Source organism: Rhinatrema bivittatum, chromosome 6 (genome assembly GCF_901001135.1).
Source record: "Rhinatrema bivittatum chromosome 6, aRhiBiv1.1, whole genome shotgun sequence".
In the NCBI taxonomy this organism is placed as follows: domain Eukaryota; kingdom Metazoa; phylum Chordata; class Amphibia; order Gymnophiona; family Rhinatrematidae; genus Rhinatrema; species Rhinatrema bivittatum.
In genome coordinates, this window is record NC_042620.1 from 25,601,483 (window position 1) to 25,859,379 (window position 257,897).

The window sequence follows — 257,897 nt, forward strand, 5'->3', positions numbered from 1 at the left end:
TTTTTAATGGAGCGTGGGCCCCCATGTGCCCCGGGCTCATGATGCCCCTGGATGTGGGCCCGCTCGAAAGATTCTGGAAAGATTTCGGAGCGCGAGAGGTCGCCAGCACCTGCCCGAGAGTTCTGCCCTGGCAGCCTTGGCTTGGAGAGGGGCTTGCTGGCAGTGTGCAGGAGCCTGCAGAGCCAGGGTGGGAGTAAGAGCCTGCGGCCCAATTCCCAGCACCCCCCTCCCCAGTAGGTCTCAACTGGCCTCCTGGGCCAAGACTGGAAGCACTGCGAGTGGGTAAGAAGCACTTCACCCCTAACAGAGGTGGGGGGGGGGTACACATTCTTCAGATTGTGGGTGGGGAGGGAGACGCATATGTAACCCTTGCTTGGGGGGGGTTGGGTTAGGTCCCAAGGGCACCCAAACTTATTTTTACTCTTCGGGTCACGCATCCAGCCTGCACGCCTCCCGTCCTTGACTCTCCATCCCAAGGGTGGATCCTTTTTTGTTGGGGGGGGGGGGGCAGTTCTCGCTTGTGGCCCTGGCAGTGGTGCGTTCCCTTCTGTGTGTGCAGTTAGATGCCGCATCCCAAGGGGTGAGAGGCTGGGAGAAACCAGGCAGGTGTGAAATCAAATGTTTACTTAGCCTCGAATGTTACTTCTGTAAACCTTTGTGATCTTTACATGGAAGGACGGTATATAAAATGCCCAAATAAATAAGTAAATCAAATAAAGACGGATGCTTTGACATTTACATTAAAGTCCATGTTTCCATAAATGTGAAGTTACAGCCGACTGTTGTACAGAGGCAATTTTCTTCTTCTGGGCAGGGGGTCTTTTATCTCAGGTCTCTGGGTAAAGCTTCCCCTGGTGATTTTTTTTTTTAAGTGCACAAAGCTTTCCCAGCGGTCAGATGGGAATATTATTGGAGGGATGCCCTTGAACACGAAAAAGTCCTACCTGAGTGCAATTTATACACGGACACCCAGCCTGTCCTGGTCCCATGGGATGGAGATCCGGTTGGGAAACCCCATAGATCTTGGACCCTACTTCTCGGTCTTGGTACTTCTCTTGCAGGAAAAGTCTTTAAAACACAGGGGACCAGGCTGTCCGAGCTCTGGATCCCCATGGGGAGGGATGAATCTAAAATCTCACCACAAACAATGCACAAAAATACTTAACGAGGAAACTGGATACATCTTCAGCCATCAAAACTTCACTCATAAGGTGCTGTCATCGGTCTTGACCACCTAGGGAGCAGAGTGGAGCTCTCGGGTCTTCAGTCCTCTCTGAATGAGAGTCCCCAGAGGGAATCTGGACCAAAAATCTCTGAATGAGAGGCCCCAGAGGGAATCTGGACCAAAAATCTATCTCACTGTAACTAATGGTAGAAGGACCCTCTAGCACGACAAGAGTTCTCTTCAAAACAAGAAGCATGGTAAGGCTGGGAGGCCTCAGCAGGAAGTAAAAATAGGACATCCTCACTGCACTGAGGCTACTTAAAACTGACCACACAGTATATCAGATTTTCAAATGGTCATTCAATCTATTATTTTCTCAGGTCTAGATTACTGTAATAGTCTTTTTCTGGGTCTGTCGGATTCCACCTTAAGACCTTTGCAACAGATTCAGAACACTGCTGCTCGTTTATTAACAGGAGTACCTATGAGATATCACATCACCCCCGTATTGTATGGGTTACATTGGCTACCCATTAAGTTTAGGGTGAAATACAAAATTTTGTCATTAATACATACTCTAATTCATGATCCGGATTCTACCTGGCTCTGCACTTCATTGCGGTTATATAAGCCTATTAGAAATCTTAGGTCTACCTCTAAATATCTTCTTGATGTGCCTACTGTCAGACTGGCTAGACTAAATATAACTAGGGAGAGGGCATTTTCTGTGGCGGGTCCCATTCTTTGGAACTCAATTCCAAAAACCTTGAGAGCTATTACGGATCACAAGGAATTTAAAAAGGTTTTGAAAACCTACTTATTCACGATAGCTTATGCCGGAATTGAGGAAACAAATATCCTTCCTCAAAGTTCCTCATAATGTCAGTATCAGGTTATGATATGCACTTGGAGCCTAACAGCTTGCTTATCTCTAACCACATAATAAATTATGGCTTCTGGTTTCTTAACTTTTTTATATTTCCGGCTTTTTTCTTGTTTTTTGTAATAATTTTTAGTTAGGTATTGTAAATGAGTTAGGGATTATATTTACACGATGTATTTTTTTTCAAATCTTTTACTATATTTTATTTAATTTCTGTTTATTTTATTAATTTTTTATTATTTTTGCCTTGTTATAAATTGAACTTGTAAACCGTTTTGGTCGGATACTCTCCGTGAAAATCGGTATATAAAAGTTTTTAAATAAATAAATAAATAAATAAATAAATATTAAAATGGCTTCACTAAATAGGAACAGGCAACAAATCCCACCCATCCAGGATGGGAGGGGCTGAAAGGGATGGAAGGCTCACAGGGATGCTGCTTCTAAACAGGGATCTAGGGTCATCTAGCGGCTGACCCAAGGGGGTGCCACAGGGAAAAAGGGTTGGGAAGGACTGATCTGCAACCCCCGCAAAAAAACATTTAAATCTTCGGTGGGGGTTGCTCGGCCTGGCAGGACCACCTAAGACATATTGGGGAGGAGGGTGGGAATCAGGGCGTAGGATTGCAAGATTCCATACTGCTCTACTGAGTTATCTAGAAGTTGAGGACTTTAAACTTGATTTACCTAGGGAAGCTGCCTGTGCAAATAGTTTGTGGACAACAATAGTTTGGAAGTAAGCACTCGGTTATTCTTTGGAGCCCTGTGACCGCACTCAGCAGCAGAAAGAGAGATTAACTATCCAAGGCCGTGTTTTCGATGTACAGTAAAACAGACAACGAACATGACAGCCCTCAAGAGAAAAGTAGGAGGGAGGTGTCTTAATCTCCCAATCAAAAACAGCGGGATGAGAAAACGGTTGCGGGATAAAGTGGAAAAGTGATAATTGTATTTGCAAACATGAGGGATGTGCCCTGGAAGACTTCAGTCAAGGAAAAGACAAGTGGGACAGAGTAACTCCTATGGCAAGAAAGCCTGTAATGTGGGCCATGTGGTTAGGCTGCTACCCATGAAGGGGGGAATACCAAGAGCAATCTTCCTTACAAGGTCATTTTAAAAGCAACGTGCGTGCGCCCATAAATGCGCGAGCGGGAAGACGCTGCAATTTTCAAATGTACTCGCAAGTACGCGCTTATTATTTAAAGTATCCCTCCCACGCATGTTTTGGCTAGGGCTTTGGCGGCTTTTACGCGCGAATGCAGGCGGATTTTAAAACATGCTCGCATGAGGGGAAAAACTTGTTTTCCATCAGTTTGCCAAGTTCGTATCGAGGTCTTTCTTGTCCCCTCTTGTTCTTCATCCTGCAGGCCCCCCCCCCCCACTTGACCCCCAAACCCTCACGCTGTACTAAAGGCCCTAAAACCCGAGATCTCCAGTCTTGCTCCTCATCGGGAGCAGAAGTAAAGCAGCGCGGATAACGAGCTGACGCGCGTCGTGCTCAGCTTCTTTAAAAACGCGGCGCATGCCCTGGCCCCGTCCCAGAATGCCCAGGCCCCGCCCCCTTTCCCGCCCGCCTCTTCTTGACGCGCGCGCACGGGTATGTGCACACATATCTCGCGAGTAGCCCGCGCGTGGCCATTTTTGCACGAGCAATGCTTTTAAAGTTGACGCTTTAGAGTATACGGTCAGAGCCACGTGTGTAAGGTTTATGTGAGTGGTGCCGACGTGCAAATCTGTCGTTTTGACAAACTTTTTTTCACATTTTCCTATGGAGCAGAGGTGGCTTTCTGCCTCAGTAAATAATTACAGCCCACCACAAGTTTGTACGGTTGGACTGCAGATCCACTAGAGCGGTGGCTGCCACTCCTGTGCTAAGGGACCCCTCAGACAGTCGAGTTTTCAGGATATCTGCAACGAATATGCCTGTAACCCCTGAGCTAGTTTGTCCAGGATAGTGATTCCCAAAGGCCAAAGGCCATATCCCCAACACAGTTTTGAGCGGGGGGGGGGGGAGGGGGAAGATGTCTTTCGAGGCCCCTTGCATTGCGTTTAGCACCTTCCCACAATAAAGTTCTTGTGTGTAGCAGTGACGATAACAGCACTGATGAGTGTTAAAGGCACTAAGCAGCAAGAAGCGCGCTGGAAGCTGACCGGGTTGCCAACGTCACTTTTACCCAGGTGTGATGAAACAGTGGAATGATCTTGACGGCAGTTTCATTCCCTCCTTGATGTTAGAAGTGTTCCCAAATAAATCTGTGACCTCGCTCCTGAAGTCTCGCAAAAGATATAAGGTGGTGAAGCCAATTAATTCAGTCTTCAGACTGATGCTTTTCCCTTCCCACTGGAGTAAAAGCAAGTTTTTACTCAGTTTTTACGCAGTTTTTTTTCCTCCATTCCTTGCTCTCCTCCCAGCAGTTATTCTCCGCCTCTCCCTTTTAGTATCGGCACGGGACTGGCATTCCTCGTCTTCTCCCAAAATCGTCCACAGACCCAAATGGACTGGGGGGGGGGGGGTCATTTCTCCTTCTTCTCTCCTGCTCTCCTAAGGACGGGCTGAACGCCGTGATCCATCACCAGCGGTGCCAGTGATCTCAGGTTTCTCTTTGGTAAAGGGGAGAACCCCCCCGTCCCGTGGCTCCCTTTACAGAAAAAAAAAAAAAGAAAGACAGTAACTGAGCCCCCCCCCCCCGGTCAATAGGTACACGGAACTCAAATAAATCAGCGTAAAAAAAAATATATAAATAAAAAAGGGATGGGGAAAGCGGAAAAGAAAGTCCCTTCCAATTAACAGTCAGCCTCGATCAACAGAAACCTCGGGGGGAGGGGACAGCCACGGCGTACCGCGCCCGTGGAGAGAGGCGGAAAGTCCACGCCGCGCACTGGTATACCAGAGGACCCCACTGTAATCCCACCCCCGCTGTGCAATCCTAGCGGGGGCGAGGCCATAAGCTAAATTTGTGCTCTTTGGGGCAGGAACCCAGACGAGCTATAACACTTCCTTCTTTCCCTCCGATAGGCTTGGGGATGAAAAGAGTCCTCTCGGCTAACTCTCTCTCTCTCTCTCCCCGACTTCCTTTGGTGATGCCATAATTAAGGTAACGGTGTGTGCCGGGAGTGGAGTCACTGTGTCAGTCTCCAAAAATAATTCTTTACTGTTGACAGTTGGGAAAATGGCAGAGCTCTTGGTCCAGAGCAGCACAGGGTAACGTCTGGTTTACAATCCCTTCCTCCATCTGTGCAGGAATGTCCAGCGCCAGACCGGGGAGGAAAATCCTACCCTCCAGGGCATGAAAACAAAATAGGTGGGTAAGGCATCCTTTGATTGGGCAAAACCTCCCTGTGCAAATGGCAAAGATATAAAGTCACGGTCTCTGCACAGAGAGAGAGAGAACTTTCTCTCTCCCCAGGGTCTGGAGAATCGCCGGATGGGGGTCCTTTTGAACGTTAGGCTTTGCCTTTACTCACTGTTAGATAATTTAAACCTTCTCTGTTCTTATGCAGCCCTTTGTGGTTTTATTCGAATCCCCGGTGGGAGGGATCCCCTGCAGCAGGACTTTCTGGGCTCCAGTCAGGCAGGAAGGGCAGTCAAAACCTCCCCCCCACCGGATGGCGAACTTAATCCTCTCCAGAACGGAAGATAACACCGGGGGTTCTCCTGACAGCAGGTCACTACCCTCTCTGGGGCAGGTGTTTCCTAACATGCACAGACCCAGATCCAGGGTTCCCCCAATCTCTGAGCCCGGGCGGTGTGCAAGCTCCAGCAAGGCCCCCCTACTACTTAAAAGGTAAAAGTCCAAAAAAAATGCACTCAGAGGGATAACGCCCACCAGACAGCCGGGCAGAAACCCTCCCAGCCCTGGCCAGGACCACCGAACAGGGCTTGCTTAGCTCCTCTGGCTGGGCCTATAAAATAACAAAAACTAACCTCTCCCTCTACCTCTGTACTGAGGACTGACCTCCCGCGCCGTAGCTGAGGAACTGTTATGGACTATTACAAGTGGGACAGCCGATCCAGAGTCCACCACAGGAGGAACCTCCCATTAACCACAGAGGGCTGATACGAAACTACCCAGGACTTACTGGTAACCCCGAGAAGCTGCCCGGGTTACACTACCACATTCTCCCTCCTACCAAGGGAGGAACCAAACCGTCCACACCATTATGTTCCTCCCCGCACAAACGGACCGTTCTGCAGGGCTCCTGGTGGTAGAGCTCTAACGGGATCTCTGTCTGCCTGAAGGAAATTTCTATGCAACGGGGGAAGTGCATGCAAACCCATCCTCGGATATATTCATTGCAGTTATTCCGGAAACCTGCCTGGCTGGGCGATCTCGGGTTTAGGGAGCCACGTGAAAGCGTCCCTTTAAAACAGCCACGACAATTCCAAGGCTAAATGTTCTAGCAAAAAAAAAACCAAACCCACCATCAAATAATGTACAGCATTTGTTCTGGGTCAGCTCCTGTTTATTTTATTTTGTATTCTAACCTTTCCATTTACTTTTAATTGACAGTTTCTTTGGGGGTTGTATTCTTAAGTCTTTCTAGATCGTATAATGTCTCTCTTTTTATCTTCCCATTGGTGACCCTTGCATGTTCCATTGAAGATTTTTTTTCCCCTTTTATAATCTTTTTTTTTTGTCCTCTTTTCTGTTCGGCGCTGCTCCTCTCTCCACAGGTGCTATGTATGTATTGATGTGTGTTGCATCCTTTGCTGGCTGAAATAAGGAGGGGAAGGGAAGACAAGGCATGCTTGAACGGCATGTCACTGTGGGCTCGGCTCCCAAAGAATTTATTCTTTCAATGCGTCCTTTTAAGAGGGGTGCCCTCTTCTTGCTGGGAGCCAGCTGTGCCCACGATGTAAAATGATACTGCTGACAGGTCTGGCTTATTCTTCTTTAGGAGAGAGATCAAAAATAACGGCTGAAATTTGCAGCTTATGCTCCTAATTGGAAATCTGCAAGGCAATGCAGAACAGGCACAGTCTACAGGGCAGGACAACTTTCAAAATCATTTACCCAGGCAGACTGGACATGACCCTGTTCTTCCTAAATAAACATGCTGTGCATGAATCTTTAAGCTGGAGTGAGGGGAAGCTGATTTTATATATTAAATATGAATATATGTGTGTGTGCATATGTATACATATACACACATAGGCACTCAGTAACCACCTCCATCATCATTTTTATCAAGAAAGGAATAAGCAGCTTTTAGGAAGCATTAACCAGGAATCTTTCCCTAATTTGTGTAGTCATCCATCTAACTATACTTGTTAAACTGTGCTCCCGAAGCTGCTAGTATAGCGTCTCTGGGTGAGGGGCCCTGCATCTGCGGCATGTGGCTTCTTTGTACATTTGTGCTTGCACTGGGGATGCTATCTTCTCTGGGCTTAACAAGGGCCATTTTTTTTTTTTTCCTATTGTTAAATTATATTTTGCACCTAAGGGTGCCAGGATTTCTAATTGCTACCCATGGAGCTAATCAGGGTGCCGTGGAAACTCTGCTGAAGCTTGTCCTCTCCCAGCATTCCACACAGGAATTACCCTTGTGAGGCCGGTGGCATTCCTTAAAGTGACTGAGTCACACAGATGTAAGGATGTCAGCAACGTGTCCCTTAGCGTATGCATCGGAGCCTTCACCGGGATGTATGAGGTCAGACAGAGTAAGTGTGTATGATGTGCCCTTTCATCGCCCGGTGGCAGGTGTCTTGCAGGATTTGTAACAAAATTCATGCACCCACGTGTGACTTGTGGTCTGTTCGTGGGGGTCTTCTGCCCCGCTGGTGCCGCTACTGCAAATGCATGAGAAGACCGAGGCCAGCACCATTGTAAATTTTTACTATACAGAGCGGCACTAGCCAGGCCCAGGCCCAGGCCCAGGCCGGCCCCATGTTTTACAGCAAAAAACTGGCCTCAGTCTGCTGGCGCCATTTGCAATAGCAGCACCTGAGAGGCAGGAGCAACTGAAGATCACTTGTGCCCCGTGAAGACATTTCCAGCAAGAGGACAAGAAGGTCCAGAGGGGAGGCCGAAGAGGATGAGGGGAGAGTCACAAAGTGAGGGGTTTGGGGCTGTGGAGCAAACATCATTTTACTTTTCATGTTTTTGTGGGGTTTTTTTTTTTATTTTATTTTATTTGTTTGTTTTTCTTTTTAAAGATACCAAAAGAAATGAAACAAACAACAAATCAGTCATAAAAACACGACAGAAAAAGTGAAATGGGGGGGAAATAAAAAAGTCTGTACCCACCTCTAGCACCCTCACTCTACTCTATTAGAAAACAGAAATTAAACAAACAAATATGTTTTAAGAGTATGCACCGGACCCCAGCCGCTCAAAGCCTGGCCTCCCTTTCCTCCTGTCCACGGCACTCTCCTTCCATTCTGTCTTGCAGGGCTCTCTCCTGGGTGTATGCTTCATACCCTCCTATAGGTCTTAAACATGGCTTCTGCTCCTCGCTCAGCTCGGGACAGAGGTCTGGCGTTGTCATGGGCCCTGGAACGGCAGCAATGCTTGCAACCCAGCAGCTCCACCAACGCAGAGCTTCAGAAATCCGCTGATACTGGAGATGAGGGTGAAGGGAGGAAGGCCCGGAGATTGCATTGTTCAGATTTAGAAAACAGCTGTCAGTTCCAGACTCCCTCTGGGCTTCTACTGTCAATTCAATGCATGCTGAGAGCAGACTCCAAGTAGCTGTCACCAATGGCCCATTTTTTTTTCCTAGTGCTTTCATAAAACTGTAAAAATGTTGTGTTTTTTTTTTTTGTTTTTTTTTAAATCCCTGGTGCAACCGAGCAAGATACAGCACAAACTAATCATTGCGGCAGCAACAAAGGAAGAGAGAAGGGGGAATGATGGATAAATGAGCTTCAAATGAAATAATAAAAAAAAAAAAGAAAACGTGATAACTTTATGATCTAAATGGAAAATAGCGTCCAAATGGGTTTCACGGAAAACATTAACAAGAAAAGAGGAAGGATCTGTACAGCAGAGATAAGGCGGCAGCTCATTTCCTGAGAGGTCTGCGGAGAAGAGGCAGGGCAGCTCCAGGGAAGGATAAAGCTAAGGAGGCCGAGATGGAATGGTGGTGATGGCAGAGCAACCAGATGCAGAGGCTTTTAGAAGCAAAAGAGACTGCAGAAGAGAGAGAGTCAAAAAAAAAAAAAAGAATGCATGCAATCTGTTCTGGGAAAACAACCAGAACGTCTGACTGCAGACAGGGACCCATAAAGCAGGAAGACCAGACAGACTGGATGGACTAGATACGGAACAGATTTCGGAATACATGCAGGAAGTCGGCAACTCTGCAAACCAAGAGAGAAAGAGAAGAAAAACAGCCAAGACTTCTTGTTACTGGTTTTTGGGTTTTTTTTACTGTGACAAATGAGAGAGTAAGGAAAACTAGCATGAGAAGCCAACAGGAGAGGTTCCAAATAGATATGTTTGAAACGTTCAGATAGTTAGCAGGCTGCTATAAAGTACAGGAAGGTGCAATTTCCCATATAAAAAAAAATTCAGGGACAAGGGGGTCATTATATGAAGTTGGGACGGAGGGAGAGAGGCTGAAAGGTAATTTCTTCTTCACTGACAGGCTGGCAGCTGCCTGGAATAATCTACCAGCAAAGCCTGCTTGGGTCAGCTACAAAGAACAAAAAGAAACGGATGGTTGGGAGAAGGGGACCGGGAGTTGGTTTGTTGGTGCGCGCCCGCTCAGAATGGCCGAGCACCAGCGAGGGAAGGAAACAATCCTGACCCGGAAGCTGGAAGGTGCACCCTCGCGGAAACGGTGTAGAGGGGAACAGCCGGGCAGACTGGGAGCCCAATGTGATAAGACATGCGTTTAAAAAAAAAAAAAATGTGCTCTGAATTTCAGCACATGTGCTAGAAAAAAAATGCACTCCTGATGCAGAAAGCCAATAGTGTGCAAATGCATCGAGAGCTATAAAAGCACATGACGCCACAAATGTGTGCAAAAAGATGAATAGTATGCATAAATCATGTTTAATGCGCACAAACCACGATTCACTACTGCTGTTTATCATTTCTAAAGCGCTGCAGACGTGCGTGCAAACCAGTGCGTAGCAAATAGCGCCCATCGCATTTAAATTGCATGCAAATGAGCCGATTAGCTATTACTTCCTCTGCAGTAACGCTCCTAAAACTAGGGCGTCCATAACAAGTTTTTTTTACGAATGCAATTTAGCGCCATCCCTATCCCCGGCGTAATTGTGGTGGCACTATCGATAGTAGATGGTTCGTGAAAGGTTTCCATGCGATTTCTGTCATTTCAACAATGGACTATTTTCATTTTCTTGTCCTGCTGACTTTTCTTTTGCGAGTGCAAGCAAGAATAAGGAATGTCAGGTAAAGGAGCGCAATTATTCCAGCAAACAATCCGGAGAACGTAAGACAACAGGACCGGGTAGTAGCACAGGCACAGGTAAGCAAGTAGCTCCATTAAAACTCAGGACTGATGGATGTTGGCGAACAGACGCCCAAGTCCTAGATGTCCAGAAAAGGAGCTTGACCCGGGTGCCCATTACAGGCCTCTACCCAGGCACCCGGGTCCTGGGTGTCTGGGAAAGGAGCAGGACCCAGGCACCCATTATGTATCCCTGTATCCGGGTGCCCAAGTCCTGGACATCCAGGAAAGGAGCAGGACCCGGCCACTGTACCCGAGTGCCCGGGAAAGGAGCGCCCATGGTTTGTACATGGACGCACAAATAATGCACGTCCTTCGATTAAATGTTGGTTTTCCTGTTTATGCTATCCACATGTGGCCTATTCCTTTGTTCTTCCATTCCCTCCTTGTGTTCTTATCTGTACGTTTGTGCCAGGTTTGTAGGAGTCGTTTGTGAACAGTTTTATTTTCATGGATTAGTGGACAGTTACTATTCCTACACGTTATCTTGAATTGCGAAGTACTTGTAACTTGGATTGGCCCCTTTTGAACACTGGATGCTGGGCTTGATAGGCCCGTGGTCTGACCAAGTATGGCATGTCTTATGTTCTTATGTTCCTTTGTTCGTAAGTATAGCCCGAAGCCATCCATAGATCCTGCTGGCATCCTATTCAGCCAAGGACAAACCTCCTATTCGGCCAAGGACAACCCTCCTTGGATTGCCTGAGACAGATGTGGTGCGAAGATATCAGCTCAGCTCTAAGGCAATTTTCACTCTTTATGAGGACCTGCACATTGACCTTGACCCCGTCGCCTATCGCAAACATGCCATGCCTGGGTTGGTGAAACTTCTGTGTGCTTTGCGGTTCTTCGCCACAGGAAGTTTCCAAAATATTGTTGGTATCGCTTCCAGGATGGATCAGTCCTCAGTCTCCCGTCACTTAGGACAAGTCGTGAGTGCGATGATGAAGCAGATGAAACAATACATCTACTATCCAAAGGACCCAATGCAACTTCAAGGAAATCCGGTGTAGTTTCTTCAAAACAGCCAGATTGCTCAATGTGTTGGGTGTGATAGACTGCACTCATATCGCATTGACCCCAAAGTGGGGAGAGTTCATTCTGCAACCGCAAGAAACTCCATTCCATGAATGTGCAGGTTATGTGATGCACACCTTCAAATCCTGAATATAGTGGCAAGGTTTCCTGGGAGCTGCCATGATTCCTACATCCTTGCCCATTCTTTACTTGGAACCCATTTCCCACGGGAAAGATACGGTGATGGCTGGCTGCTTGGTAATTTACATTTGCTTTGGGCTGGGGTTATAGACAAACAGGTGGGATGGAAGCATGCGGTGCCCAGCACATTGGCCCATTGTTAAAATAGATGTATATCATTGTGTACTATTTATTAAAGTATTTCTGGACCACTGTATTGTTAGGGAGGTGGGGTAGGTGTAAAATGAGTGTATGCCGTATGGATTTGTGTCTGTGTTTGGAGGAGTCTCTAGTGTTTGTTAATGCAATATTTATTTCCTCTTTTATAGGTGATGGCAGCTATGGCTGTAAGCTGTGGTTGCTAACTCTGCTCCTGTCCCTGCGCACTGCAGCCGAAAGGCGTTATAACAAGGCACATATCAGCACAAGAAATGTCATTAAGCGGACATTTGGCATGCTGAAAGCCGATACGGATGTTTAGACCGGTCTGGTGGTGCTCTGCAATATAGTGCGGAAAAGGTCGCAAACACTGTTATGGCCTGCTGCATGCTCCATTTGCCACCAGATCCACCTGTAGAACCAGCAGCTGAGGTGGACAACACAATAGTTTATTATTATAGTTTATTATTTTTTATATACCGTCGCATCAGTAAAACCTTCACAACGGTTTACAATAAAATGAAAGTAAGAAAAATTCAATAAATCATTAATAGAATCAAAATTCAGGTAAATAGATAACTATAAAATAATAAATAAATAAGAGCCAGTACAAGTACTAAAAATCGTAAAATCATAAAAAGGCACAGCTACAATATAAATTACAAACATTAAAACGAAAATAAGCAGAGAAAATAAAAAATGTCTTAAAACTAAAACCTTAAGCATGAAATCATTTATTAGTTAATATCTTCATATGCACATCCAAAAAGCCATGTCTTAAACTCTGTCTTAAATTTCTTAGTGTCTGCTTGAAGTCTTATCTGGGCTGGTAACGTGTTCCAGAGTTTGGGGCCGGTTAGTGATATCGCTCGATCTCGCACTTGACTAAGGCATGCTGGCTTTAATGACGGAATTGTTAATAAGCCTTTATTTGCCGACCTCAGGTTTCTTTGAGGGATGTGCAGACGGATTGCCGTATTTAGCCATTCTGGTTTTTTCGCCATAAATAATGTTGCGTAATATGCAAGCAGTTTTATATTGTGTGCGATATGTAATTGGTAACTAGTGTAGAGAAATTAAAACCGGAGTAATATGATCGTATTTTTTACTCCCAGTCGACATTCTAGCGGCAGCATTCTGTAATACCCGAAGGGGGTGGGTTGTGGATTGAGGGAGTCCTAGAAACAGTGAATTGCAGTAATCGGTATTAGAAAAAAAAATCAGAGCTTGAAGAACTGTCCTAAAATCATTCATTTCAAGAAATGGTTTTAACCTTCGTAGCATAAGAAGTTTAAAATAACTGTCTCTCAATTTAGTAGATATATATTTTTTCTCCAAGGCTTGCCAAAGGAGCATCACCAATTATTTCTCATGTAAGTTGTTAGCTATGATACCAATAACCCCTTTCCACTTTTAAATATATTGATCCAGTAATATCTGTTAAAAAAATATATCTGGTGAATTAATTGATCCAGTTTTAGCAGTAAATTAATTGAATATCTTTAATGGAGTCAGTCCTGTGGATTTATGTATCTGTGATCCCTATGTCCTTAACATCCTCGCAAGCGTAGACATCCCTTGCACAGGTTCCCACCAACTCCCATCACTAGCATGAGTCCCCTTGCCCTGTTGCCAACTCACATCACTGGCGTGCGAAAATCTAAAACCTGTTTTGTGTTTTATTTCAGGAGGCTATAATTGGAGGCCCATGGATGGACCAGAAACCCAACATTTCTTTGATGTGTTTTTTGTCCATTTTTTTCTAATTGTAAAAATAAATTCTCTTGAATTTCCATACTGGACTCTGTTCTGAAGATTAATGTACGTGTGATCCATATATCCATTCCTTACCTCTCTCATAAGCCCCCAGCATCAGCATCCGTCTCCTCACAGCCTCTCACCATGCATGAGAACTTGCTGTGTGTGGTGGGACACTTGATGAAACCTGTTACCTAAGCCGTGGTAACAAATGACAAAATAACATTTAAAATTATCAACTTTATACCCAACTTTATACCCAAAAAACAACCTGGAAAATAAAACATGCAATGTTAATTAAAAAATAATAATAAAAAAGGTGCACAAGTCCAGCTTCTTTCAAGGATGTCCAAGATTTTGGTATGCATGGTGTGTCCGTCGGTGCCCAACGCCCTCTCTCCGCCCTCCTTACCTCTCTGGCGCCTCCCTCTCCGACCATGGGAAGATTGGCTGCCGCGGCGTCCTTTTGCCACAAGTCTTGGGCGTTCCCGACCGGCTCGATGTTGCTATCCGCCATGCTCCTGGAGGCCTAGGGGCGCACACGCGACGCGGCCCCGACTGATGTACCGACAATGGCGTGAACCTCAGGGGCGTCCCCCGAAGATGACGTCACCCGCGACGGATCTTTAAGGTCTCAGTATTTGGTAACACATCGAGTTAGCAAGGGTTTCACTACCTAAGCTACTCTGCCTCCTCTGACTTACCAGAGGTACCTGCTCCTCGGGGGCCTCACTCTCTCCTTTGTTTTTCAGGTGCCAGTCTGGAACCGGTACTCACTCCTCGAGGGCCCTTGTTCCCAGACTTTCTTCATATACTCTTCTGCCTGGAAGTCATCACTACCAACTATATCAGCTACATCAGTGAGTTACCATCGCTCTCTCAGAGCTTTCCCTGGAACCAGGTACTCACTCCTCGAGGGCTTATACATTCCAGCGCCTGGGCTTTATTGGGACATTGTGTGAGTGTTACCATCTGCATACCCTGCCTACTCACTATATCTCAGTTTCTCTACAGCTCAGCCTCCAGGGATCGCTGTTCCAGTATCTGAGGGACTACAGCCCAGCCGGGCACTTCCAGCTCACTACTGCCACCTCTGGTGGTTCCATATACTGTTTAATAAAAGAACTAGTGTGTGTCTGTCTCCAAGCTCTGAGCCTGACCGGTGGTCCCTCTCGGGATCTTCCCCCGGGGGCGAGGTCATCTGCCACCGGCCCAAGGATCCACCCACAACTATAACAGAGACTGCTAACTCCCTAACAGATTCTGAACAAATTGCTAACTCCCTAGCAGATTCACATCAGATTGCTAACTCTCTGGCAGAACTATATCACATGGACAAAGGTCTTTAATGGACGCCCATCATGGCATGCTTGGATGCTGTGTTGGCTCTGAGGGTCTGGTTGAGCTGGAGTCTGGACTCCATGGAAGGGCTCATGATACTGATGGTGGTAAACTTGGAGCACCTGAGACATGGCCAAGAGCAAGTGATTGAGCTGCTCTGAGTAATTGCTGGAGCTCAATTGCCCATGGCCATGGCCCGGGCCCCACCAAACCAACCACCATCTCCCCGTCAGTGATGCTCCTCCTCATCCCCCAGGGACCCAATCCCCACTCCTCCCTTGCCAGTTTAGAATTGTTTTCATTCAGTTGAATATCATTTTCATTTCCAAAATAATATATTTTGATCTAAATGGTTTGTGGTTGTCAAGCAATGATTGTATTTGGGAGAATGAATGCCTACTACCATTGAAATTTCACTGTAAAAGCGAGACGAGGGAGAGGGAAGAGATATTGGGAGAGAGAAGGTAATGATGCTGATGCCAGTAGGGGGTGGGGATGGTGAAGGGAAGAAGAGGATGAAACCAGGAGAGAGACGATTATGATGCTGGGTGAAGAGGGAAGGGAAATGGTAATGATGCCACTAGAGATGTGAATCGTGTCCTCGATCGTCTTAACGATCGATTTCGGCTGGGAGGGGGAGGGAATCGTATTGTTGCCATTTGGGTGTTTAAAGTATCGTGAAAATCGTGAAAATCGTGAGCCGGCACTCTAAAACCCCCTAAAACCCACCCCCGACCCTTTAAATTAAATCCCCCACCCTCCCGAACCCCCCCCCCAAATGCCTTAAATTACCTGGGGGTCCAGCGGCGGTCCGGAACGGCAGCGGTCCGGAACGGCCTCCTGCAATTGAATCGTGTTGTCTTCAGCCGGCGCCATTTTTCAAAATGGCGGCGGCCATAGACCAACACGATTCGACTGCAGGAGGTCGTTCCGGACCCCCGCTGGACTTTTGGCAAGTCTTGTGGGGGTCAGGAGGCCCCCCCAAGCTGGCCAAAAAGTCCCTGGGGGTCCAGCGGGGGTCCGGAAAACGATCTCCTGCCGCGAATCATTTTCCGTACGGAAAATGGCGCCGGCAGGAGATCGACTGCAGGAGGTCGTTCAGCGGCAGTCCGGAACCCCCGCTGAACGACCTCCTGCAGTCGAGCATGGGCTGGACAGGAGCAAGGCTGGACTGAAGACAGACGATGGAATCCGGAGCAAGGGCAAGGCTGGACTGAAGGCACTGACTCTCCACCAGACATGCACGCTCCAGGAAAACCAACTATGCAATGGTGGTCTTTGAACGGTCCTCCGACCGTTCCAAGCCCTTTCAGGTAATGGCAAGAAGCGGCAGGCCGGACGGAGGTCGGGGCAAATGAAGGTCTTGGAACATGGAAGGCTCAGACGAAGACTCAGGCAAAGACACTTGAATGAGGATTCAGGCAAAGACACTTGACGAGGATTCAGAAGCAAGGTACCGAAGACGAGGATTCAGGATCAAAGTGCTGGGTTGAGACTGTGACACAGCGCACCCCTAACAGCCAGGGGTGGATTGGCCTATCGGGGGATCGGGCATCCCCCGGTGGGCCGATTGCTCCAATCACGTGGTCTGCCGTGCGCGGCCGTGATAGAGCCACGCTCGGCAGACCACGTGATGCGTCGTGGGCCGGCCTGGACGGCGAATACCCGGGCCGGTCCGACATCGTCAATCCGCTCCTGTACCCATCCCACCCGTGGGGCTGGTCGCGGACCACGCTGGATGCAGGGCAGACTCTATAGTGGAGCGAGTGAAAGGAACATGTCCCAGGAACTGTAGACGCCTGCACCAGGACGCACCCCACACAGTCACCTGTGGCTGGTTGCGGACCACGCTGGGACGGCACAGTTCATGAAGAGACTAAAACATGGACGGAGCAGACACAAGGAACTCCATAGACCAGGAACAAGACTTCAGGCAGAAGTCCCCCTGAGGCTTGCGCTGCAGGTGTGAGGAAGGCCTTGTACCACGAGGCGCCCTACTCAGCCCACCCACGGGGCTGGTCACAGACCATGACATGGCACGCTAGGAAAGGTGACGATGAGGAACCAGGGGTTCAGGACATCTGGACTGGATCACGGACATCAGGAACAGAAGATGGACATCTGGACTGGATCACGAACATCAGGCACGGAAGACAGACATCTGGACTGGATCATGGACATCAGGAACAGAAGACGAACATCTGAACTGGATCATGGATTTGAGGAACAAACTTACAGGACAGCAGAACATCTGGACATGGAACATCAGGAACGAAGGCTCGGACGAAGACACAGGAGCTCCAACATGAAACACATGACCATGAAGAAGCGATGGAACAGAGAAGACTCCTGGAGCGAACGACAGGAACATCCAGCAGTATCTAACTCCTTGCGAAGGCAAAGCTGGACTGACACAGGGTCCCTTTTATAGGGCTGAAGCAAGGCAGGGCGATGATATCATGGAAGAGGGCCATGAGACCTTTCCTGCTCTGGCCCTTTAAATGAAGAGGAGAGGCGTGCACCCATGCCTAGGAGAAGGCAGGAGGAGAGCAGACATGATGGTGGCGTCCTTGCCACGTGGAGGGCCCAGGAAGAGTGGCTCCCTGTCTCGAAAATGGAAGGTAGGCTGCAGGCTGAAGACCCCGGCAGCAGCAAGGACAACTCCCTTGCTGCCCGAGGATCCCAGGAACGGCAATAGGCGTGTCAGGGAGAGCAGGAGCGGCAGCAGCGGTCCCGACCATGTGGGAAGGGTCCCAGCGGCTCAGCCCTGCTGCACAGGGCAGGAGACTGCTGCAGCCTCTGGACCGCAGAGGGCGGCGGACTGCCGCATTCTGAGGAGCAACTGAGAGGACAGTGTCAGCGGCCCGACTGGCCACAAAGGTAGGGGGCCTGCCCGCGCTCATCGCGGGCAGGTTCACAACAGTACCCCCTCCTCAAAGATCCCCTCCCCAAGCCTCTTGTCAACAGCTTGGAGAGAAGAAGGTATACTCCATACCATCAGGGGGCAATCAAGGATCCAAGCGCAGAAACTGGAACTTCTTGGCGAGGAACTGTAGCGAGAAGAATCCTTGAGCAGAACAGAAGTGGTCAAGGTCCAGACAAGACGTACACAGAACACAGAATGCTGAAGGCGCGGGTCAGGCAAGGTTCGGGGTTGCAAAACCGCAAGATGGCATCTTGGTTCTATAATCAAAGTGGTAGAGGTTTAGGCTCCATCTAGACTTGGAAAGGCTGGATACAGACGGAAGTCCTTAATACTTCTTTAGGACTGAAGCTGTTGTGAAGGATGAAGTAGTGCAGGCACAGAACTCCTTGTAATTTTCTTTCAGGAGTGGGCCCTTAGGCAAGGGTAGAATTTTAGTGATGCTTGGCAAGTTGACACTCAAGCTGGAGTGGTCCTTGACTGATGGTAGAGAGGTCCAATGCCAAAGGAACAGGACAGGACCCAGGCAAGGAAGGCCGACCGAAAAAGGCTGACGGATGTGGTAGAAGAGTGAAGTCCTCTGGAGTACTTGAGAGCAAGCCAGGAGAGGATGTACTTGGAAAGGCACACTTAGACAGGCACCTTACTTGGATGACAAAGCTTGCAGTGGATTCCAGAGAAGAGGTCTCCAATTGCTCTCCGTGGGAGGTGTAAAATTGCAGAGGGAACATTGGAAGCAAGGAATCGCAGAAAAGGGTCGGTGGTCTTGAGCTCAGGATGGTGAGCGAAGCTAGAATGTGGTAGCTGGAAGAACTGAAGAAGCTGAGCTGGACAAGCAAAGAAATTGCTGGCTCAACTCAAGGAAGAGATGCAAGATAATCCAAGCCCCATTCAAAGAATAACAACAGATGGGGTGCAGGTGCCTCCTGCAGGTCGTCTGGAGAGAAGTATCATAAGGCTGGTGAGTTGATAACCAAGAAGGGTGTAGATATCCTCTTTAGGACGGTGAACTTGATGGACAAGATGTGTAAGATTTCCAGCAAGAAGCTCTATGGGGCAGGCGACTCCTGCTGGTAGAATAAAAAATGTCAGAAAAAAAATTAAAAATTCTGGACAAGGTGGAAGCGAAGAACATGAACCAGAAGCTTACAGCTTGGTGGATGCTGGTGAACCTGGGTGCAGGCGCCTCCTGCAGGTCGTACAACAAAAATGTACCCAGGCTATATGAGCTTTTAAGAAGACACTCTGTGGAAGCAGATGCTAGAGCCTCTAGCAGTGTAGGAAAAAAAATTTCAAAACAAGCTGGCACCTCCAGCAGGTCAGGAAATTCTCAGAGAAAACTTGAACAAAACGTTTTTTCGGGTTTTTTTTTAATTTTTAATTTATAAATTTTATATATTATAACATAAACATTATAATGTATACTGATACAGAAAGAGAAAAAAAATAAAATTAGTATAGATTTTTTCTTAAATTTTAACACATTAAGTAATTATTTTTATCAGTTTTTTCCTTAAAGAAATCCAAAAGATATTTATTATAGATTTAAAGATCGAAATAAAGGAAAAAAGAACGAAAAAAGGGAGTAAGAATTTCTTCTCCTCCCTTTTCAACCAGAGATAACAGCAGTATTTTACATATGCTCTCTAACAAAGCCGCTATTTTTCATCCCCTTTTCCCCCTTAACCAACCCCCCCCCGCTACCGGTTTTTTTCACCCTTCTAGTACATTTCACTACGGTTATACTTTGCTTTCTCCCTTGTTATGTTTATCCAAGTTTTCTCCACCTTGTTCAATGTAAGACAAGACTCTGTCACTGTTGTTGTTTGCTGGTTGTAATGTAAAAAGAAGTGATAATTAATTCTGTTAATTGAACCTCGGTATATAAAAGTTATAAATAAATAAATAATAAATAACCAATCTCTGCAATAAGGGGGTGAGATTCCAGAAATGCCTGAAGAAATGTTACTTAATAAAAAACGTATTTATGTTCCTTAAACCATATCTTACATTCACAGGGGTACCTTAACAAAAATCTGGCACCCCTAGCAAGAACTTCAGATTTTAATTTAAGGAATTCTTGCCTTCTAATTTGGGTCTCTCTGGCCAGATCTGGATATACCCAGATCTGTTGCCCATGAAATTTTTCCATCCTATGTCTCAAAAATAAACGTAACACAGAATCTCTTTCTGTAGGGAACATAAATGATACCAATATCGATGCGCTCTCTGAAATATCAGTATCTAAAGTAGTTTCTAAAACTTCACTCCTGGTTTTTTAGGTAAATAATAAATTTTTGCCATTGCAGGAATAGACTGTAATGGCATTTTAAGTACGTATTGCTGCAAATATTCCCGAAACATTTCCCTAGGGGGGATCAATTTCTGAAATGGAAAATTTATAATCCTTAAATTGACATATTTTAAATTATTCTCTAAATATTCTCAAAACCGGCCTCCCTGCGGCGTGTCAACGCCACCAACGCACTGCCGAAGCCACGCGCGCCAAAGGGGCGCATGACTTTCTTTGAAATTTTTCTTCTCTCTGGATAACAATGAGTTGGAGCTCTCTTTGTGAACATTTTCCTTGGAATTTGGACTTAAGTAAGAAATTACTATTTTTTCCTCCATTCTCTCTCATCCCCACCCAAGAGATACTAGATTGTAAATAAATAACAGATAAGCATAAAGTAAAGAGGATCTGCTCTTTCTATTATTTGAAATATTACCTTAAATTGTTATGCCTCATACTAACAGGAAGGAGCGAATTAGGGAGGCTATGTCTTTGTCTCCCTTACCTGGACCTATACAATCTCAGATTTCCTCATTCTTTATGGCAGCAGCAGAAATGGTACCGGAGGAGAAGGCTGCAGTTGAGTTGGTCCTCGAGCGAGGAACTAACTCTCAGGCCGAAGCCATCTCATTGAGCCCCGGAGCTCCCAACACCCCCTCCCCCACCCCATCCCATTCTTTGTTAACAAGTTTAGTTAATCCTCTACCTGCTGAAGAAAGTTTTTTGCAAACTAATATTCAGCATACAGATGGGTTGGAAATTGGGGACCAAGCTGCAGGGGGAGATAAAGAAGTAATGCCTGTGTTAGAAATAATTATGCCTACAAAAGCTACAGAGATTACCATGGAGACACTGTGGGTTGCGATCAAGTCCCTAGAAACTGCAATTATAAAATTGACTAATATTAATGTAAATTCGCAACAGAAAGTAATAAATTTAGAAAACTCAGTTTCTCAACATAATAATGAAATCAGAGTTTGCGAGGAGAGGTTGGGAAAAGTTGAGATTCTACAGAATAATTTGGTCAAGACAGAATTATCTAATTATGAACAAAACGTTTTTAAGAAACATTTCTTGGAATAGAAACTCCGGAACTAAGCATGGCCCATCACAAGGACATGAACGCCGAACACATGGCCTTCGCAAACTGTTAGGAAGCGCTAGGAGAGCGGTTCCACTTTCTAGGGGATTGTGTGTTCTTGGACCACGGCTTGACCTCAGAGGAACTCCGAAGAGGTGCTGAGGCAGGCAAGGCATGCCAGAGCATGGGCTGGATAGGAGCAAGGCTGGACTGAAGACAGACAATGGAATCTGGAGCAAGGGCAAGGCTGGACTGAAGACAAGGATGACTGAAGGCACTGACCCTCCACCGGACCTGCATGCTCCGGGAACACCAACAACGCAATAGTGGTCTTTAAACAGTGCTCCGACCGTTCCAAGCCCTTTCGGACCTGCTGCTGGGTAACGGCAAGAAGCGGCAGGCCGGATGGAGGTCAGGGGCAAACGAAGGCCTTGGAACATGGAAGGCTCAGACGAAGACTCAGGCGAAGACACTTGGACAAGGATTCAGGAGCAAGGTACTGAAGACGAGGATTCAGGATCAAAGTGCTGGGTTAAGACTGCGACGCAGTGTGTCCTACACAGCCCACCCACGGGGCTGGTCGCGGACCATGCTGGGGCAGCAAAGATTCATGTAGAGACTAAAACATGGACGGAGCAGACACAAAGAACTCCATAGACCAGGAACAAGACTTCAGGCAGAAGTCTTCCGGAGACTTGCGCTGCAGCTGTGAAGAAGGCCTTGTACCACGAGGCGCCCTACTCAGCCCACCCACGGGGCTGGTCGCAGACCATGACATGGCACGCTAGGAAAGGTGACGATGAGGAACCAGGGGTTCAGGACATCTGGACTGGATCACGGACATCAGGAACAGAAGATGGACATCTGGACTGGATCACGAAAATCAGGCACGGAAGACGGACATCAGGACTGGATCATGGACATCAGGAACAGAAGACGAACATCTGGACTAGATCACGGACATCAGAACAGAAGACGGACATCTGGACTGGATCATGGACATCAGGAACAGAATATGGACATCTGCATTGGATCATGGACATCAGGAATGGAAGACGGACATCTGGACTGGATCGTGGACATCAGGAACGGAAGACGAACATCTCGACTGAATCACGGACTTCAGGAACAAACTCACAGGACAGCAGAACATCAGGAACGAAGGCTCGGACGAAGATACAGGAGCTCCAACAGGAAACACAGGACCTTGAAGAAGCGATGGAACAGAAAAGACTCCTGGAGCAAAGGACAGGAACATCCAGGAGCATCTAACTCCTTGCAAAAGCAAAAGCTGGACTGACACAGGGCCCCTTTTATAGGGCTGAAGCAAAGCAGGACGATGACATCACTGAAGAGGGCCACGGGACCTTTTCCCGCCGCTGGCCCTTTAAATGAAGAGAAGAGGCACGCGCCCGCGCCTAGGAGAAGGCAGGAGGAGAGCAGACATGATGGTGGCGTCCTTGCCACATGGAGGGCCCAGGAACAGTGGCTCCCTGCCGCAAAGATGGAAGGCAGGCTGTAGGCACTGGCAGGGATGGCTTCCCTGCCGGGTGAAGACCCCGGCAGCGGCAAGGACGACTCCCTTGCCTCCCGAGGACCCCAGGAGCGACTCCAGGCGCGTCGGGGGAGAGCAGGAGCGGCAGCGGCGGTCCCGACCGCGTGGGAAGGGTCCCGGCGGCTCAGCCCTTCCGCGCAGGGCAGGAGACCGCCGCTGCCTCCGGACCGCAGAGGGCGGCAGCTGCGGCGGATTGCCGCATTCTGAGGAGCAGCTGAGTGGACAGTGTCAGCGGCCCGACAGGCTGCAAAGGTAGGGGGCCTGCCCGCGCTCGTCGCGGGCAGGTTCACAACACTCAGGCCATTAAAATGGGAATCCATGAAGGACCATTTCAAGAATGATCTTTGTATGGCTAAGGTGGATCTCAGAGCGGCAGTCTCAGTTCTGCAGAGATCCTTATATCTATGAATTTCTCAAGGTCCTGTTCCATCTTTCCTACCCAAGCTAGTATCAGCTTTTCAAGGGAAGCAAAGGCCATTCCAGCCCTCAGCAACAGGGGCTGTTAGGAAAAATTTAAAACCCGTGATTATTAAATATATATCAGACAAATCTGATTGATTATTTTTGAATGGGTGTCTAAAGAATTAGATCGAAGAAGATCGCTCGATGTGATCTACTTGGATTTCAGCAAAGCTTTTGATACGGTCCCACTTAGGAGGCTTGTGAATAAAATAAGAAGCTTGGGAGTGAGCACCAAGGTGGTGGCGTGGATTACAAACTGGTTGACAGATAAAAGACAGCGTATAGTGGTAAATTGAACCTATTCTGAAGACAGAACGGTGTTAAGCAGAATGCCACAAGGATCGATGTTGGGACTGGTTCTGTTCAATATCTTTGTGAGCGGCATTGCAGAAAGGAAAGAAGGTAAAGTTTTACTATTTGCGGATGATGCTAAGATCTGCAACAGAGTGGACACGCCGGAAGGCGTAGACAGAATGAGACGGGATTTAAGGAAGCTTGAACAGTGGGCGACTATATTGCAGCTGGGATTCAATGCCAAGAAGTGCAGAGTCATGCATCCGGGGTGCGGTAATCCAAAAGAGGTGTATGTGATGGGTTGTGACAGGCTGTTGTACACAGCCATGAGAAGGTCCTTGGGTGATACGTGTCTAGCGATCTGAAGATGGTGAAACAATGTGACAAGGCGATAGCTAAAGCCAGAAGAATGCTGGGCTGCATAGAGAGAGGAATAACCAGTAAGAAAAAGGAGGTGATAATCCCCTTGTACAGATCCTTGATGAGGCCTCACCTGGAGTACTGTGTTCAGTTCTGCAGGCCGTATCTCAAAAGGGACAGAGACAGGATGGAGGCGGTCCAGAGAAGGGCAAACAAAATGGTGGGGGTTCTCCATCAAATTACTTATGAGGAGAGGTTGAAGGACTTAAATACGTATACCTGGAGGATACCTGAAAGATTTAATGATGTGCAATCAACAAACCTTTTTCAGTAGAACTAGAGGTCACATGATGAAACTCCAGGGAGGACAACTCAGAACCAACATCAGGAAATATTTCTTCATGGAGAAGGTGGTGGATGCCTGGAATGCCCTTCTGGAGGAGGTGGTGAAGAAGAATTCAAAGGAGCATGGGATAAACATTGAATCCCTAAAGGCCAGAGGACGGAAATGAAGAAAAGAATGGGGGTAACTTGCTGGTGCGGCGGTTACTACCCTTAACCAATAAGCCTTCATACTGTTGATGCAACTCCAACATTGCTCTCTGCTTCAACAGCAGGGAGAAAAGAGGAAAAGGTGAATTGGATTCAGACAGCAACCAACAAAGACCCTGACTTTTACAGTCTGGGGAGTAACTTGCTGATACGACTGTTACTACCCTTAACCAATAAGCCTGATACTTTGATGCAGCTCCAACATTGCTCTCTGCTTCAACGGCAAGTGATAACAGGGAACTGGACTCAGACAGCAGCCAACAAGGGCCCTGACTTTTATAGTCTGGGAAACTAAGTATGGGGGTGACCTGTACCACGCAACAGATACTACCATCAGCTTACTGAGAAGACTGGATGGACCATTTGGTCCTTTCCTGCCATCATTTCTATGTTTCTATGTTTTATATTTGTAGATTCTCTTGTGATGCCTATAGAAGAACAGATGAGCTGTTCCTGATACTTGGGACCCAAAAAGAAGTACGCAGCCTCTAAGGCCACCATACCATATGGAGGCATTGGCCTACCTATTTTTGGATAGCAGGCCCTGATAGTGCTCCATGCTTTCTCTGCAAGGGCACAAGCCTCATTCTGGGCAGAGGCACTTCAGCCTCGCCAGAAGAAACAGGCAAGGCAGCGGCATGGTCATCATTGCATCTTCTTGAACACTATAGATTAGTCATACAGTCTGTCCAGGACTGGTGTAAGAGTATTAGGCACCCAAGGTGAACCTTCTGCATTGCTCCGGCCCCGACCTCATTCACTCAGACAGGCCCCTTGTCTTACACACACTTAGGTTCCTTGTCTCATTCACACATTCACCCTTACACAGGCTCCCTCCCTCTCTCTCACTAACACCATTGCTCTCTCATACACACACAATCCCTCTCACACACACAGGGGCTGCTCACGGCCCGCCGAGTCTCTACTCCTCTCGGCCATGAGTGGGATGGGCTCCACTCATGGCCCCACATGGCTGCTCTTTGCCACCCCCTAATGGCTGGCGCCCTAGGCGACTGCCTAGTTCACCTATTGGGACACACCGGCCTTCAGTCTGTCAGTCACTGTGTTAGAAGTAAGACAGCCATCATCTCTTGCCCCAGCAAGGGGAAGCTTTGGTAACTCCCATATGTAATGGCGGGTCTAGCAGTTTGATAAGGAAGGTTAAGTTATACTTACCTGATCATTTTCTTTCCTTGAATCCTACTAGACCAGTCAGGATCCCACACAGGGAGACAAGGGCAAGGAGGATCAGGGGGACTCAGGGCATCATGTGAGATGTGCCCGACAGTGTCCTCCTTCTGCTGCCAATATCCTTCCCTCATCTTACATTTGTGCCTCGCTCAGAACTGGTCCCAGTGGTCACAATACTTTTGGCAGTAGCCTATTGGTATTGGCCAGGGCCACGCTTCCTTTATAGCCCTGAGTGAGGTCATGAAAAATGTGTCTCTCTGTCTCCATCAGCTGTGAAAGAGGGAAATCCCAAACGTAATGACTGGTCTGGCAGGATTCAAGGAAAGAAAATTATCAGTTAAGTATAATTTAAGCATATATATATGTTGTGTACAGGATGAGAGCACACTTTTTTGCTTACCCAAAGGTGCCTGTGAAGGAGTGGCCTTACTACGCCTGGTCTACCTTAAATCCCCACAGAGGGAGAGAGCCCTGTGGGGATTTAAGGTAAATCTGGGATCAGCAGACCAGGCCCAGGTCTCCAGGAGAAGGCAGCTCCTGCCTCACTGCTGTCCTAATGTGTGAATCCTGTATGTGAATGGTGACTGTTACTGTGATTACTGCTGAAGGTAAGCAGCTGTGCTGCGACTTCATGTGCACTGTAAATAGAAGGGCTCAACGAAGCCTTTCAATGCTCATTTGCTGTGCAAGCCGTGCTGCACCTGGCCTCTCATGCGGAAGTTTGTGTGGACGTATGTTGAGGGGAGGGGCTGTTGTCTGGGCTGTGGTGGGGTAAGCGTGTGCATGTGTGGCACGTAGCTTGCACTGCCGTTGTCTGTACTCTCTGCTCTGTGATGAGAGAGTGTGTCTGAGGGAAGCTGGCACTACTGACGCCAATGCTGTACCTAGTCTGGGATGAGGCACTGTATTTGTGTTGGGTGGGGAAGGAAGCTGGCCCAGCTCCTGCATCTATTGTGTGTGTGTGTGTGTGTGTGTGTGTGTGTGTAAAGCATGCACTGCTGCTAGCTATGCTGCACCTGTTCTGTGATGGGGCAGTATAAGAGAAGCTTGTGATTGGCATAGCCCATGCTGGGCCTGTTCTGTAGCTAAATGGAGAATTGTGTTGTCAATCCAGTACCTCTCACAAGCACTATTATTCGGTAGAATAAAAATTAAAGAGAGGGAACTATATAGATGTCTTTTTTTTCTTTTGTGGTCTAGCAAATATTTCACCCTTGGAAAATACGCCTAGGGAATTTATAGTTACTATGTATTTCATAAGCATCATCTTATACTCCTATGTGCCTCTACTACCATCTTGTGGATATTCTATGAAAATGCAAACAGAAGATTTGTTTTTAGTAAGGGAGGGCACCTATTTGCTAAACAGCAGCTACACCCTTTTTCTTGTTACATGGCTGTGTTAATGGCAGTGCATGTGTTTGTCTTACCATTAATGAAGAATGGCTGCGTAACACACAAAGCTATTTTAATGAACTGTATCTCACATAAATTCATGCAAAGCAGCTCATTAATATTAAAATAGCTGAAGAAGATTTTGTATTACTTGCTGTTGGATAACGCAAGCTCTGATTGGAGCGCCAGCCTTCCCCTAGCCATGCCAGTCAACGGTAAGGTTCCTCGTAGCCAAAGATCCAACCCCCCTCCAAACAGAGTAAGCAATAAGGTTCCTCGGGCCTTAAACCCTCATCCGTCACCCCACAAATGGTCAAAGAACGCCGGGTGGGTTTTAAATCCAACATGCCTCAATTCACAGTCCTCATACTCGCCCAGGCCCTAGCACTTCACCTGCCATCCCCTACCAATGGGCCATCAATACCTCCCAGGCTTTTAACTCTCCCTCCTACCACCGCCCTCACCCCTTTGATTCAAAGTCAAGGCCCCATCCCGAGCTGAAGGAACCCTATCTATGGGACCCCACTCTCCTGCCTACCCTATCTGGCACTGTCCAAATTCAGACGGGGGTGAAGAAAGCTACTCTCTCCAGCCTCTGCCTCCACCATGTGAAATGGCACCAGCTGACCTTACATAGTCCTGCATAAGATCAGCCGGGGCCGATTCACACTCTGACGACGGCTCACAGGGAAGGCTCTAGCCATTTGCCTCAGCAGTTTGCTGGTTCGAGGCCAGCGTGAGCTCTTTGCCCTTGTCCCATATGGTTTAGCAGTGAGGTTTCCTGGTTTTCGCCCAGGTTTGACTCCCGGTATGGAAATGGTTCCCGTGAGGAGCACTTTTGCACAACAACCAAACTGAGAAAAGGCATGGAAACCTTTCAATTAATTATCTCTTCTTGTTAACTAATGAGGGACCTGACTTTTAAAGTTTGGGAAACTGAGAAGCGTGGGGGTAACCTGCACGGCGCGGCAGGTACTACTATAAGCTTGCTGGGCAGACTGGATGGACCATTTGGGTCCTTTTCTGCCGTCATGTCCATATTTTTATGTTTCTATGAGTCCCTATCTGCTTTTGGTCAGCAAGACATGGGATAGGCAGGGTTGGGCATTTTACATGGGATTTATTAAAGGCCTAACGCCTTTGAATAAATCGGGTGTTAAAAACTGCAGCTTAGTAAATAGGCCCTTAAATTCCCTGACCTTTAACAAGCCATTCATTAACTGAAAAAAAAAAGTTCTTCATTCAGAGGAACGGCAACACTGAAAACGTAAGACCCATCAGTTTTTGTCTCAGCTTCTCAAGATCCAAGACCGCGACCGTTCGTGCCGAGGTTAATTAACTTGATGCACAGCCTGCACTCAAAATTGATTCGTGCCTTTTGACAGCAGAGACAAATTTGTGCCACATTTCAAATTCACAATGGCCAAAACAGCAAAGTATCTTACTAATGAAGGTGAGCGACGCCCCCACTTCTCGTCTGAGCCCGAGACGGTGTCATCACACCAATGAATGGGGCGACGGTGCCGCTGAAAGCTTGGAAAACAAAAAAATCCTCTAAAGAAAAACAGATGCACAAATACAGTAATTTAAAAAAAAAAAAAAAAAAAATCTTCACCCTGCGTACGGAGTCCAAGACTTTGGGACGGCTTTTGAGACTGTCCTGCACAGAAAGGACAGTGCAAGGGGGTCCCAACAGATCCCGCATGACACGCGTGATGCCCGAGCAGGGTAGAAGCGTTTGAAGAGGGCTGACAGTCCCCAGTGGGAGGTGTCATGAGTTTAACCAAACTCCCGGGCATCGGAGTTCCTCAAGTCTCTCTTTCCAAGGATGAGGTCCTTCAGGTCTCTACTTCCAAGAGGGGAGGACATTCTAGGAGGGGGCGCTGGAGGGAGCCTCCTGTCCTGGGTGTCCAGGCCTTCAGGTTAGGGGCGTCTGTTCTTGGGGGGTCCAGAGATATAATGAAAAGAAGAGCTCAGAAGGAAGCCTGCCTGCCTAACAGGAGAAGGTCTCGAGAACTGCTGTCTGAAAAAAAAAAAGGATTCGGCCAGAGGCTTATCTGCTTTGTAGACTGGATGAGACGGAGAGAAAAAAGAAATCGAGCTTCAGGCAGAGGAATAAGTGCAGGGGAAGAGCTGAGAAAGGGCGTGCCTGCTCAGGAGAGCTTACCTGACAGGCTGTGCAGCATATGACATGGCATGAGACTGATTTCTTGGTGGAGTTTATTTTTCTGTACCGACTGCGTTCTAAGCCTTACTGCACTGGCTGTGGATGTTTTTGTTTCCTGCAATGGACTGACCAGGAAAGGATTTTATTTTTTCAACAACAGTTACAGTGTGGGCCGTGTTTTTTGTTCATTACTAGACCAGTTACAGAGGCACTCCAAAAGGGGGGGAAAAACAAAACCCTTAAGGGACCTGAAACAGGCCCGGATTTAGATACAGGCAACTGCCTCCGGTGCCAAATTTTATAGGTGCCAGAGGGTCACTACCACTTTCAGGCCTAAATCCAAGCCTGCCGCAGTGGCGCTGCTTCTCTCCTACAGCAGTGGGGACTCGAGGTCAACAGCAGCAACTGAACATTAAGAAAATCCACCGTGGGGCATCCTGCAGCCCTTGCAGGCTGGCAAACCATGCAGTGCCCTGCCCTTCACACAGGTTCCTGATGGGCGGGACGGATCCTTTTAATTACACCCAGGGGCACACAGAATGAGATGGTCTCTTCCACAGTCCCTCATTCTCTCCTTCACCCCACCAGATACCTTTACTTTCTGCGTCCCAGGATTCCCGTGTGGGGACGAACAATAGTTAAGAACATAAGAAAATGCCATACTGGGTCAGACCAAGGGTCCATCAAGCCCAGCATCCTGTCTCCAACAGCGGCCAATCCAGGCCATAAGTACCTGGCAAGTACCCAAACATTAAGTAGATCCCATGCTACTAATTCTAGCAATAAGCAGTGGCTATTCCCTAAGTCAATATGATTACTAGCACTGTATGGATTTCTCCTCCAGGAACTTGTCCAAACCTTTTTTTTTTTTTTTATTATATTTTATTAATTTCAAATAATTTCACAAAGATAAAACTTTGCTTAAGAAACATGATACAATTTCATATTTTAACAGGAAACCAAAACAAAATTCAAAAGAAACATAATGACTTTTATCTTAGTATCCATTAGACCCCAAACTGGGGGGAGGAGTATCATCAAGGAGATAAAAAAAAGAAAACACATTATAGGAAATAACCTAGCGGGTTCTTTAGCTATTTTTCCAATTATTTATGTCATTCATTGATTTCAACTGTTGTTCCCTGTTTCCTTGAATCTATAAATTTTTTCAACTGTTCTGGAGCTGTAAACACAAAATTATCTCCTTTTATTTTAACTAGACATTTTGCAGGATATCTTAAATAGAATGAAGCCCCAATATTCAGGGTTTCTTGTCTTAGGGCTAAAAAGCCTTTCCTTCTCTCCTGAGTGATCTTACATAAATCAGGGAATATTCTTATTGGCTGACCCATAAATGGGTTATTCACTTTTCTAAAATATTTCTTCATGACTTCGCTAAGATCCATTTCAGTCAAAAAGGTAACCAATAATGTTGCTCTTTCAATGATCTCATAGTGAGAAGACTCAAGGTAATCTGTAAGGTTTTCTAAATCCATTGGTTGTATTTGCACTTGAATCTTTGCGCTAGTTGGCAAAAAATAAACCTTGTCCATGGGTGGGGTTTGATCAGAGGCATATTCTAAATTTTCTAGGAGATATCTCCTCAGCGTAACACGGGGTAATTCCCCCACCACTTTGGGAAAGTTTAAAAAGCGCAGGTTTAAGTGTCTCAATCTGTTCTCTACAAATTCCACCCTCCTACTCAAGAAGTCTCCATCTTGAATAAGGGAATTTTGCACATCTTTTATTACCTTTATGTCCTCTTCCATTTTAACGAATTTTTCCTGATTTTCTTTTATTTGAGTATTATTCTTATTTGAAATTATGTCCATTTGTTGAGACAGAGTTGTTATTTTCTTAGAACAGTCATTAACAGCATTTCCCATGTTCTTCAATACATCCCAAATAGAATCAAGGGTAACATTTGCTGGTTTTGGAATCATGACGAAGGCTGGCTGAGAATTCAGCGTCTCACCTTCTCCTCCATCCGCTGATGTTTCCTCCGCCGGGCTCTTGTCTCTCCCTCCGGTTGAGGATTCCAGCATTCTTAGAGCGGGTTCTATCCTAGCAGTTGCTCCCTCCAATGCCGAATCCGTAGCCACCGTTTCGAGGCTTTGGCTGGCTAACTTCTGCTGGAGTTCTCGCTCTAGCGGTGGAGGTCTGACATCCGGGCTCAGGGAAACTTCTTCCGAGGTCGAAGGTAACTCTCCTCCGCTGCCTTCGACAGCCGGACCTCCTGGCCCTTTCATAATAGCTGTCTCCAAGCACTGCTGGATGGTCTGCTGCCCAGTAAGGGTAAGGGGTTTGGAGGGGTAGATCTTTGTTTTCCCCTTCCTTTTCGCCGGCATAACGATTGCTTAGAGGAAATTTTTCGAGGAAACAAGACGCCGAGCAGCGCAGTGTTAGGGTCCCGCCGCCATTTTAACTCCGCCACACATACATTATAGTCCAAACCTTTTTTAAACCCAGCTATACTAATTGCCTTAGCCATATCCTCTGGCAATGAATGCCAGAGCTTAATTGTGCACTGACTGAAAAATAATTTTCTCCAATGTGTTTTAAATGTGCTGCTTACTAAATTCATGGAGTAGCCCTAAGTCCTTCTATTATCTGAAATAATCAGTTCAAATTTACCAATTCTAGTCCTCTCATATCCTTATTCAGTCGTCTCTTCTCCAAGTTATACAGCCCAAACCTCTTTAGACTTTCCTCACAAGGGAGCTGTTCCATCCCCGCTATCATTTTGGTCATCCTTCTATGTACGTTCTCCAGTACAACTAAATATTTTTTTAGATGCGGCAACCAGAATTGTACACAGTACTCAAGGTGCGGTCTCACCATAGAGTGATATAGAGGCATTATGACATTTTCCCTTTTATTCCCCATTCCCTTCCTAATAATTCCTAACATTCTGTTTGCTTTTCTGACTGCTGCAGCACACTGAGCTGACAATTTCAATGTATTATCCACTATGAAGCCTAGATCTTTTTCCTGGGTGGTAACTACTAACTCCTAAGATGGAACTTAATATCGTGTAACTACAGCAAGGGTTATTTTTCCCTATGCACATCATCTTGTACTTGTCCACATTAAATTTCATCTGCCATTTGGATGCCCAATCTTCCAGTCTCGCAAGGTCCTCCTGTAATGTATCACAGTCCGCTTGAGATTTAACTATTCTGAATAGTTTTGCGTCATCTGCAGATTTGATCATCTCACTTGTCATATCCCTTACCAGATCATTTATAAATTCATTGAAAAGTACCAGTCCAAGTACAGATCCCTGAAACATTCCACTGTTTACCTTTTTCCACTGAGAAAACGGACCATTTAATCCTATTTTCTGTTTCCTGTGTTTTAACCAGTTTGCAATCTAAAGGACATCGCCTCCTATCCCATGACTTTCTAGTTTTCTCAGAAGTCTCTCATGAGAGACTTTGTCAAATGCCTTCTGAAAATCCTTATACACTGCAGCTACCAGTTCACCTTTATCCACATGTTTATTAACCCCCTTTCATAAATGTAGTTGATTTGTAAGGCAATATTTCCCTTGGGTAAATCCATGCTGGCTGTGTACTGTTAAACCATGCCTATCTATATATTCTGTGATTTTGTTCTTTAGAATAATTTCTACTATTTTTCCAGGCACTTAAGTCGGGCTAACTGGTCTATAGTTTCCCAGATCACCCTGGAGTTCTTTTTAAATATAAGGGCTACGTTGGCCATCCTCCAGTCTTCAGGTACAATGCACGATTTTAATGATATGTTACAAATTTTTACTAATAGGTCTGAAAATGTATATTTTATTTCTTTCAGAACCCTGGGATGTGTAGTATACCATCCGGTCCAGGTGATTTGCTACACTTAGGGGTAGATTTTAAAAGAAGCGCGATCAGCCTACTTTTGCTTGCGCATCAGACTCAAGCAAAAGTACGCTGGATTTTAGTAGATACGCGCGGAGCCGCGCGTATCCACTAAAATCCTGGATCGGCGCGCGCAAGGCTATCGATTTTGTATAGCCTGCGCGCGCCGAGCCGCGCTGCCTCCCCCCGTTCCCTCCAAGGCCGCTCCGAAATCGGAGCGGCCTTGGAGGGAACTTTCCTTTGCCCTCCCCTCACCTTCCCCCCCCTTCCCCTACCTAACCCACCCGCCCGGCCCTGTCTACACCCCCCCCTTACCTTTGTCGGGGGATTTACGCCTCCCGGAGGGAGACGTAAATCCCCGCGCGCCAGCGGGCCTGCTGCGCGCCGGGCCGCAACCTGGGGGCGGGTACGGAGGGCGCGGCCACGCCCCCGGGCCGTAGCCACGCCCCGTACCCGCCCCCAAAACGCTGCCAACACGCCCCCGGAACGCCGCGACAACCGGGCCCGCCCCCGACACGCCCCCCTCCGAGAACCCCGGGACTTACGCGAGTCCCGGGGCTCTGCGCGCGCCGGGAGGCCTATGTAAAATAGGCTTCCCGGCGCGCAGGGCCCTGCTCGCGTAAATCCGCCCGGTTTTGCGCGGATTTACGCGAGCAGGGCTCTGAAAATCCGCCCCTTAAATTTGTCAATCTGCCCTACTAAATCTTTCAGGTCCTCCATGATTTTGTTCATTTCATCTGAATCATCACCCTTGAAAACCTTCTCCGGATCAGGTATCTCCCCAAATTCCTCATTAAACACAAAAACAAAGAATTAATTTAGTCTTTCCATGATGGCCTTATCTTCCCTAAGTGCCCCTTTAAATCCTTAATCATCTAATGGTCCAACAGACTCCATCACAGGTTCAACCAACTCCCTCCTTCTTTGGATATATTTTAAAAAGTTTTTAATATGAGTTTTTTCCTCTATAGTCAATTTCATTTCAAATTCTTTCTTAGCCTGTCTTATCAATGTTTTACAATTATTCTGACAATGCTTATGCTTTTTCCTGTTTTCATCAGATAGATTCTTATTTATTTATTTTTAACTTTTATATACCGATGTTCCTTTATAGGATACATTTCGCACCGGTTTACATAGAAACTGAACTGTCGCCGTGAGGCGGATACAATGAACATACGGAAACAATAAACATGTGGCACAATAGAAATATACTATAATATAAAGAAACATAGGGCTATACATGATGACACTTCAGAATAAACTTTTGGTGAATGCCTTAGTAACGGGAAAACTGGAGTACCTGATTGATAACGGGAAGCGATACCCTGACTAGCAGGCAAGTTAAAAGGGAAGAAATCAAACAAAGATGCATTAAGAACATTTAATTTACAGGTTCATAGAGGGACTAAGTGACTTCTAGCTGCGTATAGGACCGCAGCTAGGTTAAGGAATTAATGTAGTCTCTGGCTCCCAGTGTAGTTAAAGAGCTGGGGGATATATGGAGTGCAGGTATAGTTAAGCGGTCTAAGAGATGAAAAACTAGTCTATAGTTCGAACATGACCAGGGGAGCCTCAGTGAAGAGGATTATCACTCCGAAAAGGCCTGGCTGAAAAGCCATGTTTTCGGCTTCTTTTTGAAAACCAGCGGGCAGGGTTCTTGGCGGAAGTCCGGAGGGAGCGAGTTCCAAAGGGGAGGACCAGCTGTGGAAAGGGCATGCTTCCTTAATGAGGTTTTAGCAGGTGGGGTATATAAGGTGTCTTTGTATGCTCTTCTGATGGGTCTGTTTGAGATGTGCGGCCGTAGTTGGAAGGTTAGATTGAGGGGGAGATATTATGCAAGGCCTTGTGGATCATCATGAGGGCTTTAAAGATAATCCTGAATTTGATTGGTAACCAGTGAAGGTTCTGAAGGATGGGGGTGATGTGTTCTCTTTTATTAGCGTTGGTGAGAATCCTGGCAGTCGCATTCTGAACCATCTGTAAAGGTTTAGTGGTGTTAGCAGGTAGACCCAGAAGAAGGGAGTTGCAGTAATCTACTTTAGACAAGATGATGGATTGGAGCACCAAGCGGAAGTCATGGAGGTGTAGGAGTGGTTTCAGTTTTCTTAGTACCTGCAATTTAAAAAAGCATTCTTTGGTGGTGTTATTTACGAATTTTTTCAGGTTAAGCTGGTTGTCGAGCAGAACACCCAGGTCTCTCACATGTGATGAGTGATTAACTGATGTTTTGGATAGTTGGGGAGAACTTGGGGAGTTGAGAAGAACGTTGTTGTTGTCCTGAGCTATTAGAAGGATCTCTGTCTTGTTGGTATTGAGGACGAGGTTGAGGCTGGTAAGAAGTCGGTTGATTGTTTGAAGGCAGCTATTCCAATGGGACCAAGTTTTGTGAAGAGACTCTGTGATAGGGATGAGGATCTGGATATTGTCCGCATAGAGGTAGTGAGTTAACTTTAGGTTTGCGAGTAAATGGCAGAGCGGGAGGAGGTAGATGTTGAATAGAGTGGGTGAGAGAGAAGATCCCTGGGGGACTCCCAGGTTGGATCTGACTGGGTGTGATTCTTTATTGTTGATCCTCACCTTGTTAAACCTGTTTTCCAGGAAGGATTTGAACCAACTGAGTGCAGTTCCCTTGATGCCAATGTCTGCAAGTCGCTGTAATAAGATAGTGTGGTTCACGTTGTCGAAGGCCACGGATAGATCCAAAAGAGCGAGTAGATATGGTTGACCTTTTTCCAAGTTTAGGAGAATGGTGTCCGAGAGAGAAGATAGTAGTGATTCCGTGTTTAGTGCCTTGCAGAAGCCAAATTGTGTTGGGGCGAGAATCTCATTTTCTTCCAGGTATTCAGATAGTTGTTTGTTTACGATTTTTTCCATGAGTTTGGCGATCATCGGCAAATTCGCTATGGGGCGGAAATTGGCTGGGTCTGATGGTGATAGGTTGGGTTTTTTTTACTAGAGGTTTGAGCGTTGCAAGCTTGAGTTGGTCTGGAACAAGCCCTTGAGCAAGGGAGCAGTTTATGACGTCTGCTATAGGCTTGGCAATGATATTCGGAATGGTGAAGAGCAGGTTGGACGGTATGTAGTCTGATGGGTGTGAAGAGGGTTTAAGTTTCTTGAGAATGTTTTCTATTTCTAGTGAAGACATAGACTCAAAGGAGACTAGTGATGTGTTTCGTTGATTACAGCTGGAGAGTGTGGGAGGGGGCGGAGGAATGGGCGCCGTGAATGGCGCGATAAGGATTGCAATTTTTTTCTCAAAGTATTCGGCCAATTCCTTGGCTTTACTGGTGGCTTGGTCATCTGGAATGAGAGGTGTGGACGGTTTGGTGAGGGCTGATACGTAGGGGAACAGAGCTTTGGAATCGAAGATGAAGTGATGGATCTTTTTTGAGAAGAATTCTTTCTTTGTTCTGTTGATGACATTCCTGTAGGCATGATTTGTTTTGGCTAAAATAGCCTCTTTCACCATGCCTTTCAACCATGCCAGTAATCATTTGGCCTTACTTCTACCTTTTTTTTTTGTTATTAACATTTTATTGACATTTACAACAATATTACAAACTTAGGGCTGTACAGCCCACTCAATAAGATGCTTATAGCAGTTCCTTCCACCTTTCTTAATGTGTGGAATACATCTGGAATGCGCTTTTAAGATAGTATTTTTAATCAGTGTTAATGCCTGCTGTACACTCTTAACTTTTGTAGCTGCTCCTTTCAGTTTTTTCTGTTTTCCTCATTTAATCAAAGTTTCCCTTTTGATAGTTTAATGTTAGAGCTGTAGATTTACATATTTTCCCTCTTACAGTCATTAGTTCAAATTTGATTATGTTATGATCACTATTGCCAAGTGGCCCCACCACTATTACCTCTCCAACTAAATCCTGCGTTCCACAGTTCCTGAAACAATTGCTCCATGAAGCAGTCATTTATTCCATCCAGGAACGTTACCTCTCTTTCATGTCCTGATGTTACATTTAATAGTCAATATTAGGGTATTTGAGATTTCCCATTATTACTGCACTGCTAAATTGGTTGGCTTCCCCGATTTCTCTCAGCATTTCATTGTCCTTCTCATCATCTTGGCCAGGTGGAAGGTAGTATACTCCTATTACTATACTCTTACCCAACATACATGGGATTTCTACCCATGAATATTCTACTGTGCATTTAGTTTCTTGTATGATCTTTATCCTGTTAGATGCTATGCCGGATTTAAAGTGCCACCCTCCCCACCAAGTTAATCCTCTCTATCATTGTGATTTAATTTGTTCCCTTCTATAGCACTGACCCATTGGTTATCCTCCTTCTTATACCTTGCTTGTTGCAAGACCAACCTTTTCCCTGCCCACTGTATACAGCATTGATAATTAACACTGTCTGTGCCTCCAATAAACACACTGTCACGCTTGTGATTCTACTTTATCAGCAAAGTCTCTACTTCTTTTGGAAGCTTTTTAATAAATCATAATAAATAAATACATAAATAAATATTTACCGTACATTCAAATCCTCCTGTTATTCCAATTGCTTCCGCTCCATTGATTCCTTAGACTGAAATTAATTCAATTCTTCTTCCTTTCCCCATTAATTTCTTAACTCTTTCCAATGACTCCAGAACCCTCCTTAATCCTCCAACTCCTCATGCAGTGCCTGGTGGGCACTTCTCACTCCCCTGGTGTACAACTCAGTACAGCAGCAGCAGCAAAGTTCTTATCTTTACTTTGTATCCTTTTAGTTTCCTTCCTTCAGATGAACTTCTCCACACTTTTGTTTCTTTCAGAATGAAAGGCTCCACTTTCTCAATGTTTGGTTCCTGAGTCCCAGGTGCCAAGGGCCATCAGCTCCCAGCAGAAGAAAAATAGTCTCTGAATCGAAAAGGGAGGAAAAAAAACAAGCTGGAGACAGGAAGGGTGTAATAAAACTTCCTAGTCTCCAAACATGGGGGATAGTGCAAAAATCACTGCCTGGGGTCCCTGCCAGGTCTGTCCTCTGAAGGAGAGTTAGAACACTGCAGGTCTTCCTTTCCCCAAATACAGGGTCACCCCAATCCACTGCAACAAGGGGAGGCCAGCCATCACAGGGAATTCTCAAAAGTGGTTTAAAAGAATCCAAAGCAAGCTTAAAGGCTGCATAGACAAGTCAACAGAAGGCCGACCCCTAAATGGGAAAACTTCATTACTCCTTCCCATAAATTAGTAAAAACTACACAGCAGGAAGCAACAGGCTCCTGATTGCTTGAAAGTCTAACTAAAAATTCATGAGGACAGATGGTGCTTTGGGATGATAAACAGTTAGGTGACGCCATCTGCAGCTCCCACACTAGGGAGTAGAACCCAAATCTCTCTTTGCCAATTTCTATGCAGAAAGGGGACAGGGCATCACAGGACCACTCAGTGCACAAGGGCTGCAGGAAACACGTTCATAAGACGCTGTGTCCTAATTTCTGAAACATATTTGTATTATGTGTTGTTTTCTAAGCTGGTACGTTTTAAGCAGTTGGAGACACAGTTAACACAATGTACTTTAAGTTTAAATTTTAGCCGACCCTATAGCACATTATAAGTTAGCAGCACTGGGAGTGGATTCCAGACGGCCTGAGCAGTCCTGAAAGCAATAATGCACATGCACAGACAGTAGAAAATGTAGATGGGAAAAAAGCTAAGAAGTAAAATTTAAGAACCGCGCACGTGCGCTCGTTTGTCGGCATGTGCAAATGGCGCGCTGATTTTATAACATACGTGTGGATAAGCGCATATAAGCGCGCGTGTTTTAAAATCGGCTATCTGCATATTCATGCATGCATGATTTTATATTGGTGCGTACAAATGCTCCCAAATGCCATCTCGAACACATTAGTGAGGAGGAATTTTAGTAGGGTACGTGCAGCAACACACTAGGCATTTTCCCAGTTTGCCCGCAGGTTTTAAAATCCACGCAGCACGCACTAGAAAGAGTCATGCGCGTATCTCCCGGCTTTGGCACGCATCGGGCTTTTAAAATTGACCAGTAAGTGCACAGGAACAAGCTACAGCACAGTGCCCTGTTAGGCACACAAGCCTCCAGGCATTAACGCACTCGTGCGCCTCGTCACTTAGGGTGCCTGCACAGATGGCCACAATTTTCCCCTAGCTCCTGCCTTTCAGTTCTGATGTACAGCACAGACAACACTGACAGACCTTGCACGCTCATCCATGCCAGACTTCCAATGAATCACCAAACTTCCCTCTGCAATGCTAAATGTTCCATGTCCACCCTACAAGTCACCTTTCAGCAGGTTTGTTTTCCCCAGAAGTTGTAGCTAAAAAAAATAGATTGCAATCAGACAGTCCCATATGCTCAAATTACCTGCTTTCAGCAAGTTACAAGCAATTAATGCCATTAAAGGAGAGATTTTTTTTAACGTTCATTTTTATTTTGCTTTCCGTTTTCAGTAGCCATTAAGTAACTAAGCAATTAGCTTTCACAGTAATTGGAAGAGCTTTGTTAGATTATTGCGGTGTGCAGAGTCAGCCAGGCCAGTGCAAACGGTGCAACCGCATCAGGCCCCGTGTGTCCTTTGGACAGTCCCAGTCGCCCAAATCTTGCAGGAGATTCCCAGGACATCTATCCTGCCTTTTAGCTCCTCCGCCTGGTCTTCTTAGCCCTGAGGCAGCAGGGGAGCAGCAGCAGCAGCGCACAGGTGGAGTGGGAGCAAGAGGGCCTTTCAAGATTTCTGGCTGCTGCTGCCAAACACAAATACACACACACGCTGTCATTGATACATCGCACCAGGCCTCCATTGATGACAACATGCCCCCTCCAGAACCCCCACCGCTTTCCCGTATCTCCCTGGCACCTCAAGTGTACCCTGTTCAGTTGCATGGGGGCGGTAAACCTGTACTCGCAGTCCCCCCTTATTCTGCAAACCTGCCCAGGTTGGGGGGAAGAGTTGGGGGCAGCAGAGTCTGTGAGCATTGCACCAGCCCACAGCCTGAGCCAGGGCTGCCCAATACAGCGATGTGAAAAAGAAAAGGGGAGGGGGTCCTGTGAGAGGCGTAAGTTACAGGCAAGCGAGATGACAATAAATAAATAAATAAATAAATAAATAAAATCTAAAACGTTAAAACAAATAAAGCCGTGGCAAAAAAGCAGCGCTTGATGAGGCTGCTTGTTTGTGCACGTGAAGGCGAAGACTTTAGAGCCCAGCTTTCAAAACTGCCGCATTATCCCATTTGCAGGTATAAGCGGGTCCGCAGAGATTTCTGCTAGTATTTTACTAACTATACAAAACAAAAAAAAGACGTATCCACCAATAATTACAATAGTAATTTAAGGGACCATCATATAAACCCCTTGCTTTCAGCCTTACATTATGCTCTGTCGATAAATCAGAGGGGCACACTTTTAATCATTGGTCCAATTTTTAAAAATATTTTTAAAGCATTTTTGCAAAAAATTATAAGTATTAAAACGTGCACTACTTCCCCGTTCATTTGCCTGAAGCCGTTTCATTGAGATCACTTATCCCGGGATCTCTGTCAGTCGAGACACCGACCCCCCGTGATGAGGCAAGGACTGTTGAAAGCAACAGGACGTGTCTTCCTCCCTTCAGTCACCAGGGTCCGATGTCATTGATGACTTTGTGATCCCGGACAAGCCCCCAATCTGTAATAAACAAACAAATTCCTCTCTGGGAATGATTAGTGAACACACGAAGAGTCAGTGAAACGTCTCTTTAAAAGTTTATTCTCACGAACTTGCAAGCCGGGTGACCACAAAACAGTGGCTTTACATTGATCAGCTCACAGATTATATACCCTTCTGCTAATCCCTGCGGTCAGCATTTTAGCTCTATCTTATTTCTTGCCACATGTGGCAGGCTGCTCTAATTTGCTGTTTCTGCACAAAAACGTAAGCAAGCAAGGGGGGGTTTACAGAGGGGTTGCTTCTTCAGCATTTTACACTTTATTTCTTAACACTCAGCAAAACTAAGAGCGGATTTCTTAATTTGACATTTTGACCTCTAACGGCTCCTGCAGAAAAAGGGAAGTACGTCACAGGCTGGGCAGTTTTTGATTCTATGCCTCTTATTACCGAGAGGCCTGTATTTCTGTGCTCTTGGGGTCCAACAAGCCTAGACAATGGTTTCAAGCATCACTAAAGAGTTTATGCAGGTATTCAATACCAAGCCAAGGAAAAAGGGGAGGAGGTGGGGGTCTATGCTCCACCTTTGCTCTGCCAGGAAGAGATATGCGCCCCTTCCTCTTTAGCTCTAGCTGTCTGCCCTCAGCAGATGCATTCTGTGGTTTACGAAAGGAAAAAGGGAAGGGGTGGGAATGGCCCAGCTTGTCAGTGTTTTATACTGTGTCTAGCAGCAGTGCAATGGAATTGCAGCACGGATAAAATCATTGAGATTATATTATTGAAATAGCAACACCTGGAGTCATTTCTCACAGGATCTCTAATAGGCATTGGTTTGCAGATCTTAAATTCCCAAACCTGGGAGCTTTTGAGTTGTGGTCGCCCTGAGATTGCTGTTGATTAGCAGGGGTTGGGAGAGATGGGGAAGGAATGAAGTAATATGTATCAGCTTTCTCTCTTCCACTATCCCCCCCCCCCCCCCCCAGCCAACTATTCCACACTTTGTTTTTCTCCCACCCATCACCATCACCTGTCCCCCCCTCCCGAGATGACACAGCATACTTCCCCCTTCAACTCTCCCTGACCCTGGCACTCTCTTTGCTCCTTTCCCTTATAAGTCTCAGCTCCATGACTTAAGCATCCTCACTCTGCCCTTAGCTGAGTGACTCCCAAGTCCTGGAATCACAGCTGCAGACTGAGTTTTGTGTGTCGCAGCCTCTCTCCAGTTTCTCCCCACATGCTGCTCGCAGTATCTGCTCCAGGCTCACCCCACTTCTCCTGTTCTTTGCAGGTTTGCTGAGGAAGGGGAGAGGCTGAGCTGTATACAGAGAGCCCTGAGATTTCTAGAGTTTCCCCTGAGACCCTGCAATTGATGCAGATCTATTTATTTATTTTTCTATACCAGTACTGGTATATACCTTCACACCGCTTTACAATAATTCTTTAAAATCCTGAGGGCAGAGTGAAGATGCTTAAGTCATGGAGCTGAGACTTATATAAGGGAAAGGAGCAAAGAGAGTGCCAGGGTCAGGGTACTGGTACATAATGGAGCTTCATCATGCATGGCAGTGTGTAACATTACATAAGATTTTATAGTGAATGCATTGATTAATGGTTACTCAGTGCAAGGCACATAGGATAGGTGTAATATGTTCAAATTTGTTCATTCTGGTGAGTATTCTGGCTGCTGAGTTCTGTATCATTTGTAATGATTCAGATATTTATTTTATTTATTTATTTAAAATGTACAGACCGCTTACCATACTTAGTAAGCGGTTTACATAAAAACATAGGAGTCCATTTTCAACTGCTGTGTGGCTCATCTAGTTAGCTGGATAAATGAATCCAGCTAACTAGTAGGGTATATTCAGTGGCACAGTCACTGCCGCTGAGTATACCCAGCTATCTTAAAGTTAGCCCTATGGCCCGACCAGAGTTAGCCGCATAAGTTAAGTTAGCTGCCAACAAATGCCCCCTTCTTATCTGGCTAAATTCTAGCTAGAATTTAGCTTGATAAGGGCTAAATATAGCCGAGTATGCCATTTAGTTGGATAATTATTACATTATCTGTCTACATGACTTTTCAATATGGACCTCATACTTAATAATACATATTTAAAAGTCTGTATCATATCCCTCTTGTCTCTCTCCTCCTCTACGGTATACATATTTAGGTCCTTCAATCTCATCTCATATAGCTTTTATGTACAGATCCTGCACCATTGTAGTTGCCTTCTTCTGGATCACTTCTAACCTATGCCTATCTTTTCTGAGATACGGCCTCCAGAACTGAACATAGTATTCCAGGTGAGGCCTCACCAGTGACCTGTTGAGGGGCATTATCACCTCCTTTTTCCAGCTGATTATGCTTCTCTCTATGCATCCCAGAATCCCTCTGGCCCTAGTCACTGCCTTGTCACATTGCTTCACTACCTTTAAACATCAGACACTATCACCCTGAGCTGTCTCCCGGTCTATGCACATCAGTCTTTCATCCTCCATATTCGCAACATTACAGCCACAGACCTCTGGCAGATTTAAGAAACCAGAACTGTACATCTGCATATCCCTTACTCATCTTCTGTGTGCCACACTCGGCTAATGCCACCTGAATACTGATAATGTCATCCCCCTGAACTCAGCATAAGCCTTCATTCAGTCGTAAATCACAGGGTGATAAACCCCATGTGATTCAATTCATTCATTTTGTGAGCACTGTAACTTTGATGGTACGTCAGGCATTGCGGACCAAAAAAGACAACAAAAAAAAACAACTATTTTTGAAAGATGTGACCAAATAAATACAATTTTGGAGAGAGGTTGCATGAAGCTGCACTAATGGTGTTCAGCTTTGCCACTGGGAAATTATGTATGCTTAAAGGTATCTTGGAGATGATGCCTCTTACGTAGAAATATAAATAGATTTTAAGAGTCCGGGGATTATTTTACATGAAAAATGAAATTCACTGGAGTTGTGCTGAATATGGATGAGGAAATTAAAATATCTGAATGCGTTTGTCAGATGTGGATGCCAAGCACAGGCTAATGCTACTGATTAATACGGATAACTATAAAACTACTTGCACTCAAGATACACTTCAGTTTGTTAATTTATCGTTTTATATCCCGTGCATTAGAGGCTAACATAGCAGAAATAACTTTCATATAAAAAATAATAATTCTGGTTATGCTGAATCTGGGAACCCACAAGGGCCATTTAGAAGAAAGATATAGTAGAACTAGAAAAGGTGCAGCGAAAGGTGACCAAAATGATAAAGGAGATGGAAAAACTTCCCTGTGAGGAAATGCAAATCAGTTGAGGACATTCCATGAAATTACTAAGTACACATTTGAAAGAATTTGGATAAAATATTTTTTTTCACTCGGTGCACAGTTAAGCTCTGGAATTCATTGCCAGAGGATGTGGTAAAGGCAGTTAGCATAGCTGGGTTGGACAAGTTCCTTGGGGAAAAGCACCCGCACCCCCCTTCCCCCTTACTTTACTCCTTTTATTCTATCAACTTATTCTCTCGGACCTACTGGCAGTTAACATTTAACCCAACCCCCTCACATTGTTAATTCACTGGTATTACCCTCCCCTGATAGCTCTTACTGTAACCCCATCCGTTAAAGCAATTCCATTATCACCATATTGTTCTGTACGTATTTCCGTTGTTAGGCAGTTCCTGTTAACTTATGAATTTGCATTGCAAAGCCTGTTGCTATTTTATATCTCTTACGTGTTTCTTGTAAAGCCTGTTGCTGCATTATGTTTTCTTGTAAACCGAGGTGATTTTCCAAATGTGCCGTGGTATAAAAAAAATCACTTAAATAAATAAATAAACAAACAAACAAACAAACAAACAAACAAACAGTTATTAATCAGTTAGACTTCCGGAAGCCACTGCTTATCCCTGAGCGTTAGCAGCATGGAATCTTTCTACTATCTGGGATCCTGCCAGGTACTTGGGAACTAGATTGGCCACTGTTGGAAACAGGATTCGGGGCTTGATGGACCTATAGTCTGACCTAATATGGCAACTTCTTATGTTCTTATGGGACAGAACAGTTCCCGGACTTCCGGCGATGATGTGGAGCTGAGCAGTGGTCAATGCTCGTAGCTCCTCGGAGCTTTGCGAATTTACTTTGCAATATTCTCTACAACGTGGGTATTACTTACCCAACGGGAGTTCTGCCTAATGTTGCATCCGTCGGTCTCAGACGGCTTCGACCTTTGTGCCTTACCTTTTTCTCTGCTCTCTCCACCAGCCTTGGGAAGATGGCTGCCGCCGCCGCATCTGCTTGCCACTCTCTCCAGCGTCCCCGAAACAGCTATGGCAAAGCCTCACGCCATGTTTCTCCTACGGGCCTCCTAGAGTGCGCATGCTCGTCATCCTCGTCTTTATCCACGTCATGGTGGGAACCTCAGGGGCGTTCCCCTCGAGTGACGTCACTCCATCCGGGTATTTAGCCTGCCCTTGTTTGTTAGCTCATCGAGTTAGCAAAGACTAGGATCTTGAATGGATGGAAAGCCTCCAGTCTGAGCTACTCTGCCGCTTCTGCAAGCTCTCTCTGCCCTTCGGGGTATTTCTCCAACTTGGGTACCCGCTCCTCGGGGGCCCTTTGCTTTCTTTCAGGTGCCTATCTGGGATCAGGTACTTGCTCCTCGAGGGCCTGCTCTCCCTGGCTCGGTGCCTGTGCTCAACTACTTCTGCCTGCTGGAATCTTCACCTATACAGCTACCAACTTAGTGAGTAATCTAACATTCTCAGTCTGTCTCATCTACAGCTCTGCTGCACTGGGAACCTGTATCTGGATCTCCCTATACCATCTCTGCGAGACGGGTCCCCTCTGCTGAGGGTCCCTAGACTGCTACCTCTGGATTGCCTCACTACTGCCACCTCTGGGGTTACACCTAAGCTGTATAATAAAAGACAAATCTCTATGTTTGTGCATCCCCGAGTCTAGCCTAATACTGTGGTTCCTCACGGGGCTCCTCCCCGTGGGCGTGGGCATCCCAACAGTATCCAAGAGTCCACTCAAACACCATAGCACCTAACTGTACAACCTCAATGGACTTTGGTAGCAGTTTTCAAGATGTCATATGGCCGGAAGACCGAGGAAAGCTGCGATAGAAAAAATAGCATCACAAGAGGAGAAAAATGGCCGCAGATGCAAATCCTTCTTCGGACAGCGTTTCTGATCCTATGCTGCAGCTGATTACTAAGGCGATATAAGCAGCATTAAAAGATCAGTTACAAAAATTGCAGTCATCTCTGGATGAACTTCACGAAAAGCTGGAAACTAACCATGAAACGCTGTTGGCCATAAGAACATAAGAACATGCCATACTGGGTCAGACCAAGGATCCATCAAGCCCAGCATCCTGTCTCCAAAAGAGGCCAATCCAGATTACAAGTACCTGGCAAGGATGGCCACTGTTGGAAACTTTATAAATGCACTGTGAATCTTTCACAATTAACACATTTTGGGTTTCTTTTGTTACAGCTAACAATTACTTTAGAACAGAACCAGTTCTCCTAACTTTACCATAAAACAATCGGATAAGAATGGTTTGAGTATTAATTGCTATTCTTTCTATATCAAGAATTCAGAAATTAATGCTACTAGGAAGAAAATGAGCCTTGGTGTCCCAATTCTGTCTTGCAGGTGCAGCAGGACAGGATCAACCCTCTCTAATTGCAGGTAAGTAGATAACAAGTGTTTTGTGCTGTTTCTTTTCTGTGTTGTTGGACTCTGTATGTCTATTTAACCTTTTTTCTTTCTCTCTCTTTCCAGTGAACTCTCCAGTTCCTGTGAACTTTAAGGTTTTTGTACTGCTTGTCCTTCACTTATGTCTCTGGCACAATTACTTATGGCAGTGATTCTGTACTCTCTTTCTTTGTGGTGTTGAAAGTTTCCGTCTATCTAGACTTTTTGGCAAGTAATATACACTTAGCTGACTTTATTTAGGATGAGTCTTCATACCCTCTGTCACTGCTAGGGGGCGTGGCTTGCTGCAACACTGCTTGTGGGTGTGGCTTGAGTGCCAGAGGCTCCCAGATGTTGCTCCCTAACTGTGATTCTTGTTCTGTATTGGGTACGTTGTCTCCAGAGCAGTCAAAAACCTATCTGTAAGTAGGGTAGGCACCTGGAAATAGGCAAAGGGCCCCCGAGGAGCAGGTACCCAGGTTAGTAGACCCAGTAGGGTGAAGGCAGCTTCCAGCAGGGTAGAAGCAACAGAGCAGCTTCAGACGGAGTGAATCCAATCTGTTGCTAACTTGGTGAAAGTTGGATGGAGCTGTGATCCTCACCCGGGATCTCAGAAGGGAGCAGCAGAAGTGCAGGGATTTTCCCCTAAAAATCCCCAGATGCTTGAGAGCAGAGGAGAAGAAACAGTACAGCCTGGAAGTTGGATGTTAAAAGATAAAGTCTACATCTAACCAAGACAGGAAATTTCTGGACCAGGAAGCCAAACTGTGCCAGAGGGAACTTGTTTTGGGGCTCAGAGGATCCTGATGGGATTTTTCCTTGAGCTGAGCAGGACATTCCTGTAAGTAACTGTTTTGCTATCTAAGGAGACCAAAGAGAGCACCAGGCTAACCGGACACCCTGGATTGCTGTAAGAAGAAACGGTTATTTAAGGAGAGGAGTTAAGGTTTCTGGAACTGTGATTCTGTTTGATTTCTGCCTCTACCTGAACTGTCCCTATCTTTATGTTTGTGTTACGATGCTGCTTGCGGATCCCAATCGCGAGCAGCCTCTCACCTTTGCGGCAGGGAGCCGCCGACGCCACTGTTCCCTGTGGCCCGGGTGCTGCCGCCGAGGCCTACTTCAAGGAATTTAGTGAAAGCAATGCTCTTGTTACAATTCTGGCTGCTGTGCAGCTTCCTTACCACCAGAGGCCGCACATGAGCTCGCTCCCCTGGCTGGCCTGGCCTTCCTTGCGTACCTGTCCCATATCCAGAACTCCCTATTTAACCCCACCTAGTCCATGCCTTGGTGCTTTAGCCTCGAGTTCCTTCGGGCTCCCTGCTTTAGCCTTCTATTCCTTGCCTTGCGCGCCTTCGGACATCCTGCTTGTCTGCCTTGCTCTGTGGCCTATGGGCCTTTGCTTATCTTGCTCTGTGGCTTCCAGGCATTCTAGTTCTTGCCTGCCTTCTTGTCCCCTCTCTCCCTGAATCATTTTGTAGCTTCTATTACTCTTCTGCTTCCCATGCTTCTCTTGGACTTCTTTGCCTTGCTGCCTTCGGGCATTTTGTGTTTTCATGTTCAGTGTAGTCCTTAGCCTGGTTTGTCCAGTCCTGTCATTGTCTGTTTTCCTTGCTCTGGTTCCCCTCCCCAGCTCACGCTTACCTGCACGCTATTCTGATTTCACCTATACCTGCACTCAGTTCCGGTGTAACAGTCCACACTTACCTGCATTCACATCCACGCGTACCCACATTCTGTTCCAGTGTTTCCTGAAGTTCACCCTCACCACCATGCTCCCAGCTCCAGAGACTCCTCTCAGCCTGCACCCAGTGCCCGAGGACCTTCTCAGTCGGTACCCAGCGCCAGGGATTCTTATCCTGCACCCGGCTCCGGAGACTCTACCCAGCCTCACCAGATCACCTGCAATTGCTCCCGTCCTCCCGTCCTGTGTCACTCCTGCAGCCCAAACCGTAACAGCTCTCTGAAGTAATTTTTTCATTAAGAAGATGCTGAGTGGCCAAAAACCATCCCTTCCTAGAACCATCATTAGAGCCCATGATTCCTCTCTTATGGAGTCCCAAAGCCTTGGTCAAATTAAGAATTTCCCTCTCACTTTGCTATGAATTAGCTGATAATTTCTCCTCTTAAGACCGCTTTTGCGGTCTCCCAGAATAGAATAGGATGATATCTATGAGAGCATTATTAGTCTCAAAATCCTGCCATTTATCTTGTAGGAATCCAGTGAATTTTTTGTCATTTGCCAAACAAAATGGCATCTTCCATAATCAACAAGAGAGAGAGAGAGTAATGGTCTGAAATGACCAATGCTTCCATTTTTGCTCAATAAGATTAGGAAGAAAATCTTCCAAGATCAAAAGGTAATCAATTCTAGATTTCAAATTACGGGCCTAGCAAGCATTTAAAATTTTCCAGATTACACAAGAAATGAATACTTTTCTTTCACCTCACTAGCAGATTACCTGTCCAGCTTGCAATCACAAATACAATTGAGATCACCCTCCAAGGTCACTTATGCTGGGCCTAAATGAAGAAATAAGTGTAGACAACTGGGAAAAGAAATAATGGTTACACTGGATAGGCGCATAAATTGAAGCCAGTACCATGACCTCGCCAAATAATTTCCCCCAAACCAGTATATACCGGCCATTTGGATCTGCTAACATTTTGCCCATCTAGAATGAAACATTCTTATGGACTAAAATCACAACCCCACAGCTAATGCAAAAACCTGTGCAACCCAACATTCCTTAAGTTTGTTGTGTTCTTTATATGTCATATGGGTCTCATCTAGAAATGCTAGGTACTACCCAACCTATTCAGGTGTGCTAAGACCTTTTCCCACAAAACAGGGGTACCCAGACCCATACATTCAAACAAGTCTCCATCCCATATTTGTGGTGCAAATAATAACATATTTGGAAAGAGGAACGACAAATAAGGTGATCAAATTTGCAGATGACACAAAATTGTTCAGAGTAGTTAAATCACAAGCAGATTGTGATAAATTGCAGGAAGATCTTGCGAGACTGGAAGATTAGGCGTCCAAATGGCAGATGAAATTCAAATGTAGAGACATGCAAAGTGATGATTATAGGGGAAAATAACCCATGCTATAGTTACATGATGTTAGATTTCATGTTAAGAGTTATCATCAGAAAAAAGATCTAGGCATCATAGTGAACAATACAGTGAAATTGTCAGCTCAGTGGGCTATGGTGGTTAAAAAAGCAACAGAATGTTAGGAATTATTAGGAAGGGAATGGTGAATAAAACGGAGGATGTCATAATGCCTCTGTATTGCTCCATGGTGAGACCGCACCTTGAGTATTGTGTTCAGTTCTGGTCACTACATCTCAAAAATGATACAGATGCACTGGAGAAGGTTTAGAAAAGGGCGACAAAATGATAAACGGGATTGAATGGCTTCCTTATGAGGAAAGGTTAAAGAGATTAGGGCAGTTTGGAGAAGAGACGGCTGAGGGGGAGATATGATAGAGGTCTACAGAACCATGAAAGGACTAGAACGGGTTACTGTAAACCAGTTGTTTATTCTTTCAGATAATACAAGGACTAATGGGCATGTCATGAATTTAGCAAGTAACACATTTAAAACAAATCATAGAAAATTATTTTTCGCTCAATACATAATTGGGCTCTGGAATTCATTACCAGAAGACATGGTTAAGGCTGTTAGTTTAGATGGGCTATTATTACTGCACAGTGAATTTACACTAGACTTGTAGAATTATTGAAGGTTGCTGACAGGCCAAAATATGCTGAAATGCTAGAATGTAGGCCAGAAGTCCAAAAGTATGTTGAGTTCAGCTTTAAGATTAGTTCCTATCTTCTGGACTCAATGTTAATGAAATCACATGACTTACAACAATCCAGCTTCATTAATATATATGAAATAAAATGTAAGTACCATTTTATTAAGAGGATGTTGTGTTATGTCACTCAATTAGAAAAAGGTTATGAAAACAAACTAGCTCATTGGTGTGTAAATTGGATTTAATCTATTGTGTAAACAGTGTTCTCCAAGACTGTTTCTAATTGCCTCTCCTGCAATATTCTAGTATTCCCATATTTTATCTAAAAAAAGATCTTTCTTACTGTAAATAATAAAGGATTTCTGTAAAGCAAGGCAGAGTCCAAATTGCTCTGTGCTCTGGTACCCTACCTAAGCCTAGGCCTGTATCACAGGACTCTAGAGGCTAATTTGCTTATGGTATTGGTGCGGTTCTTACTAAAAGCCAATGTCCACAACAGTTGAATTGTTTACAACTTACTGATTTTATTTGGTAATATGGCAAGATGTTACAGCTCTAACAAACAACTGGTATTTCTTCACATCTGAAACAGTTGCTAAGTTGCTATTTGACCAAGATGAAATAAAGTTTCACTATCCCATTTCTGATCTTAATTTCATAATCAGTTTGAACAGCATTCCAGGTATGACTAAATGTCCAAGAGTCAATTCACAATATTAACTCCCTTCAGTCTCTCTTCTTAGGACTCACATGAAATGTGCACTTCAATAGAGATCCCTTCACCTGGAAGTTTAAGTAAGACTGTGCATGATCTTCTCGGAGAGCAGCTAGAAGCTCTGTCGGAAAGTGGGGACTGGGTCAACACAGCAGCAGCCGTTTCACTGATAATATGAGCTGCAGCTTCCTTCCTCTCCTGCAAGTTTCCAGAGTCTGACTCTCATTCTCTGCAGGAGCATGCCTGGTCCCCTTCTACCTGGGGGTGACTGGATTATACTAAGGAGGTTTAACAACAGTGAGTTACACACTGGCCAATGGTATGGACCTTCTTCTTCTTCTTCTTCTTGCAGGCCACAATATGCTTTTGGGTTAACTTGGGAAGGAGAAAAAAGGCACAATTGTTTTAAATGACTCCGATCCTTATCAAATTGAGGGGAACTGGATTAGTATGATCTGGCTCCAAAGGTCTGCAGGAAATTTAAACTGATAATCATTAGTGTGACTTTGTTTGCATTTCTTGCAATCCAAACTCTCCACTCACCCACAAAAAAAAACCAAAACAAAACAACTCTTTGACACTCCTTTCCTTATGCTGGCAAGGAGAACATAGTCCATTCTCCTAGCAGGAAGCGAGAAAGATTGCACCTCATGGGCACATGGTCTCCTCCAAAATAAACGTGGAGAAGAATGTGAATGGACCCAGGTGAATCTTTTTGGCATGTTTACAAGAAGTATTCCTAAATCTTTGGACTAGATCACACCGGGTCATGCTGTACGAAAATGGCCATATTGTTCCACTTTGGTAGCTTACACTTCCAGCGTTGCTGGCACAGCCATGCAGAAAGCGCTGGGATCGTGGTATAAGCATTCTGGGGTCCCGGCAAATGGGTGTGTTTCTAAAAGGTACTGGAAATGGTGAGAGGGTTTGAGTTAGAGAGGGGAGGGTGGGCGAAAAGGGGGCATTACTGTACAATTAGGTTGAACTGGATACGGGATGCGGGGAGGTTGCCCTGTGGAGCCCTTAACATTTTAAATTTGCAAACTGCTTCTAGAGGGGTTCAGGGGAGTGGAAGAGGCTTGGCCCATGACATTTTGGGTGCTTTGGGCTGCTAATCTCGCGTGGGACTTTCACTTTTGGCCATTTAACTGGTTAGTTGGTTAAGTCTAAAGTTATCTGGCCATGCATGGCCAGATAACTTTAGATCTAACTGGCGATATTCAAAAGATAGCCGGATAATCTGGCGGAAGTCAGGGATGTTCGGTGGGACGTTTATCCCGCTGAATATCTTAGATAACTTATCCAACTACATTTAGCAGGATAAGTTAACCTCTCTCTGTTTTTTTGAATAGTGTTATCTCGGTATTTAAGTCTGAGCATTAATAGGAATATTGTGCAGGAAACTATTTTAAAACAACAAGAGCAGGTTTTTTTTTAATAGAGCCAGTTACGTGGAAAGTTATCCAGTCACACGAGGCCGGCAGATAACTCTAGGCCTGCTCCAGACCATGGCTACAGTTAGCTGAACTTATTCAGCTGATTCCTAATATTGGTGTTAGCTGGATAAGTTTCCCAACTAACTCCTCTCCATCCCAGAATGCCCCTGAAAGGCTCACTACTTATCCGGCTAAAAAAGTTAACCGGATAAATACCAGGAATATTGGAAACTCGGCATTTGGCTGGATAACTTGTGAGCTATCCAGCAAAGGGGAAGTCATTTTGCAGGAGTCCATATAAATCAGATGGAAAAAAAATGCCAATACAAAAGAAATTTACGCATGTAAGTTTGCTTTGAAAATGAGCTCTCCCCACACCCTGAGTACACCGGCTATCGTTTGGGTAGAAATGTTTCATGAAATTTTACACACATGCTTTTTACGAACACGAAAGCATAGGCATAAGTGCAAAGTCCTCCCCATCCCTAGGAGCGTCTCCGCTCAGTCCGGGTAAATTCGCATACATACGTGACACACGCGTGTACGTTTACCCGCATATCAGGCAGGCGATTTACTGAAAGCCCTTTTCTGCATGGAGAGCACTGCTTTACCCAGAGAACTGACTTTGGAAATGTCACCCTCTTTATGCGTGCGCTGTATTCAAAATGTTGCTGTTTACCAGGGCTCGGCAGGTGGCAGGTTAGAGCAATCTGGCTTTAAACAAATCAGAAAAGCTAATTACAGGTTTCATGACAACCCTGAGAATGGTTGAGAAATCTCTCTGCGTTCCGTACTGCCTTATTTCTGGAGTGTTCGCTTTCTTGTCACGTCCCGTCATACATCACGGGCAATTAAATGCTTCGTTTTCCTGAGGCCTGTGAGGCACAGCTGGGAGCTACAGGGGGCGGTCAGCATCGGTTACTGAAGGGAAGAACATGCCCGAGGAATGAAAGAAAGCAGCACCGCGGTTATAAACACATTTCTTAACTCAAGAAGTGCAGGACAGTCGCTTTGGTCCTGGATAAAACGGGATTGTTTGTATCAGACCTTTTCCCGCGCCTTCGCTGGCGAGGGAGGTCCCACTCCAGGGTATTGCAGAGGCCCGGACACAACTTCCTGCAATAATACCCAGTGGTTCAGTCTGAACAGAGGGGAAGCACCGCGTCAGAGCCCTAACGGACAGTCAATCGGGAAATCCGCTCTTTGCACCAGCTTTGTTATTCCAATGAAAAATAAAGTTTTGTTGATGCAAAACTTCTTGGATGGTGACAGTCCGATACGTGCATTCGTGCAGCTGAATCCATGAATTCACGCTGTATGTCAGGCGGCAGAGTCTCCTGGTATCTCTGTGGGGTAGTCTGAAAACACCAGGAGGTCAATATCCAAAGTGTGTTAAGCACTATTTAGCCATATAAAGTCTAACTTATCCAGCTAAGCAGTGGCTGCTGAATATGCGCCTATGGTCAGCGGCAGCTGCTTAGCCACATAAAAGTCACTTAGCCATATAAGTTTTGGGCGTGCAGTGGCGGATTGGGGGTGGAGCGACATAGCCCATAATGTATGCAGCTAAGTAGCAATATTGGGTCTTAGCCGCATAAGTTAACCAGCTAAGGGCCTGATTCATCAAGGCATTTTCCCTCAAGACACAGAATGGGAGAAAAGCCTTAATAAATCTGGTCTTTCGCCAGTTATAGGGCTAAGCATGGATATATACGTGTATATTCAGCGGATATATACGTGTATATTCATGGTCAGTGTGCATCATTAAAATTACAAAATAAAACAAAATAAAAAAACTAAAAATTACAACAACAAAAGCAACAAGATCAATTACAGCAACAATAAAAATACCCTAACAGTTAATCCTATCGAAAACTATCATCCTCCACTGGGCTATAGTGCAAATAGCCAAGTCTTTGCCTTTTTTCTAAAAGCCAAATAATTTGATTCCAGTCTTATAACCTGGGGAGCTACATTCCAGAGTTCTGGACCTATTACAGCAAACATCCTTCTCCTATTTGCCATTGTAAATATCTCCTGCCTTGATGGTACCTGACAAAAGGCCTTCTTCATTGAACACAAGTTCCAATTAGGAACATAACTTACGATGCTTTCCTATAAATATTTTGCTCCACCCTCGGCTCAGGTCCGCGCCATTTTTAAAAATGGCATCGACGGGCCCAGAGCTAGGGGCTATCGGAGATCCATTTTACAGATATGGATGGGGTGGAGGTTGGGGTCCACCTGACCCGCTCCCAGACCACCTGGGTCCTTTTTTGGGGGGAGTTGGGGGTTAGGGTGATACCCTAGACACCAGGAACTGTATTTTATTTGGATGGGAGGGGGAGGGATGGGCTGGGGGAAAGATTTTGAGACTAAGGGCTTTTATCACTATTAAGGGAAGGGGTGGTGAAGGGAGGGGGACTGTCACCATGTGGTTGGGTACATACAATTTTTGGTTTTAAGAGGGCCAGTGCCACCTTGGAAGGCGGGGGGGGGGGGAGTGGCAGGCAAGGGTCTCTGAACATCCACCAGAGATGTTTATTGTGGCTTTGGGGAGACGCCAGGGTAATGCATGGAATGTAGAAATGCTGCTAGCAATTCATTAGATGATAAATGAGGGTGCATGTGATGGGTTACAGGAAGGTGATTTCTCATGTGATTGATGACGTGCCTGCCTCACGGCATTACTGTACTCCACTCACGAATCCCTGCAGGATATTCATCCTGGCCCTTCTCGGACCGTGCTTAGTAATGCAGAACTGTGCAGAACTCCTCCAGACAGCTCCTCGGCTCTAAGAATGGAGAACCTCGTGCGTGTTTAATAATGATGCCTTTCAGGGCCACACACCCAATAAATCACGAGCACAGCCTGCCAGCACTGTTGGCAACAGGTTTGCAAATAATCACTGCTTGGACTTTCATGTCCGACAGACCAACCTGGCCACTGCCTATTGTTTGGGTGGGGGGAAAAGAGGCAAATTTCAGTAAGCCCGATACGTGCCGACTTTTGTACCCGGGTAATTTCTCTTTACAGCTTCATCTGCTATATGACAAGTACACATAAGAACATAAGAACATAAGAAGATGCCATACTGGGTCAGACCAAGGGTCCATCAAGCCCAGCATCCTGTTTCCAACAGTGGCCAATCCAGGCCATAAGAACCTGGCAATTACCCAAACACTAAGTCTATTCCATGTAACCATTGCTAATGGCAGTGGCTATTCTCTAAGTGAACTTAATAGCAGGTAATGGACTTCTCCTCCAAGAACTTATCCAATCCTTTTTTAAACACAGCTACCCTAACTGCACTAACCACATCCTCTGGCAACAAATTCCAGAGTTTAATTGTGCGTTGAGTAAAAAAGAACTTTCTCTGCTGGAGAGCCTAGACGTATATTTGAAAATTAGGTTTTTACGTGGGTAATCATGCTCAACCACATGCAAATTATGAAAATCTGCACACCCGCCTGCCCGGGTAAAAAAAACGTGTGCGGTTTCACAGCGTGACCTGCACGGAAAAAAGGGGCCGAGTTAGAGCACAGGAGCGAGATTTCATTTTCTAACCGTAGCACGCACTCTCGAACGCCAGCTCTGTGCCTGCTAGCATACAGGTACAAAATAAAGGAGGGTACCAATGTGCCCACGTTCCAAGAGAGCGTCCTGGAGGAGCTTCCCTTTTGGGGAAAAAAAGCTTGCAGTCCCATAGGTATGAGGTACCCATGGGACTGCAAGATCTGTAGGGAAATTGAAAACTGCCCTCTGAAGACATGCATGACTCAAACGCCCCTCCCGGGATGCCCATTTTGTCAGTGGGTGGATATATTTGGGCGCTGGCATCTTTCTACCCCGAAAATCTACGCTTGCTTTCAAGTAGTCTAGTGAGGGTCCAGGGGGGGCTTGGAGAGCCTAAATATTTATAAATTGGATGGGAAGAGAGCATTGGGATGGAGCTTCACAATAATTATTAAGGAACTTGGAGAGTTAGAAAGGAACAAGCGAGGGGGTCAGCCTTTTTTTTTGCCCAAAGGGAATTTGGTCGTGGGGGGGGGGGGGGGGGGCTGAAATTTAGGTTACCTGCCCCTTTAGGTATTTTCAAAGCCACCGCAATGTGAATTGATGGGGGGGCTGTCATGGGATTTACTAAACTGCGAAACTCATGTTTTCGGCCAATTAAAAGATCCATCAACTACTAAAGATTCCTGCTTACTCCCAGTGACCCATTACAGCGGGGAGATTTAGCGTCCCTTTCGTACAGGAGCCGGTGCAAACGTGTGCGTGCCGGCACCGGCCCCCACGCACATCCAGCAGTTTTCACGGTGGACTTATGGCCGCCTACGTCCGCTTTGTAAATTCGGCCTGACGTCTGCGCGTGCTTTGCGGGCACAAACCTTAGCCCAATGAGGGCTGCCGAAAATGTATCCCCTAAAAGCAGAGTTATTCGTCTTCACCCGAAGTAAGCCTTGGCTCTTTATTGTTTCTAAATCCCCGGTCCCGTCATCGAACCCCAGGAGTGGAAAAGGGCCCATCCCCTTTGCTTGCTTCATGATTGCGCCTTGCTCTCGGAAAGAGCGAGGTCGCCGCTATCCTCCAGGGGCTAAGGGACTGAACTGTATGTGTAGCACAGCAATTTCCTCAGGAGGGCCTGGTGGAGGGTCGATGTGTTTGCACGGTTATTATTGTAGATACGCACCCTCCAGGGTTATAGAGAGCTCACTAATAATGTAGACGTATACAAGGCCTTGGCACCAGTAGATTTAAAGGCAGAGTATCGCTGGAAACTGGTTTCCCTGTGTAAATCTATATTCATATCTGTTTACGGTTAAGCCTTTATGTGCATTTCTTTTACTGCAGTCCTGGTTCTTGAAATAATAAAGGTTGGGTGCATTATTAGAATATTCATTTTAGGAAAAGCTCCCCGAAGAACTCTGTTCACTGAAGGGGAATGCAGCATCCCACAGACCATACCGCTGGGTGAGGCTACAGAGTAAACTGGGCACGGATTTGTTCACACCTAATGAGTATTAATATAATCAGAATATTAACCAGGCTGGGTGTAAGAAGGATCTCTCTTTTGTGTTGCTCGGGCCCTGGTGCAACCATAAGCCTTAGTAAATGTGAGAGCGTGTCAAGATCGCTTTTAGGGATGCAACTGTTTTGCTGGTCTGTGGCAGGAGAGGCTGCTGTCCCAGGCCTGAGTTCGGAAATGGTGTTAAAAGGTGGTGAATATAGAAGGCCACCTTTTTATAAGATAAAACGGACACTATTGCAACTCACAGCAAGCTTGGTTGCTGTTCTTAGAAAGTCCTGGTCACATGCTGTGCGACAGCTAGCCAGGGAGTAATGGTATAGGCCTGGGCAGAATGACCGCCACCGTCATCATCATCAAGCTCCAGTCTTCTTCAGTATGAATGTTGGCAACTAGAGTGAGCGTTAACAGAGAAAAATATTCATTACAGATTCCAATGTGTTTCCAATGTGTCTTCAGAAGAGTAGAACTGTGAACAGATACAGTACGTAACCCCCAGTCCCTTCTTTCAAAACTAATGTCGTTTTTTTTCTTAATGGCAGAAGGATAACTCTCCAAGGCTCTCCGATGAATTGCACAATTAAGACTCAGAACACATGCTAACTCCGTTTATTACTGCAAGTTCCAGGGGTGCCCGCAGGTGCCAGTACTCTGACTTGCTATTTAGTCTCCTAAATGTAGGCGCCTGGCACCGAAGAACCAGCGCTAGGTACCTTAACTTAACTCCCCCCCCCCCCCCCAGCTTTGCCCACATTTTAGTTCCCTAAACCTATGCACTCGGCCTTAGTTGCGCCCAAAATTAGGCACCTAAACCTTTATGAAAATTGATCCCCAAGCTTGCAAATACCACTGCCTGGGATCGAACAATAAATATTAAGAACATAAGAAAATGCCATACTGGGTCAGACCAAGGGTCCATCAAGCCCAGCATCCTGTTTCCAACAGTGGCCAATCCAGGCCATAAGAACCTGGCAAGTACCCAAAAACTAAGTCTATTCCATGTAACCATTGCTAATGGCAGTGGCTATTCTCTAAGGGGCGGATTTTAAGAGCCCTGCTCGCGTAAATCCGCCCGGATTTACGCGAGCAGGGCCCTGCGCGCCGGTAAGCCTATTTTACATAGGCCTACCGGCGCGCGCAGACCCCGGGACTCGCGTACGTCCCGGGGTTTTCGGAGGGGGGCGTTTCGGGGGCGTGTCGGGAGCGTTTTGGGGGCGGGTACGGGGGCGTGGCTACGGCCCGGGGCGGTCCGGGGGCGTGGCCGCGCCCTCCGTACCCGCCCCCAGGTCGCGGCCCGGCGCGCAGGAGGCCCGCTGGCGCGCGGGGATTTACGTCTCCCTCCGGGAGGCGTAAATCCCCCGACAAAGGTAAGGGGATGGTTTAGACAGGGCCGGGCGGGTGGGTTAGGTAGGGGAAGGGAGGGGAAGGTGAGGGGAGGGCAAAGGAAAGTTCCCTCCGAGGCCGCTCCGATTTCGGAGCGGCCTTGGAGGGAACGGGTTAGGCAGCGCGGCTCGGCGCGCGCCGGCTATACAAAATCAATAGCCTTGTGCGCGCCGATCCAGGGATTTTAGTGGATACGCGCGGCTCCGCGCGTATCTACTAAAATCCAGCGTACTTTTGCTTGAGTCTGATGCGCAAGCAAAAGTAGGCTGATCGCGCTTCTTTTAAAATCTACCCCTAAGTGAACTTAATAGCAGGTAATGGACTTCTCCTCCAAGAACTTATCCAATCCTTTTTTAAACACAGCTATATTAACTGCACTAACCATGCTAACTTCATGGAGTGCCCCCTAGTCTTTCTACTATCCGAAAGAGTAAATAACCGATTCACATTTACCCGTTCTAGACCTCTCATAATTTTAAACACCTCTATCATATCCCCCCTCAGTCGTCTCTTCTCCAAGCTGAAAAGTCCTAACCTCTTTAGCCTTTCCTCATAGGGGAGCTGTTCCATTCCCCTTATCATTTTGGTAGCCCTTCTCTGTACCTTCTCCATCACAATTATATATTTTTTGAGATGCGGCGACCAGAATTGTACACAGTATTCAAGGTGTGGTCTCACCATGGAGCGATACAGAGGCATTATGACATTTTCCGTTTTATTCACCATTCCCTTTCTAATAATTCCCAACATTCTGTTTGCTTTTTTGACTGCCGCAGCACACTGCACCGACGATTTCAATGTGTTATCCACTATGACACCTAGATCTCTTTCTTGGGTTGTAGCACCTAATATGGAACCCAACATTGTGTAATTATAGCATGGGTTATTTTTCCCTATATGCATCACCTTGCCCTTATCCACATTAAATTTCATCTGCCATTTGGATGCCCAATTTTCCAGTCTCACAAGGTCTTCCTGCAATTTATCACAATCTGCTTGTGATTTAACTACTCTGAACAATTTTGTATCATCTGCAAATTTGATTATCTCACTCGTCGTATTTCTTTCCAGATCATTTATAAATATATTGAACAGTAAGGGTCCCAATACAGATCCCTGAGGCACTCCACTGTCCACTCCCTTCCACTGAGAAAATTGCCCATTTAATCCTACTCTCTGTCAGTAGATCAGTAGTTGCCGGGCATCCTCCTGATGTCAGAGCATGGTCCACAGTCTGGAGATTCTGACTGCCACAGCTTTATAGAAAGGTAGCTGTTTTGCTCACTCTATCCAGCCTTCCATTTCCACTGACCACGCCGTCTCGTTGAGAGTGGACTTTATCTTGGCTTTCTAATTGATGGGACAATCCCCTTAGGGCTTCCACTCCTCGGTGCACCAACATGAGTAGCCAGCAGAAGACTCATTGGGTTACAGAAGAAAAAAAAAGAAACAAAAAGTGAATCAAATTTGAGGCTAGAAGCCTCTGCAAGCTCTCGGTTTATCCCCCCACCTTTGAAACACACCTTCCCCTCCGAGATGGCACTTCTGGGCAGCTGCAAGGGGTGGAAAGGCACGCACGGCCTTACTCTTTGGCTGGCAGGGTAGCAGCAGCCCATCTTCTCTGCCTCCGCAGGCCAGAGCACGCCACCACCGCCACGGGACACCAGGAGCCAACTGTTCCGACAGAAGGGGGGGGATCTGAACTGGGGTCCCCTATGCTGCAGCGCTATAGCTTGAGCCGCGAGGCCGGCACACAGTCTGTAATTTTTTACGAGAATTGCTGAGCTGCTAATAAAAAAAAAAGGCTTCAGTCATAAAGGTGCTGGCTCCACCCTCCCACAAGATTAATACATCGGATGAGCAAACACCTATTCTTACTAACTTCCTTCAGCCAGCTTCGTTAATAAACTAGGTATGCCACTCAGAACGAATGAAGCTTATGGGGTACCTCTCTGGGTTAGCCACTAGATGTCCCTAGTAGCCCACGAACCAGCGTGCAGGAATACCTCAGCTCCAATACCACTAGACTAGAGGCTGCCTGAGTGGCTGGACCTTTCCTATAAGTAGGGACTAAGATAGAAAGAGGCGTAGCATTTGAGTTCAACTTTTGAGGAGCGAGGAGCTCTAGTACTTTTATTTTTTTTTCAGAGTGAGGTCTACCCCCCTCACTGAGTACATATTTTGGGAGGTTATTTCTATATGAGCCTTTCTTGCAAGGCTGGGGATCTGCCTCTAGCTAGAGTAAGAGGCTTTCTTTAAGATTTTTGCACATTTTGAGAGATCACTGGAGCAGAAGCCTGATCATCTTGGTCCCCTGAACCAGATGCTGGGACACTGAAGGCCTGACCGAACCCTGTCTAGGAGAGAGACAGATCTGCAGGGAAGCGGTTTCCTTTCGGAGAAGGTTTATACTATTTTGGTTTGGCAGGAGATTTTTTTTTTCCTTGTCCGCCCCTCCTTGCCTGGAGCCGGGCTGGAGGGCGCAGTTCTGAACTTTACCATCTGACCCCTACTTCTGAGAGGTTCGTTAACTCTAAGGAAGAAGGTGAAGAAATCTGAGGACCCTCAACAGGATCTTCATCCCCAGGGACACAGACACAGGCTGAAGGGCTTAACATCTGTGGACTCAGGAAGGATTTTCCTATGTTCTGCGGGGACCCCTGCGCAGAATACTGGGCTCTTACACACTGAGAGCAGGAGTGGTAAGATTTGCATCAGGAACCCGAGCCAGAGACACTTGCACAGCAGAAAGACAGTCTGCTTTAATTTCATTTATTCAGAATTGGACACGGATTTAACTTTGGGAAGGATTGGTAAACTATTATTTGAACACCCAGTTCGGTGTCCGGTGCATTTGTCCCTGCAGCATCACAGACTACAGAGGAAATTTACAGACATGGTTCTTAGAAAAGCACAGCACCCCCTGAGCATCAGCGTCTCCCCCCCCCCCCCCCCCCCCCCCCCCGAAAGGACCCCACACCTTGGGGATAAAGGAGGGGAGTGAAGAAAAATCAGTGTAATTACTTTGTGTGCCCTTGAAGAAATACATCACTTCAGACAAAAGGGTTCCACCTCCTTTCTGTGACGCACAGTCCACACATAGTGCATGTGTAAGGGTCCCACTGGATCCCTGCTCAGAAGTGTGGACTCATAGCAAGGTCATGCAGGATAAGGTAGAGGAATGTTCCATCCTGCCACAGCATCCCCTACTGGAGGTTGTTGAATGGTACATTCCTGCTTTCATATCAGTGAGTGACCTCGTGCGTCTGTGTGCAAGCTTATATCACTAGTTTCTCCTTACCTGATGTTATTTTGGTCCAAATCCTTGGTAAGGTGCCTACAAATGTTGATAGGTGGTCTATACATTTTAAATAAATAACTAAATTCACAGAGGAACATTCAAAGATAAAACAGCCAAGCCGCACATTTTACTTTCAGAAATTATCGCCGACCCAAAGGTCGGCGCTAATTTCTTCCGGCGCCAGGAAAGTGCACAGAAAAGCAGTAAAAACTGCTTTTCTGTGCACCCTCCGACTTAATATCATAGCGATATTAAGTCGGAGGTCCCCAAAAGTAAAAAAAAGTAAAAAAAATAAAAATAAAAATTTTGAATTCGGCCCGCGGCTGTCGGGCCGAAAACCGGATGCTCAATTTTGCCGGCGTCCGGTTTCCGAGCCCGTGGCTGTCAGCGGGCTCGAGAACCGACTCCGGCAAAATTGAGCGTCGGCTGTCAAACCCGCTGACAGCCACTGCCGCTCCGGGCTAAAAGGAGGCGCTAGGGACGCACTAGTGTCCCTAGCGCCTCCTTTTCCCCGTTTTTACCACGTCACCTAATTTACATACAGAATCGCGCGCACCGGCAAAGGGCCAGTGCGCGCGCTGGGAGAGCAGGCGTTCATCCGCTCTCCCGCGGACTTTACTGAAACAGCCTGAAAGAGAAATTTAAACATTCTGCCACGTGAACTGCCTCTGATTTATCCAGGTAAGTTTTTAAATAACTAAGACTTACCAGACGGAAATAGAAGTGTTCTGGGGCGTCAGAGGGTGGGGCTAGTTTAGCTGAATAACACCAACATTCAGCGAGATCCAGATAACGTTAGTCATGCCAAAGGACTATTAAATTGCCTGTAATTACTTGTAAATTCTCCCCTCCACCCAGTTACCATTCCCTTTACCCTTTTTAATGTTTTTGTAAATATACCCCCCCCCCCCTTTTTACCCTTCCCATTATCTTGTTTAATGTTTTCTTGTTTATACATTATTTTTATCTTTGAATGTTCCTCTGTGAAGCTTCTTGCTACGTTGAGTTTTCTGTAAACCGAGATGATGTTCCCAATGTATCACGGTATATAAAATGCTTTAAATAAATAAATAAATACATACATACATACATACAATGAGCTGGATAAACTTACCTGGCCAATGTTGGATTTAACTGTGTATATTCAGTGGTGCAGCTTTGCCAGTTTAACTTATGCCAGACAAGTTAAGCCAGTTAACTTATCCAGACCATCCACGGCTGAATATGGACCTCACAGTATCCAGCTTCTATACTGGTGCCTAAAAGATCACAAAACATGTAATGCTTTGGATCGCCCGAGACAGGGTTACACTGCTGTCAGAATCCTCATGTCAAATCCCGAAAATTAAGCGTGGCTAGACAGTTATTAGGGGGACACACACACACACACACATATAGACATAGTGATCTCGTAAGCCGCCTTTCCTTTTGGAAAGTAGGCTAAAAACTTCAATCCCTAATTGCAAACAACGGGGCCGATGCAAAAAAAGAACGCTGAAAGCAGGCGCTGAGTGTTCAGTGCCCCTTTTCCTCGCGCTCCCCCAGGCACCTCTCCTGGGGGCGCCATGCAATATTTAAATTAGGGGTCATGTTATCAAGGAAGCGCTACATTCGATTGCGTGCCCCTAGCGCCTCCCTGACAGCAGAAGCCTGTGAGCGGTCGGCTGTCAGCGGCCATCCACTGGTTAGGAAAACGGACGCTGAATTTATCGGCATCTGTTTCCCTAATCTGCGCACCACCACGGGTTCAGGAAATGGACACTTGTTAACAGAACCCAACCTGTCTGCCAGCACTATTTTTTTAACTTTCTTTTTTTTTTTTTACTTTTTTAAAGTTTTTCTTCCTCCTACTTAATATCACAACAATAATATGTAGGAGAATGTACAGAAAAACAGTATTTTCTGCACAACTTTTGGGAGTGCAAAACTGCGTTTTTTAGACGGTTTTTTTTTTTTTTGCGTTTCAGGTGATTCCCTAATAGCCTCAGCAAGATCCATTTGCATGTGATGAGCGCTATTAGTTTCACCGTGCATTGGCCGGGCGTTTTGCAGGCGAGATAGCACCTACACAACCCGCGTCCAGCTGCGGGTTAAGCAGGGCACTCGGCTGAGCATCGGCCCCAGTGCATGTAAAGAAGAAACAGCGCTGCCGAATTTCCATGTGCTTGGTCCGAAGAGAGGCTGGTGTACTCCCGTCTAGAAAACGAGCTCTTGAAGCCTTTATTTCACACGCTAGATGGCAGCAGAGGCTAAAAAATGCCAGAGCCGGCAGTGCTGGGTGAAGGCTCTTCCATCCAGTCCCAGGCCCTTCTGAGCAGTAGGGACAGAGCTCAGGATACGCGGGAAGGTGGAGGAGGAGAGAATTCCCGCTGCTTTTTCCGGTACACGCGATAGCACCAGACGTTATGCGCTCTGCAAAGGCTCTTAATGACGGTTTGGCCGATTACGTGTTATACAAATGTTGTTTAAGGAACAGACCTGGAAACTTCTGATTTACGGCCACCCTGGGATTATCGTGGATTAGCCGGGGGAGTATATGTGCGCAAACTCTCATGCGTACATATTAACGCGCTCACATTTTATTCTCCCACCCATAGTCCCTCCCCTTTCTATACACACACACTCTCTCTCTCTCTTTTGTCTCTGTCCTGCGCCCACCCAATCATTCTCTTCCCCCCAAACTCGCCACCAATAGCAGCCTCGTCCTCATCCTGGCCCCGAATCCACCAACCAAAGCAGCTTCCTTCTTACCCCTCAAACTCACCAATTACAGCTGCTGCTGCTGCCTCCTCCCCCCATAACAGCCTCCTCCTTCCTCTGCCCCTGCGGGGGCAGTAGCCTCTCATCAGGGCCCTGCAGGCAACCAATTGCCTTCTCTTTCAGCTGCTGGGAGTTAATACTTCGCTTTCTTTTCTGCCTTGCGGGCCCAGCACGCCTCCTCGGTCCTGCTTCTTCCAGGGCCGGGAGTTTTTTTGGCTCTGGCCCGGAGACCTGGCAATAAACTTTAGAATCCCAGACTCTCCGGGCCAAATCCAGAAGGTTCCTGGTTATGTTAATGATGATTTGTGGTCACCCCTCGCCCTGGGTGGGCTAATACCCGCAAAGGCGGCTTACAGGTTTGACAAGTAAAATAAATAAGTCACCGTAGAGGCGCAGATGCGCCTTTTGTGCAGGCAGGTGGTGCCTCCAGTAAGGGGGACAGGCAAAGAACGTTTTAGGAGGCCCCCAGCCTGCAGGAAAGGTGCATCAGCATCCTCACCGTGATTCCGGATGCTTCTGGACAGGGTAGGGAGAAACTTCCTTTCTTCTTCTTAGTCTCCTCCTCCACAACCTCCCCCCACCCCCCACCCCCCATTTCTTTTCCTCTGCAACATCTCTTGCCTTCCTTGCATCTGCTTGCACTCTCCCTCTTCTCTACTCTTCACTGGGAGCTTCTCCGCTCCAGTCTCTTCCCTCCCTTTCAGCCCGATCCAGTAAAGTCCGTGGGAGAGCGGACTAACGCCCGCTCTCCCTGCGCGCGCACCGGCCCCTCGCCGGTGCGCGCGATCCAGTATTTAAATTAGGCGACGCGGTGCAAACGAGGAAAAGGAGGCGCTAGGGACACTAGCGCGTCCCTAGCGCCTCCTTTTAGCCCGGAGCGGCGGTGGCTGTCAGCGGGTTTGACAGCCGACGCTCAATTTTGCCGGCGTCGGTTCTCGAGCCCGCTGACAGCCACGGGCTCGGAAACCGGACGCCGGCAAAATTGAGCGTCCGGTTTTCGGCCCGACAGCCGCGGGCCGAATTCAAAATTTTTATTATTTTTTTTTTTTACTTTTTTTTACTTTTGGGGCCCTCCGACTTAATATCGCTATGATATTAAGTCGGAGGGTGCACAGAAAAGCAGTTTTTACTGCTTTTCTGTGCACTTCCCTGGCGCCGGAAGAAATTAGCGCCGACCTTTGGGCGGCGCTAATTTCTTAGAGTAAAATGTGCGGCTTGGCTGCACATTTTACTTACTGGATCGCTCGGGAATACCTAATAGGGCCATCAACATGCATTTGCATGTTGAGGGCCCTATTAGGTGCCGCGGGTGGGCCGCGTGTTTTCCTCCCCTTACTGAATAAGGGGTAAGGGAAAACACGCGTCCAGAGCAGGCTGACAGTGCGCTCCGACGGAGCACACTTTACTGTATCGACCTGTTTGTCGGCTCCTCACTTTCCCCTTCTTTGCTCAGTCCTCCCCTTTTCTCTCTCTCCTCTCTTCTAATTTTGCTCTGCCTTGCCCCCCTCTCTCCCTACCCTGTGTAAACTGCGCTGATAGTCGTGATTACGGCAATAAGAAGGGCGGGCCAGTAACGCTTCCTTCTCTCATTCTGCCAAAGAATTGCATGGGTAAGCCCAAAAGGAAAAGCCCTTAGTGCAGGGGTTTTTATCTCCGGTCCTCCAGCCGTGCTTCACCAGAGCCGTGATGAATATTCATCGGATGCATTTGCATACAGTTGGCCTAAGACCCAGCTTGGCATGTGTAAGGGCCAGTAGGGGTTGTTTCTTGTAAGCCTTTGCGGTGAATGAAAGGCCAATCCATCCCTTAGGAGTTTTTCCACGGAATATAAACGGACTCACTAGTGGGGAGTTGGGTTTAAAAAGTACGAGAGAGGGCGTGTGCAGTCAGGCCTACCACATCTTCTAGGTTCACCGTGATTTGGTTCAGTCCATCTGAATCTTTACCCATGAAAACCTCCTCCATGGCCAACTTCTTTTGTCTTATCAATGTCTTACATTTAACTTGCCAACCTATGCATCACCTCACTTTCTTCTGTTGGATCCTTCCAATTTTTGAATGAAGATCTTTTGGATAAAATAGTTTCTTTCACCTCCCCTTTTAACCATGCCGGTAGTCGTTTTGCCTGCTTTCCACCTTTCTTAATGTGTGGAATACATCTGGACTGTGCTTCTAGAATGGTATTTTTTAACAATGACCACGCCTCTTACACACTTTTTATCTTTGTAACTGCTCCTTTCAGTTTTTTGCTATTTTTCTCATTTTATCAAAGTTTCCCTTTTGAAAGTTTAGCACGAGAGCTGTGGATTTGCTTACTGTCCCCCTTCCAGTCATTAATTCAAATTTGATCATATTATGATCACTATTGCCAAACAGCCCCGCCACTGTTACCTCTCTCACTAGATCCTGTGCTCCACTGAGAATTAGATCTAAAATTGCTCCCTCTCTTTTCGGTTCCCGAACCAATTGCTCCATAAAACTGTCATTTATTCCATCCAAGAAATTTATATCTCTAGCATGTCCTGATGATACATTTACCCAGTCAATATTGGGGTAATTGAAATCTCCCATTATTACTGCACTACCAATTTGTTTGGCTTCCTTAATTTCTCTTAGCATTTCACTGTCCATCTCACCATCTTGACCAGGTGGACAGTAGTATACTCATCACTATAGTCTTCCCCAACACACAAGGGATTTCTACCCATAAAGATTCAATTTTGTATTTAGTCTCATGCAGGATGTTTATCCTGTTGGACTCTATGCCATCCCGGACATAAAGCGCCACACCTCCTCCCGGGTGCTCCTCTCTGTCATTGCGATATAATTTGTACCCCGGTATAGCACTGTCCCATTGGTTATCCTCCTTCCACCATGTCTCTGAGATGCCAATTAAGTCTATGTCATTCACTGCTATACACTCTAATTCTCCCATCTTACTTCTTAGACTTCTGGCATTAGCATACAAACATTTCAAAGTGTGTTTTTTGTTATAATAATATTCACGGTCCCTCATGAGATGTTATCTTCTTTAAGTGAATAAAACATTCCTTTTGAACAGCTGTTTGAAATTTGTGGACAGACTTTCTCCAAATCACTATGTTCTCTCACCCTAGCTTTATGGTACCCTGTTATAGAGTTCATAAAGCTAGGGTGAGAGAACATAGTACAAAATTTCATCTTTGTTAGACTTTCCTCACTCCAAATGATGTCAAATCTTCACCAAGGTGTTCTGTGCTGTCCGTACGTCTCATCCTACATGCAAAACTGGCCCCTAAACCACCCTTAACAACTCACCTCGACCTATTAGGTGGCCCTCCTATAGAGATTTAAATAGGTACACACAGTGAGACCCTTCCCAGAAGCACTCTCGCTCTCTCTACTCCACTCCATCTCTCTCCCTTCTCTCAGCCCAGAAATGGCCAAAATGCAATTCCAGAATTTATCACAAATTGCATTATGGCCATTTCTGGCATATCACACAGCTTAATGCAAGGGAAAATGGTGTAGTTATTTCTGGCATTAAGACCATGTGATAGCATGCATTATGCTATCGCACGGTAGGATATGTCCCCTAAATTAACTAATTCCCGCCCCAAACTCCTCCCCAATCCCACCCCCCCCCAAAAAAAATTTGCATTCATGCCGTGAGCTACAGCATTTTTCTCATGTGTTAACGCCTTAACGCATTTTGAAGAATGATGCGGTATAATCTTTATTAAATCCCAACTGGGGCATAGTGCATTAACCTTTATCCAAGAAGCTGGTCAACTGAGAAATGACTATCTTCTCAATTAGCTTCATAATGAATGGTCAGTTAGACATTGGATAATAATACGTCACGTCCCAGAACTTGAATCATTCTCGCTTTTATAATCATATCAAACAACTCCTAATTTTTATCCTTGGTCTCACAATTCCAAATCATTAAATATTTGAGCATGCTACACCAATACCTCTTAATCCAGATGTAACCTCAGTTTTTGAAGTCTTCACTCCTATAGAAATAACCGCCAGTTCTTATTTACTTAACCCTATTCTGTAGACGTAAACTTTTCATGAAGACTGTAATCTGTAAGCACCTGTATTTATTATAAGAATTTGTATTTACTATTTATATTTATTATTTAGCTATTAACATTGTTCTGTTACCACTCGGTACTATTTCTCTCCTTTACCTCAAACTCTAAGTTCCTACTAAGTTAGCCATGTTATTTATACCCAATTGTTGGATGTAATTGTATATTTGTTTAATTGTTCAATCTGTTTGATGTAATTTTCTGTTCCTTGTTCTGTGTAAACCGAAGTGGTATGCACTAGTGCATGAACTCCGATATATAAAAACCTTTAAATAAATAAAAATAAATAATACCTACACTCTGTCGGATCTAAATAATCCTTCTTTAGGTATGGGATGGATAAGTGAAATCTTAAGATGTCCTGGAACTCTTCCCTGCTTTCAACTGATATTAACTATAATTGTGAACCAATCATATAGCATAAATTCAGGCTTTTTTACTAACTGACTGGTCGATTTTAAAAGCCTTACGCATGCCAAAACTGGGACATACGCTTGTGTCTTGGTCATGCGTAGGCCGCGTGGATTTTAAAAGGCCTGCTACAACATGCATATCTCCCATTGTGTGCACAAACAAATTTTTGGAAAAAGGGATGGGCATGAATTCTGCACATATATATTTATGCGAACAATCGCACGCCGGGTTCCCCTTCTGCGTAACTTTACTTCTGCTATGGACGGCATGTAAGTAATAACATTTAAAAAATAGGCTACTTAACGAAGTTTAGAGCCTCTGGCCTAGCAAGGTAAAAGGTGGACAAACTAACGGGGGAGGGGTTAGAAAAGCCAATTGGTTAACCGGGCGACCTGTGAACGAACTGCGAAAATAGGCTCTAGTGTTGGCACGCTATCTAGCGAAATCCCCCCCACTTACACGGTCCAGGCGGCATTTGCACGCATGCATATAAACTGGGGCGCACATGTATGTGTGTCCAAGTGTTATGATTATTAAGGTTTGGGTGGATCCTTGGACACTGTGGCAGCTGACCACGTCCACGGGGGGGGGGGGGGCAGCCCCGTGAGGGACCACGGTGTCAGTCTAGACTCTGGACACACAAACACAGATTGAATCTTTATTTAGACAGTTTAGGAAACCACCAGAGGTGGCAGTAGTGAGTAGTAGATGTTGAGCCCGGCTGGGCTGATATCCCACAGGAAGCTGGAACAGCGGATTCTCTGCTTGGCTGTGCTGTAGAGGAGAGAGACTGAGAGTTATGAGTACAGTGAAACATACAGAGTCCCAGGTAGAAATAGGAGAAGCTCCGAGACAGGGAGAGCCGGCCCTCGAGGAGCGAGTACCTGATCCCTGAGAGTAGAGAGACTCAGTGGTATTGTACTCACACAGCGATTCCACTAGACGAGAGGTCTGGCACTGGAACAGAGGGCAGGTCCTCGAGGAGCGAGTACCTGGTTCCAGGGAAGCAGTACTGTGGAATAGGTGGTAGTTGTAGTCACAGATGTAAACTGTTAGTGAAGTCTTCCAAGTAGAAAGGGTTGTAGATGCAGGCAGCGACTCAGGGAACATGGGCCCTTGAGCGAGTACCGGTCTCCTGATAGCACCTGAAAGAAGCAGAAGAGGCCCCCGAGGAGTGGGTACCCCATTAGCAATAAGAGTTCCAGAAACGCTGGAATGGCAAAGTAGCTTCGCTACGGAGAGCGAATCCCATCCGTAGGGTCACTGTAAGGAGTCCGTTGCTAACTCGATTAGCTAGCAAAAGTTGTAGGCTTAAATATCCGGGCAGCATGACGTCATCTCAGGGGGACGCCCCTGAGATTCGCGCCAACGAGGAAATAAAGATGAGGGCAGCGTGCGCGCCCTATGGTACCTTGGAGGAGCACGGCGGGAAGCAGCACCAAAGCCGGTCCGGGGACGCCGGAGAGGATGGCAGACAGACGCCGCGGCAGCCAGTAATCCGAGGTGAGCGGGAGGAGCCGCAAGAAGAGTGAGGTAGGTGGGGCGAAGCCGTCGAAGACCGGTCGCAACACCAAGCTATTTTATAACATGCTTACGTATACGGGCGTATGATATAAAATGGCTGTGATCATTAGCGTGCACCGACACATCGCTCTTAAAATTTACCTCTGAATGAGTAATAGATCCAATTCAGTAGAACTGTAACTCATAGTGGACAGAATATTTTCAATACCAAGTTTCAACACAGGGTTAAATAATTTCCAGTGGCTTCTACCAATACCATTGTACTTCCATTCTTAAGACATAGTCACCAACCTCAGAATGTGTACTACAGTTTGAGAACCCAGCGTGAATAAATAGTGTCAATTTTTCCTTTGAAACAATTTGTGGAATCATCTGCTAACGACAGACTCAATCAGAATCTCATTCATTATTACTGATAACTGAGCTACAGTTTTAAAACGTTGTTGGGCTTGATTTTCTGCCTGTCATAAGCGTTTGGGGAATCATAAAAAAAAGTTTGTTCTAACCATTTTTCTTTTTCCTCCATTTTCATTCTCAGTGATGGACCTGTCTCTCTCGCAATCTTAAACCAGGATGATACCAATCCTGATGCACTATGGGTTTCCTTAATTGCTCACGAGGGGCAACTTTATCTAATCCCACTCCTGAACCTGAGCAGCTGGAAAGAGATCACTGCAATTAGAAGGGAAATGCTGCAATTCAGTAGCTAACTCTTCTAAATCAATCTCTCTTATGTTCCGCCGTAACATCCTAACATGTTCATTTGTTAGCATAACTTTCTGACATCTAACAGAGAAAAACTAATAGACAGTGTTTAGACTGGGAAAAGAAAAAAAAAGCCGTCAGCCTACCTTGGATAGCTATAGACATCAGTGCAAACATCAAATCAAACGTAAGACCTGCTGAACGAGCAGGGGTCCTGACATACTGTACAAAATCAAGAGCAGTTAACACCTCCAGAAAGTACACATCAGTCCCTCCAACTAGATTTTCAGCATGTACCTTAAAATTACCTACAATCCTCAAGTGAGTGAATTTTGCAGCACATTCAGATACAAGAACAATAGTTTTGTTTAATGAAGCTTTAGGTCTATTAGGAGGGTTACACATAACAAGAAGCCAATAAGGGGTCGTGAGGTCAATCTTCATTGTGAGATTATATAGCTCCCTAATTTTAAACCATTACTGAAAATTAGTGCCACTCCTCCTCCTTTTCCTTCCCTCAGATTTTTAGACATGAAGGAAAAGCTGGAAGGACAGGCTTGTTGGAGACTCAGTTGACCACCATCTTTGACTGGACTGGTATGCAGTAGATCCCCTTTGTGAAGAAAACCCTAAGGTTCCTTGAAAAGATATTCTTTCCCCAGTACAGGAAACCCAGGAGGTCATGGGGACTTGCATGGTCTGTGACCCTCCCCATGTGCCTCCATGCCCAACAGCTGCCCAGGATGCTGGCTGTGTGCGCACATTTTTTGCACAAAAAGACCAGCACATTTTCCAGCAAGCCGATTACACTCATGCATGTTTATGGCTTTTGAAAATCAGGCCCTAAACTGCACTACCTGGGTGGGTAAGAGGTTTCACATGTTTCATCCCTCCCATGCACCCATGCATGGATCACGTCTCATTACCTATGGCAATTTATCTATTTGGGAGAAAAGGGAGTGTGAGCTTCCTGTCAAGCTCCACCACATAACAGATGGAAACCTACTCTGATCTACATTCCTATGTGCACCATAGAAACCTTGGAAATGATGACCGATGAGCATGATAAGACCTATCTAGTCAGCCCAATTTACTGCCATCTCCTTTCCAAATGACCAACAGTAAAAATACCATCCTGCAAAGGAGAAGTCTTAAAATTGTGCTTGAACCGTAATCTCCACCAATCATATACTTCATCTAGAGCAACCAGCTGCCTCCCAAGGATTTTCAACTGATCACACTGTGCTTCATCTGCCAGAGAAAGCAATATTTTGTGCTGAGTCTATCTGAAACCAATAGAAAGAGCAATTGTTCATCAGTGGCCAGATTATCCACACAGTAAAATGCCGATAGAGAGCAACCTCACCAGGGCATGAGGCCTCCACTGCAGTCCTTCACTGTTAGAGAGTAAACACCCTATCACTTTGCTTCTCCTTGAGAAAATGCAATTTTTGTGGCAAAGAATGGATATCACATTGACACGTACACTATTGATAAATGAGACCCATTGCAACTGTTGATCGGTTGATGAAATTATTGATTGTTTTCAGAAAACACAGGAAGCATGTTGGTGATTAACAATACTGCCAGAAGAGTAGTGGAGCTGATGTATTGATTTTGTCTTCTCATTTCACTTCTTTGCAAAATATTCTGTTTATTAACTGTGAATCTATAAAAGACGTTTCTGGATTTCTACCTGGTTGTGGTATCCATCTGCTCTTTCTTGTAAGAACTTGAGGCAATGGATATGTGTTTGAAAGCTCTAAAATACAACCTTCAATTCAATATGAACTAATAATTGAGTGAAAGAGTCATTAAGATTGCCTCACCAAACAATATGACCACAGTAACCCTGGGAACTGTAAATATCATAATGTTGCTCAGTCTAGAGTAAAGGATGTAGTCATCTTTAATCTATTCCATCTCGGTGTGCAAATCCTTCTACAGAGTGTGAACGGAGTGCCTGGAAATACCATTAACGGGTCTCATCTGACATTGTCACTATCTTGATGATTGATTTTCCCATCTCTTCTCTTCTCCTGTGCATCATGGTGAAATTTGTTTTTACCAGATAATATCCTTTCCTTTAGTCCTAGCAGATCAGTCACCACCTGCTGGATTCCCCTACGTACCAGTAGGTGGCAGCAGAGAACTTTTCCCAACTTCTTATTTATTTATTTATTTATTTATTTTTAATTTTTATATACCGGAATTCCTGTATGCAATACAAATCAATCCGGTTTACATGTAACAAAAAGGTTGCCCTGGTCTGGGAGGTTAGACCGGGGTTTTTTACATAGAACATTTTTACATAGAACATTTTTTACATAGAACATTTTACATAGAACATTGAACAATAACAATCAACCAATGAACATTAACATTATTACATTAACATTATTCTTGCGTCACTGTGGCTATATATTAATGGTATAGCTGGACATTTCCTCAGTAGCCTCTTGCCTTAGCTTTCTAGCTGAAGATGCCAACTTCTATTTCATTCCCATAACACCCTCTTCCATGTCCCCATTTTTGTCTTCTCCCCTTTGTCTGTAACCCTCTTTTTTTTTGGGGGGGGGAGGAGGAACTTGGACTAATCTTCTAGGAGTAAAGGAAATGAAATCACCTGAGAAGTACAAATTTCACCTTCCTTTTCATCCTGCAAACCAGGCCCCTCCACCTGCAGGATGTACCTGAGTAGTACCTAGTTTGGGTGGGCTTGTGGCCCTTGTCTTCCCTAACACTAATATACTGAATTGTAACTCTTCGTCTACCTGCAGGTTAAGCCTGAAATACTTTATGAATGTGTTCCAGGAGAGCCAACTTTCTGTCTTACAAATATCTTGTGGCATTGCCACCCTGCTCTCTGCCAACAAGGTTACTTGTGTCCTTGTGGAGTGTGCACCCGGCTCTCTCGGGGCCTGCTTACACTGTGGAATGTATGCTCCCAGTAGCTTCCTTAATCCAGCATGCAATCCAGGCCTTGGATCCACCTGCCCACTTCTCTGCCCTTCTAGCAGGACAAACATCCTGTCCGTATTTCTAAACCCGGTGGTTACCTTCAGGTAATGCAAAAGTACTCTCCGGATATCCAGTGGATGGGGTCTACTTCCTGGCTCCCCCCCCCCCCCCCCCCCCCCCCCCCCCCTCCACTCTTGTCATTGCTGGTAAAACAATTTCTTGGTTTGTGTGGAATTCCGACACTACCTTAGGAAGAAAGGATGGTTCCAGCCCGATGGATATCCTGTCCTTATGTATTGCTAGGTAGGGTTTCCCTACAAGATAAGGCTTGGATTTAAAAAATCTTCCTGGCCAAGCATATTGCTACCAGGAAGACTGCCTTCAGCGTCAAGTCCTTCAACGTTATCCCCTTTAAGGGTTTCAAAGGGAGCTGTGGACAAAGCCCTCAGTACCACATCCCATATGGGTAACACCTGCCGCTTTGGCGGACGTACATACTTTACTGCTCTAAAAAAAACGTGCACTATCTGTGTGCAAGCCTGTCAAGTCCTCCGGTATCTGGCCCCTAAAACATGACATTGAGGAAGTTCAAGGTAGTCCTTTTTCCAAGCCTTCTTGTAAAAACTGCAAGATCTCTTTCACTTTTGTCCTGTCTGAAAGTAGAATGCTTTCTAGACTTTGGTGATGTTCTAACCCTTTTTCGGGGAATATGTTTGATTCCAAAGGGCCCAACTCTTCTGTTTCCAAGGGGTGCATTTTTTTTCTTTAGGGGGAAGGCTAACTCTCTGGGTCCAGGCCATGGAAATCTTCTCTCTGAGTGTATTATCATAGCTCTTTGGGACAGGTGCCTTAACAAAACAGGCTGGACTTGCTGGATGGGTGTTCAAATTAAAGTTTACTGTGGTTGATTGAGAGCAATAACATTGGTAGGGAAGACACTGCGCTCGCTTCCTGTCCAGGTAGCCCCCCAATAAAGACACAACTATCTTTTGGCTACAGTTTATTGATAAACTAACCTGAGCCCTTACAAACTGTCAGGCCGATTTAATAAAAGTCACGGGAGAGTGGGCGAGGACCCGCTCTCCCGGCGCACGCACAGTCCATTCTCCTGTGCGCGCGATTCAGTATTTAAATGAGTGCCCGCGGTAAAAAGAGGCGCTAGGGACACTAGCGCGTCCCTAGTGCCTCTTTTTTGAAGGAGCGGCGGCTGTCAGCGGGTTTGACAGCCAACGCTCAATTTTGCTGGCATCTGTTCTCAAACCCGCTGACAGGCACGGGTTTGGAAACCGGACGCCAGCAAAATTGAGCGTCTGTCTTCCAACCCGTGAGCCACGGCCCATTTAAATTTTTTTTTTTTTTTTTTTTTACTTTCGGGACCTCCGACTTAATATCGCCATGATATTAAGTTGGAGGGTGCACAGAAAAGCAGTTTTTACTGCTTTTCTGTGCACTTCCCCAGCGCCAGCAGAAATAAACGCCTACCTACACGAGGCACTCCCCCCTCCACCAACCAAATCCCCCACACACACACACACAACATTACAACATACCCTGGGCTCGGGTTTACTGCCACTAACAAGTTGACCCTCGGCTTGTTCTCCCACTGTGGCCCATTCGCTATTTGCCAATATCTTTCTAAACCTGCTTGGAGCACCTTGTTACACAAGTCCATTCCTCTAATAGATGACCTCCGTCCCCCCAGAATAATCCCGCCTCTACTTCCCAAGACTATGAGTGTCTTACCCTGGAACCCCCTATCCAGCCCAACCTCTTCTCCATTTGTCCGTTTAAATTTTTTTTTTTTTGGACCCCCCAGTTTCTACGGTATCCGTCCGCATTCTTCAAAGAACTAGGATGTCCGACCACTCTATTCGTACCTGAGGCCAACGAATCATGACTGGCGCTAAAGCTGTCGGAATACATGTCAATAAGGCTTGACACATCTTTGAACTCAAGTCGTTCCATCCCAAATGTATTAACAAAATATTCTGGAGCCCTGCATGCCCATCCTCGCCTGTAAAAACAACAGCAGATCTTCCCGATGCTCGCCTATTCGACTGAGCCACACCGGTTACCAGCCCAGTCGCTCCCATTCCAGAAGGGCGTCGTAGGGCTGTTCTCTGGGCTCGGTGTATGAACAACTGGCCCACCGGCCAGGCACCTCCAATCCCGCGCTTACGCCCCAAAAGTTCTGAAACAAAAGACGCATCGTTAGTTTGGCTAATCATCTCTAACCCCCGCCACCACCCTACACCCCTGGTTTTTTTTTTTAATCCGAATACTGGCTCTGAAAGCCTAGAACCTCCATCTCCCCCTACCTCAGATTCTGTCGGCAGGAAGACCCCCGCCCCCCACCTCCTAATCTACGTGCATACCATACCCAGGACCCCAGTAGCCCGCAATCGAGCCTGCCTCGTTAACTACCTTCTGGCAGAAGCCAAGACCGCCATCGGATGGACCAGAGGGGGCGAGGCGGGCCGGAGAACATCCGGTTGCGTGTGAAACATTCTTCAGATCCTTGGTGCGCTTCCCGACTGCGGGCACAGCACGCGTTTGCAGTACAGAAGAAAGCCATCCAAAACGTCATCTATGAATGGACGGTAAACTGCGCCCTCTGCCCGCCACCACTTCTCCCCCAACCCATTACCCACAGTTATATCTTTAGGACTCTGGTTTTTGCTAAGCTTCCCATCCACTACTGTGACCCCCAACCCCCCACCCTTCCCTTTCCTCAGTTAAATTGGTTCTGCGAGGATGAGCTAAAGGACACTGACGGAAAGGTCAGCGATTCCTTTCTGCCTCCGCGCAATGTGTGTTGTTGAGCAGACTGGTTATACTGGTTCCTGTTTTCCCTCTCTCTATCTTTTTAGCTCTCTCGAAAGGTGAAGTTAAGAACATTAAGAAGCATTTGCCTAAAATACACAAGGCGCTTTGTTTTATTGGCAGGCTGTATATGATTTTTTTCTTCATGTGCAGCCCACGGGATGCAGCGAGCTGTCCTGGCGCTTTACCAATTAAATTAGTGGAAGCTGCGGGCTGTGCTGTGCTCTGCCTCCTTTCCCCATTCCGACCAATCACAGCATCAGGCAGAGGGCGGGGATACAGCACAGCGCTCCTCTGATAGGCTCTGACCCTACCTTTCTCGCCCTCTATGGAAGAGGCTGTGGAAGGAGGAGGAGCTACCAGCAAAAGCAGACTTTTAGCCTCAGTTGGTACTTCTGACCGGATGCTGCACACACAGGCCCAATGCGACTGGGTGTGCTTACCATGCATTTGCATGGGGCGGCACACCCGGAGGGGTGGCGGGCTGGCGGCAGCAGGCGAGGCCACGGTGCCGCCAGCAGAGCCTAATCCGCCGGAGGTTGAAGAAGGAGAGAGGTTGTAGGCCTCCGATGCTCAACCTGCTGGCCACCAAAGAAGGAGAGGCTGCAGGCCACTGGTGCTCAACCTGCTGTGTACGTATGTGCACCCGCCCATAGCTTCCGCTCCCCCCCACCACACCCCAAGCAGGAAGATCGGTGGAGGAGCTCGTCCCACCACGGCCCGAAGACAACAGAAGGTCCGTGGGGCTATGGTGGAGCTCATCCCATCATACTCTGATGACAATAGGAGGCCATGTGTGTATGTGTGTGAGCTTCTATGTATGTGTGAGTCAGAACCTGTGTGTATGTGCATCTGTCTGTGTCTGTGTGAGAGCCTGTGTGTGTTTGTATGTTACTGTGTGAGAACCTGTGTGTGTGTGTGTGTGTGTCTGTGTTTGCATGAGAGCCTGTGTGTGTGAGAGTTTGTGTGTTTATGTTTGTGTGCCTGTGAGAGCCTATGTGTCACATATAGTCTCTCACAGGCACTCACACACATATAATGTATCTGTGAGGGAGAGAGAGCCTGTGTATGTTAGGGAGAGGGAATGTGTGAGAATGTATTATTGTGCATGTGTGTCTAAGAGAGAAGGTAAAATTTGTGCATGTTGCTTTTGGCCAGCTGAGGTTCTATGCTGCGCCTGGCCGCTCTTACCTCCAGGCCAAAGGAGGCCCATTAACATACCAGCTGGCAGAAACGTGACTGACCACCGCTCAGGCACAACGCGGCGCAAGAAGGATGCCACATATGGCTCAGCTCTTTTTAAAGGGCTCATGATGGGAGAAACCCCGCAGCGCCTCTGGATGACATCACAGGCCTGCTACTATTTAAAGCCTGCTCTGTCCTGCCTCAAGACGCCTTGGTAATAGGCCCCACTCCTTGGAGTAGCTGTTTGCCACGTTGTTCCTAGTTCCTGATCCTACTTGCGTTCCTGTTTCCTGTCTTCGGTTCCTGGTTCCTGTTCCCTCGATGGTCCTGTGTCTTCTTCTGGTGGTCCCTCGTCTATCTTCATTCCTTTTGCTATTCCGCCCAGCCTCCCTCCGGATTGACTCCTCGGCTTGACCCCAGCTTCGCCTTCGTTTGGATTCCTGGCTTGACGTTTGACCTCCTTTGATGTCATTGGATTGCTGCCTGCCCTGACCTTGTTTTTTTTCTCGCCTCTGCTGTCTGCTGCCTACCCCGACCTCTGCCTGGACCAACCTTATCTTCTTCTTGCTGGCCTACTACTTCTGCAGCGGATCCATCACCACACAGATGCCTGCACCTCAGTCCAGCCGGCCCCGGTATCCAAAGACTCAACCTGAAGGGAACAAGGGCTGGTATTGGTGAAGTTCCTGATGGGCCTCTGCTCCAGCCAGCTCCACCTGCCGATGGTGTGGGGACCTGCAGGGCTCCTCCCTGTGAGTGGCACCAACCTCAGCTCGGTCCAGGCGTCCACACCCGCAACAATGCGGCCCTACATCTCCCAATCCACGACAATCTCAGGGTGACTGGAAATCAGATCCCAGGTATGGAGAGCAGGAGAGTTTTTAATCCTTATACTGCTCTTTTGAAATATTTAATTTTTCAGGGGGAATAGAACCTTTTTTAATTATTGGAATTTTTATTCATCAGATGTTTATAAATAATGTATTGGTGTTTGGGAAATTTTGGATATTCTATTCATTAACTGGTTTGAAATATTTATTCTTTTTATGTATACGATTTTACCATTCTGATTGGTGTTTTATATTTCTTGATTTTATTATGTAATGTTTTATGAAGAATGGTAATGTTCCTGTTTTTCCATTGTTGCTCTGCATGTAGGGGCTGGCTGGTTGTGGGTTCCAGTTCAGTTCTCCTCAGCATCTTTCTGTTTATACGTTCTGATCTCTTTATTCTGTATTTGGTGAGGGTCTCTCTATGTTCTGCATATGTGACCGAGGTGAGGTATTTTGCTGGCATGTAATTTCTGTGCAGGGATCTATAGCAGCCTGGTTTCCTAATAAGAGTTTTATTGGTGTTCTAGGGCCTGGTGTAATATGTGCAGTGTTGCCTTTTCATAGATAAGGTTGGTAGGGTTGTTTTGATATGGGAGGTTTACTATATTGTAATGGCAATTCTGTTTATTCATGGCTTTCTGAGGGCCAAGCTCACACCCACACGCATTACAAAAAGTCCAATTCCATAGACGTTTCAGGTATCTTTTTTGCAGAGTATTCCTGTAGGCACCACAGCAGTGCATGTAAATATAATATGCATGTTGTAAGTGAATTTTTGCCTCAGAATACTGTACTCTTGAATGTTCTTTTTCATGTAAAATATATTATAAAAGTATAATTTAATTGTGTGTGTCTGTAAAGGGGGTGTGCGTGTTGGGGATAGGGTGCGTGTGTGCAAGGCTGTACGGTTTGCCTAGGGTACCTAATACACTTCCCTATCCATGGGTTTTGGGGTAGGGGGATGTGTCAGTTTTTAGAAATATAGATTGCAGGACAGAGCTTGGCTTTATTTGATGGGCCTGGGACAGACACTGAATGATTCGGTGAGGGGGGGGGGGGGACAGCACAGTAGTTTTTGGCACAGGGGAGCAAAAAAGCCAGCACTGGCCCAACGCACACAGTACCTGAAAACCTGGCTTTCTGGTCCAAAACCGGGCAGTTAGCAACCCTGCCTAGCTAGAGGCAAAGATCTACTGAGGAAATGCCAAGTTATCCCTTAATATATGGCCAAAGTGACATAAGAAGTTGTGGAAAAACTCTCTGTCGCCACCTACTGGTACATAGGGGAATCCCAGAGGTGGGGACTGGTCTGCGGGACCATTTTTTTAAATTCAGAGATGAACCAGCTTTAGGTTGTTTTTTTTTTTTTTTTTTAATATAGTAATGAATAATACTAGGAGCTTTACGCCATTCAGCCATTTTCTGCATCTGGCTGCTAAGCTGAAAACCTTCTGCATTTTAATGTGCATTCAGAGTGCAAAACGCTTTCAAGCTTTTGTTTCAAAGAAAAAAGATGATAAAGTCATTTATTGTTGGAAACTGTTAAGTACTGGATTTGCTTTTCCTAGCAGCAACTGTACTTTAAAAGGGGCAAATCAGATTTTTAAGTAACATGTCCACAAGCACAGACGTGAATTTCTCTCTCTTGTTTTTATAAGCAATTTAAATCAGTTGAAAAACATTTATGCAATCATGGTGATAAGAATTATAAAGTTGATGTGACCCCACCCCCCAAGCTAGAAAATGTGAAGGATAATGTCAAAAACACCAAACCAATAGACCTTCACCATTAAATTATTAACCATCTACGTGGCCATCATCATAGGCGCTCCCGGTATCATACACCTTCTTTGCCTTATGTTTAATCATCAGCCAGAAATGTCAATTTGTCTTTTTTTTATGCAAGTAAAACTTATCTATTGGTTTGGTGTCCAAAATGCCTTTAAAACACAAATAACAGAGGATATCTTCACAAGTTCAAACTGCACGGGATTCCACTGCTAAGCAGACAGACAGCAACAAACCCCCTTAGCAGCTGCTCCACCTACCTCTTCAGCACCTGGAATTCATTTCTGGCACAAATCCCGAGCACGTCATCAGTGCAAAAGTCAGTCATGTGCTCCAATCGAGAGTTAGAATACGCGATGAGGTGGTGACCCCCCTGTTCCTCCCTGGGGCCCTGCCAAAAAAAGAAGCTAGGCCTTAAACCGAAGTGCAGAATTTTTTAGGTGTGTTACCTCTTCCTTGAAAAAGAAAAAAGAGTCTCCACTGGATTCTGCCCAGGGAGTCGCACAAAAGCAAGCAAAAAATGCTGAAAACAAAAACTAGAAGCGGAGAAGAGAAAAGTACCCCTCAGTCACTGTCCTCCTATGTCACCACCCAAAACTTGAAGGTACACTGGGGATTAAATATTACTTGGGTGGTTATAAACAGAAAGTATTCATCAAAAAAACAGTTACTTCATTACAGAGGTTAAAAGAAGGTCCACAGAAGACCAGAAGCCTGTCAAGTCTCAACTTCTCTTGACTGCCTGCCCTAATGGCTCTCTCTACAATGGTAATCCAGGGAAGATAAATAACACTGGGCTTCTGTAGCCCTGAGAGATTTAGTACAAGGGAGGTTGTTTCGATAGGAGAATGCCTTCTAAAGGAAAAACCAACAAGCCAAGGAAGTTTCTTCTTTGCAAGAGCAGTCAAACAGCACTGCTTTTATTAACGAGGTAAAATGTACCTGTAAGCAGCCAGCAACTCAACTCGCACAGAAACAGGAAACAGTACTGAAGCCCTCGTAGCTCAGTTCAGTAATGGCATTAGTTAACTCAGTACAGTCCAGCAAAGTGACATGAAACTTGCTCTCAACAGTAGTCAATTCTGTTAACAATGAAAAAAAATTCCTTCTCAGTTCCAGATAGAGAGATTGGCTCAGCACGTTTCCTTAGGTAGTAACCACCTCGTTCATCTAAAATATTCACCAGTTCACTTTGGAACAGATTTCATTTTCTAGCCATAATGACAGCTTCTGGCAAAATGCTCCGTAATGCTTTGTTGCTGCTTTGGTAAAAAGTTTATCTGGGGGATCTTGCGATAGCCTCCTTTTCTATATCTTTATAATACAATTAGATCTCCTCTTAAATTATATTAGGGGTGTGCAACCAAAACAATTCAATTGTTTTGGTTCATGTGGGATTTTTCTCCTTTGTTTCATTGGTTTTTTTTCACTTTTAATTTTCGTTGCTATTTAACATAAGAGCATAAGAAATTGCCATTCTGGTTCATTCTGGCCAATCCAGGCCATTAGAACCTGGCAAGTTCCCAAACAGTAAACAAATCCCATGCTACTAATGTAATGGTGGCTGTTCCCTAAGTCATCTTGATTGATAGTTTATGGACTTCTCCAGAAACTTTGACCAAATCCTTTTTTAAACCCAGCTGTGATAATTGCCTTAGCCACATCCTCTGGCAATGAATTCCAAAGCTTAATTGTGCGTTGAGTGAAAAATAATTTTCTCTGATTTGTTTCTAATTGCTAACCTCATGGAATGCCCCCTAGTCCTTGTATTATCTGAGAGAGTAAATAACCGATTCACATTTACTGGTTCAAGTCCTCGCATGATTTTATAAACCACTATCATATACCCCCCTCAGCTGTCTTTTCTCCAAGCTGATTAGCCCTATGGTCAGGCAGGCTGGATTTCGGTATTGCCCCCAGCAGGGTCGGTACAGGACTTCAAGACTGAGCAGGAAAAGGTTCTTCTGCCTGGCCAGCCCCCTCACCCTTAGGTTGAACCCATAGGGTCTGGGGGCTGGCAGGACTTCCCAAGAGTGGTAGTGGTTAGACTAGACTGGTGCTAGAGACGAGGCTGAGACTAAAAACAGGCTGGAGCTGGGGGTAAGGACTGGAGAGGAAGACACCAGTTGGAACAGAAGGCCCATTGGAACAGGGCCACAGAGAGGACTGGCCAGGAGTAAACAAGGACTGGACAGAACAAGACCAGGACTAGATAGGACAAGGAATATACAAACACAGGGAAAGATGAATCAAGGCAACAAAGATACATATAAGACAGGCAACATGCAAGAAGGCCAAGCAGCCACAAAGCAAGGCAGGGCTAGGAGGCCCCAAAGGCCACCAGGAAAAGCAAGGCCAAGCAGGCTGCAGGGCACGGCAAGCATGAAGCCCCAAGGGGGAGAGAACAAAGAGCTGAGGCACCGAGTGCAGGGCTTGTTGAGTCATGAGAGCATCAAGACACCAGCTAGAGTGGATGTGAGCATAGCTTGGTGAGGGCCTCTACTAGTGGGAGGGCTGCCTAGCAGCCTGAATTGTTACACCTGTTTAGCCTATCATAGAAACATAGAAATGACGGCAGAAGAAGACCAATCGGTCCATCCAGTCTGCCCAGCAAGCTTCACACTTCGTTTTTCTCATACTTATCTGTTTCTCTTGGCTCTTAGTAACCTTAGGTTCTATTTCCCTTTCACCCCCACCATTAATGTAGAGAGCAGTGATGGAGCTGCTTCCAAGTGAAATGTTAAGTTTGATTAGTTGGGTAAGCGGCAGCATAGTTCTCTGCCGTTGAAGCAGAGAGCTGTGCTGGATATGCGTGAAGTATTAGTTTTTCTTCTCCCCTGCCGTTGAAGCAGAGAGCTATGCTGGATATGCGTGAAGTATTAGTTTTACTTCTCCCCTGCCGTTGAAGCAGAGAGCTATGCTGGATATGCGTGAAGTATCAGTTTTTCTTCTCCCCTGCCGTTGAAGCAGAGAGCTATGCTGTATATGCATTGAAAGTGAAGTATGCCTTGAAAGTCACATTAACTATCATCAAATATTGAAAAGCCTAATAATTGGTAATTGAAAAGCCTAATAATTGGTAATACCTATAGCCCATGAACCCATCCCTGTTTGTTTGTTTTTTGTTTGTTTGTTTGTTTTCTTTTTTTAATTTAATTGGGAGATGGCAGCCTTCATAAAAGGAGCCATTCCATCCCATTTATCATTTTGGTCGCCTTTCTCTGCACTTTTTCCAGTACAACTATATCTTTTTTGAGATGCAGCAACCAGAACTGCACACAGTATTCAAGGTGCGGTCTCACCATGGAGCGATACAGACGCATTATGACATTTTCCGTTTTATTCCCCATTCCCTTCAAATAATGCCTAACATTCTGTTTGCTTTTTTGACTGCCGCAGCACACTGAACCGACGATTTCAATGTGTTATCCACTATGACGCCTAGATCTCTTTCCTGGGTGGTAGCTCCTAATATGGAATCTAACATTGTGTAACTACAGCATGGGTTATTTTTCCCTATATGCATCACCTTGCACTTGTTCACATTAAATTTCATCTGCCATTTGGATGCTCAATCTTCCAGTCTCACAAGGTCCTCCTGCAGTTTATAACAATCTGCTTGAGATTTAACCACTCTGCATAATTTTAAGTCATCTGAAAATTTGATCACCTCCCTCATCATATTCCTTTCCAGATCATTTATAAATATATTGAAAAGCACTGGTCCAAGTACAGATCCCTGAGGCACTCCACTGTTTACCCTTTTCCACTGAGAAAATTGTCCATTTAATCCTACTCTCTGTTTCTTGTCTTTTAACCAGTTTGTAATCCACGAAAGGACATCGCCTCCTATCCCATGACTTTTTAGTTTTCTTAGAAGCCTCTCATGAAGGACTTTGTCAAACGCCTTCTGAAAATCCAAATACACTACATCTACTAGCTCCTTTATCCACGTTTATTAACCCCTTCAAAAAAAAAAGTAGCAAATCCAGGTAAATCCATAGTGGGTATATCCCATTAAACCATGTCTTTCTATATGTTCTGTGATTTTGAGCTTTAGAATAGTTTCCATTGTTTTTCCTGGCACTGAAGTCAAGCTCACTGGTCTATAGTTTCCTGGATCACCCCTGGAGACCTTTTTAAATATTGGGGTTACATTGGCCACCCTTCAGTCTTCAGATACAATGGATGATTTTAATGACAGGTTACAAATTTTAACTAATAGATCTGAAATTTCATTTTTTAGTTCCTTCAGAACCCTGGGTGCATACCATCTGGTCCAGGTGATTTGATACTCTTTAGTTGGTCAATCTGGCCTACTACATCTTCCAGGTTCACAGTGAGTTGGTTCAGTTCATCTGAATCATCACCCCTGAAAACCATCTTCAGAACCGGTATCTCCCCAACATCCTCATTAGTAAACACAGAAGCAAAGAATTCATTTAGTCTTTCTGCAATGGCCTTATCTTCCCTAAGAGCCCCTTTAACTCCTCAATCTTCTAACGGTCCAACTGACTCCCTCACAGGCTTCCTGCTTTGGATACATTTAGAAAAGATTTTATTATGAGTTTTTGCCTCTACATCCAGATTCTTTTCAAATTCTTTTTTAGCTTGTCTTATCAATGTTTTGCATTTAACTTGCCAATGCTCATGATTTATTCTATTTTCTTTAGATGGAGCCTTTTTCCAATTTTTGAAGGAAGTTCTTTTGGCTAAAATAGCCTCTTCCAACTCACCTTTTAACCATACTGGCAGTCGTTTGGCTTTCTTTCCACTTTTTTTTAATGCATGGAATCCATCTGGGCTGTGCTTCTAGGATGTTATTTTCAAACAATGTCCACATCTGTTGTACACTCTTAAACTTTATAGCTGCATCTTTGAAGGGTTTTATTTGTTTGGATTTTTTTTTAACTATTTTCCTCATTTCATCAAAGTCTCCCTTTTGAAAGTTTAGTGCTAAAGCTGTAGATTCACTAAAGGCCCCTCTTCTGGTCAAATGTGATCATGTTATGATCATTATTGCCAAGTGGCCCCACCCCTATTACTTCTTGTGCCAGATCCTGAATTCCACTAAGAATTAGATCTAAAATAGCTCCCTCTTTTGTTGGTTCCTGAACCAATTGCTCCATGAAGCAGTCATTTATTCCATCCAGGAACTTTATGTCTCTAGCATGTCCTGATGTTACATGTTATCCAGTCAATATTTGGGTAATTGAAATCTCGAACAATCACGTTGTGTCAAAAGGATTTTTAACTTTTAGTGTGTCAATTTCTTGCAAATCAATGCAAAGCAGCTCACACATAGGTAATCCTATGTAAATGAAATAACGTGGCTGACTTGGAAATTTTAAGCCACGTTATTTTATCTACACCTTTCTGAAAAGCGACAATCTACCACGGGAGCACCGAGACCTCACCAATGGGTCCCGATGGTCCAGCGGTAAATTTAAAGGGCCACGCGGCCCAAGATGTGATCCCATTAAAAGCAACAAAAAAAATTTACTGGGGATCCCCATGCCATCCATGGGTCCGCCAATTGAGGTGGCCCTGCAACCCCCCCCCCCCCCAAAATAAAGGTGAAAGCAGCCACGCAAAAACGCACCCTTCCCTCTCGCCACCCAGCTCCGTTATGTTAGGCACCCCCCTCTGTCTCCTTTCCAATAAAAGAGAAAGATAGTAGGGATGCTGCTTTCAACTTTATTTTTTGAGGGTTTTGGGTTGTCGGGCCGCCTCGATTGAAGGCCCTGGGGGTTCTAAGAAGACCCCCTAATTACTTTTTGTTTGCTTTTAGGAGGCTCACTTCTTAGACCGCATGGCCCTTTAAGGCGCTGCCATCCACGGTACAGGCCTCTGCCGTGTTGTTTTTGCTTCACAGACTTTTACCGCCAGACAAAACAACACCGGGATACTTCCATGATATTTTGTTCACTCTATCGCGATATTGGTCCCCTCCCCCCCGATAAAGCTTAGCGGCTTTAGTGAATCTAGGGGTCTTTGTGCATTTACAAATGTCTTGTCCTCTTCATCGGACTGCACTGGAATCGAAGGGAGGAGCAGCAGCAGCAAACAGGTGGGGGTGTCGGACGGGATTTAAGGAAACTGGAAGAGTGGTCGAAGATATGGCAGCTGAGATTCAATGCCAAGAAGTGCAAAGTCATGCATATGGGGAGTGGAAATCCGAATGAACTGTATTTGATGGGGGGGGGGGGGAAGGCTGATGTGCACGGAGCAGGAGAGGGACCTTGGGGTGATAGTGTCTAATGATATGAAGTCTGCGAAACAATGCGACAAGGCGATAACAAAAGCCAGAAGAATGCTGGGATGCATAGAGAGAGGAATATCGAGTAAGAAAAGGGAAGTGATTATCCCCTTGTACAGATCCTTGGTGAGGCCACACCTGGAGTACTGTGTTCAGTTCTGGAGACCGTATCTACAAAGAGACAAGGACAAGATGGAAGCGGTTCAGAGAAGGGCGACCAGGAAGGTGGAGGGTCTTCACAGGATGACATACGAGGAGAGATTGAAGAATCTAAATATGTACTCCCTGGAGGAAAGGAGGAGCAGGGGTGATATGATTCAGACTTTCAGATACTTGAAAAACTTTAATGATCCAAAGACATCAACAAACCTTTTCCATCAGAAAAAAATCAGCAGAACCAGAGGTCACGAGCTGAGGCTCCAGGGAGGAAGACTAAGAACCAATATCAGGAAGTATTTCTTCACGGAAAGGGTGGTGGATGCCTGGAATGCCCTTCCGGAGGAAGTGGTGAAGTCTAAAACTGTGAACGACTTCAAAGGGGCATGGGATAAACACTGTGGATCCATCAAGTCTAGAGGGCGTGAATAAAGTGGCGGCATTCAAACACTGCACGGAGCGGCAGTAGCCACAGCGGCATTCAAACACTGCACGGAGCGGCAGTAGCCACAGAGGCGTTCACGGAGTGGGATGCCAGTGGCCAGTAGTTGGTGTTCCACCTTCACGGAGTGGAAGGATGGAGGGCTGCTATTTCCAAAAAAAAACAAAAAAATTAAAACAGGGGTGGGTATGGGGCAAGGGGGTGGCCTGCTTGTTGCAGCGGTTGCTACCCCCAATTGAGCTGGATGTCACTTGGATGCAGATTCAAAGCTGCTCTCTAAATTGGGTGGAGGGGAATTAGGGCTGGAGGGTACTGGAAGCCAATAGTAACAGGTGGGAGAGAGAAAAAGGGGGAAAAAAATGGATAAAGTGCGTGGCTTGCTGGGCAGACTTGATGGGCCATTTGGTCTTCTTCTGCCGTCATTTCTCTGTTTCTGCAATGAATATGCATGAGAGAGATTTGCATGCACGCTGCCTCTCATGCCTACTCATTAGGGCTGGCCGGTAGAGAGGACCTGTTTGCGGCCCCCGAGGGCTGGGAGTGAGTGCGACCGGCGTACGATAATAATAATCACAGCCGGGTGACAGCAGGGAGGCCCCAGGGAAGTGACCGCCCGGCTCTGCTGCACTTCCGCCTAAAGTTTGTTTCAGCGATTACTTTGGGATTCGGCCACCACACGAAGGTCCCCGGCCCTGTCCTTCATTTCCCTTAAATCCTTCCCCTTTCCAGCTGCAGGGTAATATTCCAGCAGAAGGAGCCCGACTGCCTCCGGAGAGGGGGGGGGGGGGCAATTCGCCCTGCGATTGCCCTGCAATTCTTCACTCTCTTTGCTCCGGGGGGGGGGGGGGGGGAGTCTGCAGGGCACATCCCCTGCCTGTTCCCCCTCTCTCTCTCTCTCTCTCTGACACGGAGGTCGTTGCAAGGAAGGCAGCGAGGGGAAACCTTTTTTCGTCCTTGGTGCCCTGTGGTGACTTCTCACCAGATATCCAGGACGGTGATCGGGAGGGCGCCTGCTGAAAAGTAAAAGGCCGGGTCTTAACCCTGTCAGATCTTGGGGGGGAATTAGCCTGAGAACCCCCCCCCCCCCCCCGCATTTCTTTAAAGGGGAAAGGTGAAAACCGAAGGGCTGGACCTAACCTGCTGCTGAGCCTTAAGTTGCGAGGAGAGAAATCGCAGCCATCACGCAATGCACTAGAGGTTTCCTGACTTAAGGTGAACCTGAACTGATTTCTGGGCAGGCTCAAGCCCTTCCCCTGTCTGCCTGTAGGGGATCCGAAAGCCCCGCGGGAGCAAGCAAAGCCTAAAATGTACCCGCGCTTCTTAAAACGGAAATGAGCCCCGAGGCATTGAAGGTTTTCCTCCCATGTTCGTATCTGGTTATGTACATGAATGTCATTAAGCAAGCGGAATAGGCAGGGACCTGTGTGGCGGAGTCCCTGGTGCAGCCTGGGTTAATCTGAAAAAAATAAGGACACTCACTCTGCCAGGGCAGCATTTTAACATGAGGCAAAATAATAATAATAATAATAAGCAAGCCCACAATCCTAGCTCAGCCCGATAAATAAAATCCCGTCCAAGCGCCATCTGGAACAGTGCAGCGATCACAGAGCCACCTTAAAAGAAGGCCTCCCCGCCAGCGTCTCGCTCGCTCCCTCCCTCCCTCTCCACCTTAAAAGCGGAGGCACTGGAGGGCGCGCTCGGCGCTGGCGCTTTTCGCTGCCGGATCGAGCGGTGGGGGAGGGGCGCGGTATCCATCAGACCCGCGCTTGCCGGGGGGCAGAGACGGGACTTGTGCTCTTTGTTTTGTTTCGTTTCTCAGCTCCAGTGGCAACTCCCGAACCCGACTCTAGTGGCAGAACGAGCGCGGCTACCCTCATCCTCCCCCCCCCCCCTTCTCCCTGCCCCCGGGAGCTTCTATTTATAGCCGCAGCTGTCACAATATAAAGGAGGCTTTCGAGACGGTGGAGAGCACACGCCGAGGAGAGAAAGGAGAGAGAGAGAGAAGGGGGCCTCAGCCTGTCCCTGCACTCGGGCTGCATCGCCGGTGAGTGGCCGCTCTCTTTCCCTCCCCGTGAAGGCTGGCGAGGACTGGCCTCGCGTGTCCTTTCTCCCACTTGGTCTTTTGCTGCTGTGTATTTGGGTTTCCGTCACTTTCCCTGTCTCTCGGGGGAGTTCCTGTCTGGGCTTGGGAGCCTCTTGAGGTCGGGTGGATGTCTTTAGAAAGTTGGGGAGGAGAGAAAAGTTTTAGATGGGTTGCCCCCCGGCGGGAATTTAACTGTTAATGTAAAGTTAAAATAAACGGGAGCTGGTGTAGGAGGAAAGTTGCATGCTAAGTAAACCGTTCACGGCTCTTTATGTAATACGCGTTGCAGTGCTTGGGTTTGCTTTTTGGACGTTTTCCTCCTAAGGCATACCCCTGCTCAAGCTCCGGGATGGATTACTACTACGAAGAAGTTTGCTTATTGAATACCTTGCGATGTACCAATAGCGCACCTGTTGCGTGACTGCATATTTGTCGTCGTTCTTGAGGCGAGGGAGGCTTTCGCTTTTCCGTTCTGTTGGAGCTCCCGGCGGAAGGTAAAAGGCTGATGAAACCCGAAGGGGCTTTGCTGTCGGCTTTCTCGCCCTGCAGATGAAATTCCGAGAGCCGCTGCCGCACCTCGGGGCGCGTTTTGGTTTTACCCCTCCTCATAGATTAATGAGCCCCTCCTAAAACATCAGCAGAAGCTCGCAGATTCCCTTTGAACTTCATAACCATCTTGGCAGAAAAGTGAGCCGAGCCGAAAGCCTTGCATTCCTCTCGTTGTTAATTCGGCTACAGCCCCCCTGCAGGGGACGGCTGGGCTACTGCTCTTAACTTCTGGTTAAGAGTGCGCTGGACTGATTTATTCCCAGCGCGAAAAACTTCTTCGGGTGAAAGTAAAAGAAGACTAATGGGAGCGCGCCTTGTGCAGATGTTTACAAAACAAACCGGCACCATTTCGTGTCGTAATCTGAGCGTCTCGGTTTCTCTGGAGCGCTGTAATTTCTCTCCTGGGATTACAGGCTGCAAAGCGCTTTTTTGTGGTAGAGTTCCCTCTGCTTTGGCCATTTTTTTGTGGGTCCCCCCCCCCCCCCCCCTCTAACCTTTCCCTAATCACCGGCTGGTTTTATCTCCCCCCACCCCCCACCCCTCACTACCAAACTCCATTAATTGTAGCTCGGTTGAAACTGTTTATACTATAAACCGTTGTCATGGGGCGTATTTGATAAAAGTTCGCCGATATCGGATTAGTTCAGCCCGGTTTCAATGAAACGCCTTGCCCTGCTCACTTCTCCCGTTCCCCATGGTTTGCTTGCTCTCTGCTGGCGAGTACAGGGATGACAGGGATCTGAAGCACGAACGCAAGGCAGTTGTCCTATCGGGGTGTGTGATCTGGCCACACATCACCACTGAAGCAGCCTGCTCGGTGCACCCTGAATCTGACTTCCTGCTGTAAAAGAGCAGATGTGACGCATCCGACTGCAGACTCTCTGTGCGATGAAGAACCGAGCGAACCCGTCCTGACCGGAGGGTGGGTCTTGCTTCTGCTTTGCTGGCTGGGTGGGGTTCCTCAAAGAGCAAGAAAAATATTTGAGTGAACCGACAGTGCCATGGTTAACCATTAGAGTAGAAGATGCAGCCTCGGAGGGGGACAGGGAGGAGGAGGGGGTGCTGTATTTGGAAGGGAGCATGTGGGGAGTGTTTTGTTTGGGGTTTTTTGTTTGTTTGTTTTTTAAGAATGGAGGCTGGTGTGGGAATACTTCGGCTCTTTGTCCTTTCTGACAGGGATTATCACCATGATGGTGCATCTGCCGTGGGAGACGGGGTCAGCAACCCCTATTGATCAGAAAGTAGAAGTGAAAGGGGTCAGGGTCGCTCTCTGGAGAAAACTGCCTGCAGCCAAAATAAAATCGGCAGACCTGTTCCTAGCATGTGCGGTCTGGACTCCTGTATCCTTGTATTGTCACAAATCATCGATCAGTTGGTTTTTTTTTTCCCTCCTAAAAGCCTACATGGGTAAGGGCCGAGGGGAGCACTCTAAAGGTCACGTTTTAAAGGTGTCCGTGCCATTTTACAGGACGGGAAAGCAGTCTTGGAGAAACAATTCCCCCGACCTACAGCATCTCTGCTAGACTAGTGGAAGGGCCTGTCCAGAAATGATGGGCAAAAAAAAGGCAGGCCTGCGGGTAAATTTGCTGTCTCCCAGGCTACCAGCACATTGCATATGCATGAGCTTTTCCCAGAAGTAGAAAGTATCTGCACTGTCACAGAGCGTGTACAGGCTTTATTATTATTATTTTTTCCCCAGGTGATAAAAGTATATGGCCCGTTATGCAGTGTGCACGCTTTTACCTGCAGAGACTGGGCTGTTTGGAAGTGCGGTTTAAGCGCGGACTCCTTTTCACACCCAAGGGAAACACACAAGGCAAAAGTGATTTTAATTGTATTTTGCCTTTTAAGACTTGGGGTGGTGTTGTTTTTTTAAACTAAGGATTTTTTTCTCCTTCTGTCTATGGGGAGGAAAAAGTTTTAGCAAATATGGCCCCTTAATTCTGATTCCTGAAGAATAAAGTTTGGGTTGGGCACCAAGAGGAGAGCCTAAAAAACTGGAATTGAGCATTATAGGGCTCAAAGGCAGCAGGAGCATGCGTTTGAGTGTGAGGGATAGAGTGGCCAACACACAGATGAAGCAAAATGTAAGAGTTTCTTGCGTCCCTGACCCCACCCGGCACCCTCACCTTTTGATGTAAGGTCAGGGCATGCTCCGCTTTACCCAGGGATACGGTCATTTTTCTGACCCTGGCACTCGTGAAACTCCTGCTACAACAGGGCCGGCAAAGTTCTCTTGAGAAATACGCTGTGGCTGTGTAGTGTTGTAGGATTGAGTAAAATAAATTAAATAAAGGCTTTTATACAGATGTACTCTGCCTGCAGTAGATGCGGCTTCTACGGCCAAGACCCAAAGCAAAGAACGTCAAGCAGCAGTGTCTGAATTATCAAGAAGACTTCTCGCCCAGTAAAAATGTTGCTAGCAGTAATTTATGGGGTTTGACAGTTACTTGGTTTTGATTGACTGACTGATTATTTATTTATTTATTTAAAGGCTTTTATATACCAGAGTTCATGCACTAGTGCATACCACTTCGGTTTACACAGAACAAGGATCAGGAAATTACATCAAACAGATTGAACAATTAAACAAATATACAATTACATCCAATGATTGGGTATAAATAACATGGCTAACTTAGTAGGAACTTAGAGTTTGAGGTAAAGGAGAGAAATAGTACCGAGTGGTAACAGAACAATGTTAATAGCTAAATAATAAATATAAATAGTAAATACAAATTCTTATAATAAATACAGGTGCTTACAGATTACAGTCTTCATGAAAAGTTTACGTCTACAGAATACACTTATGAGGCTTGGGGGTAAGTGCATGGAGTGGCATATACTACAACACCACCAAGGAATGCTTCTTTAAATTGCAAGTATTAAAAAAATTAAAACCACTTCTGCACTTACGAGATTTCCGCCTGGTACTACAATCTATCATCCTCCTGAAACTAGACTACTGCAACTCACTCCTTCTGGGCCTACCAGCCAGCACAATCAAACCTCTTCAGATGGTCCAGAACGCGACGGCCAGGATCCTCACAAACACCAATAAAAGGGAACACATCACCCCTATCCTCCAGAACCTTCACTGGCTGCCAATTAAATTCAGGATACTCTTCAAAGCCCTCATGATGATCCATAAGGCCTTACACAACATCTCCCCCCCCCCTCAACCTAACCTTCCAACTTCAGCAGCACATCACCAAGAGACCCATCAGAAGAGCGTACAAGGACATGCTACACACCCAGCCTGCCAAAACCTCACTTAGGAAACGCGCACTTTCCACAGCTGGTCCCTCATTTTGGAACTCGCTCCCTCCGGACCTCCGCCAAGAAACCCTGCCTTCCGGTACTCAAAAAGAAGCTAAAGACTTGGCTATTTAGCCAAGCGTTCCCTGAGAGCTAAGGGCTGATGAATCGAGCCTGACAGTCGCTGGTCCACCAATCCCATTGTAAATATGTTTTGATTTGTACTTTATTTTAACTAATCATGTTTTGAATTGCATTCCACTTGTTCTCTGCAAGTTTAATTTCAACCTTGTTTCAATGTATCCGCCCCTGAGGCGATAGTTCACTTCTATGTAAACCGGTGCGATATGTATTCTATGCAGGAACATCTGTATATAAAAATTAAAATAAATACCCTTGAGAGAAACATGAGGATAACCTGCAGGGAACTGCAGATACTACCATAAGAAGCGTGCTGGGCAGACTGGACGGGCCATCTGGGCCCTTTTCTGCCGTCATTACTATGTTACTATAATTACTTGTTTTGGGGATGATTTTGCCTCTGAGAAACATAAGAATATAAAAAGTTGCCATACTGGGTCAGAGCGAGGGTCAATCAAGCCCAGTAATCTGTTTCCAACAGTGACTAATCCAGGCCATAAGAACCTGGCAAGTACCCAAACATTAACTAGATCCCATGCTACTAATGCCAGTAATAGTAGTGGCTATTCCCTAAATCAGCTTGATGAATAGTTTATGAAATTATCTAGGAACTTATCCAAACCTTTTTTTAAACCGAGCTACACTAACTGCCCTAACTATATCTTCTGGCAACAATTGTACCTTGAGTGAAATAATTTTCTCCAATTAGTTTTAAATGTGCTACTTGCTAACTTCACAAAGTGCCCCCTAGTTCTTCTCTTAGCTGAAAGAGTAATCTATTCATGTTTATGTGTTCTAGTCCTCATGATTTTATAGACCGCATCATATTTTATCCCCCCTCAGCCATCTATTATCTAAGCTGAACAGCCCTAACCTCTTCAGCCTTTCCTCATAGGGGAGCCGTTCATCCCCTTTTTCATTTTGGTCGCCCTTCTCTGTGCATTCTTTAAAATGTCTGCAATTCTGGTCGCCACAGTATTCAAGCCATGGTCTCACCAAGAAGTGAATCGGAGGTATTGACAGTCTCTGTTTTATTACTAATAATTCCTTACATTCTGTTTGCTTTCTTAACCACCGCAGCACATCGAGTTGATTATTTTAATGTATTATCCATTATGATGCCTAGATCTTTTTCCTGGGTGTTAGGTTCCATATTAGGAATTAAGATTGTGTAACTACAGCATGGGTTATTTTTCCCTATATAAATCACCTTGCACCATACTCGCTCCCCTTCGCCTGTTTCTCACGGGCTACAGCTTTTCCACCACCTGCCCAGCAGCAGCCCTTCTCCTACCCTCCGCTCTCAACATTATCTCCTCCACAAAGATGCACACTTTCGCTATCCCTATAATCAGCAAACAACGCAGAAGTCACGCTAAACCTACTTCACCTCCCATCATCCAACAACAAAGGCTAATTCCAATAATGATCTCTCCTATTACACAATTTCTGGGCCTCTCACTAACTCTCTTTTTAATGCACAATCGCTCACGAAAAAAACACACATTCTTAATGACTATCTTATTGAAGTCAATCCAGATATTTGTGCAATCACCGAAACTTGGTTGAAACCTACTGATACAGTACTAACGAATCAACTTCCCACCCAATTATACGACCTATTCTCAATCCCCAGACTCAAAAAAAGAGGAGAAGGGCTTCTATTAGCGGCAAAAAAAGGACTAGGCCTAACCTTACAACAGTCAAATACAATAACCAACCAAGAATTCTCCTTCTTCAAATCCAATCATCTACAAATTGGCCTAATCTGTGCCCCTCCAGGAACCCTAGAATCTGACCCTTCACCCACTATTGAGCTCCTAGCCAAATATATCAACGCTGACAAACCAGCCACAATAATGGGAGATTTTAACATGCACGTTGACGCTTCCCCACAATCCCCTAACTGCGATACATTACTTTCTTCGCTCAGTTACATGGGATTCACACAAACTGTTAACAGCCCTACTCATAAAGCGGGCCACACTCTGGACCTTATTTTCATTAATAAAAGCATCTCTCTCTCCACCACGCTCACTTGCTCGCCGGTCCCTTGGTCGGATCACCGGATCATCACCACGACTCTCGAGATCAAAGAGCACCCACCCCAATCCCCCCCAAAAACCACAATCCAATTCAGGAAACCGTGCTCCACATACCTCCTCAGCAGTCAGCTCTTCAAGGAATTAACTCAACTCGATCTTTCCGACGCAAGCGCAGCTACCTCCTCCTGGATCAATATCACCAACAAAGTTGCAGACCTAACCTGCCCGTCCACCACAAAAGTTCTATACCCCTCACCGGACAACAGGAAACCTTGATTCACCCCAGAACTGAAGTCCCTCAAACAAGAGCTAAGAAGTAAAGAACATAGTTGGCAAAAAACCCCATCCACCACGATTCTAGCCGCTTACAAATCCCTCCTCAATGCCTACAGGAACGCCATCCTCAGAATAAAAGATTTTTTCTAAAAAAAAATCCATCATTTCATCTTTGATTCGAAAGCACTATTTTCTTACGTCTCAGCGCTCACTAAACAATTCCCTCCCACTATTCCGGACGACCAAGCACTTAGCAAATCCACAGAATTAGCCGAATATTTCAAGAAAAAAAATCACCAACCTGACCGACCCCCTTACTACATCCAATCCCTTGCCCCTCTCCCTATCTCAACCCTACCTCAACAAAATACGAGTTTTGAATCCTTCGAGTCCACATCTCTTGAGAGAGAAAATATTCTCAAGAAACTGAAACCCTCCTCTCATCCGTCGGACACAATACCGACTAACCTTCTCATCTCCATGAGAAGGTTGCTGACATCATAAATTGCTCTCTAACTCAAGGTCTAGTTCCTGACCAGCTAAAGCTGGCGATTCTAAAACCCTTACTAAAAAAACCAAATTTGTCGCCAACGGACCCAGCTAACTTCCGCCCAATAGCCAACCTGCCTCTGATTGCCAAACTTATGGAAAAGATAATCAACAAGCAACTATCTGAATACCTGGAAGAAAATAACTTACTCGCCTCTTCTCAGTTCGGCTTTCGCAAATCGTTAAACACAGAATCCCTCCTTATATCTCTCACGGACACCATCCTAACAAACCTGGAAAAAAAACAACCCTATCTCCTGTTTCTACTAGATCTCTCCGCAGCTTTCGACACGGTAAACCATGCTACACTATCTATCTATCTATCTATCTATTTATTTATTTATTTATTTAAATTACACTATTAGATCGTCTCGCAGACATAGGCATCAAGGGAACTGTACTCAGCTGGTTCAACTGTACTCAGCTGGTTCAATTCCTTCCTGTGTAACAGATACTTCAAGGTCAGGATAAACAACAAAGAATCACATCCTGTCCGTTCCAACCAAGGAGTCCCCCAAGGATCTTCTCTCTCACCTACCCTTTTCAACATAAACCTTCTCCCATTCTGCCACTAACTCATTACCTCTATGCGGACGATGTACAAATTCTCATCCCGATCACAGAATCCTTATACAAAACCATGACACACTGGAACAAGTGCCTTCAATCGATTAATCATCTGCTCTCCAGCCTCAACCTAGTCCTCAACAACAACAAGACGGAGATCCTCATCATCGCACAAGATGACAACAATGGGTTTCTCAATCCACCAGGCCCCCTTCTATCAACCATCCCAAAGTTAAATCAATCTCCTTATGTGAGAGATCTAGGCGTCATTCTTGACAACCAGCTACACTTAAAAAAAATTTGTAAACACCACAAAGGAATGTTTTTACAAACTGCAAGTCCTTAAAAAGCTGAAACGACTACTTCACTTCAATGATTTCCGTATGGTGCTGCAATCCATCATCCTATCTAAAATAGACTATTGCAACTCCCTCCTGCTTGGGCTCCCTGCCAACACCATCAAACCCCTCCAGATGGTTCATAACTCCGCCGCCAGAATTCTTACCAACACCAACAAAAGAGAACACATCACCCTCATCCTTAAGAACCTCCACTGGCTGCCCATTAAATCCAGGATTCTCTTTAAAGTTCTCACAACTATCCATAAAGCCACGCACAACCTCACCCCGCTCTCTTTAAGCTCCCAACTGCGTCCATCAGACCCATCAGAAGAGCATACAAAGGCACACTCTATGCCCCCCCCAGCAAAAACGTCTCTAAGGAAGGGCGCCTTTTCTACAGCAGGCCCCACACAGTGGAATGCGCTCCCTCCAGACATCCGACAAGAACCTTGCCCTTCGACGTTCAGAAAGAAACTCAAAACTTGGCTTTTCTGCCAAGCTTTTCCAGGAACATAAGTCCCTTGTTCGCATCTAGCTTGCTCATTCCTCCTTCTCAGCGCCCATTTGTATTCCTTCTCAAAGTGTTTCATGTATCTTGCACCCTTCCTGACAAGATCCCTTCTCAAAGTGTTTCATATATCTTGTTCCCATCCCGACAAGATCACCCACCCTCTTTGTAGGTCCAGATCTCCAGGTTCGGGTCCCTCTCAAAACTTGGTATTTATATTCTTTGTATGTTAACCAGTTTTATTAAGGGATGTCAAACTTTTCTCATTTAATCTCATTTTTTGAGCTAATTAAGGTTGTTTCTGGGTCACACTGCACCCTATTGTATTCTATTCATTTCTGTAGATCACTGATGGTTACTTACACAAGCTGTATTTTTATTTACTCCCCATTTATTATTGTTCATATTCCTTTATGTAGTTAACTGTTGTTTTCTGGACCAATTCATAACATAATTAGAATAGTTTCAGTTTTTAGTTTCCCATATCCCAGTTTCTTGTATTCCCTGTTCTATGTACTGCCTCCGTGCGAATTCTTTGTTCTCAGTTTCAATGTAAACCGATGTGATTTGTATGTCATACAGGAACACTGGTATATAAAAATTAAAAATAAATAAATTTTACATTTCCTCTCATTTGGATGGGATGCCAAATCTTCCAGTCTCACAAGGTCCTCCTGCAATTTATCCCATGACTCTTTAATTTTCTTAGAAGCTTCTCATGAGGGACTTTGTCAAACACCTTCTGAAAATGCAAATACACTACATCAACCGGTTCACCTTTATCTTCATGTTTATTAACCCCTTAAAAAAAATACAGCAGACTTGTGAGGCAAGACTTGCCTTGGGTAAAGCCATGCTGGCAGTGTTCCATTAAACCAGGGGTCGGGAACCCATGGCTCGCGAGCCAGATATGGCTCTTTTGAGGGCTGCATCTGGCTCGCAGACACGTGTCGCCATACTTCGCGGTTCCCCGCTGACCCAGCTGCTCCCCGGTCCTCCGCCGCCCGGGCTTAAAATGCTGTCAGCCCGGGCGGAACGCGGCAGGACAGCTGGAGTCAGCGGCACCGGCGTGCTCTCTTCTCCTCCCCCCCCCCCCCCCGCGGCCCGGAAGAGGAAGTGGAGAGCATCGGGTGCCTGCGCGGGAAGAAGAGACCACACTAGCGTGGTCTCTTCCGCGCAGGCACCCGATGCTCACCACTTCCTCTTCCGGGCCGCGGGGGGGAGGAGAAGAGAGCACGCCGACTGGAGTCATCCGGGTGCCTGCGCGGGAGTCATCGGGTGTCAGCCGGGTGCCAGCGCTGGAGTCATCGGGTGTCAGCCGGGTGCCAGCGCTGGAGTCATCGGGTGCCTGCGCGGGTCTTCCCGCGCAGGCACCCGATGCTCTCCACTTCCTCTTCCGGGCCGCGGGAAGAAGAGAGCACGCCGGTGCTCTCTTCTTCCCGCGGCCCGGAAGAGGAAGTGGAGAGCATCGGGTGCCTGCGCGGGAAGAAGACTGCAGCGCGGCTCGGAGGAAAATGAAAATCTTCAACCGCGGCCGATGGGACTCCGCCTTCGCCTCCGCGAGGGCTGAAAATGAAGGAGGTTAGCGTTGGGAGGTGGCTGCTGCTGCCGCGAGTTCCCGGGGGGGGGGGGGGGGGGAGAGAGAGAGTGAATGAGCGAGCAAGCATGTGTGTTTGAGATCCTGTGTGTGTGAGTGAGAGATTGCATGTATGTGAATGATTGAGAGCCTGTATATGTGAAAGAGAGTATGTCTGTGATTGAGATCCTGCCTGTGAGAGAGAGAGCATGAATGTAAGTTTACCATTGGGAACCTGTATGTGTAAGTTTGTAATTGAAAACCTGTTTGTTTGAAAGAGTATGTGTGTATGATTGAGATCCTTTGTGTGTGAGAGAGATCATGTGTATGTATGATTAAGAGCCTGTGTGTATAAGTAAGAGAGAGATCATGTGTGTCTGTGTCTGATTGACAGCTGGTTTAGGTGATGGAGCATGTGAGTATGTGATTGAGAGCCTGTGTTTAAATGAGAGAGAGAGACCATGTGTGTCTGTGTGTGATTGAGAGCTGATTTAGGTGAGGGAGCATGTGAGTATGTGATTGAGAGCCTGTGTGTAAATGAGAGAAAGAGAGGACATGTTTGTAAGCATGTGAATGAGAGTCTGTGTGTGAGAGAAAAAGACAGCATGTATTTATGTGATTGAAAGCCTGTGTGTGTGTAAGCGTGAAAAGATAGACAGCATGTGTGTAAATGTGTAATTAAGAGCCTATATAAGTGAGAGAGAAAAAACATTTGTATATGTGAGTGACTGAGAGCATGTGTGTATAGGTGTGTCATTGAGAGCCAGTGTGAGAGAGAGCGCTGGTATGTGACAGAGAGGAGAAAGTTCCAAGCAAACCACCCCACCTCCTGCTAATTCAGAACAATCTCAGGACACCTGGATATCAAACGTTCCCAGGTATGCAGAGCAAAAAAATTTTTGTATCCTTATTATTTTTCATTACTGGATCTTTGTGTCTGCTATTTTGAAATATTTTGTTGGTATCTGGAAATGTTTTATATGAGTTTTTAATTATTGGATATTCCACTCATCAGCTGTTTCGAAATATGTTCTTTTTGTTAGTACAGTTTTACTGCTGATGATTTTATATTTCTTGATTTGTTTTATAAGGATGTGTGATGTTTCTTTTTTCCTTTGTTACACTGCATACAGAGACTCTGGCTTGTTGCAGTTTCCAATTCAGTTTTTGTCTGCATGCTTCTTGTTATGCGTTTTGGTCTCTTTATTCTATGTTAGGTGAGGGACAGCACGTGATTCAGGTGAGGTTTTCTGCTGGCGTGTTGTTTCTGTGTAGGACTCTATAGCAGCCTGACTTGGTCCGTTTTCCTAATAGGAGATGTATTGGTGTCTTAAGGCCTGGTGTAATATTTTCAGAGACTTATTGTACTTTAAAAGTGTGATCTTACATAAAATGCACACATTTACTTGTATTTAGTTTTAAACATATTGTATGGCTCTCATGGAATTACATTTTAAAATATGTGGCGTTTATGGCTCTCTCAGCCAAAAAGGTTCCTGACCCCTGCATTAAACCATGTCTTTCTATATGTTCTGTGACTTTGATCTTTAGAATAGTTTCCACTGTTTTTCCTGGCACTGAAGTCAGGCTCACTGATCTATAGTTTCCCAGATCTCCTCTGAGCCCTTACATTGCCCACCCCTCATCCTTTAGGTATAATGAATGATTTTAATGATAGGTTGCACATTTTTATTTTTGAGTTTTCAGAACCCTAGGGTAAGTACCATCTGGACCCAGTGATTTGCTACTCTTCAGTTTGTCAATCTGGCCTACTACATCTTCCAGGTTCACCGTGATTTAGTTCAGTTCATCTGAATCATCACTCTTGAAAACCGTCTCCTGAACTGGTCTCGCCCCCAAACCCTCATTAGTAATCAACAGAAGCAAAAAATTAATTTCGTCTTTGCCTTATCTTCCCTAAGTGCACCTTTAAACTCTCAGTCATCTAATGGTCCAGCAGACTCCCTCACATGTTTCCTGCTTTGGATATAATAAAAACATTTTTTAAAATGAGTTTTTGCCTCTGACAATATTTCAAATTCTCTTAGCCTGTCTTAGCAGCATTTTACGTTTACTTTGACATAGCTTATGCTTTTTCGTATCTTCAGATGGATCCTTCCAATTTTTGAAGGAATTTTTTTGGGCAAAAATAGCCTTTCACCTCACGTTTAACCATACCAGTAATCGTTTTGGCCTTTCTTCCACCTTTAATGTGTACTGCGCTTCTAAGATTGTTCAAAAATACTATGTCCATGCCTTTTGTGCACTCTTAACCTTTTGCATCTGCAGCTTTCACGTTTTGTTTTCTAATTTTCCTCATTTTATCGGTTTCCTTTTTGAAAGCTTTTTTTTCTTTGACTTGTTTTAAATGAGCTACACGCTAACTTCATGAAGTGCCCCTTAGTCCTTCTCTTATCTGAGAGTAATTAGATTCATGTTTATCCATTCTAGTCCTCATGATTTTATAGACCGCATCATATTTTATCCCCCCTCAGCCCTCTCTTCTCCAAGCTGAACAGCCCTAACATCTTCAGCCTTTCCTCGTAGCGGAACTGTTCCATCCCCTTTATCATTTTGGTTACCTTTTCTCTGTACCCCCATACTTTATGTTTAGAGTTGTTGCAGATTGGGAGACTCATGAGTATCTAAACAGGAGGTCCTACGGCACAGGGATGAACTAACCTGGGATTATTCTCAAGCCAGGGTTCCACACCACAGCTGGCAAACCACTGGACTGTATTCTGTGGACAGATGGGTAGCCCTGAACACACAAGAATGTACCGTTAACAAGGATTTCAGGGTTGTGCTGGTACTACTGCATTACAGAATCTTATTTTTGCTGTGAGTACGTCCCCCGGGAATAACTTATGAGGCGATGCATTTAGAAAAAGCATCGGTGCGATAACAGAGCACTGTCAGTTGTTTTTTTTCCTTGCCTTTTAGCTCCATCTTGGCAACCAATTCCAGGAGGAGGTGCGATCCAGCGTTACAAAATCAGCATCGTCCTTGGACCGGTAAAAACAGTGCAGCCACACTGGGCCTTGTGCCGCCTGACCCTTCGCTGCCTGGCTGTCAAGGACATAGAAGGAGTGGAGCGCGGAGCACCACCAGATCACGATGCTTGTGAAAAGCGTCTCTCCTGCACGGCTGCTCCCACCTCTCCCTACTCCTCTAGCAGGAGTGCACTACCCAGAAGGCCATGGGAGGGGGGAAGAAAAGCACTTCCTGCCTGTCCCCAGGCGCTAGCACTGGCCCACTGCTGCAGCACATGTGCCCACCATCTGGTTACCGCTCTGGGTCTTTTTCCAGCCCAGGGCACGCTCTGCGTGCAACAGCTTCACGTTGCTGGGAGCGAGACGGCAGCTGGAGTGGACCTTGAGCGAGTTGCTAGATCTCTCGGGGGGGGGGGGTTCCCGGTCCTGGATTGTGGTGAGGTCTCTCCTCCGCTTCTGGAGTCCTAGTGCAAAAAAAGCAGGGTGAAAGAGAGGCTGGCCACTCGCGGGCAGGTGCTGGGCGTATGCATGGGCAAAGGCATCATTCTCGTCAGACACGGCAGAAGGAAAAGGCAGTTAAGACAAAACAATAAACAATCTGTATTTTGCAAAACCTGTTCTACTGTCTGAGTCTCGCTACCTGGGAATCCTGCCTGGTCTTTTTTTATTTTATTTTATAAAGTCCCACACTTAGCAGCTGACAGAGGAGCAGAAGTGACTGGAAGCGGGCCCTGTCCACTTGACAGAAAGCATTGCAACGCTTTGACAGAAGGGAGAGATGGGAGGAAACGGTGAACATAATGGAAATCCTGGAGTGTAACTCCAATTAGGGTCAATCAATCCCCCCCAGGCTGCTCCAGTCCTGCTTTCTCCCTGTCCCATGTCTGGATTTGCAGTTAACCTTTTTCTTTTGGAAATCCAGCTTGGGGGAGATTTGAATGCCAACCATGCGTGCAGCAGGGCAACACCAGACCTGGCTCCACCGGTAACTCTCAACTCCTGTCTCGCCCATTCAGAGATGCAGGGCTTATTTTTAAACCGAAAATTTAGTAATTGTTCCTGCACTAGGAGTAGGTAAAATCTATCTGGTCGAACACCTTCCAGTAAGTTTTAATAATGGAGCAGCATTTCCAATGCAAATTTAGCCATTCAAAAGAGATGGAGGGGGGAGGGGGGCTGTCTCACAGGACTAGCAGCCCGCTGGGCAAGGAAAGAGGCCTCGGAGATCATGGGAGACTCACTTATAAGCTTTCTTTGAGAACATTGTTTTAAGTAACCAGGATCCTTGGGGGTGTTTTTATTTCTGTATTTCTTTTGGGGGGGGGGCAGACTTTTTATAAGGGAAGGAACTTGGTTACAGAGGCTGACAAACAATGGGAGAGGTTAGTGGTGCTGCTGGGCTTGGAGGAGGGGAGCTTTTGAAAACGAGCCCCGCCCAGACAGTCTCTGAAAAGCACCTACTTTGCTCGGGCTTCCCTGGCTCCTTTTCAACACCCTTAGCATCTATCTTTTTTTTTTTTTCCCACCATCCACGGTGATCTCGTAACATCACATCAGACATAAGTCACTCCAGTTTTTTTTTTAAGGAAACATGAACAATTCAGGTTCTCTTTTTTTAATTTTTCCCACGATACAAGTGAGACATTTTTTTTTTCCTCAGACTTACTCGCGTGCTTTTTAAAAATCAGAGTATCTCCCCCGACTCTGCCCTGGGGGAACGCTTCTGCATGGCCTGCGCATAAATTCATCCGCGCACACCCACCCCAGGCTGTTGTATCATCGCTCTTACCCACAGACCTGCATGAAAACCCCGGCCAAAGGTAACTTTGTCACCTGCGGTTTTTATGGAGGAATCTCGGGGGGGGAGGGGGGATCAATGTGGGTTGCTGCTGCTTATAAGACCTTGAGATAACCTTGCTTGCTCAGTGAGATATAAAAACACAAATCCCAGGAGACCTGGCTGGGACCCGGGGGTGCTCTGGGAGGCAGTGTCCGCAGCCCCCAGGGGCCGACTGGGAAAGAGTCCCACCCATTGCAGCCGGACTCCATGCCCGTACCTGGTTCTGGAGGGAGCTGTCCCCTTGATATTCCAGCCTGGACAAACGAGTGAAAAATGTGGAAGAAAAGCACCGGCAGCTGTGGACGAAGAATCATGGGGTGCAATTGAGGGGGAAGAGTGCCAGCAATGGAAACACGAAAGAGAAGACAAAATATGTATTGCTGAAAAAAGAATCTTGGGTGTGTGAAATAGTTTCCTTCCTCACTCCTCCAAAAAGACAGGCTTGTAGGTGCCTTCATTTCATGAAGCCATTGCAGCTGCTGCTTAATATTCTGGATTTGACTCCTTGCTTGGGTTGAGAGTGCTGCAGACCTGGCATGCCCATTTTTTTTAAATTATTTTTTATAACATTATGTCTAACTTATGTGGCAGTTATGCACCTAAGTGTCACCAGTCCTCAGAGTGAACTTCTGCATATAGCTTTCTTTGAAAATGTATGCAAATGTGCATTCGGAAACTCCGGTGCAAAGATACACCTGCTCTTTGCAGGGTGTAACATTTACAGGTTAATATCTATGCACACACTTCAAAAAAAAATGGCAAAAGCATGCATTTAAATCCACACCCCCTCACCATGAAATGCTTTAAAAAAAAATTTATTTTTTTTTTTGGCGCAGTAAGGGGTAGATTTTTAAACAGCGCGAATAGCCTACTTTTGCTTGCGCATCAGACTCAAGCAAAAGTACGCTGGATTTTAGTAGATACGCGCGGAGCCGCGCGTATCTGCTAAAAACCTGGATCGGCGCGCGCAAGGCTATTGATTCTGTATAGCCGGCGCGCGCCGAGCCGCGCAGCCTACCCCCGTTCCCTCCAAGGCCGCTCCGAAATCGGAGCGGCCTCGGAGGGAATCCCTCTAACGCCCTCCCCTCACCTTCCCCTCCCTTCCTCTACCTAACCCACCCGCCCGGCCCTGTCTACACCCCCCCCTTACCTTTCTCCGGGGATTTACGCCTCCCGGAGGGAGAAGTAAATCCCCGCGCGCCAGCGGGCCTCCTGCGCGCCGGGCCGCGACCTGGGGGCGGGTATGGAGGGTGTGGCCACGCCCCCGGACCGCCCCGGGCCGTAGCCACGCCCCCGTACCCGCCCCCAAAATGCTGCCGACACGCCCCCGAAATGCCGCGACGACCGGGCACGCGCCCCTCCGAAAACCCCGGGACTTACGCGAGTCCCGGGGTCTGCGCGCGCCGGTAGGCCTCTTTGAATGTAGGCATACCGGCGCGCAGGGCCCTGCTCGCCTAAATCAGCCCGGTTTTGGGCGGATTTAGGCGAGCAGGGCTCTGAAAATCCGCCCCATAGCTTGTAAACCTCACCCCACAGCCACTGGTCACATATTAGGAGCTACCACCCAGGAAAAAGATCTAGGCATCATAGTGGATAATACTTTAAAATCGTGGGCTCAGTGTGCTGCAGCAGTCAAAAGCAAACAATGTTAGGAATTATTGGGAAGGGAATGGTTAATAGAACGGAAAATGTCATAATGCCTCTGTATTGCTCCATGGTGAGACCGCACCTTGAATACTGTGTACAATTCTGGTCGCCGCATCTCAAAAAAGATATAGTTGCGATGGAGAAGGTACAGAGAAGGGCGACCAAAATGATAAAGGGAATGGAACAACTCCCCTATGAGGAAAGGCTGAAGAGGTTAGGGCTGTTCAGCTTGGAGAAGAGACGACTGAGGGGGGATATGATAGAGGTGTTTAAGATCATGAGAGGTCTAGAACAGGTAGATGTGAATCAGTTGTTTACACTTTCAGGTAATAGGACTAGGGGGCACTCCATGCTTGGCTGCACATTTTACTTACTGTATCGCGTGGGCATACCTAATATGCAAATGCATGTTAAGGGCGCTATTAGGTGCCGCGGGTTGGACGCGCGTTTTCCTCCCCTTACTGAATAAGGGGTAAGGGAAAACGCGCATCCAAGGGCAGGTTAACAGTGCGCTCCATCGGCCTGTTAGGGAATAGCCACTGCTATTAATTGCATCAGTAGCATGGGATCTTCTTAGTGTTTGGGTAATTGCCAGGTTCTTGTGGCCTGGTTTGGCCACTGTTGGAAACAGGAAGCTGGGCTTGATGGACCCTTGGTCTGACCCATCATGGCAATTTATGTACCATGACATGAAGCAGCTGCATCCCACTGTCTCCTGCTGCTACTACTCTGCCATAGCAAAACCATGCTGAAGACTAAAGCTGGTAGCCCAGAGAGCCAGATGGCAGGGAATGTGAACAGGGGCCTTACTGTACGGCACACAAACATGCAATGAAACGTTCTAGTCTAGGCTTGTAAGTCTCCTCGGCCATTATCTGGCCTATGCATGCTGTTCCCATGCCGTTGGGGGAATTGCTTAACTACTGCTCTTGAGATTCTGTAATCTGACGTTCCTTCTTCGCATCTTTGCACGTCAGATGGCTGCTGTGTAAGGAAACCATGCCCTGGAGTAGCTACCGAATGCCTTCTAAACCAATCGGGGTCACGTTTGCATCTGTTCTCTGAGATGCAGGAGCTGCACTCTGCTGGGCTCTCGCTTACCTCCTCGACCCTCTGCTCTCGTGTTATCAATGCCCTGGGCATTGCCTTGCATTCCTCCGGCAGGTGGTTCCAGCCTTGACAGCCCGTCCATGAAACCTCAGCAACAGCAGACGCTCTGATTCACACGGAGCAGGCTTCAGCACGGTGAAGGCAGAACCTGCAATGTAAATTTTCATATTCCATATTTCAAGCACTTCCTCAAGCTTTTTTTTTTTAAACTTCAATTTGTTTACTTTTTTTTTTTAGCTATTTAAACTAAACAAACTCAAAATCTTGTCCACTGGAAGGTGGGATACGAATACCAAGTCTGAACCATGGCTAAGCTGCATCAGATTACTTGGAGAGCATTAACAGAGTCAAGATGGCACTAAAACAGGATCGAGACTGTCCCCGATGCAGATATTTGGAAAGTTAATTAGGATGGCTCAAAAATGCAAGAAACCTCCTTAAACCTAATATAACACTTCCAAGGGAATTTTATAGAGAAACTGGGTACCAGTCTTCAACGCTATAGGTCTCCTCGGTAAAAACAGTTCATGCTTTCTCTGTGTGACTTTAGCAATTACCAGGAAAAATCCCTCACTGTGAATTGAAGGCAAACTGCATTCCTGTGCATTAAGAAGAGCCTTGCAATCCATTTCTGTCCTGGTCCAATGCTAAGGAAACTGCAAGAGTTGAGGGTTGAGCCAGAACCCGGTCCGAGGTCTCAAATCTTAGATCCCAGGGTACCATCAGAAATTGAGGATAGTTCTTCCAGGGAAGACTTTCACTTTTTTTTTTTTTTTTTTTTTTTAAATGGAAGGAGATAAAACCCTTGAAATGGGTGAAATGGACAGTTCTGAAACTGAGTTCCTCCCACTTATTTTTTTAATTTTTTAAACATCTTATTGGCCGAAACCTTAGGTAGTCTAGAAAAACATATTAATTCTCGCTCTTACATGCACGTAATGCTCTCTCTCACACTCCCTCCGCCCACTCCCGGGGACTCCGCCATAGCGCGTTCTCTTCACTAGGAGGGACCTAGGCAGTCGCCTAGTGCGTCCACCAGCCCTGATTATTGGGCAGCTAGGGTAGGGTGCCTTAAAGCCTGGCTTGGTAACAGAGGGGATGTATGGGTGGGCGCGATTGAATTATCAGCCTTATTAGTGCTGCCCGTTTTTAGTAACTGCTTGAGCCACTGACCTGTAGGACGAGCCCGATTCTTGCTCATACAGTGGGGATAGGTTTTTGGGCCCTGGAGCTGAGGGTTTTTCCTCCCTTAGCTCCTGTTTATAAACACCCAGCTATAGCCCCCGTGTACTCTTCAAGCAATTCTTGAAACCTGGAGAGCTGAGGGACTCTTTTTTTTGCTTGAATACATTTCTGGGATAATGAGAGGTTTAAGTCCTTGGTCAATGCTTCAGAAGGAATACAAATTTAGATGAAGAATCCCGAGTGGCTTATAATAGGTTGGGGGAGGTATTGGGTGTTTCTCTCTTGTCTTAGACCTTTACGACAACTTAATGGTATGGAGGGTTTCTTCAGTAATACATAGGATCTTGCATTTCTATTGGGTTAGCCTTCAGGCTAAATGTGGAACGGTAACTCTTACTGATGTTGGGGACTAATTTTGAGGCGAGAGTGTGGAAAGCAGTTTACGAAGCTGCCCGTGATGCCTCGCTTTGCGCCTCTAGCGTAGACGTATCTATTAAATTGTTGCACAGAACATACCAAAGCCTGGTTTACTCTTCCAGGCTGTTCCCTGGCTCTGATATTTCTTGGATGGGTTGCGGAGAGCGAGGAACATACATAGCACATACATAGCACTGTCCTAGAATGAGTTGGGTGGTTTTTGTTTTTTTCTGGGGGAAGTTTGTGCAAGAAATCTCGACACCTTGACTTGCCTTTACATTTGGGGTTACTCGGGAGATGGGAGGGATCATTTAATTCCATCCAAAGATTATTGGTTGCACAACGCCTTCCTGCAGCCTGATTTATTGTTACTGCCTTCTGGAAATTTTCCCCCATGTCTTGTACTCCTGGAAAAAGCAGTGTCTCATTGTTTCTGATTTTGAGCAACTTCGTTACACTTTGAAGGCTGAGATGTAGAAATCTGACATTTGGAATTCTTTTAAGAGACTATGGATTGAATGGTGTCTGAATTGTGAGCGTGTTCCTTGGTTTATTGTTCAGCTGCTTGTCTAATTTGGGAACTTATATTAAATCTTGTCTTTGTCTTAGCTTTTACGGGCCAACCTGTGTAATCTTTAAAGTTATTACCATGAATTTGTTGATATACTTGGATTTGTGGATGCTTTATATCATGTGTACCACATTACCTGTTTTACTGTTTTATAAACTGAGTTTAAAAATAATGGCCTCTTTGCGTAGCCATAACTTGATGGATTTTGATTGCAAGAAGCAGGCATACGATCTTCAGAAGTCGCTTTAAAACCTTCAAAGGCCATAGCTGGATCTCCAAACGTAAAATTCTTCCCCACAGTCGATGCTGTTTGAGCTGCAACAGCCTTGTCCAACCCCCTCAAAAGCTTCCCACATTGATTAAAGTGAAAACGGGGATCTTGCCAAACTAAACTCTCCTTGCATATTCTCAACGGAAACTGAAAATCCCTGCACAGTTAGGGTCAACCAGTACCAGCCCCGTTCGCCTGCTCACGCAGCCCTCGGCATCCACCTTTGCACTAGCCCAGCGTTTTGCAGACCACGTACGTCCGCCCGCTCCCCGATGCGCCCTGGAGGCTCTGTCGGAGGTGTTCTCGCTGCGGGACTTGGTGAAGGCCCTGAACACGAAGGAAACGGAGTCACGTCTGTTTCTGCTCCACCCACCCGCCAAACTCCTAAACAGCTCACTTCCATAACAGCAGCACTGGTAGGGGGCAAGGCCTCAGGGCAGGTCACCAGCCTTCCTGTCTTCTTGTTTACCATCCTGGTAGAATGAGGCAGTAAAATGGAAGAACGTTCCTACCTGTTGTAGATTCTAGCGGATGTAAGTGTGTGTGTGCGTGTGCCGTGCTAAAGCACCCGTGGCAGCTGCTGTGAAATTTAGGGCTGAAGACTGCCTGTTCTTTGTACATTTGGACCTCAGCGCTACATGGACTGCTATAAAATTAGACTTACAGTTAGCCAAAATCACTGTTCTCTTTTATTTTTTAATTTTTTTTGCTGTAAATGGGTCGTGGGTCGGTACTAGAGTAGGGCCATGCAATATGAGGAAGCTCCTAAAAAAAACCCCAAAAAACTGCATTTCAAGGTTTTTGAACCCGTGGCTGTCAGCGGGTTTGAGAACCGACGCCGGCAAAGTTGAGCGTCGGCCGTCAAACTCGCTGACAGCCGCCGCTCCTGTCAAAAAATAAAAAAAAAGAAAGGTGCTAGGGACGCTCTAGTGTCCATAGCGCCTCTTTTTACCGCGGGCCCTCATTTAAATACTGAATCGCATGCTCAGGAGAACGGGCGCTCTCCCGTGACATTTACTGAATCAGCCTGTCTGTAAAGGCTCTCAAACTAACTATATACTACTATAAGAGGGGGCACTAGTAACTCGGGGTGAAGTTTGTGTGGTGAGCTGGGTTTTAGGGGCACTTTAACATGCACAGTTACCTTCAGTGAAGATTTAATGTGATTTGGAGGGATGGAAGGTGAAAAGAGTAGACTGGTACCATATTCTCTCTACCTAGCTTGATGCACTATCTACCTAACTGCAATCAAGCTAGGTAGAGAATATGGTACAAGTGAACTCTTTTCACCTTCCATCCCTCCAAATCACATTAAATCTTCACTGAAGGTAACTGTGCATGTTAAAGTGCCCCTAAAGCCCAGCTCACCACAAAAACCTCACCCTGAGTTCATAATGCCCCCTCATACAGTACTATAAAGTTCAGAAATTAGTGAGCCTCCATAGTCTCCTCCCTCCCCCACCCCCCCCAAAAAAAACCCCAGGGATTTGCAATAAAAATCACAAATCCTGGTTTGGACATAACCCCAGGAAAAAAGGTGTAGTTAGTTCTGGCGTGTAAACCTGCGTTACGCTATCGCACATAACATTAAAATTTAGTCAAAAGGGAGGAGTTTGGGCGGAGTTTGTGAAAATGCGTGCTGGTTAAACATTTGCATGCACTATTATATTACATGCATTGTGGCGTTTATTGTGGGCGATAGGGCCCTAACAGACTCCCTTCTGTTAGGGCCCTTCAATAAACTTGGTCCTACTGGAATAGCTGTTTGCAATCGATCAATAATCTCCTCGCTAGCCTCAACCTGATCCTCAATACAAACAAGACCGAGTTACTCATCATTTCACCAGATGAAAACCAAGTTCTCCTCAACTCCCCAAGCGCTTCTCAATTCGCTAAAACAGCTATCAACCTCTCCCCTTCTCTCAGAGATTTAGGAGTTCGGCTCGACGACAAATTCAATTTTAAATCTTTTGTCCATAACACCACCAAAGAATGCTTTTTTAAATTACAAGTTCTCAAAAAAACAAAAATCTCTCCTGCATTTTCGAGACTTCCGTCTAGTGCTTCAATCTATCCTTTCTAAATTAGACTACTGCAATTCCCTCTTGCTTGGGCTCCCTGCAATAACCATCAAACCCCTGCAGATGGTCCAGAATGCCGCCGCCAGGATACTCACAAACTCAAATAAGAGACCATATCTCTCCCATACTTCACTCACTACACTGGCTACCCGTCAAATTTAGGATCTCCTTCAAAGTCCTCATGATGATCCACAAGGACATCCACAACATCGCCCCTCTCAAGCTCAGTTTTCAATGCCGTCCACACATGTCAGACAGACCAGTCAGGAGAGCGTACAAAGGCTCCCTGTACACCCCACCGGCCAAATCCTCGCTAAGAAAACGAGCATTTTCAACAGCAGGGCCCACTCTATGGAATACTCTTCCACCAGATCTACGGCAAGAACTTAATCACCAAACCTTCAAGAAAGATCTAAAGACGTGGCTCTTCATGCAAGCCTTCCCGGAATCTCAAGCTCGCTCCGATGCTTCTCGAAGGACATGGACTAAGGCACGAGGATAAACTGTTCACACTCCACTCTCGACACAGCCCCCGAGGCCTCATCGGGGAGCCCCCTTTTTCCTCTGTTTCTTCCTCCCGCTCAATCCCACCTTTTGTCCCTTTCCGCCCGACCTACCCCACCCTCCAATTCTACCTCCCCTTTACTCCCCTGAATCCTAGCTTCAAGGCCTCGGTCTTTCACAATATTACAGCATTAACATCTTATAGTTACCTCGCATTCAGTTTATATGATTTCCATTTGTTCCTTGCATTCTCCCAATATTCCCTTTGTTCTGATGCTCTAATATTTTATGTAAAAAATGTTCACTGTTCTAACGCCTTATGTTCTATGTAATCGCCACTTGCGACAGTTATGTTACACTGTAAACCGGTATGATCTGTATACTTTACAGGAATGTCGGTATATAAGAATTCAAAATAAATAAATAAAATAAATAACTCGATTTGATAAATGACCCTGTTAGATGTGTCGGCAGGAAAGGACCCTCTAGGTAATGCAGTCGGCCCGTGTCTATCTGCCTACTTCGTTGTATTTCTGTCAGACTAAAGCAGCATTTTGTTGGCCGGCTGGAACTGCAGCAATTCTGACTGTGCCTTCACAGTGTGTGTTAGTAACATTGGGAAGATTTACTTATCAGCCTGCTGAGCTCCTATCTGTATGCGGCTCATCCTAGGAGTGACGTGGGTATAGGGCACAGTGTCCCCCTTGGCTGCTAATGTTGAAGCTGCCAGCTGTCTGCAGTTGAGTGCTCTTACTTGTGCAGTGCTTTGTGCATTTGTTTCTGGTCTTGTTTTGGTTTTTTTAATCTATGTATACATACCGTACTGCTGTGCGTAGGGACAGTAAACTTTTTTAATACGAGCATGCGTGCAGCCTTCAATGCATGCATGGGAGCATGGCCACGTACACGGTAATCTTATATTGGCCAAGCATGTACATGCACATGTTGTAAAATACGCCTAGTGCATGTGTGCGCACTCCTGATTTTAAGCATTTACATGAACACTTGGTAATCGTGCATTTGCCTTAGGACTTGTCGGCTTTTACGTGCACAAGTGGTTTTTTTGTTTGTTTGTTTGTTTTTTTTTTAACAGGTGCACGTGAAGGAAATGACCAGTTTAGAGTTTGTCCAGTCGGTCTCTAGGTCATGAAGACCCCTCTGCTTCTTTAGCCTGCATTCCCCTCACTCAGTCCATATTTGGCTATAATTTTTTTTTTAATTCAGACGTAAATCTACGTAGGGAAGAGCCTTACGCATGCTGCGTTTGCAGGGTATATGCTATAAGTAGCGATTTCGTTGGCCCCATCCCACCCATCTTTTAAGCGCGTCAATTTGTTCGCACATTGGTACTTGAGTGCGTATGTGCGGGGTTTATAAAATAGGGCGGAGGTGCATGTGTGACTCTACTTGACTCTAAGCCCCTGAAGCAGATCATCGTTTTTCTCGAAACCCGACCGATGTCAAGCTGACAGTCCCAGCTTATGTTGAACTTCATCATATACAATGAGAGACAGTTTTAAACTGCATTACATTAAGACAAGTACAGAGACTTTTACAAATATTAACATAAGTGATTTGGGTTGATCGTTAAAGAGAGCAACGTCAAGAGTATTGACATAATGTACAAGTAAAGACTGGACAATAATAACAGAGAATTTTTTTCAAAAAATGTTCTTTGAGACATCACACTTTGCACTTCTAAATTAAAAACAGTACACACTATTATAACCAAAATATGGTTATTACATTCACAAGTGCTACCAGACACCAGTATACATTACACTAACACAATTCCTCGATTTGGTTGTTATCTGATCAGTAATGGCTGGTGAGATGTTAATCTGGGTCAGCAAACTTATGCAGTTTCCCCCATTCCCCTGCAATACGTCTCCATCTCTCCCATACTCACAACCTTACATGTTCCCTCTCCACCCTGTCCCATTTCGGCCTACCCTTGTGACTGGATGGGCAGTTGCACCAGCTCTTAGGGCTCCCTGATGCTCTCTGTCCTGGGAGGGTAGGGGGCAACATGGGCTGTGATCACCCCCAGGCTTCTTCTTCCCCTTGGTGCTGCTTCTCGGATATCACTTTTTCTTGCCTTAGAGCAAATGAATGCTGGAAGCAGCAGCAGCTGATGGGCCTGGCCTCTGGGTCAGGTCCTGGTGTCTGGCCTGCGTCCAGAATGAGGCCAGGTCTCTGGTCAGAGTCATGGCATCAGGCCTGGGCCTGCAACATGACCTGGATCTCCAGAGCAAATAAGTCTTTCTACGTTTTTTGAGGTCTCTCTATCAAGGCCCTGGCATCATGCTTGGGCCTAGGCCTCGGCCCATGTCCTATGCCCAGGATCTGGCCTCGTGCTCTGGCCGAGGCCCTTGATTTGGGTCTCGGCCTATTCCATAGACAAGGCCCCAGCTTTGGGCCTGTGCCTAGGCCCGACTGATCAATTTTATTTTCAAAACGAAACAGGACAACCAGTGAAACTTTTTTTTTGTCGTATTTTTAATCGTTTCATTTTGATAGATGAAACTGCCTATTTAGTTTCTCCTGAATGCCCATCCCTAGAGGTAGCACTTACAGTTTTTCATGGTGTATGGTGCCCAGCAGGGTGAACTCTTGCTTCCTGCATCAATCTAGTTGTGGCTCAGACTTAATCTGCCCCCTACTGATTGGCCAATAAAGAAGCAGTGGATCCATCATGTCTCACTCCTAGCACATGTACTTTTGAGAGCTTAGCCATTATTGAACTCTCAGACTGTATGATAGCATAAGTCGGAATAGGCCGGAAGTGGTGGTTATAGGGGAGACCTACAATGACTGCCCATAGGTTAAAGATTTTATTTTTAACCAAAATTGTCCCACCAAACCTCTGACCTAGTAACAAGTGGTATAAGACTTGAAAACTGAAGTCCATGCTGATTTGACAAGCCCAACTTCCGGTTCCTGCTCTCAGATGATGTTGCGATGAGGTGAGCGGAGGAAATGCTTTTGAGCTTCGTAGACCACTTTTTTACAGCAAATTTCTCAACAAAGGAAAGACAAATTGTGTGTGATAGGAATGAAAATCAATATGGGATAAGCTTACAGTAGATCAATGTTGGGAAAGGAGCAGTGACCAGACAGCACAATATTATGATGTATTATCTTCTTTCATTCAGTTCACCTTTCTTTAAATGAATCTTCCACAAGCTGTTTTCCCTAAAATAAAAAATTAACAGGTGTGATTCGATAACCATTTCCAACTGCAAGATTTTAGGCCATATTTTTTTGAAAAGTTGTAAAGAATCCTGATTGCAACTCCTAGGAATTTCTATTAACAGAAAGGGGTTTAACATTTCCAGCTGTTTTGCCAAAAAATTAACTAATCGTGGGCAGTTAGAAAGTGTGCGTAATGAGCCTGCTTTGTATTGTGCAATCGCCAACATTCGGGAGTCCACTGGCATCCGTTTAATGTTTGCATTAAAGTTGCCTTGCCGTTTCTTCTCTAATCTTGCCGCTCATTAGAATATTGTCTCATTTCTCTTCACGTCTGGCTCACTGTATCTTCAGCTTATGGTGCATTAATAAAGGAAAGATGTCCAGCAACAGACAGGGTAATTTTCAAGGGGATTTACTTAACCTAAAAATATAAATAAAAAGTTAAAACAACTTGGCAAGAAATGGTACAATAGAGAGAAAGTTAAAGAAAAAAAACTATAATAGGAAATATGAGGTCTTGATTAATATACTGTCAGACTACAAGAAAGAGAGCGAGGTTCCAATGGAAATAAGTGGAAATATTATAAAGAAAAAAAGCCAAACAAATGCTGAGGGCAAGAATCTTCTAAATATTCAAGGAGCCATAAATCGGAGGTTTCCTTAGTCTGAGTTACTTTGGATACATCTGGAAACATAACCGGTCTTACGAAAAAAACGGTTTCAAAATACCGTCCCGATCAGAATCCAAGGCAAAGGTGTGACAAGTAAAGGAGAAGGTAGCACTGCTTCATCCACCGAGCTTGCAAGTAAACCGGCATCAGCAGGAGCATCCCTCGCTCGCGCAACTTTCGGATTCACGGGAACACGACGGGGGGAAGCAAGCGCTCCTTAATGAATACACTTTTCCATAAGATATCTGTAGCGTCTCCACGCTTTAGGAACATTAATGATCCTAATATTCCGGCAACGTTCGACATTTGTAAGTGCAGATGACCAATCGAGAGAGTTTCAACAGGATTCTGCAGGGCCTGCCTCCTCGGTGTCCCAAAAGTCCACTTGTGATGTCATTTCAAGCAGTCGAGAATGGGAAGCTTGAAAGGGATAACTCACGTTAATGTGAAACCAACTTGATTAGAGAGCTTTGCTATGGCTTCCCAAATTATGTGCAAGGTAACTTTTGGAAGGCTTAACCATGGGAGTGAGTATTACCTCTTTGAGAACAGTCCCAGCCGTAGATGAAGCAGGCGGAGATTCGGCTCCCCTCACAGACCAGCCATCAGCTCCTTGGCTCATCTCCTCCATTCGGGCACCTCCCGACACCGAAGCAATTGGCACTGTCACCTGAGCACGACGGGAGCAAAGCAATCGCGTCAACACTACCCTCGGGGGGTGGTCAGGTTGTGGAGGGACTCAGCGCGGCTCCCAAGGGACCTTACTTGAGTAACTCGTGCAGCATGGTGTGGCCGGGAATAAGGTGCACCGTTGCATGTAGAGCCCTAGTGGCCGTGCCCCAGGGTGTACTGTGAGAATGCTCTAGAGGGAGCGGGTCCATGACTGATTCTGATGGTCCGAGAACGTGCGGCCAGTTGGTCCTTATCTGTCATCTGTTGGCCTGAACAGCAACAAGTTCTCATTTTATCAGTGTGACCCTTCAGGACAGAGAAAGATCAATAGATAAGTTTGTGTGATAGAGGTACTTGGACTCAGTGTGGCCTGTTGGGATAAAGACGCATCTCACGGTGGCTTTGGCTTATCATAGCTATGGGGCTTCTGTTAACTTTGCTTTGGAAAGAATATATTTTATATTCTGGCAGGCCAGTTAGACCAGCAGGTTTAGAGCATCGGATAGAAAGAAGGAAGGGGTATGGATGGGGAGATTTGACCACATGCCTTGGGTGTGGGACAGCTGTTAAGTAGGGAGAGCAGCGTTAAAAGGTTTTGCCACAGGTAAAACAGTGTTTTACTGGCAGAAATGGCCTTGTGCAAGATTGCCTGCATAGTACGCATATTCTCTGCTGACAGGTAAGGTACACCTGGACTGAGCAGAGGCATTGGCTGGGATTTGCCCTTCTGCCCATCCTTCTGGAGTTTCAGAAGTGTGCAGGCACATTCTTGATAGATTTGTGTGGACTTTTTCGTGGGAGTGATTGGGTGAGATACCACTTAGTGGGGAAAGCACGCGCAAACATCCGCTCTGGGAAAACTGGTGTGTAACTTGAGCACGTACGTGGTATGGTACAAAATGTACCTGGTTGAGTTGTTCACCATTGGATGCAGGGTCTCGTGTACAGATACCTGCACCAGATGGGGCGGGGAGTGATGTAACCAGCTACATCAAATTATTCTGAAGCAAAGACTGCTAAATGCTGCTAACTTAACTTTAGCCAACTGGGCCAATGGCAGTGATCTTGTCATGGCATTGGCTACCTTATCTTTGGAAACGATCAGCTAGGAGTGTGGAGGAGGAGAAGAGGTGACCAGAAAAACACACTTTAAAGGTGAATTTAAAAAGATGTGCGCACTAAAATCGGGAGCCCAGCGTGCATCTAGCAGCTGATATTATAAAGTGGGGGGGATGTGTGTGTATGCGTCACGTATCGGAGAAAAAAGGGGCATGGGATGGGCAGGGCATAGGCATCTGTTTGGCTTTGTTTAAATTCTGCCGATACATCAAACAAGGCTTTTGTTTTGTTTTTATTAATTTATAAATTGCATTTCCTGACTTCCCCACCCACTCCTTGCCAGGGTGTGCTTGGATAAAATGGTTTGGCTTTAGTTTTCTTTCACTTTTCCACCTTCTTTGTTTTGTAATTTTTTTTATTTTTTTTTTTTTGTGAACTCGCAAGCAGTTGGCTGAAAGCAGATCTAGTGAATCACAACTTGGCCCTTCAAAGTTTCACCAACAAGGAGCACTTCATAACTAGGGACTCTTGTTTTCAGTTTCTTTCCTGGCAATTTCAATTTTATATCCAAAAAATGACTTTTTTTTTCCCCACTGACTTCTGTTGGTTTTATAAGTCATTTTTTTCACTGAATTTGTGTGTCAGTACTGAAATTCCCAGGAAAAATAAAATCAAAACTGAAAATAAAGGTCCCTATTTACAGCACAGAGGGGTGGGGGATATCTTGTATGTGCAGTGACATTACCTGGCTACTCAGGCCTAATGGAGCAATCGAGCAATTCTCTCTGCCCCATAGTCTGCACTATGTAGTGCTATCGTTTTAGGAATTCCTCTGCTGAAAGGTGGCCTAGTGCTTAGAGGACTGGTCAAAGAAACAGGGTTCAAATCCTCCTTGTGACCTTGGACAAGTCACTGTATCTCCCGGTGCCTCCTGGCTCCCACTTACAGGGTCATTCATCAAGCTGCGATAGGCAGTCGCGCATGCTAAGGCGGTAACGCATGTGATAACGACCGCATTGAGGGAAAGGGGAGGGGGGTCACTGGAGGTATGGGGGTGTGCGCCGCAACTGCGGCAGGCAAAAACGCACTGCCACAATGCGGCCGGGTGCACGCTATCGCCCTTCCGCCCCCCCCCCCCCCCGTCCCTTTTCTGGCTGCAGCTCATCAGTCTGCTATATTTATAGCAGAATGATGAATTTAGGCCTTAGACTGTAAGCTCTTCTGTGCAGGGACTTACACCTGAATTCTTAAAAAATAAATACTGTAACCCACTTTTCGCATTATTTGGAACAGCAGGTTAAACCATGAAGAAAAAAAAAATCCCCAATCTTTGCGTTTAAAAGAAATGGCAAGGAGTAGGCAGGTGCTCTTTTTAAGACATAGCCTTTGTCGTTTCAAAACTGAAATGGTAAACTTTCACAAAATTTTAATAGGTGAATTTTAAAAGCCCGGCGCTCACCAAAATCAAAATGCATGCACAACAAGCTTTGCAAGCTGCCCATATATCAGCTGCGATGTGCCCGTAACTACTTGCGCGCCCTGGAGCATGCCCAAGAGCACCGCTACGTAACTTTACTCTTCCTATGGAGGAGGTGGAACTTATAAAACACATTAGCTCTTTTTGCTGGATTTAAAGGGTCTGGTGTTATCGAACCAGGAGAATCTGGTTCGATAGCTATGAACTGGGGAAACTGGTAATGGGTGTTGGCAAGCACCTACGTGCATACAGCCAGGCTATTTTATGACGTGTGCATATACGCGTCCAAGTTATAAAAATAGCTGCGTCCTCCGACTCGGGGCCGATGCACGTGCACAAGTGTGTGCCCACGCACCGGTTTGAAAGTTGCCATCTAAGTTCCCTTCCCTCCAGAAAAACAAATTAACCAAATGCAAGAGATATCAGAAAACAACTTTATTTTGTAAAGTAAAATACAAAATACTTAATATGCAAATCTATTCAAATTTACACAAATATGCACAATTGCCACAGAATTGGAGGAAGTTTGCTGCAGAATTTTTCAAACTCTTGCCACAAAATCTACCTGTAGGAAATTGGGATCTGTATGTGTGTGTGTATGTCTATAGGTGTCATGGTATTGCTGGGGGGGGGTGGATGTGTATATTTTAGGCTTATATGAGGGGGTGGGAGGGTCCTGTGGTGGAGTAAAATGTGGCAGAATTGCATGTGTGAAGAGTTTATGGGATGGTTTTGTTTTGGTTTTTTTCAGGGGGGGTATGTTTGGGGAGTGTGGGGAGGAAGGTGGCAATGCATGTGTGTGTGTGGAGGGGAGACTTAATTGAGAAGCTACATCATTTTATATTCCCTATCCCTGTGGGTGGGTGTGTTTGGAGCAGGTGTATGTGTACTCTGGAAGTGCCTCTTGTGCTGTTCTTATCCAGTTGCTTTAGTTATCGTCCCTGTCTGTCTGTCTGTCTCTGCCTGTGTTGCTCTGAGGCAGAGTGCTGGAAGGGTGAAGGGTGAGAGGGGGGCATTTGGTCAGCATTTTAGTGATGCTTAGAGCTTCCAGCAGTTTCCCATAGGAAGCAATGAGGATTTATTTATTTATTTTTAGGTGGGGGGCTTGGTTCTCTGAAAATACTGATCTAATGTCTCATTTTCAAACTTGTAAGATATTCAGGCTTTCTCTATATCAAATCTGGTAAATTTCCATCCCTTTTTTTGGAGCACTATTGTGCCGACAGACTGGCTAACATAGATCCCTTTCACATAATTCTTTCCAACGTTCATTGAAAAGCATAAGAGTGTTTTCAGGAATGGAAGCTGTGAAGTAGACAAAGGGGCATCAGGAAGATGTACGAAAATATTGCTCTGTTTTATCACCAGGGAGACCGTGGTACTAGCAACAGTTTAGCATAATCTGGCCTATATGTCTTACAAAAAACTAGAACGTTTTAAGAGAGATCTGAGAGACAGGAGCAACTCCAGGCTTATGCATTTTGTTTGCATTGACAAAAGTAGTGAAGGTCCTGGTTTTTAAGGGGGTGTTGGATTGTTTGTTTTTTTTATGTTTGGGTTTTATTTGTGTATGTGTGAATGGCTTATCTGCATTTTCTGATGTGGGGAAACAGCTCATTTCCAGTAATTGTGCTGACAGGAGCAGCACTTGTTGGCATTTCACTCACTTCCTAGTGTACTGATTACCTCTATTCCCTTCTTTTTTTTTTTTTTTTTAAATTGTAACTTTTACTGCTCTTTTCTTGCTGACTGTTTGCAGGACACATCCTTGGCTAACCTCAGAACTTAACCTTTCCGAGGGTATTGATGTCAGTCTGCATGCTCCCATGAGAGCAGGCAGTAAAACTTGTGCACAGCCTTGGGACTTCAGCAAGTTTTGTTTTGTTTTTTTTTGTGTGTGTGTTTTTGCGTGTTCATGAGGCCATGGATCATCCATTTGCCCATAGATACTTTAGGCCTGGATTCATCTTTCTCCGCAGAATGATGAATCCTCCGAAAATGGGGGGGGGGGGGAGGGGGCGGGCCTGCAAAAGCCTGCAGCCTTCGCACCGAATAGCGCCACCGTGAAAGGTGGTGCTATTCGGCGTGCTACTGCCGACTCCTCCCCTCCCCCTAATTTGCATTATATTGCATGCGATATGACCCTAACGCACGCGATAAAACTTTAGAAAATAACCCCCTTACTGAGGAGATGCCGGCTCTTCCCCCTTCTAAGTAGAATAATTTTAATGCTAAAATTGTTTGCTACTGGGCCAGGGCCTCCCAGATCTATTCTGTTGACCCTCACAGCCAGTCAGGTTTTCAGGATGGGGTACGTCTGCATTCATCGTGCCTGCAAACGTCCCTTCTTGGTCACCTTAACGTTTCCTTCCCTCCTGATTCGACATCAGTCTGTTCCCCCAAAGAGCTGTCAGGCACTGGCATGTTGCTTTTTTAAGGGAAATTTAGAGTACATTAAAACATGCAAGTGACTTCCAAACTTATAAATAGAAGACTATTTGGGGCAGTCTAGTTACTTTAAATAATTCCAGCATAATGCAGATGTCCCATTTTCTTATGGAGTTTTCCTGAATGTTTAATTAGAAGTTTGTTCAAAGCCCCTTCTATTCTGCTGGACTGGATCTAACTGTCTTATTAGAAATCTGTGCCCTCCTATCTCCACTTCATGGGTAGAGTGTAGGCAATTGAAAAACAGGATAAGGTCATAACAGAAGGTGCTTGGTTTATTTACCAGAATTTCAGAAATAAACATTTTTTTTGGTATAAGAAAGGAGGAAACCCTGTGTGTGAGTGAAACCACATACAAGCAAAGTTACCAGTTCAAGAATCTTAAGATTTTGAGATGGTGCGCTAGAGAGTAGGTGTGTCGTGTCTCTCTCCTCACTTACCTCATTTCGATTTCCAAATGCCTCACTCGGGTCGTAAGCGGAGGGCCCGCGAAAGGCTGAATTCAGAAGCCTTGTCAAAGGGCCAGATACGAGGGCCGATGGACGCGCACATTATGAGATGGAATGCAGAGGAGACGCGTTGACGGCCGGCGTCCTCCATGATTCAATAATATCGCCATCACCGGCTGAAAGGACTGCCCCTGAGAACCCGGCGGCGAGTAGAACTGCTAACCTGACCCGGATGGAATTGTTCCCGGATGATGCCAGGGAAGGGGGTCTTGCAAAGGTCGGAGGAACAGCCGGCCAGAGCGATTCACCCAGGAGCCCTCGGGTCCGAAGGTGGAGAACCACATGAAGGAGAATTGCGGTCTGTGGAGGAGCTGGTTTCATGGCACAGCGGAGGAGACTTGCAGGAATCGGAACCAATATTAACACCTCTGGTAAGACCTGAAGCACTTACATTGCAGGCAATCTGGCTAGCTATTGAGGCGCTGAATAAAAATATGATCAGCCCAATAGTAAAGAAAGTGGGACAGTTACAAAAGCAAGTAAATTGGAGAAAAAAACTGAAGCTAAACAGGAAATAGACGTATTGAAGTGGGAGATATGAAAAAATATTGTCAAAATTTGGTAAGACAATTTATATTTCCTAAGAAAATTGGAAAATCTGGAAAATAATCAGCGGAATAAAAATTTAAGAGTAATTTCCCTAAGAAATTAACGGTTTCACTGAATGAGCTGTGGCTAAAGTTTGCTGTAGAAGTTTTTTAAAAAAAATACCACAAGCCACATTACCTCCTTTATCGAAGATCTATTATCTCCCTTCTAAGAAAAAGATTCCTATAGAAGGTGGAGACATGCAACAGCTATCACCACTGAATATTTCTGAGATTCTGGAAACATCCATTGAAGAAGTGGCCCAATCTTTTCCATTGGATTCTGATTGTGATTGGGTCCTCAGAATGTATTTCAGAAATCAGCGGCAAATGTTTCTTGGTATGAATGTTCAAATATTTCCGGACTTAGCTAAGGAAACACAACCAAGGAGGAAGCAGTTCCTTGAACTGAGACCTAGAGTATTACAGCTTGGAGCAATATTCTTCCTCAGGTTTCCTTGCAAGTGTGTCATCAAATTTAAAGACTTGACACATACTTTTTCCAGCCTGACCAGTTGTGTAAATTTCTCACTGATACGGAAGCCAGCCCTAGTCTAGAGACCTTAACCTAAATATGTGAATTTCTGTTCTTTAGAAAAGTAACCATTTCATCCCTAGTGCTTTCATAAACAGTGATATCTGTTTTTTATTCTATTTCCTCTTTAAAGACATCTTTTGGGTAGGGTCTCCCCGCATAATTGGGGACTATGGGAATCATGACATTAAATATTACTTTGCACTGTGTGATTGGATCATTTGTCATAATTGTTTTCCTTTCAATTGTATATGTTTGTATCATTGAAAAATGCTCAAATAGGATTCTTTTTTTTTTTTTTTTTTTTAATTTTCTAAGATTTTTTTTTTGTTTGTTTTTTTGGATGGTTTTAAACAAGAATGAGAAACTGGAAAGGGAAGTTTAGGCCTAACATGACCTTGGGTAAACTTTCCTTACTAACTGAAGGGTTATTTCCATCTTTAAACAAACTTCTCGTTGTATAACTTGACCTCCTAGAACAGCAATTCCCAACCGGTGTGTCGAGCACTGGCAGGTGTGTCATGTGCGACCCGCAGCTGGTGGGGGCTGGTACGTGGGTGGGAGACAGACTGGTTGTGCTCCCTAAGGAAGAGGACCATGAGGGCAGCTACTGGGGAGGCCTCCAAGGGAAAGGAGTAGGAGAACTACTGGAGAGGATAAGTAAAGGGGCTTTTTAAGTTCCTTTTTTTTTTTTTTTTTGACTGTCATTTTAATTATTGGGTAGTATGTGATGTGTCTGCTGTTTTGAAATATTTTATTGGTGTTTGGAGAATTTTTGAAATTAAGAGTTTTTAGTTAGATGTTCTGTTCATCAGCTGTTTTGAAACAACAATTCATATAGTTTTATAATAATTTCTGTGTGGGAATCTATAACAGCTTAGCTTGGCTTTTTCTGTTTCCCTAATTGGAGGTGTATTGGTGTTTAGGGCCTGGTTTAATATTTGTAGTGTTGCCTTTTTATAGGTAGGGTTGTTACTGTTTGAGTGTGTGCCATAATGCAGGTGTAACTTTGTATGGATTAGTTTGTGTGCATTACTGCAGATCCTGGGACTGTTAGGTGCTATATTTCTGTTTCCATTTCTCCAGGTTTGCACTGCATGCAGAGTGGCTTTTTTGGGTTTCCATTCCAGTTTCTCTCTCCATATTTGTAACTTGCGGTCTTTCTGTACTTGAAGGTCTATTTTGTATGTGACCGAGGTGATGTATTTAACTAGCATGTAGGCTAGTAAAAAACCTCACCTTTTGTTGTGTTTTTTTTTTATAAATAGGGCTATTGTGCCTGGTAGTAGAGGGAGTTTGTGTTGCTGTTGAACACCAGAATATTTTTTGTACAGGGAATGTTCTAGTTCTGCTTTATATCCATTACTGAGGGTCGGGGGTGAGGTTCCTGAGGGTGCAAAGTGTACACTTTACATTTTAGGCTTGTTATTGTCATGTGTTCGGTGTGACACATCAGGTGTGTCTCAACAGAAAAAAGGTTGAGAACCACTGCCTTAGAACAATTCCGTGACCTTTGCTAGATCCCTCATCCTATTTTCCATACCTTCTGTACCACATTTTGGTATCACGGACAAAAAGATAAACCTTTCCTAGCAATGCTGGTCATGGAAGTGTTAAGAACTGGTCCAAAGACCAATGCCTGAGGCACACTCTTAATTACGTCCCCCTGCTCGGAGTGAACTCCCACTCAACCAGTATCTATCCCTAGTCTGTCACGCTTGGGCCCATACCAAGGGCACTCCATTTTACTTATGAATCGCCTGTGCAGAACTATGTCAAAGGCCTTGCTGAAATCCATAGAAATGATGGCAGAGAAGGACCAAATGATCCGCCCAGCAAGCACTGTGCAGGTTACCCCCATGCTTATCAGTTTTCCAGACTGTAAACGTCAGGGCCCTCGGATGCTGTTTGCATCCAATTTCCCTTCACCGCTGCCATGCAAGCGGAGAGCAATGTTGGAGTTGCATCAAACGTATCAGGCTTAGTGGTTAAGGGTAGTAAGCGCCGCATCAGCTAGTTACCCCCATGTTTATTTGTTCCCCAAACTGTAAAACTCGGGGGGCCATCATTGGTTGCTGTCTGAATCCACTTCCCTTTTTCACTGCCCAGCACACAATGCTCTCTTGGATTGCCGCACCCCAAATGCATGACTCTGCACTTCTTGGAACTGAAGCCCAAGTACACGGTCAAGCACTCTCCCTTGCTCCAACTTTGTGATCACCCAGTCAAAGAAATAGATCAGACTTGTTTGACAAGCTCTACCACTGGTAAAACCAGGCTGCCTTGAATCTTGCAATCCACCGGACTCCACAAGCTGCACACTCTTCTGTTTTAGCAGTGATTCTATTAGTCTGACCTCTGTGGTGAGCAAACGATCTGGCCTGTAGTTCCCAGCCTTCTCCTTTACTTCCACCTTTATGAATAAGAGCCACATCTGCTCCTTGCTAGTCCTTTAGGACTACTCCCAACTCAAAAGAAGCATTGAAAAGGTCAGCAAGCAGTGGCTCTCTAATTTCCATTAGTACCCCTGAGATGTACCTCATCCAGCCTCAATGCCTGATCTACTTCGTTTTGTTAGCTTCTGTGACCCTTAGTGCTCCTTAACGCAGACTGTCGCAAGGGATTCTGTCCGTGGGTTCCAGATAGCTATCAATTAACATGGAACTAAAAGGAAGCTTACATGATTCAGTGTTAAATATGCTAATCTTTCATTATCTAAACCATCAAAGCAGTTTAAAATCAAATATAATAGACCTATGACAAAGTTAAAAAAAAAACACCTATACAATCAAAAGTTAACAAAATTCTTCCTAAAATGATCCTTCCTTACAAGTTTTTTTGATGTTTTACTTTGATTGTGATTTGTATGGAATGATGTATATCAAACGTAAACTTTTGGGTTTGATATGCATCATTCCATACAAATCACAATGGTTTTATAATCAAAGTAAAATATCAAACAAAATGGTGCCAGTATCATAAATACATAGTTTCATTTTAAGCATGGCATATTTAACATTAACAAGGAAAGACACAGGTTAATTCCAGTACCACCCTGCTCATATCCCTAAACTTTTTTTTTTTTTTTTTTAATTAACTTCATAAAATCAAAATTTGATTGCCTAACAGTAAGGATCAACATAATGAGGATTTGCCCTAAATGAATCCACTTGGTTAAACCATGTCTTAATCTTCTTCCCTGATTTCTCTCAAGCCAAGCCTCTAATGGAAGAGCGCTCCAGAAGGAGACGCCTCACAGCAAATACAGAACATATCGGTGGTTCATCTCAACTTTGGAGGAGGCAGAACCATTAAGTCCTGCTGAGGTGAATGAATGGAGGACTCTCACTGGTTTGTAGGGGATTAGTAAATGTATCCAAATATTGAGGTCAACCCACATACATACACCGATTTGAAAGTTAAACATAGGGCCTTGAATTTTATTCTTAACTCTGATCGGCAGCCAAACACTTTCCTCTGTGAAGGAGTCGCATGATCATCTCGAAAATCACCTTAGCAGTAGTATTTTTGCTACAGTTTTTTTAAAAAGGTTACAGACAATCCTAAATATAAACTGATACAGGATTCTAATCAACTTAGGTTGTAAGCCCTCTGGGGATAGGGAAATACCTGCAATACCTGAATGTGAACCGATGTGATATGTCAGATCGAATGTCGGTATATAATAAATAAATAAACGTGTGAAACAAGTGCATGGACAAATGTTGTTAAATCAGCTGCGAATAAATTGCAAGTACTCTTTTAGGTTTAGGACCCAGCAGCTGAAGGGTTAGCCAATGAAATTTCTTGGTTCCCTATTACAACATTGGTGTTCCAAAGGCCTCTGCTTTCGTAGCTGCCCGGTTCAATATTTATATTGCCAGCTGTCCTGCCTAGTGTCTGCTCTTAGTCTCAAATACAGAATCTAATCTATGCAGATGACATTCAGGCCTTCTTTCCTATTAAGGCATCCTGGGCATCTCTGCCACTCAATTTACTTCCCTGTGTCTTTCTCTCCTCTAAGGCCTGGTTCAGTCATAAAGGAATCTCACTAAACCTTAAAAAAAAAAAAATTTTCGCTGCAGCATTTCATGACACATCTCCATTATTTCAATTTGATTCTAATTCCATACCAATTGCAAAAACTGCCCGCAACCTTGGCATAATATTGGATTCTCCTCCTTCAATGTGTGCTCATGTAGATAGCTGTCTACTCGGTTTTTTAAACGGTCTCCTTCGTCACTTCGAGCCTCTACTAGAACCACGCACTCTTAGGATAGTATTGCGCACGCTAATCACCTCTCTCTGGATTGCCGTAATGCCCTCCGTACTGGTCTTTCATACCCCACACTCGGGTCATTAGAGTTCAAAACTCCGCTGCACACTTCCTTATTGGTACTAATGCTTGAACCATGGTACACCAGTTCCTCAGTCCTTAACATTTGCTCTCCGTTCAGTATAAATTAGTATCTATTATACGCAAGCTTTTGCATCGTGTCTCATCGTCCTGGATCAGTAGCACTCGCAAACTCCTATATTCCAGCAAGAACGTTACGATCAGCATCCTAGTCACTCCTGGAAATTTCTTCTTTATGCTCTGCCAGATTATCAATGACACCTGAACAAGCCTTCTCTCTCTCTGGTCTGATTTTTGTGGAACTCAATCCCTCAGCACTTATGATCCTTGCATGACCCTTAATCCTACCATATTTTTGGCACCCCCAAAACTGTCTTAGCTCTGCATGTCATCCAGTATTGCTTAACTAACCATAGGGTGATAAAGTCTCTTTTATTTGTCTTTTGATTCTTCTTTTTTTTATTTTTTTAACTCGTGTGTGTGTGTGTGGTTTTATGTTCCCTGCCCCAAACTTTAGAGGGTTGGGTTACATATGCTTTTAAAAACATAAAATAATGGTCCTTGTCAAAGCAGAAACTTGATTTGACATGGTCAGATTGCTATCCAGTTTCCTACCTAAGACCGTAACAGCCTCCCTCCAAAGGAATGTCAATGCTATCCATCTGGGGGCTTGGTTACAAGAGTTTTTCTATCAAAACATCCAAATGGCTTCCAATTTTATGTGGGCTAACTTTTAACTTATGTAAACCTAGCCATTCTGAAATTTTATTCAGGCATTGATTAAACTTGTTTAAATCTCCTGTAGGGTCAGAGTTAAAATAGGCCAAGATGTGGACATTTGCATATTTAGGGAAAAAAAAAAAAAAAAGCAGTTGTAGCCCAGAGTTTGGATCAAAGTAGCAAGAGTCAGATATAAATGAAATAAAACTGGCAATACAGCCAAGTCTCCATAGAATGGTCAGCTAATGAAATAAACCAGCAATAGAGATCTCTCCTAATCCCAGATCTATAAACTGTAATGCACGTCAGGTCACTACCATGAATGCCTACCTACCTTTTTATCCAAGTTAGTCCTGAATTACATTTGTCCAAGCTACCAGCGCTGATTCCATGCTATAAAATTGACAGAAACCTGGCAGTCTCGGATGCAATAAGTTGATCTCGACCAAATAATTGTCCAGCTGAGCCACCACTGCTTTTCGGTGATCTATTTATTATTAGATCGAGAGACAGTCTTTAATAAGATGATGCACCCCTGACGCTTTCGAAAAGATGGAATGTACCCTGAGTGAGACTGGTAGTGATTTTAACACGGATAAGAACATAAGAAATTGCCATGCTGGGTCAGACCAAGGGCCGATCAAGCCCAGCATCCTGTTTCCAACAGAGGCCAAAACCAGGCCACAAGAACCTGGCAATTACCCAAACACTAAGAAGAACCCATGCTACTGATGCAATTAATAGCAGTGGCTATTCCCTAAGTATAATTGATTAATAGCCATTAATGGACTTCTCCAAGAACTTATCCAAACCTTTTTGGAACCCAGCTATACTAACTGCACTAACCACCTCCTCTGGCAACAAATTCCAGAGCTTTGTTGTGCGTTGAGTGAAAAAAAATTTTCTCCGATTAGTCTTAAATGTGCTACTTGCTAACTTCATGAATGCCCCCTAGTCTATTATTCGAAAGTGTAAATAACCGAGTCACATCTACTCGTTCAAGACCTCTCATGATCTTAAAGACCTCTATCATATCCCCCCTCAGCCGTCTCTTCTCCAAGCTGAACAGCCCTAACCTCTTCAGCCTTTCCTCCATAGGGGAGCTCTTCCATACCCTTTATCATTTTGGTTGCCCTTCTCTGTACCTTCTCCATCGCAACTATATCTTTTTTGAGATGCAGCGACCAGAATTGTCCACAGCATTCAAGGTGCGGTCTTACCATGGAGCGATATAGAGGCATTATGACATTTTCTGTTCTATTAACCATTCCCTTCCTAATAATTCCTAACATTCTATTTGCTTTTTTGACTGCTGCACCACACTGAGCCGACGATTTTAACGTATTATCCACTATGATGCCTAGGTCTTTTTCCTGGGCGGTAGCTCCTAATATGGAACCTAACATTGTGTAACTACAGCAAGGGTTATTTTTCCCTATATGCAACACCTTGCACTTGTCCACATTAAATTTCATCTGCCATTTGGATGCCCAATCTTCCAGTCTTGCAAGGTCCTCCTGTAATGTATCACAGTCTGCTTCTGATTTAACTACTCTGAATAATTTTGTATCATCCGCAAATTTGATAACCTCACTCGTCGTATTCCTTTCCAGATCATATATATATATATATATATATATATATATATATATATATATATATATATATATATATATATATTGAAAAGCACCGGTCCAAGTACAGATCCCTGAAGCATTCCACTGTTTACCCTTTTCCACTGAGAAAATTGACCATTTAATCCTACTCTGTTTCCTGTCTTTTAATCAGTTTGTAATCCACGAAAGGACATCGCCTCCTATCCCATGACTTTTTAGTTTTCATTGAAGCCTCTCATGAGGGGCTTTGTCAAACGCCTTCTGAAAATCCAAATACACTACATCTACCGGTTCACCTTTATCCACATGTTTAACAACACCTTCAAAAAAATGAAGCAGATTTGTTAGGCAAGACTTCCCTTGGGTAAATCCATGTTGACTGTGTCCCATTAAATCATGTCTTTCTATATGCTCTACGATTTTGATCTTGAGAATAGTTTCCACTATTTTTCCCAGCACTGAAGTCAGGCTCACTGGTCTATAGTTACCCGGATCGCCCCTGGAGCCTTTTTTAAATATAGGGGTTACATTGGCCACCCTCCAGTCTTCAGGTACAATGGATGATTTTAATGATAGGTTACAAATTTTAACTAATAGGTCAGAAATTTCATTTTTGAGTTCCTTCAGAACCCTAGGATGCATACCATCCGGTCTAGGTGATTTGCTACTCTTTAGTTTGTCAATCTGGCCTACTACATCTTCCAGGTTCATAGTAAAAAGGGATAGCAATACAAGAAGCGCCATACTGGGTCAAACAAGTGGTCCTTTGAGCTCAGCATCCTGTCCCCAATAGTGGCCAAGCTGGGTTCATAATTCGCCAGCAGATGCTAAAGGGGGAGTCTGTTTTTGTAGCTTACTTCTAGAAGTAAGGGAAGGCAATGTTCAAGTCTGCTTGACCAATAATTGTTAATGGATCTGCCCTCCAAACCTCTTCTAACCCCAGCTATAATATTAACCTTCACCACATCTTCAACAAATTCTCCAGCTTAATTATGCATTGACTGGAGAGAGAATTTTAAAATTTTTGTTCTGGGTAAGACGATGAGGTCTACAACTGGAAACTGCCCGTCACCCTGGCTTTCTAGAGATGGTGATCTAGAGGTTAGAATAATGGACTAGCAACCAGGAAATGGAGATCCGGTTCTGCTTGTGGCACTGCTACTCACAGAGATCCATATTCAAAAGCATTTTGCTGACTAACTCGGAAGTTAGCCGGTTAAATGAACATTTGAGCACATTGTCTGGCTAAATTTCTAGCCAGCTAATAAGTTAGGAAGCTGGATAAGTTAGGGTTATTCTGGGGGTCTACCTTGGAAGAGTTGAGCTATTCACAGTTAGCTGGATGACTTAGCCAGCTAAGTCTGGTCAGGCCAAAGAGCTCTCTTAGGTCTGGATTTTCTTATGGCGCAGAGCTCATTGAATCCCACGGTAGCGGGGGGGCGGGCCTGCGAAAGCTGACAGTGATCGCACCACCACAGTGTTATCGCTTGCCGGCTTTCGCACCCATAGCACCACCGTGAAAGGTAGTGCTATTGGGTGCACTGCTGGCGGCGATAATGGGTCTTACCTTATCGCCACCAGCGATGTTACTGCCGCATCCGCCCCTATCAAGCTATCGCGAGCGAAAAGGGACTTTTCGTGTGCGATACCGATAGAAAATGGCCCCCTTAGTTAGCCAGCTATAGTTAGCCATCTTAAGATAGATGCAGCTTACAGTAGTGAATATACCTCAAGTTAGCCAGATAGGTTTTTCTGGCTAACTTTGCTATTTGGAGTGTCTGAATATTTACCTCAGACTGGGCAAATCACTTTCTCCTGCTGCCTCAGCCACCTATTTAAATTGTATGCTGTCTGGGATAGGGACTCATTGCTATGTGCAATTTGTTGTAAAGAGCACCAGTGAGGTCCTATATAAATGCTAAAATAATCAGCTGGCTAAAAACATGCATTTTCACGTCCTGTCTTGAACTGTCCTATGTTTCACATAGCCCATGGGTGTCAGCACAGATTTTAAGCTTGGACTGGAAATGAACCACAAACCTGTGCTAATCCATTGAGCATTCCTGTCCCTTAGGAATTTAGCTGTCTTTATGTGTAAAAGTTAATTGTATAGAGAGATCCCCCATCACCATGCATGGTGGTGCAGCTGTGCTGTTCCTCACTCTGTCATGGTGGGCCCAATGCCTGTTGCATTCAGTTAACCTATCAACCATGACTCAGGTTGAAAGGCCTTTCAAGAGAACACAAAAACCCACTGCCCAAGGGAAGAAAGTACAGACAGAGCTTCTTTCAACACTATGTACTGGGGGTCACGTGCAGTTATGTATTTTTTTGCGGTGGGGGGTGAGGTAAATTATTTTCTGAAGCAGCAGATATTTATCACTTAACATTTAGTTTTGTTTTTTTGGTTTTTTTTTTTGTTAGGGAGGTTTTTTTTTCCGTTTTGCATTCTTGTGACCAAAAATTTGTGCTTTTTTTTTTTTTTTTTTAAAGAAATCAGCCAGCCTTCTTGGATCAATGCTAACTTTTTTTTTTTTTCCTACTGTTTCAGAGATTTAGTGAGAACAGCAAAAATGTGACACTTCTAGAGGCACTAGGAGGGTGTGTACAGCCCATGAGTATCAAAGACTTCAGAGTCAAGGGATCTGAGGCTCGTGAATTCATACACTGTACCTTGCACTGGTCTCCATCAGAATGTTCTATGCATGCAAACTCTTCCTTCTGTCCTTTCTAAAGGCTCTAGGACCAAATACGGCCACCAGGATTTCCAGCACAGCTGGCAGCGCGCCTGTTTCAGAAGTATCCCAGCATGCTGGGGTCAAAGGTGCTGCGTGAATCCAAATTATCCTGAAAGAAATGGTGCGCCGGGCGAGCCTCCTGACTCCGGCAGAGGGCTATGCGCAATCGCTGCAGTAGACTTGGGTTTGGGTTTCCGAGCTTTTCGGCGCCAAGAGGAAGGGAAGGTGGCAGTCACCGTTGCGGCGGCAGCCTTGCCAGCTAACAAGTGGCAGTGAGGGCTAATGGGAAAGGAAATGTCCTTCAAGGCCGATGGATTCCAGTGCTTACCTGGACATGCCTCGTGGGGTGGAAGGGTAGGTTTATGGGAAAGGTGAGGAAAACATGGTGCATGTACTCAAAAACAAAACAACCTTGACCATGGGTAAGGGTTGCCAACTGACTCCAGATTTTTAAGACAGGTTGATCCAGTCCTGGTTTTAACCCACTGCATGCTGGGACTTAACTTAGAGAATGCAGTAGGGAAAGCAAGACTATAAATACCTGCATGCAGGGAAGTAAAACCAGGACTGGATCAACCTGTCCTGAAAATCTGGAGCCAGTTGGCAACCCAACCATGGGCATTAATGCCCAATTCAATCTTCAGGTACTCATTCATTGAGCGCTCTCTCTCTCTCTGGGAAAGCGAGAAAAAAAATAGAAATAGTAAATTCCTGAAACTTGAAAACATCTGGCCCAAATCACAACCAAGCCTATTCTGCGTGATGTGCACTCCCTCGCAGGGCGTGCTGACTGAATGCTTTGTTTGTGACATGCAGGGCAAGCTGCCATCATGTTCCGGGCCTGCACGTCTCATGAATTTTTCTTTGCAATGCTGTGTTTGTTTGGGTTCTTTTGCTTTTTTTTCCCCCCTTGCTGGAGAAATATTTTATAGAATGTCAGAGCCGAGAATTTCCACAACCCAGGATATTATTAAATTAACCATCCTGTCTTTCAGTAACTTAACTCTAATAATTTAACATTTAAATCTCAACTCAGCAAACTCGATGGCAATGCCCAGCAACGCTCGGGCTGCCCGGACAGCTCCTTCATATGCAGTTCATGTAATGTGCAAATACGTTTGTCCCGATGAAGCTTTAATCAAAACAACGGCCGCCGGGCCAAGATCACAAATCTACGTAGCCCCACCCCATTTGGTTTTATTTGCAAAGTTAAAGACTTTTAAAAATGTATTTGCACGTTAACACGTATAGCATACGACTTGAGCTGTCCGGCTGGCCCGTGTGTTGCTGGGCACGGCGTTTGGACTTGCAGAGGTGAGATCAATATTTAAAATTTTTAATTTAAAAGTTTTATAAAGTTATTGCAAGGCAGGACTGTTAATTTAGTACTATCCTGAGTTTCCATTTTGCCAGGCAGTGATGAAAAGCGACTCCGGCCCACACAATGCCTGTGATCTGACCGTACTTGTGGGGTGGAAATGCTTTCTCGTTTGCTGCAGGAAGCCGTAATTAAAACTGAGCTAATAAAAGTGCTGACTCCGCTTTCCTTTTTCTTAAAGGAGAGATTTGTAAGAGTGGTCAGATTTAGGGTTTCATCGCTTGATCAAATTCTTTTTTTTTTTTTCCCCCCCATTTGTTAAACCAATTTTAAAATGGTACAAACGGGAGACAGATTTTTCCCTTCTGAAACGGTGCATTTTGATTCTGCTCTACAGCCACCGCGAGAAAGAGAAGCAGCTGCCACTGCAGAAAGGCAGTCTCCTGGTCTCCGAGCAGAGCTCTGTATTTCACCCAGAGAGGATTTCCTAAAGAAATAATAGGGCTGCTCTGACTTCCTGGGATTATAAGGGTCCAGGGCACAGGTTCTCACAACGAATATTCTGGTGACACCCCGAGTGTGGTCATCAACTCTTGCTGGCGGCCACATTGACAATTTTTTCCTAAAATGCTCAGTTAATAGTCTATTCCTTCATTCATGTGGTTGCAAGAAAAATCCATTGGCGACCCCCCCCCCCCATTTGGGATGCTACCAAGTAAATTGCTGAGAAGGATTCGCTATGGTAAGGGCCTTGCAAAAGGTGTCAGACATCCAAAGGCAAACCACGGACGGGGGACACCTTCAGTGAGGTACGCAGAAATGGGAACCCAATGTGGGGCGAGAGAGATGCGTTTTGTCGTCGCCGTGTCTCAATGTACAGAGGTGTGGGTGGTGTATAGAGCAGGGCTTGCCAAATTTATCCTACTGATCCCAGAGCCAGTCAAGCTTTCAGAATATCCAAAATATGCATGAGAGAGATTTGCTTGTAGTGGGTCTCCAGTGTATGCAGAGTTAGGCATATTCCTTGCAGATGTTCTGAAAACTCAAGCAGCTATGGCGTCCCCGGTACAGGTTTTTGAGAAGTCACAAGAGAAATGCAAAAGGGAGGCAAACTGGATCTTCTCCTAGGACAAGCAGGGATGGTCGTCCTCGCGGATGGGTGACATCATCAGATGGAGCCTGGCACAAAACTCGTCAGTTTCTAGAACTTTGGCACATGGCACACTGAGCATGCCCAGCATGCCACTGTCCACGTGGGGTCCCTCTTCAGTTTGGTTTTTTTTTTCCTGTGAAGTAGTTGCCTCGTGATTCTGGAGCTCTGCTCTTTAGTTTTCTTCAAAGTGTTCCCGGTCATTTTTCGACTTCCTATGCTGGGTCCCTCTTCTCTGGTCTGTGCCCCGTCCGTGGCATGGTAGATATTTTTTTTTTCCCTTTGGTGTCTGGTTTTCTACAGTGCCCCCAATGCCTGCAGACCATATCTATTACTGATCTGCACAATGTCTGCGGGTGCCATCTGTGGAGCAGCTTACACATACACACACCCCACCCCCACCTCCCAAAGGGTGTCGTGCTGGGCTGGATAAGATGGATCAGATTTTTTGGGCTCAAAGTTTGTCTACTCAAATGTCGGAGGCGACAACACCTAGAGGCCAAGGGGAGCCATTAGATACTCCCGTTCCACTCTCCCAGCAGCCCCTTCTCGAGAGAGAGGAGCCATAGATAGGCCATCTCCAGAGTCTTCACATTCCAAGACGTCTGGATCTTCAGCTTCCTCAGTGCCAGGGAAAGACTGGGCAGAGCACCATTGCAAACAGTCACCGGTCGCCATAGGCACACGACCCCGGGACCAGTGCAGCATCAGCAGCTGCCATACTGCCCCCAAAGCAACCCCATGGGGAAGAGGCATCATCCTCTATCAGACCCGGGAGACCCATGTGTTCCCCCACTGATGATGGTGCCAGGCACCGAGCCTCCTCGGGGTTCTGAGGAAGCTCTGGTGACTCCTTCTCTTTCTCCTCCCGTCCTAACTTCACCCAACTTTCAGGAGGAGTTGGATCACAGGGTGCAGATGACAGGGCTCCGAGCCCTGTGGGGTATCGAACCAGCACCAGTCCCTATGCCGGAGCCAGCAGTCTCTTGGCACCCCTGCTGGAGCATCTGGATGTCTTTAGGTGAACTTCCAACGTGGCCAGTGCCAAAAGAACAATCTGTTCCTCAGTGGCCTCCAATGCTACCCTCTGGAGCAATTCCCGTTATTGGGTCCTCTGAGGAAGACTTGCCACAGTCATCGATGCCTACTGGACCCATGGCCGGAGTTTCTCGGTGCCTTCTGTGCCCAAACCAAGAGGCCTAGGCAGGGACCATTCCATGCCAGTCCCCAGAGGACCTTAGCAAGGAAGAGTACTCATGTCCCCCTGGGGGGGACGATACCTTGGAATCCTCTTCGGAGGACTCAGATCTTCCTTCAGAGCCTTCTCTACCAGATGAGGCGTAAGTCTCCCCCGGAGGATCTTTCCTTTTGTGGGCTTTGTCCAGGCAATGGCTGAAGCCATCCCTTTTCAGCTCCTCACAGAAAAGGATGCCCGACATAAAATGCTGGAGGTCCTCCAGTTTGTAGATGCTCCAAAGGAAATAGTTGGCTGTCCCAGTCCATGATATTTTTAAGGAACTTCTCAGGAGCTGGGAACACTCCATATCCGTCCCTCCAGTTAATTGGAAGGTAGATGCCATCTACCTGGTCCAACAGATGTTGGGTTTTCAGAGGCGCCATCTCCCACGCCAGTCAGTTGCGGTGGAGTCTGCCCTTTAAAAGCCAAGCACTCTCGCACCCACACATCTGACCCTCCAGGGACAGAGCACAGGGTGTTGGATGCCCTAGGTAGGAAGGTGTATCAGGATGCTAGGTTAATTGCCCGTTATCACCTCCTACCAACTATATATGACCCAGTATAACTGGAACCTGTGGAAGCAGGTCCAGGAGCGGTCTGAGCGCCTGACTCAACAACAACAACAAGATGTGTTCTCAGCAGTAGTGCTGGAGGCAGGAAAACATGAGGTGAGATCCACTTACTATTTTTCAAAACAACACCTAGAGTGTCTGCAGCGGGTATCGGTGCCTGCAGGATGGCCTGGCTCCATGCGTCAGACCTTCTGCTGGAGGTCCAAGAAACTGGCAGATCTACCCTGTACAGTTGAGAATCTCTTTGGGGGATAAGGTCAGGGATGCAGTGGCTCAATTGAAGGTCCACTGTGAAGACCCTTCATCTGTCAGCTAGTGCTTCTGACCTAAAGACAAAGCTCGAGGAAATCCTATCACCAGAGGAACTACTATCCTCCTGCCTCACGGGCCCACACAACCTGTGCTGGTTCCAGAGGTTGTTCCAGTCAGCAGTAGACCCCCAGCCCTCAGCCAGCCCCCCAGCAGAGCACCGCCATGGGTTTTGACTGGGAGTGAAGGAGTGTCAGATTGTCATACCCTCTGCACACTGCCCTCTGGTCAAAGGTAGGCTGTCTCATTTTGCGTGCTGCTGGCCCCACAGCTCTGCAGCTGTCAACAAGTTTCTGCTCATATACTGCTTCATCTTTTGGGTCACATGGCTGTCCATGTCACCCCCTTGGCCCACCTGTGCAGGTGCAGAGCGCAGTGGACCTTGCAGGCACAGTGGCAGTTGGTATCCTAGGACCTCTGGGCACATGTCTCCAGGTCTCCCTGGCCTGGTGGGAGGATCTATTCAACCTGGAGCGGGGGGGGGGGGGGAGGGTCCCTTCTCAGGTTTTCCCAGATCAGGTGGGGCTTACTACAGATGCCTCTACCCTGGGATGGGGAGCACATGTGGACGATCTCCATACACAAGTTCGGTGGATGACTCAGGAATCTGTCAGATTAACTTCCTGGACCTTCAAGCGATTCGCTACACCCTTTGGGCATTTCAAGACAGTTGGTCTGTTCAGATCAGGAATGCCTTGTGGGACAATTAGGTAGCAATGTGGTACATCAAACAGGGAGGCACTGGGTCGTTCCTTTGCCAAGAGGCAGTACAAATTTGATCCTGGGCTCTGCTGCAAGGCATGCTCCTGAGAGCGATGTACCTAGCTGGAACAGAGAATGTGGTGGTGGACTGTCTTGAGTCAAGCGTTCCGGCCACATGAGTAGTTGCTGGATCCAGCAGTGGCAGCCTGCATCTTCCATTGGTGGGGAACTCCAGACGTGGACCTCTTTGCCTCTCCCTACAACTGCAAGGTGAGCAAATTCTGCTCTCTGTTCAGGGCAGTCTGACTTCCAGCCTCAGATGCCTTTGCCGACATTAAGGCACAGGTCTCCTGTACGCATATCCTCCTCTTCTGCTGGTCATGAAGACTCTCTTGAAGCTCCAGCAGGACCAGAGGACCATGGTTCTCGTGATCCCTTATTGGCCCAGACAGGTCTGGTTCCTGCTCTTTCCTGTCAGTCAAAGAACCCATCCATCTGGGGACATCTCCTGATTTGATCACATAGGATCGGGTAGACTGTGCCATCCAAACCTCCAAGCATTATCCTTGACTGCCTGGATGTTTAGCTCCTACTTCTGCAGCCCCTGGACCTCTGACATGTCTCAGGTAAGTGACAGGGTTGAGGCCCTATCAGGAATCCAAGAGGCAAAGGGTAGGGAGGAATTTTGGTCAGCAGTAAAGGGTAGTATTGAAAAGGTGGCAGGTTGACAGAGGAGAACGAGACTGATGGTTCTCTAAGAGGTAGTAAAAAATGGTAAGAGCGAAGAAGTTAGCATTCAAAAAATACAAAAAACAGGCAGAGGAGGAGAAGTGAGAACCAGGAAAAGACAGAAATCTCCAATTAGTTGACTCAGTATCTACAGAAATCGAAGGTGATGGACCAGAGCCTAGAAACTCATGAATGTGAACCAAATGACAGAAGAGGTACTTAAAGTACTTACACAAACGAAACTGGATAAGACCATGGGACCCAATGTAGTACACTGAAAGAGCTCAGGATGCAATGGCTGCTCCCCTCACAACACTATTCAACTTGTCCTTGAATCCAGAAGTCCCACAAAACTGGAGGAAACTAGTTATGGTCCCACTGTACAAAAATGGGAACAAACAGGAGGCAGATAGCTAGAGATACATTAGTCTAAGTTCAGTATTGGGCAAACTTTGCAGCCCAATACTATGCAGCACCTCAAAACAAGTAGATTGCCAAAACAAGTAGACTTTGCCTATCTGGACTTCAGAAAGGCTTTTCACACTGTACTAGTCTTCTATGCAGAAAACATAGGGGTAGGCTATGATGCTAAAGTGGTTGAATGGCAGGCTGTGGCAAGCAGTGGTAAATGGTGTCCATTCTGGTGAAGGCAAAAGGACCAGTGGAGTACTCTAGGGCCTGGCCTTAGCCCAGACTACATCGAAATAGCCGGCAGATAAGAACTGTAAGGCCTATGTAGTCTGCCCAGTTTTATCCTTGGTGCAATGCCATGAATCCTAGTTGATCTTTGCTTGTCCCTTCACAGCCTTGCAACAAAGGATACTCTCTAATGCTTTCTCGAAATTCAGTTTATTGATTTTTATATCCACCCCCTTTGCTGGCAGAGCTATTAAAGTTTGTTTCTTAATTTAGCTCACTGTAAGTATAAGAAGAAGCTAGTGCCACCTATCGGCACTACAGCAGTGGCCAATCAAACTGGGTGTCCCTATTGATGGAGAGCTGTGAGATAAAAGACGTTGGAATTCATGAACCAATAGTTATGGAGACTCTTGAGTTCCATGTTTAAACAAAAAATAGATCCAAGTTGAAGAAGGGTAAAGGCCCTTAGCCTTTTCTTCTTCCTTAAACCTTTTTTTGCAATCCTTTATCATGACGTGGCAACCTCCTTTTCTTCCCCATTCTTCCTTTTTTTAGAAGCTCTGACGGCTGCATCACCGAGCTCGGGGTTACCGGCTTGATTGACTCCCCCTAGGTCATTCGCGTCTGTTCTCTCAGCGCTTGCTCCCTCCTAGGACTCGGTTGGCCCTTGCGTTTTTCAGAACGATGCCAGTAAATCTTGAATGTAAATCCCTTTGCTTTGCAGACAGTGCGAGCCACATTTTTCTCCTGCACGTCAGGCATCCTCTGCCGTCTGCCAAGCTTCTTCACGGATTGCGGTGTGGCCGGTGGTTTAGCTGCACACTCAGCCAGTGATCTCAGTAGAGACCGAGACAGCCAAAGAATGCCATCTGGCAACGATCACATGACAATCTGCTCCTCCTGAGTGACATTTAGGGCTCTTCAGAGCAGGGGCACAGCTATTGGTGAGCCTTGGCGGGGGGGCCTGTGCCGTCTCATTTTTGGCTGAGACCCACCCCTGACAGCAGGGTTGTGTCCCATCTGGGTCCGCCCCTTGGTGGTGCAGGATTTAGAGGGCCTGGAATCACTGCCAGCCCATGATCTCTCCTGCACATGTGTAAGCAGGCTGACGTGAATGGGGAAACCTCACTGCCCTTGGATTACGCAGGCAAGGCTTGAGGCCATCGGAGCCTGTCTGCTTGCTTTTGCAAGGTAAATATTTATCCTTTCTCCTCTGGGCTCCTTGAAAGTTCAGAAATGCCTAGGCTGGGTGGAAGCCTATTTGCATGATTGCTCTTCAGCTTCTTGATATAAAGTTAGCTGCCTCTTGTCCTACGGGGAGTGAACAACAGCTGAGACAGGGTGAGGAGACTGGTATGGAGGGTTGATGGAAATTGAGTTTCGTAGCCTCTGCCTCGAAAACCCACATAAGATGGAGTATGTGATGATGGGGGAGGCGTGTGCCACCCATGTTAACCTTGGGACCTCCCCAAAAACTCTGTCCAGCTATGCCCCTGCTACAGAGGGCAAGGGAAGAGCCCCCCCCCCCACTGGTCGCAGACAGTGATTCCTCCTTTTTGCCTCGGCAGCTAAGGGGATATTACCAGGCCAGGGCTTCATTCCCACTGCAGTAAGCGTGAGTTTGGCTAATTTAATAGTGAAAGACAATGCCGCAAGTGCCCCTGCTGTACCAATGGTCAAATCCTGAAAAGTTAAGACGCCTCTAGTCTAAAGCTCTCCTTTCAGAGATTGTGTCTCGCGCTGGAAGGGGCATTACCCTGGGAATATCTGCACCAGCTTCAGAGCTGCGAACTCGGGTGAAAGATCGGTGTCGAGATTACAATACAAACCCCTTTCCCCCCCCCCCCCCCCAGAAAACCGGGTGTGGCTCTGCTTTAGGTCTTATTGCTATCTGTAGGATCACTTCTCTTGGATTTTGTTTCCTTCCCCCTGCGGCCTGGTTGCCCCCAGAGCGGTGCACTATTTAAGCCAGTAACCTGCTTGCCTGTCAGAATCTGAAAGCTGCCCTGCAAGTCTGCTCCCTCCTCAGACAGGCCCCTCTCGGAGCAGCCCCGGCAGGGGGTGCAACCAGAGAACCTGTGCTGAGAGAAGCTTCTGGCCCTTGATCTTGGAATCACTGAGCATCCATTCATTTTCTCCTTGGAAGGGAGATTTTAGGGCTTTTCTTCCTCTGTAAAGATTCTCACCAGAGCTAACTTGTCAGTTGAGCTATTTTAACAAGAAGCTGTTTGTTTGTTTTTTTAATCCTGCCGCAGAATAAAATTGGGGGGGGGGGGGGGGGGGGTGCACGCGCACTTTTTTTTTTTTTTTTTAAGTAAAGAAAAAAAAGGCCCAATCCAAAATGCCAGATGGAAAGCAAGTGATTAGAAGCAGCAAGTAATGCAATTGAATTTTAAGAATGAACTCCTCCTTAAATCTTTATTTTAATCGCATGGAGAGTGGCATCCGTTTAACCTGCAATAGTTCGCTGCCAGCCCACGTGCACCCATAGCCCTTAGAAGCCACAGGAACCTCAGTCAGCATTTAGCAGAACGGCGCTGTGGCTTCACTTAACAAGCAAAGCTACCAACCACCGCCTGATGCAATTGATTAGAAGCAGGCGTGCAGCAGTGTGGAAATGCTCTGCTGCGACTATTATATAACTGCAACCCAGGCCACCTTTTGGGTTACCGATAGGTCCTGTAACAGCCTAATGCAGTTCGGGAAGTAATTAGGGGATTATCCATTCATGGACAACCCTCCCGCTGGTGGAGCTGTAATGGCTGCCCCTGGTCCTGAGAGGGTTTATAGCAGAGCTCTGACATAGAATTGATTGGATTTGGGCCTTCCTGGAGCCTCAGAGACCCCTCCAGGACGGGTCAAAGGGCCCCGCTGCTGTACTCTCCTCACGAGGTGCAGAGCGGCTGCTCTGGGACTCATTTTTGGGGACCTTGAACATTTATTTAGAGGAGCCCTGCTGGAGGCCTGGGCCTTTCCGAAGCCGGGGACCTGGGAGCCTCTGGGCTGAAGTCGCCCAGTGTTTAGGGAAGATTTGTCCAACAAAGGAGGTGACCCGCTGCAGCAGATTCCTGCAGTTATTTAAGTTGGGGAAAGATTTGGTTTTTCTGCCCATCAGGGGGACTGGCAAACCCTGCAAGTCTGCCGAGGGTTCTCACCCCCTGGGATCCCACCAGAAGATGAATCTACTAACAGTGAGCAAGAGATCCACATTCAAGGGAGGACACCCATCCGGCATCCAACCGAGCCCTGAGGGACAGAGACACTGAATTCTGTGCCACGGGGAGGGGGTTCCCATCCATCCAAGGGGTCCTGGCCCAGAGGGACCACGGTTCAGTCTAATCCAGAAGTGTGGATGGATTTCTGGCCTAATAAAGATCAATGCACAGACAGAGGAGAAAGGAGCGGCCATTGGAAAGTGCAGCAGAGACTCTGGTGTGCGATTTGCCATATCTAATTGTGCCATTCAGTGAAACTGTGTCAGTAAAGTGTTATTTTGGACACGGTCAGTGGTTTGTGTGGCACACAACACACAGCTCGCAGTACAATGAGAGGGAAAATCAGCTGAACACTCCAGCCACCCCGTACTGGGACCGCAGAAGACTCCTTTCCACACCTTGGGATGGGAGAAGGAAGAGCTAGTCAGGGTCCCTGCCCCAAAGAGCTTATAAATAACTTTATGCCCCCCCCCCCCCTCCGACCCGACTCGTACACTAAGGAGGAGTTATATAACTTTTTTTTTTCAAAGCTGTCATTTTCCTCATTGCTTTCCCCACAAAGACTCAGACTGTTGTCTGATCTTCTACGCTGTAGCTTGAACCTTTCAGGGGTTTGCAGCTCAAAAGCGCATTATAAGGCATGGCTGGAGCAAGTCGTGGATGGAGAGGTTTTCTGCAGTTACAGAATGGGATGAATAATAAGGATCCTGCTAAGAGCCGAGTGCTAGCAGCTGCACTTTTACTAAGGTGGTGGGATGATAATCCCCCTCCCCACCCAATATATCAACACTCCTGCTTTCCCAGAGCTGGAAACAGACGGTTGCCTTGGATTCATCTACCTGCTGGTATCTGAAGCACCTGGTACTTTGAGGTATGCAGATGATGGTGTCCCGATTTGGACAGGGGGGCACAGCAAATGTATAACATGGCCACCAGAAACGTGACTTGGGTTTTACTCCTGGAGTTAAATTTCCAGTGCTACAGAAATTGTGCCTTAAGCTGTCTGCCGTATTACTGCCCCTCCCTGCGTCGCTGGGGAATAGCAGATACCACCGTTTGCATGCACCCATGCTAAATGTAGCTCTGGTTTTTACTCCTGGTTTTAGTGCACATTCTTTCAGTTACAAACCCTGTTCGATACCGGGGTTAACTTACCGCAGAAAAATGTGCACTAAAAGCAGAATAAAAACCTGCGCCAACGTCAAGCGCACCTTATTACATTGGCCTCTTTGTGTGCAAGCTGAAAGGACCTGTTCATAGCATTGCTTTAGCTTTTTTAAAAATGGTCCCCAAACCTTTGCCTCACTTACCCAGAGGGGCAAAGATAAATTCTGTATACCATTGTGTTCTAGAAGCCACCTATTAAATTAAAATCTGCTTCTTCCTGTTCAGAGCATGTATCCTATAGCCCCTATGACTGGTATCTGTATCAGAAGACTTCTGAGGAGAGGCTGAAGGATCTGAATATGTGCACCCTGGAAGGGAGGAGGTGCAGGGGGAGATAGGATACAGAACTTCAGATACCTGAAAGGTCTTAATGGTGCACAAACTTTGACCCTTTTCCGTTGGAAAGAAAACAGTACAACTAGGGGTCACAGAATGAAACTCCAGGCAGCTGAGAACTAGGAAAGCTTAGAGTTCAAATCCTGCTTCACCCTCTGTTGCCTTAGGTACAAACTGTACAGTCTGAGTACAGCAGTGCATACTTCCCTGCCCTAAAGATAGTAATGCAGAGTTTAAAATGTATTTATATACCGACTTTCTGTAAAACAATCACAGCAGTTCACAATAAAATACATCATAACACTTACAAAATACCAGAATCATACGATACAAATCTCAAAATACATAAAATGGTTTCACTGCGTTAAAATCCCCATCATTCGGACTTGTCCTACTTCTAACCAGATAGCCAAGTTTCTAGACCTTTCTTAAACTGTTTTTTTATATCCTTTTGGCTGCGTAGTTCAGCTGGTGTTGTTTTTCCATAATTTTGGCCTGGTGACTGATACTGGCCTTTTCCTCACCTCACTCAAATGGGCAGAATGCAATGACGGTATTTGGAGAAACCCTTTGGCGAGCAGGTGATAGGTTACGATGTGGAACGCTGCGCTTAACCAGTCAGTATTGTTGATCACATTGTGAAGTATACATACCACTTTGTAATAGACCCTAAATTTAACCAGTAGCCAATGTAGCGTTTTCAAGATAGGACTCTTACAGAGGTACCTCTTGCAACAACTGCAATGCTCTGGTTGTACTTGCTGGTAATCCCAGTAATAGGGAGTTGCAATCAAATTCAGTAACTATGAGGGTTTGCAAAACAGTCCTAAAAGCCTTTTGAGTACATCTAGCTGCGCTTATCCATTTCTTATTTTACTTGAAATATGTTTTTCAAGGACAGGTTGCTAACTATAATAACAAAGTTATGTGCCTGTTCTGTCAAATCTAATTTAGTGGAGTCTAACGAAGTATGTAGGGGATTTAATGGGAATCTTTCAATTTAGTAACACAACCTCAGTCTTGTTAAGACCCGACTTCATATGTTTCAACAACTGCTGTATTGCCGAAGATAAATTTCTAAGGCCTTCAGGGCATGTTCAGTTGCTTTTCTTTTAGAACTATAAACTGAACATCATCAGCATAGTTATAACAAGTAATTTCCTTACCTATCAAGTCAACATAGTGGAAGCATGTGTGTGTATAAGAGTTGTGGATAACGAAGATCCTTGGGACACTCCTGTATTTATTTATATTTACTGGATTAGAAGTACCTCCCATGTTTACTTGGTATGTTTGGTTAGAGACTTAAACCATTTTAAGGGTTTTCCCAGTTAGGCTAATTTCTGACGGTCTCTGGATCATTGGATTATAATCCAAAGTGGCAAAGGCTGCGGATAGATCTAGGACTACAAATATGTGAGTGCCCTGCGTCAAAGCCCCGCAGTACTATATCAGTTAAGGCTAACAAGGTTTCCATGCTATAACTTTTTTGGAAGCCAAATTGCGATGGAAATAGTATTAGTGTTAAGGTGATGGGTTAATTGTGGGTGAATTACTTTCTCTAGTTTGGCAATGACGGGTAAAGTTGATATTGGTCTAAAAGTGTTTAAAGCCTCACTGTCAGTTATTTCCTTTCAAAATTGGCTTAATTGATGAGCATTTTAGTGAACATGGAATTTCACTTTCTGCTCACAATAAATTCACTAGCTTGGTGATATGAGTTATCACCTGTTCAGCTATTGATAACGAATTAATGAACAGTGCATCTAACGGATGGTTGCCTGGATTTAGTCTCTAATAGCTGTTGAATTTCTAACTCCGTGTATTCAAATTGTGACCATGGTTTTGTTAAATTCTGGATCTTTTGATTTTAAAAACTTTGCAAAATCGTTACATTTATCTACCAAGGATTCAGTTGTGTTCTTCGTTCCCCCTCCCCTTAAGTTTCTTCAATTCTTTAATTTCAGAGGCATACCATGGCGTATATTATCAATGACTTTCTTGGTTATAATTGGACTGATCTTGTTGACAATCATACTTGTCAACTCAATCCAAGAGCGAGTTACTGTTTCTACGTTCTCATACGACATCGTACTAAGCACATCTGACATTTCCATTGTAAGGTCATCAGTTGACATTTACTTTCGATAAGTAAATGACATAAGATCAGCTCTAGGGCTACCTTGATTTTTCATTATTCGCACCGAAGCATGAATCAATCTATGGTCTGACCAAGGGATTGTTGTAAGCTCAATTTTCTCCAACACATTTTTATTCTTATTAATAAAAAGGAAATCAAGCATATGCCTGCTCCTGTGCTTCAATCGTTTATTCCCTCCACACCAGCAGAATCCCTCACCATAGTCACATGTGCAGACCCTCATTTAGGGGCAGATTTTAAAAGCCTTGCGCACATAAATCCAGCCAGATTTACGTGCGCAGTGGACTAGGCCGCCGGCGCGCGCAAAGCCCCGGGACGCGCGGCATCCGGGGCGGGGCCGTGGGCATGGTACCGGCCCGGGGGGCGTGGCAGAGGCCTCCGAACCAGCCCCGGGCCGGGGAATGGCACGCCAGCACGCATGTTTCACCTGCCCCAGGCAGGCATAACTTTCTTAATGAAGGTGGGGGGGGCCGGAAAAAAGTTCCCTCCGAGGCCACTCTGATTTCGAAGCGGCCTTGGCGGGAACGGAGGCAGGCTGCGCCACTCGGTGCGTGCAGGTTGTACAATTGTGCACTCCCCTGTGCGCACCGACCCTGGATTTTATAACATGCGCACGGCAGCGTCAGCATGTTATAAAATCGGGCGTAGATTTATTTGCGCCAGGTTGCACAAACAAATCTACACCCGCACATAACTTTAAAAATCTACCCCTTAGAGCAGCGCTTCTCAAATGGTGTGTCGCGAAGCTCCCGGTCTTTCCCGCTGCTTTTCCTTCCCTGCTGCCGTTGCCACCGGGCTATCAGTTCGTTCAAGCCCAGTGGGAACGGCAGCGGTGGTAGAAGAAGCAGTGGCACCTGCGGCTGGCCTTTTCTTCTTCCCGCCCCCAATGACCTGGAACAGGAAGTGGTGCGCAGGAAGGAGAAAGAGCCGTGCCGCGTGGAAAAATAGTGGCGGCAGCAGCATCGGCCCCCGAGCAATCAAAGCAGCTGGTAATCGGGGAAGGAGACAGCAGCATGGGCCTCTCACGGCCAATTGGACTCTTCTTTCTTAGCCTGCGGGGGCTGGAGGAGGCGGCTGCTGCAGCTACCATTTGTGCTGGGGGGGGGGGGAGAGGAAGCGAGTAAGAGAGAGAAGCAGCCAGCCAGCCTGTGTGTAAGTGAGAGAATGTATTTGATTGAGAGAAACTGATCAGAGCTGGGGTGTGTGTCTGTGTATGTGAGAGACAATGAAAGTGACTGCTCAGGAAGGTGACTGGTGTGTGTGAGTGTGTGAGAGAGAGAGAGAAAAAGCATGGAAGTGAGAAATCTGGGTATATGAGAAAGCATGGGCATAAGAAGCCTGTGTGTGGGGGGGGGGGGTGAAAGAAAGCATGGGAGTAAGAAGCCTGATTATGTGACAGAGAGCATGGGAGTGGGAAGCCTGTGTGTGTGCATGCATGAGAGAGAGAGAGACTGGTGTGTGTGAATGTGAAAGAAAGAATGTGATTCAGGGAATGAGAAGCCTATGCATGTGAAGAGTGAGCATGGGAGTGAGAAACCTGGGTGTGTGTGAAACACAGCATCGGAGGGAGAAGCCTGTATATCTGAAATAGAACATGGGAGTGGGAAGCCTGTGTGTGTGTGCATGAGAGAGGTCAGGTGACACGTGTGTGTGTGTGTGAGAGAGAGAGAGAGAGACAAAGAAAGTGATTATAGGAATGAGAAGCCTGTGCATGTGGAGAGAACAAGCATGGGAGTGAGAGATGTGTGTGTGTGAGACAGAGAAAGTGATTATGAGAATGAGAAGCCCGTATATGTAAGTAGAACACGGAAGTGAGAAGCCTGTGTGTGTGTATGGCATGAGAGAAACTGTTCAGGAAGGTGACTGGTGTGTGTCAAAGACTGTTTGGGAGATGATTGGTGTATGAGAGAGACAGAAACTGGTCATGGCGGCATGACTGGTATAGTGTGTGTGTGTGTGTGTGTGAGAGAGACATGGGCACTAAGGAAGAGGACCATGAGTATAGAGCTTAGCTTCTACTGCTGCTTCTGGTGTGTGCCACGGCCTGCAGGGAAGGGGAGTAGGAGAGCTGCTGGAGGGGGTAAGTAAAGGTGGCTTTTTAAGTTTATTTTTCTTGATTGACTGCCATTTTAATTATTTAATATTATGTGATGTCTGCTTTTTTGAAATATTTTATTGGTGTTTGGAGAATGTTTAATAGTTTTTATGAGTTTTTAATTGTTGGATGTTATTCTGTTCATAGCTGTTTTGAAATATTTATTATGCTTATTAGTATAGTTTTACAATTTCTGTGTGGGGATCTATAGCTGCTTGCTAGTTCTGTTTTCCTAATAAGAGGTGTATTGGTTTTTAGGGCCTGATTTAATATTTGTAGTGTTGCCTTTTCATAGATAGGGTTGCTCCTGTTTGAGTGTATTCCATAATACAGGTGTAACTGTGTGCGGATTAGTTTATGTGCATTCCTACAGATCCTGGGAGTATGTTAGGTCGGTTCTTTGTCTGTTACCGAGATGAGATATTTTACTAGCATGTAAGCATTTGTATCAGTCTTATTTGTTGTGTTTTCTCAAGAGGACATGCATTGGTGGTAAACTGCTGTCTTTTCGTAAGTAGGGCTATTGAGCCTGGAAGTAGGAGTTTGAGTTGCTGTTACTGAGAGGACACCAGAATCAGAATATCTTTTTTTGTAGGGTGAGTTGTATGGGGAATGTCATAATTCTGCTTTACATTCATTATTGTGGGTCAGGGGGGTTCCTGTGGATGCAAACTGTACTTTTACATCTAGCCCCGTGACGATCATGGGTCAGTGTGTCACGCATGTGAGAACCATCTGTCAGGTGTGTCCCGACAGAAAAAAGGTTGAGAACCACTGCCTTAGAGAATAAAGTAGAACTAGAAACATGCAGACGGAAACTGCAACAAGCCAGAGACTGTATGCAGTGTAGCAAAGGAAAAAAACTTCACCAGTCCTCATAAAATAAAGCAAGAAATATAAAATCAATAGCGGCAAAACATAATATTTTATTAGTATTTCAAAACGGCTGATGCATAGAATAGTCAATTAGAAATGTATGGATTTATTTTTTTTTAGACACCAACAAAATATTTGAAAACAGCAGAGAGAGAGAGACCCAGTAACTAAGGATTAAAAATGCTGTTCTCCATACCTGGAAACGTCTCGCTTTCTCACTCGCTCTCTCCCCAAACAAGCAGCAGCAACGGCCTCCTCGTCCAGCCCTCCTGGCCTTGAAAACTGGCGCTGCTCTTCTTCGTGCAGACTCTGCATGCACTTTACTTACATGGTCTCTTCTTCCCGCACGCGTGACTGCTGCGCTCCACCTCCTATTTCGAGCTGCTGGGGCAAGAGGAAGAGACCACGCTGGTGCCTCTGACTCCAGCTCTCTTGCCGCATTCCTCCCGGGCTATCGGCACTCTAAGCTTGGCCAGCGGGGGGGACCAGGAACTGTGGCCACACACCGGTTGGGAACCACTGTTCCAAGCAACTGACTGTAAAAGTATGAGAGGGGATTTTATAATATCTAAATTGGGAGTAATCATTCTATCTACCAAATTCTGGGAGGAAGTTTCAAAACTACCCCACTAACTGGACAGGGTCAGAAGTAAATGAAATAACTGACTTCAGTAACATGTGTTAATTGGAAGCATAAAGTCGCAGATTTATTAAAACAACTATAGTTGTAAATGGACTTTATATCTTTAATCAGTGCGGTTACTGCTTTTTACCAGACACTGAAGTGTGATCTCCCTGTCCCCCTCCACCCATCACCCCGACAGGGAATCTTGGACTTTCCGAGAGGCACTGCCATCAGGGGAGGAGAGTTAACCGCTTATGCCCATAAAGTGGTCTTTGGGGGCCTCATGTAGAGACGCTAGCCCAGGGGTTACAAAAATATGCAGTGGATTCCTCCACCATGAGCGTCTCTGGAACAGATTAAAAATCCAGAGGCGGCAAATGTTCCTTTCAATAACGAAACTGTCTTCATAGGAAGGACCAGGTTGGAGAGCTTGAAAAAAAAATGTACTTTTTGTATAAACTGCAATAGTTTTGTAAATGGAATCCACTTAACGTGCTTTTCCCAAACACGAGAGAGGAGAGGGCTTCGGGGTGGGGGATTTTCTTTGCGATTCTGTAGGTTAACAAAGGCCTTGGCGAGCCCCAGAAGGGGGTTGCCAGGCAATGTCTCCTTAAAATTCAGTGAATTGAGCGGGCTTGTCGCGAAGTCTAATGGAAAACGAAAGGATTACAGAGCACAGCAGCTGCAGTATTTCTCGAGGTTTCGTAACGAGCTTGATTGAATTATTTAAACGTCTTATGTTACCATGGATACCATAAACCCCTCTTGTGAAATGTGGGTGGGGTGGATTTTTTTTTTTGTCTGACAATACATTTTGCTTCCTGCTGTTTCTTCCCTGCTCAAACTTTGTGTTTGCTCAGCAGGAGGGTTACGGGGGATCAGGATAGTGGCATTGGTATAATCAGAACGATCCTATGCAAGTTCCAGGAAAGCCATTCTGTGTCACTACAATGGCATAGTCCAGAGGTTTCCCTCATGCTCTCTGCCCCACGCAACAAGGATATATGATTGCAATGAACTGCATAAGGACAAGCCATACTGGGCCAGACCAAGGGTCCATCAAGCCCAGCATCCTGTTTCCAACAGTGGCCAATCCAGGCTACAAGTACCTGGCAAGTACCCAAACACTAAGGGGGTCATTTTCCAAGGAGTTACCGCAGGAGATAATTCCACAAATCGTGCTAACAGCCGTTAACGCGATTAGCGAATGCAAATTTTTATTCAGGGGCGGAGCATATGTTAAGTAGGAAAGAGTTATTGTGTGCCGCGAAACAGCCGCAGTGTTAGCGCGGCCAATAGCTACACCTCTTTCATTTGCGGTACGTTGTGTGCTAGAGGCAGGTAAAGGTTTATTGTGGTTCACAATGTTTCCGGACAACCTGTTTGTGAGAGAGAGAGAGAGACTTGCTATAGTGCCTCTTCCCTAGACAGGTATTTGTATCCCTATGGGAGGCCCACCTAGTAACTCGAGGTGGGGATTAGGTATGAGTGTAGGGGGTTGGGGGCCACTTTGACATTCAACATGAGACGTACGAACAGAACAGTGGTCTCTTGTGAAGATTTGATGGCCTTCGGAATGAGGAAACTCACTCCAAGATGAGATTTGGACAATGTTCTCTCCACCTAGCTTGTTGTTGCCCAGGTAGAGTGTCCATCAAGCTAGGTGGAGAGAACATTGCCCAAATCTCATCTTGGAGTGAGTTTCCTCACTCCGAAGGCCATCAAATCTTCACAAGAGACCACTGTTCTGTTCGTACGTCTCATGTTGAATGTCAAAGTGGCCCCCAACCCCCTACACTCATACCTAATCCCCACCTCGAGTTACTAGGTGGGCCTCCCATAGGGATACAAATACCTGTCTAGGGAAGAGGCCCTATAGCAAGTCTCCCTCTCCCTCTCCCTCTCCATCATGAACTGTGATATATACTTGCAATGTAGCCCAAATTGGGTTAATAGTGCAACTTGCGCTAAGAGTGTGCAATTTGCAATACACATGCTTATTAGCATAAGGTAACACCCCTTTTTGGTATCACGTGTGATATTGGAAAATGAGGCCCTAAGTCTATTCCATGCTACTGTTGCTAGTAATAACAGTGGCTGTCAACTTAATAGCAGGTAATGGACTTCTCCTCCAAGAACTTATCAATCCTTTTTTGAACACAGCTACACTAACTGCACTAACCACATCCTCTGGCAACAAATTCCAGAGTTTAATTTTGCGTTGAGTGAAAGAATTTTCTCCGATTAGTTTTAAATGTGCCCCATGATAACTTCATGGAGTGCCCCCTAGTCTTTCTACTATCCGAAAGAATAAATAACTGATTCACATTAACCCGTTCTAGACCTCTCATGATTTTAAACACCTCTATCATATCCCCCCCTCAGCCGTCTCTTCTCCAAGCTGAAAAGTTCTAACCTCTTTAGTCTTTCCTCATAGGGGAGCTGTTCCATTCCCCTTATCATTTTGGTCGCCCTTCTCTCTACCTTCTCCATCGCAACTATATCTTTTTTGAGATGCGCCGACCAGAATTGTACACAGTATTCAAGGTGCGGTCTCACCATGGAGCAATACAGAGGCATTATGAATTTTTCTGTTTTATTTATTTATTTAGTCTTTTTTTTATATACCGAAGTATAGCAGTCAGCCTTCACTCCGGTTACATTTCAACAACTTAATACATATAACACATTTTAAACAGAGTACAAACAACTAGTTACATTTAGGCATGGAGCGATAGTGTGTAAACGTGTATGAAGGAGTACGACCTGAATCGGCTTTATGATGTGTGAAACATATAAAGCTAAGCAGATAAAGACATAATTTAAATGTAACATCGCGCAGGTGGTGTGTTAATGAGGGTATTTCAAAGGTGAGGTGAGGTAGAGGGAAGGAACAAAGTCAGCATGGCTTTACCCAAGGCAAGTCTTGCCTCACAAATCTGCTTCACTTTTTTGAAGGAGTTAATAAACATGTGGATAAAGGTGAACTGGTAGATGTAGTGTATTTGGATTTTCAGAAGGCGTTTGACAAAGTTCCTCATGAGAGGCTTCTAGGAAAAGTAAAAAGTCATGGGATAGGTGGCAATGTCCTTTTTTGGATTACAAGCTCGTTAAAAGACAGGAAACAGAGAGTAGGATTAAATAGTCAATTTTCACAGTGGAAAAAAGGTAAACAATGGATTGCCTCAGAGATCTGTACTTGGATCGGTGCTTTTTAATATATTTATAAATGATCTGGAAAAGGGTAAGATGAATTGAGGTGATCAAATTTGAGGAGGACACAAAATTATGCAGAGTAGTTAAATCTCAAGTGGATTGGGATGAATTATAGGAGGATCTTGCGAGACTGGAAGATTGGGCTTCCAAATGGCAGATGAAATTTAACGTGGACAAGTGCAAAGAGATGCATATAGGGAAAAATAACCCATGCTGTAGTTACATCATGTTAGGTTCTATCTTAAGCATTACCATCCAAGAAAGAGATTTTGGCCTCATAGCCGATAATACTTTGAAATCGTTGGCTCAGTGTGCTGCGGCAATCAAAAAAGCAAACAATTAGGATCATTCTTTATTGTGTAATGTGCCTGTATCGCAGCAGTATTCAAATTAGGGGAAGAGTGTGGGTGGGGTTTGGGCAAAGTTATTTCCCAGCAGCGCTGCAGGGGATGTTTCACATTATCACTGGCAGCACCGCAGCACATAACACCTTTTCCTGTGGTGCTATGGGGGCGATAGTGTGCTGTGCGGCCGCACCACTGCAATGTGACTGGCTGCCCACTATCGCCCCGCCCTTTTTTTTTTTTTTTCCACAACACATGATGAATCTAGAGAAATGTTAGGAGTTAAGGAATGGCAAGTAAAATGGAGGATGTCATAATGCCTCTATCTCTCCATGGTGAGAACACATCGGGGTAGATTTTAAAAGAAGCGCGATCAGCCTACTTTTGCTTGCGCATCAGACTCAAGCAAAAGTACGCTGGATTTTAGTAGATACGCGCGGAGCCGCGCGTATCCACTAAAATCCTGGATCGGCGCGCGCAAGGCTATCGATTTTGTATAGCCTGCGCGCGCCGAGCCGCACTGCCTCCCCCCGTTCCCTCCAAGGCCGCTCCGAAATCGGAGCGGCCTCGGAGGGAACTTTCCTTTGCCCTCCCCTCACCTTACCCTCCCTTCCCCTACCTAACCCACCCACCCGGCCCTGTCTACACCCCCCCCTTACCTTTGTCGGGGGATTTACGCCTCCCGGAGGGAGACGTAAATCCCCGCGCGCCAGCGGGCCTGCTGCGCGCCGGGCCGCGACCTGGGGGCGGGTATGGAGGGCGCGGCCACGCCCCCCGGGCCGTAGCCACGCCCCCGTACCCGCCCCCAAAACGCTGCCGACACGCCCCCGGAACGCCGCGACGACCGGGCCCGCCCGACACGCCCCCGACACGCCCCCCTCCGAGAACCCCGGGACTTACGCGAGTCCCGGGGCTCTGCGCGCGCCGGGAGGCCTATGTAAAATAGGCTTCCCGGCGCGCAGGGCCCTGCTCGCGTAAATCCGCCCGGTTTTGGGCAGATTTACGCGAGCAGGGCTCTGAAAATCCGCCCCATCTTGAATACTGTGTACAATTCTGGTCGCCGTATCTCAAAGATACATATAGTTGCACTGGAGAAAGGTGCAGAGAAGGGCGACCAAAATAAGTGGCATGGAACGGCTGTCCTATAAGAAAAGGCTAAGGAAATTAGGGCTGTTCAGTTTGGAGAAGATGACTGAGGGCGGATATGCTAGAAGTCTACAAAATCATGAAAGGACTTGAACAAGTTAATGTAAATTGGTTATTTGCTCTCTCAGATAATAGAAGAACCAGAGGGCACTCCATGAAGTTAGCAAGTAGCTCATTTAAAACAAATAGAAGAAAATTCTCTCTCACTCAGCACATAGTTGAGCTCTGGAATTCATTTCCAGAGGATGTGGTTACAGCAGTTAGTGTAACTGGGTTTAAAAAAGGTTTGGATAAGTTCCTAGAGGAAAAATCCATAAACTGCTATTAATTAATAAGCAATAGTAGCTTGAGATTTATTTAATGTTTGGGTACTTGCCAGGTACTTGTGACTTGCATTGGCCTCTGTTGGAAACAGGATGCTGGGCTTCATGGAACCTTGGTCTGACCCAGTATGGCACATCTCATGTTCTTATCTTGTGTTCCTCCATTTGCAAGAATGACTCCCATCTTATTTAAGCTCCACTGGCTGCCATTTGCTTGGTGAATTAAGTTTGAAATCCTTACTCTGAATCTTTTAAGGCCATTGATTGCTTGCCCCCTCCCCCATTGTTAACTCTGTTTTTAAAATTGGAGTGTTCGACATGGACAATACAATCTTTTTGAAGTCTATTGGATGTTTCTTTTAAACTTATCAGATTAACTGAATCACATGAGCAAATGTTCACTATTGCTGGCCCTATCCTCTAGAATGGAATTACTGAGGTTCCGAAGAATGAAACCTCATTATTACAATTTAAGAATCAACTTAAGACTTTTTATTCTCCAGAACTTTTGATCTTGGCTACTAATAATGTACCCGCTCTAGATTGGATAGCTTTAGACATACAAGGGAATGTGCCTAATTGAATGCTTATAAATGGCCATCAAATAATGGTTTTAATATAATATAATGCAGGCATGGCTGACACTTAGGCTATCCTGCTGAATAAATCTACAGTCGTGGTTGGGAAGCCTGTTCTGGGGCCCTGCCAGTCAGTCTGGTTTTCAGGATATCCGCAATGAATGGGCATGAGGTAGACTTGCATTCATTGCATGCAAATTTACCTCATGCATATTCATTGCAGATATCCTGAAAACCCAGCTGGCTGGGGGTCCCCCAGGACAGATTTGGGAACCATTGATCTACAGACGGTGACCCCAGACAATGTGAATTTTTATCAGACTCTGAGTTGGCCTCCATTGACCAACTATGAATAATCCATGTGAAGGTGCTTCAGTGCAACATGAAATGAAAATAGATCTTGAAATGATGTTGGCTTTTGGGTTGAGTGTAGATTGAATGATTAATGCAGAATGCTCTTGTCATTGTATGTTTTGTCTTGTTGTGTATTTTGTGTATCATTTTAGGAACGTGATATTGTAATCTGCCTAGATTCTGATGGTGTGGAATATACATTTTTAAAATAAACCAAAAATCAATAAAAAGCTTTCAAAAACAGTCTTGACTGACTTCCAAAACTGAAGATATTCCCCACAAACCTGAATTTCCAGAGGAAGTGAATACCACAGAGGGAGCTATACAACAAAAGCTTAGTGCACGCTAACATAGCCTTAAGAAGGGAGAATGGCCAAAAGAGCTACTTGGAAGGAAAGATTGAAGAGATGTAGATAGATTCTACAAGGCAAAACAGTCCTTCAGCTATCCAATCCCATGCTAGGGAAAGATTTACAGTAAACGTTAATAAGAGGATCTTAAATTGCAATATCAGGAAAAAATATAGAAAAAAATCCTATCCTTGAATCCACAAACAAAAATAAGCCGAACAGCTGTAAACGTCTGAGGTACTTCTTAGAGACCCATGAGAATGAAATTAGAATAAAGTCTAATTGCTATAAAGGCATAGACTCCCTGAATTAATCGTCCTTACATAAAAATGGTTGTAGTGGTTTAAGCACATGCAAATAGGCAAAACAGGTCTTACAAAGCAATCCTATATGAAGTATTTATTGATAACTCAAGATCAATAATCACTCCAAGATAGCAGACCTGTGTAGATAGAAATGGCTGGTCTGCCAGGGGAAGAAAAGTCTCAAAATGGGATGCCAAACCGAAAGCTCTTGGCCTCCCCACCATGAATTTCTATTTATTTTTTACTGGATTCAACATCAAAATATCATTTAGTGCCAGAGCACTGTAAATCAGTGTAGGGGAAATACCTGATCTATCCTTGGATGTATTTTATCAGTAGGGCTTCCTATAGACTGAATAAAATAAGTGAGATAACAGGACTCCACAGTAACAGAACATCCATCTGAAAAAAATTCACAAAAAAAAAAGAAAGCAGGCCAAAGCCACTCATTCAATACCACACTCAGCAAAGCAATACATAATCAACAGTACTGAAAACGGAGGTAAAATCCAATAGCACCAAAAGCACATAATTCCCAGGATCCAGCTCAAGATGCAGGTCATCATCCATCATGACGACAAGGATAGTCTCCATCCTATAACTGAAAAGGGTCCATAACATCTGCAGCTTCCTGAAAACCTAACAATGGGCTTGAAACAACTTGTTTTCAATGTTTGATAGAAAAGCTACATTGGGAATGGTTTGCTAGTTCTTAAGGTCCGCAGTGGGGAAGTGACATCAAAGTAGCAAGCTCTTCCCCTTCCATTTTTAATTGTGCTTTGAGAAGGTTGTCCATGGAGGGGAGCGGCCCAAAGGGGTTTCAGGGATTGATTTATATGGCCTTAGAGCTGGAAGGAAATCGGAGATGCAACCAGTGAGAAGGAAGTAAATCCCATGACTCACCAGCTGCTTATTTTACAGTACTTGATAGAAATATGTAAAACAAATTCATGCGTATCTGTACCATGTTTGTAAATGGTGCATTCATTTGCTTTCCACACATCCCAGCTGACCTATGTCAATCACATTTGTGAAGATGTTGTGTCGTGATTCATGCTGAATGAGGTGAAAGTAATACAGCCTCCAAAGCATCGCTCACTCCATTGTTTGCTTCAGACATTTTCGTTCAGTTTGACCACACAAGTCTCTGCAACACACTGTACACAAGTATAGCCTATTCAGAGCCTCTAAATCTCTCAGGTGCCTGATCAAAATTTAGGATTTACTCCAGTTAGTAGTCCCTGTGTAGGTTTACCCAGATAAGCAGAGTCTTTAATCCCAGGTAGTTCCAACTGATCTAATTTATTTTCCAACAGTGTTCAACACAGAATGCCCTTCACATCAACAAAGAATTCATCAGTACTCAACTTCTCTTAAGCAATGTACTCTCTAGTAGATCAAAAGAAATAGTTCAGCTTCCAGCAATAATGGTATTTGAGAAATGACGCTTCCTCTCAGGAGTTCTGAACCAGCTAGCCTTCTGGCTATAAAAAAGAAATGCCCCTCACCCCCCTGATTCTAGGCAGACCTTATTACCAAAATTGGGTTCATAAGCCTTTGATCTCTGTTCAAAATCTGAGTCTTTGGCAAATGTTCTCTGGACATGATCCTTGCGTGTAAACATCTACAGCATCCTTCCTCTGGAAACAATGTCTACCCCAGACTTGAACCAAATATTAACAGGATAGCCATGCTCCCTGTATTAAGCTCTACAGGTTTTTGCACACATGTACAATTATTCCTTGGGTCCAGCCACTAGGACTCCATGCACGGGAAGATCTCGAGCTGTACCAATAAAACAGGGATCTGCACAGGGATGGAATTACCGTGTATCAATGTAATTCCCTTCAGAATCAGGTAGGAAGGAGCAGTTCCATTCAACTCAAATTATTTGAGCCTTGGCTAGCTCATATCATGACCTATCTCACCAAATTTTTAGCACACTATGATTCAACTTGACGTAGGAAATTTAATTGAGCTCATCTAGCTGGGATATGGGTAGCTTTGATTTTAATATATAATAACACTCATCCGATTATTTTTTATTTCAGACGCACTCATGCTAATGCCAACAAAATTGAGCTTCTGGTAGAATGACCATCATAATAGGCATCATCGTATTAGCTTGCGCTTTTTTTTTTTTTTTTTTAATTCTTTATTTATAGTTTTCAAATAATATAGTACATATTATTATACAGCAATTACATGGTAAGGTTAAGAACCTGCCAAAAAATAAAGAACCAAAGCACTTGTTTTGTCAATCAAATCGTATACAACCAAAAAAAACAAGTATACTATAGGGTAAACCATATCTTCAATGTGCTGTCAAACAAAATTTCAAAAAATATATTGTATTTTACTTTGAATTTATAACCGCATCAGCAAGCCAGACAACGGCAGTGAATTCACTTGCCGTCCGGACTACTCGTCATTTGCGGCATGGTGGTAAATCAACTGTTTTTGTATCAGCTAGGTGTAACTGCAAATGCCTTCTAAGTCCCGTTTAGAAATAATATGCATCGTATGCCCCGAAATGTCAAGAACCTAACATCTTAATTATACATATCTCTTAATTCAGTAATATCGTTTCTCAAACCCTTATCCATTTTTAACAATCAACTTGGAGGGGGTTTTGTAATTGCATGATTAGGGAGACAAACAAGATTAAGTAAAGAAAAAAAAAATTTCTAGCTTACTGTGCTCTTTCATTTCAGTTGGATACCGGGGATGATGTTGACACTCTGGTACCTTCAAGGAAATTTTTTAACTGATCTGGATCAAAAAATATAAAGAGATCCTCCTGTCTCTTTATTGTACATTTGCATGGAAACTTAAGAACAAATGTATATCCAAGTGACATAACCTCCTGTCTATATGACAGAAAGGCTTTCCTTCTTAACTGAGTCGAAATAGCCAGATCAGGAAATATTTTTACTGCTTTTTCTAGAAATACAACAGGATATTTGCTAAAATACCTTTTCATAATTGAATTAACATCTATTACAGAATAGAAAGAGACTAATAATGTACCCCAACTCATTAAGACTTAAGACTTATTAAGACTTAAGACTTGGTTATTCAAGCAAGCTTTCCCAGACACAAGTTAATGACACAATCCAAGGACACAATCCAAGGACTCCTCTAAAACATTCAGCCATTAATCATGCCATTTGCACATAACTTGTAATTTGACTTGTATATCGTTTAACCATTTATTCTTTCCTATTTCTTCCTCTTCACCAAGTTTTGCTACCCTTGTTAATTGTAACTGTACCTTCGGTCACCTCAGTTCTAGTTTGATGTATTTAATGCACTCCCGTTTCATGTAAACCAGCAAGATATGTTCTCATGATTGCCGGTATATAAAAACCTTAAATAAATAAAATAAATAAATAAATTACATTCGCGGAGGAATCTTCCAAAAAATTCGAAAGATTACCTTGAAACATTTCTACTCTTTCAATATTACGTGGCTGAGGGAGAAAAAAGCAAGTATTTATGGTTGGTGACTGATCCAAAGAAAAACCCAATATTTCCACAAAACATTTTTTAACAGTAATAATTGGATCCTCACCAAGCATTCTTGGAAAGTTTAGAAATCTTAAATTACAGCGTTTATGGTTATTCTCCAACATTTCCATTCTTCTAGACATAGATTCTTTATCTTTAATTATTGCTACTTTAAAGTCCAAATTTTTCTTCTCCTGTATTAGCTTGCGCTTTTAGACTCGGCCTTACACTTAATCATAGGTCACTGGATAGTCAATCCGGCAATAATACTTTTTTTCAAGTCCTTTTTCTTATGCAACTATAAAACTTCACTTAGTAGAAAACTTAACTTTCTTGATCTGTAGCAGTGCTCCGATTGATCGATTCTTGATGGTCATTCAGCTACTAGGTGATCAGAATTGTCGGGATTACACAGGAAGAAGTCATAGCTGATTGACCATCAAGAATTGATCAATCGGAGCACTGATACAGATCAAGAAAGTTAAGTTTTCTACTAAGTGAAGTTTTATAGTTGTATAAGAAAAAGGACTTGAAAAAAAGTATTATTGCCGGATTTACTATCCAGTGACCTATGATTAAGTGTAAGGCAGAGTCTTAAAGCGCAAGCTAATACGATGATGCCTATTATGATGGTCATTCTACCAGAAGTTCAATTTTTTTGGCATTAGAGTGAGTGCGTCTGAAATAAAAAAAAATAATAATAATAATCGGATGAGTGTTGGTGCATTATTATATATTGATTATATCAGCCCACGGATCCAAAAACAAAAATTAAGGTTCACTATCTGGTTGTATTAGTAGTTAGCTCTGATTTTAGACATTCACTTAACTTCCAAATGCCATAAGACTGTAGTCAAAATTCACAAGCTAGGTGGCAGACCTACTTAGATTCTGTGGGCATCTCCCTTTCTACCCTTGTCAGCTAAGCCAGCCAGTCTTATCGGAGAAAGTTCAAACGCAGAACCGAAGCCCACTTAACATTAAACAGCAAGAGGGTTTAAAAAAAAAAAAATTGCATCAAATCCATCCCGAGCCAGGAAAATGTATTCCAGTTTGATCTGGTTGACAGCTGAGTAGGACATCCAAGTCCAAAGAGATGAAGCTAGCTCTGCCCCCGGGAGCACTTGGAGTCCCTCAATACTTCTTCATCTCTTTGGTCCGCAAGGTGTTTTAGTGGCGTCCTGTTGCTGCCTACCCTGAAACTGCTAGGGCCGCTTCACTGCTCCTGTCCACACAGCCTCGCCCCATTCCATCCCTACCCGGCCATTGCAGTCTCAGTTTTATAATGCTGCCGTTGGCTACGTCAAACAGTTACCAACAAGGGCCCTGAACTTGGTGGTCAGTGAAACAAGTGGGGGAGCTTGCTGGGCAGACTGGATGAGCCAATTTTGTCTTTTTCTGCCGTCATATCCATGTTTCTATGTATGCTGCACCTTCAGAATACACGGACTTTTTTTTACCTGTTTGAGTTACTTTCCTTTGGTGTAAGTAAATCAGCAATAATGTAAGATGCTATTGGTTACTAATTAAGATCTTGGTGCAATCTAAAATTTGAGTTTCATACGACTGCAAAAAGCACACTTTAATGTGCACCATTTTTTTTTTTCTGAAAAGTATACACACACTTACTTGGAAAACCCTTTCTCAGCAGAAGCATTGTGCAGTGGGATGCGGACTATCTGTTCTAGTCCATGACTATGAAAAGCTTTTCCGAGGGCTACTCTCAGGCATGTGCTGGTGAACTAAACGTATGTCTGAGGGCTACAAAAATATATACACCGAGCTGTGACGTTAATAGCCCTGGGTAATTCTCAGCACCGTCAACATCTGCCTTCTCCTCCTGTCGTTTGAGCACATTTTAAAAATAGGATTGTCGCGGCGAGAGCTCTCCTGAAGATCTGGTTTTGTCAAACAGGAGCAAAAAAAAGAAGAATCGAAATAAAATTTGCTAGTGTTGGGGAACCGGTCCGCTGAAAGAGCCTGTAGGCCCGTGCTGTGACCCTGCTCTGGAACATCTCAACCCCAAATGTTTGTACAATAAGGCGAATGTTCGCTGGTGTGGTTGAAAGATGGCTCTGGATGAGAGACTGCTGGCTCCCCATGACGGGGGGGAGGGTTGTAAGCAAACTTCAGCTAAACCACAATTTCTGGCGTTTTGGCTTGACTGCGGAACATTTGGTGCATTGTAGTATCCTTATGGTTTTTACGGTGGCCAAACCAGACAAACCCGAGCAGGTGTCACGATCGAAGTGTGAGCATGAATGCTTTCCTCCACCTAACTCCGCCCCCATGAAACACCCATCATGAGCGTGGGGAAAGTTCAATTAGGTGCATACTGACGTACAATGCTTTTTTTTCCCAGCATAACTATCCCACCCCCATCTAGATCATTTTCAAAAGCCACTTTACCCTCTGTAAACCAGAGTTCTTCCATGTAAATCCTTTGGGGAATACCCCCCCCCCCCCCAGGAGTTTAGTATAGGGATATACACGTTAACCTCAACACAGGAACAGAAAGTAAATAAGATTTAAAAAAAAACCTATGCAAGACACTATTGGGATTTTTCCATCCACCTTTTACTCAGTCTACACATCTGCAGGCCCAAGTTGTGTCGAGGCTCCAGAGTATCCTGGAAGTGAGAACAGCAAAGTGGGTTAAATTTGGCAACCCCGGATCAGGAAGGGGGCATACGGCCCATCCGCATCCACTGTTTAGCGTTAGACCCATCCTCTCCCTCAGAGGTACAATGATTGAGCTGACCTGGTGAAGGGAGTGTAGCTCCTTCAAGCTGGTCTAAAGTGAATCGTTAGTCCTAATTCAAGATATTGCCCAGTCTTTCTATGTATCTAAGTGCCTTTGAAACCATAGTACTTTATGCTAGAAGAAAAAGTATCTGAGAAAAAAACTGATCATTTTATCTTGATCTGATGCCATCCCTGTTTTAGGTTGAACTAATCCAAATATATCCATGCAACGAACTTGATGTCAGAATGTTTCATATTTTATTCTAGGGTGACCAGAACAGCTGTTGCATCAGATTCTGACACTGTGTAGTTGGACAGACATAAAACCTTCCATCCTGTGTTTTATTCTGATTTAAACTTAGAAAAATCACTTGACTCAGTCACATTTCCCTACATAATTCTAATCTCTTCAGACTGGAGTCCTCCTTCCTGTTCGTCTCTGAATGTGGAACCTGGTAATTTCCTGTGGTGAGGAGTTCTGCTCTGTATACGCCTGAAAAATCACATTGTCAAGAAACCTCTTGCTTCCTTTCCTACATCTACTGTTTGATTATTGCTAAGCAACCTATGAACGCTGTTCAGTTTGGTACACTCAAAACATACATACCGTATGGACACTTTTTTGTTACAGATGGCCTGAAAGCACAATTTTGGGTTCGCCTACTTGGTGAAAGCTTCTGATGACGTGAGGCAAGAAGGAACAGGGTTATGAAGAGTATTACCCAAATTCTGGTCTCTTGTCATAACCAACTCGACAATGGAGCCAGAAAGAGTGTGTGTAAGGCGACCATATAGCTTCATGTTGCAAGGCATGGGCTCAGCCGCTCCTAGCTTTCTCCCATCGCATGCACAGAGATGTAGTTTTGATTTCTTAATTGATTTTCTTTAAGAAAACCGAGACTGTGCGCTTTCATGCGTGCCTTGGGATAATACCAGGACTGGACTTGCTTGCTCTGTCTTTATGTGGAACTGTATGGTTACTCTTAAGTCCGTGTTACCCAAACCTCTCCTGAAGGCGCACATAACCTGTTGAGATTCCAGGATATACATAATGAATATGCATGAGATAGGCTTGGGTCTCCACTGTATGCAAATTGATCTCATGCATATTCATGGTGGAAATCCTGAAAACCCAACTGGCTAGGTGTGTCTCCAGGAGAGGACCAGGAAACACTGCTCTAAGTTACCCTAGATTGCAAAGGATGTTGGTGGTATAGGAGATTTCAGCTAACATTGCAGGCCTTCTTCTGACTCATGCTGCAACACTCTCACCTGTAGACCGCACCAGACTTTAGTGCACTGATCTTAACAATAAATTCTGGTGTTTTTTTTCTCCTATAGGTCTGAAATACCGGAGACATGGCTACAAGTGCAGTACTGAGTGAAAACCTCCCAACGTATAAGCTCGTGGTGGTTGGTGATGGTGGCGTGGGGAAGAGTGCCCTCACCATACAGTTTTTCCAGAAGATCTTTGTGCCAGACTATGACCCCACCATTGAGGACTCCTATTTGAAGCATGCAGAGGTTGATGGGCAATGGGCAATTTTTGATGGTAAGCTGTGCAATATAACTTCTCAAATCCTGACAAACGCACACAGTGTGCTCTGTTTTTTCCCTGCTTCATCCTGGTCTTTTACTGCCCCTTGGTAGCATTCCCTGCAGAAATCTAGGCATGTAGCGCCCATTCCATGAGCTCTTAAGGCCGACAATATTTGTGTAGAGCACATGGATATCAATAAGGGGCACAGTGTAACTGTAGCATTATTTGTCTGATGGGCTCTTTTCGGGAGCTAAATAAATGAGTTTGAAGCACTTTGATTTAGCATCTGTTTCACTCAGGATGAAAGGGAAGGAAAAATCACGTGTCTGCCCTTCTTAGAACTGATGTGCACTCACCGTACTTTGGGATCTTGGGGAAGGCAGATGGTGCACAAGCCATATGGAGCTGAAAAAAAAAAGCTACAGCTTCTAGTCTAAGATATCCATGGAAAGCATTTATGAGTTCAGCTTAAACCTACAATCTGTGAGTGTGTTTTTTGGGGGGTTTTTTCTTCCATTAATTGGTTGCATGATTCTGTATGCGTCTGTTATTCAGGCCTGCAGCCATCTCCTGTTTCAGGAATGGCCTCTTTACCAGTCCGACCCTGGTCAGCCCAAGCAGCAGGAGCCGGACCCAAGGCTGCAATGGCAATCGGAGCCAGTCCTTTCATTTAGGTATTGGTACCAGCGGCTCAATCGGCTAGACTTGTTTTATATGTAAAGCTTCGGATTTATTAAAGGTTTGGGTTTTTTAAGGGAAAAACCATTTCAATTTATAAATTAAGAGCCAACCTGATATCCCCGCTGCACCTACCGCTACAATAAGTGAAAATTTACTTTACTGCCTTAAAAAAATTTTGAAAAACTCAAACATAAAAATATTACCGGAGAAACCAATGATTATAGTACAGTGACGGTCTGGTATTTATTGGTTACTGCACATTTACAAGAAGTGGCTGTCAGGGCTATCAAAGTCGAAGCCCACCATTTTATATGAGGTTTCTCTGGTCATTCTTTGAGACTACAAGGTACCAGCAATATATGATGTTATTTTGAACGCATATTACAAAGAATACATCATTCATATACAGTTTTGAATTAATAGTCCCTCAGTTGTGGCATCTTCTAAGCCCCAAGCTCCTGCTGCTGGCCGTTGTCAAAGGCACGCTGCACACTTTCAGTTGCTGCGTTCTCAACTTATCCACCAACTTTGGTAACCATATATACTCATAAGTCGAAAAACTTTGGCCAAAAAATCCTTAATTGTCCACGGGTCAATCCACATTAATGCTGGTAACGGAAGACGCTGCTTCTGTCCCTGCCACTGCTACTTGCTGTAAAAAGAAGTTGCAGGAGAAGGGCGAAGCACCAAAGGAGAGGAAGGTAGATGCCATCACGGAGGGGTTCAATGTGGAAGAGCAACGTTGCTGCCTCTGCAGTCGCCGCTTCTGCTCATTGCCTGCCGAGGGGAGACCCGGGACCGAAGGAGTGAGATCGTGGGAGGAATCAGCCGGCCGGCTGCAGGAGGTGGGATTAGAGATCACCATTGCTGTCGGCGGCATCTTCCTCCCACGCCAGGCTGCTTGCTACAGCTGGGCCTGATCTTGCCGCTCCTGCCTCTGCTGATAGCTGGCCGACCCGATGTCCTGCCACCAACAGCTCCCTCTTTGACCTGGGATCGGGTAAGGCCCCAATCTTACTGCCATTGCTGTCGCGGCAAGAAAATAAATAAATAATAAATGGAGAGATTAGGGGCGGGGCCTGGGGGAAGCCCTGACACCACAGCAAGGATGGCCAGGCCTATACGCTGACATCCCAAGCCAGGGTCTGATTGGCGCACTTGGAACCACATGGCTCAGTGTGCCACTGGGACCCCACAGGGGAGGACGCTTGTAGGCGACCGCAAGTTCATCCTCACAATCTTACAAGCAATAATCTTCTCCAAACTAGATTATTGCAACTCACTACTACTAGGCCTCCCTGCTTCTTTTACCAAGCCTCTACAAATGGTACAGAACACAGCAGCCAGAATCCTTACAAACTCCAGGAAAATCGACCACATCTCCCCTATCCTCAAAGACCTTCATTGGTTACCGATCCACTACAGAATCATGTACAAATCCATCACTATCATCTACAAGGCCATCCACCAATACACTCAGCTCGACCTACAAATCCCCTTTAAAAAACACACATCCGCTATACCCATCAGGGAATACTACAAAGAATCTCTTCAGGTTCCACATGCCAAAACTTACCAACACAAATCCTTCAGTCTCAGAGCTTTCTCCTCAGCAGGTCCACCTCTATGGAACTCTATCCCACCTGACTTGAGACAAGAACCATGCACTCTAACATTTAGGAAAAGACTAAAAACTTGGCTTTTTAAAAAAGCATTCCCAGGCCTTGGTTAAAACCTCCACCCATCAGCACAAACTCGTATTCAAAAATTGGATTGAAATAAGAATCCACCAACTTCCCACTCATACACAGCACCATATTATCGTCCTTCACAACTGTATCACATATATTCATTTTTGCTATACAACTATATTAATTGATGCAATTGGCTGAAATGTAAATATTTCTTTGTTCAGTTTCTCCCCCTTTCCAGATCCTAGTTAATTTTCCCTGTTTTATTGTAACTTTCTCACATCTATAATATTGTTTACTGTATTTGAAGTTTGAAATGGGAATATTGATTACTATGTTACACTCTGCCTTACACACATTGTTAATTGTAAACCGGGTTGATGTGATTCTAATCACGAAAGTCGGTATAACAAAATAATAAATAAGTCCCTCCCCCCCAGGTTTTACTCTCGAAACATCCATGGGTCACAAACTTCTTAATTTTGGGGCCCAAAATTACCCTCTACTTGTACATGAGATCGACTTAGACTACCATATATACTCATGTATATCTTCACTCTGCAGTTCTGCTCTCCCTCTGCTCACTTTCTTAGCCGTTGGGCAGCAAATCTCTCCTTCTTCCTACAGTGGTCCTCCTTCTTCGTTGGCCTGCTCACCCCAAAATCATAACCTGTCCTCCCAGAGCACATACTCCGGCAATGAATTCCAGAGCTTAATTGTGCACTGAGTGAAAAAAAATGTCTCCAATTTGTTTTAAATCTGTTACTTGCTAACTTCATGGAGTGCCCCCAAGCCCTGTTATCTGAGAGTAAATAACCAATTCATATTTACCCATTCTAAGTCCTCTCATAATTTTATAAACCTCTATCATAATCCGCCACTCCCCCCCCCCCCCCTCCCCGTCATCTCGTTTCCAAGCTGATCAGCCCTAACCTCTTCAGCCTTTCCTCATAGGGGAACCATTCTGAATCTGTACCCTTTATCATTTTGGTTGCCCTTCTCTGTATCTTCTCCAGTGCAACTATATCTCTTCTGAGATGCAGCAACCAGAATTGCACATATCCACTATGATGCCTTTTTCCTGGATGGTAACTACTAACATTAAATCTAACCCATGCTGTAGTTACATGATGTTTTATTTTCCCTATATGCATCACCTTGCATTTGATTACATTGTTTCATGTGCCATTTGGATGCCCAATCTTCCAGTCTCAAAGCTCCTCCAGCAATTTATCAAAATCTGCATGTGATTTAACTACTCTGAATAACTTTTTTCATCTGCAGATTTGATCACCTCACTTCTCATCCCTTTCTAGATCGTGTGTGTGTGTGTATTGAAAAGCACCGGTCCAAGTACAGATCCCTGAGGCACTCCACTGTTTACCCTTTTCCACTGTGAAAATTGACCATTTAATCCTACTCTCTGTTTCCTGTCTTTTAGCAGTCTTTAATCCACGAAAGGACATCGCCTCCTATCCCATGACTTTTCAGTTTTCTTAGAAGCCTCTCATGAGGGACTTTGTCAAACACTTTCTGAAAATCCAAATACACTACATCTACTGGTTCACCTTTATCCACATGTTTATTAACCCCTTCAAAAAAACGAAGCAGATTTGAGGCAAGACTTCCCTTGAGTAAATCCATGCTGACTTTGTTCCATTTAATCATGTCTTTCTATATGCTCTGTGACTTTGATCTTTAGAATAGTTTCCACTATTTTTCCCTGCATTTAGTGAGACTCTCTGATCTATAGTTTCCCAGATCACCCCTGGAGCCCTTTTTAAATATTGGGGTTACATTAGCCACCCTCCAGGCTTCAGGTCAATAGACTATTTTAATGTTAGGTTACAAATTTTTACTAAAGTCTGAAATTCCTTTTTTTTTTTTTTTTTTTTTTTTAATTTCTTTCAGAACCCTGGGGTGTATATCTCTGGTCCAGCTACTTTCCTACTCTTCAGTTTCCCAATCTGGTTTACTACACCTTCCAGGTTCACCATGATTTGATTCAGTTAATCCAGATCATCACTCTTGAAAACCATATCTGAAACTTGGTATCTCCCCAACATCCTCATTAGTAAACACAGAAGCAAAGAATTCATTTAGTCTTTCCGCCATGGCCTTATCGTGCCCCTGTAATCCCTCCATCATCTAATGGACTTTGTATTTTATAAGTTTTGTTTTATATTTTTGTTTTTGTATGATTTTAATCCATCTTGTTGACATTTTTTTTTTTACCAACAAGCTCTAAAACAGAAATTCTGAACTGTTTTCTTTAATTCTCCTACTTTTCCAAGTCTTGAAAATTAAGATAAGTGGGTTTTGTTTTTCACCTCTCCGATCTGGTGTTAAAAAAAAAAATAGTGTGTGCATGCTTGGCAAGTATAGAGAACACTTCCCACTTGCTGAGTTTAAAATAAGATATTTTAACTTTTTTTTTTTAATAAGAAACAGATGAAAGTCAGTTTTTTAATGGAACCACAGTGAGAGACTCAAATGACACAGACAGAGTTACCCCATAGAGGCCTTTCCGTGAAAAATGTAAGAGTCTGACCTTTGCATAGCTCCCTTTCTTCATCTTACCCACGGCCTACTTGCAAATGGCCTTTGTTTTCCTGTTTCATGAGGCCAGCTGAGTTTTATCTGAATTAAAAATAAATAATAATCTGCATTAGGTGTGCAAAACTGTCCTAACCTCCTCCTTGTTTTACCTTTTGCTCTGGTCGTTCTATAATCCCCATCTCACCAGCTTATCTGATGCAGGGGCAGTGCCAGGGCCAAGCTGCGGCTCGTGCTCCCGGGCTCTTTTCCTAAGTAGGGGTTTGGGGGCTAGTCAATCTTTCAAGGCCTTTAGGCTGTTAGGTCATTTTCTACCTTCCAGTAAAATTACCACCTAGCAGCCATTTTCAAAAGATGGGGTATTGGATGCAAACAAATGACCTCGCAATGAAAGACGCTTGGACCCGTTGGCATCCGTATAGAAAATCAAGTCCAGAAATCCAAAAACAAAATCAAGTTCATGCACGGTCATCACACAAAAGGGGTTTTCTTTACCAACCACTCCCTGGGAAGCAGTCCAGGTCTTCAGAGGGGTAGCCATGGTAGTCTGGTGTAGCAAAAAATAAAGGTGCCACCTGCCTCTTATCGATTAACAAATTTAAGGCCTGAGCTTGGTCTATAAGGTGCCACCCGCCTCGGGTCATCTTTCCCTAAGTAGGGCTCTCTTTGGAGATTGGGATTATCCCTGGGCTCTCCCCATTTCGGTACCTGCTTTCCGACGTGCAGATCTCTGCATCCCAGTATCTGAACTGGAACGCCGACTTATTTTTCCAAGTAGCAATTCTGAAAGTAGATCTCCCACGCTGGCAGCCCCTTTCTCTTGTCTCTGACCAGAAACTCCCTCTTCTTAACCTTAAGGCAAATCCTCAGTGACATGCAAGGAACACGGGATTAACTCCTCTTTCACTAGTCTTCACCTCTTCTCTCAGCCTCGAGCTCCTCCTTGACCTCCATGAAATCTCCCCTCTCGGAAGGCCCGAGGGTTCTGCTCTTCAGCCCCCACCTTCCCGAGATGCAAGAACCGCAGTCAAAGTGGGCTCGTGCGTCCTGTTAAATCGCAGCCCTGGCCAGCCTCCTTCCCCTGGGGCATGTTGGAACGCTGTCCACTCCTGCTCTGATGATTGCAGCAAGGGGCACTTTCATGTCCTTTCCCTGGCACAGGCAGCAGAAAGCTGGTTCACCAACTCCATGCAGCCCTACAGACACAGTTTTATTTTAACTTTTATATTTATTAATCATTTATCATAATTATTTAATTTATTTAAGAACTTTTCTATACCTGTATTCGTGGGTACATTTATTTGTTTGTTGATTTTTATATACCGACATTCGTCGGAACATCACGCCGGTTTACATTGTAACAAATTAACAAGAGAGAGAAATACAATAAACAGGGAAGGGGGAGCAGCAATGAAGGAGGAGAGAGGACAGCAGTAGGGAGGATAAAGAAGGAGAGATTTTATAGGAACATTCAAAATATAAATTAACAATAGATGTACAGGTGGGCTGGTAGGTACCAGACCAGACCATTGATGGCAGTGAAGGGATAGAAGGGAGGGAGGGAGAGGAAAGGATAAGCTAAGGATGGAGGAGGGGAACTAATAACACAGTATTTAGGGGTCTTTGCTAGGGGGAAGAAACACTGTATTTTGGAGACTTTGCTTGGGGGGGAAGAGAAGGGGAGAGAAAGGAGAAGTAGATAGGAGGAGGGGGATGGTGAGAGGGCTGAGGGGTTAGAGTGCAAGCTAGGTTTGGTCAACATCTGGATACGCTAATGTAAAGAGCCAGGTTTTGAGCCCTTTTTTAAATTTAGACAGGTTAGGTTCTAGGCGGAGGCCCGTGGGCAGGGTGTTCCAGAGGGAAGGGCCGGCAATGGAGAAAGCCCTTTCTCGGGTTGAGGTGTGGTGAGCAGTTTTTAGGGAGGGGGTGTATAGAGTTCCAGCAAGGTTGGATCTGGAGGGCGGGTTGATGATCGGAAAAGTGGTACATTCTCGAACCAAGTGTGATTTTGATTGTACAATAAATTGTGGAGAATGGTGAGTGTTTTGTATTTTATGCGGGAGGCTATGGGTAACCAGTGGAGGTCTTTTAGGATAGGGGTAATGTGATCGGATTTACGCGTGTTTGTGAGAATTCTGGCCATGGCATTCTGTAATAGTTGGAGGGGTTTGATAGTAGAGAGAGGGAGGCCCAGAAATAAAGAATTGCAGTAGTCCAGTTTAGTTAAGATAGTTGCCTGTAGGACTGTGCGGAGGTCTTGGGTATATAGCAGGGGTTAAGTTTCTTTAGGATGTGCAATTTGAAAAAGCCTGTTTTTATGGTATTGTGGATGTGAGATTTGAAATTTAAATGTTGATCAAGATAGACACCGAGATATCTCACATTGCAGGTGAATGCGTCGGGAGGAGGGTTGGTGTTGCTTAAGGCAGGGAGCAAGTGAGCTGGGGGATTGGAGATTGTGAGAAGCTCTGTTTTAGTTACATTTAAAGCGAGGTGTAGGTTTGAGAGGAGAGTGTTGATTGAAGTAAGGCAGGAATCCCAAAACTGTAATGTTTTGGGGAGGGATTCTTGACGTGGAATAAGAATTTGAACGTCGTCGGCGTACATGAAGAACTTTAGGCCAAGATCAGAGAGGAGATAGCAGAGGGGAAGGAGATAGATATTGAAGAGCGTGGAAGAGAGGGAGGAACCCTGTGGGACGCCCTGTGTGAGGGGAATGTGGGATGATTCGCAGTTGGCTATTTTTACGGTCTAATTTCTGTTGAGATAAGAAGAGAACCATTGCAACGCAGAACCAGTGACATCGATTTCAGCAAGGTGGGTGAGGAGTATGGTATGATTGACGGTGTCAAAGGCAGCAGATATGTCAAGTAGGGCCAGTATGTATGATTGACTGTGGTCCATTCCCTTGAGTATAGTGTCAGGGTAAGAAGGAGGCTTTCAGTGTTACGGGCTTTACGAAAACCAAATTGAGCCGGGTGAAGGGTGTTGTGCTCTTCAAGGAATTCGGTGAGCTGGATATTGACTATTTTCTCCATTATTTTTGCTATGAAAGGCAAGTTAGAAATAGGGCGATAATTAGCTGGGATACTGGGGTCAAGGTTAGGTTTTTTTTAGGAGGGGTTTGACTACTGCATGTTTATCTTATTGGTTTACAGATAACTTAACGTATTACAGAGAACTTTTCACAGAAACCATAAGGCTATAAGAACAAGGCTGGAACTGCATTATAAAGGAAAACTTCACTCCAATTTAGACCACAAATCCAGGTCTCAAGGGGGAGGAGATGCTAATGAGGAGAATAATAGGAAAAAACATTCCCATAAAAAAGAGGCGATGGCATGTACATTACCCCTCCTGAAAAGTACAAAATAACTGATCTAAGTATTAGGACTCACATTTTGGGGAGAAGACAAAATCCATTTCCTAGAACTTATAAATGCTCGGTTCAGGAGCAAAAAAAAAGAATTTTAATAATTTAACTTAATGCTACATTTACAAGGATGTCTCCATGTAAATGAGGCACCCAAAGGCCGAGTTTCCCGATGTAGGGCTGGAAAAAACCCTTCTCTCCTCCTGAGTAGCTTTGGCAAGATCAGGAAAAAATGTGTGCAAACTGCCCCCAAAAAATGAAGCCCCATATTCTGAAAATAACTGCACATAACCAAACCATAAACGTTGCCCGATCAGCAGTCTCAAAAGTTGAGGATGCCTGGCATCCACTTAGGTTTTCCAGATCAGGTGGGGATTGCACCTCATTCATTCTGGAACATTGAAACAGACCAAAGTAGACTTTTATTAAAAGAAGGAATACTTTCTGGGGAAATATGTAATATTTCAATTAAAATCTTCTGCGAGGTAATTCTTGGCAATTTCCCAATAACTTTAGGAATTTTTTTTTTTTAAATTGTAGGTTTAAATGCCTTAAGCAATTTTCAATAAATTCCACTTTCCTGGTTAAAGCTCCTTGTTCCTGGATCACTGTAGCATGAACCTTCTGGATACTTTTCATATCATCTTCCAATATTTGGATCTTCTTGGTGTGGGCTAGCAATTGGGAGTTATGATCCTGGGTCCAGTCTCGAAGAGACCTTGGTAGCCAAGCTGGGTCTTTTAATGCCATGAGTGTTCTACTAACTCCCAGTTGGAGTCCAGAGTCACCACGGCTAGTTTAGAAAATGGAGCTACAAACCGTGACCCTCCTGCCTGATGTAGAGGAACAGGAGGACACCGAATTTCCAGAAGAGCAGCAAGAGTGGACTCTTCCCCCACAGAGAAACATCGGTTCGCCAGGCTTCCAGGTGCTCCAATGTTGAAGCCATGGTTCTGAACGCTCCGCCCGCACCAACTCCCTCTGCCGTGGCTCAGAAGAGATCATCAGTCGGGGATACAAGTGCCATATCTGAGGAGGTGAAACGCAGCGGTGGTCTACGATGAGGGGGACTCGTATACTTCCCCTGGACGGGCTTGAAGCTCCTCTCACAAGCCCATCAATGGAGGTCATGCGCCCTATAGTAGGAGGTTTGGTAGCAAACTCAATGACGGGAACGCTAACCAGGGAGTAGCTGGGTTTCAGAGGGGGGTAAAACCCAAACTATCCCTTTTCTCTTAGAAGGCACAGAAAGACTGAAGGAAGTAGAGCCAGAGAAGCGAATTTCTCAGAGCGGTGCTGCCATCTTAACTCCCATATATATACACATACTTTATTTAAAATTCGTTTTGGTAAACCATGCTGAGCGGATAACAATGCCAAAATGCGGAGAAACAGCAAACACAAAATTAAAAAATCATAATTTTAAAAAAGACAATAGAATAGCTTGACAATCACCAAAACTTCATAAATGCTTCCTGGTGTCAGGTGGGTGTAGGCTGGACTCCGGGTGCACCCCCACTGGAGTAGACCAGGACCAAGGCAGGGTAAGGCTTGGAATTATCTTCTCTCTAGCCAGCCCCCTCCCCTGCAGGTTGAGCCCTTGGGTTCTGGGAGCCAGTAGGGCTTGGCTTCTGCTGCAAAACATTGTAAGTCAAGCTGGATGAGGCAGGACAGGCGGAAGAGGCTAGACAAGGTAAGGCAGTCACAAGCAGGAACTAAAGTCAGGCACAGGCTGTAGATGTTGGGGCAGAGTCAGGCTGGAAGCTGAGGACTGGATATGGGGCACGAGCTAGGACACAATACAGGCTCAGGCTGGGGACTGGGAAACACACAAGGTACTGGACAGGGCAGTGCAAGACAGAAAGAGGATAGGACTGGACTGGACTGGACAGAACAGGGAAGGCTAACAGGGTACAAGGCTAGGCTTGAGAACATAGCAAGCCCGGAGCAGTAAGGCAAGGCAGAGGCCCAGGGGGCCAGAGAGCAAGGCAGAAAACCTGCATAGGCCATAAAGCAAGACAGAAATGAGAACAAGGTGGCCAGGTTGGGGAGTCAAGATGACTCAGAGGTAGGCAGACCAGCTTAAGTAGTTCAGGAACTGCTGACTCAGGTGACCAGTGAGGAGATGGCTCAGATAGCTAGGAGCAGAGCTCGCTGGTGGCCTCTGCTGGTGGGGAGGCATCATTGCAGATAGAAGCAGAGCACGGTGAAGCTACTCAGCAGGTGAAACCGTGACACCTGGATTACGAAAGGCTTTGTAATCTTCAATTAAATATAACTGCTGACGACCTCGATAACAATATTACCAAAAGGTCTGCCATAGGTTTTTTAATGTTCTTGAAGAGTGTTTTTTTATTTATTTATTTATTTTATTTATTTTATTTTATATACCGGCAGCCGTTTGCACATCGTGCCGGTTTACAGATAACTTCACGCATATCCAGCATAGCTCCCTGCTTCAACAGCAGGGGAGAAGAAAACCTGATACTTCACGCATATCCAGCATAGCTCTCTGCTTCAACGGCAGGGGAGAAGAAAAACTGATACTTCACGCATATCCAGCATAGCTCTCTGCTTCAACGGCAGGGGAGAAGAAAAACTGATACTTCACGCATATCCAGCATAGCTCTCTGCTTCAACGGCAGGGGAGAAGAAAAACTGATACTTCACGCATATCCAGCATAGCTCTCTGCTTCAACAGCAGGGGAGAAGAAAAAAGGATTCGCACTCACAAAGCGGGGAGTAGCTGGCTTGTTACGGCGGTTACTACCCCAAACCAAATAAGCCTGATACTTCACTTTCAATGCATATCCTGCTTCAACGGCAGGGGAGAAGAAAAACTGATACTTCACGCATATCCAGCATAGCTCTCTGCTTCAACGGCAGGGGAGAAGAAAAACTGATACTACAAGCATATCCAGCATAGCTCCCTGCTTCAACAGCAGGGGAGAAGAAAAACAACCAATAAGGGCTGAACAACACAGTCTGGGTAAAACAAATAAGCATGGGTGTAGCTTGCTTATTGCGGCGGTTACTTCCCCTACTACCCATAACTAATCAAGCTTGATATTTCACTTGGTTGCAGCTCCATCACTGCTCTCTACATTAATGGTGGGGGTGGAAGGGAAATAGAACCAAAGAGCTAAGAGAAACAGATAAGTATGAGAAAAAAATGTGAAGCTTGCTGGGCAGACTGGATGGGCCATTTGGTCTTCTTCTGCCGTCATTTCTATGTTTCTATGTTTCTATGTAACCAAGGATATATAGGCAAAGCCTTTACAAGGAACATTTGGAGTTTTTGAAGTGTAATTTCTTAATGATGTATATTATTCTGATTACATTGCTTACTTTTAATTATGTATGTTTTTACCTTGTAAACCGCTTAGCCGGACAGGTCTCTGCCCAATTCTGCAGTATATAAATCCTTTTAAATAAATAAATAAATAAAAATAACTTGTTGGGTAACAAGTTCCATAGGGCTGGACCTGTACATGGAAAAGTCTCATAGCAGAGTTTCCTGCAGGCAGGCTTCTTTTACCGATGGAAGCTTTAACGAACACTGTGTCCTGCAGAATGTAAAGTCCCCGGCAGGCATTTATTCAGATAACAGATCTCCCCAGTGATAGCCCTAAATAGCAAACAAAGCACTTAAAACAGATTTCTCTGCCAGACAGACGGATAACCAGTGAAGCTGATACAGAATTGGGATCACACGCTGTCTTGGAGCGCAACCTGCTAAAAGCCGAGCCCCAGCATTTTGGAGCAATTTGTAATATCTTAAGATGGCATTGATGAAGGCCAACGTATAACGAATTACAATCTATGGATGTCAAAACAAATGCCTGTAACATTGTACGAAAACCAGCTTGTGGAATAACTTACTTTAGTTTCCATAGTAACCTCGGCTTAAAATACCCTGCCTTAGGACAGCCTTTAACTGGAGCTGCAGGCACCAAAGGGAGTCCAACAAGACCCCCCAAGCTCACTGTTTGAAAACGAAATCTCCATCCCCTCGAGAGCTAGAGAAGGCCACAGGTCAGGGATCAGGGTCCAGCCAGCTCCTAAGGCTTCGGATTTCCATAAATTCAAAGCAAGCTAATTTTAGTGCATCCAAACAGGCGCTGCATGCAAACACAGTGGATACACAATCTCCTACCAGAAACAACCGAATGTCAGCGGCAGATGCTTGAGGCTACTTTTAAGTCCACCCCAAAAAAAAAAAAAAAAAAATCAGAGAAGGGCGGAAGATAAATATTTAAGTAAACATTGCTGACAGGACAGACCCCTGTGGAGCACCCAAACCAATTAGTATTCAGAATGAAGATTGTGCCCCAATTATTACTGGCGATCACTTTTAAAAAAAAAAAGCAAAAGCCATTGAATAACTGATCCCCCTATACCCCTCTTCCTTGCGTTTAACTCATTGTAGTAAAGCTTTTAAGAAAGTGTTTAAAATGTATCCGTTTGGTGTGGCATGTTAGACTAGCTTTATGGTCTAAGTCCGGGGTTCCCAACCTTTGTGGGAGCGTGGACTCCTTTTCAGTCTCCAAAACGTTCACGGACCCCACCTATGCTTCCCTCTTATTTTTACCTGCACTTATGTGCTGTATATAGAAAAATTATTAAAGTAATAAACAGATTTTAAACATGTCATTATTTGTTTAAGGCATTGCATAACATTTAGTTAACCGCAGCCTGAGTTAGTTCACTTGTCTTGACTCGGGCACGATGCAACATTTTTTATTACAAAAGCAGGCCATGCTTCCTCCAGGAGACGCCAAAGCCAAGATCTTAACATCAGACACAAAAATGACCTGACAGAAGGCGGTTCTGCCGACCGTCAAGTAAAGTCCTAGAACTTGAAATATGTAGTGGGGGAGCTGCCAGCATTAGAAATAATTATATCTACACCAGGCTCATTCATAATATATAAAACATTAAATAATGCTTACTGAGATACCGTAAATGGAATACATAGAATTGCAAGGCACAGCAGTAAATGTGCAAGAATGTACTTATAATCAATAACTTGCAGAGTAAAACTACAGGCAGCTGGATCCGGAGTAACTGGGGGAACGCACTGAGGGAGAGAGAGGAGAGAGACTGGCAAGAAAGATTGGTGGAGGTGAGTGAGAGATTGGTAGGGATGGACTGGTGGAAGTAAAGAGAGAGAGAGTGGGGGTCTGGTTGGGATAAACAGTGGAGCAGAGACTGGAGAGAGAGACTGGTGAGAAAGCAGCCCCACATCAAGGTGGAGAGAGGTTTAGTGCACTTACCCCTCCCAACCTTCCTCCCCCACCATATTTTTTTTTTTTAAAGAAAGTCATCTGTGACAGGGAAACCACCCTGTTTGATCTTGGTGGGGTCCAATGGCTCTCTCCACACCTGCCTGTTACCAAACTCCATACATGCAGAGACAGGACACCCCCTCTCCTAAGCAAGAGGCACTGTTACAAACGTTTTGCACCATTGTCACAAAGTGCTGGGCATGTATGGCACTGGCATCTCTAGATAGAAGAACCTTCTAAGTAACAAAGAATTCCCCGACCTGTGTCAAACATCAGACTACCCATAAAATTATTCAAGAGCATCAATCAAAAATTCTTCTGTATAGGAGTGGGACAGAATCCCAATATAAAACCTGCACTTCAAGTTCTACAATACCCTGCATTCACTGAAACTCCCCCCAACAAAGGGTGCAGAGCAGAACAAGGACACTTCCTCTTACCATTCACCATAAAAAAATAATAATCCAATTCTGGTGTCACCTCATTAACAGCAACACAAACGCCCTCCACTACCAGGAACGTTGTATAATACAAAATCCTGCAAAAAATGTATTTGGGACAGATAGGAGCCTGTCATACTATAACACCTTAACTGCCAGACTCAAACAGTAACAATCCTACCTATGAATAGGCAACACTGCAACTATTACAGCAGGCCCTAAAACACCAGTACACCTACTGTTAGGAAACTGAACAAATCTAGCTGCTGTGGGTCCCTATATAGAAAGTATGTGCTAGCAGAATACCTCCTCTAAGTCACACGTGCAAAACACACAGACCCTCACCAATTGCAAAATAGAGACCATAAAATTATAAATACAACCGGGCAGACAGTGTGACAATGGAAAAACAAAAACCTCACATCCTCATAAAACATCAAACAATACAATCAAAAAATATAAAATATCAATAATAGTAAAAACATACTAATAAAGAATATTTCAGAACTGATATCTAGAACATCCAATAACAAACTAATACATTTTTAAATTTCCCAAGCATCAAATATTTCAAAACAGACCCAACAAATAATTGCCAACAATTTTAAAACTAAGGATTAAAAAATTCCCCACTCTCCATACCTGGGAACTTCTGATTTCCTGTTGCCCTGAGATTGCTGTGTATTAGGAGGGGGACACACAATCTTTCTCCTCTCTTACACACACACACGTGCGTGCATGCTCTTTCACTCACACATGCTCACATTCATTCTCACTCGTACATACATGATCCTGCTCACACCCATGCTCCCTCTCTCACAAACACATGTGCCCTCACACACACATTCTTGCTCACATTCATGCTGTCACACACAAAGGCACTCTCATACTCGCATGCTATCACAGAAACACATTCTCCTCTCTTATTCACATAGGCTCTCACAGCCTCACTCTTTCACCTGTTCCTCTTCTTTATTTCCTAGAGTCTGGGGGGGGGGGTCCCGTGGATACCTCCTCTCTCTCAATGTTGCCAGCGGATTGGGAAGTGGTAGCAGCTGCCCAGCATTTCTCAGTCTTCAGCTGCTGGTGGGATGAATGTATTGGTGGCCCATCGGGCCTCCTTCTGTCTTGTGCCAATATGCCCTGCTGCCTCCTTCAGTCTTCTTTGGCTGGGGTGCGTATCTTTTTTTCATGGTGCAGGATGGCTTCTATCCCTACTTAGTTCCCATTGACCCCTGTTATGGTCTTGTGGACAGCTAGAGAACCGTGGAACCACTCATTTAAGTTTCTTATTGAGTTTTACCTGATATAATTATTTTTAGGATATTGTGTTCTATGATTTGTGTCTATTAGTTTTGATGCTGTGCTTTTATGATTTTTGTTTTGTTTTATTTCCTTTATTGTTTGTCGGGTTTATTTTTTTTTTGGGGGGGGGGTCTTATATAAACCACTCTGAGCTATGGTGGACAGCAGTATAGAAATACTGTAAGTCATTCTTTATCTTTACTAGTATCACAGGCTCCTGACAAATCAAGCAAAATTAGAAGTTTCCCCCTTGTCTGTCTTAGAACCTGGTCAGATAGGGATGGTAATAGTTTCAGTACCATGCCCATACTGAAACTGATTCAGAACGTCAGATAAAAATCATTTAGCTAAGACCTACTTTTTCAAGGCGTTTCCCTAGCATCAGAAGACTTGATATTGGCGGTATAACTAGATGGAAGGTGGACAGGAAGACTATCCCTTTTACTAAAGGGACTAATGGCCTTTTTGAAGAAACTGGGAACTCACCCTCCAATGAAAGATTGACCGATTTTGTAACCACCTCAAGGAAAATAGATTTCATGCTCTACAACACCCAAACTGGGCAGCTATCCAAAGGTCAGAAGGAAGTTCTTACCTCTAGAAATACTTCCTCTTTCTCAACTGAAAAAACATAACTAAATGTGTCCCAAATTCCTGGATGACTGGATCAGAGGTCACCAAGGACGCCCCCCTTTAAGTTACCCAAGCGTATCTGAAAATGTTTGGCTGGCAGTAATCAGGAAAGGTCTCAGTTAAGCTGTGAGGAAATAGACTGCCCTTTTGGTGGCATAACAAGCTTATGTACAATTTCAAAAAGCTATGATAAATATGCAAAGTGCCAAGAGAAAATGTCCAAAAAAGAGCATTTTATTGAACACAAAAGAATGAATAAATTTCAGAAATACAGAAGATGGGTACACGTACAGACGTACATATTTAAAAACACAAGCGACCACAGTTTCACCATAACACAAGCTGGCTATTTCAGGGGCCACAAACAGAGAAAAAACAACTTAACGTACACACAATGCAGGCTACATAGAGCCTACGTATAGAGCTAGAATAATGATTGCTCACAACTTATAACGGTCGACTATGCAAACTTCTTGATGGAATAAATATTTCTTAGAAAAAGACCATATAATCAAAGGTCTTTATAAACAATTGTTTTGAAGAGCACAAATCTGCAAGACATTGAAAAAATAGATAGGACCATTACCATACACAATTTATTTTTATATATATATCAAAGTCCAAGATATCTAGATGTGCTCACCTTAACACGTTTAAACAACGATTCACACGTGCTGATATCACGCCAAGAAGAGCAACCTAAATAAATAGTGAAAAATAAACCTAACAAAGTAAACCAAAATCAAAAAATAAAGCAAAACTTACCATAACCAAATAAAGTCCCAACACTGGCACAGACAGCCAAAAAATGCCGCTCATGGATCTACCATTCCTGGAAGGATTTAAATGCAATAACCAATAGTGATGTCACTCTCAACTGCATGACGTATTTTAAACAAACCAATAGCATCACAAATATGCTACTGACACAAGCCTGAAGCTTTCACAAAAAGGAATTCTATTAACATCCAGGTTTAAGGCATTGGGTGCAGCACTATTCCATTCATAAACGAACTTCGGCTCCTTCTATGTCAATACTTTTGAGTTGTTACCCCTATGGTGAAGCTGAACCTGATAAATTACAAAAAAACACTTAACTTCCACACGATGCGCCAAGAATTTTCAATGGGCTACAAGCAGAGCCCCTTCCCTTTGTGTCCAGATGCAACTCATATATTCGAGCATCCTCATACGTACACACAGCTTAGTTTGACCTATGTACACGGACGTTGTTTTTCTTTGCAAGTGATAGACGTAATTCAATCAAAATGAGCTGGTGGCTTTTAGGTCTGAAGCAGTGTCGTAATATCTATCTCCTTTAATTCATATACAAAAGGGCACAGGGAGCATGTTCCACATTTATATTGACCTGTCTATGCCTGCGCTATACATGGGAGTCATTGGGAGAGAGGCCAAAGTAGGGTTCCAGCTGGCTCCACATTTTCAGGACAGGTTGATCCAGTCCTGGTTTTACACCTCTGCATGCAGGTACATTTAAGGCCAAATTTTAAAAGTTTAAGCATGTAAGAGCGGGGTTTGCACGCAAACCCTGGTATGCATCCATGTGCCAGCCCCTGAAAAAGGGGTGGTCTGGGCAGGGTGGAGGCCAGCTGGGACAGTGGCCATTAGCCGTTGTTCTGGGAAGCGCGCACCAGCAGCCGGCCGGCGCGCTTACCTCGCATCTGCTCCAGAGGAGCAGCAAGGAATAAAATAAAAATTTAGGGGAAGGTAGGTTAGATTTAGGGGGTGGGGAGGAGAGGGGGAGTGGGAGGAAGTGTAGGGAGGGGGGTAGGGAAGTTTCTTCCCAGTCCGCTCCAATTAAGGAAGGTCCGATTTTTGCGTCGCCGTGTGTATTTTACAAAAATTTGCCCCCCCCCCTCCCCCCCCGGCATGGATTTTAAAATCCAGCGTGCATGTGCGCCCGACTTTATAGCATGTTGCGTGTATGTTATAAAATCGGTGCGTCTATGTGCTCGCGCCAGGAACCGTACACGTGTGGACACGCGCTCACTGCTTTGAAAATCTACCTCTTAGTCTTGCTTTCATTAGGGAATGCAATAGGGAAACTAGAATAAGTCCCAGCATGCAATGGGGTAAAACCAGGACTGGATCAACCTGTTCTGAAAATCTGGAGCCAGTTGGCAACCCTAGGCTGAAGTGAATTGACCCAAAGAAGGATTCTTTTTAAAGGCAAAAACGGGGGGCTTGGAAAATAGCGTGTCTAATTGTAGAATAGACCAAAGTTTTTGAATAGAATTAAGTCTATCTGCAAACGGAGAAAATGGAAACGCACAAAGAAATCTAGATATAGGAGATTTACAAGATGACCCCAGCAAGCTATCGCGATTAGCATATAATGCTTGTTTGTAAGCTTTTCTGATTATAAGACCTTCCTATATTCTCTGGCCTGAAATCTACTTTCTAATTCACTTGACCATAGCCTGTATTCATCAGTTGTAGAACGTACATGCTGCAATCGAAGGAATTGTCCAATTGGTATATTACTCTTAAGGGACTTTGGATGGAAAATGTCACAATGTAAAATAATATTTTAATCAGTGCTTTTATGAAAAATGGTAGTACACAAGATTACATTATTTTTAAAAATACATAAATCAAGATATGAAACAGACTGCTGCAGGATAGGGTCAAGCATATTAATCCAATATATGAAAGTATGCAATTGAAGCAATGACCCCCGACCATATTCAAAACACATTGTCGCTGTATCGTATCCACATAACTAAAAATAGCTGAAAACTCTATGTATAAATGAAACGACGCATAGGGATACCCTTAACCCGGTGGTATAATTGCTGATCAAAACTGAAACCTTTTTCAAGAACTATTTTAGCCAGACTGTCCAAGAATTTAATCTTAGGGCCAGAAAGATCCATACTTGGCAAAGTGTCTTCTATATTCTTGCCTGCTATATCCTGGGGGATATTTGTATAAAGGGACGCGATATTAGCTGTGACCAACGTTAATCGCCTGAGAGTCAGACGTATCCTTTACAAAGGATTTGCCTGGAGTAACATTCGGTTGCAGAAAGCTGTCTATATATTTGGAAATAGGAAGGGAGGAGAGTGACTTGCGGATTTTTAAATATGTATGTCTGTGCGTGTACATGTCTGATGTGTTTTTTTTAATTTATTCATTCTTTATGTATTCAATAAAATGCTCTTATAAATTTTTGTAAATTTTCTCTTGGCACTTTTGCATATTTATCACTGTTGTTCAGTGCCTTCTTGTACCTTCTGTTTTTTTTATACCATGGCAATATCAAAAAGCTCCTATGGTGGGTTAAGAGAAGCTTTGAAACAGGAGGAATAATATTCCATCCTGGCGGATTCAAAGGCAAGATGGTAGCCATCCCGTGCAGTCATGTAGGCCGTCTTATATGAATCTAATCGATGTCTTATGCCACTGCTGTCCAGCATGACACATAATACGCTTTTTATCCGTGAGATCTAAACTAGACCAAGTAATTTCAAGTAGAGATCTCCAGTGTACTTGATAAAGATTTGGCCAACTAATCATCTGAATCAAAGCCCAACAAAGCTTTAGAGTTGCCCTATTCTTCCTCACACCTAACCAGGTCTATAGGCCCACGATATGGGTGCATGGATATCTGCTACAGTAGATAACCTGCATCTATTAGGCATGTAGGCCTACTTCCCCCTCAAACATACACGCAAATGTTTAGTTACATACAAATGCCTGCAATGTGTTGAAAGCACGCACCTTTCCCAATTATTTTATGAAACACATGCACGCAAAAGAAAACTTGCTCATGTAAAATCGTGATTTATATGTAGAAGTTGGTATATTTTAAGACGTGCATGTGTAATAGCACCAGTTTGCCAATACTTTCACCAGTTCACCCGCTCCTACAAGTCATTGAGACCCTCCTAATTCTTCACCCTGAACTCTCTCTCCCCAGATCCCCCACACACAACCAACAGCAGCCATCAAAATAATCTATCAATTGCACTAGGTAATTAGCAGGTGTGAAATTGTGCAAATAAGTTGCCTACTATATTCACATAAATCTTTTATAAAATAATGTGTGTTTTTCGTAGCCCTGCCCTGGAACACCCCAAAACATTTTTTTTTTGTGCAGGTAAAATATGTACACGAAACTGAAAATATTTTGTATGTTTTTAAATAGCAGGTACATGAGTATAAGCTACTTATGTTGCGCTTGGAGGTGGACCCTTGTTCTGGAGCAGTGTAGGGTGGCTCCCTGGTCTGACCCAGGATGCACCTGCCACCAGGAGGCGGAGCACAGGAGGAGACACTGGCTGGGTGGAGCCCTTGGGTACCCGGGCTGCTTGGACTTAGGTGGGCCTCGCAGGGTCTCCCAGATAGGAAGTATAGAGATGTGCCCACCAGGATCAAGAGTGCGCGGTCAATGTCTTGACTAGAGGCCCGAGGGATCAAGGAAGGCCAGTACAGTGTCTGCGATGACAAGGCTAGGAGCAGGGCCAGAATCCAGGAGGTGTGGTCAGTAGTAGCAGAGGTCAAGTTCCAAAGTTCAGTCTGAGAGTAGTCAGCAAAGCAGGGGTCAGGTTCCAGAGGTCAGACATGGTCAAGGAGGCAGGCAAAGGTCAGAATCCAGGCAGCGATCAGCGTGGTCAAGGAGGCAGGCAAAGGTCAGAATCCGGGCAGTGGTCAGCATGGTCGAGCAGATAGAGGTCAGTATCAGAGAGTCAGTCCAGGAGGTACTACCTGGGGGAATACAGGAACAGGAGGACACGGAGGCAAACTAGTACACACACGGTGTCGACCCGATTGTCAAGGCAAGGAAGTGCAGGCAGGCACTTCCTCTTGTACTGCATTCAATCAGGGCGTGCCGCGGAGCTAGGACCCGACCCTGGTCCTATAATGGACCGGGCGGTCCATGCACGAGCGCCTAGGGGCGGGGCCGATGCCACGGACGACGCCGAACCCGGCTGTGAGGCCTGGCGCGCCGAGGAAGGCCCGGCGACCGCCGCTGCGGGACACTCAGGCCTGGAGGAGCTTGCGGCTGCTGCTGGAGAGGCCGACCTGGGGCCTGCAGAGGAGTTGGAGGTGAGCAGGCCCGTGCGCACAACAACTTATGCCTGTATATGCTACTTTTACACGCATGAATCCTCTGAACATTCACTCCTAACCACGTGAAATTTTTCTGCTGAGTGAACTTCATTTGTCTGAGTCAGGTGACACATCAGTGATCTTGGAAAGTGTAAAAAAAAATGTGGAATTTCCTAAGAGAATATAGCTGATTTTATAAGTGGGTTTTCAAATATGCAGATGCCTGGAGCCTCTCTTATCCAATGTCAAGAGACTTGTACAGCATACTAACAGGCCGATTTCTGTAAAATGCGCTGGGCCTCGCGCACTGTTTAACAGGGGTTTGGCTGCGGGTTTTCAAGGGGCTTAGCGGCTCAAACGCGAGGCCAAATCCCCTGCTTGTTACTGGGTTAGATTTGTCTATATGAATATAAATAATTTCTTGTATCTAATTGTTAATTTGTATTTTTTTTTATCAAGAAATTTCATTCTCTGCCTAATGGAATCTAGAATGTGTTTTTGGGGTTTGTTTGGGGGTTTTTTCTCCTTTCTTAAGCCCCCTGTCCCAACTTGTGGGAGAACCTTGGCGTGTGTAAAACACTTATCCCGGAACAGGAAGGTAGCCCTCACTAGAAAACACGTTGGATCAAGCTCTTTATCTTTTTATGTATCAAAAAATGCTTAACTTGTATTTCTACTTGGTCACATTAAGAAAGGGAAACCTCTTGGTTCAGTGTGGTCAAGGGCAAATTGAGCTGCTGCGCACAGGGAGAAAAGCAAATGGCCTGCAATCTGTCTCCTTGAGTCGGCGGAGTCTGTGCCTTCATTGGGTATTGGTGCTGGGGCCGCTCAAGCTGCAGGCCTCCCCCCTCGTGTCCCAGCACCTGAGCTCACACCGAGACACTTCCTGTTCCTGAAAGCACAGTATATGCCCTGCGGGTCACAGGAGCCAATAAGCTTGAGCCCTGAGAATATCCCCCCCAGGTAGGACAGCACCGAGTCACGTGGTGAGAGCTCAGGATGCGGCTCGCCTGTCATCCTGTGGACGGATAGAGATGGCGGGAGGGATCTGCACGTTTCCCCCCCCCGTTCCTGACCCATGGCGGGTCATTTCCTGTTTAATGCTGTTCGTGTGTTCAGCTGCCCGCTGGTTTCCCAGGTCTCATGGCCTCCCTTTCAGCAGGTCCTTAACTCCCTCTCCCTCCTTACTCTCCCCCCCCCCCCTTCACGAATGCAGCCCTGGGGGAGGGGGTCTTGAGGCTTAAGATCCGAGTCCAGAGTCACAGCAAAGGCAGAAAGTCATTGTGGCTGCAATGTTCTGAGAGAGGGCAGGGCAGTCGCCGTCAAAACAGTTCCAGAGGAGGTTTTGCAAATACAAACTGTTTTGGTAAGAGATTTCGTAAGAAACGTCCTGGAGAATGGAGCCATTGTTAGTTTTTCCACCCTGCGCCTGGCTTTCTGCAGTCTGGGACGATGTTTGTTTGTTTTCTTCCTCCTGGGCCCCGTAATTTAAAGAAGTGGCAGAAGATTTAACATCAGGGGGTTCCCACCTACCCCCGTCCTTCTCAGGTCCCTGAGAGCTAGCAGTCCGCAATCACTTTTATTTAATCTGTTAAACATGACTAAATTGAGTGCTTCCTCAGAAAGAGCAGAAGTCTCACTTACCCAGCTTAAAGTTAAGCCTTTAGTGCTTATCACAGTCGCCAGTCATGCAGGGCAGTGTTAAAGGCGGCACTTACCTTAACATGTAGTCATGTGGTGCACTTCCAGCCTGACATGACAGTAACTGTTAATCCCAAAAATATTGAGTATATCCAAGAAAATCTGATTCCAGAGCATAAGAAAACCCATACTGGGTCAGGCCAAGGTCCATTGAGCCCAGAATCCCTGACAGTGGTCACTCTGGGTCATCTGGCAGATCCCAAAAAGTAGCTCCTTTTTTTTTTTTTTTTTTCTCACTCCTGGGGACAGCATTGGTTTTCCCTAGTGTACCTGGCTGCTAATGTTTTTTATCAACTTTCTTTCCTCCAGGAACTTGTCCAAACCTCTTTTAAACCCTGCTATGCTACTGGCCTTGACCACATCCTCTGGCAACAGATTCCACAGCTTGATAGTGCGCCGAGTGGAAAAGTACTTTCTAAGATTTGTTTTAAATCTGCTGGTTATTCATTTTATGGAGTGTCCTCTCAGTATTATTTGAAAGGATAACTTCATAAAGTCCTGAGAACTGTTATTTAAGAAATTGCCATTCTGGGTCAGACCAAGGGTCCATCAAGCCCAGCATCCTGTTTCCAACAGAGGCCAAACCAGGCCACAAGAACCTGGCAGGATCCCAAACGCTAAGTAGATCCCATGCTACTGATGCCAGTAATAGCAGTGGCTATTTTCTAAGACAACTTGATTAATAGCAATAAATGGACTTCTCCTCCAAGAACTTATCCAAACCTTTTTTAAACTCAGCTATACTAACTGCACTAACCACATCCCTTGGCAACAAATGCCAGAACTTAATTGTGCGTCAAGTGAGAGAGAATTTTCTATCTTATTTATTTATTTAAGGCTTTTATATACCAATGTTCCTGTACTAGTACATATCACGTCGGTTTACATAGAACCAAGGTTGGAAATTACATCAAACAAGAGGGTACAGATAACAGGGCTAACTTCATATGAACTTATAGATAAAGCAGCGAACGACTTAAAATAAAATTATTATAAATATAAGAATAAATATACAAAATATAAATAAACAAACATTCAACAAACTTGGATTTACAGCAGACTTGAAAAGCATGAGTGCATTATAGCATACAGCTTGTGGGGAAATAATGAGATTAAATTATAAGATTAAATGGTTAAGGCATCGGACATCTCACATCATCGTGAATCTGACCCTGAGGGAGAGACCTTTAAGTGAAGGCTTTTGTGAAAAGCCAAGTTTTGAGCTTCTTTTTGAACGTCCGACTACAAGTTTCTAGCCGAAGGTCTGTTGGAAGGGCATTCCAGTGAGAGGGGCTGGCGGTCGAGAATGCACGTTTCTTGAGCGATGACTTGGCTGGAGGTGCATATAAGGTGCCTAAGTAGCTGGATCTGATTGGTCTCGATGATGCGTGGGGACGAAGTGGGTCACTTAGATTTAGCGAAGTTTGGGAATGAATGGTCTTGTGGGTTATGGCTAGTACTTTGAATATGATTCTAAATTTAATAGGGAGCCCAGTGTAGGTTCTTTAGAATAGGTGTGATGTGTTCTCCTCTACTAGAGTTGGTTAGGATCCTGGCAGCCGAGTTCTGCAGCATTTGTAATGGTTTGGTGGTGATAGCTGGGAGGCCAATTAGCAGAGAGTTGCAATAGTCAATTTTTGAAAATAGAATAGTTTGGAGGACTGTTCTAAAGTCCTGAAAGTGGAGGAGAGGTTTTAGCTTTTTCAATATGTGTAGCTTGTGAAAACATTCTTTCGTAGTGTTTGTGACAAATTTTTTTAGATTCAGCCTATTGTCGATAGTAACGCCAAGGTCTCTTACGTGAGTGGGGGAGATCATTAGCAGTGTGAGGATTGTTGGCAGCCTGACAGTTGTCATCCAGGGTGATCAGCATAAGTTCCGTTTTTGCAGTATTGAGAACTAAGTTAAGGCTAGTGAGGAGGGAATTTATGGACTGTAGACAGTTGTTCCAGAAATTGATGGTGTTGGAGATATCTTGTCTCCTCCCAGCCATCTTTTTTTTTCCAAGCTGAAGAGTCCTAACCTGTGTAGCCTCTTTTTTCATAGGGGAGCCGTTCCCACCATGATTTCTAGGTCTGCAGTTCTCTTGTAGCTACCATATTACGCTGCCTCCTGCGAGTGTAGAACAGGTGTAGGCAGCACCCGGCCTCCAGTGCCTCAAGCTGCAATGTTTTCATGATACCCACCATGAATATGCAATGGAGGCAGGGCATGCAAATGCATCTCATGAATATTCAGTGTCATTATCTTGAAAATCTGACACTCTTGCAGCACTTTAGAACAAGTTCCCCACCCCTGCTCTAGAAGGATAATGGACAAGTGCACTGAACCATTCATTGTTACCAGAGGACGTGGTCAGGTTTGGGTTGCCACCTGGCTCCAACTTTTCAGGACAAGTTGATCTTCCCTGCCTGCTGGGACTTATTCTGATTTCCCTATTGCATTCCCTAAGAAAAGCAAGACTATGTCCCAGCAGGCAGTTGGGTAAATCAGGACTGGATCAGCCTGTCCTGACAATCGGGAGCCAGTTGTCAACCCTAGTCAAGGCGATTAGCATAATGAGGTTTATGTCGCTACAGGTATTCGTTGGGTAGCATTCTTGCTTTTTGTGTCTCTCACAGAGGAGCATGTGGGACACTAATTTAATGCTCTTTAGACCAATAAGGCAAAATCTATATGGAGGTAAACAGATATATCTAAAAAAAAAATAAATAAATAGATAAACTACACTAATAGAGAGTAATTACAATACAATATACTTCTCGATAAACGTAACCATAGTATGAATATAAACATACAAATTAAATCAAATTATAAGTACACAGATTTAGAATTATCTTAACAGGATAGCAAATGAGTGTTCCTGCAACAATAAAAAGCAGTGTCTGTTGGTTCACAAGAGGGGGAAGCCATCACTACACAGGCCATGCCCACGGGTGGGGCTGCTGACGGCAGAGGCCTGGGGACTAGGCAGAGGCCGCGCCAAGGGAAAACTCTTGGTGCAGTGTGGGCAAGGGCAAATTGAGCTGCTGCGCACAGAGAGAAAAGCAAATGGCCTGCAATCTGTCTCCCTGAGACAGCGGAGTCTGTGCCTTCATTCGGTATTGGTGCTGGGGCCGCTCAAGCTGCAGGCCTCCCCCCTCGTGTCCGAGCACCTGCGCTCACACCGAGACACTTCCTGTTCCTGAAAGCACAGTATATGCCCTGCGGGTCACAGGAGCCAATAAGCTTGAGCCCTGAGAATATCCCCCCCGCCCCCCGATAGGACAGCACCGAGTCACGCGGTGAGAGCTCGGGACGCGGCTCGCCTGTCATCGCGTGGACAGATAGAGATGGCGGGAGGGATCTGCATGTTTCCCCCCCGTTCCTGACCCATGGCGGGTCATTTCCTGTTTAATGCTGTTCGTGTGTTCAGCTGCAGGCTGGTTTCCCAGGTCTCATGGCCTCCCTTTCAGCAGGTCCTTAACTCCCTCTCCCGCCTGACTCCCCCCACCACAAATGCAGCCTTGTGGGGGTCTTGAGGCTTAAGATCCGAGTCCAGAGTCACAGCAGAGGCAGAAAGTCATTGTGGCTGCGATGTTCTGAGAGAGGGCAGGGCAGTCGCCGTCAAAACAGTTCCAGAGGAGCTTTTGCAAATACAAACTGTTTTGGTAAGAGATTTTGTAAGAATCGTCCTGGAGAATGGAGCCATTGTTCGTTTTTCCACCCTGCGCCTGGCTTTCTGCAGTCTGGGACGATGTTTGTTTGTTTGTTTCTTCCTCCTGGGCCCCGTAATTTAAAGAAGTGGCAGAAGGCTCGGCCAGGGAGACAATGCCTGCAGTGTTGTTCTGAGTGCGACCCGCTGGCCCGGTTCGGCCGACGTCTGTCGCAGCGGGAGTGGATAAAGCCAGGAAGAAAGCGGTCGCCGAGTGCTCCCTTTCCACCCCTCGGTCAGACCCCGAACAGAGAAAGCGGTGACCTCGCCCCCGTTAACCCGAGCAGACGAGGAAACCCCTGGGTGGGTTGGCAGGGGTAGTGGGAGCTGTTTTAAACCTACTTCCCCATTTTTTTTCCCCATTTGAGTTCGAGACTCGTCGACCCTCTCTCTTGCTCTCGCTGTTTTATACAATAAAGTTAACAAATAAAACCGAAAAAAATTCCCCCCTCCTCTTCTGCAGCCTGTCACCTTTTTGATCGCTCATCAGACCCCCACTCCCCACCCCTTGTTGCGTCCGTCGGTCTCAGACGGCTTCGACCCTTGTGCCTCACCTTTTTTCTCCGCTCTCCCCGCTAGCCTTGGGAAGATGGCTGCCGCCGCGTCTGCAAGCCGCGCTCTCCGGTGTCCCCGGAACGGCTATGGCGTTGCCTCCCGCCATGTTTCTCTCAAGGGCCTCCTAGGATGCGTGCGCGCTACCCACGTCTTTTTATTCCAGCTATGGCGCGAACCTCGGGGGGCGTCCCCCTCAAGCGACGTCACGCCATCCGGGTATTTAGCCTGTACTTGTTTGCTAGCTCATTGACAGGTCTATCCAGTACCGAGCGGTAGAAAGAGCTGCGTTAGTGCCCGGCGCACCCGCGGTTGCCACACGCACAGTGCAGCTCACCTACCGCTCGATCCTGAACAATAATTTTATGCAAATGTAAACCGCGTCTAAGAAGGGTCCGTGAAGCGTTAGGCCCGCGCAACCCATTTTACTGGATAGAGCGCCTATACAGTATCCTGGGTGCGCGGGCCTAACGCTTCATGGCCACGCTGGTATCTGTCATTTCAAATGACATTTGAAATGACAGATACCAGGAAGTCGGGACTGCCAGTCCCCCCTCCCCTCCTCCCGAAGCAGGGCGCGAAAAGCAGCCTTGCTCCGGGAGGAGGGGAGAAGGGACTGGCAGTACGAAGCGGCGAAGCGACTTACTTTTTGCAGCCCCCTCCGGACATCGGACGACCTCTCCTGCCTCCAGCTGCTCGCAAAGATGGACGCCTGCACGGGGGAAAGCGGCCCCTGTGCGTGCAATTGGCCGCTCAAGACGTGACGTGACATGCCTACCTGACCGCAGGGGTCAGGTAGGCGGTAAGTTTGCAGGTTAAACGCGCGACAAAACGGCAGGGAAAGATAGCGATAGTCGGGGCGCGGGTTACGGGATGCTAGGGAATAGCTAATTCGCTCGTTTGCATGCAATATACATGCCGCGTGCGGAAGGGGTTGCCTGGGGATTTTAGGACGCGGTAGGAGTAGGTTAAAGGGGATTCGGGATCGCAGGAAGGGCTAACGCGGGTTATTAGCTGGTTAGGAGCGGGGTAAACGCGGCCTCACTTTACTGGATAGACCTGTGAGTTAGCAAGGATTGGACTCGTCCGGTCTAAGCTACTCTGCCACTTCCTTGCTGCCGTTGGAAGCTCTCTCTGCCCTTCGGTGTAATCTCTAACCTGGGTACCCGCTCCTCGGGGGCCCTCTGCTTTATTTCAGGTGCCTTACTGGGATCAGGTACTCACTCCTCGAGGGCCTGCTCTCCCTGCCTCTGTGCCTGTTACCATCTACTTCAGCCTGGTGGAATCGCCAACCTTTACAGCTACCATCTAGTGAGTAATCCAACTCTCAGTCTGTCTCATCTACAGCTTTGCCGTGCTGGGAAACCTACACCTGGATCTCCCTATACCAACTTGGTGAGATGGGTTTCCTCTGCCGAGGACTGCTACCTCTGGATCACTTCACTACTGCCACCTCTGGTGTTATACATCAAGCTGTACAATAAAAGAGCTAATTCTGTGTTTGTGTGTCCTGAATCTAGCCCAGTACTGTGACTCCTCCCCGGGCGCGTGGTCATCTGCCACAGTGCCCAAGAATCTACCCAAACACCGCTAAACCATAACGCCCCTTCGCTCTATCAGTGGAATGCCGTCTGACATTCACGTATTGCAGCCACACCACTTTACATTGCCTGATTAATGTCATGGTTTGCCCATTTGAATTCTGACTTGAAGAAGAGAGCATTAGCTCCCGAAAGCTAGTCGAGAAATGTATTGAGTTAGTCCAATAAAAAGGCATTACTTTGTAGACTTTTTTTGTTCTTATTTAACTTATTTCTGTGCATTCAAGTGGAATAACTCTGCAGCCAGACGGCTTTATCCGTTGCTATTTTGTGTCGTCCTTCTCCTGATTTTGTTGGTCAATGCTTTTCAGAAAGCAAGGCATTTTTGTTTATTTATTTATTTTTAATTTTTATATACCGATGTTCTTGTATGAAATATAAATCACTCCGGTTTACATATAACAGTGAAATGCCCAAAAAAGGGGAGGGGCTTTACATAGAACAATAGAACAAAGTACAAATTAAACATAGTATAGTATAATTACAAGAAACGTTTGAACTCAAAATCATAGTACAGTTAAAAAAAAGTCATAATCGGATAATTCAATGAGGTATCCCCTAATTGGGTTTATCATGGCATCTGGGCAGCATTAAGTGTCTGGGAAGGCTTGGCGGAAGAGCCAGGTTTTTAGCTTTTTTTTTTTAATTCCTGATGACTTGGTTCCAGTCGTAGATCTGGGGGGAGCGCGTTCCATTGGTGGGGGCTTGCTGAGGATAGTGCTGGTTTCCTTAGTGATGTTTTTGCCGGCGGGGCATACAGTGTGCCTTTGTATGCGCTTCTAATTGGTCTGGAAGATGTATGAGGTTGAAGTTGTGTGCTTAACACGATGGGCGCGAGTTTGTGAGTCGCTTTGTGGACGATTGTGAGAACTTTGTAGAGTATCCTGTGTTTAATAGGAAGCCAGTGGAGGTTACAAAGGATTGGAGTGATATGTCCTCTTTTGTTAGAGTTTGTGAGGATTCTGGCGGCGACGTTCTGTACCATCTGTAAGGGTTTGATAGTATTTGTGGGGAGTCCGAGTAGAAGGGAGTTGCAATAATCGAGCTTAGATAATATGATGGATTGAAGTACTAGCCGGAAGTCTGTGAAGTGGAGGAGGGGTTTTAGCTTTCTGAGGACTTGCAATTTGAAAAAGCAGTCCTTTGTGGTAGTGTTTATAAACCTTTTTAGGTTTAGATTGTTGTCTAGCCAGGCTCCAAGATCCCTGACGTCAGGAGAGAACGTGCTATTTGAGTTTGTTGATTGAGAGGAGCTTGATGAGATGGTGAGGGGGTCATGGGAGATAATGAGCATTTCCGTTTTATTGGCATTCAATACTAAGTTGAGGCTAGAGAGTAAGTCTTTAATTGGCTGAAGGCAGTCATTCCAGTAGGCGATAGTTTTTTGAAGGGATTCTGTGATCGGGATAAGGATTTGTATGTCATCCGCATAGAGGTAATGGGTAAGCTTGAGGTTTGCGAGTAGGTGGCAGAGGGGGAGGAGGTAGATATTGAAGAGGGTGGGTGAAAGTGAAGATCCTTGAGGGACTCCTTGGTCTGTAAGGATGGGATGAGATTCCTTGTTGTTTATCCTGACTTTATAGAATCTGTTGCTCAAGAAGGACTGAAACCAACTGAGAGCTGAGCCTTTGATGCCTATGTTGGCTAGTTGGTCTATAAGTGTAGTGTGTTTTACCGTGTCAAAAGCTGCAGACAAATCAAGAAGAACAAGCAGGTTTTTGTTTTGTTGAACTCTCTTGTATCCCCCTCCTGTTCTCCTTCCTGCCGCTGTAAGACAGGAATTGCCCACCTTATGTGTAAGAACGTAACTGAGCTAAACATTTGTTTTTTCTTTTCTGTGTTTTTTGTTTTTTCCCACTAGTTCTAGACACGGCCGGGCAGGAAGAATTCAGCGCGATGCGCGAGCAGTACATGAGGACAGGGGACGGTTTTCTTATCGTCTATTCGGTCACAGATAAAGCCAGCTTTGAACACGTGGACAGGTTCCACCAGCTCATCCTCAGAGTCAAGGACAGGTGGGTAAGAGACATTACGTCCTGCGGCTTCCTGCGCAGTCCCCAGCAGCAGGGAGAGGTGACCCTAAATGTAGGAGCAGGGGGTGCGGCTGTACTGTTCATCACAAGTGCTCAAACCGATGAAACTATTTGTTAATATTAATCATCCCACCCCCTCACTCCACTTTGGCTACTGTATTTTTTGTGCTGTAACCACATGCATTGACTTTTTTTTTTTCTCTCCGATGTTTCTGAAAGTTTGAAAATCCTGTCTACCTAGGAACAGGAGAAACTGGGAACAAGGAACTCCAATGCAAAGACTGTATGAGAAAGGGGTCTCTAAAGAACTGGGTTGTTTTTTGTTTTTTTTTAATGTAGCTCCCCCCCCTCCAGAGTAAATTTTTAAACTGGCAGCCCATTCGAACCCAGACCTTAGGCCTGACTCAGTCCTGAAAACCCTGGAGTGGCTCCTCCAATGGGAAGTTGGGGTCAGGGTGTTTAGAGGGAAACGCGTGCCACAAGGTTGTGGTGTTCCAGAACAAGGAGACTTTAAATCTGGAACGCTGCCAGTTTAGTCTTTCATTATTAAAAATTCTCCATTCAGGCTCTAAGACTTTGGAAGGGAGGTGGATGCTGTCACAACACCTCTGTGAGATCTTCTCACTTCTTCTTTCACCCGCCGGGGTGGAAGGTTCCCTTGGGCAGATGCCGACCCTCCAGAAACTTGAATCTCCTGCACCTTTCTCTTACTCTCTGCTGGAATCCTTGGGGGGAACGCGGGATGGGCAGCTCTCTCTCTCTCTCTCTCCTGTCTTCTTCCCTCACTGCTGGTTTATAGCTCTGGCCAGGCACCTGCCACTCACTTCTCACCCTTCCTGAGCAGATCTCTATCCACACCCACTGAACTCTGATCAGGGTGGCCTTAACCGAGAGAGAGAGAAAGATAAATCCAGGGTGTGAGGTTTACCTCCCTCTCCACCCTCAGGGCTGGATCTCCTTCGGGCAGAGCTGCTCTTAGTAATACATCCGAAGCAGCAGCAGCACCGGGACTTCTCTGCATGGCACTCTCTGCCCTCTCGGCTAGCACTCAGAGACAGAAGGCAGGCTCCAGCCTCCCCCAGAGAGATGAGAAACTGAACCTCTCCCCCTACCCCCATCTCCTCCCCCTCTGCCCAGAATATTCTTGGCCTTTGCTGACCCAACAGCCCAGGACTGCAACCTTGTGCCCACTCCTGGAGGACAGCGCCACTCAGTGCTCTGCCAATGTCAATCTGTCCTCCCCGGGGCGGATCACGCACCCTAGTGAAGGGACCCTGGCAACTTTAGGGTTAGTTTAAAGGGAAGTGGTTAGGACCAGCCCCCTGCCGCGGCAGCAGGGCTGCGTGTGGCCGTGTGAAGGATCCGGATTTGAGGCCAGGATCATGTCCTCCGTTCCCTGGACTGGGGGAAGCCTCTCACACAGCTTCCCCCCCCATCCCCCCCAGTGAGGGAGTTCCAGCTGTTTCACAATGGCAACAGCTTAGGCTAAACGTATGGCCCATGATTACAGGGTTCCAGGAGGGCAGCCCTGGCACATGGGACCAGCTGAAGATTGTCACTGCAGTCTCTGGGCTTAGTGAGGTGAGGAGAGGGACCGAAAAAAAAATCCAGGAAATTGTGAATGAAAGCTGTAGCCCAACAGAGGCTGACGTATAGGGCCAGATTTAAGGTAAGGGGACTTTAAAAAAACATTGGCTGGGGGTGGAGCCAGTGCCCTCCCCCCCCCAAGCTCCTCTCAGCTCTAGAGACCAACTAGCGGTCTGCCACCTGCCCTCATCTGCCAGACCCACAGCAGTGCCAGTACAAACTTCAGAAAAATCTAGTGGTGGGGCCTTTGAGCCAGCAAATGTGACAGAGAACCCACAATAGCCCTCTCCCCCCCCCCCCCCCCTTCTCCACAGCTGGGACCTCTGACATGTTTGCCTCACTGAACAAGATACTGCTGCGGACCCAGCAGAAAAGGACAAGGTGACAGGTCCGTCAGGCGGCGAGGCAGCGTAATTGTTCTGGGATCTATCAAAACACGGCACTGGGGCCAGTCTCCTCTACCTGCCTTTGTGCCTGCTGCTTCCAGCTGATCCAAAGAGCAGAAAGGAAATTACCAGGCTGGGAAAAAAAAAAAAAAAGAGGTGTTTGTTACCGAAAAAGTACTGATTGTGACCTAACCCTGAAGCCACTGGTTTCACCTGCGGCTCTCCGCTTGAACTCCACAGCAAGCTCTTTCACACATTCAGGGCTCAAAGTGTTGCTTGGGCTGTCAGCAGGACTGGGCCTCGGTTTCCATAACCGAGAGCTTGCCAGCAGCTCACCGGTTCTGCCGTAAGGGGCTCACTTTCAAACAGCCCACCTGAATTAGGCAGCAAAAATGCAAGTCTCTTCCCACCCCCCCGTTATCCCCCTCCCAAACTTGCATGCATGCAATTCCACCGGCTATGCCGTGCATGGAAAACCTTTTTTTTTTTTTCTTCAGGGAAACTGAAACGCATACTTTTGAAGATCCAAAAGCACTGGTGTACGTTTGAACCCCCAGCCCCCATACCCCTGAGAACGTCTCCACTGAGTCCGGGTAAACCTTGCACGCAGCCGGGACGCGCACACCAAAGTTGACCTTGTCCCCACCCCTGCCACCATCACTTGCTGGGTAACTTTTTTTTTTTTTTTTTGGAAACCTTGACGAAAGGAGCAAGTAACGCTGTTACGGTGCCCCCAAAGCGCAGTGGATTATTTGATCTGGCTGCCGAATGAGCAGAGCTGGGGGCGGGAATGCGGAAGAATCTTCCATGGAATGGCAGCAGGAACCTAGCGCTCTAGGGCTGCAGCTTTTGTTTCCCTTAAACGTGATCACTTCATCTACCAGCGAACATGTTCAGTGCCTCCCCCTTCTCTGACACTCACGTGCGCCCACAGGGCGTCATGCGAGCTCCAGGCTCATTGACGTTGAGGTGCCCGCCCTTTGTCTGCACTTCTTTGCTATTTAAAGAAATGAGAACTCCTTTCCGTTTCTTTAAGATACCCCTGAACTGAGCTAAAGCAAAAGGTCCGGCGAGATTTTTTTTTTTTTTTTGTCGGCTTTTCTTAGAGAAGTTGTAGGTCCAGAATGCACTGGATCAGGATTTGGTAACCAATTCAAAACCGGACCGCCTCGCGCTGTTCATGGAGAGCTTGAAGCTCTCTGGCAATTCTAACGCAGAACGTGGACGGGGTCAGGGAAGCGGCGCATTATGCAGACGGCATCGGGCGAATTTTTAAAAGCCCGACGTGCGCATCAGTTAGGGGGATGGGCAGGACGGGCCGGCGCACGCGCCGAGCGCACTTTAAAAGCTGCCAGAGTTCCTACCACTGCGCGCGCCAATGAAAAGTTCCAAAAATGGGTGGGGCCTGGGTGTTGGTCGGGGCGGGCCAACGGGCGTTCCTGGATTTCAGTTTCAATACAGGCGCGCGCCGGCCTCCCCTGCGGCATAACCTTTTTACTTCTGCTGTGGATGACGTGCGAGCTATAAAATAAAGATAAATAGGAAGACCTGCGGGGATTTAAGGGTCACGGATAACGGGAGAAGGGAGGCTATTAAACTAGGGGGGTGTGGAAGTCCTGTCCCTTACTTGGGTGAACTGGGAACGAACTGGGAAAACTGGTAATGGTGTCGGCGCACGCATCTTCTACAATACCCCCCTCCCCCTATTTGTGCGGTAGGAGCACGTTTGCGCGCATAGGCACGTGCCCGCTTAAAACTGTGTGCAAGGTCAGGCTATTTTATGACGTTATAAAATGGCCGCGTCCCTGGGCGCAGGCTGACGAACGCTCGCATTTGTGCGCCTGTTTAATAGTTACCATCCCTGAGCGCGGAGGTGCAGATTAGGGGATTTTATTTTTTTTTTAACCTGTGCACTTTGCACAAATTTAAAATAAATAAATAAATAAATGTGCCCTTTGAAAATTGTCTTAAGAGAAAGTATTTGCACGGATCTGCACTTTTTTTTTTTTGTTTTTGTACGGGCCTTGTTCTGCCTAAAAACGCACGGGCACTTTTTTTGAAAACTGAAAAAAAAGAGAACTAGTATTTTGTAAAGCCTTCCCTCAGCCCGGCTCCCAAGGACCCCTTATTTCCCCTCACACAAAACCACGCAGCTCTGCAGTCGTGATTTTTTACCCACACCACAGGGTGGGCAGTTTTCAGCAGAAATGAACTTGAAACCTGCCATCCCGGTACAATGCAGGAACCGTGCCCTCAGATGCTGAAGAGTCTGTCTGGGCCGCTCCTGGCAGGTCTGACCTTGAATGTTTCCAGCTGCAGCTCACCTGTTCCAGGTTTTTCTTTCCTTGTATTACTATTTTTGACGAATCACAGAAGAAGGGGATGGGGGGGGAGGGCGTGTTTGCATTGTTCCCTGGCATAAGCCAGCACCAGCAGTTTAACCAGGCGGGCACAGGAAAAATCCGAGGCGGCTTTGAAAAATGCCAGTGCTTTTACTGAGGCAAGAAAGGGTACGGACATAATGCCAACTTTTTATTAAAAGCAGCAGAATCGCAGCCTGCAATATCAGTTGAGTGCTGGCTCTACTGCCGTCTTATTCTCCAGTGTCTTTTCTGCATTCCAGTAAAACACATTTCCTTTTATCGCTTAATCTTTTACACCTTTTACTGTGGCCGCGTTCCCTGGTTTTGTCGTTTTTTAAACCTCCTTCCCTTATACCGCGTCTCAGCCGCTGGCGCTGCGCGCGCCCGTTACAGAGGGTCAGCACGAGAGCATCCCCTGCTATGGCTTCGGTTGCTAGTGGTGGACGTAGCCCAAGTAGGGCTTGGCTATCGAAACACTAGCCATCAGCATAAATCTAGGATGAAAAGGGGGCCCTTTAAGAGATTTGGTTTCTTTCCCCAAGCAACCAAATTATTCAGAAATCTTTTGGCTTATGCTGCTGCTTTAACAGAAGAGGAATTTCCTGCTGGAGCTGAGGGTTATTCATGGAATTTCCGAGTGCACACTCATGCTTAGCAAATTCAGTGCAATCTGCACTCAAAATCCCCCTCTATATTCTTTTCCAGCACGAGCCCATACTAGCTGGAATTAGTTCAAGGCAGGGGGGATAAACCAGAACAATAAATCTTCCGCGTCGTGGCCTTTCTGCTTTGGTTTTCATTTGGTGTCCTCTATTGTAAGCTCCTAAGAGTAGGGCCTGCCCATTCTTTATCTCTGTACAGTGCTGTGTACATCTGGCATGTGCCATACAAATCACAATGATGGCGCAAATGATGGAGAAAACCACAAATTATTGAGATATGTTAATTATAAACATTCTGCCCAGAAAACTTCATACCACAGGAACCAAAAAAAAATAAATTTCAAGAATGGTTTGTCAGAAAAATGTGTTTTCTGTTAAAGGATAGCATATATTTCTCTGCTGCACTGCTATATTGTATTTGTAATCATTTACCCCTTGCAAGTCTTCCAAAACTATAGAGAAAATGTTTATAGAGTGCTGAGATCGCAGGCGTATCCCGTCGGCGGCCTCCCATCAGGAGAGCTCGTCATCTCGCCTTCCCAAGTTGCATCACTACCAATGCCAAAACACTCGCAAAAGCTGAAAGCTAAAAGACCCTTCTCGATTGTTTCCTCCCCTCGTTGGACTACTTAATTATTTTTGATTGATTTGGGGATGCTCCTATTTGCTTCTCCTTTTTTAATACTACTTTCCACCAGGTGACATGACTAAATGTGAGATTATTGACCAGAAATAGGACCTGTTTCCACAAGGATATTTATACAATTTTCACAAGCAAGAAAAACCTCAGTCTAGGTTGGTTGAAAGTTGGGTTATGTGATTTATTTTTATAGCTTGTTAGCAGTTGTGAAGAAATGCACAATCCGACAAACAGTCAAAGACGGGACTAGATGGCTTAGAACAATTAATCCTCTCCGCATTATTGTCTTGTCTCCTAACAACTTAAATCATTTGAATCAAACTTCACGCCAGACGTTGGTGCTTGACTTTGTCTTGTTGTTCATTTTCAGAGAGTCCTTTCCCGTGGTCTTGGTGGCCAACAAAGTGGATCTGGTGCACCTGCGGAAAGTCACAAGCGAACAAGGGAAAGAAATGGCCGAGAAACATAATGTAGGTTTCTCGCCATTCGAGAGCATTGTGCTATTTTTCCAAATTCTGGTCCATTCGGCGCAGGTCGCATTGATAGTCCAAGATGATTGGAATTTTCAGCAAATGAAAGTGAGGATGAAGCCTCATGGGACTTTGTACAGCATTTATAATACAAAGAGGCGTTGTACAGGTTCCAGCGATTTAAAGAAGGCAATGGTACTCAACATGCCTGACATCCATGATGAATAGGCATGAGCTAGACTTGCCCACCGTGGTGGCAGTGCCTGCAGATCTCTCTCATGCATAGTCATCGTGGAGGTCCTGAAAAGGCAGAGAGGCCAGGTGGCTCCCTGAGGACCAGCATGAGTGCCATCTCACAAGAGCTGGTGCCCAGGGCAAGACCAGTGCTGGATCTCATGCCCAGACTTCCTAGTTGGGGTGGTAGTAGTGGGGCCACCATTTTGTTATCACCTGATCTCTGAGGTGGGGTGGGAGGTTCTTATGGTCATACTGGTTAAAGCTTAGCATATAGATTAGCTCAAGACAGCACTACGTGTTCAGAATCGTATACAGCATAGGAAAACGTTGTGAAAAGAAAGGTCTCTGAGGTGACAGGGTGCTGCGCTACACAGTGTACACAATGCATTATTTGTCACATAATCGGGCAACAGAATTGATACTTGTTCCTTTTATGTTATGTAACTGAATAGGGTGAGATTGGTTCATGCAGGGTGGGTGATTTTTCTCTCTTGCTCTGCCAGTTTCCTCCTGCTCCTTTTGAGTATCCTGCTCAATTGCAACCAGCCTCTGATGGCCTATGGCACCATAAATCTTCATTTACAGCTACTGATGGGGGAAGGGGTGCCATTTTTAACCATCGCCCCCCCTGAGGCTAATCCATTCATTTGTAGCAGTTGTTGGCCAGGGACCACAGACCGTACCTTCGTCTAGACTCCAGTCCACATTCATCCCAAGTCTTGTGCAGTAAGGTTGTAATGTGCATGCTAGTAATAGTATGCTGTGCCATAAAGCCTTGACGTGCACGTTAAGACTGGCCCCGCTCACATTAACTCGCGAGCAGTAAACTTTGTGACAATCCACAGATAAATGGGGGAACATCCTATCCACATGAGGCTTTTCTGGATCCACGAGAAATAGTGTGGTAGGTGAATGTGCCTCGCCCAGGCTGGCCCCCAAAACGCAGAAGCCAGACTCGAGAAACGGACGCAGCTCTGCTGGCCCCACTGCTGTCAATTTTTGTTATGTTGTAGCCAATATAAAGCAATTTAGGTGGAATATTTGGGAGGCAATGTGGGGAAGCCTTTCAAATGTTAAGGGCACGTACACATCTGAAAGAAAGCTCAGGACCATGAGGATACAGCTTTCTTTACAACAATACGCACACCCCAAGTAAAAGAACTGGGCAGGTCCTGAACCCAACACACTTTCTGTATGTTTCACCCTCATCCGCCCAGGATCTGTGGGTTGTTTGTTTTTTTTTCTTTCTTGCAAACATTTTAATGCTGTCGAGCAGCCTTCGGCAATGTAAAGTTAACAGTTTATCACGGGGTAGCTGACCCAAATGTTCACTCCCTGCTCCCCCTCTCTCAGGGATGCAGCATTGCCATAGCACTATGCACAGGGACGCCAGATCCTGCGATGAACAATGGACTTTTAAGAAGGGTATGTAATGCCGTATAGTAGTGCTACACCGTGCCTGCGTGTTTCGGTCTGGCCGACTGTTGACCGGTTACCTTAAGATGCTGTTCTAAGAAGAAAACAGACATTCGTCCTGGACTTCTGCTTGAAATGGTGTTGACTTTTTCTGATGACAGGCAAAGCACGTAATATGGTTTCAGTAATGCAGACCGTAGGGGGAGGAAAATGCTCGCAGTCCAGACCGAATGAAACAATGCTGCATCTTTTTTTTTATGCATTTGCATTTTTCTGAACCACCTGTCCAACTGAAGACTAATGAGCCTCCAAATACACACACGTATACCCCCTTTGACACTGCAAGGACACATCTATGCTTTAATGAAAATGCAGTGTCCAGCAGACGGTCTCTTGGTCTGTCCAAAGCATCTGAACAAAATTCTGACCTCCGTTTGGAAAGAGCTCCTCTCCCCGTCCACTTGGGTGACCTCAGTGTATCCAAGCAGAGTCCAGACTAAAAGCATATCCAGTCCAAAAGTACGCAGGTGGGAGACAAATTGTGCAGAATTGACCTAAGCCAGCATGGTGTGTTATGAGCCCAGGTTCCCGCAGCGTATTTCACTGGGGGTTTCTGTACGCTTAGAGGCGGATTTTAAAAGGCCTGCACGCCGGCGCGCCTAAGTCTCGGGGCTTTCGAAAAGGGGCGGAAGGGGGCGTGTCCAGGGGTGTTTCGGGGGCGTGCCGCGGCGTTTCGGGGGCATGCCCGGGAATGTGGTCGAGGCCTCCGGACCAGCCCCCAGGACCGGAGGACAGAGCGGGGCTGCTTTCAGCAGGCGTAACTTTGCCAACAAAGGTGGGGGGGGGTTTTAGATAGGGCCGGGGGGGTGGGTTAGGTATGGGAAGGGAGGGGAGGGGAAGGTGGGGGAGGGCGAAGGAAAGTTCCCTCCGAAGCCGCTCCGAAATCGGAGCAGCCTCGGAGGGAACAGGCAGCGCGCGCTGGGCTCAGGTTGCACAAATGTGCACCCCCTTGCGCGCGCCGACCCCGGATTTTATAAGATACGCGCGGCTACGCGTGTATCTTATAAAATCCAGCATACGTTTGTTCGCGCCTGGTGGGCGAACAAAAGTACGCGATCGCATATTTTTTAAAGATCTACCCCTTAGCACATGTGTGTTCAAGGAAAAGGCCTCCGTGCGCTGTTTCAGAAGTGCACATGGCAAATCCCGTAGCAACGTTCACCCTGTCTCGACCAGGGAATGGCTGACGACCAAGCAGAGAGAGAATCATTTGGGAAATTCCTGAGCTGGCCACACATCCCCTAGAGCAGCCACGTTTGCAAGGAAAGTCGCAGCTGGCCGCGCGCGCATCAAACCTGCTTTCTTCATATTGGCTACGAAGTCTTATAGGACGTCGCCATCGCCACACGGTGGTTGTGCCCTGTGCGACTTCCCACCCAGTACCCAGGAGACTTCTCCTGCTGAATATTCGGGTAACTTTGCCACCTACCGGCCTGCTGAATGTGGACGTCTAAACTGAAGATGTTTTTTTTTTCCTTTTTTCTCAGCTTTTTCTTGATCCCTCTTCTGCTTCTCTCTGATTTATGTTTCTTTCATGTCACTTTTTCTTCCTCTCCCCTCCGTCACCATATTTTCTCCTCATTCTCTCTCTCTCTCCCACCTCTCTACTGTTCTCCCCAGTTTTAGCCCCCTTCATCCTTTCCGATCCCCCCGTGCTCTCTCCTCTCTAGATCCTCCAGCGCCCTCCCTCCGGATACCTTACCCCCCCCCCCCCCCAGCACTCTGCCCCCACCCCACCTCGCCGTGCGCCCTTTCTAACTCCTTCCAAACCCCAGCAATAAATTAACCCTGTGATGGCTACAAGAGCAACTTGGGGGACAGATGAAAAGAGCAAGTGCCGTTGTGTGTTTGCTGCCTCCTCCTTCCCATACCCTGCGAGGGTGGGAGGAGGAGGGGACCCGTGGCACTTGAGGCTGGGTGCTGCTCTTATTTTGCCTGCTCCTTTTGCGAGGCAGGATCTGCTTGGGGGGGTCCAGGGAAGCGGGAGACTGGGAGGGAGTGCACCAAGAAACCCGGGAGACTCGGGCCGTCTGCACGTGCGTGGCTCTGAGGAAAGTTAAGCAGAACTGCAGAGCGCAGGTTAGAACATTTTAACACCGTAGCGGATTTCCAATTGCCACAGACAGTGATCGCCCCTTGCCGTGTGCTCTTGAATTCCTGGACTGTACTCGGGAGAGTTGGGTCGCGTTTGAGAGGGGAATTTAAGGGCATTCTGCGCGCCCCCAGGGGGTGCCTGAGCATCTCGGTATTTCACGCTGTATTGTGTCCTTGGTTTTTCAGATTCCATACATAGAAACTAGCGCCAAGGACCCACCTCTGAACGTGGAGAAAGCCTTCCACGACCTGGTCAGAGTTATCCGGTGAGTCACGAAATGAGCCTCGCTGAGCGAAGACCGCAGCGCAGCGAGCCCCCGGCCTAGGCTTCCAGGGTCGAGCATTGCTTCTCGGCGTTACAGAATACACTTTCAGGATCTTATTCCTGGTTCTGTTACCGTGCTGTGATTTAGAGGTATCCTCTTCCTTTTCAAAAAAGCTGGGTGGAGGAAGGAGATACTATTCCACTGTGCACCGCTCAGGGCTGGTAACTTCACCCCCAGAGCCTTCTGGATCTAGGTTAAAGGGCAAGAGTTGGTAAAAGTCTCTGTGAAGTAGCACATTCTGTTCACCCTGCCCCTTCCCACCGCAAAACACGTGTACAGAGTATCGAAAATATATTATGGCAGGACCTTTGCAAAAATAAAGTGGAACATAAGCTACTTTCCTTTTTAAAGAAAAAAAAAACTTAAAATGTCACTCGGGATGAGGGTTCAGTTGATAGATGAATGCTTCAGTGGTTATGCTCTGGGAAGGCAGAGGATTTCTGTAACCTACCCTCCGCTATGCAAGGGCTGCGGTCGTGCACAAGGGCTGGGATCGTTCCTTTGCAACAAAAAAAACCCCAAAAAACCAGACCGCACGCTGCACTGGGAAACTCGAACGTGCATGACTAAATCGGAACATTTGCAGTTAAAGCATTGTCAAAGTTTTTTTCTTTTTTTTCTTTGCCTCGAACTGCCAGCGCGCCCTTCTCTGGTGTCCTGAGCAGGCAGACTGCAGGCTGCCATTTCTGGGGTTCACCCGCTTTTTAAATTCTATATATATTTTTTTATTTTTTGCTTAATTTAAAAGTATATTTTTATTCTCCTAAAACCCATTCCGCTTTAAGATGCCGTAGCTTGAATTTTATGGGCTGTCAAGCTTAGTGGAGGGGGACGGTAGTCACAAGCAGCCAATGAGATCAACAACCAGCAAGGGGGAGGCCAAATTGTGTTTCTGATTTGCAAGAAAGCTGCTGCAGAAACAGGACCTCCAAATATTTTATTTTCTCTTATAGCCGAGCTATAAGAGAAGTCTTCCTCGGTGTGGTCGGTTCCAATCAGCAGTAGATTGTGTTCTCCTAATCCTGCCCCACCATCTCTAAGAACAGAGCAGGGCCTTAAAAAATAAAAAAAAGTGCCTAGCTCTTTCTCTGCAAAGCGAGAGAGAGCCTGTAAATATTTCCAGCTGCCTGGCTCATGCATCAGCCTTCATAAATAATATATACGGCTTGAGGGCTTTTAAAAAGAATTTAGCCCCGCGCCACTGAGTGCTGTGCTGGGGAATTGGCAACCTTTGGCTCCCGGTGGCTGACAGCGCAGCCTTCTGCGGCTCTCCCCAAAGAAAACAGGGGGGGAACGCGCTGCCACGGCGGCCGTTTTCTGCAAACGCTTATCCAGTTTCTACAGCCTCGTTTACAAGAGGGGGGCAGCATCGGAATAATGCAGACTGGAGGTCTTATTCACAGCGGGGTGAATTATTGTAAATGCCCGGCGCCCACCAAAACTGGGAGATAACGCGAGTATGTCTGGCCCGCGTGCACCGGGCAGATTTTTTTTTTTAAGGAACCGCAGAGTACGTGGGCATCTCCCGCTATGCACGCGAGAAAGTTACAAAAAAAAAAAGGGGGTGGAGATGGTGGACGTGATTTGGGCAGGACGCGGGCCGTTCCAGGATTTTAACACGAAACGTGCACGCATATATCTACGCTCACAGGCACGCGCCAAGATCCCCTGCCCCCTAACTTTTATTACTGATATGGATGGCATGCAAGGAATAAAATATAAAAATCTAGGCTAGACAGTGGGGTTTTAAGGGTTGGTGCTGTAAGGGAGGCTATTTAACGAGAGGCGGTTAGCAAGTCCTATTCCTTACTTGGGCGAACTGGGGAAACTGGTAATTGCGTTGGGGATGTGTGCGTCAACTAAAATCCCCCCCCCCCCTTAGGCGGTAGAGGTGGCATTTGTGCGCACATGCGCGTGTCCGTATAGAATTGTGCGCACGTGCAGGCGTGCACAGACTATTTTATACCTTGCACGCATAGACATGCTTACGTTATAGCTTGCCCGTATACGCGCATACACGTGTGCCCACGCGCTGGTATCACATTTACCCTCCTTGGTATTGTTAGCATGAATGATGTTCAATATTCAGTCACTGTCCAGGTAGCCAAGTTAACCAAACAAATGTACCTGGCTGACTTCGGAGGTATATTCAGTACTGAATAGAGCTGGCTAAATTTAGGACAACTCTTTGGGCTGCCAGCTAGGTTATCCGGATAACTGGCGTATCGCAGCCAGCTAACCTAAGTCCTCCCCGGAACGCCCCTATACCCAATTTATTTAGCCGGCTCAAAGAGAGCCAGCTAAGTGCCCAAACCGTCATTTAGCAAGTCATCTGGCGAGTACCAAATGCTTTAAAAACATTGCTTAGGTCTGTCGCCCACAAAAATCTGTTGTGTAGTTAGAGCTCCTGGTTTTCCGTTCTACAGATGAAAATAACGAAGTGCAAGCAGAAAAATAATTCCACTTGTGTTTATACTTTCTGCTTGCAGTTGAGGACAACTGAGGGCAGAAGGGTGGGCCAAGGGGGGGACACACAACCCTAGACTGCCGCCGCCGCTAGTTCTGATTTTACTTCTCTTTTGCACTTTAAAACAGGCAGCAAATCCCCGAGCGAAGCCAGAAGAAAAAGAAAAAGGCCAAGTGGCGAGGAGACAGGACTGCGGGTTCCCATAAAGTGCCGTGCGCCATCTTGTGACGGCTCCCTGCCGCTGGCCCGCCGTTACCCGCCGTGCACCGCAAGAGCCCATGACGCACCGGCCCCCTGCCTGAGCTGGTGCTGGAAGGCTACGCCGCCCGGCTCTTGGCGACGTGCCGGAGAGGCCCCCGAGGACCACAGGCATGCTCGAAACGTGGCCAGATGGCGCCAGTTCAGCCCAGCCCACAAGCAGTAGACTAATTTTTTTTTTGGGGGGGGGGGTTCGTTTTGGGGGAGGGGGTTGTTTTTTTGGCAGGTTGCCTACGTACGAGATCGTAGTAACCTCAGCACAACTGAACTCTCGGAAAAAGCCTATGCCAGGTTTAATTCGCTGCCAGCGTGAAAGCTGGAGAACGCACCATGGGTTTATTAGCAGACGCTGACCCCTGTGAACTATCTTTGGAGAACAGCCAGCGCGGACGCGCCTTTTCTTGCTCCTTGTGGGTGTGTGCGTGCGTGCACAGTTTTGTATTTTATATCCTTAATTTTTTTTTAAATCTAAATCCGGCATCTTTGAAAGAGAGGTCCTGCATGCTCTGAGCTGGAACGCAGAGCTTTTCCTCTTCTTCTTTTTTTTTTTTTGTATTATTGCTGCAGGGAACCGCTCCAGGGATGCCCGTGCCAGGATTCAGCACGAACTGAAACGAATATTTTGGAAAAGAAAATGAATTGCAGCTGCGGGCTGAACTTCAGACATTGTGTCAAAGCCTGGCGGGCAGCCAGCTCGCACTCCACAAACATAAGGAAGGGAGGGGAAAAAAAAAAATAAAACCTACATTTTTCAGTTAGGACGCTCCTTCTCTCCTTGTGCGAGTTTGGGGGTAGGCCGTGTGCAAAAGGCCTCCTGAGCGATTCAAATAAAGGTATTCCGAATGTAAGCTCATTGGCCTTTTGCTAGAAGGGATTAATTTATTGCAGAGAATAAAGGTTGCAGGTTTTCTTTGTAAGATGGAATCTCGTCTTTATCTTTTTTTTTCTGTCACCGAATTCAGCACTGTTCCTAGGTGTTACCGCTTTGCTCCTTGCTTCCCTTTCTCTCCTGTAGTCTGCCTCTCATCCCCTGACACAGATCCCTAACTTCTCTCGCTTTCCTACTAAAGCAGCCCTTTACAGCAATCGATTGACCTGCTGCTGGCTCCATTCCTGCTTGTGATCTTACTTCTGGCTCTTTTTTTCCTTTTTGACTGCCCTGTTTTATACTTTATTTCCTTTTTAGTTTGGAAGCCAAGGTGTACTGCTTTTATAATGGCCCCGTGACCTCCTTTCCAGCATGCACCCCCCCTCCAGCTGGACAGGCTGCAGGGGTGCCCTGCATGCATCCCTGCGCCGCCCGCCAGCCATGCCTCGCTTCTGCGGTACCAGCCCGGTTCTGTAGATCCGACGGATGCAAGTGAGTCTCGCGGATATTCCACAGCGGCAGCCAGCATAACAGAGCAGCTAGGGCTGGGCTGAAAACTCTTGCTATGGGTTCAGCTGGTCTTGTTAGTAGCACACAAGCATCTATGTGCACACTGCCATGGGTGCGTACACACACACACTCACCTAATATATCTACATACGCACGCTCACCCGCCCACTCTACAGTTCCCAGCTCTGGATTTGCTTCTGCATAAAATCATAAGAAGAAAAAAAAAAAAGAGTTATCATCAAAGTGACAACTCTGTAAGATGTTCCTTTTTTTTTTTTTTTTCTTTGCACAACCAGCAGGCCTGAAGAAAAACGACGTGGGCTGCAAACTCCGGCATTCCACAAACTCCAGGGAGGTGAGGCAGCCTCCAGCCCGACACTGCCAGAGGTGCTGATTTGTCTGCACGCATGCCCGCGACCCCAGTGCGCAATATAATACCCCCTTCCCTGCTTTAGCGGGGGCAAGTAGGTTTGCAATAATCTGTGAACACAAACTAAATTGTTTTTAACAGCCCCTAAACCTATAATGAATTTTTGCACTGACTGTGGGAACAGAGAGTAAGGAATACTCTCTCATTACTGCAGCCTTCTCTTTCCTCATTTCTTCTCCCTCCCTCCCTCTTTCTCTCACCTGTTCTTCTCCACCACTCTCTTTTCCTCTCTCTGGGGCCAATGTAATAAAACCCGCACTGAAATTGGAGTTAAATTTTAGCGCAGGTTGTACTTGACGCACGCTTTGAAAAGAGGGATCCCTGTGGGATGCAGTAATCTAATGGGATGGAAATTAAGAAGGAGTAAAGAAAAAAAAAAAAACCCGCATGCTAAATGAAAAGAAAAAAAGCCAGGCTAAAATGTGAGTTCACCTTAAAAATCTGCACTAATGCAGAAAAATGCTTGAAAACAGGAGTAAGGGGGAAATGCTTGAAGCTGGAAGGAGTGTGTCCAAAATGCCCTTGCATGCAAGATTGGCACTGGGCACCCCGCCTTGGGCACAGTCTCACATGCAAGGCCATTTGGGCCAAGTGAAATCAAAGGGTAAGCTCTTGAGAGAGGGCACCTACATGCCAGCCAGTACGCATTGTGGTGCTGTGCATCCCTAATGGCTGTAATTGGCCGTTCTGTGTGGGCTTTCAAGTTAACTCCTTGGCTTGACGTGGAATAAAAGTAAACTCGTTTATCTGGAGGCCATGATATTCTATTGCTGTGCCCATGTGGGAGCGTATATTTATTTCTTCCACACTGGGCACGGCAGAAAAATGAGTTTACTTCACCTCATACCAAAAGAAAAGTTACACTCCCAGTGTGAGTTCCCTTGGGCTCGCACCTACAGCGGAACGGAACATGTGCTCTCTGGGGAGCGCACCTTCAGCGGAACGGAACATGCGCTCTCTGGGGAGCGCACCTTCAGCGGAACGGAACATGCGCTCTCTGGGGAGCGCACCTTCAGCGGATCGGAACATGCGCTCTCTGGGGAGCGCACCTTCAGCGGATCGGAACATGCGCTCTCTGGGGAGCGCACCTTCAGCGGAACGGAACATGCGCTCTCTGGGGAGCGCACCTTCAGCGGAACGGAACATGCGCTCTCTGGGGAGCGCACCTTCAGCGGATCGGAACATGCGCTCTCTGGGGAGCGCACCTTCAGCGGAACGGAACATGCGCTCTCTGGGGAGCGCACCTTCAGCGGAACGGAACATGCGCTCTCTGGGGAGCGCACCTTCAGCGGATCGGAACATGCGCTCTCTGGGGAGCGCACCTTCAGCGGAATAGTATGCACTTTAGTGTTGTGTATCCCAACTTTGGAGTACTGTTCAGCTGTAGGTGCCCGCCCCGGAGAGCTTTCGCTGGAAATGCTGTCCTTCCTGAGTCTAAGGTGGAATACCATAGCGGGCACAACATTGGCCACTAGAAATGAGAGTTTACTCCACCTCAGACCCGGGAGTTAAATTTCCGATGTAAGCTCTCTGAGGCAGGCACCAATCACGAGATTTCTTCGTTTACCTGAACAGCAAAATGGTATTCGCACACAGTGCCAAAGTGTATAGTGTTCAGCCGTCGGTGCCCCACCCTGACAGCCTAGATGTAAGTGCCTTCCCCAAAGAGCTTATTCTCTTGCTTCCCTTGCCATTCCTTCTCACAGTGGCCTTGAATGAGGCAATGTGCCCACAAGTGGGGATGCACAGCACCAGTCTCACATGCAATGCCATTTTGGCAAGAAAAATCAGAGCATTAGCTCTGTGGGGTGGGCACCTTCCTCTGAACATTATGCACGCTGGTGCTGTGCACCTAACTTTGGCATCCTGTTCAGCTGTAGGTCCGTCCCCCCCCCCCCCCCCCCCCAGAAAGTTTATGCTGTAAGCTAGCTATAGGTGCTTTGATTTCACTTTCCATACCTTACCAAAATGCAAGAATGTGCCCTCTGGAGTGGGCACTTAGCTAGCAGTACAAAATGTAAGCTCCCTGGGGGTGGGCATCTACAGTTAAAATAGTACATCAAAGTCAGGATAGACTGTGCCACTATAGATGCCCGCCCCAAAGAGATTGAACTGGGAATTAAACTCCTCAAACTCATATTTCTGGTGGCCAAAGTTCTTCTAGTGCAGTGCCCAGTCTCGTAGAAGCAGCTAGGTACCACCACAGGGGGCACGGCAATGGTATAACGTGGCCACCAGAAATGCGAGTTACGTTTTACTCCTGCTCCGACCCAGCGTTGAGAAAATGCGCTTTAAGCTGTCTTCTCTTTAACACATCTCCCTGCGTGGCTGGGCAGTAGCAGCTGCCTTTTACCTGGGAGTTGCATGCACACGCTCTAATCGTGCTGGAGTTTACTCCTGTTGTAGCGCGCATTATTTAAGTGTTAAAATACCAGAGTTAACGCCAGAAAAATGTGTGTTAGAACAGGAGTAAAAACCTGCACTAATGGTAGCGCACCTTACTACATCGGCACCTCTGTGTATGTGTCTCTTTCTCCCTTCCTTGGTCTGACATCATAAGAAGTTGCCTTACTGGATCAGACTGAGGGTCCATGGAGCCCAACATCCTGTTTTCAACAATGGCCAGTCCAGGTCACAAGTACCTGGCAGGTATCCAAAACATTAAGTAGATCCCATGCTACTGATGCCAGTAATAGAGGTGACTATTCCCTAAGGGGCAGATTTTACAAGCCCTGCGCGCGTAAATCCAGCCGGATTTACGTGCGCAGGGGACTTGCGTGCCTATGTTGCTTAGGCCGCCGGCGGGCGCAAAGCCCCGGGAAGCGAGTAAGTCCCAGGGCTTTGCTTGGGGGCGTGCCGGAGGCGTATCGAGGGCGGCGTATCGGGGGCATTCCGGGGGCGGGGCCGTGGGCTTGGGTCTGAAATGTCATTGTTTAGTTCTTTCAGGACCCTGGGTTGTATACCATTCAGTCCAGGTGATTTGCTACTCTTCAGTCTGTCCATCTGACCTACTGCATCTTCCAGGTTCCCCACGATTTGAGCTGCTTCATCTAAATCATTACCCCTGAAAACCGCCTCTGGCATTGTTGCGACCGTCGCTGCCCGACGTCTCCACTCCGCCTACCTTACCTCTTTGGCTGATGGAAGTTTGGCTGCCGCGGCGTCATTTTGCAGACCTCCTCCGGCGTCCCCGGACCGGCTGGACGCTGCCTTCCACCATGTTTTCCTGAGGTCTAAGGGCGCGCGTGTGGCGCGGCCCCGACTCAAGTACCAGCAGTGGCGCGAACCTCAGGGGCGTCCCCCTGAGATGACGTCATCATCCCCAGATGTTTAAGGTCTCTTGTTTTGCTAGCTAATCGAGTTAGCAAAGGGTTTCCTACCTAGCTGCCTCCAGGTATCGCTGCGGATGGGATTCGCTCTCCGCTTACCTTGCTACTCTGCCTCCTCGGACTTTACCAGGGGTACCCGCTCCTCGGGGACCTCGCTCTCTCTCTTGCTTTTCAGGTTGCAATCTGGAACCGGTACTCGCTCCTCGAGGGCCCACGTTCCCGGACCTGCTACTGAACATAACTTCTGCCAGGAAGTCACCACTGCCTACAGCACCAGTGAGTTACCATCACTCTCTCAGAGCTTTCCCTGGAACCAGGTACTCGCTCCTTGAGTGCCTAATCCATTCCAGCTCCTGGGCTGTTCCAAGAGACTACAGTGCGAGTGTTACCATCAAAGTTCTGTTCCTGAACTCTGCTTACCCTGCCTACTCACTATATTTCAGTTTCTCTACAGCTCAGCCTTCCTGGGATCGCTGTTCCAGTGCCTGAGGGACTACAGCCCAGTTCCTCTCGGGATCTTCCCCCGTGGGTGTGGTCATCTGCCACCGGCCCAAGGATCCACCCACAATTATTACAAATAATAACAGGCATGGGTATCCCCTAACATCCTCATTAGTAAACACCAAAGCAAAGAATTGATTTCGTTTTCCTGCAATGGCCTTATCTTCTCTTTATCCTGTCGAACATCTAACGGTCCAACCGAATCCCTCGCAGGCTTCCTGCTTCGGATATATTTTAAAAAGTTTTATTATGAGTTTTTGCCTCTACAGCCATTTTCTTTTCAATTTCTCTTTTAGCCTTTTTTATCAATGTTTTGCATTTAACTTGCCAATGCTTTTGCTTTTTCCTATTTTCTTCAGATGGATCCTTCTTCCAGTTTTCTCCCTCCATTTCTTCTTTGTCTATCTCCTCTTCCTCTTTTTATGGGTGTCTCTCCTCTTACTTTCTCCCACCTCTCTCTTTTTCTCTCCTCTTCCCTTGCTCCCTTCGGTCTCTTTCTTTTCCTCTCTTCCTCCCCTTATTTTATGTTTTCTCTCCCCCCTTGATCTCTCGTTCCCTCTTTCTTCCTCTTTTTCTTTATCTTCCCTCTCTTTTTTCATTGCATTATTTGCATGTTTTACATTCCCTTTTCCTGGCTCTCCTCTCACTCTGTTTATGCCTTTCTCTCGTTAGCTTCTGCATGCTGCATCTGAAAAAAAAAAAAAAGGAAACTTTGTGAAAAGGACCTGGAAAAAGGAATGATGAATGACGTGACCACCGTTGTAGAGGACACAAAATTGTTTTGAGTTGTTAAAACAACACCGGATTGCAAGGAACTGCAGAAGGACCTTGTGAGACTAGGAGACTGGGCTTCTGAATGGCAGTCAAAAACTGTTCTGCATAAAACAATTCTCCTAAAACACACTTTTTAAAAACCGCTACACATAAAACATAAAAGGCAAAAATGCATCCTGCCTCTTCCAATGCTCACACTAACACCATAGACCATAAATACACAGCATGATAAAATAATAAATTACAGTAAACCAATAATCAAATACAACCTCCCTCATCTCAGCGAGATGGCATCAACAGCTGCAGCCATAAATAAATACATCAAAGTGAATACCTGCCTCATCATTACAACAACGTGAAAGTCTTTTCCTAGCAATACTAATACCCCAATGAGAAAACAGTAATTAATTGAGTCCTTAATTCACCTTCTTCTTTGTTATGGATCTCATCGATATTAAACGCCTGCTTAAATAAAAATGATGTAGTCATTTTCCTGAACTTTGGGACTGAGGCTTCTATCTTGGCCTCCAGAGGTATTAAGAAGAACATAAGAACATAAGAAGTTGCCATACTGGGTCAGACCAAGGGTCCATCAAGCCCAGCATCCTGTTTCCAACAGTGGCCAATCCAGGCCATAAGAACCTGGCAAGTACCCAAAAACTAAGTCCATTCCATGTAACCATTGCTAATGGCAGTGGCTATTCTCTAAGTGAACTTAATAGCAGGCAATGGACTTCTCCTCCAAGAACTTATCCAATCCTTTTTTAAACACAGCTATACTAACTGCACTAACCACATCCTCTGGCAACAAATTCCAGAGTTTAATTCTGCGTTGAGTAAAAAAGAACTTTCTCCCATTAGTTTTAAATGTGCCCCATGCTAACTTCATGGAGTGCCCCCTAGTCTTTCTATTATCCGAAAGATCCTTGCAAAACGGGCACTCACGAGACTCATCTAGCCTTTTTGTGCCTAAAAGAAGGCACTTCAAGTAAAAACTGGGACACTAGGACCTTTAAAATCCTTAAAAGCTAGCAGTCTCGTTCAAGGAAGGACGAACTCTCCGAACAATGCGCAGCTGAAAGAAAGCATTCCTCGCCATTTGATTTATATGAGGGCGGCGCGATGGAGATGAGTCCATGGTAACACCTAAATTACGGGCTTTGCTGACCCTAGGGATCGCCGCATCTTTGATGACGATCTTAGCGGGAATAGCATCTGACGGATATCTCGCCAAGGACAAAATTTCAGTTTTCCCACAACTTGTACGCATCTAGCCATGTTGTGCTGGTCACCAAACACTTAGAAATGCTATCTGAATACCGGCTGCCCCTTAAACCTGAAAAGAAGTGGAGGAACTCAGTGCCCCCACAAATGAAGCCCTGCACTTTGAATTCTGAGCGCAGTTCTGGTCGCCCGCATCTCCAGAAAGACCTAGAGAAGGGCGACAAAAAATGATAAAGGGGTGAAAAAGCTCCCTCATGGAGAAAGGAGGAACAGATGAGGGCTGTTTAGCTTGGAAAAGAGAGGACTAAGAGTGGATATGACTGCAATTTATAAAATCATGAGCGGGGTGGAACGGGGTAAATAGGAAATGGTTATTTACCCTGTCAAACAACACCAGGACTAGGGGGCTCTCCATGAAACCAGCAACCGGCAGATTTAAAACAAATGGTAGGAAGTATTTTTCACTCAGCGCACAATCAAGCTATGGAATCGGTTGCCGGTGGTCATGGTCAAGGCAACCTACAGAGTGGGATTCAAAAGAGGATTGGACAAGCTCCTGAAAGAAAAGTCCACTAACAGTTATTAGCCGGAGAGACTTGGGAAACCCATCGCTTATCCCTGGGAGTGAAATATAAGAAAAAGATCAACTATTGGGGCTCTGACGGGGAGCTTGTGACCCGGACTGGCCACTGGCGGGGACAGGATGTTGGGCTCGATGGACCTTGGTCTGATCCAGCATGGCAATTCTTCTGTTCTTACTAGCGTAATTGTTGCCCAAACATCTGGCCTAGGGGCAGTTTAAAAACGCACCCCCCCACCACCACCACCACTCTGATATAGTGTTTCATGGAGTGCAGCCCCCTGTTTTAATGTCATTGTATGCTTCCCTGCCCTCCCTCGAGTTATTAAATCTGTACCAGAGATGGGATATCACACAGCGTTCTGTAACACCAGGGACTGGCTTGCATTAACTGAACTGGGCAACGTTAGCCATATGAGGCACTGTGGAGACAGGGTTACAGTTCGAATGGCTCTACAATGTCGCATCTTCGCACTCCTTCCAGTCCCAAACACTGAACAAATGTAGCTGCTCATGAGCATCACGCTCCATTTCCCTAGCGTCTTATTTAGAATCAGGAGCAACAATGCAAGCAATTGTTCTACGAGCACTTGGGATGGGCTTTGCTACCTGACTGTTGTTATTAAATTAACAACATTTAAATTAAAATGTTGTTAAATTAAATTAAATGTTGTTAAATTAAATTAAATGTTGTTAAATTAAATTAAATTTTGAAAACCCTGGGTGTTACAATGCACAGAAGATCAAACAACATTCTGGATTTTTTTTTTCCATAAAGCTAATGCTGCTGTGTGGTTTTTATCAGATCTCTTAATTAGAGATCAGTAAGAACTGGTTCAGCATAATTCAGGTCATTAATTAAAATCAGACCACATGCTGAATTCCCTGCCAAGGCCCTGGGAGTTCTTGACCTACATAGTGATGTTTGAGTTAGTGGGGCCACATCGGTTAATGAAACCCGATTCATGGCACGGAAGCAGCTTGGCAAATCTATTGCTGTTTGCGCCTTGCGATGAGCTGCACGTGCTGGACAGGGGATGTGCTTACCATGCTGAAAGCATGAGGGCCGGAGTTCGCTCCCCCCACTCTAGGGATGTTCCAGTACGTTTCCAAGTACAGCAGGGGTAGCCAACGCCAGTCCTCAAGGGCCGTACACAGGCCTGGTTTACAATGTTATCTGCGTGAGAGATATTCTCATAAAATGGGGAGGCGGCGCATGTGGATGTCCTGAAAACCAGGCCTGACCGTGGCTCGTGACGACGCGAGCTGACAGCGTGGCCATAAATTTTGAAATCTAATCGCTGCCCATCCCTGCACTTCCTTCGGTAGCAAATCATTGCATCATGATCTCATTGCAACAGGCAGTAGTTTTGCTTTATGAGTACTTGCATGGTCCTAGGCGTAAAATGTGCTGCCCAGGAAGAGCAAGTAATTAATTGAAAAGGATGAGGTTTTCACAGCAGTACTTAAAAATAAGAGCAGTAAATCAAAGGTAATGTATATGTATCCGGGGCGGCACGGATGCAGAATACCTAGGGCCAAGTTACAGTGTGGAGCCAAGGCGCGTCGTTGATTGCCTCCCCCTTTAGGGAGCTGAAATGGGTCAGGCTAAGAGGCAGAGCTTGTTTCTTAGTAGCGCCAATGCTCTGGAATCTGCCTCCTTTGGATGTCACATTACATCAGAACTTTCTTTTCGAAAGAAGGTTAAAGCCTGCCTCTTTAACCAAAACTATTTTAATGCATACTTAGGCCATATTGGGGCTGTAAGTTATGGTGTATGGGAGGTATATAAGTGATTGTTAACCGGATGTTATGCTTTTAATTGTATGTTTTGGTATTTTATGATTATGCGTTTTATTACTCGTTTTATTGTACATTGCTTTGGACAGCCCGATTGGGCAGGGGATGTAGTTGATCAGTAAGGTTAAGTAAATAAATTATATATATAGATTGATAGATATAGATATATATATATACGTACACACACATACAGGGCTTCTATCTGAAGGAATTATTTATGGTCTTTTCACAAAGATTTCAAGACCGAGGTTTTAAAATCATAAGTCCCAAATGAAAAATGCCATGAACCAAAATACACAGAAATAAAGGGCAACAAACAACATATTATAAGCTGAGACCTTTTAATTAGACTAACCTCACCTTATATTTTTTTTGTTTGTTGACCGTGCATTCACCGGCATAGCACAGGAAATAAGGTAGAGACAGATTTGCTTTGGATTAATGGACTTCACTAGCCACTTTTTTTGTAGCCTTCTGGAGTGAAACTTCCATACATCCTGGTGCAGGCAAGATTGCCGAAACGCGGGCCTTGTCAGTGCCTAAGAAATACTGGCTTTTGGTTGATGGCACTTGTTCAAAATAAATGGATGAGAGGATGCTACAGGGAGTATGACTACATGCCTTGCAATGTTTATGAAAAGACCATAAGTGATATGCGATAGTCCTAAGTGGCCTTGCTTATACATCTCATTCCACTTCTGATATACTGCTCTTGCTGGTGTTGCAGGCTTGGTGGTTCTTGTGTTTGTTCTTTTGTCTGACGTAAATGAACACCCATGTGCCCATTCGCTCACAGGCACAGAGATGACCTTTTTCCAAGCCATGGGCACAGGGCAGTAGGCGATTTACCTGGATAAACTGGCCTATGGGGATCTTGCCCAGAGCAGCTGAAAACTTCACGCAGCCTTCATAATGGCCGTGCATTTACCCGCATTAGAAAGGGGGTCATTCCTTCGGGTGTGCTTAGGTGGGAGGGGTAGGAAAATAGCGCACATACATGACATTTTCACATGCCCCATTCACCCTTTCCACTGCCCCAAAAAAAATCAAGCTAGTGCACACGATGCAGGCAGCTTTAATGCTCATGCATGAGGCAAGTCTCCAAAGGGCTCCCCGGTTTACCTTTGAAAATAGGGGTAAAATAAGCGGGTTAAAAGCGCCCCTAGACTCTGCAACTAGACAGGTGCTTTGAAGAGGAGCAGGAGCGTTGGTGGGGAAAAGAAGCAGCAGCAGGACATCCAGGCCACGAAGTCAGAAAAGCAACTGCCCCCTCCCCCAACTGAGTGGTATCTGGGAATAGAGAATTTCCCCCCCCCCCCCCCCCGCATAACCATTGCGTTCCTCAATGTCTGTGTAGAGCTGGGAAGAGCCAGAAATTGTATTGCAGCAATGTACTAAGCATCTGCATTAGTTTCCATGGAAAGAAACCTAAGGTGCAAACACAGTTTCACTTCTTCTTCTAGATTCTAAAACATGGCAATAGAAAAAACAATACCAGCCTCACTGGGCCACGTGTGATTTCATTTTGCCTGGAGAAATCTGTATTGTTCTCGTTAGGGGGGGTCTTCTTGCCATTCAGCTGCCCTGCCGTAAAGCTAATGTCCTGGATCTTTACTGCTAGGGCTCCCTTATTCCTAGGCAGAGAATTGCAAACTGTAATCTGGAATTTAGGGCTGGCTGCTGTAACGTGTGGCATGTGTGGCATGAATCATCAGTGCCGTTGAGGAGGAAATGCATTTCACTTGTCTGAATGTCAGAGCAGCAGCTCCTCCTAAATGGCAATTGATGGCACTGACGTCACCCGGCTTCATTCTGTATCCACGAAGATCCAAGATTGCACCAGTAATCGCTCACCCAATGTTTCTATCTTTTATTTAGATTCACATATGCCTCCTTTTTTTATGCTAGAAACCTCGGTTAGGTAGTTTGGAAAAATATCTTGTAAAAAAAAAACAACAACAAAAAAACCAACCTCTTTAAAGAGCTCCCAAAGCCAACAAATTCTTGACTCAGAGCGTTCAGTGCTTGTTAATTGGCTTTGTCTTGGGCTCTCCCGTGCACCAGACAGGGGGGTCAGCTGCTGGTGAATGCCCTGTCCCTCATGGTTTACTGCCTGATCATCTTAATGTTTGAGAAAAGCAACATCAAAACTGTGCAGGAGCTAGTTCAGTATAGAGGCGGACGTTACAGCGAAATTCAGTCACTGGCTGCAAGGTAGGTGGTAATGTAGAGCTTCCCAAACCTGCCCTGTCTCCACGGCATGCAAATGTGTCTCATGCATATTCATTGTGGATCTCCTGAAAACCCAACTAGCTATGCGGGTCTCCCAGACAGGTTTGGGAAGCCCCGAGATAATGCCAATAGGGTTCCCAACCCATGCCAGGTGTTCAGGATAGGCCAATCCAGTCCTGGTTTTACCCCCACTGCCTGCAGGGACTTGGAGAATTTTATGTTTCTCAGGGAAATCAATAGGGACACCAGATCTCTAAGACTATGCAAGCAGTGGGGGATGTAAAACCAGGACTGGATCGACCTGCCCTGAAAATCTGGAGCCAGTTAGCAATTCTCATTGCAAAATAGTGTACTGTGTATTGTTTCCACTTCTGTTACAAAATATCCCAGCCTTGCCACTATTAGCACAACTCTGCTGTTGACACTCCAGTATACAAAAGGAGAGGTCCTTGAGTTCAACTAGATCACGGCTGGTCACGTTTCAGGAATTGTTTCAGATTTTGCACGGAGCCAAGTAACAAAGTAAGCCTTGCGTAATTTAGTTAGCTGAAGCCAGCTGAGATTTTCAAAGAGGGCTATTGTAAACGAAACAACTCTCCCACCGCTAATACCTCTATCGCAGGACTTCCCAAACCAGTCTTAGGAACCCCCACAGCCGGACGGCTTTTCTGGATATTCCCGATGAATATTGCAAGAGATAAATTTGCAAATACTGAGTCTCCATAGTGGCTAACCATGTCCTGGGGACCCCACAGCCAACGGGAAGCCCAGCTCTAGTGGTTGAACATGGCAGGGACCCATTCGTCGAAACTCCTTGTGTAGTTGGTTGGACCTTCTGGTCAAGTCTACGAACCAAAGCAGTGGAGAGATGACAAGCTACCCAGGAAGTGTGGAGATGAAAGAAGAGAGAGGCAAGGTGGCAGCAGTCAGACGATGTCTCTTGGGACCCCCTCACCAGCTGAAATGGTACCACCTATTCACAGAAGGCTGGGTCATATGGAATAGCCTCTCCTGCAATGAGTTTCTGCACCGGCGACCACCAAAATCGGAGTTCCTCTGATTTATTTTCCCTCAGACTGTGACTTGTTGTTAGGGGGTTCCTGAGGGATCCCGTCAGGCCGATGCAATAAGCCGTGCACTGCAGACGGACCCTCGTACCGAGCACCTGTTTTCCTAAAGCACACACAGGCACATCCTCGTGCACGCTGATGCAATATTTAAGTGACAGGCAGCATCAAAAAGGGCCCACTAGGGGAGAATGTGCGTCTCTGGCGCTCGGAAGAGGTTATTGCATCGGGCGCCCATGATTACAATGGCTGCTCAATAAGGACGTCCATTTTGATCGCACTTCTTTTGGTTATTTTGCTGAGGTGCTGATTTCAATGCTGCAGGTTATTATATCAGGCGCCCATTGCTACGGGTGTCTAAACTGTGCGATCATAAGAAATGTTCGCTTTTTTTTTTAGCAAATCAATACACATTTATTTTTTGCCACCGCAAGCAGTAAATTCAAGAGCCAGGATGATACGAAGGAGGACGACAAATTTCTTGCAATACAGAGGACCGTATTATTTTGTAATGCTTCACAGGAACCCTCGACTGCGAGTTAACCTCACCGTGGGAGCTGGAGTTCGATTCCCTCCGCTGAAAAATGTGCCTTGGGCACCCAGCACATTCCTGCATCAGGTGGTAATAGTTAATGTCCTCATCCAAATGGAACTTGCATGCACTGGGTGCTGTCGGGTCCGTGTTTGTTGGGGCGCGTGTTTTGAACCCGCTAATCTCCTGATTGCACGGGGCACTAATCTTCGGCGCCCCCCAAATGTGCGCTAGACTGGGCACACTTTATTGCAACGGCCCGAGTGTGAGGTAGCCAGGTCACTGCTGTGTAAAAGGAGGAAAACGCGACTTTGTCATCATTTTGGAGAGGAACCAGAAGAACACTGCAGTCAAATGCTTGCCTGCTGTACTAGGGTTCTGCTTGTAGAGGACAATTTTCAAAGGAATTTCTGTGCTTAAAAAAAACACAAACGGTGTTATATGCACAGAAACGAATGCTTCAAAAACTTCCTACCCTCTCTGCGCTTAAAAGTGCAGGCGCGGTGCCACTACCTGCTTTACCTTTACACGGGGAGAGAGGAGGTGTTCCTGGGGGTGGAATCTGGGAGGGGTTCGCAGTCCCGCGCACGCGGGCGTAATTTCATACTGCAGGTGCAGGCCTGTGCACGTACTCTCTCCCCCCTCCCCCCAGTTTTGAAAGGGAAAGTTTTGCCTTTGAAAATTGACATAAAGCCTGCAGGTAGAAGGTAGCCGCGGACTTTCCACTTCTGCGCGCCATTGGGAAGTTGCCTTCTGAGAGACCCAGCGCCGAAAGATGCCCAAGGTCACAAACAGAAGGCGTCACTGCAGTGCACAGATTTCAGTAGATTAGCTAATGCTTCCCCGGGGACAGTTTCCGAGGCAGTATGTCTTGCCTGGTAATGAATCAAGCTGTGTTCTTCAGAACAACCTGCTGCGTCCTTAGCACTCGCTCCTGATGTCCCGCTTCTCCCTTTTCCCTCACCTCTTCTTCCTCTCTGCACAGAAACACACCAAGCCAGAATTAAAACCCGCCACTCATTAAGCACATCGCGTCAAACTGTGAGGCCACCGAACTGTACAAGTGCCAGGACTGAGGCCTCCCCTCTCGCCCCTTCCTCTGCAGTCTGCATCTGATGTCTGCTTATTCCAGACAGCAGCTCTTCCAAATTTGCAATTATTTCCCATGCAAACCTGCCATCTGCGGCCTCGCCAACCCTCACCAGCTTAGCATCAGCCGCCAGCAAAACGCACTGAATGCCACCGGCTTTTAGAAGTGAATCAATCAAAGCAGTCTCACAGCGGTGGGAAAGGACAGTACCTCCTGGCTCATCACCTTTTTAGAGCGTTGGAAAGGCTGAGGTCAATAGTCAAAGGCCATTCAGACGGATAACTCACAAGTTATCCGTCTGAATGGCAAGTTTTGCCATATTCAGCCACTTTTCTGAATAGATTTAGCTGGATAAAAAAAGAGGCATTTCCAAGGAGGGGTTTAGTTATCCGGTTAATTGCAGATATATCCAGCTAAGGCCTAGATTTACTAAGCCATGATAAGGTAATGATGTGTTAAATAGTGTGCGATAAATGCTGTTTATTGTGAGATATTGCCATATTTTGGGGATATCGCATGGATATTCGTGATTTTGTGAGATACTGAGGCCCCAAACATGCCCCTATTACACTTAAGCTGCTTTGCATGCCATTTGCACGCATGGATTTTGCAAATCTATGCAAAGCAGCTAATGCATACCCAGTTCAATGCAAATCAAATAATGCGGCTCTGTTATTTTATCCCGTCTTAAGGAAGTGGGAGCAGCAGGACATTGGCATGGGTCGCGGAGCCCCCATGGGAAAATGTAAAGGGCCCTAAGGCTGCATGCAACACCACCCCCATGAAGTGACAGCTTTCTCCTGGGGGTCTTCCGAGACCCCCGCCCACCCCCACCCCCGCCACCTCTCAAGGCGATGCGGACCCAAAATTAAAAAAAAAAAAAAAAAAAAAGGATTTTAGAATGCCCTCCCCCCACGCCTTTCCCAAACCCTTCTCCTTTTGTTAAAATAACCCCTCCCTTCACATTAACACCCCCTTCAAGCCCCCACCCAACAGACGCACCATCCCCTGGCCCCCTTCTCAAGTGGGCCCACCCCTTAAATCCAAAAAGGACCTGGTGGTATGGGGGGGGGGGGGCGCCACCCCCATATCCCATAGAAGCAGCACTGGAAATTCAGCAGCAGCCTGGCGCACCCCCTCCCCTGTCTCCAGGCCGGTCAATATTAGGGAGTAACAGCTAACGCCTTCATTACCGTTACGTTTATAGCGGAAGGACGCTAACCTGTACACACACTTACCTGCGTCAGCAGCAACGTTTGCGGGTAAACCTGTGCCCTCTCCCGAGTGCCGTGCATCACAGCAGCCCAGGCACAGATGGTAGCACGGGCCTCATAGGCAATTTCATAGGGGCCAAACGCCAAGGCCGAAGAGGAGCCTGCTCCATCAGTCCAGCTCAGCGTGGCACCGCTGTAGCACTCTGGGACTTTAGGGGGCTTGATGGGGGGGGGGGGGGCATCCTCCACGATCTCCCACCCCTCACTCTCTCCAATCCTGCCCATGGGCGCCAAACTCTTAAATCCAGTCCTGCCCCAGCCTCAGAATTTGTACTGGAGGCAATGGAGGGTGGCGGGGGCAAGTGGGATTTGAACCCTGTCTCCTTCCGTCCAGGAGCGCTCAGCTGGCCGGGAGGTTTATGCAGCGCTTGGGGACCGCATTACATGGCATGTGGAGCCCTGATCTTCTTCGATAAACTTTCATATGCTGGGGATAAAATCCGGCATTGCACAGCAGTCAGGCACTGCCTGCTCACGGTCTCACGTTACCCCTGGCTCTTTACATAAACAGCCTTAAGACTTTGGCATTTGATGAGCAACGAGATGGATTTCCAGTGGCTTAAGCCATGTCAGCTTGGAAAGAGTCTCCATTTCGGGCAAGCAAAGTTTGTCTCAGTCTGCTTAGCGGGCATTGTGAAAAGCTTCCTGGGAACTCTCCGGAATTCACCTCCCAGACTCTGGGAAAACACTAGAAAGCTCCGGGCCTCCCCGTTCACTGCTCTAGCCCCTCCCCTTTAGAGAGGAAGAGGGGAGAGGTTAGTTTAACCCCCCAGGTGAGTAGTCCCAGATAGGGGCCAAGGGGACGCACATGTCAGTTCAAGTGTTTGTTCTTAAAAGGCCATCCAAATAGTCTGCTAGTCTAGGATTCTCTGTTAACTTCTAGGTCTCTTTGCGTGGCTTACCTCTTAAACTGCCCCTTAAATCCAGTGTAAACAGCACAGATAATCTCCCTGAGCAGGGGTGGCCAACTCCAGTCCTTGAGAGCCACAAACGGGCCTGGTTTTCAGGATATCCACAATGAATATGCATGAGATCAATCTGCACGCACTGCCCTCCACTGTACGCAAATCTCTCTCGTGCACATTCATTGCGGCTTTCCGGGAAAACCCGGCTTGTTTGCGTCGCTTGAGGACTGGAGATGGCCACCCCCGACCTAGAGGCAGATAAGCAGCGATAATCACGCCGGAAGCTGGACGGCTTCCAGCTCACTTCTACTGATGATTGTTAAAGATGGGATGAAAACTCCCTCACAGCTCATAGACGTTAAAGTCCAATTGATGTTCCATCAAATTTCTCATAAATGTGTGACCTTTGGCTTCCGGCAGATATCTTAAATCTGAATCAAGCCGATTTCTGTGAGAATTTCTCCTGCAAAGTCCGTAACGTTATCGCTCAGCTGCTCCCATTGTAGAGCGGGAGAGAACGGAGGAAGGCAACGCGGTTCGGCGCACGCAAGGTGCACAATTGTGCACCCCCTTGCACGCTCCGACTCCTGATTTTATAACATGCACGCAGCTGCACGCGCATGTTATAAAATCGGGCATACATTTGTGCACACCGGGTTTACCCGTCCAGAGTACATTATGCATTCCATTTATTTACTTAAATTGCTTATTAGTTCCTTTCACTTACAAATGCTCAAGGCAAAGTACCAGGAGTTGCAACAGAGTACAATGAATCACATGCAAAGCCAACAAATTCTTGCAGATTGGCTGAGGGGGGATATGATAGAGGTCTTTAAGATCATGATAGGTCTTGAATGAGTAGATGTGACTCGGTTATTTACACTTTCGAATAATAGAAGGACTAGGGGGCATTCCATGAAGTTAGCAAGTAGCACATTTAAGACTAATCGGAGAAAATTCTTTTTCACACAGTGCACAATAAAGCTCTGGAATTTATTGCCAGAGGATGTGGTTAGTGCAGTTAGTGTAGCTGGGTTCAAAAAAGGTTTGGATAAGTTCTTGGAGGAGAAGTCCATTAATGGCTATTAATCAAGTTTACTTAGGGAATAGCCACTGCTATTAATTGCATCAGTAGCATGGGATCTTCTTAGTGTTTGGGTAATTGCCAGGTTCTTGTGGCCTGGTTTGGCCTCTGTTGGAAACAGGATGCTGGGCTTGATGGACCCTTGGTCTGACCCAGCATGGCAATTTCTTATGTTCTTATTTCTTATGTTCTTATGCACTGGCTTGTCACCAACTTGTGGACAGAGTGGGGCAGATCTTCTGGACCAGTGTCACTCTGGCCGCTGCTGTCGGAAAATCCAGGATCATTTTTAAGCGCCCGCACTTAAGGGCAGTACAAAAAAAAATCGCCCAGCCAGGCCAGTTTCGACAATCCTGGATGTAAATTCGAAATCTACATGGATAATAAATATGGTAATAAAGGGCTCGTTATCATCCTTTTAAGAGAAAACAGCGGACTATATGAGGAGAGCCAAACCCCTTTCCCATCTCCTGACTCTAAAGAAGTCAAAACTGTACACAATAGGCTGCCCCCGAATCCGGTGCTGCAAACGTTGTCCTTCAGCTCTCCAGGCAAAGACGCCTCACTCGGCCATTAAAGGGGATGATGCTCCATTCCTTCAACCTTTCATTTCTGCAAACGTTTCTCCTATTAGTGGGAAACCTTTGGAAACAGTTCCTGCAAATATCAGTGAGGCTGAATGAGCGCACGGCTACCCTAGGACAGAGCTCCCGAAATCTGTCCTCGAGCCCCCACAGCTGGTCGAGTATGTGCCTGGGATCAGTTTCCACGCAGGGGTCATGCTTATCTGTGGTACATTCCTTCTGGATATTTGAACAACTCAGCTGGCTGTGGAGGTGTCCAGAACAGATTTGAGGCACCCTGGCCCTAGGAGATGATTTTGTCAATGAATTTGTTGCTATTGTTGTTGGTTTATTCGGGTTCTCTTTTTTGCAATGCATAGAGAGCTACAAATCCATGTTTTGGCAGAGTTCCCGAGTGTGCTGCAATATCCCAAGAATAAAACAATTGTCGAAGGATGGCATTATTTTTGGAAACAGCACATGGCAGGAAAATACAGGTGCTCCCTTACAACCGTACCTAAAATTGCCTCTAGGCACACAAGGATAGATTTATCAAACATTGGTGCCAAAAAGAACAGCTTAAGATTTATCAATTAAACTATCTAAATATTTCCACAATATAATGACAAAGTGAAATCAGGTTTGTAAAAATTTGTGCAAATTAATAAGAAAAAGAAATATCACATTTACATAAGTATTCAGACCCTTCGCTATAACAAAGTTGAGCTCAGGTAGATCCTATTTCCATTGATCGTCCTTGAGATATTTCTCCAGCTTGGTTGGAGTCCACCTGTGGTAAATTCAGTTGATGGGACAGGATCTGGAAAGGTACACACCTCTCTATACAAGGTCCCACAGCTGACAGTGCAGGTCAGAGCAAAATCAAAGCCATGAAGTCGAAGGAATTGTCTGAAGACCTCCGGGAAAGGATTGTGTCGAGGCACAGATCTGAGGAATGGTACAAAAGAATTCCCGCAGCATTGAAGGTCCCGAAGAATACTGTGGCCTCCATCATTCTTAAATGGAAGAGGTTCGTAACCACCAGGACTCTTCCTAGAGCTGGCCGCCCATCCAAACTGAGCAATCAGGAGAGAAGGGCCTTAGTCAGGGAAGTGACCAAGAGCCCGATGGTCACTCTGACAGAGCTCCAGAGTTCTTCTGTGGAGATGGGAGAACCTTCCAGAAGGACATCATCTCTGCAGCACTCCACCAACCAGGCCTTTATAGAAGAGAAGCCACTCCTTAGTAAAAGGCACATGACAGCCCTCTTGGGGTTTGCCAAAAGGCACTTAAAGGACTCTCAGAACCTGAGAAATAAGATTTTCTGGTCTGATGAAGCCAAGACTGAACTCTTTGGCCTGAATGCTAAGCATCATGTCTGGAGAAAACCAGGCACCACTCATCATTTAGAAAATATCATTCCTACGGTGAAGCATGGTGGTGACAGCATCATGCTGTGGGGATGTTTTTCAGATGCAGGAGCCGGGAGACGAGTCAGGATCGAGGGAAAGATAAACAGAGCTAAGAGAGATCCTGGATGAAACCTGCTCCAGAGAACTCTGGTCCTGAGACTGGGAGGATGATTCACCTTCCAGTAGGACAATGACCCTTAGTACACAGCCATGACAATGCATGAGTGGCTTCGGCACTGAGAATGTCCTTAAGTGGCCCAGCCGGAGCCTGGATTTGAGCCTGATCGATCACCTCTAGAGAGATCTGAAAATAAGTGTGCATCAATGCTCTCCATCCAACCTGACAGAGCTTGAGAGGATCTGCAGAGAAGAATGGGAGAAAATCCCCAAATCCAGATGTGGTCAAGATTGTAGCATCAAACCCAAGAAGACTTGAGGCTGCAATCACTGCAAAGTGTGCCTGAACAAAGTACCGAGTAAAGAGTCTGAATACTTATGTAAATGTGATATTTCAGTTTTTTAATTTTTAATTAATTTGCACAAATTTCTACAAACCTGATTTCGCTTTGCCGTTATGGGGTATTGGGTAAAGACAGAGGAGGGGGAAAAATGTGTATTATCCATTATAGAATAAGGGCATAACGTAACAAAATGTGGAAAAAGTGAAGGGGTCTGAATACTTTCTGAATGCACTGCTCATCTCCCCTCCATGAAGACAGGAAGTGCCCGTCCCCAGTCTGGTAATGAACCTGTGCTCACGCCCGTTAGCATGCGTTTTCATGTGTTACCATGCATTGGCGCATCAAGCCCCTTAGGTAATCAGAAAAGTACTGAGCAGTCGCTAAGTTATGTCCTAACACGAGGTATTCAAAATTTGCAGGGCAATAACTAATCAGTCAGTTTCAAGCAGGTAAGCCCATGCTTCTCCAAGTAGAAATGCAGTCTGATCATTGCCCCTGCCCACCTCCACGTTCACAGCACGTGTACCTTTGCCCACTGCGAAAAGGGGGTGGATTTAGGCTGGGGGAGGGAAGTTGCACCTGGAAAATGCATAATCGAAATCTCTGCATGGGATTTCCAGCGCACACACAATGTACATGGGCAGTTTGTGTCCCTGTTCTGCACACCAACAGCCGTGAGGCTTTTCCCTTTAAAAATGGGCTTGCGGCTCCTTGGAGAGGCTCCTTATTGCCCTCCTCATGTTTTGCTGAACTGCTGTACTGCTAGCAAGCTGATGTTGAATAACAGCAGCATTTTCAATAGAACTGTTTTAAATATATTTATATTTGTTAACAACAAATGCTGGTTACCTATAGGTTGTGATAAAAACAATGAACCTGGTCTTTACCTTGCGATTCTTGTCATATCCTGAAGGTGTGATCTGCAGAACCACTGCTAATGCTTCTACTTATCCAGCCTGTGGGGCCACGCCAAGGTTAGTAAGCGATTTAAGGCTGAGTTATTGGCGATAAGAAAGAAAGGTTAGCCTGAGCGCCAGATGATGCACAGTGTTATTGTCCTAAGCTCAAATGTCTACCGTACCCCACAAAGACCGCCGCTCTGCCAACCCCCCCAAGCCAGGCAAACGATTGAACACCCAGTAAAAGAAATCTGGCCTTCTTGGGGGGAATATTTGGCTTTCTCCCGTGAAGGCTTCTTCCCATCCACCCTCTGGATTTCTCTGAATCAATGCCGAACCATGCAGCGGCACCATCGACTTTTACCTTCAATAAAAATGAAAGTGAACAGGATACAGATTAAACGGGGGGGAGGGGAGATACAAAACGCTTTCAATTAAAAGCCCAAGAGCATAACGAGATGCCATCGGACTTGGCAGAGACAAGGGAATGGTCGTTGTCCATGGCAACCCAAAACTGTACAGTCATAACATTTTTGCAACTAGGGAGTTATTATTATAAAGAGGAACTTCAATGATGTGTTTTAGAAAGAGAGAGAGAGAGAGAGAGTATATCAGGCAAAAGGACACCAGGAGCAAGTCAGGGAAATCCCTGCATTCCTTCAAAGAGGGCAGGTATGCTTCAGCTGGGCTACTAAAACAAGCATTTACCGTAAACGTGTCTCTCGGCCCGGCAGCTACACGGTTCCTTACAGCGGGTGCAGCATTTCAAGCTGGGTCTGAAAGATGTAACCCCCCCATACACCCCATCTAGTGTGTCAACAGAGGCTGAAAAGGCCTCGGTTATGTGCCCGATATAATATTTTTGTACGGTTCATTCGTTCATTCAAGCTCCCCCAACCACTAAAAGGCAAAGAGCAATAGGTGTTCACACTGCAAGCGACGAGCCAAGCTCTAAGTGACCTGAAGAGGTTGCTGACAGGTCTGCCTTCCTAATGAGGTGCCCTCAGTCCTGGGGGCGGGGACTACCAAGGAGTCTAGTGACTCGTCATTATTCTTAATAGGCTACCATTAATTCCATTGATCCTACTAATAGCTAGCGTTGAACATTACAAGCAACAAGTCAAGCTCTAAGTGACCTGAAGAGGTTGTTGACAGGTCTGCCTTCCTAATGAGGTGCCCTCAATCCTGGGGGGGGGGGGGGGGGGGGAGGGACACTACCAAGGAGTCTAGTGACTCATCATTATTCTTAGTAGGCTACCATTAATTCCATTGATCCTACTAATAGCTGGCGTGTATTTCAGGGAGCTGCAATTCATCCCTAGAGTCGCCGGTTGATTTATATTTCTTGACAGTGCTTCCTTGCAGCAGGTGTTGTGGAAGAGGGTGGCAGTACGACAAGTAAATATTAACTAATCAGAGCAAATCCAGTGAACTGGCCACTCCTGAGCCTTGTTTACTTTAAGATAAAAGTGGAAAGTTTAGTCAACTTAAATGTCAAAAGTTGACTTTCATAACCAGTGCGTTCGGCTCTTGAGTTCCTATCAAAATCATTGTGTGAAGTGCAAGACGAAGACCTTGCGTCAAGATCCAGGTCACTCTACGGCCAGGGCCGGTGCAAGGGTGTTAGGCACCCTAGGCAAACCTTACAGCCTGGCGCCCCTCCCCCCACCTCCCCATACACAATTTAAAATTATGCATTTATAACCAACAGATTTTACATGAAAAAAGACATTCTGAGGTAAAAATAATATACACTTTATTGTGATAGTTACATGCACTGCTGTGGTGCCAACCAGAAAACTCTGCAACTTGGAACTCATATGGCATTAGGCCTATTGTAACATGTTGGGTGTGGGCATGGACCCCCCCGTATCAACACAGCACTGTCTGCCAACAGTCAAACAGTAACAACCCTATCTCTGAAAAGGGAAAACTGCAAATATTACACCAGACTCTAAACATTCAATATACCTCCTATCAGGAAAACAGAACAGGCCAAGCTACTACAGATCCCTACAGAGAAACCACATGCTAAAAGAATGCTTCATCTCAGTCTTTGCATGCAGAACACAAACTCTCACCAAATACAGAATAAAGATATCATATGATATAAATAAAGATATCATAAGATATAAATGCAATACACCAGACTCTGTATACAGTGCAACAATGGAAAAACAGAAATATCACCATTCCTCACGAAACATCAAACAATAAAATCAAACTATATAAATCATTAATCATAATAGTAAAATCATACTAATAAAATAATTTCAAAACAGCTGATGAATAGAATATCCAATAATTAAAGACTCATAAATTTTGAAAGCTTTCCCAAACACCAATAAAATATTTCAAAACAGCAGTCACACCAAACACCACCCGATAATTAAAAATATGGATACAAATTCTCTATCTCTCTATACCTGGGAACTTTTGATTTTCAGTCTGAGCTTGTCATGAATTAGTGGGGAGTAGCAGTGGCTATGATACACAAACTTTCTTCTCTCTCTCACATACACATTCTCCAAACCATGCACATTCGCTTACTCACATATATTCATACACATACTCACTCTCTCCCGCACATGCTTTCTCATACACACCCATATGCTTTTCCTCTATATGCTCTCACATGCACATGCTCTTTCCTTTACATGCTTACACACACACACACCTCTCTCCCTCCACATGCTCTCACACACATACACACACACACACATGCTCCTCCCCCTCATGCTCTCTCACACACACACTCTTTCTACCCCACAGGCTCTCACCTCCACATGCTCTCTCTTCCCCACATTCTCTCTCACATACTCTTTTTTTCCCCATATGTTCTTACACATACACACACGTTCACTCCCTCACATGCTTTCGCGCACACACACACACACGCTTTCTCTCTCTCACACATGCTCACACATACAAATGCTCTCTTTCCCCATATGCTTATCCCACACACATGCACTCACACATGCTCACACGCATACATTCTTTTTTTCTCTCCATCCTAGATGCAGGCAGCAGCAGCAGCTTTCTTCTTGGCCTTTCACAGCATCAATAGGCCTCCATTCTCTTCCTTGTTGAGCAGACACAGCTCCTATCCTTGACCTCACAAGCCATCCATCTGCTGCTGCTCCTCTCTTCTACTGCGCGGCCCAGCCAATGCTGCAATGTGTGACCCTCTGTCTTTTCTTCCGGGCCCTCTCCTTCCAGCTGCGATGATTGAGCACATTTCCTCTTCTGGTCCCTGAAGGCTGGAAGAAGGAGATCCAATTGCCTAGGTCTTCCAGCTGCCACCAGTGTCGGGAGTCAGGACAATGTTTTTTCACAATTCTGAACAGGTCCGGTGGATGCAGTAGGTGGCTGCTGAGCTGTCCCCAAACCTGTGGCGCTCTAGGCAGTCACCTAGTTTGCTTAGTACTTCCACCAGCTCTGTCTACAGCTTCCTACAGTACAAATGTGCAAAACTTTTGCTGTCAAACTCAATCCAGATGTTACATTCCTGCACTTACCAACGCAGCATGGAGCCGCTGACTACTTCCATGGCACGGAGCCGCAGTCAGCCTGCCTTCTTCCCGCGGCAGGAGCTGCCATTGACGTCACCTTCCTCGGGGCCCAGAGGCCACAGACCCTGGCATCGTCTGCGGCAGGAAACCGCATTCAGCTGCTTGTTCAGCTGCCAGAACTCCGCTGCCTAGCATCGGGCCTAGGCGCAGCCTGCTTTGCTTCCCTGCACTGCTCAGCGGCAACATGGCCGCTGACCATGGTTCTGATACTTCCTGCTTCCTGTCTCCTAATGCGTGGGCCGCGCCTCCTTCAGTGATTTAAAGGGCCAGCCTCCTGGCCCCACCTGAACTCCTCCCAGGGTGTCTCCTGATATTCAGCCCTATATAGGGCCCAGCTTCCAGTCTTTAGTTGCCTTCGCAAGGAGTTAGTTCCTCTCAAGGACTTCTCGTCTTCGCTCCTGCTGGTATTTCCTGTTTTTCATGGGATCCCTCATCGTTCTTCATGTTCGTGGTCTCTTCTGGATTATCTCTCGTCTTGTCCTGATGTTTCGTGGTCTTCCTGATGTTCCTTCCTGATGCCTTGTCTCCGCTTCTGCTTCCTGGACCCGTGGTTCCTCATTGCTACCGTGTTTCCCCGATAGTAAGACACCCCTGATAGTAAGACGTAGTGGGAATTTTAGGGGGGTCGGCTAATGTAAGACATCCCCCGAAAGTAAGACGTAGTGTTCAAAAAAAAATTATTTTTAAATACCTGTCGGAGGGCCGCGTGGGTCCAGGCGGCTGGCGGCGGGAGCCGGGTGGTCGCGTGTTAAATCTAGGCCGCGGGCGGGTGGGCGCTTGTTCCCGGGGGGGGGGGGGGCGGGTGGACGCGCGTTAGTTCGAGACGGCCGGCGGGCGGCGGGTGGTCGCGTGTTACATCTAGGCCGGGTCGCACAGGCGCGCATTCATTCACTGCCGGTGGGGGCTGCCTCGGCAGCCCCCCCCGGCAGCCCCCCCCGGCAGTGAATGAATGCACGCACAGGCCCACAGCGCCTGTGCGACCCCTGCGATTCGGCGCTGGGGGCTGCCGGTGGGGGCTGCTTTCGGTGCTCAAGGCAGTCACATGCCGTGACGTCACAGCATGTGACTGCCTTGAGCGCCGAAAGCAGCCCCCACCGGCAGCCCCCAGCGCCGAATCGCAGGGGTCGCACAGGCGCTGTGGGCCTGTGCGCGCATTCATTCACTGCCGGGGGGGGCTGCCGGGGGGGCTGCCGAGGCAGCCCCCACCGGCAGTGAATGAATGCGCGCCTGTGCGACCCGGCCTAGATGTAACACACGACCACCCGCCGCCCGCCGGCCGTCTCGAACTAACGCGCGTCCACCCGCCCCCCCCCCCCCCCCCGGGAACAAGCGCCCACCCGCCCGCGGCCTAGATTTAACACGCGACCACCCGGCTCCCGCCGCCGGCCGCCTGGACCCACGCGGCCCTCCGACAGGTATTTAAAAAATTTTATTTTTTTTTTAACACTACGTCTTACTTTCGGGGGATGTCTTACAGGTTTTTTCCAATATAAGACATACCCTGAAAGTAAGACATAGTGGGACTTTTTGGGGTAAAAAGAAAGTAAGACGCTGTCTTACTTTCGGGGAAACACGGTATCTCTTCTGGTGTGCCATGTCATTTTTTGTCACCTCGTGGCATGAGCCTGTCTTCTTGTCTGCAGTGCAAGCCTCCGGAGGGTCATCCTCGCCTGAAGCCAAGTCTCGCCTTGGTCCCGTGTCTCATGCCTGAAGCCAAGTCTCGTCTTGGTCCCTTGTCTCATGTTTGAAGCCAAGTCTCGTCTTGGTCCCCTATCCTGAATCTCGTCTCGGCCCTCGGATGTTCTTGTGGCTGCTCTGTCCATGCCTAAGACTCTGACTGAACCTGCTTCATTCCAGCGTGGTCCGTGACCAGCCATGGGCAGCTGTATAGTGTGCTTCTCGGTGCAGGCTTCTACTGAATCTTCGCCATGTTCCGGCTTCATCTTCTACGTATTCGTATGAAGTCTGCTTCCCACTCAAGCATGGTCCGCGACCAGTCCCGTGGCTCCGCCCTGTGGTGGGCTGTGTAGGGCATGATGTGACGCAGCCTCAACCCAGTACTTGACTTTGTTCCTGAACCTTGATCCTGAATCTTCGTGCTCAAGCCTCTCATCTGAGTCTTCATGTCCCAAGCTTCTTGTCACCGTCTTCATGTTCCAGAGTCTTTGTCCGCCCTTGTCTCCTGTCCAGTCTGCTGCCTTTGCCGTTCCCAGCGGCAGGTCCGAAAGGGCTTGGAGTAGTCGGAGGACTACTCCGAGACCAACCTTGCGTGGTTGGTCTCACTCAGGCTGTGCAGGTCGGCAGGGGCCTGGCTTCCTGGTCTCAGCCCAGGCTCGGATATGTCTCGCCTGCCTCGGTACCACCTTGGAGCCCTCTGGGGTTGTGCCGAGGTCCAAGGGCACACAATCTCCTCGGAAATGGGATCGCTCTCGTAGCGCTCCCTAACACCAGATATATTTCCACTTGGTTTGATTTTAATGGATTTTTTTTTTTGTATTATTATTTTTGCCATGAATGCCAGTGGAACTCGGCAGATTTCTTTCGGCAGATCGGGCAAAAAGTTTGATTTACGTTCAGCCAAATCCACAACTGATTCAGCGATCTACAGTGGAGTTTTCTCCCAGCCCACTGTGAATCTCCAGGAACTTGCCAGAGATCTTGCAGTGGGAGTCTGGTGGCTCGTGACAATGGGCAGGAGATTTTCGCCGGATAAACTGAAATTAGTTTGGCAAAACAGGGATTTTTCTCACAGATTTGTAAAATCAGACAAAAAAAATAAAGTTTTGTCCTGCTGGTTTATTTATTTATTTAACAGCTTTTTTTTTTTTTTTTTTTTTATACCGACATTAAAATACACATCATATCGGTTTACATCATAACAAAAGGTTGAAAGTACAAAGAACAGGGGAGAGGGGGTGGACAATGAAAACAGAGATCAAGAGATTAGGAGGCTCTAGGAGAGAGCCTGGGAAACGAACAAACGAAAGTGGAGGATAAATAGGAGAGGAACATATTTACAGCGAATCTCTGTTCCACAGCGGGAGCATGGGAAACATTCTTCGCAGTTCTGAAGTTTCAATGGCCAGCCACATAGGTTACATCCCGGGGGTATTACCCAATCGCTCACATGCTCACACAAACACCCCAAGCATGGTAGACTGAATGCACTCATTACACTAGGAACTATAAATTAGGATTATTTCGTTGTTTCAGACTATAAAGGTTATTACTTTAAAAAAAAAAAAGAAAAAAAGATTATTTAATTTTATATTCATTTGCACATGTATGCATCTAACATCTTGTGAACTCCAGAAAGAGGCTATGTTAGGCACAATGCAGGTATTAAGAGGACAACAGCAGAAGACTCCAGAGACTGAGATCATCCTCAGCATAGCTTGGCTTACCAGCGAGGCTCCCTCCTGTCCAGGTGCCCGCAAAATTAACTCAGTCGAAGTCATGACCCCCATCAATCTCTGCTGACACAAGGACCAAGGTCCAATTTCTTTGGTGAGGTAAAACTCCAAAGGAAACCAGGTTTTGTTAATATTGGTTTTTTTCCACACTGCAGGTAAGGGTCAATTCTGCCTTCCTCTGACCGAGGGCCAAGCACAGGCACTAGGCCACCAACAATAAGAAGTGGGGTTTTTTTTAATGCTCGCTCAAATTGAGAAATCAAACCCAATGCCAAACCGAACGGCAGCTGCAGCCAGGAAACCACCACATGTGCAACTGTGATAAACACTAAGAATAAAACGGAGGGGGTCACAGAAGGGAAGGGGCACCGCATCACTTTAACGTTAACGTACATCGCGCTGATTTACAATTGTTAGGTACTGTAATTAATCAAGTAAATTAATAATACCAATTACAAGCACCGCAGAAAGTCTCCTGCTCTGACTCAGGAGTTTAATTTCCCACAGTAAAAATACGCAGGCCAACTTAGCGCGCGTCCCTGCATTGCAGGTTAAAGTTAACAAGCTCATTACCTTGAAATTTGCATTTGTATGCGCTGACCCTTGCGCAGGTTTTAACCCGCGTTTTAGCACGTGTTTTTTCAGCACAAAAACCCGTTAAATGCTAGGGTTAATACTGCATGGAAACATGCAGAAAAATGCACGCTAGAACGCGGGTTAAAACCTGCGCTAAAGTCATCTCGCTTTATAACATCATCCACCTATATCTGTGCAGATTTGTACCTTCCCTGTGTCCACAGGATATCAGCATGGGGTTTATGATGACAAACAGCACAGTGGTGCCCTCAACTGGCGGTGGAAAAGTATAAGGAGCTGTTTACAAAAAAAAAAAAAGTTTACATTATTTTCTCTGAGGAACAAAAGTCAGAACGATGAAAGGGAATATCAACGATTTCGTTTTAGTACTTGGCCAGCATAATTATTTTAATTTTTGCTGCTCGCGCTGTTCGTTCTCCATTAAACAATCTGCCACTCTGCAACAGTCCAAGAATCTACTTCAGTTTTTGAGACATTAGCGATTTATCTAAGCTCAGCAGCTCACTTTGCAGCTTAGTCAGCACATTCTTCCCGGCAAAGAAAATGGAAAAATCAACAGAAATCAACCTCCTTCCTAGTTAGAGCTCTGGGTACACTGCTAACAGAGGGTCATAACAAATCATTCTACTCTCATACCCCGAATGGCTTTTCTCCTCCTGTCGTTAGCCTCCAAATTTGCTTCAGATTCCTTTCCTTCTCCACAATCTCCTAATCTCTCGCTTACAAAGGATTTTTTTTTTTCAATTTACTTTTTAGTTCATTAAAATTGTCTCACAAAATAAAACTTTGTTACAGAAACCAAATGAGATTCAACAGCACATCCAAGTATTCAAAGAAAGGAAAAAGGAAAACTACATTTAGACATTACATTCTCATTTAGCATTAGTCCGAAAAAAACAAATCAGGGGAAAAGTGGGGTTACAGGAGAATTCCCTCAAGCATAAAGCGAAAGAAATTAGGTGTTAAGCCCTGCAGTCCAGAAAATCAAACATAGCATCATTACCCACCGACCTTAGCTGTTGGGTTAGACATGGACAACCTTTTGGCATCCAAACAAAATCATAATTAATTAGGAGCAAAGAAAACATCATTTATAGTATTGTACGTCACCACACATTTACATGGGTATCACGAAACAAAGGATGTGCCAAGAGCCTGGGCACATTCTTGGCACATTCCAATAAACATTCTTCCACTTCTTGGGTATTTTTCGACAAATCTGGATATAGTCAAACTCTTTGCGCCCAAAATAATGCATTAACATTCTGAAAATATAAAACACATAATAGTGCTTAAGTCTTCCTCAAAGATTAAAGAGACCAAAAGTGTGACTCTATTATGCTTTTCCAAATCGGACTTCTCCAGGAAAGCTGTCAAATCGAGAATGCCCATTGATGACTGAATGGCGTCTCCTCCCACATCTTGGGCATCTTCGCCTACCAGTCAGGAGGAAATAAATCTTATTAATGGGAGGGGATGGTGGCATATGTAAAACCTCGGCTAAATATCTTTTAAAAGTATTTCTTGGTGATACCCTCTAAGATTTTAGGAAAGTTCAAAATCCGCAGGTTTAAATGTCTAACTCGATTTTCTAGAAATTCCAATTTCCAATGCAAAACACCTTTATCTTGGATTGCCACAGCATTTAAGGAATTAATCTCCTTCACATTCTTTTCAAGAGTCTGAATTCTTCCTAACTGGTCTTGTAGTGATACCTCATGGTCCTGGGCCAAAGATTCTACTTTGAGAGATAAGGAATTTATTTTAGAAGAGCAATCTATTATGGAAGTGTGCAATCTAACCAGAACAATTTACAAAGAGTCGTGTGACCACTGCAATTTTCACTAGCAGGGTATGGGAATGACACGATTCAGGCTCCAGCAAGCTCCATGATACCCCTGCTTTTTGCAGTCTCCCAGGTCCCAGAGTCGACACAACTCTTCCCTCCTCTAACTGCCTCAACTTCCCCTGGATTCCAGTCCCAGGAGCTTCCATAGAACGTCCCTCTGCCATCACTGCGACCGCGGGAATCGAGGACTGCTGAATTCTGGCTGCCTCTCCCACATTCACGGCTTCAACATCATCAGTTTGCACCTCATCAGGAGCCAAACCCAATGTGCTCTTCCCACTCGTTGGAGGCCCTAGATCCAGGGAACTCAATGATGCCTCATCCCCTTACAAGACTGATGCTCCTCCATTGGCCCCAACAGCAGGGATGCTCGGGTCCCCCTACACTGGTGTCTTAGCCACAATTGATTCACTGCTGTAGGCAGGCCCGGTGCTACCAAGTGTGCAAATCGCGCATTTGCACAGGATGGCACACTTGGGGGGGGGGGGGGGGCAGCAGTGCAGCAGAATTGAAGAAGTGAAGAAGGGGTTCAGTGAAGAAAGAAGAGCAAGTCCTGGACTCCATCCCACTGGCAGCCAAAGAAAGAAGAGAAAGGTTCATGTGGCTGTCAGTGGACCTCATTCTATCAGTGACCAAAAAAAGAAGGGAGGACCGGAAGGCTGCCAGAGGACCTCATCCCATCGGCAGCTGAAGCAAGGAAAGACCTACAGGATAGGACCACCCCTGCTCATCCTCTGTGACAGCCCTGAAACAAAAAACAACTCATTGGGCTCACCCGTCCTCTCCGCTGATCTCATGATGTCGCACATGGTTCCACACTGTCTTCTGTCCTGTTTAACATCTATTTGTCTCCTTTAGGGTTAATCCTTAGACAACTGGGGTTGACATATTTAATCTATGCAGGTGATATCCAGCTGTTTATCTCATGTGATGAGCAGGATATTTTCCTCAAAATACCTTTTAATGAAGCACAAAGAATTGGCAGCTCAGCATGCATTATCACTAAGACGGGAATTTTAAAATGAACGTGCGTGTGCCCATACACGCTCGAATCAGCACGTGAGTGAACATACGCTGGAATTTTAAAATACACCAACTGTGCATAAGTATGCTCCTAATTTTAAGAGGTCGCTTGAGCAAAGCTAGCATACATGTGTCTTCCATAGGACTTTCTTGGCTTTTATGCACGTGTGTCAGCGAATTTTAAAACAAGGCATATTCCCGGTTTTCCAGTGAATCCACCAGTTTGTCCAGTTAATATCAGGGTCTTTCAGATCCCTCTGGTTCTTCATCTTGCACGCTGCCCAGGTAACCTGGACCCTCACCCTGTTCTACAAGCCCTAAAACTCGAGATCTGCAGACTTGTTCCTCATCGGGAGCAGAAGTAAATTTAGGCGGATATCTGGCGTATGCGTGCTGTGGTTTTTGCTTTCAAAATACGGAGGTACATGCGTAAGTCTTGGCCCCACCCCAGAATGCCCATTCCCCACCCCTTTTCTGCCCTCCTATTACGTGGAGGCGCACGGATACATCCACGCATATTTTGCCGCTTTTTAAAATCCTCGTTGTTCGTGTGCGGCCCAGATATGCGAGTATGTGGGCATTTTTGCATGAGCAACGCTTTTAAAATCAGCCTGTAAATGCGCTTAAGACCAGATTATTATAGGTGGGTAAGTCTCCCCTAACTGAGACTCTGACTTCTATTTCCTATGAAGGCACCGCTTTGCCTTATTTGAGGGGCGAAGTTTGGGGATTATTTTAGGCTCAAAGCTAACCTTAAAAGGCACATACTCAACGCTCGGCAAAGGCTGCCGTCTATAAACCGCCGTGCTCAGAACTGTACTCCAAACCTTAGTCCTAGGGCATCTTGACTACTGCAGCAGCTTGCGCGTTGGTCTTCCAGAGAAATTCGGACATGTATTACAGCTGGCCCAGCAAACTCCTGCAAGGCTATTAACTGGCCTTGGTACGAGTGATCGTATCACACCTGTGTTGTGGGCACCGCATTGGCTCCCGCTGAAATGGAGGGCCATATTTAAAATGTTGTTGAATATTCTTGCTCTGTTAAAAATAGACTCCAGTGGTACGAACCCACGTGCTCATTGAGATCATCAGGGACTAGGTTATTGCCAGGCTCCTGCCACACGTGCATAAAGGTTGCAGCAAAATCGAGCCTTTTCATATGCATCACCTTATCTTGTGGAATGCTTCACTGGCACAGTTTAGACAAGAGAATGATCTAAAGCATTTTAGAAAACAGATTAAGGCCTTGCTTTTTAAAGAAGCTTTTGGGTGAATGTATGCATATTTTTGGAATTGTTATGATGTATTTGTTTTATGTGATTTTATGACTTTTATTGTATTCTGCGCTGCACAAAATGTTTTTTTGGAAGATGCAAACTGTAAAGCATTTAAAATAAATAAGTGCTAGCCCCACGAATTGTGCATATTGCAGGGCCAACACAGAGGAGAAGCAGCAGAACAGGTTCCTATAGTTGCAGATCGACTCCTTCCCCACATAGGCACAAGATAGTGGCGCTAGTAGTAGTGGAAGAGTAAGCCAGGCTCCAGGGCTGCTGGTGAAAGGGGAGAGAGGAACCTGCCTTGGTTGTTTATATGAGTGTGAATGTTTGAGCTTCCCCACTAATCCATGACTAGCTCGCGATAACTGGAAATCAAACTATTTCAGGTATGGAGGGCGAGAGATTTTTCTATCTTTATTAGTTTTAATTATTGGGAGTTTGTCGTGTCTGCCATTTTCAAATATTTTATTGCTACCTGGAAAAATTTTTAAACTTTTTGTATGAGTTTTTATTAATTATTTGATGCTATTCTATTCATCAGCTCTTTGGAAATATTCTTTTTATTAGTATGGTTTTACTAGTATAACTGATATATATTCCTTGATTTTATTGTTTATGAGGACTGATGATTACTGCACTGCATACAGAGTCTGTCTTGGTGCAGTTTCTAGTCTGGGTTCTGTCTACATGTTTCTATTTATACTTTTTAGTTTCTTTATTCTGTTTTTGGTGAGGGTATGTTTGTGTTCTGTGTGTGTAACCGAGGTGGGGTATTCTGCTAGCATGCAGTTTCAATGTAGGGGTTTTTAGCAGCCTGGTTTGTTCTGTTTTCCTCATAGGAGGTATATTGGTGTTTTAGGGCCTGGTGTAATATTTGCAGCATGGCCTTTTCATAGATAGCTGTTGCTGTTTGAGTGCTGGCAGTTGGTGCTGTTTTGGTAAGGGAAGTTATTGTCATTCAGTTTACTAAAGACTTTTCGAGGGCCAAACCCACACCCAATACAAGTTATAATAAGCCTAATACCATATGAGTTCCAAGTGTATTTTTTTTGCAAGGTTTTCTGGGTGGCACCACAGCAGTGCATGTATTTCTGTACAACAGAATGGTGCCAGCTAAAGAGCTAAGCCAGCTCCATTTTTACATACCAGTAGGTGTGGCAGGAGCACCTAGGAATCACTCCTGTCCAATTTAAGCATTTTGGACCTTCAGATGGGGTAAGATAGATTTGAAAGATCAGATCGCCGAAGGGAGAATGTTTTTTTTTTCGGCAGGGAAGGAGGCCAGGGACAGATTGTGAGACTGACAGTTGCTATTGTGTGTTGGTCTTTAGAGAATTAGTGCAGAATTCCCCTGCCCCACAAATTTCATATTTTTGCACAGAATTTGGATGTGTGGCTGGCTGCCACATCGCAGCTAGGCCCCTCAAATCTGGAAAGCGGCCGACATGCAGGAACAGTGCGCACAGTGTAGGCCTGCTAACATCACTTGGATGCAATAAGCGCATCATTGGCCTGCACTGGCCAGGATAGAGGCCACAATAGTAATACTGGCCTGCACGGGCTGGCATGCAGGCAGTACCACTAGTAACAATATCAGCCCACCTGGTCTGGACTAGAAGAAGGCCAGTAATAGCTGCTACGTACTACCCAGAATGAGCATACCTGGGAACTCTCCGGATTTGGCCCGGAGACTCAGGGTTTAGAGTCCCAACTCCGGGCCTCCGGGAGAGCACCTAGGATCTCCGGGTCGTAAACATCCTCCCGGTCCCGTGTAGCTGTCTTTTGCTATAGCGCAGGGTAAAGAAATGGCAAGCACTAGGACGCAGGGGAGGCAGGCAGGAAGCCAGCGGGGAGAAGCCTCTCAGCCTGCAGCTGCTTCCCCGCCTCTCCCTTCTGATTGGCTCTGGGTAGCATAAGGAGCCAATCAGTAGTGAAAGGAGGGGAAACCAGGGCTGTGTTCAGGAAAGACTTCGGTCCTCACAGCAACTACGCAGGCCAAATGAGTAAAGAAGAAAGAGTAACTGTCAGGCCGATACAGTACAGTGCGCTCTGGTGGAGCGCACTGTTAACCCGCGATTGAACGCGCGTCCAACACCCCCCCCCCCCAAACTAATAGCGCCTGCAACATGCAAATGCATGCTGATGGCCCTATTAGTTATTCCCGCGCGATTCACTAAGTAAAATGTGCAGCGAAGCCACACATTTTACTTTCAGAAATTAGCGCCTACCCAAACTGCTTTTCTGTGCACCCTCCAACTTAATATCATGGCGATATTAAGTCGGAGGTCCCAAAAGTTAAAAATAATTAAAAAAAAAAAATTTTAAATCAGCCCGCGGCTCGCGGGTTGAAAACCGGACGCTCAATTTTGCCGGCATCTGGTTTCCGAACCCGTGGCTGTCAGCGGGTTTGAGAACCAACTTTCAGCCCAATACTGTAAAACCGCGGGAGAGCGGACAAACGCCCGCTCTCCCGGCGCACGCACCGGCCCTTCGCCGGTGCGAGCTATCCAGTATGCAAATTAGGCGACGCGGTGCAAACGAGGGAAAGGAGGCGCTAGGGACACTAGCGCGTCCCTAGCGCCTCCTTTTGGCCTGGAGCGGCGGCTGTCAGCGGGTTTGACAGCCGACGCTCAATTTTGCTGGCGTCGGTTCTCGAGCCCGCTGACAGCCACGGGCTCGGAAACCGGACGCCGGCAAAATTGAGCGTCCGGTTTTCGGCCCGACAGCCGTGGGCCGAATTCAAATTTTTTATTTTTTTTTTTTTACTTTTTTTTACTTTTGGGGACCTCCGACTTAATATCGCTATGAGATTAAGTCGGAGGGTGCACAGAAAAGCAGTTTTTACTGCTTTTCTGTGCACTTTCCTGGCGCCGGAAGAAATTAGCGCCGACCTTTGGGTCGGCGCTAATTTCTTAGAGTAAAATGTGCGGCTTGGCTGCACATTTTACTTACTGGATCCCGCGCGCATACCTAATAGGGCCATCAACATGCATTTGCATGTTGAGGGCGCTATTAGGTGCCGCGGGTGGGCCGCGTGTTTTCCTCCCCTTACTGAATAAGGGGTAAGGGAAAACACGCATCCAGAGCAGGCTGACTGCGCTCCGACGGAGCACACTTTACTGTATCGACCTGTTTGAGTGTTGGCTGTCAAATTCGCTGACAGCCGCCGCTCCTGTCAAAAAAGAGGCGCTAGGGACGCGCTAGTGTGCCTAGCGCCTCTTTTTACCGCGGGCCCTAATTTGAATAATTTCTTTTACTGAATCGCATGCACAGGAGAGCGGGCGCTCGCCCGCTCTCCTGTGATTTTTACTGTATCGGCCTGACAGTGCAGATAGTGAGAGGAAAGAGCAAGAGAAGGGAGGGGGCAAGGGGGGTGTGTGTGTGAGAGAGAGGGGCAATCAAAAGTTGATGGGGGGGCAAAGATTAAGGATGAGAAGAGAGAGGGGTGAGCAAAGGTAAGAAAAGAGCAAGAGGGTGGGGGAGGGGAGGGGAGGAGGAAGATAAAGGGGAGAGACAGGAACAAGGGTGGCAGGAGAAGGAGAGGACCCTGGATTGGTTGGGGTTGGGGGGGAAGGGAAGGTAAGAGGAATGGAAAAGCGAGCAAGGGAGAAAGAGGAGGTGAAGCAGTGAAAGGAGAGAAGATGGAAGAATAAGAAGAGGAAAAGGTGAAAAACTGGAGAAGAGGCTAGAAAAAGGAAGAGAAAGTATTAAAATATCTGCAGCGGAAGGAAAGAGACAAGAAAGAGAGAACTGAAACAAAATGGAAAAGGAGAGAGGATACCAGAGAGAAAAAAGGAAAGAAAAAGAGAGAAACAGGCAAGGGAACAGAATGAGAAGAGGGAGGCTGAGCCAGAAGCACCGAGGGTTGGAAACTGTTTTATTGCCTGCTAGAGAATACCTATTTTATTTTATGTATTTATTTGATTTCTATTCCGCTTTTCAACACTTCTGAGCAGATTACGTTCAAGAAGGGAGTTCCTAGGGGGTGGAGGAAGAAACAAACACCAACCTAACCCCACCCTCTCAGGGCAGGTATGAAAGTGATGCAGAGGCGGTGGGGGGGGGGGGGGGGGGGGTGAGAGATAGAGAGAGGCTGGGAGGGCGGGAAGGAGAGAGAAGCTGTGGGGAAAGGAAGGCAGTAGGGGCTGGGGGGAGAGAGAGAGGCTGGTGGGGATGACCATTACAAGACTTTCCCGGAGGAATTCTGTGCCAAAACCTTTTACGTTTTTGAGTAATAACTGTTTCTTTATTGTTTACATTAATGATTAACGAGACAGGACTGCACTGTATTTTATTTTATTTTTTAGCAGATATAATATGCAGAATTGTGTAACTCTGTGGGCAGAGTTCTTTATGTTTTGGCACCATAATTTGTATTTACGGTGCAAAATTCCCCCCCCCCCAGAAGTAGGAGCTGGGATTGTTTGCTCGGCGTAGAATGATTTACCAGGTGACGATGACTAAGGCTGGATCCTACCTTTTCTATGTAACATTATATTGTATTTGACATTCCGTGAACAAGCTTAACCAGACACTTAACCCTATGTAACCAACGAGCTCGCTGGTCATACAGAAAGAAATGTGTAATACTGGGCTCGTGGGGGCTCTTAAGCCCCTCCAAAGACAGGCAAACAGACACACAGTACTCCGGCCGTCTTTTCTCTCCAGACGTACACTGCACTCTGGATTTTGTGCCTCCCAAAGAAGTGAACTATTTACAGCAAACCATCCAGGCGCTATTCTCTGCTCCTATAGAAATAGGGCAGGATGAGCTTACAAATGAACATCCCATGTAATACAACTTATCCAACATGAAATGTACTCACTGAAATGACAAAACTTTCTCTACAAAGCTTCCCTGCAGGAAACCTTGCCTGCTGGAAATATCTTTGCTTGCACTGCCTTGCAGAGGAATCTTGGTCTAACTCCCTTCCCCAAGACAGACGGGGCTGGGGATGCTGCAGAAGCAATGCTCACGGTCCTTGGGATGTGGGGAAGAGGGCCTCATGGTCGTTGCGCAATGGCGCCTCCTGGTGGCCATATTTAGTACCCCAGCATGGCAGGGCTCCAGGGACCAGATCAAATAAATTAGGACAGGATATTGTTATGTTTTGTAGGGTTTGGGTGGACCCTTGGACACTGTGGCAGCTGACCACGCCCACGGGGGGAAGTCCCGTGAGGGGCCACTGGTCAGCCTCAACTCCGGACACACAAACACAAATTTTATCTTTATTTAGACAGTTTATGAAGCCACCAGAGGTGGCGGTAGTGAGTAGAAGATGGAGTCCGGCTGGGCTAGTATTCCCCAGGGCGCTGGAACAGCGGTTCCTCCGGTAGCAGTGCTGTAGGAAGAAGAACTGAGAAAATGAGTACACAGAGATATTCACAGAGTCCCAAATATGGAGAAGCCCCGAGATAGGGAGAGCTGGCCCTCGAGGAGCGAGGACTCACGCAGCAGTTCCCAGCAGGAGATGGCACTGGTGCTGGAACGGAGGCAGGCCCTCGAGGAGCGAGTACCTGGTTCCAGGGAGACAGCTCTGAGGAGTGGATGATAGTTGTACTCACTGATGGTGTCTGTAGTGAATTCTTCCAAGTAGAAGAGGAGATGGATGCAGGCAGCAGGTCAGGGAACATGGGCCCTCGAGGAGCGAGTACCAGTTACCTGATAGCGACCTGAAAGAAGCAGAGAGGCCCCCGAGGAGAGGGTACCCCGTTAACAGCAAAGAGTCCAAATAGAAGTTGGAGGCAGCGTAGCTGGGTACGGAGAGTGAATCCCATCCGCAGGAAATCCCTTGCTAACTCAACGGCTAGCAATAAACAATAGGCTTAAATATCCGGGCAGCGTGATGTCATCACAGGGGGACGCCCCTGAGGAACGCGCCAATGAGGAAATAAGAATGAGGGCCGAGCGGCGCGCACGCCCTAAGATACCTGTAGAACATGGCGGGAGGCAGCGCCCAAGCCGGTCCGGGGACGCCGGAGAGGACGGTGGGCAGACGCCACGGCAGCCAGAGGTCCACAGGGAGCAGGAGGAGTCGCAGAAAAGGAAAGGCAGGCGGAGTGAAGCCGTGGGGCCGCGACGGTCGCAACAGATATAAAAGGGTGGGGGGTAACCCCTAGGTAGCTGTGAATGAAGGCTCATGGTACCAGATTCCAGCCCTAGATCCGATTGAATTGGCAGCCCCCAGGTGCAGAAGGAAATGTCTGGGCCAGCACTGCACGCTCCCCCCGCCACCATAAAAAAAAAAAAGATTAGAAAGCTCTGCTGTGCGATGTAACCCGATCTGCTATGACTCGTTCTTAGAAAGGTTTCAGCTACGTGTGGCTTTCTGTCTCCCACAGACTCCATCCGCCAGCGAGCCAGGCGCTGCCAGCCTCTGAATCACTACAAGCGTAGCCACTAATTAACCGCACCATCCCCAGAAGTCTTCAATCAAAACATCTCAGCCAACTTTCAGAGAGAAAGGTGACGCAGAGAAAATCCTCCCTCCCGACTGACGACGTGTAAGTCCACTTCGCTGTGCGCGCACACACTCGCTTTGCAGTGGGCTACGCGGAGGGACGGGACGGGACAGCCGTCGCCAGCTGAGGAGAGGAAGCCATGTTCTAAAAACCCCTGGGCACAAACCAGAGTGAAAACATTACGCGCTCAGGAAAGGCTTGCACGTTGGTCTGCTCGAGCTAGTGATGCATTTTGGCGTTGCAAACATTTCCGTGCAATCCTACTAATTTAGTCGCACTCGGGCAAATTGTTAAAGCCCTGTGCATTGCCAGAGCTGGGAGATACGCACACAAGTTGGAGCGGCACGCACCGAGCGGACTTTATAAGCCGCCCGGAGTACACGCGACTCTCCCGTTATGGGCGCAAGTCAAAAGTTTTGAAAAGGGGGCGGAGCACAGCTGTGGTCTGGGCAGGGCGGGGGCGTGTCGGGGAAGGCCAAGAGATGTCTACATAAATAATTATGTGTACAGGCACGCGTCAGGGACCCCTGCTGTGTAACTTTACTTCTGCTGTGGATGGCATGTGTTGCAGGCATAGACCCTTGGACCAAGGTGGAGTTGGCGCAACCTGCAGAGTGGAGCCCTGCAGATCCCCACCGTCGGCTGGCGGAGGCCCAGCTGCAACTTCAACTAAACCAGCCCTCGTTTCCCCTTAGGTTGAGCCTTCGTGTGCTGGGGCTGGCAGGTCTTAGGCGAAGGCCTCCGGTGACAAACTGGAGATTTGTAGAGATGCATGGGTTAACAGGCTAGGGTCCGGGGCAGGCGGAGTTCAGACGTAATCAGAGAGCAGGCAGTGGTCAATGGCAGGCGGAGTTCAAGCGTAGTCAAGAATCAGGGAGTGGTCAGTGGCAGGCGGAGTTCAGACGTAATCAGAGAGCAGGCAGTGGTCAATGGCAGGCGGAGTTCAAGCGTAGTCAAGAATCAGGGAGTGGTCAGTGGCAGGCGGAGTTCAGACGTAATCAGAGAGCAGGCAGTGGTCAATGGCAGGCGGAGTTCAAGCGTAGTCAAGAATCAGGGAGTGGTCAGTGGCAGGCGGAGTTCAAGCGTAGTCAAGAATCAGGGAGTGGTCAGTGGCAGGCGGAGTTCAAGTGTAGTCGAGAATCAGGCAGTGGTCACTGGCAGGCAGAGGTGAAGCAGAATCCAAGGCAGGCTGAAGTCAGAATCGGAGATCCATCCAAGGGAAGGTGGTACAGATAGGCAGGCAAGGAGGCAAGGAACAGCACAGGCGAGGAGACAGATGACACAGAAGAACTGGATGCTGACCACAAGACAAAGACCATGTGAAGAACTGAAGTCTGACCACAAACGAAGATGATGACCACTGGGACAAGGAACGCAGGAGACCAGGAACTGAAGAGACGAAGACCAGGAGCACAGGCCGGAATGCTGAGGCAACTTGCTCTACTGGACAGTAGTGGACCTATTGCCGAGGCAAGGAGGAGCTGCTGCAGTGGCCTTTTATAGTGAGGCCTTTGTTGGTGAGGTCATCATTGGGCACCACTGGCCTTTTCCTGCCACGGGCCCTTTAAAAGTATCAGCATTGGGCATGTGCACCTTAGGAGGACCCGGGGAGAGCAGCGGTGTCGGAGGCAGAATGAGCGTGTCCATTCAGCGGCCTTCCCTGGTGTCGGAGCCCATTCCCCCGAGCTCGGTGCTGGAGGTAGGTGTGGCGGTCCGTGATCGTGCCCCGCAGAATGCCCAACACAACAGCCTATAAGTAATAAAATAAACAATTCTGGGCTAGTCAGTGGGGTTTTAAGGATTGGGGCTAACGGGGGAAAGGAAAGCTATTAAATCTGGGAGGTTAGGAAGTCTTATCCCTTGCCTGGGCGAACTGGGAATGAACTGGGAAAACTGGTAATTGCGTCGGCACGCACGTCTACTAAAATCCCCCCACTTACACGGTAGAAGCGGCATTTGCGCGCCCACCTAAAATTGCGCGTACAGCCTATTTTATACCATGTGCGTACCTATGCGCGTACGTTATCAAATGGATGCGAGCTGGCAAACGCACGCTCGTGTGCGCCCGCGCGGCTGTTTCTAAGTTACCGTCGTAGTGTACAAATCCCAGGCAGTAAAGAGCCGTGTCAGATGGGCTGACGTTTGTAATGCTCCCCAGTGCATCTCTCCGCTACAGCTTCTCCAGCAGACAGGGAATAAATAAAGAATCGGATGCGCCGCTTGGAACCATGAGAAACATAGAAACATAGAAATGACGGCAGAAGAAGACCAAATGGCCCATCTAGTCTGCCCAGCAAGCTTCACACATATTTTCTCTCATACTTATCTGTTTCTCTTAGCTCTTGGTTCTATTTCCCTTCCACCCCCACCTTTAATGTAGAGAGCAGTGATGGAGCTGCATCCAAGTGAAATATCTAGCTTGATTAGTTTGGGGTAGTAGCCTCCGCAATAAGCAAGCTGCACCCATGCTTATTTGTTTTACCCAGACTATGTTATTAGCCCTTATTGGTTGTTTTTCTTCTCCCATGCCGTTGAAGCAGAGAGCCATGCTGGATGTGCATCGAAAGTGAAGTATCAGGCACATTTGGTTTGGGGTAGTAACCGCCGTAACAAGCCAGCTACTCCCCGCTTTGTGAGTGCGAACCCTCTTTTCTTCTCCCCTGCCGTTGAAGCAGAGAGCTCTGCTGGATGTGTGAAGTATCAGTTTTTCTTCTCCCCTGCCGTTGAATCAGAGAACTATGCTGTATATGCATTGAAAGTGAAGTATCAGGCTTATTTGATTTTGGGTAGTAACCGCCGTAACAAGCCAGCTACTCCCCTCTTTGTGAGTGTGAATCCTTTTTTCCACATTTCCTCTTGCTGTTGAAGCTTAGAGCGATGTTGGAGTCAAGCCTGTGTATGTTTATTTAATAAGGGTATTGACTTCCAGGCAGTAGCCATCATTCTGGCGAGTCACCCACTCTTCATTGGCAGCCTCTTGACTTTATGGATCCACAGTGTTTATCCCACGCCCCTTTGAAGTCCTTCACAGTTCTGGTCTTCACCACATCCTCCGGAAGGGCATTCCAGGCATCCACCACCCTCTCCGTGAAGAAATACTTCCTGACATTGGTTCTGAATCTTCCTCCCTGGAGCTTCAAATCGTGACCCCTGGTTCTGCTGATTTTTTTCCTTCGGAAAAGGTTTGTCGTTGTCTTTTGATCATTAACACCTTTCAAGTATCTGAAAGTCTGTATCATATCACCTCTGCTCCTCCTTTCCTCCAGGGTGTACATATTTAGATTCTTCAATCTCTCCTCGTACGTCATCCGATGAAGATCCTCCACCTTCCTGGTCGCCCTTCTCTGTACCGCCTCCATCTTGTCTTTGTCTTTTTGAAGATACGGTCTCCAGAACTGAACACAGTACTCCAGGTGAGGCCTCACCAAGGACCTGTACAAGGGAATAATCACTTCCCTTTTCTTACTCGATATTCCTCTCTCTATGCACCCAGCATTCTTCTGGCTTTAGCTATCGCCTTGTCGCATTGTTTCGCCGACTTCAGATCATTAGACACCATCACCCCAAGGTCCCTCTCCTGCTCCGTGCACATCAGCCTTTCCCCCCCCATCGAATACAGTTCATTTGGATTTCCACTCCCCATATGCATGACTTTGCACTTCTTGGCATTGAATCTCAGCTGCCATATCTTCGACCACTCTTCCAGTTTCCTTAGATCCCGTCTCATTCTCTCCACTCCTTCCGGCGTGTCCACTCTGTTGCAGATCTTAGTGTCATCCGCAAAAAGACAAACCTTACCTTCTATCCCGTCCGCAATGTCGCTCACAAAGATATTGAACAGGACCGGTCCCAACACCGATCCTTGCGGTACACCACTTAAAACCGCTCTCTCTTCAGAGAAGGTTCCATTTACCATCACACATTGTCTTCTGTCCGTCAACCAATTTGCAATCCAGGTCACCACCTCGGCACTCACTCCCAAGCTTCTCGTTTTATTCACCAGTCTCCTGTGCGGAACCGTATCAAAAGCTTTGCTGAAATCCAAGTATATGATATCGAGCGCTCTTCCTCTATCCAATTCCTTGGTTACCCAGTCAAAAAAGTCAATCAGATTTGTCTGACAGGATCTTCCTCTGGTGAATCCATGCTGCCTCTGGTCCATCAATTCTCCGGACTGTAGATAGTTCACTATTCTCTCTTTCAACAGTGACTCCATTACTTTTCCCACCACTGAAGTGAGGCTAACCGGTCTGTAGTTACCAGCCTCCTCTCTGTTCCCACTCTTGTGAAGTGGGACCACCACCGCTCTTCTCCAATCACTCGGCACCACTCCCGTTTCTAGGGATCTATTGAACAGGTCGCACAGCGGTCCCGCCAGCACATCTCTGAGCTCCCTCAATATCCTTGGATGAATCCCATCAGGCCCCATGGCTTTGTCCACTTTCAGATTCTTTAGCTCTTCCCATACATTATCTACTGTAAATGGATTTTCCTCTGTTCCGCTTCCCTCCAGTTTCTTGTTGTGTAGAGATGGTCCTTCTCCAGGGTCTTCTTTAGTGAACACAGAGCTGAAGTATTCGTTTAATATTTCTGCCATTTCTTCGTCTCCCTCCACACATTGATCATTTCCACCTTTCAATTTCACTATACCACTTTGGACCTTTCTCTTTTCGCTGATGTATCTGAAAAATGTTTTGTCACCATATTTTATCTCCTTGGCAATCCTCTCTTCTGCTTGACTTTTTGCCAACTTGATTAATTTCTTTGTCTCCCTCAGTTGATACAAATATTCTTCTTTGTGCTCCTTCCTTTGGGATCTTTTGTATTTCTTGTATGCAGTTCTTTTAGCTTTAATTTTGTCAGCCACCTCCTTTGAGAACCAGATAGGTTCTCAGAGTCGTGTTTTATGAACTGGTTATTTTTTTTTGGGGGGGGGCTGCATAGGTCTATGCTGGAGTGCCAACGCTGCTTGTGGGGCGAAGGGCATTGAGAGCCTTTCATCTTGCATGAATTTTTAGTTTGCTAAATGGAAGTGGCACCGTGTAACAAAAACAAAAGAAAGCACAATCCACTCCCAGTGGGTGTCTATGCGCAGGGTGCCATTCTTGGCCCTCCAGACAGGTCTCCCACCGTCTACAGGTGTGTGTAGTTGTCTGTGCCGCTCATCCGTTCCGGGATGTCGTGACACCGATGACGTCTCCAGCCGACCCTTGAACCCCTGATATCCTAAATGGGACGCCACACCCCCCTACCATCCCCCAAAGCACAAGACAGGATCTCTTCAGGTTTAGGAGCTGAAACAAAGGCCACAGACAGATGGACATGATGTATCTTCACTAACTTCCACAAGAATGCCGAAAAAATGGGGCCCCAGATGGTATCCTAACCAGCAGCAGCGGTTTTAGTGCTCTGTGTCTTCGATTTCCTTGTGCTAGTCTGGCGAGGAAAAAGAAGAGCAGGGTTGTTACTTAAACCGTCCAAAGTCCCTGCCACCTAGGTCCGCGCCGATTGAATCTTTCTTCAAGCCCCAATCCACCAACGAGATGAATGCCGAGCGGGTGGGGGCCACAGCGCTGGAGGAGCGATAGGCATGGCTGGTGTCATCGAGCCTGGGCGGACCCGAGCAGCCACTGCTGCCTGAGGGGTTTTTTTCAGCTCCCTGTGGCCGTATTTCCACCAACACCATGAGGACAGTTCACCTCTGCATCAGGTACAGGTAGAGAGGACTTTGCTGCGGATGAGGGCCACCATTTGGAGGAGGATTTGAGGAAGTTGGGCGCGGCGGCTACACAGCTCATACTGGAATGAGCCTGTAACGCTGATTCTCGAGCAGTGAGAGACGTTATGGACGTAACTGTTCCTATCCGCATTGAACGCATTGTGGAGACTGCGGAATATAGAAGCTGCTAAATCAGTGGTTCTCAACCTTTCTAATGCCGTGACCCCGCAATACAGTTCCTCATGTTGCGGTGACCCCTCGCCCCGCCCTCGCCCCGTGAGGGTGGGGTGAGGGTGGGGCTTTGGTCATATGGGGGCGGGGTTATGGATGGGGTTGGATTTTAGTGCACACTTATCATTTAATTATGACATTTATAATGTGAATGTAACTCAACTCACCATAGGTTCTCACATGCATGGCACACTGACCCATGATCGTCACGGGGCTAGATGTAAAAGTACAGTTTGTATCCACAGGAACCCCCCTGACCCACAATAATGGATGTAAAGCAGAATTATGACATTCCCCATACAACTCACCCTACAAAAAAGATATTCTGGTTCTAGTGACATCTCAGTAACAGCAACTCAAACTCCTTCTATTTCCAGGCTCAATAGCCCTACTTATGAAAAGACAGCAGTTTACCACCAATGCATGTCCTCTGAGAAAACACAACAAATAAGACCGATACAAACGCTTACATGCTAGCAAAATATCTCATCTCGGTAACAGACACAGAACCGACCTAACATACTCCCAGGATCTGTAGTAATGCACATAAACTAATCCGCACACAGTTACACCTGTATTATGGAATACACTCAAACAGGAGCAACCCTATCTATGAAAAGGCAACACTACAAATATTAAATCAGGTCCTAAAAACCAATACACCTCTTATTAGGAAAACAGAACTAGCAAGCAGCTATATATCCCCACACAGAAATAATTGTAAAACTATACTAATAAGCAGAATAAATGTTTCAAAACAGCTATGAACATCCAACAATTAAAAACTCATAAAAACTATTAAACATTCTCCAAACACCAATAAAATATTTCAAAAAAGCAGACATCACACAATTAAAATGGCAGTCAAGAAAAATAAACTTAAAAAGCCACCTTTACTTACCCCCTCCAGCAGCTCTCCTACTCCCCTTCCCTGCAGGCCGTGGCACTCACCAGAAGCAGCAGTAGAAGCTAAGCTCTATACTTATGGTCCTCTTCCTTAGTGCCCATGTCTCTCACACACACACACCATACCAGTCATGCCCCCATGACCAGTTTCTGTCTCTCACACACCAATCATCTCCCAAACAGTCTTTGGCACACACACACCAGTCACCTTCCTGAACAGTTTCTCTCATGCCATACACACACACACACACACACACACAGGCTTCCCACTCCCGTGTTCTACTTACATATACGGGCTTCTCACTCTCATAATCACTTTCTCACACACACACACACACACCAGTCACCTTCCTGAACAGTTTCTCTCATGCCATACACACACACACACACACACACACACACACACAGGCTTCCCACTCCCGTGTTCTACTTACATATATGGGCTTCTCACTCTCATAATCACTTTCTCTGTCTCTCTCTCTCTCACACACACACACACACACACACTCACTCACTCACTCACCAGTCTCTCACTCCCATGCTTGTTCTCTCCACTGCACAGGCTTCTCATTCCCTGAATCACATTCTCTCATATTCACACACACACACCAGTCTTTTTCTCTCACACGCACCATCACCTTACCAAGCAGTCTCTCTCTCTCATGCATGCACACTCACCCAGGTTTCTCACTCCCATGCTTTCTTTCACCCCCACAACACCAGGCTTCTTACGCCCATGCTTTCTCACATACCCAGACTTCTCACTTCCATGCTTTTTCTCTCTCTCACACACACACATCAGTCACCTCCCTGACTAATGTCTCACACTCTCACATACACATCAGTCATCTCCCTGAGCAATCACTTTCATTGTCTCTCACATACACACACACATCAGCTCTCTGACCAGTCAATCACACAGGCTGGCTGGCTGCTTCTCTCTCTTTCTCTCACTCACTTCCTTCCCCCCCCCCCCCCCCCCCGAGCACAAATGGGAGCTGCAGCAGCCTCCGCTGGCCAAGAAAGAAGAATCCCATCGGCCGCGGGAGGCTCATGCCGCTGTCTCCTTTCTCCATTACCGGCTGCTTCTATTGCTCGAGGACTGATGCTGCAGCCGCTGCTGCTACTTTTTCGCGCGGCGCGGCTCTCTCTCCTTCCCGCGCACCGCGATTCACTTCCTGTTCCGGGTCACGGGAGGGGGGGGGGGCAGGCGCAGGAAGAAGAAAAGGCCCAGCCACGGGTGCACAACTTCTTCTAGCGCCGCTGCCGTTCCCGCTGGGCTTGAACGTGCTGACAGCCCGGCGGCAACGGCAGCAGGAAAGACCGGGAGCGCCCGACACAAGGCGACCCCTGTGTTTTGTGCGATCAACCCCCGCCGGGGTTGAGACCCATAGGTTGAGAACCGCTGATATAAGGAATCCCAGAAACAGATTCCTGAGCTAGAAAGCGCCCAGGTTACTTAAGTGAAGGATACAGTGTGCCTTCTTGAAGGAGTAAAACAGATTATTTGGAAGGTGCGGCAAGACATAAAAACTTTCACAGAATTAATTTTCTGCAAGCCAGATTATTATCTCCCTACGAGCTGCTGAAGAAATACTTCCTTGATATACTGAGATTTTCCTCTGAGGCGACAAAGCGATACAGCAGAAAAAAGAAAAGGAGCTTGTGAACATTTGAACATCCCTCCGAACCCGACTGGTTTATTTGAGACTTCACTGGGAGAGGTCCAGGCTAGGGCGTCATTCGCCACGGAGATGGGCAGAGATTGGGTCTTCTTTATGTATTTATTTAGTTACAAACACCCCACCTTCCGCACGTTCCAAATATTCTCCGTGCGGATCACAGTCGTACGCACATAATCCTGTTACAGACCAAATACAGTACAGGAAACGTTACATAAAGGAAATGCAAGAACAGGAATAAACCTTTTTTGGGCCAAGGTGTTAGGGCTTATCCAGATTTTTCTGGGGGTGCTCGGAGGGAAAAAAGCTGCTTTTCCCTCCGTCAGCAAGTTCTGGATGTGGGAGCCTCCTTTTCTGAAACTTCCCTGAAGTGTAATGTGGGCTGCCACGGAAATACGTATAGTTTTCGCTGAACACGATGACCATCTGAGTTCTTTTCTTAGAAATAAGTCTATTAAGATTACTTTGACTCCTTCTGCTTAGGTGGGCCTCTTTCCCAAGATCTGCTGGCTATGTTAAATATCGCCATTTATGTGTTGGGATTTTCTTTTTCTTACACCTATTGGGTCTCCGTAGGTGCAGCTTGGATCATTTATGTATATTAGTGCCTTTCTCAGTTTTTTGATGTTTTCTTATTGGATGGTGTTCCTTTGCCTGATGTGGATTTCATGTAAATGTAAAAGTCTATTATAAAATAAAAAATAAAAAAGAGAGAGAGAATGCCTAACAGACTGAATAAAGGCCTCGCGGCGCTCATATGCTGTCATATTGCATCTTTTGCTTTTAGAAACAACCAGAGTCAAGTGATTCTACATTTGCCAAAAATAAATCAAGTGACGCCTCTGGGTGGGATTCAGGGTGCATGCACAGTGGCTTCTGAAAGGACCCCCCTCTCTTGGCTCCCATCTCTCATGCTCCCTCTGGGCCCATGGCCCTCTGGTTTCCTGCAGCCTCCAACAGCAGCAGCCTCCATGTCCATCTGAGTGTCTCCGGTGGGGCGTGCATGCCTGCTGGCCACCGACAGATAGATACCACCTCAGTGGGACCTAAGCGCACGAGAGATAGCTAGATTTAATTGCAGGGAAGTACCTTTGGCAGTCATGAATAAAGGCCCACGGTGCCTCAGCATTCAGCCTCCCCACCCCCCATCCCCACTTCTTCCTTCTTCATACATGGCAGTGAGCAGCAGTATTGTGATTTGATGACCACATCACGTGGCCATGCATCAAATTCCTTCCAACTTCATGAGGCATCAAGCAATGGGAAGGCAGCAATCCATTATGACATCACAATGTGCTCTACCCCATGAGGCATCAAACAATGGGAATGCAGCAATCTTTTATGACATCACAATGTGCTCTACCCCATGAGGCATCAAACAATGGGAACGCAGCAATCCTTTATGACATCACAATGGCCTCTACCCCACCAAGAGGTA

General features: G+C 46.0%; 1 protein-coding gene and 1 long non-coding RNA gene across 3 annotated transcripts; one reads left to right on the forward strand and one right to left on the reverse strand.

Annotated features, from left to right (window-relative positions):
- Positions 1-75,874: 75,874 nt before the first annotated feature.
- On the reverse strand, positions 75,875-90,899 carry LOC115093440. The gene is made up of 3 exons (XR_003857309.1): positions 90,456-90,899; positions 81,366-81,496; positions 75,875-76,667 (listed from the first exon to the last, which is right to left on the reverse strand). It is a non-coding gene; the product is annotated as an uncharacterized LOC115093440 (long non-coding RNA).
- On the forward strand, positions 89,652-209,114 carry MRAS (muscle RAS oncogene homolog). Of its 2 annotated transcripts, none has more exons than XM_029605146.1 (6): positions 89,652-90,006; positions 164,402-164,612; positions 195,053-195,206; positions 201,233-201,332; positions 205,326-205,405; positions 208,061-209,114. In XM_029605146.1, the coding sequence occupies exons 2-6, from the start codon at positions 164,420-164,422 to the stop codon at positions 208,158-208,160; spliced, it is 627 nt and encodes a 208-aa protein (XP_029461006.1). In that variant the 5' UTR covers positions 89,652-90,006; positions 164,402-164,419; the 3' UTR covers positions 208,161-209,114. The 2 variants fall into 2 exon arrangements, with proteins under 2 accessions (XP_029461006.1, XP_029461007.1); XM_029605147.1 differs by lacking the exon at positions 89,652-90,006 and adding an exon at positions 91,269-91,516.
- Positions 209,115-257,897: the final 48,783 nt, after the last annotated feature.

Excerpts from the sequence above, each read along its gene's own strand:
- MRAS (XM_029605146.1), top strand. The coding sequence starts at position 164,420 with ATGGCTACAAGTGCAGTACTGAGTGAAAACCTCCCAACGTATAAGCTC. Across the intron at positions 195,207-201,232 it reads ATCCTCAGAGTCAAGGACAG|AGAGTCCTTTCCCGTGGTCT; the intron begins GTGGGTAAGAGA and ends GTTCATTTTCAG. Across the intron at positions 201,333-205,325 it reads AAATGGCCGAGAAACATAAT|ATTCCATACATAGAAACTAG; the intron begins GTAGGTTTCTCG and ends TTGGTTTTTCAG.